Source organism: Mesoplodon densirostris, chromosome 5 (genome assembly GCF_025265405.1).
Source record: "Mesoplodon densirostris isolate mMesDen1 chromosome 5, mMesDen1 primary haplotype, whole genome shotgun sequence".
Taxonomy (NCBI): domain Eukaryota; kingdom Metazoa; phylum Chordata; class Mammalia; order Artiodactyla; family Ziphiidae; genus Mesoplodon; species Mesoplodon densirostris.
This window is the reverse complement of record NC_082665.1, coordinates 12,468,503-12,714,954: the sequence shown is the minus strand read 5'-3', so window position 1 is coordinate 12,714,954 and position 246,452 is coordinate 12,468,503. Positions and strand designations below refer to the sequence as shown.

The 246,452-nt window shown below is 41.8% G+C and overlaps 4 protein-coding genes and 1 pseudogene across 9 annotated transcripts; all 5 read right to left on the bottom strand.

Moving 5' to 3' along the window:
- Positions 1-37,333: 37,333 nt before the first annotated feature.
- On the bottom strand, positions 37,334-51,388 carry CFAP298 (cilia and flagella associated protein 298). Of its 3 annotated transcripts, XM_060099753.1 has the most exons (7): positions 50,727-51,245; positions 48,066-48,233; positions 46,175-46,242; positions 40,651-40,809; positions 38,750-38,881; positions 37,928-38,023; positions 37,334-37,629 (listed from the first exon to the last, which is right to left on the bottom strand). In XM_060099753.1, exons 1-7 carry the CDS (start codon positions 50,863-50,865, stop codon positions 37,519-37,521), a joined length of 873 nt encoding a protein of 290 aa, XP_059955736.1. In that variant the 5' UTR covers positions 50,866-51,245; the 3' UTR covers positions 37,334-37,518. The 3 variants fall into 3 exon arrangements, with proteins under 3 accessions (XP_059955736.1, XP_059955738.1, XP_059955737.1); XM_060099754.1 differs by lacking the exons at positions 37,334-37,629; positions 37,928-38,023 and adding an exon at positions 38,051-38,299 and having other exon boundaries at positions 50,727-51,388; XM_060099755.1 differs by lacking the exons at positions 46,175-46,242; positions 50,727-51,245 and having other exon boundaries at positions 48,066-48,143.
- Positions 51,389-55,782: 4,394 nt separating this feature from the next.
- On the bottom strand, positions 55,783-143,377 carry SYNJ1 (synaptojanin 1). Of its 4 annotated transcripts, none has more exons than XM_060098550.1 (29): positions 143,277-143,377; positions 142,081-142,226; positions 120,428-120,514; positions 118,301-118,568; positions 114,808-115,033; positions 113,962-114,045; positions 108,685-108,746; positions 107,435-107,531; positions 105,886-106,055; positions 103,652-103,733; positions 101,062-101,214; positions 98,080-98,245; positions 93,121-93,312; positions 91,136-91,220; positions 86,836-86,976; positions 85,166-85,358; positions 84,760-84,918; positions 83,699-83,855; positions 82,966-83,083; positions 82,651-82,866; positions 79,743-79,821; positions 76,198-76,360; positions 72,400-72,609; positions 70,977-71,084; positions 67,287-67,325; positions 67,085-67,155; positions 65,323-65,431; positions 64,870-65,057; positions 55,783-58,769 (listed from the first exon to the last, which is right to left on the bottom strand). In XM_060098550.1, exons 1-29 carry the CDS (start codon positions 143,375-143,377, stop codon positions 57,972-57,974), a joined length of 4,668 nt encoding a protein of 1,555 aa, XP_059954533.1. In that variant the 3' UTR covers positions 55,783-57,971. The 4 variants fall into 4 exon arrangements, with proteins under 4 accessions (XP_059954533.1, XP_059954535.1, XP_059954534.1 ...); XM_060098552.1 differs by lacking the exon at positions 143,277-143,377 and adding an exon at positions 143,134-143,250; XM_060098551.1 differs by lacking the exon at positions 67,287-67,325.
- An 8,298-nt stretch (positions 143,378-151,675) lies between these two features.
- Positions 151,676-185,844, bottom strand: PAXBP1 (PAX3 and PAX7 binding protein 1). Its single transcript, XM_060098549.1, has 18 exons — positions 185,385-185,844; positions 183,816-183,944; positions 178,628-178,804; positions 176,853-177,074; positions 176,231-176,334; positions 175,109-175,326; positions 174,411-174,600; positions 170,696-170,819; positions 167,174-167,273; positions 166,971-167,086; positions 164,886-165,085; positions 163,267-163,411; positions 162,502-162,623; positions 161,597-161,673; positions 160,934-161,000; positions 157,319-157,465; positions 155,259-155,413; positions 151,676-152,770 (listed from the first exon to the last, which is right to left on the bottom strand). The coding sequence occupies exons 1-18, from the start codon at positions 185,725-185,727 to the stop codon at positions 152,653-152,655; spliced, it is 2,754 nt and encodes a 917-aa protein (XP_059954532.1). The 5' UTR covers positions 185,728-185,844; the 3' UTR covers positions 151,676-152,652.
- Positions 185,845-202,261: 16,417 nt separating this feature from the next.
- On the bottom strand, positions 202,262-202,921 carry C5H21orf62 (chromosome 5 C21orf62 homolog). The gene has a single exon (XM_060100277.1). The coding sequence runs from the start codon at positions 202,919-202,921 to the stop codon at positions 202,262-202,264; it is 660 nt and encodes a 219-aa protein (XP_059956260.1).
- Positions 202,922-229,904: 26,983 nt separating this feature from the next.
- Positions 229,905-230,515, bottom strand: LOC132490397 (microtubule-associated protein RP/EB family member 1-like; annotated as a pseudogene).
- Between the last annotated feature and the right edge of the window lie 15,937 nt (positions 230,516-246,452).

The following is a 246,452-nucleotide window of genomic DNA, read 5'->3' as shown; positions in this document are numbered from 1 at the left end:
CACCTCCCAAAGGCCCCACCTCCAACTACAATGGGCGTTAGGATTTACTATGAGTTTGGGGGAAACACAAACGTTTGGTCTACGCCAGAGTTGAAATTCACGTGAAGTAAGAGTAACCATTTTAAAGCACACAATTCAGTGGCTTTTAGTACATTCACAGTGTCATGGGACCACCACTTCTATCTAGTTCCAAAACATTTTCAACATCAGAAAATAAGCAGTCACTCCCCATTCCCCCTTCCCTTCAACGGGTGAGGCCACAAAAGTGAGAGGCCCACGTACTGCAAAAAAAAAAAAAAAAAGTACGGGGGCCAGGTCACATGGTACAAAGTGCTGGGGCTGGTTCCCTCCAGCCCCTGGCAACTACCTCTCTGCTTTCTGTCTCTACACATTCACTTATTCTGGATAGTTCATAGAAAGGGAATCACACATATAAATGCAATCTTTTGTCACTGGCTTCTTTCATGTAGCATAATGTCCTCAAGGTCATCCATGTTGTAGCATGAATCAGTACTTTCTTCCTTTTTATGGCTGAATAATATTCCACTGTATGTATAGGCCACATTGAGTTCATTAATTCATCCATCGGTAGACATCTGGGTTGCTTCCACTTTAGGCTACTGTGAATAGTGCTGCTGTAAACATTCATGTGTGGTTTCTTTTTCTTTTTGATCTTTTGGCCACACTGCGCAGCATGTGGGATCTTAGTTCCCTGACTAGGGATTAAACCTGTGCCCCCTGCATTGGGAGCACAGAGTCTTAACCACTGGACCGCCAGGGAAGTCCCTCATGTGGTATTTTAACAGCAGTGAAACCACATAAAACGGCAACCGCAGATAAAGCTGAGGAGTTATCTCGTGGATTCCATTCAACAGAGGGAAGGGGGAGTGAAGGTGAGTCAGAGTGAAACCCCCTTTCTCACCCCCGCTTCTGCCAATTTCAGAGTGTGCTTCCCTTACACTGACCTGTGAAGGTGAGAGAGTAGAGACTGGTCCAGAGAGGTGCCATACCGACAGGCTGGGGTCGTGTGGGCAGAGCTGAAATGCCTCAGCACCTCCAGGAACCCGAGTCCTCCATCTATAATGTAGGGAATTGGGAGAAGTTGACAGGGCGAAGATGACTCGCCTTCAATCTGTCATTAGAGATAAATCTGTTCTAGGTCATAGCAGAGAATGAACATATGGCTCCACTGTCTAACTTCTTCATGAGGATTTTGTTCTAATCAAAGAGAATCCTTGTCCTTTTATTTCCTGAGCTCAGCAAGAAGCACTTTGAAACTGTCTCAGGTCCCAGAACAGCCTCCGCCATGGTCTCTAGTTCTTTTTTTTTTTTTTTTTACATCTTTATTGGAGTATAATTGCTTTACAATGGTGTGTTAGTTTCTACTTTATAACAAAGTGAATCAGCTATACATATACATATGTCCCCATATCTCCTCCCTCTTGCGTCTCCCTCCCTCCCACCCTCCCTATCCCACCCCTCCAGGTGGTCACAAAGCACCGAGCTGATCACCCTGTGCTATGTGGCTACCTCCCACTAGCTATCTGTTTTACGTTTGGTAGTGTATATATGCCCATGCCACTCTCTCACTTTGTCCCAGCTTACCCTTCCCCCTCCCCATAGCTTCAAGTCCATTCTCTAGTAGGTCTGTGTCTTTATTCCTGTCTTACCCCAGGTTCTTCATGACATTTTTTTTCTTAGATTCCATATATATGTGTTAGCATATGGTATTTGTCTTTCTCTTTCTGACTTACTTCACTCTGTATGACAGTCTCTAGGTCCATACACCTCACTACAAATAATTCAATTTCGTTTCTTTTTATGGCTGAGTAATATTCCACTGTATATATGTGCCACATCTTCTAGTTCTAATTCCCAAGCAGCATCTTCTTTGGCTCCGTGAACATAACCACTGTCCTTCTGATGACCTTGTGGAGCTAAAGAGAACACGCCAGCTGAAGGGTTTCACTTTTCCGGTTGGAGGGAGAGCTGTGCCCACACTGACCTCAGTCTCAAAGCTTTTGTTGAATGCCGCGATGGGTCTTCCCTTATCTGCGTCTCCCCCCAACACCCACGCACGTGCACACTCCTCCCAGGACCCCCGAGGAGGCAGATGGAAGACAGGCCAGCCAAAGCGAGGGGCAGTCTTTGGCCTGAGCAAAAGCAACGAGTTGTTTATTTGCATTTTCTGAGCCCAAGAGAAGAATGCCACGTTCTTCTCATGGAAGGAGCCTGAGAGGTCCTGCTGAGAATGTGTTTGGACGGGCACCACGCCCAGGAGGGAGAGGACCAAACCAGATCTGGATGAAGAACTGCTGATGGAGCATGGTGGCTGGTGGAAGCTCCCAGGTGGAATTCCACCCGGGGAGTGTGAGGCACACATGGGCTGCTGCTTCTAAGCTTTGTGTTTCTCTGGGCCACAGACATCCCACTGTTTCCAAGCTGCGGGGTTCCGGAAGTCCTGTGCCAAGAGGCCAGCTCTCGGTGGGAGGTTTGCACATGTCACTACCTCAGTTACTTGCTGCAAATGCTGACTTTCAAAATGCAAGCCACCCGCTGTAAAATTCAGCCCTCTGGATTCACGGAGCTTGTTAGCAGGGCCGCTCCTGCTTTGTTGATGCTGGGGCATCTGCTGCCGCTTCACGAAAAAGCAGTGCCTACCCAGGGACCAAGCAATTCCTGGGAGGCCCTGTGAGCAGTCCCACTGCCGACCCCGCAGATGGGCAGTGTGCAGTGCTGTGCCCACCCAGATCCCTGTACCAAGCCTGCTACCCACCCCAGCTGCTGTGAGGGTGACTTAACGGCCCACAGCTGCCCTCTTTTGCAGAGAATGACCCCCTCACCATTTTTGTCTTAGTCTGCGTGGGCTGCTATAACAAAACTACCACAGACAGGGTAGTTTATAAACAACAGAATCTTTTTTCTCAGTTATGGAAATGGATGTCCAAGCTCAGGGTGCCAGCATGGTGGGGCGAGGGCCCTCTTCTGGGTTGCAGACTTCTCGCTGTGTCCTCGCATGATGGAAGGCACAGGGGAGCTCTCTTTTATAGGGCACTAATCTCATTCATGAGGTTTTTGATCTAAAAACCCCCTGAAGGCCTCACTTCTTAATACCATCACCTTTGGGAGTTAGGATGTGAACGTATGAATTCAGAGGGACACAAACATTCAGACCATAGCACTTTTCTTACAAGTATTTCCCCTGAGAGCACTGTTTCAATAAACCACTCATTCAAGAATCTCGGAAACTGACCTGAGACATCCAGTGGGAGGGGCCTGTGGGTACCTATTGGTCCCTGTCGGCCCACACTGCTTGCACCATGTCACCCGCAGCCTCTGGGGGAGCCAGAGTGGAAGGAACATGGGGGGCCTCCCCACCAGCAAGTGCTGTCAGGGAAGAGTCAGCCATTGGTTCATACATCTGGCGTCTGGTGAGTCTCAGAAAAGTGATGCCCACGAGGGCCCCCTTTCAATCTGTCCCGTCCTTCTCCATGGGTGGCGACCCCCTATTCCTGCTCCAGGTTACCTGGGGAACCAAGGCCTGACGCTGAGTCCTCCCTGGCTGGGTGGAGGGAAGCTGCATGAGCCTTCTCATCCACTTTCCCCAAGGCTGATCCACTCTCGGCAGCCCATATTGTCTAGTGGGGGCCTCCTGGAAAGCACCACTGCCCTGAAGCTTTCACCCCACTCCCTGCCCCACCCAGACCCTGGAACATTGATGTCAACCAGACTGGACATGTCTCTGTACCAGCCCCGGACTCAGGGTCTCCCTCCTGCTGTGCTGCCCTCTTGTTTCCCAGCTTCTGTCTGACTTGGTCTTAGCTTGGTCTCAGGAAGATCTATCTGTGCTTCAGTTTCCTCATCTGTAAAATGGGCACAATAATAGTGACGCCTCCCTAGTGGTGTGGAGAGTGACTGTGCTTCACACCTAATAAGAACCGCAGTAAATGAAAGCTTTTATCTTCAATTATTTCTTCCTCCTGAGGCTCAGCATCCAGCAGGGCCAAAACTTCACCAGTTTTACCGCATTCAGGGCATCAGCCAGAGCTCAAGGGCAAAGTAAGAACCAGCTGCTGAGGGGGAGAACAAGGCAGCCCCTCCAGCCCCGCCACAGAGGGGAGTTTGGAGGAGGAATGACTGTCTGCAGAGCTCCAAGGAAAGTGTCAAGGCCTGACCTTCCTTGGAGTCTTCAGCCAAGTCCATTGTGAAGTTTCCCACACTTGGATTTGAAAGGCCAGGCCCAGTTTTGGCAGGATAGCTGTAAACCCGGAACTATGGTCACTGGGTTTTCAGAAGCCCATTGTAAGCCTGACCACCAAGGCAGAGTTGGCCAAACTCCATCCCATGACTGGACGGTAGCCTCAGAGATTAAATCCTAAATAAATACTCCAACTAAATGCCCTGTCAATTGGAAGCCACACTGGCCTATAGCTGGAAATAAGGCAAGAAAGAAGCACGATAACATCAACCAGATAAGGGAAAATTCAGGAAGCCAGCTAATAATTATCCAAGGCCATCACATTCTTTGTAGGAATTTCAAATCAACAGGCACCTCCCCGTGGGGGCAGTGCTGGGCTCCCTGGAGAATGAATGAGACGGTACTAATGATGATGCTGATCATCTAGTACGGCGCCAGCAGCCACGTGTGCTTAGCTAATCTTAAACTGAAATCCGTTAATAACATTTATTTATTTATTTTTATTTTTTAAAATTTTGGCTGCATTAGGTCTTCGTTGCTGCGCGCAGGCTTTCTCTAGCTGCGGCGAGCAGGGGCTACTCTTTGTTGTGGTGCCCAGGCTTCTCATTGTCATGGCTTCTCTTGTTGCGGAGCACGGGCTCTAGGCGCACGGGCTTCAGTATTTGTGGTGCGTGAGCTCAGCAGTTGTGGCTCGCGGGCTCTAGAGCACAGGCTCAGTAGCTGTGGCGCACGGGCTTAGTTGCTCCACGGCATGTGGGATCTTTCCGGACTAGGGCTCAAACCCGTGTCTCCTGCATTGGCAGGCGGATTCTTAACCACTGCGCCACCAGGGGAGTCCAGTTAATAAAATTTAAAAGTCAGCTCTTCCAGAAAATTTCACAATTTGTATGGAAACACAAAAGACCCCGAATAGCCAAAGCAATCTTGAGAACGAAAAATGGAGCTGGAGGAATCAGGCTCCCTGACTTCAGACTATACTACAAAGCTACAGTAATCAAGACAGTATGGTACTGGCACAAAAGCAGAAAGATAGATCAATGGAACAGGATAGAAAGCCCAGAGATAAACCCACGGACATATGGTCACCTTATCTTTGATAAAGGAGGCAGGAATGTACAGTGGAGAAAGGACAGTCTCTTCAATAAGTGGTGCTGGGAAAACTGGATAGGGACATGTAAAAGTATGAGATTAGATCACTCCCTAACACCATACACAAAAATAAGCTCAAAATGGATTAAAGACCTAAATGTAAGGCCAGACACTATCAAACTCTTAGAGGAAAACATAGGCAGAACACTCTATGACATAAATCACAGCAAGATCCTTTTGGACCCACCTCCTAGAGAAATGGAAATAAAGACAAAAATAAACACATGGGACCTAATGAAACTTAAAAGCTTTTGCACAGCAAAGGAAACCATAAACAAGACCAAAAGACAACCCTCAGAATGAGAGAAAATATTTGTAAATGGAGCAAGTGACAAAGGGTTAATCTCCAAAATTTATAAGCAGCTCATGCAGCTCAATAACAAAAAAACAAACAACCCAATCCAAAAATGGGCAGAAGACCTAAATAGACATTTCTCCACAGAAGATATACAGACTGCCAACAAACACATGAAAGGATGCTCAACATCTTTGCTCATTAGAGAAATGCAAATCAAAACTACAATGAGATATCATCTCACACCGGTCGGAATGGCCATCATCAAAAAATCTAGAAACAATAAATGCTGGAGAGGGTGTGGAAAAAAAGGAACACTCTTGCACTGCTGGTGGGAATGTGAATTGGTACAGCCACTATGGAGAACGGTATGGAGGTTCCTTAAAAAACTACAAATAGAGCTACCATATGACCCAGCAACCCCACTACTGGGCATACACCCTGAGAAAACCATAATTCAAAAAGAGACATGTACCAAAATGTTCATAGCAGCCCTATTTACAATAGCCCGGAGATGGAAACAACCTAAGTGTCCATCTTCAGATGAATGGGTAAAGAAGATGTGGCATATATATATACAATGGAATATTACTCAGCCATAAAAAGAAATGAAATTGAGCTATTTGTAATGAGGTGGATGGACCTAGAGTCTGTCATGCAGAGTGAAGTAAGTCAGAAAGAGAAAGACAAATACCGTATGCTGACACATATATATGGAATTTCAGAAAAAAAAATGTCATGAAGAATATAGGGGTAAGACAGGAATAAAGACACAGACCTACTAGAGAATGGACTTGAGGATATGGGGAGGGGGAAGGGTAAGCTGTGACAAAGTGAAAGAGCGGCATGGACATATATACACTACCAAACGTAAGGTAGATAGCTAGTGGGAAGCAGCCGCATAGCACAGGGAGATCAGCTCGGTGCTTTGTGACCACCTGGAGGGGTGGGATAGGGAGGGTGGGAGGGAGACGCAAAAGGGAGGGGATATGGGAACATATGTATATGTATAACTGATTAAATTTGTTATAAAGCAAAAAATTTAAAAAAATAAAATTAAATAAATAAATAAATAAATAAAATAAAATAAAAGTCAGCTCTTCAATCACGCTAGTCACTCAGTGGCCACGTGGCCAGTGACTCCCGTCTTGGACGGTGCAGAGAGTTCTGTTAGGCAATGCTGGGCTAGTGTATTAAGTCAGACTCGGAGACACAAGCCCAACTCACTACAATGAAATGGAGCGGATATTTTATTACCAACCGAGGGTGTAATCGGATCAGAATCCCAGGCACAGAAACATGGGATAAAGTACCTCCTACTCCCACCCTGGCTCACCTTCCTGGGGATGCCCTCACACGTCCCTAGTCTGCAAGCCCTCAGGGCTTGATCCTGCTGGGACACCTTGGTGCAGCCCAGCCTTTGTGGGCACCAACCCCTGCAGAGCCGCGCCCGCAGCCGTCGTGTCCACCTTTGCTGCCCCAGCTGCACACAGCTCATGGCACCCTTTTGCTCTGGCCACCTGTCCTGCCGCAGCTGCTACCACCAGCCCTCCTCTGGGCACCACTGCTGCTATCAATTCACCTTTTATTATTGCCTCCTGAGAAGAGTGCGCCTTACGAGAAGAGCCAGCCCCCCTTCCTTCTGGCCCAGCAGGCTAGCAGCACCCCCAGGAAGGGTCCAGAGAAACCTCAGGCCAAGCCCTCTTCACACCAAGGCCCTGTCTCCCCATTTCCCAGGCAACAGCGGCTGGTCCACCAGGCCCGGACCTCCTGCCCTCCTCTTCCTCGTAACCTTCAGGATCTTCCATCTTTTTGCTGAGCCTGTGAGTGGAGTCAGCAGAGGCCCTTTTCTTTATCCTTTGGAGGTTTTAGCTTCACAAGACAGAGTATAAGAATGACATTAGCCCAATTTCCTGGCGGCCCAGTTCACTGCTGAGGCCTGGGTTCAATGCCTGGTTGGGGAACTCAGATCCTGTGAGCCTCGGGGCAGGACCAAAAAGAAAAAAGAAAGAAAGAATGACATTAAATGGTCAAACCAGATGGCCATGGGAGCCCAGAGAGAACGATTCTACCTAATGGGCTGGAGATGCTTAATGGAGACGGTGCTCAACAGGGTCCTCAGGAATGAGCAGAATTTTAAAAGGTGAAGGTGGGGAAACCTGAGGGGGAGAGGGGAGCCGCAGCAGTGGGCCAGGAGGTGGGAACAGGAAAGGGATGTTTGGGAATGGGGAGCGGCCAGGGTGAGGGGCACCATGGGAAATCAGGCTGATGGGGTAGAGAACACCACCAGCTGGGTCTGGACTCCAGGCTGCAGGACTGGCTGTAGGGGGCGTCACCCACTTTGAGCAGGATCCCTCTATCTCCAAGAAGCAAAAGCCAGTGTTCAGAGCACATAAGGGACTTGCCTATTCAGCGCACCCACAGCCAGTAGCAGGCTGGGCCTGGCCTCGAGCTCTTGGAATAGTAACTGCTCCTGATTTTAAGGTTGCTGATCACTCTCCAGCTAGTCTTACTATCTTATAAGTTACCAAATTACAGCTTAATTTTCTGTTGGAGAAATTAGCATTCTTAGAAAGCTATTCCAGGGACTGACTCGCAAGGGTGCTTGAAGATGCAGTGGAGACTTCCCTGGCGGTCCAGGGACTTCCTTGGTGGTCCAGCGGTTGAGACTTCGCCTTCCAGTGCAGGGCATGTGGGTTTGATCCCTGGTGGAGGAGCTGAGATCCCACATGCCTCGCAGCCAAGAAGCCAAGACATAGATGGAGGCAATATTGTAGCAGATTCACTGAAGACTTTGAGAATGGTTCACATCAAAAAAAATCTTAAAAAAAAAAAAAAAGATGCAATGAACTTCTCCAGTGATACAAATATACATCCAGGACCCGACAGATGATCTGTAGCAGAGCCCTTCTTTGGAATGTTCCCAGTCTTTGCTTGAAGATTGCTCACGGGCCTAACTGCACTTCTTTCAGATAGGTCTGACAGAAAATCCAATTGGGGATTTATCTTGAGATGAAAATGCAGCCTTCCTGCTTGTAAGCAAACTGCCCACGATATCATGAGCTCAGACTGCAGGACTCGGTAGAACAAAGACAGGAAAGCTGGTCACTTCCGATCGGGGGTGCATATTAATTCCCCGTACTTTGTTGCAGCTCATGACTCCATGGATGGAGTTCTTTCAAGAAAAGAAAAATAGACCTTGTCATTTCCTACTGTTTCAAAGACAAAATCCAGCCTGGGAAAGATTACGGCCAGAGGAAGGGGACTCGTGTTCAGATGACTAAACAGCAATCTGACCTGGAAAATGCTTGATTAGTTTCCGAGGAAGGGAGGGAGCAGCAATTAGAGGGATGTGTAGAATCATGATGTTACCACCCTCAAGGAGAAAAAGCAAAATGTTCCCAACCCACGAACCATGAACTAGCAAGAGAATGTGTTAGGAATCTACCAAGCATTTGCAAACCCAGTGAGTTGCCTCCCAGCTCTGAGCTCCCGGAACTTCCTTCCTTAGAACTTGACCTCTGAGTGTAAAGCCTCTGGACCCTGGGAGAGCAAGGCATGTGCTGTCAGCGGAGGGGGAATCACAGGAGCTAGCCAGGCTCGCCTCCTCCGAGGGTTCTGTTCAATCAGACTTGCCTACATCACTCAGCTCAGGCACGTGGAAAACTTCTTTTCTTCTGGAAGATGTCTTGGGAAGGATTCCAACTGTTCGGAAAAAATTAGAATAAAGACGGGTTGTACTGTGTTTTTAAATGAGGTAGATCTGTATATACAGACATGAAAAATTCTTGAAGTCTTATTCAATGAAAAGGGCAAATTGGAAAATAATGCATAGATTAGATATCATTAGGTAAAAGAAAAAGACTACCACATAAAACTATATTTTTCTGTGTATGCATAGAAATCTATAGGTCTGCCTCTCACATTTGCAGTTCGGAGAGAAGGAACGAGTGTTACATACCAAACAGCCAAGCTTTAAAATGTTATAGACATCAGGCCGAAAACATAAAGTTATATATAAAAAAAAAGTTCTCTTGGGGCTTCCCCGGTGGCACAGTGGTTGAGAGCCCACCTGCCGATGCAGGGGACACGGGTTCGTGCCCCGGTCCAGGAAGATCCCACATGCCGCGGAGCGGTTGGGCCCGTGAGCCGTGGCCGCTGAGCCTGCGCGTCCGGAGCCTGTGCTCCGCAACGGGAGAGGCCACAACGGTGAGAGGCCCGCGTACCGCAAAAAAAAAAAAAAAAAAATGTTCTCTTGCCTTCCTTGACAAATAAACCTTTATAACGACCTTGAAGCCCAGGTTCAAACTTAGAATTCTCAGGGTTTTCAGGGTTTGATGTGGTAACACGGCTGCATGGTGGGGGTGGGGGGCTGGTCGCAGACTCTGGCCCCTGACCCGCCTTTCGCGTCCCACCTCCCTGGGAGGGGCCTCACATACTTAAGTGTGGACGACACGGCTCCCGTGTCCATTCCCTGTTCCACCGATGCCCCCAACAGCCTTAAATATGTGATCTCCTGCTGGGGGCCCAGCCGTACAGGAAGTCAGGACGGTTGACAAGGCACCGGGGTGAAGGACACGGTGGAGAAGGCTGGAAGAGAGTGGAGAGCAGGTGGGTCAGGGCAAAGGGAAGGGATTCTGTACAAGGGCAAACCAGAAGCCCAAATATGGGGCGGACCTGGGCTGCAAGAGATAAGCAGGTAGATGACAGGGCTCAGGAAGCCCAGACAGAGGCCAGGCCGGGCCTCTCAGCCACCTGCCCAGTGGAAACCCTGGGGAGGGAATTCCCTGGCGGTCCAGTGGTTAGGACTGTACGCTTTCACTGCCCGGGCTTGATGCCTGGTCGGGGAACTAAGATCCCACAAGCCATGCAGCATGGCCAAAAAAAAAAAAAAGAAAGAAACCCAGGGGAGCTTGTGATAACAATGCAGATTCCCAGACCCCGACCCCTGAGACTCAGTGGCTCTTGGATGGGGATTTGGAATCTATCCTCTTAAGACAACATGAAGAACCCTGGGCGGGGGCTGCAGATGGCCTGGGCTGAGGACCAGGACTGGTCCCCGGGCCAAGAGGTCCTTGACCTGGGAAAGGCAGGGGGCAGGAAGCCAAGCAGGTGAAGACAGCTCAACTTCACGCCTCCAGAAATCCCAAACCCTCCTGTGAGCCTGTCTAAAAGCTCCCACTGAGCCAGAGTGGGTATCCTTGGGTGTCTGCCTACAGGGCTGGTGAGACGCTCAGGTGAGTGGGGTTCTACAAACACTTCTCATATCTGTAGTAATTTCAGCTAGGGTGACCCACCATCCTGGTTTGCCGGGGACCAAGGGGTCTTCTGCAATGCGGGAGTCTCAGTGCTAAAACCGGGGTCGTCATCCTGGGCAGTCGTGATGGGTGGACACACACGGGTGGTCACCCTAATTCTCACCTTCCTTCTGACCAGGCAGTGCAAGGATAGTAATCTCACATTGCAACGAACAGCCCCTGGGTTCTAAATCTCATGTTCCTTAAATCCGTGTCCCAAAGAAATATTATAGCATTTGCTCTTTTTCATTTTATAAGACATGTTGAAAAACTGCCATTCATTTCTAAATCCCTCTTTTCAGTCACTTTTAATATTCTTTTTAAAAGAAAGAAAGAGAGAAGGCCATTGGGACTAAAACTTCACATACTTGGACTAGACCCAAAGGTGAATATTTATTTCAGCAAAATTTATTCAGGGTCTTGAAAGTCAAGTGTGTGAGTATAAAATGCACCTTTTCAGTCTAAAATAATGCCCTTTTCTGCGCTTGGATGCCTGAATCATGAAATGTCAGGTTGACATATTCGGCGATCCCAGGAATGTGACCCTAGAAAACAAGAAAGGAGAATGCGGTGCTTCTAAAATCATGGGCTCCTTGGGGCCTGCAAGGCTGCCTAGGCTGGTTGGCGGACTTGGGTTCTGGGAGGGTCCGGTCCAGCGGCCTTGCCCTGGTGCTGCTCCCATCTTACCCCCTTGTGACCCTTCCTGCTCATGGGGTCTGTTTAAACTCCTTTCACACACGAGCGTCTTTCGTTTCAGCGTCAGCCCCTCACCCCGATTCCAGCGTGAAAGTGTGTCTGGGTTTCCCACAAGGTGCCCTCGTGTGGGCGGGGCCAGGAGGATCCCTCAGCACCTTCAAATTCCAGCCCCATCAACCCAGGGACAGGGCACCGCATCCCGCCCGCCCTGCTCACAAAGGCTCCCCGGCCCCAGAGCTGCAGAAACCAGGCGTTCACCCTCTCAGATCTTCATTTGCTCAGTTGTTCTTACAATCAGAATCATTAGCTGTTTGAAGGACAAAGAGAACACGGTGTGCGTGCATGGGTGCATCTGTATGTGCGTGTGTGCACGTGCATGTATGCCTGTGGGTGTGTGCATGTGTGTGTGCATGCATGTGTGTCTTATCTCCCTCTGCCCTTAAAAGCACGTTGCCAAGTGGCCAGGGCATGAGGCTTCGTTTCCACCTTGCGGGTCTGCACATGTAAGTTTGAATAGCAGTCGGCTGGCGTAGAGGTCAGTAGGGTGGGTGCTGGTTTCTGCTGACCTGGGATCAAACCCCATCTCTGCCACTCGGTAGCTGCGTGACCTTGGGTGGCTTGCTTGGCCCCTCTGTGCCTCTGTTTCCTCCTCTGGAAAATAGAGATTACGGTAGTACAACCACAGAGTGCTGTGGTGGGAAGTAAAGGAGGTTGGGAGCGCCAAGTGCTTGCACGGGGCCCAGATGTCAGAGTGCCCGGGGAACGGTAGCCGGGAGCCCCTGTTACCTGAGGATTCTCCAGGTGTTCCCACCCTCACAGGCAACCCTCCAACCCCACTGCTTGTTGAAAAGCCTGGCTTTGGTCAAGAAAGTGGGAAGTTTACTCACACAGAATTCCTAGGAAGTTTGTCTTTAATGAAAAGGAAAACAGAGAGAAGATAAAGGATGGAAGGAGCCTTGCCCATGCACACCTGGCCAGGCCCTGGGCTCAGGGGCCCCCTCGGCCACCTGGGCTGTTTCCCTGGAGAAGGCCCAGCTCATGTCACCTTGTGCCCCAAGAATGATTCCCTTTTGGTCAGTGCTGGAGCCCACCCACCATCCCCAAGACCACAGCCCATCACCCTGCCCTGCCCAGCCCTCCAGAGCCCTTCAGGGAGATCACAGGATGGAAAGTCTTTGTTAAATCCTGTGTTCTAAGGCTCATCTAGGAAAACAGTGAAAGTAACACACTAGTGTATAGAAAAAACATCTACTAGAATGTGCTAGGCAGTGTCCTTCCTACATATAAAAACATAAACATTGACATAGCAGTTTTATTCACAAGAGCCAAAAGGGGGAAGCAACCCAAGTGTCCACTGACAGATGATAAACAAAATGTGGTCTATCCACACAATGGAATATTATTCAGTCTTAAAAAGGAAGGACATTCTGACACAGGCTACAATGTGTGAACCTTGAGGACATTTTGCTAAGTGATGTAAGCCAGACACAAAAGGACCAATAGTGTGTAATTTCACTTATAGGAGTAGTCGAATCCATGGAGACAAAGTAGAATGGTGGTTGCCAGGGGCTGGGGGTGGGAGGAATGGGGGAGTTGTTATTTAATGGGTAGAGTTTCAGTTTTGCAAGATGAAAGGCGCTCTGGAGATGGGTTTCATAACAGTCTGAATATACTTAACACCGCTGAACTGTGCCCTTGGAAATGTTTAAGATGGTAAGTTTTGTTATGTGTATCTTGTCACAAGTCAAAAAGTATACGTAAACATTGATATTCATACTTAAAAATGAAAAGCTAACATTATGAAACAAAACACTTGTGTGACTCTTCCAGTGATTGGTTCAGGTCTCCTCAGCCACGCTCAGCCCGCGTTTCACAGCCGGAGTACATCCTTCTAGAATGAAGGCTGCAGCTCTTTCTACCCTGTGGTGAAGCCATGGTGGGAAAACCCCGTATTCAGGACCACCATGAGAAATAGACAAATGAAAGGAGTCACAGGGTGCTGGTTGTGCAGGGATACAGGGGAGTGTGGCGGGCCAAGCAGGATAGGTAGGAAATTGGAGTCTAAAGGGGCCCAGACAATCTCACCAGACATTCCAGCAACCACGCTTCTCTGTATTTACTCAAAGGAGTTGAAAACTTATCTCCACACACAAACCCACACACGAATGTTTAGAGAAGCTTTATTCATAATCACCAAAACTTGGAAGCAACCAAGAAGTTTTTCAGTAGGTGAATGGATAAACTGTGGTCCGTCCAGACGACGGGATATTATTCAGTGCTAAAATGAAATGAGCTTTCAAGCCATGAAAAGATATGAAGGAAACTTAAATGTATATTACAAAGTGAAAGAAGCCAATCTCAAAAGGCTGCCTATGCTATGATTCCAACCGTATGACATTCTAGAAAAGGCAAGACTACAGAGACAGTAAGAGCATCAGTGGTGGCCAGGGTTAGGGGAGAGGGAGGGATGAATAGATGGAACTCAAAGGATTTTTAGGGCAGTGAAAATACTCTGTATGATACTATAATGTAGATACATGTCATACATTTGCCCAGACCCATAGAATGTACAACACAAAGAGTGGACCTTAGTGTAAACTATGGACTTCGGGTAACAATAACGTGTCAGTGTAGGTTCATGGTTGTGACAAATGTATGCCTCTGGTCTGGGGTCTCAATAATGGGAAAGGCTGTGCGTGTGTGGCGGCAGGTAGTTGTGGGGCCTCTCTCTACTTTCCATTCAGTTTTGTTGTGAACCTAACACAGTTCGAAAAAATAAAATCTATTTAAAAGGGAAAAAAAATTACAGGTAAATAAAGGCTAACTACTTTTTTAAAAAAGGACCCAGACAAGTTCCTTGAGAAATTAGAAAATGTCCCAGTTTATTAAATTCCATTCATTTCTTCATTCAATAATTGTTTTTTTGTTTTATTTGCCATCTCTTCTTTGGTGAGGTGTCTGTTCCGATTTCTTGCCTATTTTTAGTTGGCAAAATAAACTTATTTTCTTATTGTTGACTTTTAAGAGCTCTTTATATATTTCGGATGTTAGACCTTGATCAGATAAGGACTTTTAAAAAATATGAGGGCTTACTCTGTGCTGAGTGCTGTTCTAGGGAGTGAACAAAACAGAAAACACCTCACCCGCATGGATCTTACGTTCTAAGTAACCCACAGTAGGCCATCTTGTGATAAATGCTATGGGGACAAATAAAACAGAATAAGGTGGAGGAAGAGACCTTGGGATGTTATTTTATAAGAATGGTCAGGGAAGGTCTCACTAATAAGGTCGCATTTGAGCACAAGCCAGAAGGAAGTGAAGGAACAAGCCACAAAGCAGAGGGAAGAGGGCTCCCAGAAGAGGCAGAGTGAGTGCAAAGGCCCCGAGGAAGAGAACATGCTCAGCCTGTTTGAAGGAGAGCAGGAGGTCAGGGTGGTGGAGTCGGGTTGGGGGAGGGCAGGGGCTGGTCATTTAGGGCCATGTAGACCTCTGAGAAGGACTTTGGCTTTGGGTTGTGGATCCATTTCCTGCAGCTGCTGTAACAAATACCACAAGCAAGGTGGCTTAAAACAACAGAAATTAGTCTCTGACAGTTCTCAACCCTAGAAGCCAGAAATGCAGGGGTTGCGAGGGCTGTGTTCTCTGAAGCCTGTAGGGGAGGATCCTCCCTGGCCTCCTCCCGCCTCTGGTGGCTCCATGTGGTCTTGGCTTGTGGCTGCATCACTCCAGTCTCTGTCTCCCTCTTCACATGCCCTTCCCTTCTCTCCCTGTCTCCTTCTCTGTGTGTCTCTAAAAGGACACGTCATTGGATTTAGGGCCCTTCTGGATAACCCAGGATGATCTTGTCTCGAGGTCCTTAATTTAGATTATATCTGCAAAGACTCTATTTCCAACAGCATGGAGGTCAACGGCAGTGTGAAAAGAGCCACTTCCGTGATGCTGTGTGGACCAGAGGCCACCTGGAGTAGGTTCAAGAGAAAATGCGAGGGAACAGCAGGTGTGGACAATGATTTTAAGGTGCTTTGCTATAAAGGAAAGCAGAGAAGGGAGACAATAGCTAGAGAAGGATGGGAGGTCAAGAGAGGATTTTTTAATATGCTGTTTAAATTTTTTATTTAATTAATTTGTTACATAAATGCAGTCACATTTATATATAATTTCAGTAAGCCACTTTGTGGCAACAATACATTACAACTATCTTCCCATGTTATTTACTGTACTTCTACAACTGACTTTTAAATTTTTTTATTTATTTTTTATTGTGGTAAAATATATATCACATAAAATTTTCCATTTTCACCACTTTCAAGTGTACAGTTCAGGAGTATAAAGTATATTTGGGGGCAATCATCACCACCATCCACCACCAGAACTCTTTTCATCTTGCAAAACCGAAACTCGGTATCTATTAAAGACTAACTCTGCATTCCTCCCCCCACCCCTGCAGCCCCCTGGCAACCACCACTCTGCTTTCTGCCTCTGACTTTGACTACTCTGGGAAACTCATATAAGTGGAATTATGCAGTATTTGTCCTTTTGAGTCTGAGTCATGTCTCTTGGCAGAATGTCCTCAAGTTTCATCCATGTTGTAGCCTGTGTCAGAGTTTGCTTCCTTTTTAAGGCTGAATAATATTCCATCGCATGGATAGACCACATTTTGTTTATCCATTCATTCCTTGATGGACACTTGGGTTGCTTCTGCCTTTTGGCTATTGTGAACGATGATGCTACGAGCATGGTGTACTACAACTGTTTATTTGGATAGGTGGCTTCAAAAGGTACAAAAGAGCATATAGTGAAAGCGTGACTCCTCCCATCCCATCCCCCTCCTCTCGACAGTTTTAACCACAAGTGGTCACAGTTACCAGTTTCTTGTGATTTTTCCACAAACAGTCTATGAGTATATGAGCATTTATGTATTTATTTTTCTTTTTAAACAAATGGTTGAGTGCATACACATAGTTTTGTATCTTGATTTTTCTATCCCCAGTCAGTACACATATCATGTCCTTGCTCCTCATAGTGGTTGCAGGTGTTCCACTATGTGGATGTACAATAATATATCCATCCATTCCTTTTTGATGGACATTCAAGATGCTTCCAATCTTTTGCTATTACAGTGCTGTTAGGTGTAGTAGACTGAACGGTGGCCACCCGAACATATCAAGTCCTAATTCCTGGAACCTGGAAGTGTTACTTTATGTGGGAAAAATGTGCAGATGTGATTAAGACTCAAGATGAAGAGATGACCCTAGATTACATCTATCGCCCACTTTTTGAAAGTTCGTTTTAGGCCACGTCACTTTTACTAAAGACCTATGTTAGTACCTGTTTTTGCTAACCAAAAGAATTTCGAAGAGGATTTTCATTTATATGAAAAAAAGGCAAAAATTGAAAAATAGCATTCAGCATTTGTTTTGCAGTGAGCTGTTATAGAGGTAGTCATCCTGAGCAGCTAGAGTGGTACCACCAAGCTCCTTCCCTAGGAACTCCACTCAGCATCTCAGCATCAAGCCGCCAGAGCTTTGAACTGTCTGAGCATCTGTGCCCAATTTACCTTGTGCATTCATTAACAAGATGTGTCCTAAGGTAATTGCTTCTTTACTTTATGCCAGTTCGGCTTGCGGAAGATTTCATAGCAATGCTCTACTTTTGGATAGTTGGGGGAAACCTGTATCTGAGTGAAATCATATGTGTCCTTAGAGAGGCAGAGGGAGATTTGGTACAGACAGAAGAGAAGAAGGCACACACAGAAAGAAGGTGATGTGAAGACAGAAGAAGAAACTGGGAGGCTGGCAGCCATGAGAAGCCGGAAGAGGCAAGGAAGGACTTGTCTTCAGAGAGTGCGGACCAGCTGACACCTTGATTTTGGCTCAATGACACCAATTTTGGACTTTATCTCCTAAATGTGAGATAATAAATTTCTGTTGTTTAAGCCACCAAGTTTGTGGTAATTTATAGCAGCCACAAGAAACAAATACAATAAATATATCCTCAAAACGTAAATCTACACACATTTGTGACTATATCTGTAGGAAAAATTGCTAGAAGTGGAATTATGAGGTAAAAGGATAAGTATACTTTAAAATTTGATAGATATTTACCAAAATGCCCTTCATTGGGGTGGTCCTAATTTCAGCTCCTGCCAACTATAAACAAGAATGCCTATCCCCCACTTGGGGCAACTTCCCATCCCCGACCTGGTCTCACGCACGCACATTTCACCGACAGGTGAAGTCTGTAAATCTAGCTCTGGCTGTCGGAATGTGAACAGAAGTGAAGTGTGCATCCAGGGAAGTGAGAAGAGGGTGTGCATTCTCCACTTTCTCTTTTCCTCTCCACCAGCTGGAAGCCAACTTCAAGGCCCTGGGAAATGGTAGAGCCCACACGGTGGAAGGAATCCATCAATGAGTCACTGAACCACCAAGCGGAAAAATACTGTCCACCAACTAGAACATCCACACGGGACTATTACAGAAGCAAGAAATACATTTCTATTGTATTAAGCCTCTGAAATGTTGGCTTTTGTCACATTACTCTAACTAGTACGCTATGATACTATTTTTAAAATAAAAACACCAGATCCCCTTTTCTGAGGACTCACTTGGGAAGTGTTGGTCACATATGTCAAGGTTAAGAATGACATTAGCTGATGGGACTTCCCTGGTGGCACAGCGGTTAAGAATCCTCCTGCCAATGCAGGGGACATGGGTTCGATCCCTGGTCCGGAAAGATGCCACATGTCATGGAGCAACTAAGCCCGTGAGCCACAACTGCTGAGCCTACACTCTGGAGCCCGCGAGCCACAACTACTGAGCCCGTGTGCCACACTACTGAAGCCTGTGTGCCACAAGAAGAGAAGCCACCGCAATGAGAAACCCGCACACCCCAACGAAGAGTTGCCCCCGCTCGCCTCAACTAGAGAAAGCCCGTGCGCAGCAACAAAGACCCAACACAGCCAAAAATAAATAAATAAATAAATAAATAAATAAATGACATTAGCTGCTCTTTATTCTTTATCATGATGAGGAAGTATTCTCCATTTCATGGATTACCAATTGCCTTCCAACTCAGGGGATGCAGTTTCAATCCCTGGTCAGGGAACTAAGATCCCACATGCGGCAGGGCAACTAAGCCCACATGCCACAACTAGAGAGAAGCCCACGCGCCGTGACAAAAGGTCCTGTGTGCCGCAACTAAGACCCAACGCAGCCAAATAAATACATTTTTTTAAAAAAACGTAAACAGAAAATGCAAATTAAAACATTTCGGTAGATGAAAATTCTTCCCCTCAAACCAACTACAAAGGACAAGACTCATTTGGACAAATAACAAAAAGAAAACCTAGAATCAGATAGTCAAAAAATAAAAACAGAAATGGAAGGAGAAATTTAAAAAAAAAATTTTTTTTTTCAATTGAGGAATCAAAAAAGAGAAGAGATACTTCTGACACCAAATTCACTGTGCGGACAGAGAGGATCTGTTTTCAGATGGGGACCATTACGTAATTACAGATTAACGGGATGGATGACGCCGTAGGGCGCATGGTGATGTGGAGCAGAGGGAGGGTCGGCCAGAGCTGTGTCCCAGGCGGGGAGCAAGGCCCTGGCCTTGGCGGGAGCCCGGACAGTTTGTCCCCTGAAATGGGGGCAGATGCCAGGTGGGGGCGAAGTGGTGGCGGGAGCATGCGGACCGTCTCTCTGATAGGGGCTTCTGTTTTCTCTGTGAATTAGGAGGCAAGAGAGGATGGGAGGAGGGCAGAGACCTGGCAAGAGAGGAGACGTGACATGGGTGCCTAAGGGGAGAAGCTAAGGACCAGGGGTGCCCTCCCTGCGACCATGACCGTGGTGTTCTCTCCATCACGCTGTGCTGGAATGTTGTTTTCAACAACGGTTGGGGTTTTGCCAAACAAAGTTCCCAAGGGAGAGGGCCGAGTGTGGGAGCTGACTGGGCCTGCTGTGGTGGTTTAAAGGCGCCCTGAGGTCTGTGGGGGGGGGGGGTTTCAGATGGAGGGGTGGTGAAGCGGCAGCAAACAGAGCTGTACGAAGACCCCGAGGGGTTGAAGAAGTGTCAGAGGCAGGGGTCTGAGGGAGGAGAGAGGACTATGATCTAGAACAGCCAGGAGGACATCGACCCACAGCCATCCGGGAATCGGGGGATTGGGGAGAAACTGGTCCCCACTTCACAGGCTGCACAGAGAGTGGGCCTCAGTAGACAGTCAGGCTTTCAATGCAACAGAGAGAAGGAGACACTGAAGGGGGGGGTTGAACATATGAGGGAATTTTGTGGATGTACCGCAGGCTCTCCAGAGCCAAATGGTAGCAGTCTGGATGAGAGACCCAGGAGTCTTGGGCCTCTTGGGACCATCAAAAATGGGAATAAAGGGCATGATGGGACCAGCCAGAATGGTCCCCAAGCAGATCACAGGGGCCTGAGACCCTCTACATTCTAGTGAAGTTCCTCATTCAACAACTTGCCATTAAAATTTGACCTGTGGCAGGCACCATGAGAGAACCCCAGCTGGACCCAAACCTGACAGATGTCTTTCCTGGGAAGGCTGTGGCCGAAGATTGAGGCCATGATATGCTGGATCCGTCACCTCCCTCGATCCAGGAGAACTCAATTATCACTTGGTTCTGGAGAGTTTGACTGTCCTCAAATCACATCTCCTGAAACTGTGAACATAACTGAAAATTTTGGAACTCTTTCTCTGTGCCACGTTAAGTGTTTTTACAGAGAGTATTTCATTTAGTCTTCATAACAGCCCTATGAAGTTAGGTGTATTATCATTCCCATTCTACAGATGAGGACACTGAGGCAGACAAAGGTAAAGTAACTTGTTTGGATTGCAGAGCCAGCAAGAGGTGGTGTCAGGCTTTGAACATGAGCCTGTGATCTTCACCCAAGCTCCTCTGCCTGCTACCAGCACAAGCAAGCACTAAAAAAGCCTAAACTGACACATGTCTGCAGAAGAGGGGCGATGCTCAATTGCCCCAGCTCTGGAGATGAAAAGATTTTTTCTTTCGATTCAGAAGTTACTCGCCATCCTCCCCCCATAGTCACCCACTCAGTGATCGGCTCTCATTATTTCTACCTCTCTCAGTTAAATGGCCAAATGGTGCTTGCAATGGTGACTTACCATTTCAAAACTGCCAGCAGAAAATGCTCAGTAGAGGAAAAAGAGAAGTTGCCAGATTAGATGTTGATTCAGGAACGATGAGCGATTCCCACATTTGTCTGACAGTCGAGCGCTGAAGCACCTTGCTCGGGTCTTCTTTTGAGTGTGGAACTTGGGAAGACTCTTGGAAGTGTTCTTCTCTTTTCCTCTGGCAGGCAAGTGCCCTTCAGTCTTTCAACACTCCAGCACAAAGCATTGGCTCAGTGCATCTCGATTTTCCACAGCCCGAGGCAACTTTATCAATTCTGACTCTGGTTTCTCTTGTTTCCATTGTTAAGCCTTGCAGGAATGGGGCCACTGTGAGGTAAGAGGAAGATGGAGATGGGTTGTGTGGCTATACCAATTAGATTGGGTTCCTCTGCCAGTAACCTAATCCTGAAAGCAGTGACTTAACCTGTAGAGAAGAACACACACAGGCCTTCCTGAGTGGCACGGTGGCCCGTGGTGTCACAGACCCAGGCTGCTTCTACTTCGTTGCTCTGCCACAGGTGGCTTCCTTTTCCAAGGTCGTCTCATGGTCCAAGATGATTGCTGGAGCTCCAGCCATTACCACTGCATTCCAGGTGACAGAAAAGAGAAGAGGAAGAAATCACTTCTAAAGAGATGTTCCACTACTACCTCCACCTCTTCACTTTAATGGCTCTCTCCAACGTTTTCTTCTATGGCTACCTCTAGATGTGAAGAATATTGGGGGATGTAGTGTTTTAGTTGGCAGCACTGTGTCCAGCTTTTTTTTTTTTAAAAAAATGCTCTTTCACTAAGAGAAAAGGAAAGAATTGCACCTGGGAGGCAAATGGCTGGCTTTGTTACAGTTACACTGCTGTAGTATAAGGAAGAAGATCAAGGTCATGGGTTCAGGAAGAACCAGGAGACATACATGCGTCTGGTGCCGGGATCTGTGGACAAGCTATGCTGGGTAAGCATATGCAAGCACAGCGCCCAGACGTGGTGGGTCTAAGGGTGATTTCTGCCTCCCCCAGAGCAGCTTGAAGGTGGGAGGCACAGGGAGGTGCTATTTAAATGGTAAAAAGAAGATGTTAAATTTGTCTCCTGGCCAAATTCAACAGGGGTCCACTCTAGTTCACTGTGCCAGGGATGAGGGCCCAGCACGACGGGATTCCTGTCTGTCTCTCTTTATTCTGACACCCAGCTAATCCCCGCAGGATCCTTGACAATGTCACAGAAAGTCAAGTTCAGGACTCGGTCCATCTCTCATGAGTTCAGACCAGTTATTACAAGTGTCCATGCATGGCCCAGCTTCCCCAGGCTCAGTAAGCCACCCATGTAGGAGGAGTCTCATCTGGGTCAGGTTCAGGGCCCCCACTGGCCCAGATGTTGCCTCTGTGACAATTAAAAAAATAAGAAAAAGGTACTGTCTCTGGGGAGATGCAGCTCCATGCTCAGTCTCAGCACCCACACAGCCAGGACCATTTGTGCTGTGTACAACATGAACAGCTGTGAATGGCAACCCTGATAAAGAGGATAGAAACTAGGGGCGGGCATCACATTTCCTGGTCACCCAAACAACCATTACTGATTACTTCCCAAGTGTGAGGAGTACCTTGTACTCCTGCCCCATTGATGTGGGCCCTCCCTCCACCCTGCCAAGCTGGAGAGGATAGAGCAAAGCAGTGAAGAACATAGGTTCAGATTTAGATAAACCTGGGGTCAAATCCTGGCTACGCACTTATGAGTTGGGCTTCAGGGAGAGATAACCTACGTGGTTTAATTAGAATTAGGCTCGGCTTTGAGAAGCAGAAAAACCCAAGAGAGTAATGGCTTAAAAAAATACCAGTTTCTGGGCTTCCCTGGTGGCGCAGTGGTTGAGAGTCTGCCTGCTGATTCAGGGGATGTGGGTTCGTGCCCCGGTCCGGGAGAATCCCACATGCCGTGGAGCGACTGGGCCCGTGGGCCATGGCCGCTGAGCCTGTGCATCCGGAGCCTGTGCTCCGCAACGGGAGAGGCCACAGCGGTGAGAGGCCCGCGTACCGCAAAAAAAACCCCAACAAAACAACAGTATCTTTTCTCCCCGTACTCAATACAGCAGGTACATCCAGCTCCAAGATGTGACTCCCTTCTCAAGGTCAGGTTATGGTGCACAGTGTTGGTGTTCCAGGGACAAATAACCTACACATTCCAGCTCGCTGGAAAGAGAGGGGCGGGCAGGTGAGAAGGTACATGTCTTAGAAGTCACACACACAGTTTCTGCTTGTAACCCAGAAATCACAAGGTTATGCTTCAGTGGGAAGCTGGGAAATGTAGATTTTATTCAGGAGGGTCCTTCTACCAACTGAATATTGGGGTTTCAATTATTAAAGAAGTAGAGGAGATAGTGGGGGACTGCTACAGCCTCTGCTGTGGTGCGTGAAGAAGAACTTAGCGCAGAATCTCAAATGTTCTTTGGACAGATCTCCATCTCATACCCAATAATCAGAATAGCGAGGGTTTCTTGAGCTGCATCGCGGAAGAGTGAGACTGGCACGACCAGGGCGTCTGCTCTTGTCTCATTATACATGAAGGGAGGCTTCATGGAGGAGGGGGTCATTGAGCAGGTCCCTGAAGTACAGGTAGAAGTTGCTCAGGTAGAAGTGTGTTGGGAAGAGGGTCTTCTGGAGGGGAGGGGGCAACAGGAGTTGAGGGGCGGGCGCCAGAAATGCGAGCCTCTTAGGGGAATGTGTTAGGTCAGGATCCCTAGAAGCAGAACCTGAGATGGGGATTCATGTTCAAGAGACTCATGAAGGGAGGGCTGTCCGAGGGGAGTGGGGGAAGAGGGAGGGAGCAGAGGAAGAGAGCCCCGCAGGGGTGTGGATGCAGCCCGCCCCGCCGGAGCCCTGGAGCGCAGCGCGTGCACAGGAGTGGTCCACAGTCGGGCGTGGGTCTTGGGAACTTGGTGGGGAGAGAGGCCAACTACGCCATCAAGGTGGCTCCTGACTGGCAGAGAGCAGTTCCCCGGGGAACCGGGTGGTGGTGGGAACTTAGCAGCCAAACTCACAGCAATGGGGGCATGGGCACGTCAGCCCAGTTAAGCAAATGGTTGGGGAGGGAGGTGTGCTCAGAAGTGACCATCACAGGGGAGGATGGGCAGTTCCTTTCAGCTGGACTGTGGGGACCCAGAAGGGAATGATGGTGATCCCTATGTCACCGGGGCTGGGGAAACATGAACGGCCAGCTGGGCCCGGATCATGACGCCAGCCAGTCGCGGGATGGGTTTTAAGCACCCACAGTGACCCTATTCTATCGTTTTTTCCTGCTTGAATGAGGAGTTTGAACTGAACTGTGAAGTCAAACGGGAGCCTTAGAGGGGTGGCTCCAACAAGTGAGGGGCTTGTGGTGGGATTCAGACAAAATCAGAGCAGAGAGAATTAGAGGCAGTGGTCCAATTCAGAGACCATAAAACACTATATGCCCCCAGTCACCTTCTTGATCACCCCAAACCAAATCATATTTAGTACAGTTTCCAGTGATTGATGTGCTTTATTTTAATTCTTTTTTTTTTTTTTTTTTTTTTTTTGTGGTACGCAGGCCTCTCACTGTTGTGGCCTCTCCCGTTGCGGAGCACAGGCTCCGGACGCGCAGGCTCAGCGGCCATGCCTCACAGGCCCAGCCGCTCCGCGGCATGTGGGATCTTCCTGGACCGGGGCACAAACCCGTGTCCCCTGCATCGGCAGGCGGACTCCCAACCACTGCGCCACCAGGGAAGCCCTATTTTTTTTTAAATTTATTAATTTAATCTATTTATTTTTGGCTGTGTTGGGTCTTCATTGCTACGCACAGGCTTTCTCTAGTTGAGGTGAGCCAGGGCTACTCTTCGTTGCAGTGTGTGGGCTTCTCATTACGGTGGCTTCTCTTCTTGTGGAGCATGGGCTCTAGGTGCTCAGCCTTCATTAGTTGTGGCACACGGGGTCAGTAGCTGTGGCTCGTGGGCTCTAGAGTGCAGCCTCAGTAGTCGTGGCACACTGGCTTAGCTGCTCCGTGGCATGTGAGATCTTCCCGGACCAGGGCTCGAACCCGTGTCCCCTGCATTGGCAGGCGGATCCTTAACCACTGCGCCACCAGGGAAACCCGGAAGCCCTATTTTAATTCTTTAAACATTGGTATTTTAATGACTGCAGATCTATAGTGAGCATAATATTTGATTAAAAAGAGTATCCTGAGACTTCTGCTTCTGGCCAAAATGGAGAACAGAGACTAGATTTACCCTGTCACCTGCAACAATCAAAAACCTTAAAAAGTATGTGAAACAACGTCTTCAAGACATTGGACACGAGGCAAGGAGGGGCACTGCTCGCCCCACTCACTGCCTTGGGGGTAGCGTAGGCTGGGGCAGCCCCGGGGGCAGGGGGGTGGGCCGTGGCTGACCTGAGTTGAAGACATGGAGCTGAGCATCCAGGGACACCAAAGTGGCCAGAGTCCCCGGGACAGACTGTCGGGGATGAGAGGGGTGCACAGGGAGAGAGAACCCAGGGGTGAGCAGAGGCCCCTCGAGAAGGCGGCTGAGAGCTCATCACATGTGCTCGTGAGGGAACCATCGAGGCTGGGGTAGGGGGGTGGGTAAAACAGGCGAGGACCAGCAGAAGCTGCATCCCGTGCTCTCCAAGGGGCAGAGGTGCCTGTTCCACCAGCGAGACTGGAAAACCTCGCAATTCTCGGGACAGCCGGCCAGGCACTCAGAGAGTCTCGCTTCAGAGGTGACCTTTGGAGATTGTGCATCATGTGTGTCGTGCTGCTCCGGTTATCCCCGTGGGCCTGCTTTATGATGACCTCCCCGCGCCCAGCCAAGCTCCTTCACTCTGGGGAGCACTTGGTTCCCCAAAGCCGAGGACCCGGGGCCGCTGAGAACCAGCCCATTCCGTCTGACCTCACTTGGCCCCCACACGCTCCTGTTGGGAGTCTGCTTGGTCTCCAGCTATTGAAACTCTTTCTCACGATGGCAAAATCTTGAGCTCATATGTAACTGGGCTGTGTCTGTATCCAAGGAAGTGCTATATTTCCCACAGCTTTATATAAACTTCCTTTTACTGAAACAGCCAGAACGCATCTGGGTTCACAGGCTGTGAAACTTTCTTTGAGATTCTAAACTTAGCAGCCTTTTTTCCCCCCTCTGTTCCCCAAATATGGGTTCAGATAGAGCATACACTCTGGGAATCCAAAGGTCCAGTCGCTGCACCCCACAGCCTCATGACCAGGGTGGGGTGCACGGGGACTGGGCAGTGGGGCAGGGGCCAGATAGTGATGTGGGGAAGAACTGCCAAGAAGGGCCACGCCCGGAGGCAGGGGCCGGTGTCCGCGTGCTTCCTGTGCATCCTGTATTGATGGGAGAATGGGCGCCTTCAGAGCTGGGCAGGGGCAGGTAGTCCACCTGAGGCCAAGTTGCACGCCAGGATCTCAGCCAAGCCCCCAGGCGTGAGCAGTTCTCTAAACTGCCTGTACTTGCCTATATTTTTGTGTTATCCTCTTACTGTTAAAACATCGGTTTTATTTTTATTTATTTATTTTATTTTTTTTGCGGTACGCGGGCCTCTCACTATTGTGGCCTCTCCCGTTGCGGAGCACAGGCTCCGGACGTGCAGGCCCAGTGGTCATGGCTCACGGGCCCAGCCGCTCCGCGGCATGTGGGATCTTCCCAGACCGGGGCACAAACCCGCGTCCCCTGCGTCGGCAGGCGGACTCTCAACCACTGTGTCACCAGGGAAGCCCTCGGTTTTATTATTATTTGGAGGTAGTGAAAGCAGCAGATCAGGAGACAACTGCTGCTGAAAAGACAGCTTGTTACTCCCAGTTCCTAAGAGGAGGGGCACACCGCGCCATGCAGGGCCACACGGGGAAGCACAAGGGTCGGTCAGGAGACGGAGGGAATGCAGCGGGAATGTGAACAGAGCCTTCACTGTGGTTTAACTGGAAGGAATGGGCTAGGCAGGGTAAGCAGGCTTGAGACTGGCTAGTTTGAATAATTCCAGCAAGCTCTGGAGGGTAGGGCTGTCCGGTACCTAGCCCTGGGTGATTAGGGCAGGGAGATAAGTGGCCTTGAGTGTGAGAGTCCTGGGATAGCTCAGTAAGGGAGGTCACTGGGGTGGGCTTTCGATTGGTTGGTTTGCATACAAGAGGTGTGCTCCCAGGTGAGCTGTTTGCTGTCTCTAGGAATCAGCTAACGCTGGGAGGGGCAGTCCCTCCAGGGCCAGCAAAGGCTCAAAGTCGAAGCATCAGAAAACACATGGAGATGCCGGATCTCAATTTTGACCAGGACAGATTTGGATCAAGTAGTTGGACCCTGAGATGCTCAGCCAGTCGGCTGCCCAGCCTTGCCATTTTCCTTTTGTTGGTCTTGCAGTAATGCAATCCTACATTTTACACATTCGATGTTTTTGGACCTCACATGTTGAATTCATGGCTAAGTTTTATATCATCACCACTATTCATTTGTCTTGCTTCAAACAAATTATCTCAATGAATCCTTCAGCAACCCTGAGGTTAGGTACGGCAGATATGAGTAGTTAACTATCTAATATGCACTTTCCCTTTCTTCCTTACGAGCAGAACTCCAATTTTGTTCAAGGTAGCAATGCCCCTGGCTAAAATACTGACCGCTTCATACTCCTTAATAGCTAACATTGATGAAACAACCAGTTCTAGCCAATGTGATATAAAGGAAAGAGGTCCTGGGAACCTTTCCAGGAGTGAGCACACACAAGTGACATCCACATTACAGCTTCTTGCCTTTTGACCCTCCCCCGTCCTCCTGCCTAATATAAAAGTTGGGTGCTTAGAGGCATGAGAGCCAACTTCCAAGCATGAAAAAGAAAGGTTCAAGCCATGGATAATGGAGCAGGAAGCCAGAAGGAGCCTGGGTCTTCAGCTGCCCCAACCCTGACCTGTCTGCCTCTGGATTGGTTGATTTGTACACAAGAGGTGTGCTCCCAGGTGAGCTCTTTGCTGTCTCTAGGAATCAGCTAACCCTGGGAGGGGCAGTCCCTCCAGGGCCAGAAAAGGCCCAAAGTCAAAGCATCAGAAACACATGGAGATGCCAGATCTCAATTTTGACCAGGACAGATTTGGATCAAGTAGCTGGATCCTGAGAAACATGTAACCTCTATTTGGCTAAGTTACTGTGATTATGTCACTGGTACATGCAGCCAACTGTAGTCCTAATGGATGAAATAGGCAATGTTATTATTCCCTTTTATAGAGGAGGAGACTGAAGCCTGTAATGTTAATAAAATTATCCAGAGCCTGGTGGCTCTTAAATGACAGAGCCTCTATGGACTGATCTGTGTCCTCCCAAAACTCATATATGGCGAAGCCCTAACCCTCCGCATCTTAGAATGTGACCGCATTTGGAGACAAGGTTAAATGAGGTCATTGTTGTGTGCCAGTCTCAGCCTGCTAATAACCAATGTTGTGGCTGGACAAGCCCTTGTGGTTATTATGATTGCAAGACACAATCATAATTTTTTTTTTCCCTCCAAACATATTTTCTTTATTTCCTCCAGAAAATAGGCTTCAGTCCTCCGGTCCTTGTAAACACTTAACACAATCGGTGTGAGATCAAACTGCAATAACCATCAGGAAACTGAAAAAAATATGTATTCCTTACAGGACCCGGAAATTACACGGCACACCTGGGGTCACACTGCGAGATTGTGGGTAGAGAGTGCGTGAGCACAGGCCCGGGGTTCTCCTTTTATAGGGGTGAGGGTGGGGGCCTAGGGTTTCATGGGCTCCCTACTGCTGAGTTCAAAACATAAGAGCAGGAATTTAAAGGAAGGGAAAAGAAAAAACAAGTGGCCCAAAGTCATCAGTTATTGAAGTCAATCAAGATCTCTAAAACAAAGGAGCCTTAGTTGGGGAAGGTGGCCTGGTTCTTTATCTAGTCCTGTGGCTGGCAATGTGTTTATTCAATGAAAGCTTAAATCTGGCACTTGCATTACAAAAAAGAGAAAACCTAGTTTTCAGGGCTTACACCACAGTCATAAGGGTGAGGCCCTAATCCAATAAGAATCGCATCCTTACAGGAAGAGGAGGAGACATGAGGGATGTGCACACACAGCAGAAGGACCATAAGGACACAGAGAGAAGGTGGCCTCGTGCAAGCCAAGCACAGAGGCCTTGGAAGACACCAAACCTGCCAGCTTGATGTTGGACTGTGGGTCTTTGTTTCCTCCTCAACTGCGTGCACGTTTGCGGTCGACCCTGCTTCCTTGTCTGACCTGAGCTCCTCCACCTCACCCTCCATACTCAGCCTCCCCAGGGGGAGGGGGGTCCAGAGCACCCCCTTGGAACCTCATCCTTGTCATGCTTTGGAAGAATGTCTAAGAGCATGATGAAGTGTGGCAGGATGCAAGTCATCTGTACAGTGTGGTTTGTGGTTTACAGCCGGAGTCAACTGGGAGTTGAATTTTGTCAAATGCCTTGTAGGCATCTATGGACATGATCATGTGATTTTCATCCTCACTCCGTTAATATGATAGATTTCCTAATATTAAACCATCCTTGCAATTCTGGAATAAATCCCACTGGGTTGTGAAATATCATCTTTAATGCATTTTTGGATTCAATTTCCTTATATTTTTATTTTAAAATTTTGCCTTGGGACTTCCCTGGTGGTCCAGTGGTTAAGAATCTGCTTGCAATGCAGGGGACGCTGGTTCAATCCCTGGTTGGGGAACTAAGATCCCACACGCCATGGGACAACTAAGCCCATGTGCCACAACTACTGAGCCCGCAAGCCACAACTACAGAGCCCATGCACTCTGGAGTCCACGCGCCACCACTAGAAAGAAGCCAACGCACTGCAACAAAGAGCCCGCACTCTGCAAAGAGAGATCCCGCATGCCACAACTGAGAGCTGATGCAGCCAATAAATAAATAAATAAATAAAATTTGCCTTAATATTTATTACTGATATAGGACTGTTTTTGTCAATTGGGATAGTAATATTATATTAGCTTCATAAAAGTAACTTAGAAGCTTACATTCTTTTTCTATGCTCTGTAAAGTTTTATGCAAATTTGCAATTAATTGGTCTTTAAAGGTTTCATACCTTGGTGATTCTGTATGTGTGAATTTAGAGTTTTCTGTCTTCTATAGAAGTTGTCTGTGTACATATTCTATCTCTACTTGGGTTGATTTTGGAGCATTTTATTTTCCTAAAAATTTATCCATTTCATCTGTTTTCAAATTTATTTGCCTAAACTAGTACAAAATATTATTTTAATTTTAAAAATTCTTCTGTTCACTTATTTTTGTCATTTCTTTTTTCTTTTGCCGCAACACACAGTATGCAGGATCCTAGTTCCCGGACGAGGGATCAAACCCGTGCCCACCCCCCTCCCCCACAGTGGAAGCGAGGAATCTTAACTGCTGGATCGACGGGGAAATCCCTCTTGTCATTCTTACATTGTGTATTTGTGGTTTTCCTTTTCTAAATTATGCCAGCTAACGGTTTTCCAATTTTGTTGATTTTTCAAACTACCACTTTTTTGATGTATTAGTTACACACTCTTTTACAACTCATTAAATTTCTGGTTTGAACTTCATTAATTCCTTCCTTCTGCTTTCTTTGGTTTACTCTGTTGGTCCCTTTCTAGTTCCATATTTAGATGTGTAATTGATTTAGTTTCATTTTTATGGTTTCTGGTATTTAATTCTATATATTTTTCTAGATTCTGTTTTAGTAGAATCACATAAATTCTGTAATGTTCTTCTTTCATTATCATTACTTTCTACAAATTATGCAACTTTGTTTTGAAAAATCTTCTTTCTGCCAAGAGTAGCTTAATAGTATGCGTTTAATTTACAGGATGGGGGCCTTTTGGTGGTTTTGATGTTAATTTCTAGGTGTTTTTTTTTTTTTTTTTTTTTTTTTGCACTGTGATCAGACCATGCCATTTGTATTTGTATACTTCAGGAAATTAAAAATTTTTCTTTGTGAATCTTCGATGTGCAAATCTGTTAGATGCAGTGAAAGTTACAGATGAAGTGAAATGCTGTCTGGAAGTTTCTTTGAAAGACCTGAGTAGGGGGGCATTGGGAGGACGGAGGAAACAAGATTAGCAAAACATTGATCACTTTTGAAGTTAAGTGGTTGTGTACTTGGGAGGTTATCTTAATTTTTATTTTTTGTACTTTCGTGATAAATTTCAATTTTCATGATGATAAAAAAAGTTAACACCCTCTCCCTGGAGGGTGGTATTAGAATTATTTTAAATTTCCTTCTTTACTCTTTCCCCCTTTTCCCCCCAAATTTTAAAAACTAAGCACATATTATTCTTAGAGTTAAATAGGCATTTTAAAAAGTAAAGAAAACCTGATAATTGGGTTCTGACTGGAAGCCACTCTGGGTTCCCTGGGCCTTGGCTGGTAGGGTTTCCCCTCACCAGGAGCTATGACAGATGACCAGAAGTGGCCACTTGACCTCAGGGAGGGACAGTGCAGAGATGTGAGGTAGGTGAGGCGGCCTTAGGAAGACAGGACCAGATTTCAGCCGGAGTGAGGAAAGCTCTAGAGGAACAATTGTCCTGCAGCATATCTGACACTGCTGGGTCAAAGGAGGGTCCAGGCCCCCAAACCGTCTCCGGGGGAAGGGTGCCTCATCCCCCTTTTGGAAGATACATCCCTGGGTTGAGGGTAGGGTGGGTGTCTACACATCTCTGCTCCACATATGCAGCAGGAAGCTTCCCAGAGACATTTCTCTTCTATTTGAAAATGTTCCGCGAATATTTGGTACATTTTCTATTTGGTAGCATTTCTACGGCCCTTTGGAGAAACACAGGCCTGGAGGCGGCCTCCAAGAACAAAAAGAACCTGTGTGCCCCATTTCAAGATGTGCTGGGTGGAACCGATCCATTGTAAATGTTTGTCCCTAAGATGTTTTCATTAAAAAAATGTAGCTGATCTATTACATACGGTGCGCTCTGTGTGATGATAGAACTTCCCGCGCTCTGCTGAAGACCCGTCTCCGAAAGTGAAAGGCTGATCCCGTCACTGCTTCCCCAGTCACGAAAGCTGTAAGGCTGGCTTTCGCGGAGGACTGTCCCCAGGCCGAAAATTGGGTGGTGACAAAGGCACACACAGTAGGTTGTAAACCGAGCACTCCGTTAGGCGCTGAGCGCTATCCCCAAACTGCATCCTGTACCAGGAATGTCCACATCCAGCCACAGTGTGTGGGAGCAGTAGCATCTTCCAGGCAAAACCAGACAGCCTGGCGGAGGGTGGTGACTGCGGAAACTTATCACTGACCCCGAGGCATAGACTTGCAAAGAATTAACATCCCCCCTACCCCGCCTTGCCCGACTCTGGCCCCATCGCCCCTTTTGATAGCCAATGAGGAAAAAGGCAAAGCAGCTCTTGAATTAAGATGGGAGTGCTGTCTGTTCACTCCACATCTGCTTCACCTTCTTTAGAAAGGTCGGGGGAAGTGTCAGAATACTTGCTTTTTCGGGGAAAGAGTCAAAATATAGTAAAACAGTGTCTCTGCCGCCAAGAGCTCTCCGTTCAGGGGACAGACATGCAAACAAAGACTGAGTTACAAGCCGCTCAGAGGGGTAGATTCTAACCATGGTAGTCCGTTCTGAAGCATTATAGGAAACGTATTGCTTTGAGAAAAAGAAAAATGCCCAATTGCTCGGTCTTAATTGTTTCAACAAGCATGGGATGTCCACACACTCCGAAATTCTCTCTCTCTCTCTCCCTTTCTTTCTCTGTTTTTAACAAATTGCTATTTTAGGCCAGGTAATATTTCCTTTTCCTCCATCTCAGCTCAGGGTGAATTTTCTAATACAGGCAGCTTCAGTTGAACTTTATTAGATTAAATTATATTTGCTAACAATTTGTGACATTTATTTTCTAGACATGTGCACCAATTTTTGACTTCCTTTAGCATAAAGCTAATAAAATCCTATATTCAATAACTTAAATCAGATTTATCTCCCAGGGAAAAATTAACAGCTGTGCCACTGGAAACCTCTCTCCTCAGTTCAATGCTAAGTTACCTCTAGAAATGCCAAGCGTTTTCAGACCTGGAAATAGTTGCAAGAAAAGGTGGACCCCTGTTCACGTGAGCTGAGCTCCTTTCGTGAAGGTCTAAGAGTTAAACTCAGAGCAGCTCTCAGTTTGGGGGTTCTGATTTGCATATTAATGCCCTTAGTAGTTTTACCTCCATCTCTTTTATTTTACAATAAGTGATTTAGTTACAACACAGGATTCTGATAGCAGAAGCCACTCCCCACCTCCACAAAGCTTGTGGGAGCCTAGTTCCCCGACCAGGGGAGTCCTAACCACTGCACCACCAGGGAATTCCCAATAGGAGCTTTGAGTGCATCTTGTATTTTGCTGACTTACCACTGAAACATACAGTTGCTCTGAGCCTATGGGACCTGGGCCAGCACAATGCAAATAGAGACGCGAAATGAGTAATGAGAACGGAAGGATAATGCTGCTATCATGCCCGCCTACTTTGTCTGGGGGTGGGGCTGGGGGAGGCAAGAGTAGGCAAGCGGGGAGGAGGGGATAGAGGAGGCCCGTGGGCATTTATTGCGCTGCAGTCACCCTCTCGAAGGCGGGGTTTGTCTCGTTTCATAACGATGCGACACGGACTTCCCTGGCGGCGCGGTGGAGGAGACTCCATGCTCCCAATTCAGGAGGCCCAGGCTCGATCCCCGGTCGGAGAACTAGATCCCACCTGCATGCCGCAACTAAGAGTTCACATGCCACAACCGAGAAGCCTGAGTGCCGCAATTAAGGAGCTGGTGAGCTGCAACTAAGGAGCCCGCCTGCTGCAACCAAGACCTGGCGCAACCAAATAAATAAATAAATATTAAACAACAACAACAACAAATGATGTGACAGGTGAAGTGGCAGAATGAAGGCGCAGGTACCATCCTCACCGTCATTAGCCCTGTGCTGAGGGCACCTGGGCACCTGCAGCACGACGGCTTCTCTCAACGAGCCAAGGAAAAGCAACAGAACGCGTTGGGTACCTTGGGCGGATGTACCAAGCGCACTGGGGTGGGGTCAGGGGAGCGGCAGGGACACAGCTGTGGTCATGGGGCTGCTGAGCAGGGCTGCCACCGAACACAGACGGTTGTAGGATCAGGGATTTAGGTGACAAAACTGCAAACGGAGTTGCTGGCGCTTCCCATTCTTTCATGACGATGCTGGAATCCTGCCCCATGGCTGGAACAGCAAGACAACTGTGGCTGTCGTTTTCTCGGTCTGAATGCAGCGAGTTCCGTCTATTCCAAGTAATGATAGCCTGGGACTTGGCCTGTGGGAATCTGTTCATCCAATAACCTCTGAATCCATGCTAGCGTGGCCCAGAATCCTACGGCAAAGTGTCCTACGACCCACGTGTGCTGGGCCTGAGAGCAGGTTGGGGTCCCTTCTCCAGCAGGGACACAACCCCAGACTCTTTTTATCGCTCTGGGCAGTGGTTTCAGAGTCAAGCCAAGTGTCTGCTTGCTTAAAGCATCTCACGGGTGGGCTCACATATCTTTCCCCCTTTTCAGTGGCTGGTGAACCGAAGCAGTCTTAGGACCCGTAATCCCATCACTATCGGCCTCAGACTAAGTAAAATAATCAAAGGCTGCCGCTTGCCCGCTCTGGAGAGAGCCCTCCTGCTTGGGGCCCTTCACAGGGGTGTGTTCCGTGGACGTTCCCTCCCCGATGTTCCCTAGCACGTGGTTTAGCGTGTACAGTAGGTATACGTGGAAACTTACCGTATGGTTCGTGGCAGATTCTGGGGCAAGCAGGAGGGCTTTTAGATGCTTCACCTTGGGCAAAAGAACCTTTCTGGGCGTTGGCTTCCTTACTGGTGAAATGACACTAGTTTCTTCCTGATTTGGCTGTCGACAGGTTGTAATGAGAAAACACACGTAAAGCACTTAGCACGTTGGTAGCTGGGAAACAGCTCCGTACTCTGACATCCGGTATCGAACTTTTCTTGGGAACCAATGACATCTCTCCTGGCCCTCTCTCTGAGGCCAGTGGACTTGGAGGAACAGAGTGACGACCCCTGGGATCTTGGGACGAAGGGTGGGAGATGGAGGCAGTTTCCTGAGGCTTCATGGAGAACGGCTCAAGGCCACCATGCCCTCAGCTTGTGGCGGCTGAGTTCAAGCCTGACGACACAGCCTTCGCAGAGCAGTTGCCAAGGAACAAAGTAATCCTGTGACAGAAACACTGCCGGGGGTTTCGGTTTGCCGGTGGAAACGGTTTCGGGTGGTGACAAGTTTTATTACGAGCATTCCTGGTCTCCCTGAAACAACCGTGTGAGAAGACAAGTTATGTAGGACAAAACCGCAGACCCAGCCTGGCAACAGACAACATGCACTGTGTTTCCTTGATATTGATCCACAGATGTATGGGATTAAAAAAAAACAGTCCCACCAAGCCCAAGCCTGCACACTTAAGCTGATCCATAGCCTGCCATTCGGCAAGATGACTTTTGCTGATAAGTTGATTTCTTGGGAAGTCCTGGGAGTGGCCCTTGGCTGTACCCCCACTAGCCAGGCGACCACGGATGAGCGAGGTCACCACCACCTTCCTCAGCGGGGGGGATGCGAAGTGAATCAACCCACATTAGCACAGAGTCGCCCAGGGACTGCCTGCCCCCCTTCCTTATGGCCGGGAAGGAGCAGCTCCCGTACTGCCCTCTAAGGAGCCGCTGTGTCAGAACGGATAGAGCTCAAGGGTTAGGAGGAGAGGACTGTGTGTTTCACGTGGGTATTCAGTAAAGGGCTGTAGTGTGATGTTAGTAATGTAGTGATTTCTGTACTCAAAAGCCAGTGGCCCTTTGGTTAACAATTTCCGGTGATTATGTGATGCAATAGAGTACCCGTCATGGCCACAGAAAGCATTTAAATCCCATTGGGTCAAAAAGAATTCCTAATGACATGGAAATAGTGATTCTTAAGAAGATCTACTGGGATCACGTGGCTTAACGTTCTCTGCAAGTCAAGTATGGCTGTCATGCACGCACATAAACTATGCACTGACAAGGGCGGGCGCTCCTCAAATAAACTCACAGGATCTTATTGCAAACTTTATATCATTCAAGGACGGAAGCTTTCCACAGAGACATGTACAATTATAATGAAAAGAAATAAAGTTACAATGAAAGTTACACCTGAAACGAATATTATGTCAACTCTACTTTGCTAAAAATAAAATAATAATGAAAGTCAAAAAGAAAACAGATGCAAACTTGATTTTACAAAATTTGACAATCAAAAGAGTAAGGTACCATCAAGACGTATAGTCAGTTACAAGCCACTTTAGAAAAATGCTGTTTCGAGGACAGCAGAAATGTTAGCAGGTAGTCAGTGCAGGGGCCCTAAGTAACTTGGAGACTGTGGGGAGATGAGCACAGGCTGCAGAAGGTTCTGGAGAAGAACCTGTGTAGGGTGCTCTCCCGGGGGACTAGTCTCTGCCAGGAGCCACGGCCTCCCCTCGAGGTGAGGGCGCTCTGAGTGGGTCTCGCTGATGTGTGAAGGGCTGGGAGAGACATGGACGGTCCTCACCCTCCACAGTGGAATCGGGTCTGGGAACCCAGGGTCCCGGCCCCACTCCCAGCCCCATCCCCATGGCTGTGCGTGTACGGGGGGCTCCAGCACCGTGGCGGGCGAGCAGCGGTGGGCACAGGGAGACCAGGGCAGGGAGTGTCCTTGTCACTTCACTTTTCCCCAGAGTGAGCATGACGCGTTTCCTCCAACTAGGGGAAGAGTCTTCTACAGACCAAATGGAGCTGGACAAGACGTCTAGGCCACTTCTGGCTGCACAATCTGAAAGATGTACTCGAGCTGCTGAAACGTCAGCATTTGCAGAGATGATGAGTTGGAGAATTTGAAATCAAAGATGTCCTAGAAAACCAGTCAGGGTGACAGGTGAGCCAGTGTGTCCTGTGGCCAGACGGTCACCAAGCCAACAACGTTTGCATCTGCCAGCCTCGGTACCGAGTTCAGCATGACAAGAGCTGCAGGCTCTTGTGAGCCCATGGGGAGAACCATCGATTACCAGGATCTGCATTTGCTTTCAGGAAAAGCCCAGAAACTACACAAGAAGTTGTCCAGTTTCAAGGTTAGTCTAGTTTGGCCACCCAACTTCCATCACAGGTGCAGCCTTTACACCTGGAAGACAAGACCAGCCAGGTCTCAACCAGGGGGTGAACTTCACCTTTGAAGCTGGGAGACACAAGGCTACAGTTAGACCCCCTGTCAGTCTCTGAAACAAGATTGAGAATTGGGCCTCTGACAGTTCCACAGGGAGGGCCCAGGAAAAATGTGGGTAAGGAAGTGACGGGCGGCCTCTAGTGGCCACTGACAGCCAAGTTTCACAGCAGATCCCTGGGAGAAAAGGTACTTTGAACCTCCTGCAATACAACAGCTGTTATGAGAATATAAAATAAAGCAATCAGGAAGAAGAAAATGTCTGTAACTATATCTTCAGTATTTTGCCAAAGAAAAACCTCAGATTAGTAGATAGTCGTCCTGAAATAAAAACAGTTTAGGCGGATTCTTTTGAGGATGTATTTATTAAGTTCTAAAACCTTGAATAACTTATTTTAAAAATTCAAACTGAAAAAACAACTAGGAAAACCAGAAATTTCAACAACTTTCAAAGAGAGCTGTGGGTGTCCTTTTTAGTTATTATTATTATTTTGCCAAAAGAAAGGCGAGCTAATATTTTAGAAAGCTTCAGCAACTGGTGAACTTCATCTTGGTCTCCACTTTATGTCTTTGACTCCATGAAAATGTCTTTTCAAAGCAGTGTTATCTGCCCACGGAGAATTTAAACAGGAATCGTCGTCATTTTCTTCCAGTTTCTGGACACAAACGTGTTTTGCTCAGGGAGGCATTTCAGGAAAGTGTTCTGCAGAGCCCACGACCCACCTCCCTGCTCCCCACGTCCCCAGAAGCGGGACACCTCCAGACCCTAAGGCAGGCGGACACCGAGCGGGGCCCCCGCGGCCCTGGCGAGGCTGAAGCTCAGGAGGTGCCCTCACCACATCCTGCAGAGCCCCCCGCCCCCCGAGCTACCCCCGTGGCCAGAATAAGGCCTGGGGGCGAGGGGGTGAACACCCCAGGCACCAGCCGGCCGAGAATCCCTGAGTCACACGGTACCTTGAGCTCCTCCTGTCTCCTGTGATAGAAGAGCATCAGCTGTTTCTGGTCCTCGCTGCTCATGATGGGCTCTCGCGCTGGAGCTCCCTGGCCCCTCTGAAAAGACGGGGGGACAGCAAATTGCGGACTGAGGCGTTCTTAGAAGGACGACCCAGGAAGTTACAGCTCACGCCTTACAATTGCCTTTGCCGACTGCTAAAGATAAACAGGTCGTGCGTTTCTGATCATCCGCAGGGAAGCACGAGGGGAGTCTCGCTCTGGCCCTGGGCCCTCACGGTGGAGGCTGGGTGATGCCGTGTCGGTCCCAGCCATTCCCAAGTCAGCCACTGCAGGTCCAGTGAGGGAGGGGTAGAGATAATCGTGGGGGGGACCCTGTTGCCCCCAAACCAGAGAGAGATGATTTAGGAGAGAGCACGTAACAAAGCAGCCTGCAGGTATATGGCTCCACACGGACTTCTTACGGGTCTCCAGCCCTCCGCCCTCATTCACAGACCATCAGCACTTGGAAAAACTTGAGATCAGTGCTCTGGGCTGGATTTTTCATTTCAAGAAACGTTTTTAGTTACGTGTAAGTCCCATTTTTAAAGTCGAAATGAACGCAGCATACTCTCCTTTCCCCGCCAGTTAAAACAAACTCCAGATACTGTCAATCGATCCATATTTCCTTCATGTTTTTGTTGCCCCATAAAGAGGACAGTTTGACTTTAAACCTGGACGGGCAGGATTAAAGTGTCTGCACAAGAGTTTAAATCTTTCAGATTTAATGTAAAGTTTTATCAGTTTGCAAGTAAGTAAAAAACAGTGACATGTTAAAGTACTTACCCGCTGAATCTTGACAATAATTTTGGTTTTTTCATTCTTTCCCACGTAGTCCGAAAGCTTCTTGGTTCGTCTTAGCTCCTTCGCTGCCCACCACAACTGTGCCTCTGATTCTGTGATGACACTGAGTGCTGCCTGGGTTCACAGTAAGAACCAGCTTTAACGTAGTCAGGACACGGCCAAGGGTGTGGCCCGGCCCTGGGGGCAGGGAGCCTGGCCAATGCCCCTCCCAGCATAGGAAGTGGGACAGGCTTCCAGCACCCTGCCCTCCTCCCCTGCCCTCCCCCACCCCGGGCAGCACTAACGCCCCCTACGCAAAGCCCTCGCTCATTTCAGCACCTTCCCTGTTAGTTTCAACTCATGCCCTGACTCAGGTAACTTCTGGGAAGTGGCGGGTATCCGATCTCATTTGCACCCTCATCCATGATATAAGGTCCGTCCGTCTTAGATGAATTTTTAGGTTACTGCCAGGGAAGAATACGGGAATCCTGCTGGGTGTTTAAATACAAAAGCCTCTGACTTACGATGGGTCGATTTATGACTTTTTGACTATATGATGGTGTGAAAGTGATATGCATTCAGTAGAAACCATACTTTAAACTTTGACTTTTGATTTCTTCTCGGCCTAGTGTTGTAGAGTATGAGACCTTCTCGTGACGCCGGGCAGCGGCAGTAACTTGTGGTCGCCAGAGTAATCAACCGGTACAACTGTCCGTACCAGACGACAGTTCTGTTTTTCACTTTCAGTACAGTATTCAATAAATCACACTATTATAAGATAGGCTTTGTGTTAGATGATTTTGCCCAACTGTTAGCTAATGTAAGTGTTCTGAGCACGTTTCAGGTGGGCCAGGCTAAGCTATGATATTTGGTAGGTTAAATGTATTAAATGCATTTTCAACTTATAATATTTTCAACTTACGCTGGGATTGTTGGGACATAACCCCATCATAAATTGAGGAAGAGCTGTATAGGTATAATGGGGCTGTTCGTTTGCTTCTGCATATCCTGCCTATTTAAGATGGCTCAGAGAAAAAGATACTGTCCCATAGGATAAGGAATGAAAAAATGAGAAATGAGAAAATGAGAAAAACAAAGGAAAGTGGAACATAAAGCTAAGAAAATTATAAGGAGCAAGAGGTAAGGCTAGGGACTTTCCTGGTGGCGCAGTGGTTAAGAATCCACCTGCCAATGCAGGGGACACGGGTTCGAGCCCTGGTCCAGGAAGATCCCACATGCCGTGGAGCGAATAAGCCTGTGCGCCACAACTACTGAGCCTGCGCTCTAGAGCCCGCGAGCCATGACTACTGAAGCCCGCACGCCACAACTACCGAAGCCCATGTGCCTAGAGCCCGTGCTCCACAACAAGAGAAACCACCACAATGAGAAGCCCGGGCACCGCGACAAAGAGTAGCCCCTGCTCGCCACAACTAGAGAAAGCCCATGGGCAGCAACGAAGACCTAACGCAGCCAAGAATGAATGAACAAACGAATAAATGAATGAATGAATGAATGAATAAATAAATAAATGTATTGGGGGGAGAAAAAGAGATAAGGCTAGAACACAAAATTCCATGCAAAGGGACCAATACGTTTGGGTAGAAATAGGCACAAATTAGGGTTTTGGCTTCCCAGTGGTCAAAGAAAATGGGAATGTTTTCAGTTACTTCCTTGTCTCTTGCCACCCCTGTGTGTGTGGGCCAAGCCCTCAACCAGGAGCACGTCCTCGGGGTCCTCCCCTGAATTCACAACTCTGCTCTGAAGCCTAGTATAGCAAAATGGAAAGCTGTGTATGAAGCAACAAACTACATCAGCAGGGAAAGGTCAAATCTGAGGGGCTTCTGCTCTTTGGGGGCTGGGGGAGGGAATGACCTCACCTGGAAGAAACCCCAAGAGCCACATACCTGACTCCCCGACAGATCTTCTTTATTTTCAAATTCCATCCGGATAGGATCGTATGGCGGCAACCCCATGGGATAAACAATCATCACTGCACCTCGAAGCTGGTCCAAGGCGTCCTTCACCATCTCCATGGTAACGCAGACATTGGCTTCCACGTGTTTCTGAAAGTGATTACAGGCATTGTTATCTATGATGAGGCTGATCAATTCAACAAATATCAATCAAGTTCTTGTACAAGACCCGTGTCAGATACTGCCAGAGCAACAGCAAGAATCAGATGGTGCTCGGCTACCAAAGTGACTACAGTCTATTTCTGGGGCTGAGCCATGGCCACCACGACCTAGGTTACAAAGCAGGATATGAGCGACACCAAGAGGGGTGAAGTGCAGAGGACACTCTGAGGGGAGGAATCCAGGTCCAGCGGTACAGATGTGAGAGGGCATCAGGAAACAGGGCAGAGGGGACGGCACCTCAGGGAACAGAGTGCTTCAGCACAAGCAACGGCAAAGAAAAGCAGGTAACAGCCAGCAGCCCACGCAGCTCGGGGAAGGGAAGACACGGCTGGCCGGCCAGGCCGGAGCCTGTTTGGGGATGGCCGTGAATGCCAGGCTGAGGAGTTGGCATTGACAGTGAGGCGATGGGCAGCGAGTGGCCTCTCTGGGAAGAAGTGGTGACGCTGCGAGACTCATCTTGCAGTGGTTGTAGAATGGGCCCAGGCGGGGGCAGACCATGTAGCAGGCTCTGAAGAGTGCAGAGAAAGGGGTGACGTGATCGAGAGTGTATCTGGTCTCTGTCCCGTTCCTGGCGCAGAGCTTCAAAAACCCTTGGCATTTCCTGAGTGGTAGGGTTGTCATTATCCTAACCAGCCCTCTTTGACCAGACCTGGGCTCATGCCGACGAGGTGATCCATGTGAAACCTTGGATAGTTTGGGGAGGGGTGGCCTCCCCAGGAAGCCCAAGCTGGGACTAGCAGGTTGGAGCTTTCAGACACCCTCCCCGCGCCCCCATCATCACCACCTCTGGAGAAGGGGATTGGAGAGGAGCTCAGTCACATGGCCACTGAGTTAACCAATCAGGTCCACACAATGAAACCCTGATAAAAATTCTGGACATTGAAGCTCAGTGGAACCCCTGGATGGAGAGCACACGGAAGGTGAGTGCCCGGGAAGGTGTGTGCCCGGGAAGGTGAGTGCCCGGGGTCCACGGAGGAGGAGAGGCCGTGGAGGTTCTGCACCCCCTGCCCCTGGCTCTAACTTTGCTCTATGGGTCTCTCCCGTCCGGCGGTTTCTGAGTTGTATGCTTTATAACAAAACAGGAAATATACCACTTGCAGCGTGTTCAGTGAGTCATTCAAGCAAATTACTGAACCTGAAGCGGGGGGGTGGGTGGGAACCTCCAAATCTGCAGCCAAGTCAGACAGAGCGCAGGTCACCTGGTGCCTGAAGTCGGGCAAGTCTGGCTGGGGACCTCACCCTTTAGCTTGCGGGGTCCATGCCAGCGCTGGGTAGTTAGTGTCAGAGCTGAGTTGCAGGCCCCCTAGCTGGTGTCTGAACACAAAGGCTATGTCAGGGGAGCCTTAAATAAAGTGGTGGCCATGGACATGAAAGGAGGGGTTGGATTTAAGATGCATCTTAAATCCTCGGGAGTGGACGGTACAGGACCAGACTGAAGGCCTACGGGTGACAGAGAGGAAGTGATGAAGGTGACACTGAGCCTGGATAACCGCAACAGCAGTGGCCCTTAGTAGAAATGGAAAGTCTGCAGGAAGTGTTTCCTCTTGGGTAAAGAACACAGGGCAGAGGCATCAGTGAGTTCAGGTCTAGAAAACTGGAGTTTGAAGTGCTGGTTGGACTTTCAGGCAGAACCTTCTAGAAACCAGCTGGAAACTCAGGTTGCAAGTAAAGGAGGATGCTGGGGTAGAGGACAGAGATTTGAGAGTTATCTGCGGAGAGTGGAACCTGTATTTGGCAGAGAGGATAAAAGGCCGAGGAAGAAAGAACAGAAAGAGAAGAGAAGAGAGTCAGGGTAAAGTACTTTGAGAAACACCACATTTAAGAGGCAAGAGTCAGAGAAAACAGCCACCAGGAAGCCGGGAGGGAACCAGGATAGAGGAGGCTCATGTATGTGGTCGAAAGACAGAGAGGTGTCCCGGAGTGAGACGGGAAAAGCCCCTGGATTTTCAGGAGGTGGGTCACTGCTGGCCCTGAGGCGGCCAGTTCTGTGGCGGAAGAAAACAGGCCAGGTTCTGAGAAACCCGAGAGGATCTGGCCCGAGGATCTGGGGGCCTCTCCTTCAGGAAAGCTGCTGGGGGTGGGAAGATGGGGGAGGCGAGTGTTGGGGGGGCAGGTGGAAGGTTAAGCTGCAGAGGATTGATTTCAGGCTAAGGAAAGAGGCCCGAGTGTGCTTACAGAGTAGATGCTGCCATAGGACGGGAGAGACTAAAGGCATTATGCCTCCTGGGTTTCTAGAAGGGGGGATGCAGACCAGCTGGAGTTGGGGGCGGCAGCGGAAGTGGGAGAGCCCAGGGGCAGGAGACACTGGCCAGAGTTTCGAGAGAAGAACGAGAGAGATGCAGGAAGAGACAGTTTGCAGGGGGGACGGAAACGCGAGGGCTTGTGCCAGACGGCCTCGACCTCACTGCCATGGCAGGAGGCAGATCTGCCACGGAGGAGGTGAGAGGGCAGGAGCCCAAGGAGAGGAAGCGTCGGAGACAGGCTGCGGGGAGGGCCAGCGGGCCCGCAGTCCCCATGAGGTCAGAGCTTGCTCAGCACAGGAGGTCAGGCCAGGAGCACAGGCCACGCAGAGACCCAGAGCCAGGAAGAGGCCACCTCGGGCCCCGCTGGGCTGGGAGGCAAGGTAGGGGAGAGGGGTTATCGGGAACCCTCGGCACGCTGACAAGGGGCTGGGGGGCAAGGGAGGGGGCAGGGAAGGATGGATGATCCTGCACTAAGAGGGCAACATCAGGGCCCTCATCTGAGACGGAACCGCTCTGGGTAACTGTGAGTTATAACCTGACCGAGCTGTAGGCGAGTGACACGGAAGGGAGATGAAAATCCTTGCTTCTGAGGAAATGCAGGAGTCCTGTGACCTGGTACAACACGGATCATCAGCGTGGATGCCCAAGTCCCGGGGGGACAGGGGGCCAGGCAGCACCCATGGCCTGAGGCTGATGCACCCCAGGGAGGAAGGCAGAATGCCCTGGAGGCCCAGATTGAAACTCTCTAAACCTACGTTCTCATCTGTAAGACGGAGGTAATATTCCCGCCTTACCTACTCCCAGGGCGGCTTATGAAATTGTTTCCAAGTCATAAATCCCCATAAAATACATCAGGCCTTCCCATGAGGGGCACATGCCGTAGGGACGGTGTGAAGATCTACCGGATCCGGGGTCACCGGAGGGAAGCTGTCCCACTCAGAGGGCTCCACCCCCACTACCAATATATGCAGAAAGGGGGCGCCACGGGGTCATTTTCTACAAAAACTCCACCAATGTCAAGGGCGGCGATTCCCCACCAGATGCCATGGTTGGGTGACAGAGAAACTCACGGTGTGGCCTCAGGATGACAGAGATTCCCCGCTGTCCTGGTCTCCCACTCACAGCAGAGGGTGGGTCCCAGGAAGAGGGGTGGCATGGACACCATCGTCCCAGCCCAAGGAGCCCCAGTTTCGATATTCCACCGTCTTCCACTCTCCCCCTGAGGAACCTGAGCGATGCAGGCGGAGTCCCAGGCCCAGGGCCAAGGGACTGGTCACAGTGGGGCTCCTGGGACCTGAACTCTTCCTTCCCTGCTTGCCCAGTGGGTGCTGACCCACAGGGCTAAGTGCCCCCCGCAGGGCAGGGTCTAGGGAGGCGAGAGCGACGCCAGCTGCATTTTGGAAGCAGCGTGGAAGGGCCCCGGGTGAGAAGTGAGGCCTGGCCACCCAGGAGCTCTGCAACTTTGGGCAAATCGCTGCAGCAAAGCGACTGGAGCCCCTGGGAAACCTCTCTCTCTCAACTATGACATGACTATATAAAAATACACACAGGCAAAGGGAGGAAGTGATACAAATGAATAGGAAGGATATCCACAGAAGAGCGGGGAGTGAAGGGGGCGGAGCAGGGTCCAGGCCACTGTTCTCCTAACGTGCTCGGAGATGTGTCCATTTGACTAGATGTTACTAGCTATTATCTATGCTTTTAAAAAAAGGTTCTGCAGTCAAATGCATTTTGCAAACGCTGGATCGAACCGAAGCCTTCCTTGTAGGCTTTCCCAGAGTCTTTCCTATATTAACAGGCAGAAGCACAGCCTTTCCTGAAGCACTTAAAGGACTAGTTAAGAGCTTGAAGAATTGGGGAAATGTTGGTTTGGAAATGACAGTTATGCCCAGTGCATCGAGAGGAACGGAAGAAAAAGCAGTTATCAAGTGAGAAGGCCTGCAGTGGCGGGTGGAAGCAACTAGTATCAGCAACACATAAGTAAAAGCGACTGATAAAAACATTCAATTCTTGAAAAATCCTTAAATTATTCTTCTCCAGACTCACAGTATATGCATGTCAATGGTATGTTTCTCCTTCAATGAAATACTTTTTGTGTAAATACTTAAGACAATTACAAAAAGCTAATTCGTAATAAACACATGCTGGGTCAGTCAGGTATCTGTAGATCCAGCATGTGGTTACAATGTTCGCATCTCCCCATTCCACTTTCATTAGTTCTTAAGGGATACAAACTACAACACGTAAAATAGACAAGCAATAAGGATTTAATGTATAGCACAGGAACTTATATTTAATATCCTGCAATAACCTAAAATAGAATATAATCAGAAAAACCCACAACTGAATCACTATGCGGTGCACCTGACAACACAATACTGTAAATCAACTATACTTCAACTCAAAAAAAAAGTTAAGGAAACAAAATCACATATGCATCCATTCATATGTGAACCACATGTACACAAGCCAATAACCATTTCTGTCAGACCTGAAAGAACTGGGAGGATTGAGGACAACTGTCACAATTATGAGAAGGAAAAGCTAGGGCCCACCCCAAACAGGCTTGTTTCCCCTGCCTCTGGAAGGAGGAAGGAAGGAGGGAGGGAGGGGGAGGGAGGGGGAGAGAGAGAGAGAGAGAGAGAGAGAGAGAAAAGAAAGAAAGAGAAAGGAAGAAAAGAAAGAGAGAAAGAAAGAAAGAAAGAGAAAAGGAAAGAGAGAGGGAGAGGGAGGGAAGGAGGGAGGGAGGAAGAGAGAGAGAGAGAGAAAAGAAAGAGAGAGAAAGAAAGAGAAAGGAAGAGAAAGAGAGAGAAAGGAAGAAAAAGAAAGAAAAAGAAGGAAAGAGAGAAAAGGCCCTTGCCTCCGGAAGGAGGGAGGGAGAGAGAGAGAGAGAGAGAAAAGAAAGAAAGAGAAAGGAAGAAAAGAAAGAATGAAAAAAGAAAGAAAGAAAGAGAGAAAGAGGGAAAGAGAAAAGGAAAGAGAGAGGGAGAGGGAGGGAAGGAGGGAGGGAGGAAAGGAAAGGAAAGAAAGGCTTCATTTAAAAAGCTAACCTTAGATATTATTGCTTTGGCTTCTTCTATAGTCTTCTTTAAAACTTGCTTCATCTTTTCATTTGGAGCTATAAAAACAAAAAAGGGAAGGGGGAGAGAGACAGCCATCTTTAAAACTCTTCTTAAACATCTTAATCCCTTCTGTCTGAGTCAGTGAGGAAGTGAGATGAGAGAAAGCACAAGAATGGAATTCAGATGAGGGATACAGGAAAGCTGGCTGTAAGAAATTAGGTAAAAATCTTTCAAACTTCATATTCTTAATAAATAACATAGCCATTGAAAATACTAGAAATATAAAACTATTAAAATAAGAGTGATTAAGACAATCTTGGTTTAAAGATGAATAATGAACTGGTAAAAATAAACTGTTAACTGTTCTTACGAGTACCATTGTTTTCTTCATTGATGCAATTCCTCCTAAAAAGCAAAAGTTCTCTCCAAATTGAGAATGGGTTTAGGTATGAAAAGATGTGGAAGACAACCAGCTATTTTCTAGGTTAAAATTCAAAAGAAATAATCCTAGAAATTCCTATTATCTTCAATACTAAAAAAAAAATTTCTGAGCATGCAAAGGCCTTATAGGGACACTTTATTTCTTTTGCTCCTAATAGTGTTTTAACGGCATAGTAGATACTTAGGTGTTTGTTAACTGATCAATTATAGTCTTTTATTTTATCTTATTTTTTTTAAAGAATCCATGATAAACTTTATTTATTTATTTATTTATTTATTTGGCTGCATTGGGTCTTCGTTGCTGCGCTCGGGCTTTCTCTAGTTGCAGCGAGCTTGGTCTACTCTTCGTTGTGGTGCATGGGCTTCTCATTGCAGTGGCTTCTCTTGTTGTAGAGCACGGGCTCTAGGCACGCGGGCTTCAGTAGTTGTGGCACATGGGCTCAGTAGTTGTGGCTCACAGGCTGTAGAGCACAGGCTTAGTAGTTGTAGTGCACGGGCTTAGTTGCTCCATGGCATGTGGGATCTTCCAGGATCAGGACTCGAACCCGTGTCCCCTGCATTGGCAGGCAGACTGGCAACCACTGTGTCACCAGGGAAGTGCCAATTATAGCCTTTTTTTTTGTTGTTGTTGTTTTTGGGTTTTTTTGCCATACGCGGGCCTCTCACTGTTGTGGCCTCTCCCATTGCGGAGCACAGGCTCCGGACGCGCAGGCTCAGTGGCCATGGCTCACGGGCCCAGCCGCTCCGCGGCATGTGGGATCTTCCCGGACTGGGGCACGAACCCGTGTCCCCTGCATCGGCAGGCAGACTCTCAACCACTGCGCCACCAGAGAAGCCCCTATAGTCTTTTAAATGGAGGTTTTTATGCAGATTAAAAGGGATAAGCTATGAAAACGGGTTATCATCCCTTTTTCCTTCCAATTCCACACAAACAACCATATACTAAAACAAGAGGAATTTCTTCAGTGTTCTGGTGTGTCCTAAGCTGCTTTGTACAAAAGAGAGACATGTCCTCAATTCGAGTGGAGATAGTTGGGCTGACATTTATTTCCTCCTTCCACACAGAGTCTCTAAATAAACCCTGATCTGCAAACTATAACAAAACACACCCTTCAGTACATTATCAATGATTATCCCCTCAAACTATTAGGTCGAACCACATGAAAATGCCAATTTTCAATCACTTGTTGCCTACAAAAATGGTCATTTCTTATGGTTCATCTATCACATTTAAAAGCTAGCTGCAACTTAGAGCAAGAAGACAGATGCCTTCTTTTCCACCTAATTCATTCTGGATTAGTGTTTTACAAGTAGTTATATGGTGCAGTATTTTATAAGTTTGTATATAAATACTGGGGTCAATTTTTTAACTTAAAGAACTGCTTTCGTACTTATTGCTATACTCAGGCATGCAGAGAGAAGAAAAATGCTGAATTACCTTGTCCATTCCTTCGTCCAATATCATCCTTTTTAAACACTGAACCCGCACTGGGGACACACTTTTCACCCCATTCATCCTTTAATTTCAAATCTTCAATCTGGTCATCAGTCAGTCCTTGCATATTGGGAGGGAGAAATACGCCATGTTCTGCTAATTCTTCCATTTCTTAAAAACAAGAGAAAGTTAGACAATATGTATGGTAGTCATCATCATAACACCTTACACCTCATTGGAATGTAAGCTCCCTAGTGGTTGGGGGTCTTGCCCATTGGCTATTTAACAAACACTTTGATGCCACTTGCTATGTGCCAGACCTGTCCTTGACCTCTGACAAATGCTCACCAATTTGTCCTAGGTCAACCGAAGCAGAGAGTCTGGGTGTTTACCCACCGTTCACAGGCTACAGGTTCTGTGCTCTAACCCTCTGTGCTACGTTATACTTCCTGGCACTCAGGAGGCACAAATTCAAATTCATTGACAGTCTGAATACGCATCCACATAGGGCGTTATGGCTTTCCAAGTGCATTCACATAGCTTATCTCATTTAATTTAACCTTGAGAGGTAGGCCAGACCTTTATCAACATCCCCATCCTCCCTAATTCGCAGCTGTATCACCTGAGACTTGCTCTGGTCACACTTCAACTACTGTGTATAAAACTTTATATAAATATTTTATAAAGGATTTATGTACATCTGATCACTGGGGAGGGTATAAGGCAGCTCACGCCCTTCCACAGTGGCAGAGACAAGACCTTGATTTTCTACTATCATGTTCGCTATTCAAATGCATGCTTTCTATTTTTCCTGTTCCATATATATTCACCCCAAAACGAATCCACATTTCAACCTTGAAAAACTGTCTTTCTTTCTTTCTTCTCTTTCCTTCTCTCTCTCCCTTCTTTCTTTCACATGAAAGAGGTACGTGGAGCTAAGTCTTCCCATAGCACTGTGTGAAGACACCAGGTGGCCTGTAATAATACAATACTATGGAACAAATCGTGGAACTTAATGGGCTATTTATGGGATACTTATTGTCTCTCTCCCCACCAGACTGTAAGTATCTGGGGGTCAAGGAGCTGGTCTCATTCATCCCTGTCTTCGGTGGGCATAGCACTGGGGCCTGCCTGAACCACGGCTGATAAGAAGGACTGTAGACTAAATGAATGGGTTGTTGGTTTTTTTTTGGCCATGCCCCATGACATGTAGGATCTTAGTTCCCCCACCAGGGATCGAACCCGCGCCCCCTGCAGTGGAAGCGCAGAATCTTAACTACTGGACCACCATGGAAGTCCCAAATGAATGGGTTTTAAGTTCACTAACATGCCTGAACAATCAGCACCACCTTTCAATGGATAATTTCATAGAAAAAGAAGTTGAGGCCCTTTTCTCCCCAAATACTTTCATTTTAAAATAACACTTAATCGAGCTTGTTTTGGAGTCAGTAAATTTTACTAAGACACTATACGTATGACCCATAAAGGTAGAAACCATGACCCTTAAGGAGTTCTCCATGGTACAAAAATCACGTGGTATAATTACAGACACAATCATACCCTGGACCACACCTGGAGTAGCATCCTGTCAAGTACTGCGCTGCGTAATGTGGCAGTTACTAGCTGCACGTGGCTACCTGGATTTAAGTTGAAATGCAGTGAAATAAAAAACGCACTTTCTTGGTGGTGCTCAACGGCCCCCTGTGCTTAGTGGATACCTTACTGGACAGCACAACCTGGGAACATTTTCCATCGCGGTGGAAAGCTCCCTTGGACGGCACTGCTCCAGAGTGTAGAGGGGACGGTGACCAAAACACTGTAACAGGAGAATCAGGCTTTGCTTCCTGGAGAAGGGAACACCAAGAGAGGCAAGAACACCGAGGCTCTCTCACTGTTTCTCACCTCTGAAGGCCATCCCAAAGCGGGGGGGGGGGGGGGGGGCGGCGCTCACCACCGGAAACTGCGCTACCTCCAAAGTCTCAAAATAGGAAATTCACTTGTAAAAAACGGCCCAGTGGGGCTTCCCTGGTGGCGCAGTGGTTGAGAGTCCTCCTGCCGATGCAGGGGACACGGGTTCGTGCCCCGGTCCGGGAGGGTCCCAGGTGCCGCAGAGCGGCTGGGCCCGTGAGCCATGACCGCTGAGACTGTGCTCCGCAGCGGGAGAGACCACAACAGTGAAAGGCCCGCGTACCGCAAAAAAAAAAAAAAAAAAAAATTAAAAAAAAATTTTAAAAAGAGCCCAGTGGTCGTGCCACCTCTCACACTTGTTGAAATCCACTACACCGGCTCTTGGGCCCAAGCTTCCGGCTCCCTCCTGTGACTCTTGCCTCCTTGGTACAGGGTCTATTTCGGTTTGCTCACAGCGCCCCAATCCCGGCTCCCAGACCCTGGGGTGCGCCCTCCCCGCCGGCTCCGGGAGCCTCTCCTCGCGGTCCACCAGCTCTTGAAGCATCTCTGACGAACCCCGCTGTCCCATTTCAAGCCCGGCTGCCGCATATCTTTGCAAATCTTCACAAACTTGACCTTCGGCCCCAGCCTGCCCGAGAAAGTGTCCCGCCCAACTTCGTCCCAGATGGCCCGGTTTCTTCTTCCCTTCCGGGGCCCTCGCGGTCCGGGCCCCCACCCCAACCCAGCCGGCAAACTCGCCGCGCCGCCGGGCCGCACCTGAGCAGACGCGCTGCACCTTGAGCCGCGCGTTGTAGATCCGGGCCACCTGCACCGTGAGCTCCTCCAGCTCCGTGCTCCCCGGCGCCTGCAGCAGGAACTGGCTCTCGTCGCCCCGCTTCACGTGCAGCAGAACCATGGTGGCTCCGGAGGTCCCGCCGAGGCGGCGAGAAGGCCCGGGATGAGCGCCGAACAGCGACGACCAACCGACTAACTGCCGCTAGGAGGCGGGAACCCGGGGCTCCGGGGCTCGCGCTGCTGGGGGAACTGCACTCGCTCCCGGAAGTGGCTGTTGCCAGGAGCAACAAAGAAACAGTCTGAGGGCCGCCGCTCAAAGTCAGACTCCGAGGCTGCGGAAGCTATGGTGCGCGGAGACCCCGCCCTCCACTCCTGGGAGCAGGTGCTGCCGAGCAACGATCCACGCAGTCCGGGAGGGCCTCCGGGGCCCGTCCGCACCCGCCGAGCCGGATTCGCCGAGCCCTGCTCCCGGAAGTGGCTGTCGTCGGGGCAACCCTCAAACAGACCAGCCGGCGGAGTGGAGCGCTGGCCGCCCAGTCGGCTCGCCTGGGGCCCAAGATTCCACCCAGGGAGATGGGTGGGTGGGAAAGAGGTTGCTAGGTCGGGAATGGGTGGGGTGGTGGGAACCCACAGGTGCCCAGCCCCGCAGCAGTCTCCCCACCGCAGCTCCGAGCCTCGGTAGCATTTCCGCCGCTCCCAGTCTCCACTTCCGGAAAGTCCTCCAGCTGCTTCGGGTCTGGAGCGCTCAGAAGAGGCTGTTTCGGATCGCTGATGCCCGGTGTCTGCTGCCTCTGCTCCGGTTTTCAGCACTGAAGAGTCGGGGAAAGTGTCCGTACTCCTTCGTGGGGGCTGATTCGAATTCGCATCTCTAGAGTGGCTCGAGCGGCTGCTGCCGTAGCGACCCTCCCCAAACTATCCAGCAACTCACTGCCCAACAAATTCTTATTAAAGGCAATCGGGTTCGGTGCTTTCTTCCGGGCGCCGGTGACAGGGAGGCAGATTCAGGGTCACTGCTCTCATGGAGCTTATATTCAGTGTAAGTCACAAAGAGAAAACAAAAATAAACGGATAAGGCAAATTCAAATAGATATAAAAACAGAACAGGTTGACTGGCTTTTTAGATTGGATGGTCAAGGAATGCCTTAAGCCTTCAGGCATTCCTTGGGTGACATTTGTACTGAGGCCTTGACAACGAGGCGCTAGCAAAGCTAAAATAGTGCAAGGCCCCGACCCCTGGTTATCTCCTTGGAAGGGCCATTGCCAAATGCAAATTGAATATTACAAGCAGCTGCCACTTTGTGTACCTGAAACTTTGCCTCCCTCCATTGAAGCCCTTAAATTCCGGGGCAGAGTGGAGAAAGTGTGTGACTGTAGGCCTTGGAAATGCCCAAAGCCAATCCAGAGCCTCATGTGAAGACCGTTAGACTGACACTGGATAGAAGCGGGATGGCGCCCAGGGAGAGATGTGTTTTCATCTCTAGCACTGTTGCGGCAGGGTTCACCCAAGCCCTGGAACATGCAGTACTGGTCAGATTGGCAAATGTCTCTCTTCCCCAGAGGAAGAAAGTGGCCTACTGTGGTCACTTAGCTCCTGACTGCTGGCTGTAAGATCATACCCCTATTTCTCCTGAATCCAACTGCGTATCCATCAAGCCAACTCCTGCTTAAAAACTTGGTTTATAGTATAGCCTTCTAGGTAGAGAGAACCATTTATCCACACACTCATGTACTACAGGGTCTCTGGGTATAATTTTTAATAATATAAAATGAATGAAAAGTATAGAAAACCCATGTTTGTACTGGCCACTCAGTTTTGTTTAAATACGTAGTTATCAACTACATATCTGGTGGAAAATCTGCCAGACTGTCACAGATCGAGCCCTTGCACCATCTTTAAACTTTGTCAGCACTGATATTTGCCTTTGTAGTCCTCTTAGCTTTACTTTTTTTATATAAAGAATTGCTGTTTATATAAACACTGTTATAAAGAAAAAAACAAACTCAGAAAAAAGTGATCAGGGTATTACTTCTCACGGATAAGGCAACTAATGCCCTAGTATCTCAAAATCCTTTGCAAACTTTACTCTTTCGTTGCATTCCTTTCGGTGTTCTCTTTAGGTCTTTTTCTTCTCATACAGGCCATGTCTTACAACTTCTGTGTGTAGCTTTTTCTCAGTGTAGTTCTTATTTTTTGTTTTATAAATTTATTTACTTATTTTTGGCTGTGTTGGGTCTTCGTTGCTGTGCACGGGCTTTCTCTAGTTGCGGTGAGCGGGGGCTACTCTTCATTGCAGGGCGTGGGCTTCTCATTGCAGTGGCTTCTCTTGCTGTGGAGCACAGGCTCTAGGTGCACGGGCTTTGGTAGTTGTGGCTCGCGGGCTCCATAGCGCAGGCTCCATAGCGCAGGCTCAGTTGTTGTGCACGGGCTTTGTTGCTCCGCGGCATGTGGGATCTTCGGGTCAGGGCTCGAGCCCGTGTCCCCTACATTGGCAGGTGGATTCTTAACAACCACGCCACCAGGGAAGCCCTCTCAGTGTGGTTTAAGTGATCATAAGTCATGCCAAAGCCTGTGGTCTTGTCACCACCCAAGTGGGTTCTGAATTTGAAGACAAAGATGACATCTGGGTGGTCTTGTGTACTTTAGCTTATTGTCTCAATATTTTAGGTACTGTTGCCTTTCTAGGGTAAAGGGCATCTTATGACCATTTGTATCTGCTGAAGCACTGCATTAGTGATGAACACTCTGGTACAGATAACTAATGGGGCATTCATGATGGCTGCTAGGTATCAGGCAGCCAGGGAGGAAAAGAGCACATTTTTACTGTATTGAAAAAACAATTTTTTAAAAATACCATTAACACACATATGTATCCCTAAAGAATAGAGAATATTGTTTTGCATGTTTTAAATTTTATGTAACTAATGTCATACTGTATTATTTTGTACCTTGCTTTATGGCTCCATGAGATTTACTAATATTTCATTCACTTCACCGCTGTATAGTATTCCACTATGAATATGTCACTCTATTCCCCTCTTGATGGTTAGTTTCTTTCTAGTTTTCACCATTACAAACGATGCACATCCCGCTCCAACATGTCCTAGAGTTTCTCTCCAAGTCTAATTGGTTGTGATAGAATATAGGAACTTTACTGGATGTTGCTAAATTCCTCTCCAGAACTGATGTGCCAGTCTGCCCTCTCGCCAACAGTGTATGAGCTCCCATATTTCCACATGTTCGTGAAATCTTGATGTGGTCAGATGTTACTTTTCTAACATTAATTTTTATGTTAATTATATATTATATAATTCATATTAATGTTAATTTTCTAACATTAATAAATTGGCATTTTGATTTATACATGAGTTTGTGAGTTTGGTTTTCCTGTGTCAGTCAGTCATGCTGTAAATGTGGACCTGCAGGGCTCAGGATCTGGCTATGGATCACGTGGAGAGGCTGAAAAGATAAGCTACAGACAGGGAGACATATGTGCAAACCACATATCCAACAGAGGTGGAGTATCTAGCATACAAAAAGGACCCTCAAAACACGATAGTAAAAAAGCAATCGATTTAGAAAATGCACAAAAGACACAAACAGATATTTCACTAAAGAAGATGTTAGATGGCAAATATCACATGAAAATATGTTCACTACCATTAGCTATTAGGGAAACACAAAGCCACAATGAAATATTTACTACCAAAATGGCTAAAGTAAAAGATAGTAACAACAGCAAATGCAGGCAAGGATGAGGAGAAACTGGATCACTCATAAATTGCCAATGGGAATGTTAAACGGTACAGTCATTCTGGAAGACAATGTGGCAGTTTAAAAAAATCCAAGCATGCAACCACCCTACGACCCAGCAATTGCACTGCTGGGCATTTATCCTAGAGAAATGAAAACTTATGTGCACATAAAAACCTGAGATGAATGTTCATAGCAGCTTCATTTATAATAGCCCCAAAATGGAACAACCCAGATGTCCTTCAATGGGTGGGCAAATGGTTAACCCAATTGCGGTACATCCATACCATGGAATACTATTGATACACAGCAATAAAAAGGAACAAACTACTGATACATGCAATCCAGATGAATCTCCAGAGAATTATGCTGAGTAAAAAAAGTCAGTCCCAAACGATTACACATGATTCCATTTACGTAACACTCTTGAAGTGGCAAAATTGTAGAAATGGAGAATAGGTTAGTGGTTGCCAGAAGTTAAGGACACAGGAAAGGGGCATGGGATGGGAGGGGAGTGGGAAAAGGGCAACATGAAGGATCTTTGTGGTGATGGGAAGGTCTTGTGTCAGTGTGAATGTCCTGGTCGTAGTATTGTACTATAGTTTTGCAAAATGTTGCCACTGAAGGAAACTGGGTAAAAGGTAGTTTCCCAGTTTTGGGAAACTGGGATCTCTCCGTATTATTTCTTATAACTGCATACAAATTTACCTTAAAATAAAAAGGTTTTACAAAGCCTATTACTCTGTATCTGTAACTTCTTAATCAGAGGTTAATGAACATAACTGAACGATTTAAGAATCAAGGTTATTGTTTTAATGGCAATCTGAAAAAAGGCAATGCTCACAGGAACTACTGGCCTCGGTCTCTTACTTTGGGTCTCTTCTTTCGCCTGGCTCCCCGTGTGCCTGTTTCCCTTCTGTGCCTCCCCTTGACCCCCCAGGCTGTTTCTCTTGCTCTGGGTTAGAAAATCATCATGCATGCTTCACGTGTTATTTTCAAGCCAACAAGATTTTGCATGAGGGCCTCTCCTGCAGAATAAGTGCATGGCTTCTTAATGGTGATTAGTAATCTCAGAATAGCTTTCTTCTTACTTTTAGCCGACATATTACATAGAGAAGTGAAATGGATGAAAATACGATCTTGAATTAAAATACCCAATTATACAACAAGAATTAATCCCCAAATGTCACCGAACCCGTATATATAAAGTTCAAGGAAAATAGCTGAGAAAAATTCCTCCCTTTTGAGCAAAGTAGTCAATATGGTAAAGACAGGTATATTTATTTCATATGAGAGCACATTTCACTGGATATGTACAGAGGTTTACATACCACTGACTTTAATACTGTACTTCTATAAAGTATATAGTTATAAATACTGTATGCCACATAAGCAATAAAATTCTTACATATAAACAGCAATCTACTATAGAGAATGAAGAATTCACAAAGAGATCCTTAGTGTCTAGCTTCTGCTCTGCTTTTAACAGAACTGGTAAATATTTTAATAATACACAGAATAGTGGCTAGTTATCTGCAGCAGACCTTCAACTTTCATAACTTTGTGTACTTTTCCAGCAACTTGCCAAGTAGAATTTCCTGATAAAGGCTGAGCTGCTACATGATATGTATATTTTAGACAGTAGTTTATATTCAATAGGAAACATTGCTCACAGAACTGCAATCTGCACTAGTGAAGTTTATGATGAATTATTTTGCTAATGGGGAGCAAATATTGAATACCATATATACTAATCACAGAGATGTTAAAGCCACAGTTTCAACAAGTTAATTCACATTTTGAAGCACACTGCCTATAGTAATACTGCTGTTTAAAATATACTACTGCTGAAATGATTAGAACCCCCCCCCCCCCCGCAAAAAGCACAATATAAAACTCACGAGTTATTTCTAACAGCAAATCCTGGCTGTTAATAGAGAGAGGGTTACTTTTATAAACATAGTATTCTGATAACATTTGAGTATTTAGAAAAGTGCTTTTTTCCTAACAGTTGCTTTATGCGGTTAAGTGCAATGCAGTTTGCTGTGCTTTTACATGTTACATATTCTTAGCCAGAAACTCTTTTTTCTGATATTCCGCTAATGCACATCTTTAAAGGTTAAATGCAGACAACGGAACTTAGGTCGACATATACAACTCTTTGTATAAAACGAACGTTAATATAATGGGTAAAGGTAATCTTAAACTGACAACAAAACAACTATTGATCGAGGAGTTTTCTGATTAGGATTACTCAATGGTATCAAAATACTACATTCCGTATACATTCTGTGTACGTCTTCATAAAATTAAAGCAGGATCAGCTGCATATTGGCAGTGCAGGAGACGAAATCCACAGCTAACTGGAGGTGTAGCCTCTACAAACGTAAAGCAGCATCACAGACGTGTCGTGTAGTTCGTGAGAGGGAGAGAACACACAAAGAGTAGATCCCAGTTCCGCCCCGGGCGGCGCCTGTGGCTCGCTCACCACTTCCAGGGCGGAGGCGGCCAGAGAAGCGCGCGGGGGCCGTGGGCAGCGGACGCCTTCGCGTACGTTGAGCTCTAACGCTTTTCACTGAGCTTGGTGGCACGTGCTTTCCCGACTTTCTGGGCCAGCGTGTTTTGAAAGGGCCGGGGGTGTCGGTCCACGTAACCGACTGTAACCACACACTACGCCGCTTCCGGCTGCAAGAAGCTCCTCCCCCGGAAAAGTTGGCGGACGTGCTGCAGTGGCACGTAACAAGGGTGTGCGCGGTGTGCGTGTCAGATGGGGGTGGGTGTGGAACGGTGGTCGATTCTGGTTCCCTAGTGAGATCATTCTAGTTTTAGAAAGAAAAGTAATGAAATGTCCAAATTTCATTTTCAGCCATCCTTTAGATAATGAAATATTGAAAGAACTATGTTCGAATTTTTACGTAACAATTTGCTCTGATTTAGAATTTAAATTATGTATTTTACAAATATGTAAGTGTATATATTTGTGTGCGCGTGTGTGTGTGTATACACGTATTTTTTTTTTTTCTTTAAGCAAGGTCCTTCTAAATTCTGTTTCAGTATAAGTTTGACAGCTCTTTGGTAAATACTTATAAATACCAATTTTTAACAAGTACGAAAGGGGCTGGCAGTAACGTCAGCTAGAAGTTGTTTGGGCTTTTTGAGATTCTGTGAAGGAGACTGACAAAGAATTTCTGAAAAAGGACTATTTTCTAACGTAGTTTCAAGCACTTTTTATGGCTTCTACTCTCTCGTATTTATCCAAACAGAAACACACCAAAATTCCAGTTAATAATGAGAAAGATTTTTCCTTATTTCCAATATACACATATTCCAACTTTGTACACATTAAATAGTGGTATTTCATGACAACATCAGTGCACTTAACAATTACTTATTGCACATAATGAATAACGAATGCCCAATTCTTTTGGCTCTAGTCTGCCAAAACTATAAGAACAACTGCTTTCTACTGTATAACATTATCTTTCTGTAAAGTCTAGCGTGGGTGATGCCTTAGAGGCCAAGGCTGTGAAAGGGTCTGCTGGAGGGGTGGTGCCAGGTGGGAGGAGAGGGACAGGCGGCGGAGGTGGTCTTCTTGCTGGCAACACACAGAAAGAGACACTGCTACCTTTATTCCAGTCATCACTGAAGGTCACCTTGGAGCCAGAAGACGAACTCGGCTGATCACCCAGTAGGTCTGGACAAGTGGGCCTTGACTTTCCTGTCACACCAAAGTCCTCTTCTTCCTCGAAGGTTACCCATCCTTTTGGGTTGCTGCTTTTTAGTTTAGGTGGGCCCTGCGGACCAAAACTGTCCTCAAAGCCATCCAGTGAAGATGAAGGCCTGCTACTGTTCTGTCTGAGAGGCTGCAGAGAAGGGAAAGGACTCTGAGCAACGGGCTCTTCTTCGGAGAACCACAAAGCGGCCTCTGATTCTTGAGATTCAGCTCTAAAGGGGTTTCTGGGAGCGGCAGTCCTGTCGGTGAAAGGATTTGTGCTGCTCGAGCTCTCAGTGAATGGGTTTGGAGAACATCGCGTGTTTTCCTGGGATTTACTCCGGGCTGGAATTGGAGGTATTGTCGGCATGCGGCTTACAGAACTCAAAGTATTCGTGTTACTTGGGGTTGCAGAAGGCAATGGAATCAACCCCTTTGGGTTTGGGGTTTGAACAGATGGCTGAGCCTTTGATACAGCAAGCAGGTTCAATGACAGGTCTTCAAATGGGTCAGTCTTTAACGGCGAGTCCAGTCTGATGGCGGAGACCCCGTTTGTTTTTACCTAGAGAGAGAGCACTGAATAATCAACCAAAAAGCAATATATTTACTTTGAATACCCCCTATTCTTCCTGTCTCAATTATTCTTCATTTTCGGGGGGTGGGGGTGGGGAAGTATACAAATTTAGAAAATAAAAAGCAGCTTTGTGTGGCTTGTTACTCTGGTGGTTTAAGTAAGATAACACAGCTAAAATATGATTTTTAAAAAACTCCCTACTAAATAAATAAGTCCTTTTATTAAACAGAGCTTATTTTATCCATGCAAGTATTGATATGGTAAAATGGAGAACTGTACAGAATTAGCAGATGAGTTTTGCTCATGCCCAGTTCTATCAGATGTTCACACAAACTGAAGAAATTCATCTTTAGAACTTATGCGAAATCTCTATATATAAACTTCCAGCACCCATCTATGATGATGATGTGGTTTCACTGTTCTTTTAAATATATTTTCATTGAGATTTAAATATGGAAATTCAAGTTTATGGATGAAAATTAATTTCATTAGTATATTTGTATTCACCAGCTGAAAACAACACATCTTTTCCTTTTCTACTTGGATAAATAAATTTTCAAAGCATCCTTTGCTTTTTAATGTAAGTTCTCCTTTGCAGGATAAACTCTGTGAGTAACGTGACAGTATTCCTTAATTGACCTTCCTTCATCTTGTAAAAATGTTCCAAAACGGATACAGTTGTTAACAATCAAATGCAATGATTGTTTAAAATGGGGTGGTGGGAGGAGTCCCATTTTCTATTTGGTATATTAATTCTTAAACCAAAATGAAGCTGTGCCCAGAGGGTGCACAGTCCTCTCTACGTGACAGAGTTGGCTGCGAACTGTTCCTGGCAGGAGGAGGGGTCGGAATTACTTCACAGTCATGAAAAATCTGTCCTGGGTGCCTACTTCACAAAGAAGCCGGCTGCAGTGGAGCATGGCTGTGGGGCTGAGCACGGCCAACTTCCTCTACGGGTAACAGAACTGGGGGCCTGGCCTTATGAGAAACTTGGCTCATCAGGAACTTCATTTTAATAATTTTTAAAAACCTACATAATTATTAAAACTAGGTAGATGACTTGGATATTTATGCCAAATTAAAGGTAAGAAAACAAACCTTTGGGCTGAAAAGGACAGGGGAGGGAGAATTTTAGCTCAAGACTTGCAACATAACAAAACAGAGCATGACCCAAAATGAATTTAGATCGTTGTTAAAGCAAATAACTAAACATTCAGGAAATACGTTGAAAAAAGAGCAGCAGTCCCAATAAAACGTAACTGCATCTTATGAAACAGTAACTTGGGGCTTAAGAATAGGGAAGGCTGTTCATTTGCAAAAGGAAACAGTGTGGATAACTTCATAAGTGAATCACTCTCTAGTATCTGTTTTATTCAACTGATCTAGAACATACTTTATAAATGAATAAACAAATATGTTTTTCTTTAAACTTAATGTGGCAATAAATTTGTACAAGATTGAAGAGTAAACTTGTCACAGATTCTAAACTGTATTCTAAGTGTATTAAAGTACTTGAGAGACAAACTTATTACAGATGTCATAAAATTACTATTAGCTCTACATTACCAGTAATGTCTGGATTATTTATGGTTCATATAACAAAACAGAAGTACTTGATTGGGCCTGGGCCCCAATTCTCCCATGGTAGATACAAGAGTCCAGGACACAGACATTACAGGTAAGACGTTTATGCTTGCACAGCTTAGAATAGTAGGCCCTTGCCAAATAAATGCTATACATTTAAATATCTTTATTTTCATATATTAAAATTTTTTCTTTCAAAATAAGTTAGAGGGTAATTTGATAGGAACAGGATCCTTTTGCCCAATCAGACTTGAAATTATAATGAGAGCCACACCATCATTCATTACATTAGAATTAATTTATATATATCTAAGCAGGATTTGTGATGACTTGACATTAATGACGATGGTATTTTTACGGAGAAGGGTGTTGGAAAGGCCCTTAAACAATCCTGCTACGTTAACTTTCATCTTTGTAAATCATCAATTCTTCCTTACGAAAAAGAATTGCACTACTAAAATTATTTTTTTTAATTTCCCAAAAGAAATCTCAGGAAAAAAATTGAATTTTGTATTTATGTAATTATGCCATTGTTAAAACCAAGCACCTTTTTGGTTTTGCCAAATACACTTCTATATACCTAAAGCTTACCTTCTTGAAGTTAAACTTCTTAGTCTTGTTAATTTTTGTAAAAAACAAAGCAAAAAAAAAATGGGAAAGCATTAGCGAGAACTAAAATGGTTCCTAAAAATTCAAAATACTAAGAAAAAAAGCAGGTTTTATGGTATGATAATAGAATTTATTAATGTGGACAGGTGGTTTTTAAAATGAGTGAAAATTTAGATGTATGAAGCAAAAGATTCATACATCTAATGTGCTAAAAGACAGATGAAAAGCACATATAAGATTGAGAAATAATCCAATACCTGTTACCCTGATGGTTGCTCCTGCTTTGAGAAAGGGAACACAGACATCAAAGGAAAGAGTTAGGAGGACAATCGGAGACCAACCAACAACCCTAACAATTCAGCCTTCAAAATACTTTCATTTCTATATTATACACAAAATCCAAGGGCAGGGATATTTGCAGGTCATAGCATAAGATCAAGAGACAATTCCAGTTTCTTCTGTCATTTTGAATGAAAAATGTATTGTTGAATTAGTGTTCAAACTTTAATTTTGTCTGAGGTTGATTACTAACTAGTTCAAAGTGGTTATTCCAAAAATAATATTCCAAATAGAGTTTGGAAGCTCTAAAATATTTGAAGCGGCCTGTTATGGATGAAATGTTTATGTCGCCCCCCCCCCAAATTCATATGTTGAAAGCCCTAACCCGCAAAGTGATGGTCTTTGGAGGTGGGGCCTTTGGGAGGTAACTGTGGTTAGATGAGGTCATGGGAGTGGGGCCCTCACAATGGAATTAGCACCCTTAGGCAGAGGCGCACCAGAGGGCTTGCTCTTTTTCTCCTCGTGCAAGCACCAAGGAAAGGCCATGTGAGCACACAGCAAGAAGGCAGCTGTCTGCAAGCCAGGAAAACAGCCCAGAACCCAACCACGGTGGCATCTTGATCTGGGACTTCCAGCCTCCAGAACTGTGAGAAAACCACTTTCTACTGTTTGAGCCACCCAGTTTATGGTATTTTGTTATGGCAGCCCAAGAAGAGTAGGACACAGCCTTAAGAGAGTCTGTGGGTTTACCATCATTAGAGAAAATGTACAAAATGGCATCACTTTGCAAAAAAGTGAAAAATGGTATTTAACAAATGGTCAGGATCCAGGCTTGTTCTATATTACTCAGCTTTTCTGAAGGGTGATACTACCATTAATTCACTTCATAATTTATGAGCTGGAAGGTACAGTAAGGTAAGAAACTGGATCCTCTTTTTGTTGTTTAAAAATGAAATCATAATCTTTTCATAATATAGCAGTACTTTTAAAAATTACAGTATTCTCAAGGAACAGTTTGAGCAAATCTCCCCCAATATTTAAAGCTCACCTTATTTTAAAATACCAAAACTCGGGGCCTCCCTGGTGGCGCAAGTGGTTGAGAGCCCGCCTGCCGATGCAGGGGATACGGGTTCGTGCCCCGGTCTGGGAGGATCCCATATGCCGCGGAGCGGCTGGGCCCGTGAGCCATGGCTGCTGGGCCTGCGCGTCCGGAGCCTGTGCTCCGCAACGGGAGAGGCCACAACAGTGAGAGGCCCACATACCGCAAAAAGAAAAATAAAAAAATAAAATAAAATACCAAAACTCACTTTGACAGTTTAGAGAGACACCATTCTAAAATATATTAAGTATTACTAGAGTTTCCTGCCTACAAAACATGAGACTCCTGAATTTAATGCTTCCCTGATGATCTTGATGTATCAGCTTTGGCACAGGATAGGAAATAGGAATGGGTTTATACTAAGATACACAGGGAGGGTATTCAATTGATCCAGAATGCTGAGATTTTCTACTTGGTCTCTTCCCTCACTGTCAGCAATCACGTTAATAGTATAGCCATGATGCTCTTATTTTACTTCTCATTGGATTCCTGACTTCTGGTTTTTAGCTGATAATCAGATGACTAAGATGTTGGAAGTCAAATAGGTGAGGCATTTTCACATTTTGTAAAGGATATATAACATGTTGTATAATCATATGAATTAGAAGAATCTTTTCTATATAGAATTATAGAATCAAAGGACACTTAAATAGTAATAAAAAGTAAAGCTGGGTCATGTGTGTTTTTATGTTTTAAATACCTTGTAGATTTTTGGCAGAATTGATAAAGACTTGTAAAAATTACTAAGTGTTCAATTCTAAGACTATTTCATATCATTACCAAAATATCAAATGTCATATTTTACTATCTCATCCTTTTCAACTTATAGCCACTACAGAAGATTTAAAAATTTTTAAATGTCTATTATTTTTTGAATAGGTATTATTCTTATGGTTCAAAGTTCAAAAGGCACAAAAGGTAAAATACTTCCCTTTCCTTCCGGCCCCTCAGCGTTGTCAGCTCCAAGGAGGAAACTAACCACTTTGTGATCCTTCACAAAGACAGTCACAAAGACATGCACAAGACCCCACTCCCCCAAAAGAAAAGCGTGTCTGTGTATATAATGTGCAGAGGAATTTGGTAACAGTGATTGAGGTAAAAAGAAGGTTTAAAACAAACATCTTTCATAGTTTTGATGAACAGAATACAAGAGTCCAGAACACAATCTACTGAGCCACACACAAAGCATGGGCTTGCTGTCTGTCACCAAATTACCACACCCATTCCAATGAAAATCAGAAAGCAAAACAAGTTGAAAAATGACCTAAGAAAATGATATATGGCAGTCACTGGAATATTCATCCTGTAGTATTTCTGTGTCATAAGATAACTTTCTACTGAGAATCGCAATCTTACTTGAAGTGTGTTCTTTCTGAAATTGTTCAGAGTACCATACCCACTTTCAATACTGAAAACATTTATAGAGTTTTAGGAATCAGGGTTCACTTTTACTATGAAATTCATGATCACTTTCTGTCCTAAAACAGTAATACAAAGCTCTAAGATACGGCTACTTTGAAAGTTTCTTGCCCTCCAATTACATTAAAAAAAAAATACAATAGTACACCTCACAAGAAGATGAGAAGAAAAATTCATGATGCACTAAAAGCTGATTGGCAGAGAGAAAATAATGGATATTTATCGTTGGAAGGATTTCTACAATTATTATACATCTTCAGCATCCTCAACAGTGCAATGGCACTGTTTTCTGTGTGACACTCATGAGATAACATTATTTTGATGGTTTTCACTTTGGTGAATAAGCCTGCTGCTGCAGGCCCAAAACTTCTAAACTGATCCAATAGTGTCTGAAACTGTTAGAGATCCCTGAGGAAGCCCAGTGCCGGCTCCACCCCGGAAAAGAGCTAGCTGTGTGGCATGAGGAGGAATAAGGGGGTTACTGGACATTAACTCTACTGCCAGTGGTCAGGAGTGATCTGACTGCCTCTCTCCAGGAAGTAAAAGCCAAAACTAATTTATTAACTGTGAGCAATAAGAAAATAAATCATTATTGTCCATCCTAATTCATTAACTACCCAAAGTAAATTATGCATAAAAAAACCAGAAAGTCACCAACACTTTAAACATTAACAAAATAAAACAGCCTGGGAGCTGCTTGGAATTCCTTAACGATCCCTAATCTAGGGTCACTCTCTGAGAACCGATCCAGGCCACAGGTTAGACAAACAGACAAAAACCCCAAACCTCAAACAGCCAAACCACGCATCTGTTGTGTGACTGGTTTGAGATGTCCAATGACATTCGCCCGTTGAAGTCATATCTGAACATGCGATTAAATGTTTGCCTACCAAAAGACAAACATTTGTTAAAAGTGAATCTCATATTTGTTTATTTCTTAAGCTAATAATTAAAATAAGTATGTTCAAAGACTATACCAAAGGCATCAAATATACCTCAGTAAAAAAAGAAAAACAGAAAAGCAAAACAAGACAAAAAAATAAGCCAAAACCCTCACAGAAGCGTCCAGATGATTTTCTGCCGGCTGGCAGGACTTACCTGCGGCTGCACTGTAGGCTCAGAAGGCAAGCTGTGGGACGACCTGCTCCGAGGGGGCGGCTGCGGGGCAGACTGAGGCATGGGTGTGGCTACCGGGACCAGAGGCTCCCGCATCTGCTGAACCGGCGGGGCCAGAGAAGGCTGCACAGGAGGGGCGGCCTGAGGCTTCAGCGGTTCAGGAAGAAGAGCTGGCCGTAAAAAAAGTCACTTCCAGATGTTAGGTGTTTTCTAGAAAACCACTTTTTATCCTTCCTTTAGTGAAATGTAAGGGATTCTAGTCCCTGTCCCGCCCACCCCTGGCCCCAAGCAGCCTCATTTCTTGTGGCATAAGGAAAGACACAAGGCTATCCCAATTTGATTAAGTTGTAAAAAGCGGGAGACCGCAGAAAGGAAAAGAAAAAGAAAAAGGGAAAGAATACAGAACGGCACTGCTGTTTCTAATACAGGGCCTACCTTTCAGTACTTCTGATGGTTTGCTTTGGCTTTCAGGAGTCAGTCTTCCAGCAGACACCCGAGCATGGCTCTGGGGGGCGCTGATCACTCCAGCACGGGGTGGAATAATCTAAAAATGGAAAACGTAACCATTGAGATATTTAACTTATTTTCAACAGATAAGATTTGGTGAAAATATTTGCTTTTGCATCTCATCTCATTTCCTCAGCCTCCTGTCATTTTAATGGCTCTCTATTTATAGCCACATCGTCATAAGTTTTAAAAATCTTCCTTTTAATTTTCCACTATTTACTGTGTGCCAGGCGCTGTGTTAATTAAGCACTGTGTAGGCATTTCCATTTCATTGTCCAAATGGCCCTCAGAGGTAGGTATTCTTTTATCATCTCTATTATAAATGAAGATGAAGAAATGTATACCACTTTCCCAAAGCCACAGAGCTAGAAAGTAGAGCCAGGAGCCAGACTCGGGTCCGACCCGCTGCAGGGCCGTGCTCTTCATCCTGTGTGATGCTGCCTTAATGGGCGACGGGGACGGTATTACAGGTCATGAGGACGTGGAGAGGGACATACACTGTGTAACTAAGTGGCTTATGAAAAACCATGCCGAGGTCTTTTTTTTTAAACACAGATGTAAAACCTCTTGAGTGGCTTACTCGATATGCTAAAATAAATACACTGGAAGACACACTGGTGAAAAATGTCTCTTCTATTTTCACACGTTTGCCGAAGACTTTAAGCCCCCAATACTCCTTATTTTAAGCAAAAGTTATGAATGTTATCTCACAAAATTCTGACTTTCCTTCCTTATTCTTACAGTATTAAATAAAGGAAGTACTTTGTGGGAAGTGGTAGAATCGATGGATAGCAATTTCCCCTTCTTTGGAAAAAAGGAGAGTGGGTAATGGCTACCTTTAGGTATACTCCACAGACATTTTACTTTGGAGTGTGATGTTATATATAGAAAAAGGCCTTTAAGTTGCATGTTAAATAGAAAGCGACAAGAGAAAGAAGGAAGTCTTTCTATCTTATAAATCTTATGAGTATTTCTTAGAAATTAGAAGTAGTTTCATTAGCAGAGGTTTCTTAATTTCCAGTTACAGTCACAGTTCCCACTTCTTACTCTTCAGCTGGACGCCTCCCAACAGTCCCAGGCTCCACTAGACTGATCCTGGTTTCTGTTTTCTTTCGTTCTTTTTTTTTCCTTTAAGTTACTTGTTCTATCCCAGAGAAAATTTTCACTTAGGTGAATTAGAGGATAATTCTGTGTATAAGAGAACACTGAGAAATATGCAGAAAACCACGGATTCACAACACAGGGAAAAGCATTGCAATGCCGTCTGCTCTCCTGCTTTTAATACCTTTAGAACCAGTTTTAGTTGACCGACTATCATAAATGGGTTTTCTGAAATCTAATTTTAAAATCCTTCTGATTGAAGAGTTACTCAGATAATATAAAAAGTTGCCCCAAAACATCACTTCCTCATATAGAGATCCTAAGATATTTATGCAGCGACTGTAACTACTTAATTGTATCACTTTTATTCAAATAAGGAAGTATGTTGAGTTACTTCTGAAGAGGATGTTAAAATACTCTTAGTGTTGAAAGGTACCTTGGAGAGCGTCAAGTGCAATTCCCCATTTTAGAGTTGAGGAAACTGGGGCCTTAATGGGCCCCATGATTTCTTCAAGATAACACATTTCATCAGCAGCAAACTGGGACCTAGAACCTAGACCTCCTGGCTCCCAGGCGAGGTGCTGCCTACCGGTCTGGCTGTACTGTATCCAGCAGGTCCTGGGCCTGTGAGTCCTGTTTGAGGTGAAGGCTGATTGCGTCCTGGAACAAAGACATCGCACCATGTATTTCAGTTTTTTAAAAAAAGAAAGAAACAAGAAACCATGTACTTATACCCCAAGTGTCTATTCACGGTCCAGTTTTAAGGTTAAGCTGAATTCAAGTGTTTTTACCTATATTATCTTTCCGTGTCGTTCCAGGGCTTTTGGGTGCTTTGAAGCAGGAAGGAAAAAAAAGTTAGTCATAAGTAAACAATCAAGCCATATTGCATAACATTGGCTGGCTGTTCTGTTTCATTACCAGCAGAAATGGGGGCATGAGATGGAAACAAAAGTACTTTGCTTTAGATAATGATGAAGGGTATTATCAGCTCTGGAGGAAATATCCCCAAAAAGAGAAAAATTAGGATACTGAGAGTGACATTCATGGGAGCCAGCTTAGCACTTGGTCTGAGACCTCATTCAGAAGGTCACTTTTAAGGTGACTTTCCCAACAGAGCTCTCTCCTGTGAACCTTGAAAACACATGGTCAGCTTAGGGGGATGGTCACAAGATGCAGCTGCGCTGTTTCCCAGAGCTTGGTGGACAAGCAGCTCCGGAGCAAACAGACAGCACTACATTTTCCGAGTCACACAAGAGGCACCTAGTGGCACTGTTTCAGGGCTTCACGCTGTAGAGGTCATTATGGATAAAGGAATCTCACGATGGGATCTTTGGGATTTCTATAGCAAAATCCTGCGATGAAGGTAGAAGACAGGCACATCGCATTACCAAATATCTGCCTTATGCAAGACAATGTTAAACTACGGTTCAAACTCATTAGAAAGGTAGTAAAAGGATGAAATGAAATAAACTACTTTTGGGGCCAAAAGGGGTTAGGGGACACTATTGAGCCTGCATCTCATATTTATTCTTTTTGAAAGGAAATTCAAGTGTGATTGTTGTATGAAATCCATCAGCTTTTTAAGAACTATAATCTTAATGAATGGCTTCTAGTTTTTATAGCCTTTTAAGCAAATTTAGTTCAGCGTCATTATACATTAAAACATTTCTGTTATCTGAAATCATCGAAAAAACACTATATTCTTGGACCTGAATTAATAAGGTTTAATTACAATTATTAATTTTTAAAACTCCAGAGTTAGTATAGTACATTTCTAAACATTTGACTTATTCTGAAAAGAATTTTGAAGGCATTCTTCTTAAAATAACATTGTACAATCATTTCACATCCAAAGGATATATGAAATATATACAACACAGAGTGCAAAACAACATGAGAACTGTGCAGAAATTAAATGGACACCCATTAGAAACTATATACAACACAGAATGGAAAGAGAAAAAAGATACAAAGTTCCAAGGTATACATAAGGATGGGAGGGGGAGTTTAGAGTTGGACCAAGAAAAGACTCCGTATGCCTTTGAACACTGGAGGGGCTGACATTTAGAAATAAGACGAGGGATCCATTTCTATGATGCAGAAGTCTTGTTACCTTCCATCTCTCGCCTAGCTACCCCAGGACTGGGAGGGGCTCCAATACCTTTTTAGAGAAAGAACAGAAGCTGTATATTGTTCAGGGCCCGTAGCACAGAATGAAAGGCAGGCACACAAAACAATTTCTGAGTTAAGCTTACTTTTGCAAAAAAGTTCTTTCACTGTTTTAAATTTCTTCAAAGATATCAGTACAAACCAAAGTGACTTTAGATGCCTGGCCCAAACCTGAGTCTGGCCCTTTCCACCGTTAGAATGAAAGAGAAGGACAGTTTGCTTTGTATATCTGACATTACTAGCAGTAGGAAACTGAAAAATATGTGTAATGAAAGCCTTTGCTTTATGATCATCTCAGTCTTTATATTCAGAGTTAAATCACTAATAAAAGCTCCAATATTTGCCAGTCAAAAAGGAACAAAAATCTTAAAGTTCCGATTTCATATGAAATCTCTGAGACTATATTAGTCTCTTAGAAGTTAGTTTTTGATGCATTATTTAAAAAAAAAAACCTAAAAGTACTGTAATTACTTTCTCTCAGCTTATTGCCTTCAAGCAGTTACTGGTTTATAGGGTTAAAAAAAATACACTGCGAACATTGTCTACAAAAGAATTGTGAAGAGAAGCGATTTTTTAAAATTAAATCAGATTTCTAAGTAAGCCACTGAGCTGCTAACATGTACAACTTTTCACAAATTTATTTAGCAACTTATTTTCTATAGATTGTTTTCCTAATTGAAAGAGAAAATAAATAAAAGTCTATTATAACTATAAATAAAAGCACAAGTTTGAAACGGGAAAAATTAATGTTTTCTGTAAGTCAATGGAAAAGTTATACTCCAGCAGTATTTTGCAGAAGCCGCAGTGCTGAAATAACTTTGCTACCCTTATTATACAAAGTCATTAAAATCTGCACACAGCAAAGTCAATCTGTAACAACACACGAGTCGGTCCGCAATGTCCTTAGGCAGCTAGACTAGAAAGACCAACTGCATGTGTATAGTGAGCCTCCATGATATTAAAACTGGATTTGTAAAAGCTCTTCTGTGGGACTGAAATATCTTACCTCAGCCTTTCCTGAGAATTAGATTAAATAAGCTTGTCAAATGTATACCTCCAACTACGCTCAGTGAGAATTTTCATGTAAACCAAGTAAACTACACTTTTAACAAAAAGTGACCCATGTGTTAGTAAGAATTTCCTTATTGAAATATATAAAAGAAAATTGTTCTTACATTTTAAAAATGAGGCATGAATGTTATGACAAGTTATGATAAAGCCATGCAAAATGAAAGCTATATTTCAGATAATTATTTTAACTTTAAATTGCGTTTCTAGGACACTTTGCTAATCCACAGGCTACTGGCAAGGGAATGTACTAGAGCTCTAATACAATCTAATATAATCAAATACTTGGGAAACATTCTATGTTCATTGTGCCTGAATCACTTTTGAAAGTAGTATGATTTGGGGGAATTAAATCTTTGTAACCAAATTGACAGTATTTGTTAAGAAAAAGTATATCCGGCCTTGATGAGTAATTCACCTCTATCTGGGAAATGGAAGTTCTTGTTAATTCTATTCACTAATGAAACCAAGCTCTAGTCTTTTACTTAACAGGAATATAATGGAAGTTTGGAGCTATTTTTAACTTGGCATATAAATGTCATTCATTTTGACTTTTATCAAACAAACCTAAAATGTCTTTCAGTTATAGGAATCAAACTCCAAAAAAATTAATGAACCAAGATCCATACATTACAACAAATATAAATGGTTACCTCCAAATTCTTTTCTAGCAGGTACAGGACTCCTAGCCCCTTATGGTTCATAAGAGAATGTGCAGCAGAAAGGAAATGACATTAAATAAAGAACTGAAATGTCAAAGATTTACTATAGCATTCATGATGTCAAATATCATGTAGAAACCACATATTCATGTCTCAGTGCTATAAAAAAGCTATTATGTAATGCAAATGCTTCTAAGTAGAAACATTATACTTATTTTAAAAGAACATTTAAACAAATATATAGAACTTTATAGTAAATAAGTATGTGTATGTTCTTCAGTTCTAATCATGCAGTTTATAGAAATCAGTACAACCCCATTAGCAAAAACAAAACAAACCCTTCTTTCACACTTGTAAAAGGTCAGCTCTGAAAACATGTTACAGGAATCTAGTTGAGAAACAATATTTTTCCCTGTTCTGCCACAGCCACCACGTTTTTTAGAGAAAAACTGAGGAAGTAGCACCAGTGACAGAAAAACAGTCAAATCTAGAAGCTAGAAGTTCGAAACATGCAAAACAGTTTTAAACAGAGTGGAGGGAGATTTTAAATCGAGCAAAAATGGAAATAAAATGGTTTGTTACCTGCAGGCGGAGGCGGTCTTTGTGGGGGGGCTGGACGCGCAGGAGGAGCAGCTGGGCGGGGAGGGGGGGGCCGCTTGGGCTCCAGGGGCTGAGTGTCAACAGGAGAACCTACCAAAAAAGTACCTGAGGTAAGAGGCTCACGTTCCAAGTGGATGTGAGCACAAAGGTACCTTCTGTACGTGTACGATAAATTATTTTGCTAATTTTCTAAATTTGTACTACAGTGTAATGATACGCATTTTTGGTATCAATAACATAAGCAGTTCTGCTACTACATTAACCTTTGGTACCATGAGAGCAACCAGGCTAGCTCTCTGTGGACTTCTTACCCAGGCCCCAGGTGCTGAAGGGGATTTATCAAGCGGCCCTATTAAGACAGCACAAAGGGGGCTTCCCTGGTGGCGCAGTGGTTAAGAATCTGCCTGCCAATGCAGGGGACATAGGTTCGAGCCCTGGTCCAGGAAGATCCCACGTGCCGCAGAGCAACTAAGCCCGTGTGCCACAACTACTGAGCCTGCGCTCCAGAGCCCACGAGCCGCAACTACCGAGCCTGCGTGCCACAACTACTGAAGCTCGCGTGTCTAGAGCCTGTGCTGCACAACAAAGAAGCCACCACAATGAGAAGTCCGCACACCGCAAAGAAGAATAGCCCCTGCTCGCTGCAACTAGAGAAAGCCCGTGCACGACAACGAAGATCCAACACACCCGAAAAGAAAAAAAAGAGACAGTGGTTATATTATTTAAAAAAAAAAGATGGCATGAAGCACTGTGTGAGTTAAGTCATTTGCAGTCTACTGGCCAATAGAGAGAAGAAAAAGAAAAGGGTGTCTCTTCTCTCTATACCCTGGCTTATCTTGAATTTATTGAATGAAGCCAGTCCTCTAAGAGTAGCATGGGCGAGCTAGAGAAGTTTATGAAATGGAAGGTATTTTCTGAAGACATTGGTTAGCATGGAACAGTGACTAAACCATGTAACGTAACAACCTCCAGAGACAAATCTTCCAACTTTGGAGAAGTTATGACTATCAAGTTGAATTAAAATATAATTTGTCTCTTTCGGCTTCATATTATAATTTAGGTAATGTACAGATAGATAGTTAAGCCCGAATAGTTATGGGTTCTGACTATAACGATAGAAAATCACCAATGATAAGACATGGACAAGCCTGGCCACATAGAAAAAGAACTAAGAAAAATTCTCATCTAGTGACAGTGATGAGTATCCTTTCCATTTAGGGCTTACCATCTGCGAAGTTTCCTCTTTTGTATGCACAGAAAACATGCTACACTTTAGCCTATGGATATGAAAGTTAAAACAAAAATGGGTCTCCAAAGGAGAGGCAAAGGCATCAGAGGTTTAACCGTCTAAGATCAAATGCATTAGCCAGGGAAAGTCATGCAAAACTTTAAGTTAAATACATACTTTGTGAAGCTGGATGCCCAGGTGTTCTTGATGGAGCTCGACTTGGTCTCACGGGAAGGGAAGGCACAGGCCCCTCTGATATGGTAGGTGACTGGCAGGGACTGGTCCGGGGTGAAGAACTTGGGGAAGTGCCAAGGCCAGAACTGGAAGACGGCTGGAGATGCTGAGGAAGGAGTTCCTCTACCTCAGCGCTGTAGTCATCAACATCACCTGAGAAAGTGCAAGGTCAGCCAAGTTACCACCATGTTAACCTTCTCAGAGATTTTTTTTCCAGCAATCTAGGCTTTAAGGGGTTATATACATAAAATAAAAATGTTTAACATTATGACACTGCAGACATATATAGGTTAAGCATGTGGGCATATATAAAAATTTTATACGTATAAAAGTAGAATTAGCGCAACCGCTCTTACAGGAAATGTAACTGAAGATAGTCTTCTGTTTCAGAGCCACAGGAGGCCAGTGGTGACGAACACCTGCAGCTGGGTTGACTCCAGAGCTTTCACTATTCCACTGGGCAGCTGTCTCAGTGCTGGCTGACTCGGAAGCTTAATGCTCTCCCTCCAAACCGTCCTTCTCGCCAGTGGAACTGCCCGCTCCCCCGTGCCCTCAACTCAGGTCCTGCCCTTGCAGTAGACAGGCTCTCACACAGCCACACACCTTCCCCAGAAGTCTCCTCCCTACTCTGTCCCCTGTACTGCCCCAACCTGACATATACACAACAGGGGGGAGTTAGTTCTCCCCTGAGGTCTCCTCACCTCCTCTTTCCTTAGGGTTGGAAGGTGGGGTCAGGGTGCCCCTTGCAACCCAATTCCAATTGCAGAACTCAATCTTCCAACCCTGAACAAAAAGGCCTATTTCTTTGAGGCTGTGCCATCACGAATTTATGTAGCACCCTCAACCCCCGCCTGCTGGCATAATCTCCAACCTCCATCATTCTGGTTTCTTGAACCCATTCACTGAGGACTAAGGAGAGAGCAAGCGGGTAAGTTGGCTCCTACCATCTTTCTGGGCGACATCGAAGTCCATGTGGTCAGCCCATCAACAACCTGATGTCTCTTCCCTGATGACACTCTCCTCCACTCCTGACACATATGCCCCTTGGAACTGCAGTGCCTCTGAAACAGTGAACTCAGAACACTGCACTCTGACGACCACTTCCCAGACTTTTGCTCTCGCCCTCAGTTACTCTTTGCTCTTTTGACTTCACCAGGATCCAGCCCTTTGATTTTGCGTCTCTGCATCTGTCTTCACATCCTCTGGTTCCTCACCTCAGCCGTTTCCCTCCTGCACTATTCTTCTATCGCGCCTGCATCAGTTCCACTGTCTAACCTCTCCATAACTGCGCACCTGGGCTGCTGGGTGCTGCAGCCAGAGACAACCACGTGGCCCCGATGACTGAAGCCACGTTAACTCTGTGGTTTTCAGTCTCATCTGGGCTCCCAGGGCTGCCTGGTAATTCCACCATTTCCTGGCTGGCTCTCCCTCTGACCCCTTCTCAGGAGCTTCATCTTGAACCTTCTCAATTCTCCTGAAACCATGAGTTGCCCCACTCCTTAAACTTCACAGAGAAAAGGGAAGTCTTAAGATGGGACCCCCTCTCTTCAACAACCTGGCCCCCAACTGGAGCTTAACCACGTGGTCGGCACTCAGGTATGTGTGGATGGAAACAGTGGGGCTTTGCCCAGCTCTGTTTTCCCAGGGACCGTGTTCTGCCGCTCATTCCGCCCTGCCCCTCCCCAGGGGCGTCAGCCCTTTCCATCAGCACTAAGCGTTCTCAAGCGTCTGCATTTCAAAATAACACTCCCTGGAGCAGCTGCCTTCCTCTCTCTTTCCCCCGCCTTAGCCAAACTTCTGTAAAGAGTTGCCTACAGACACTCTCTGCACGTCTTCGCCTTGCATCCACACCCCGATTTACCACCATCTGCCTTCTTCAATCCACTGAAATCACTCTCCTGAATGTCACCAACAGCCTCCTCCCCTGGGACTAAACCCAAAGGGCAGGCTGCGGTGCTCACTTCTCCTTCTTGCCACAGACCACTCTCCCTTGTTATCTTTTCTTTCCTTGATTTTTAAGCTGATATATTCTCCTGGCTCTTTGACATTTCTGGTTCTTTCTTCTCATTTTCCTTTTATGGGCAGCCTCCTTCTGCCTGTCCTTGAAGTCTGCCTTTCTGTTTGATCCCAGGACCAGTCCTCTCCCATCTCTATCTCATCCTCCTGGCCAAGCTAATAAAAATGCATGGCCTTAAACTGTCATCAGAGCTGCCTGGTGGGCCCCGAGCTCTCTGCTGAGAGCCAGGCCCACACACCCACAGCCTACATCTGGGCCTGATGGACCCTACAGACACCTCAGACTCATATTCAAAACCAAATCCACCTCCCATCCACACCCACTCCTCCTGCACAAGCATACTTGCATCGTCTACTTAGATCCTTTTTGTTCCCTGAGGTCTCTGCACATTCCTTCTTCCTGGTTCACACCTTTCTATCCTCTTTAATCTAATTCTCACTCAGTCCCCAGACTCTCAATTTCAGTTTCTCTGGGAGAACTCTCCCGACTTCCCAACTCTAGGTCAGGCAGCTGCCCCATGAACTACTGCAGCATGGTTCACTAGTGCATTGACGTCACGTGATTACAACTGCCTGCTTACTTGTCTGTAACACCAACTGAGCTGTGAGCTTGGGGAGAGCAAGGATGACATCTGTTGAATTTCCAGCACCTAGCATGTACCTGGCACATGAAAGGTACTACATAAACATGTGGACCAAGTAAACAAATGAACAGTGAAATGTGAAAATGAGATGATCTTCTGAGGTGTTCAACTCTTAAATGCATTATCTAGACATACAGGGTATCACAATATGATGCATTGTCATTTTATAAACTAAGGTACGCATTTTAATGGAAAATATGCTAAAATAATATAGCAGATATATAGCATTAAAAAGCAAATGCATTTCTTAATCACATTTAAGGAAATTACTATATCGAGATAATCTGTCCCGAGCTCCAAACTTGAAATGATTACATTTATATGGCTGGGTTCAGTTTCAAATGCATGTGTTCCTAGCCACTTTGAGAATCTTTTAAAATTACTTTGAAATATATCCTCTTTTGAACAGACTTGTGGTTGCCAAGGGGGAGGGGGGTGTGGGAGGGATGGATTGGGAATTTGGGACTAGCAGATGCAAACTATTATATGTAGAAAGGGTAAACAACAAGGTCCTACTGTAAAGCACAGGGAACTATATTCAATATCGTGACAAACCATAATGGAAAAGAATATGAAAAAGAATGTATGTATGTATGTATGTATGTATGTATGTATGTATGTATGTATGTGTGTGTGTATAACTGAATCACTGCTGTACAGCAGAAATTAATACAACACTGTAAGTCAACTATACTTCAATAAATTTTTTAAAAAAGAAAGCAGTGTATCTTCTTTTGTAGTAATTATTTTGAACTCATTTCGGCACACTGAGCTTCTACTTTTCTACCTTAACTACAATTAGGGGGACCAAACCACACACCAAAAATACCACTTTGTGCTCTTACGACACAAGGACATAAACTAACATTTGTAAAGGTCTTGACCTTTGCATGGCAGAATGGCAAATACATTTAAGTCTGGGTACAAGCAAAAGACACACAATACGATGCAAAACAAAATCTCATTAATATCGCTCTCAGTGTTACAAGAAGGAAGAGAAGGATACACATGGAGACTGAGACTTTACTGATGGGAAGGAAACATGCTGAAGGACAGCAGTGAATGTGTTCAACAAGCAGACCTTCCATGTCGAAGTCGGCCGCAACCTCCGCGTCTTCACCCAGCAGGGTGGAGCTTGTTGAGGACGGCAAGGGGACGCTGATTTTCTCTAAACTCATTTCTTCTTCCAAAGTTTTGATCCAGTCTGGACTCTTTAAAGTAATAGTTATAGTCCGACCCAATAACTAGTTGAGTAAAAGAGATATAAAATAAAAAGTCACTGCATGAAAATTCACTATCTTGGAATAAAGTGCCTGCCTCAGTCATACTACAACAACAGTATAGGCTTAATTCAGCTAGACTCAATTCAACATAACCATTTCACATATACTCTATTTTTAACTAATTTTTTGTTTGGTTTTGGTTTGGTTTTGGTTTTGGTTTTGGGTTTTGGCGGGGTGGGGTGTTTTGGCCGTTCCACGCGGGTGGCAGGATCTTAGTTCCCCGACCAGGGATCGAACCCGGACTCCCCCTGCAGTGGAAGCACGTAGTCCTAACCTGGGAATTTCCTTAACTAGTTTCAAATGTCCCCAATCCTCCCTTTAAAAGCCTGTGTTGCTAAATCTCAGGTCTTCTTTCTTAGGATGCACACAGATTTAAGTTTCCTTTGCTGCAGTAAGTATCTTTCCCTGGCCAGATATAAATTCACTGACAACTCTACTACATAATTTTATACTTCCTATGATTTTGATTCACAGATTAAATAATTGTTCCTACATGAGACAACTAAAGAAAGGACAGTAGAAGATCCTTAAAATACTTTCCCTGTTCATTTGGACCTTCCTAACTTGGTATAATGGTCTTCAAAGGTGCTATACTGTCAAAGTAGTTTCAGCATTTCAAACGTCAGAAGAATATTGAGAGAATTTAAGACCATTTTAAATCTTCAACAAAAGTTAATCATTCTGAAAACAGAAAGATTGGTATCTGTGAAACTGGCACCCTGCCTTTCCTATAAATTTGAGAAGCTTTTAGACAAAAGTATAATCTAAAACAACCAACATATTATAATCTAGTTACACTGTCCTGTGGGTGTATTAAAAAAAATACTTTCCTTACGTGCTATTGACATTAGAATTCTTTGAAGGCATAGGCTGGAGAGGTTGAAAGCTGCTGGCCTGAACAGCACAGCCATGTTTAACAGGAATTTAGTGTTCATCCTGAGCTTTGAAGTCAGAGTCCTAAGAATTAATAATTCTTTACTCACTTATTAGACCAGATCAATTAAATTTCAGAACTTGGCAACAGGCTTCATATGCCATTTGTTACTTTTTAAAGTCAACAGCATTCTTTATATATTCACCAAAGAATACTAACAAGTATTCTTAAGCCTCAGTCACTATAATGGCCATTTAAGAGGCACTTCATCAAGAATATCCACTTGGCAGAGATCAGAGCCAAATGAAAAGAAAGAAATTTAGACGACAGAAAAGAAAATGCTCAAGAAGGTCATCCTTTAGGTTTGCCCTGCTTACGCTATATACTTTTTCCAGATTCTCCCCTGGATCGGAAGTGCTCCTATTGATCTTGCGTCTAGAAGATTTCGGGCTGAAACAGTGGTACTAACAAAGATAGACTAGAGGTTTGGAAATGTCTAACTTTCAAAAGGATAAATCAAACCTTATTATGCATTTTCCCAAAACATTATTTTTTCAGAATGTTGAAAATCTTTTAAGGGAGATAAGGGTGGGTCCTTTCTAAGAGCATAACATACATGACTAGACTTGAGGGTGAGGAACAGAGCTGAAAAGAAGGGAGGAAAAAACCAAACAAGGAAAATGATCAGGGGAAAGACAAAAGAAATATTCAGAAAGGGAATAAGAGCTGACAAAGAATGCCAAACTGAGAGCCGCTCTTAAATATTTACAGCACCATGGGAGAAGGAAGGGCTTTTTAAGATATCAAAGGTAGAACTAAACTTAAAGATCAGTAATCTCTATATGGTGAAGACACAACAAAGTCATAAGGCAAACTGGGAAGAATATCTGCAGCATATTATGAAAAGGGATTAACATCAAGGGAGCTTCAAAAGATGAATACCCCAGGGGAAACATGAGCTAAGGTCACAAACAGCTCCTCAGAGAAGTACAAAATGACCAATAAATTACAAGAGCTAGCAATCAAAATCTTAACACAGAAGTGACATACTACTTCTAGTTTTTCAGACTGTCAAAGTTAAAAGACATCCAATACTGATTAGAATGTTGGATGTCAGGTAATCCGAAGCATAATACAACTAGATACATTCCTTCTGAAGAGCAGTTAGCCAACAAGTATCAACATTTACTATGTTAATATCTTTGTCCTAGCAAATTTACATGTAAGAATTTATCCTAAGGAATAATAGGATAAGCATGCAAAGTTAGAGCGTACACAGGGGTTCCCTGGAATGTTGGTTTTAGTAATTAAAAGCTGGAAACAACCTAGATGTCTATTAATAGGAGTTTGGTTAAATAAATTTATATATTTATCCACATAATAAAATTAATGCAGTCATTAAAAATGACATATTTGTTCATATAGAAAGATGTCCATGATATGTATGTCTCATTTTTGTTAATATATATGTACATGTATATGTAATCCCATTTGTTTTAATATATATATATGCGTATGTGAAGGTTAAGAAAAATTATTTTATAATGGTAGGACCACAAGTGGTCTTTATTATTTCTTCATACTTTTCTGTGTTTCTTAATTTACTTTTGCATGAGCGTATTACTAATGCATTTGGGAAAAACAAGCAAAACGCTACAAAATCTATTTCAAAAGCAATATACACATGGAAATCTTTTTCTCCAAGGAAGTGGAAGTTATGTAACAGAAGAGGAAGCTCAGGTAAATCTTTACAGAGTTGCCTGCTGTTGGAGAAATTAGGCCTGGATTTTAGTCCATCCTATCTAGTGACCATATACTTAGATATACAGGATTTGTCTAAAAGCATTCAGAAAAAACTAACAGACATAGCACTTTACAGGAGTAAAACTATTCCAGGACATTGATGTAAGTTTCCCACAATCAATGACATTTCAAATCGCAGGTTAGGAATATCTCCACTAATTACAAATTTCTAAAATGCTTCAATGGGATGGATTTGGTATCTATGGGAATTATTTTACCTACGCTTGAAAAAGGGACCTGGGTACCACAATCCAAGCCAATAAAACAAGTGCCTTGGAATAATGAGCACATTCCTCCTTTGTTTTCTTGTAAGTGAAACATTTTCTTCCATTTGCTAGAAATCTTTTCTACTATATAGATGAGCCAGAATATCTATTCCAATTTAAAATTTTAAAGTTTTATATAAGAAAATATGATAAAATAAAATTTGGTAGTAAACATGTTTTCTTCTTAGTCTATATCAATGATTAACATCTCTAGGGAGGGACCAAAATAATCCTAAATTAGTCTTCAATCTAGTCTAAATAATAAATATTAAAGCACAACACTAGGTCTTTTATCCTCCTGAACTGGAAATACATTTAGATAATTTGCTGCATGTCTCTAAAATACAATCTTCAGACACTTAATTACAGAATGGTTTAGACTCAACAAATGCTACCTTACCTCTTTACCATTCAGGCTCAGAACACTCAAGGCAGAGCTTCCCTCCAAAAATGTAACCCACATTTTATCTTCTACAAATCTTTAAGGAAGGGAAAAACAAACAACAAAAAAACCCATAATTAATACCTAAGGTATAACTAGCCCAATGACTAGTCCAATGATTATTGATTAACAAGGGCTTATAGAGGCCACGAAATAAGAGCGAGAGCAGCAGGGCCAGCGGTGACCTGGAGAGGGCACTCTTTCCCTAAAAGCATTCAAATTCCAATCTCTTTCCAATGCTTCGTTACTAAAACAGCCTGCGGAAGACATGGACCGGTGGACCTCCAACTGTGATGCCTGCTAATCCAATCCTTCATCTCGTGGACAAGGAGAAAAGGGGCCAGAGGTGAAGTGGCTTGTTCAAAGTGACCCTACGAGAGTAAAATACAGGGCTAGGACCCAATTCTCCTGACCCTGTAGTCCAGTATTATGTATTTTCACTGTCTCAGTGACTTTCCTGAAGCAAATTTCCTTTGACCAAGAAAGAAGACAGGGAGTTGTCACACACACACACACACAAAATTGACATCCGTCAATCAATCAATCAGACTGGCCCCAAGGAGCCTTAGATTATGGTCCTTGTTTTTATTCAATGACAGGCATTTAACCCTCTTGAGACTTCAAAGGCCTGTGCTATAATTCTAAGTTTATAGTTTTGAAATAAGAAACCCCCAAAAGGAAAAATAAAAAGGACACCGGAACAAGCTCTGAAGGAGATGGTCACTGATACGTAGTAATGTTATCATGAAAAAAGAAAACAAATTATAACATTATCAGTCTTATTTACAGAAACAATTTTACCAGTTGAACTACTCCCAACTGTATAAATCAAGTTCAGAAATCCTTGCAGATTTTTCAGATGAGAGACAGTAAAACATGTACATGCGTACATACCCACATACACACAGAACATAGGTAAGAGACTCAGTTTCTTTGGCGTAAAGTTACTAAATTGCAGGATGCTGCCATTTGAAAGACACAGGGACATCATTCCTACCTAAAGACTACGAAGGGGATCTTTTTCAAATTCTTGGCAACGGACCAGATCCGTCCTCCAAAGGTTATAATCACTACCAAAAGGCTGCATTTACGCTGCACCAGTCTCCCCCACGCCAAACCCCATTTGTTCTCTGATAGTGGTAGTAAAGCGTTTGTGGCCATGTGGCAGGGCTAATTTCTTGGTCCTATCCTTACTTGGCAATGTGCCCCCTATACATTTTGAACTTTAGCAAGAGATTCTGGTTCTGATATCCATGGATTTATGTACGACCTTTTAGAAGCTGTATTTTCCTCCTTTTTTTCACTCACGAGGATAAAAGCTTCTAGACTTTTCCCCCAATTAATATAAGTATCTAAATTTGCCCCATCTACATTTCCAGGGGACCTCTTACTTACATATAAAGACCTCACTCATTCCCAATGGTTGCCTTATTCCAGAGCAAAAAGTGATGATCAGTTTAGCCTACCAGTGACAGGAGTCCTGCCCTTGTTTACTTTCATCGTCTGCTTTTTCTGTTCTAACTTGGTTGTCTAAGGTGTAACAACCAGAATATTCCAGGTGAGGAGGCACAGCATGGTTTTATAATGCTAGGATAATGCCTTGTTTTGTTACCAATACTTTTTCCAATGATAACAAGCATTTTGGGGAAAGTTTTCAGCTCCACTTTAACACCAAGTTCTTTAGAGACTAGGATAAAGGCAGAACTTTGGGTTCTCTCTGGCCCAGTGCAATATTTTAACTTGCTCAAAAGGGCATTTATCTGCTACTGTGCTGCCCACTCACACAGTCCATGTGATGCTCCTGGTGGTTTGGCATTTCTGTACTTGGCAAAGCTTACCGTCATCTGGAGATTTCACCATGTACTTGCTAGAGTCTTAAGATCTCTAGACACTGTTTGTTTCATTTTAAACCTTTGGGGTAGATCTTTGTCAAAAGATTTCAGGTTAAGTCTAAATACAATTTCCTCTCTATTTGCCCATTTACTCTCAGAAAGGAGAGTAAGGTTTCCCAGGCATGTTTCTCACTCCAGAAGAAACTATCCCATCTTCATTCTGTGGAGTATTCTGTTCAGCATCTAGGAAAGCCATTACACACATGCTGATCTTCCCTAGATGCCAAACAGGAATCGGGTCTTCCATTTGTCCTCTGCTCTGCCACAGCACCTAATATAGAGATTTGCCCACTAAATAGCTATAAAACATCCCTAAATAAACAGATGAACAGCACAGAAAGGAATTTGATAGTACCTCTTCCCTATGGAATTCAATACACGTTATTCAGTCTCTCAAGATTGCTGGGCATTTGGAATAGGCCGTTTTTTTTTAAACCACACAAGAGGCATCTGGTTCTGCAAAAGGCAGACGGTTAAGTCAGTGATGGAAACCAAGATGGGAAAGAATGACTCCTGACTATTCACCTGGCAGGGCTGCTCCTCCATCAGATGGAAATTAAATGACTTAAAATTACAGAAAACATCAAATGTCTTAAACCGAGGGCAGAAAAGTCACTCCGCTTTACTCCCATCACTCCTTAAAAAAATGAAATATCAATCACATGTTCATTCTTCCGTAGGGCTTACATGTTATAGTGTATAGGAATCTCGAGAGAACACATCTAAATGTGCACCTATTCGTGTCATCAATTGTTCATATAAAGTTTTACTACTCAACTTTAAACTTTCTAAGTAGCAAGTCCAGTTTCAAAACCTATGAGCTCTTTGAATAATATTTCTATAGTATGATTCGCCTTTAGTTCAGAAATACAAATACTCATATACTATTCAAATACTAAATAAAGTGATTTCTAACACAGAAAATATTATTTACAAATCATGAGCTGCTTTTGGACAATAAATATTTTACGTACCTTATGAGTATAACTTCACCAAAATTTGTAAACTGTTGCAGAAGTTCATCAATCAAAGCATCATCGAAAAAATTATTTTCTGGTAGAGAACTTTTGATTGAGACCAACACCGTACCATCTGGTGGACCCTGAACGGCAATTACTTCTTTATAAATGTTCTGCCTCTCTTCAGCTTCCACTTCAAATATATCGATATCAATCAGGGCAACGACAGGCCTTAGGCATAAAGGAAGGAAGATGTGTTAGGAACGTTTAAGGAAGGATGTATTTCAAACAAATTTCAAGCACGATTAGGAATACAGAGACTGTTTAAACCTATGGTCAGAAGTCTTCAGCTCGGCCCTTCCGTAGTGCAGCAAAGTGCCAGGAGTCCACGTGTAGAGGATTTTGCTTCCATCTTGGAAACTAGCATTTAGGAGATCTAAATCTTCAGCTGCAGTCAGAATAAAACAAAACATAAGAGAAGCCACCTGAGCATGATCAATCATGTGGAGCTCCTTCATTTCACTGGCTTCAGTTGTCTGAGGCTGGGAAGCCAGACACACTTGGTAATAGGGAGGAAGTCTAGACACCATTAAGTTAAAAAGGTTTCTTGGTGAGGTTATCATATTATGCTTTACTCAGTTAAAATTAAGATGAGCCTTTACTCTGAGGCTACTTAAAGGCCTGTGACCAGATAGTGTTTCAAAAATAATTGAACAGACAAGTTAGCAGTTCAAAATATCTGCAAACCGCTTGAGTTATTCAAATTAGAAATCTTAACTAGCACTCAGTTGACAATTCTGTAAAGACGTTTCCCTGCTTCTCTTTGTACGACACTACATCACTGAAAGAAAAGAGATTGAAAAATTAAAGTATTACAAGCAGGTCTGAGAAATTTTTTTTAAGTTTTATATTTAAGTTGAATTTACTTGATTCTAGATAACCTGTGTTGAAAAAAAAAAGTAGTCCTCCTCGCCTTATTCGATGTTTATATCATTCCCTTCCTCCTTGTAAAACTTGCACCAGCTCACGTACATGAAGAAGTCCATTTCCCAACCGTCCCAACCTGATCTATCAAAGGGCCATTTCCTTCTTCTCCAGAGGACGCGGTCTGTCCAGGCAGGGGTGCGGCACTTTTCACTGGTGTCGTAGTCATCAGAAAACAAATCATATTTATATGTTGGAGCAAAGGTTACTTTTCCTTCTAAAAATCCTCTAAAAATCTAAAATAAACATACATAAAGTAAGTTATTCGAAAAGGCCAAAACGTTCTGTTTGCATTCAGGCAGCCATGCGTTAAATGTCTATTATGTGCTGGAATCTCATGAAATTTATGTGCCTCTGATGAACACTCCTAACTGAATGGAACAGAGCTTAAGAAAAAATAACCCAAGACGTGGGCTTTATCATGCCACTTGTCTGACACGTGATTAAGCAAAGTACAAAAACGTGAACAATGGAATTCCACCAGACTTTTGAGCTACATGACACATTTAGAACTGTATGGGATTTTGGAAATCAGATAGTTTGATGTCTTATTCTCAAATGAGGAACTGGGGCCTAAGAAGGTTACATGGTATCCATCAGAATTTATTGGGGCCTAAGAAGGTTACATGGTATCCATCAGAATTTAAGTCTGATGACCAGAAAGATACTATATCAAGTGGCTTCAATCACCTCTTCTTAAAAAAATTTTTTTTAAATAAATTCTTCCAACTTTTGTGGTCACGAGTTTTTAGAGCTAAGTCTCAAAAAGGCAGATGATACGAGAAACAACAACATCAAAATAAAGCAAATTACCATAGGATCTTAAAGCCAAAAAGCTCTAGCCCTGACAAGATTCTAAATTCGCTATTACTGTAGGAAAAAATGTATATTCTTCTACTTGAAAGTGAATCTTATGGAGACACAATATATTTTTCCTCCTGGAAATTATGACTTTTCCTTTCCTTTTCTTTTTTCAAAAGACAAGGCAATTTTCTATCTGTTAAACTATAGATATATATTTACTAAGTATAAAAAGGCTCCAAGAGGTTAAAAAAAAAAAAGCAACACTTTAAGGAAAGTATGTTTTCATAATCAAAGGTCCCCTTCTTCCCAATGCAAGTATCTTAAGTATGTATCTACCTGTCCAGCATTTTTCTGGTTGATAAGCTGATCTCCGGCTATAAGAGAATCCCAATTTTGCTGTCTTATGAGCTCTTTCACTTCTTCATTAGGAAGGTCGATTCGGTAGTTGAAATCACCACACCAAAATACGTAGTCATGGGAGAACAGCATCCTCCCCTGGAAGCAAAGAGAGAATTTTAAACAATCAATTAAAAAAATGTTTTACAACTTTTTCTTTGCCTCACCCCGCCATGTCCGATTTACTTAACCCCACAGTAATTACACATGAAGTATCTAATATTCAGGTGAACAATGCTGACATTTCTAGGAACTACCTTAAATTTTCAAAAACTGATATAGAATTTGGGGTAAATTGAAACACATTTCAAAGCGTCCTCTTCAAAAACAAGCAGCAAGAGTTTACCATTGGAAAACTCAACTTCCGCGCTATTTCCACAAAATCTTCATTTCGTTCTTTGACCTGCGATTGTCCTGCAGCAAAGTGGCTGCAGACGAAGCAGAGGCTTGTGGTGTGGAACAGCATTCGTATTGCGACCGCTCCCTTATTTCCAGTTGCGCCTCCCATTCCAGTCTTCACAGTATCAACTGCAACATCCCTTTAAAAGGAAGAATTCTAAATCAAAGATCAGAAATTCCAATAGTTCTGTGTGCATAAGAAAATAGGAATGTCTGTTACATAATTATAACATTACACATTGTGGGGCACTTTGAGGGCAAGCCTGTGAAAGAGTACAGTGAAACTATTAGTGATTCTTTACTCAAGAACACATTTAAACAGAGTTACGATATGATCCAGGGATCCCACTCCTGGGCATATATTGGGAGAAAACTATAATTCTAAAAGACACATGCACGCCAATGTTCACTGCAGCACTATTTACAATAGCCAAGATATGGAAGCAACCTAAATGTCCATCCACAGATGAATGGATAAAGAAGATGTGGTACAGGGACTTCCCTGGTGGTGCAGTGGTTAAGAATCCGCCTGCCAATGCAGGGGACACAGGTTTGAGACCTGGGCCAGGAAGATCCCACATGCCGCAGAGCAACTAAGCCTGTACGCCACAACTAATGAGCCCGCGTGCCACAACTACTGAGGCCCACGCGCCTAGAGCCTGTGCTCCGCAACAAGAGAAGCCACCACATGAGAAGCCCGTGCACCACAACAAAAACCCAACGCAGCCATAAATAAATAAATGATTTTTAAATAAATAAATTTAAATCTTCAGAAAAGTTTAAAAAAAAGAGTAAGTACTACTTTATAAACAAAAAAGAAAAAGAAAAAAGAAGATGTGGTATATATATACAATGGAACACTACTCAGCCACAAAAAAGAATGAAATAATGCCATTTGTGGCAACATGAGTAGACCTAGAGACTGTCATACTAAGTGAAAGAAGTCAGAGAAAGACAAATACCATATCACTTATAAGCAAATGAACTTATTTACAAAACAGAAGTAGACCCACAGACACAGAACACAAATTTATGGTTACCAAAGGAGAAGGGAGGTGGTAGGAGGGATAAATTAAGAGTTTGGGATTAACATATACACACTACTATATATAAAATAGATAACTAATAAGGGCCTAGTATATAGCACAGGGAACTCTACTCAGTACTCTGTAATGGCCTATATGGGAAAAGAAGCTAAAAAAGAGTGGATATATGTATATGTATAACTGATTCACTTTTCTGTACACCTGAAACTAACACAACATTGCAAGTTAAACCCCAATAAAAAATTTTTTTTAATAATAAAATAAAATGAAACATAACCAACAAGGACCTACTGTATAGCACAGGAAACTATACTCAACATTTTGTAACAACCCATTAGGGAAAAGAATCTGTAGAAGAATAGATATATATACAAATGTATAACTGAATCACTTTGCTGTACACCTGAAACTAACACAACATTGTAAATCAACTATATTTCAATTTTTTTAAAAAAAGCACATTTAAAAACAAGAACCATGAACAAGTGTTTCTCTGAAGCCACAAACATGACAGGCCTTTTTATTATCTGATGTTAGGAAGCAGCCTTAGGAGAGCCATCTGTTTACTGACCTGATGAACGGAGCATGCTGTGGTCTGATAAAAACAAACAGACAGACGCCCACCAACTGCTCGGAGGCTAGCAGCACATACTTGTTGTCTCTGGAGATGGTCTTCTGAAGTTCCACGGCCCAGAGCTTCTGATTTGTTGTGCTAACAGAAAATATTGAAAAGGGAATCTTCAAAAGGATGGTGACAGTAATATAGCCTGTATTGTAAGACAGTTGTCAATTATACCTTTATATGCCCACATTTAATAAAACTACTGACGTCACGAAATCCGCACCAACAGTGAAGTCTTTAGGCAGGCTGAGCTTTTTTGTTTGTTTCCTTTAAAAAGGAAAACCCAAAATTTAGCCAGGAGAACACCCACACTTCAAAGTCTATCCTATTACTCCTTTACAAAGAAAATATGAGCTTACTGATTAAATGAGTGCTCATCATGTGAGTAATCTCAAGCTTGTACACTTTATTTTTTCCTTAGTATTCATTGGGATAACAGAGAAGAACATGCTTCCAGATACATTCCCCCCCCCTTTTCTTATTTTTATGGGTTATATCTTAAAAAAAACTTATAATGGAAAATTTTAAACATCCACAAAAAAGAGATAATCATAAAATAAACCACCGTATACCCATTATCCAGCTTCAACAATTATCAACGTTTTGCCCATCATTCTTCTTCCATATCCCCTCCCCTTTTTTTAAACCTGAAATATTTTAACCCAAATATGAGATATAGGCCATTTCACCCAGAAACACTTTGGTATGCACCTGTAAATGCAACAGGACATTTTCATTTTTGCGTAGTCACAATGCCATTATCACACTCAAATATTAATGATTCTTTAATATCATCTAATACTCAGTTCATATTTAAATTTCCCTGATTATCTAAAAAAAACTCTTCTTACAGTTGGTTTCTTTAAAACAGGGTCCAAATAAGGTCCACACATTGCATTTGCTTGTCTCTTAATCTCTCTTAATCTTTAGCAGTCTCTCAGCTCACCCAACCCTCTTTTTAACGCTATTTATTTTTTAAGAAGCTGGGCTATTTGTCTGTAAAATGTTTAACAGTCTGGATTTGTCTGATGTGTCTTCATGGTACCTTCTCCCTCTGTCAGCTTTGTTTTAAACTGGTTACTCTAGAAGCTTGATTAAGAAACATTCAATTTTACTAATTTGTTTTGGCAAAAATAACCTCACAGGTGGTATAGTTACCCTCGCATCATAGCAGGAACTAATCTCTGTCATATTACACCTGATAGGCTGTTAGGACCGTGACAATTGACTCATTGTAATAAAAAGTTCCTCCACTGATCCTTCTTCTAAGGTTTTAACATCGACTGATGATCATTGCCTAGATCCATTATTTCATTAGGGGTTAAACATGTTGACTTCATAATTTGAGCATTCCATGGGCATTCGTAATAAGTTGGAATTCTTCTATCAACAACTTCTCTCTTATCAACTATTCAGTTATTCTGAACACAGTTCATATAAAGAAGGTAGCAAAAATGCTTGCGTCTTTCTCCTTATACATTTTCAGAGTATTAAGTTTGTGCCCAAGAACCTCCAATGGCGAGCAAAAACAATCTTCTCGTAGTTCCAGGTCATACAAACGATAAACGGTAATTCAGAATACAACCTCACATCCACCCATCTCATCTATCTAACACTATGCCATACTGCCTCCAAAATACAAATTCAGAGCACGGATTCCCTACCAACCCCACCACTAAGACTTGGATTCTGAAAACAGAACGACAGCTTTCATCCTTTTCTTCAGCTCTCTCAATGAACCCTGATCACTCCATTCCAAACCACACACACCTCCCCACCTCCACATGCCCAATCCCCTGACCTCTATCTATCTACTTTTGGTTGCACCTACCGTCTTCTAACATGCTATATAACTTACTTATTCGAGTTGTTTATTGTCTGTCTCCTCCACTAGAAAAGAAGGTCCACACAGGTAGGGATATTTGTCTGTTTTATTCATTGATGTATCTTTAGTACTTAGGGTAGGTGCTCTGTAGATACTGGTTAAACATATGAATGAATAATCACCATTTTCATTAAAGAATAATTGGATTAATCTCTACTTAGACCAACAACTGAACAATGTGTTTGGTACTGGGAGCCCTCAGAATATGTTCTGTTTTAAGACCTGAATCTGTATTTTCAGGAAAGAGTCAAACAGCAAAATGAATGAAGCTGGAGTTCTTTTCTACTTCCATGTATAAACTGTTATTCACTTTAGCTAAGAAGAAAGTTGCCATTTTCAAGACTGATGACTATAATACCATACTATTTCAGCCCATAATTTTATTCTGAAAATCTTTTTTAAAAAGTCACAAAAGAGGACTTCCCTGGTGGCACAGTGGTTAAGAATCCACCTGCCAATGCAGGGGACACGGGTCTGAGCCCTGGTCCGGGAAGATCCCACATGCCGTGGAGCAACTAAGCCCGTGCACCACAACTACTGAGCCTGCGCTCTAGAGCCCGCGAGCCACAACTACTGAAGCCTGCATGCCTAGAGCCCATGCTCCACAACAAGAGAAGCCACCACAATAAGAAGCCCGCACACCGCAACGAAGAGTAGCCCCCGCTCACTGCAACTACAGAAAAGCCCGCGCTCAGCAACAAGGACCCAACACAGCCAAAAATAAAATAAATAAATAAATAAAATTTAAAAAAAGAAAAAGATTCTTTTAAAAAAAAGTCACAAAAGATGGGCAACTACTCAACTTTTAAAGCAAGCATCATTTCTTAAAATAAAACACTGAAGCTTTCAATTTCACTAAAATAATCTGTATTTGTAATAACACTTCAGAACATCAGTTCTCTGCTGCGGTCGGGGAACATCCCTGGGGATCCCTAAAACCCATGAGGTCGAAAACCGTCTCCCTAATATCGCTAAGAGATTGCCTTTTTCACTGTATTGACATTTGCATGATGGTGCAAAAACAATAAGTAAAAGTGCTGATGTCTTAGCAGGAATCCAGGCACCAAACTGTACTAGTATTCCTTATAATCTTTACCCCCATGCGCTCACAGTTTAAAAAAATGCCATTCCACCTAAGAATATCCTGATGAAGCAGTAAACATTATTAATTCTGTCAAAGCTCAATCCTTGAGTCCCATCTTTATAGTATTCTGTGTGATGAATGGATAATACACATCAAGCACTTCTGCTGCATACTGAATGCATACACCATGGTTGTTTCAGAGAAAAGCACCTGATAGTTTGAGTTCAGAGCTGAAATGCCCCTTTTTTCATAGAATATAAGAAAGAACGAGTGACAGACAGACTATGGTTATTCAGATTTAGATTATTTGGCAAACAGTTTTTCAGCCAAGTCTGTGTTTTCAAGGGAAAAAAAAATAGCATCTATTTCCAATGATAAAATTTATGTTTTCAAGCAAAAATTCGAATCTTGATAAACCTGTATCTGCTACTCTGATCTTGACAGCTTCCACATACTTGAAGAATTGGCTGATGAGATGAGTGATGAAATTAACCAATATAATGTTTAATATTGTATAATGAAATGTGTCAAAATTTGGAAGATCTACATAACTCAATGAACTAATATGTTCCAAATGACCAACACATGATGTTTCAAAATCATGCAAGGGTAAAAGATAGACCAATGTTTTAATATAACTGAGCACAAAAAGGTCATCGCTATGGTTTCAGATTCCACACTGCAACTGAACTTTGGGAAACTAGTTGTTAAGTGGTATCAGAGAAGAAATGATCTGAAAAGGCTATTAAGATGTTTCGGTTTCCAGCTACATATTTATGTGATCTTCTTCATATAATTCAACCAAAAAAATATATTGCAACAGACTAATGCAGAAGTAGATGTGAGTATACAGCCGTCTTAAGCCAGATTCTAAAGACATTTGCAAAACTATCAATCAATGCCATCTTTCTCAGTAAATTTTTGTTTTGGAAAACAGCTACTTTTCAGGAAGAAAATGTGTTACTTATGTTAACACGTAATGAGTTTATTATCACTGTTATTTTTAAATGAATTAAATGTTTTAAAGTTTTCATTTTTAACTTCTAATGTGATACATATCAAGAGATAAAACTCACATAAATAAAAGTTCTTTAAGGTTTTCAATACGTTTAAGAGTGTAGAGAGACCTGAAACCAAAATGTTTGAGAACTGCTATTTTATAGTTTAAAAAGCATCTTCACGTATATTCTCTCAATCTATCCTTGTAACAAGTTCTTAGTTATCTGCTCCCCATGTCCATCAACTAGAAAGTTTCCCTGTGTGTTACCTGGCTGGCTTACCTTGCATTCACAATGTTTCCAGCATTCAACTCTACCATTTCCTCAAAACCAATGGCAAATATATCAGTTGGTTTACTTCTTTTATCTACAATGAAGCATCCAGGAGAGACTTTTAAGAGATGGCCTTAGTTAAATGGCAACTCCCCTACCCCCCAACACAACTAAGATAACATCAGATCTCATAAAAGTCCATTTTTGTGTTTCAAGTTTAACCAAATTCAAATTAAAGGCAAACCCCCCTGAGGGGGACAAAATTACTTTCCATTTAGTTTCTATTTAGGTGACCTATGTTTGCCTATCTATGACTGTTATTCTTGAAGATCCTTAAGTCCTTTCGGAAATCATTTTGAAAGAATTCTTGCTAAAGTTTGTACCATGGACAGCAGAGAAACAAGCCACTTCTCAAAGGCTAAAGTGACTCAAAAGGGAAAGAAATTTTTCAGAAAGGGTACAAATAATAAAGTGGTTGAGTAACATTCTCAAATTAGAGGAAACAGTTGAGAGGGATTTTTTACACTTAAATTTGAAGATTCCTAAGTGGAAGCAATCTAGGAAAATAAGAAGAGTCAGGGGCTCAGACTAACCCATCTGTTCTAGCCATTAGCTCTCTCATAGCTGACAAGACCAAAAGAGAACAGAGCTGCTTTAGATAAGCAACCCCACGGAACTTTGGGTGTCCTAAGCATTCAGAAATGAGGATAAATAGCTAGAGAAAGAACTTATAAATACTATGAACAAATACTGAGAAAAAAAATTTACTGACTGCTATTATATGCAAGGCTTATACACAAATCTTCTCACTTACTACACAAACACCTTAGGAGACAGATTATATTTGCCTTTTATTTACAGACAGGAAACTGAGGCTTTGGAGAACCTAAGCAACTTGCCCGAGTTCACAAGTAAAATGCAGTGGCCCAACTCTGGAACCAAACTGCCTGAGTTCAAACCCTGGCTGTGTCATTACTAGCTGAATGACCTTGGGCAGGTCACTTCTCTTACTGTGTCTCAGTTTCTCATCTGTGAAATTGCAATAGTAATAGTGATGGTGTATTAGGTCTGTTATAAGGATTAAATGAATAGATGTAAAGTAGTTAGAACTGTAGTATTAGCTGTTATTTTATTATTGTTATTATCACTACTACAACAACAGTTTCAAGTTAGGTTCAATGTAAATGAAAAGGGGCATTTTAATAAAAGTTTAGGGAAATTCCCAGGGTTTAAGGTGTGACTGATTAAAGACAACTAAAAAAGGAAAATCTGCATCTCACAGTATTTCCTATGTACATCACCTTCATAAATAACACTTGGTAAGTGTGTACCATTTGAAAAAGGAATTAAAGTTGACTTAAACAAAGAAGGCCTCAAATCCATGATTCTAGTTAAAATCTTAATACAAGCATCCTCAGCTTAATGTTTGGTTCTGGCTATGAAGAGCTTGGTGGCAGAGTAGCCAAACTGAATGACAAATCTTTACAAGGATGAATCAGTACCGTTTACTATAAAGGGCCAATAAATGTCAAAACAAGTTTTGTAAAACTGCTCATGATCCACCCTATTTCTTATCTTAGCAAATAAAGGACTGTATTTGAAAAAGAGAACATATTAAATTTGAAAAATTATCAATCATAAAATAAGCTTGCTTTGTATCAGTCTAAAGAATAAAAACAGAACTAGTTTTTCTTATACATGTAGTTACCTTAAAGATATTAATTTATGTACGGATCCAATTTCCTGAGAATCAAATAACAAAGGAAAGGATCTTTTATTTTACCATGTTTTCTTATGAAGTAGTAGATAAAGGTCTAGTAATACAAAAGACCTAAGATTTGAACAGATTTATCTATAAGAATGTTGGTCTTCAAATGTATAAATCCCAGTTTCTTTTATAAGGTAATGCATACTGTGAAGTGCCACATTTCTTTTCTAGATTAATAAATCACAGTCAGGGTTAATTAATTAAATCCGTATTATAAAATGCCAACCTTGAAACTCCTGGATGCCAGCTAACTTGGGTGCATCAAGAAGCCAGTCAGTGAGGGTCTGATTCTTAAAAGCTATGCTGCGAAACTGCTTCCCGCCATTCACATTCCAGGTGCCCACACATACTCGAATTTTCTTGGGCTTTGAATACTTGTAGAAATTCTCACACAGGCTCTTTAGAACTTTAGAAGATGCTAATCGAGAACAAAACACAACAGAATTTTGGCTGCATTTAACCATTTACAAAAATTGATTTTCATGACTGAGAAATGATGGCTGGAAAGTACCATTACCATCATCAGCACAAAGAAGCATCAGATACATGCATAAGCACAAAAAAGACAGCCTTGAACACAGAGCCCAGCACAATGCAATTAACCAACACAACTTTTAAAACATCATACATTAAGTACAATAGCCCAAGTGAAAAAACTATTACAAAATTAATGCAGCAACAAAAACATGCAGAACAAACAGTTCTGTTTCACTGAAATGGTACACTATTTTATGAAATACAAAAGCAGAGACTGCACATTTTTAGGAATATAGCAACTGACTTTCATACAGCTTTCATTCGGAGGCTAGTAAAAATATGTTATTTCTTCCCAAACAAAAACATTCAAGAACCATTACATTTAGGATTCTAGCTACTGACAGGTGGTTTGATGAATAATGGCTCCCTGACAAAAACACAAATTATGGACAATAATGAGAGGATGGAGATGAAGCCATGACTAAACGCCTCCCAGCTCAGAGGAGACACCAAGTCCTTACAAACGTTCTGCAAGGCCCCAAACAACCTGCCCTGCCTTTCTGCCCTCACCTGCCACCCAATCCCTGTTCTCTCACTGCTCAGCCACTGGACCCTCACAAGAATGGAAGCTCCATGAGGGCAGAAATGTTGGTCTAATATCCCTAGTGACTAGAAGAGCGCCTGGTACATAGTAAGTGCTCAGTAAGTAATGGTTAAATGAATAAATGTTCAATACATTTTGAATCCTCAATCCTTTCCCCACCTATTTTTTTGACTTCCACCTATCCTTCTTCCTCCTAAACCATGCTTCATTTAGGTTAAGTCAAATCCTTGGCACTTAAATTAACAGAGCCTTAACAGGACTTCAATCTAAAGACAGAGAATATGCCCTTAACGGGCGGTTAACTGGCAAGAGGAAAGGGAAATCACAATGGCGCTCACCTTTCACCACAGGATCTTATTTTATTATGATATTAATTATTATTGTTGGATACCAAGGTACATACAGCAAGCAGTCTTGTGAGAGAACGAGTGAAAGAGGCAAATAACTTTTTCGGATTAGAGTGAAAATAGTTTGACCTGTGAATCCCACGAAAGGACTGCTGATTTAGATGACAAGCACGTCCCCACTGTTCCCAGGGGCAGACGTACACGTTTCTAGCCCTCTTGCTATTTGATTTGATTTGATTACTCATATAGAGGTGTCTGGTGGTAATGAAAGCAGATTATTTGTTCTGGCCTGTTGGTATGGTAAACTGAAAGCCTGCTGAACCTGGATAAAGAATAATTCTCTATTACTACAGATTATCACTGGTCTTTCTAATTGAAGTCATTGCCATTGTTACTGCTATGAAAACAGCTTCTACAATCCTTTCTACATCAAAACACAAGTTCTATAATGATTTAACAGCTTAAAATATCCAGCAAGACAAATAATGAATTGTGTGAACAAAAACATGTTGCCACGTTGGGTGAGCTACTAAAATCTGTTTACAAATGGAATAAAAAGTTTACAGAAAATTCCGAGTTTATTAACCGGCTGGCACCTTAATGTGCAGAAAGACATGAGTCTATGTTCAAACAGATGTCCGTCCCTAAATACCATACCATTTCAGAAAATGGATTCCATGATGTAACTCAAAAATATATCCAAGGGCTCTCTTCCTCCATCCTTCTCAAAAAAATTGCCAATAGTTTCTCAAAACACTCAGCACAATAACTAAGTGAAACAAATCTTAAGGGATACCAAATCTTAAGTGAAATTCTTTTTCAGCTAAATTTCTGGCAAGAGTTTAGCTTTTGCTCACTTCACCACAGATTCAAGTTTAAAGACAAGATCATAAACCTTGTCCAGGGAATGAAGGCGTGAGATTCCTAAGAACAGGAAAGGCAAGAAAAATAATGACCTTTAGGTCTTACACACTTAACTCTTCTAAGTTTGTTAGCAATCTTAATGCTTTTTAAAAGACTTTAGGTCATATTTTAGTACACTAAATGCCTTTTAAAATATTATGTGTGAGAAGCACCGTTGAGTAGTCCATAAATACACAGTACTCGGGCATTAATCCGAAAGAGTCACCCCTGGGTTTTTTCCAGTAGCCTATAAAGAGTAAGATATAACACTAATGATGCTTGTTCAATGAAATATAAAAGTAAAATTAAAACTAGAGGACCTATATTTAATTGGAATTAAGCATTTGCTACAGGAATACAAAGAGCATTGCATATTTCCTTCTAAATGAAATACTTAGTTTTCTCAAACCTAAAATTTTTTTCTCAGATTAAAACAAGGTATCAATTTATCATGTTAGATTCGGAGGGCAAAATAAAGTTTCCATTTATTTGCGGCTTTATTTATATACAACATCAACTTTTTAAAAAAATAGAGAAAAAGTTGCTTTTATTTACAGATTGATTTTCTATACTGTACCTGACTGTAATGTCTGTTCAGAAACTATGGATGCATCAAGAAGAAAACAAAGAATCATTAGTAAAACAGCAAGTTATAGCTGAAGTCTAGAATGTTATGACAAAACATTCTCAGACGGCCTCATTTTTTTCTTTTGATTTAGTTTGATGAGTTAATTTTTTTCTGATGGCTGTAGGACACCAAAGATAAAAATAAATGACAATGACTGATGCAAACCTTCTGCATCTAAGAAAAATCCTATGGGGACTCAGTGATGTCCAGAGTTTCACAATCAGAAGGTTCTAGGCCTGCTTTCCAGGCCACTCCCGTATGTAAGTCTAAGTGTGTGCACGTGCATATACCTGTGAGGGATAATATGAACCTGAAAACCTAAGAGGCTGAAATACTGAAGTTACTGCCCTTACACCTCGTAGTATTCTTTCTGGGACTCACCAGTTGATAAGTACTATCAGTTCAGTTATAACAAAACATACACATTCCAGCAAAATCACCATGCCAGGCAAAATGGTGCAAATTCCCACAGGCACAGGGCTTATGGCAAAAATGGGGTTTGGGCACAACATTCAAACACTTCGGCGATGACGTGCCAAGAAAGATAGGAACCTAATATAAAAACGGTAGCAGAATTTTACGCATGTTAAATGGTTAAGGAATGTACGAATACGTCTAAAATATGGCACTTCATTTTGACAAAGACCTGAGGTTTGCTCATAGAAAGGGGCAGCAGGAGGCCTGTGCTTGTAAGTAATTGTGAATCCTGGGAGAAGGGGTCTCTGCAATTGGACGGTAAGTTGTAACACCAGTTATGGATGGATCTGGCCCACCATACGTCTGGTGAACGGAGGGAGAGAGATGTCTCAGGTGTACGCACATGTGTATGTGTGTTGTGTATATTTCTACCCACCTCAGTTCTGCTGGGTGCAGCTTTCTGCATTTCCCTAGCATTATTACCAGTGAAATCATGCATAAACTACTGCAGAATTGGCATTAGACTCAAAATGTTCCCTGATATAGCATCCATGTTGGAACAAAATCCCCATTCTCAGAATAAGTGTTAGAGCAGAACTGACTGTACTTTTTTTAAGGGTATATTTTTCATATAGTAAAATGTGCAGGAAACCAAAGTCTGGGAATTACTCATGTCCCTCACTTCTTCTCTTTCCTTCAATGGCTTACTTTCAGTTGTTGCTGATAAATGCCTCCATATCAAAGTAGGCACAGGTGGAAAGAGGTGATAAGACGCAAATCAGTCAGCGTCTACTGCTGGAAGCCAAGAAGAGAGCCTGACGTTAAAAGCAGTAGCTAAGATCAGATTCTGGTTTTCAGAGCTTTAGTAGACTTCAGTCCCCAGCCTACTCACAGATCCCTGAGGAGCTGACTGTAATTAACTACCTTCAGCACCATGCAGAATTCTGAAAGAATCCATGATAACGTATTTGACTAAGTAATGACCCAAGAGTACATAATTTGATGAAGAACAATTTCTCCTACTTGAACAGGGAAAATTGAAAGGTTTGGTTTGGGGGGCGTTAACAGAAGAAATGAAAATGTTCAGAGTGCTAGTGTTAAAATAGAAAAAAATATGAAATTAAGGAAGTCTATTAAGTTTTACAATGTATATTGAGTTTTCCCACGATACTGCTTAATATACGCTCACTGATATGAGCTCAAATTCTTTTGATTTTAATGAAAGACACAGTGAAAGATAAACAGCCATTCTGAAAGCCATATATTTCTGTCAAATATTAAAATTGGGAATGACAGTGTCCAATAATAAGCATTTTAAAATTATTAATATGATTTAATGCTTATTCAAACAATAGCATTTAAAAGGTAGGACCAAGTTATAGAAACTTTTGGGGTGGTGATTAGCAAAATAACCAACAAAGGTATTGTTTTTTCAATAAAGCAATGTTTTCTACATAATTATTATATACTCTACTGAAAGTACTAGCTGAATATTTTATGAATTCCTGCCTTATATAAAGTTAGCAATACTTAAACCATCTCCCTCCTCAGTCATAATCTATAAAAGAAAACATGCATGGGCCTCGGTTTTAGCTTAATAATTCCACTAATGATATAGACATTTTAGGAGAGATAAACTTCCTTTGGAGAATGCAATTTTAGAAAATTACACGGCCAGAAATTCCTTCCAAAACTATTTTAATCAACTCAATCTAAAAAGTATTTACGTAAATAAGTTTACATTTACCTCCTGGACTTTTAGAAGGAATATAAACAATACAAAGTAAAATATAAAGTAAGTACGCATACCACGCAAACTTCCAGTAGTTAAAAGGGCTCGAGCTTTGTCAGCTAAATCACTATTTAAAGTATTTCCCAGTAGCAAAACATCAATGGCCTCTTGCTTGGAGCTGTCAAAGAAGTTATTCTGAATTGTTCTACTAACAGAACGAGCACCATCTTTTAACTTTCCAGCCTGTTGGGGAAAAAAGCATGGACTTTCATTCTAAATTGTTTTTATTCAATAGGTATTCTGAAACTTTAAATAAGTTTTATATGACTTTACTGTAATAAAAAGGACCTAATTATTCTATTTTGAATATCAAACCGTCACATTAAAATGCCTCAAGATGTCACCGTTTCTTTTCCTCTTTTGGATAACAGCTCTGCACAGAGACAGAAGAAGCTCAATGCCACAACTGCATCCACTAATGATATCTAGAGCCTTAAAAGTTTAAAATTGTTTACTATAAAGGAAATAAACTGAAACATACTTACTCAAGACAAGGAAATTACTTCTTACACAGTAACTTTTAGACTTGGGGATGGATGGGATAGGTGGAGAGAAGCAGGGGAGATAAAGGAGGATACACTGCCCTTGCATGTTCTCAGGAAAACTTCAAAGTATTCTAATAGTAGGAAAATAAAATTGAAATTGCTCCCAGAAACTTACATTAGTTAAAACTAAAATTGAATATGAGAACGAAGGTCTAGTCTGTAACATGTAAACTACAGTTTGTATATTTTAGGTCACTTTGCCTATGTAAATATAAGTAATAAAAATAAATATATACCAATTCCTACAGTGAGAGAGCCAATTATAACTTCTAATCAACATATATTTTACTCGGGTGTGTTAGCTACCATAAAGAGATTTTAATCTTACAGATTTTGATGATTGTTTTTAAAAAAAACAACAAACTCTTGCCTTTTAGAAAAAGAACTTTAGTTTGCAACATGTAATTTATATTCCTTAAAGAAATAACAGGAATTTGAGGCTTAAAATGTTATTTCCTTCCATAAAACATATGCAAATGACATTATTTGAAAAGAGACTCACCATTCACATTATCAGGCAATTAATCAAAAGGAACCCAGAGAAAGGAAAAGAAAGAGCAGTTCAGATGTTAGATTTTAGTTCAATTCAGACTAGAATATTTAATACATAAAATTTCATATCTATTTTGTTAGAGATAAAAGACCACTGAAAATATATGTAACCTCTGTACATAGACAGTCAACTGCAGAAACAAAAAGGCAGAATATAAAAGAATATTTTAAGCGATAGTTGTAGAGAATGAGGTTTAAAAGCAAGAATTATGTTCTTTATTCAAAATGAATACATGAAAGTTTAACAATCTCGGGTTTTCAAAAATAGGGACCATTTAAGGGGGCTTCCCTGGTGGCCCAGTGGTTGAGAGTCTGCCTGCCGATGCAGGGGACACGGGTTCATGCCCTGGCCCGGGAAGATCCCACATGCCGCCGAGCGGCTGGGCCCATGAGCCATGGCCGCTGAGCTTGCGTGTCTGGAGCCTGTGCTCCGCAGTGGGAGAGGCCACAACAGTGAGAGGCCTGCGTACCGCAAAAAAAAAAAAAAAAAAATAGGGACCATTTAAGAAGTAAATATTTGTAAATGTCTATACAAATTATTTCTGTGAGTTGAACAAAAGGAACTTTTGCAAGTAGGGCCAATGCCTCTGAACAGAGGCATGACACTTTATGAGACACAGAAGAGGAGGAAGATTTGGAAATTAAAAGAAGACTTTGTGATGATGAACTTCAGCTGCTATATTGAAGTGGCTAAATAAGAAACTATAAAAGTGGTAAATGTCCCTGTTTCTATTTCTGGGATAATTTGAGAAATTGTAGGGATTTAGAATATTAATAAATTCAATGGAGGCCAGGAGCCATAAAAGGTCAATATTTAAGTAAATAAAATAATGAAAAATACCTCAAGTATGCACCCAAAGTCCCTCAATAAGGGCCAAACACTAAAGGAGAAAGTAGTCTGTAGATAAAAGTAATGATGAGGCACAGACGTATAATTACGTCCATATTTCACACTTCCTTTGCACATTTTGATAGCCTCCTTTTCAAGGTAAGAAAAGAAAAAGAATAAAAACTTAAGCTCTAATAGCATTTGGTTCACAGTGGGTGTGGCATAAATTGCCCATTGATTTACTGGTCCGTCCAGCATTTATCACACATCTATCCAAGAGAATGCACTGTGTCAAGTGCTGGGGAAACAAAGTCAAATGAGACAAGACTCTTTATTGGGAAGACTATGATTTGGGGGGGAGGGGAGGTTTTGTTTTGTTGTTTTACTTTTTAAAATTAAAAAAAAAATTATTTTGGCCGTGCCACACAGCAAGCATGTGAAATCTTAGTTCCCCAACCAGGGATCAAACCCATGGCCCCTGTACTGGAAGTGTGGAATCTTAACCACTGGACCACCAGGGAAGTCTCTGATTTTTTTTTTTTTAAAGAAAAACATATTTGGGGGAATTCCCTAGCGGTCCAGTGGTTAGGACTCCGTGCTTCCACTGCAGGGGGCCTGGGTTCGATCCCTAGACCAGGAAACCAAGACCCTGCATGCCGTGCTGTGTGGCCACATACACACACACACACACACACACACATAAACAAAACCAAAGGTTTAAAAAAAACATATTTTTAATCAAAATAGTATGAAAAGTAAAACAGATATTATGCAGGTGAAAAATCATTTAAAAAAATGTGAGGAACACGTATCTAAGCCTAGTGGATTATCACTAAACAACTGAATATGTCATATATACATGTCCTTCAAACCTAGGGAAATAACTATCTGTTCAATCATTAGGATCCACTATAGAAGGAAGTGTTAAAGAGGACGTAAAAGCATGATAAAGCAGAATTCTAAAACAGATACCTTATAAAAACCAAACTATTAATTTTAAAAAGAGTCCATTTAAAGCTTTACTAAAGAAGGCAAAAGGATCTTTTATAATGTTACAATAGGTCTAGATCTACCTTAGCCTTTCCTTCAAGAGCTCCAGTTCCTGCATAAATCTTACTGATTGAATCACCATTCACAGACCACATTGATCGAAAAACTTCTTGGAAGCGAGTCACCAGCTGAGGCTTTTCAGCTAAGCCGAGAGCTTCCAATTGTTTAGTTAGCATCTAAAATAGCAAAAGAGAAACTTTTATAAGTATAGTAATACATTCATTATGATGTGACTCTTTAAGAACTACCAGAATCAAACCAAAAATTTACAGTTACAGGACTTTGTGGGTCTGGATTCTGAAAACACAAGTTTACTATTTCCCACCATGTTAATTTCTAAAGTAAATATCACATCAACGAAACCTACAAGTAACTCAGTATTCCCTTGCAGTAATAAGAACTTCTTTCTGGTTAAATGATATTAAGCTTATCAAAATGTCCCTATGGGGAATTCCCTGGTGGTCCAGTGGTTAGGACTCCCTGCTTTCACTGCCGAGGGCCCAGGTTCAATCCCTGGTTGGGGAACTAAGTTCCCACAAGCTGCGCAACCAAAAAAAAGGAAAAAAAATGTCCCTATAAATCAGACTAGTTTATCTGGTTCACCTAAAATAACAATACACAACAGCATGCATTGGAGCAGAGAAATATATCAATATTTACCTAGTTTATTTAAATATATGTAGAAATAACTAAGTTTCTTTAATTTCTGGATTTGGTTCTACACATTTGGGTAATTAAGGTCAGGAGATTGTGAGAAAAGTAGAGCTGCTTTTGAATTGTTATCAAAATTTTAAAAGTAAGTCATATCTCTGAATAAAGTCATGACAGCTTCTAATGTATAAAATTCGTATCAGTAAAGCATCTAAGGGAGAACTAGGGGGAACACAGCATGCAAGGAATGCAAGGATCTTTGGGCTCCCACAGTTCCTTCACCATGGTAGAAGCGTTCATAAAAGTTATTGGTCTTTACTATGAATGACTCTTAGCCTTGAAGTCTGGCAAAGGCAAAGCAACATACAATCCTTATTCAGTCTCTTTCTCTTATTTGGAATCTAGTCAATGCCTTGCATTTTTACTTAACTCCCTCCCATTTGTGTTTTCTTTTATCTTGTCTATAAGTGGACATTATCCATAATTATAGAGAGATTAAACATTAAAATAATATTAAAGACCCTATACTGGGTTTATCTGATTGCCTAGAGACCTACACCAGGGCTACTCTTTGCAGGCATGGAGTATTAACAAAATCAGCCTCTGGCATCTCCTTTATCATTTATACCTCCTTCTTCAAGGAACTGGGCTAAGTGGTCTTCACTACAAGTAGTTTGGTTTTGCCTACATTAGCAGTATATTTTGTAACCAGTCAACCAACTGCTATACTAGGGAGTATTCTCACACCTAACAACAAACAGTGGGTAGTTAACTAAGTCAGATTCTAACACTTGCTCTACTTTTAATGAAGATGTTCAAGTATTTCACTGAGCTTACTCTCAGAATCTAACTAAATGTTTTTAGCCACTTCAGAACAGAACTCAAAACAAACCTGAGCCGTGTGATAAACTCCATCCCTATGACCAAATTCCTGCTTTTACTTTTCTTATTTCTGTTGTAGTTTCTAAGTAAACCACAAGGACAGATTTCAAAAAAGGCAAAGCAGTAATATTTACTTAGTTACATGAAAAATACATTTTTGTAGTAGACAATTCTATACATTGTACTTTCATTTCGAGAAAGAAAGACCCTCAGTTCCAGAGTAACTAATTAACCAATATTCTGGCCAAATTTAAGATCATCTGTTAGAAGAAGTAAGAACCTGTTACTTCCTATTCCTGTTCTTCATAGTATTTGAGAACTATGCTAAGTTCCTATGGAACTAAATGAAGACCCACAATAGCCTTATGAACCTAACTGTTGCAGAACAGGCAAGACTTAGAAATCTCAGCATTGCTACACAGTTTGTCAAATAGTTGAGATTATGACTAAATTAGACTGAATTTGATATATAAATAGTAAAGGAAAAAACTTTTAAACAGAGACTTTGTTACAGAAGTTGGCTCTCATTCACTTTCCTTCTAACAATGACATTTTCATCTGATCCTGTTTTTTGTAGCTACTGATTTGAAAATGCCATGTAAATGGCACTGGATCAGACTCTGTCGAAAATATAATCCTATAGGGTTGTACATGTGAAAACAGATTCTCCCCCATTCCAAAAAGACTTTTAAAAGACAACACGGAGAATGAAGGCCAAATATATACATGTATTTCTTTTTTTTTTTCTTCACACACACTATACGTGTATTTCTTTTCTTTATCCAAAAGACAGGCAGAAGAGGCAATTACTGGAATAATATAAATAGCAGGGGTTTTTTTTTAAGGGAAAGTTAAGGAACAATAGAGGGAAACAGATGCTATCTAAAGAAAGTATTTAGAACAGATAAAGGAAACATTTAAACGAAAAGGGATGTCGCCCCCTCCCCCAAAGAAAAAGACTAGAAGAATGCCTTTAGCATAACTTCATTTTGTGAAAAGTAATTGAGAAACATAAATATTACAAAAGCACTGAAAATGGCATTTGATACAAGTTGCACAGACATATTTTATTCTTTTTACCTCTAAGCCAAGGAATGCCTGAACACTATTTGTTCTATCAAGACAATCCAAGCAGTTTGTTCGCACTGTACCACTCTGGCATCTGTAACAAATTCAGTGAAATTAAACAGACAGTTTAAAACAAAAATAACAAACCTAAAACAAACTGAGAAAAATTAAGCTGATTAAAGTGTAGCATCTACTTTCTACCAACCCCCCCCCAACTTTCTACTGTAACAGTTCTCAAACACACAAAAAAGGTGAAAGAATTTTACAGTGAACACCCATATACCCACCATCCAGATTCTACAACTGTTAACATTCTGCCATACATTCTTTTTTCTTTAGATTTGCAAGATAGATTTTATTATCTCCATTCAATTTGTTGAAAACGCAAAAGACTTTAGAAAGTCACAAGGAATTACACTGAATTGTTTTCTTGTTGCCTGACTTTTGGGAACACAGAGAAAGGGAAAAGTTGAGTATACTATTCAGATGCCCCTAATTATCTGTAAAGTCATTATCTTCAAGAGCTGTAGCATCAGCTTACATTTATTGAGTATTTTAGGCTTTCAAGTCCCTTCATACACGTCATTGAACACCCTCAATAATCTATGAGGGAGAAGATGTCTATTATAGACTGTATCTTCTTCACTAATCCATGAGCTCCTTTAAGGCAGGAAATGCATCTTGTCTTTCTTGGACCTCTCCCTCCTAGCAGCCTCTAGCTCCTAGCAAGCGTTCATTAACTACTGACGGAATCTGGGTCATTTGTAGCATAAGAAATAGAGACTCATAATAGCTAATGACTTATCCAGGCTCACAAAATCAGAAGGGGAACAAACTAGAATCTGAACTCAAGTCACCTAATTGTAAGTCCTCTATACTCCCTCCCTCCATGGCATTGTTCAAGGGGGATTTGTGACCACATCCTAATTGAAATGTGCCATACATTCTTTCTTACATATCTCTCTATTCAACCACATCCACTTATTTTTTTTGTTTCCAAATAAATGATTCATGTAGATTATAATTAAACCATGGGTAATGATCAGTCAAATCCATTTTACCTGCCTTCACTAATCAAGGTCATTTTAAGACTTGCACATCCTCCAAGCAGCAGGCAGCCTAAGCAATAAGATGTTTGTCCAAGTTATTTTCCAGGGACTTGGAGTCAGCTGTGTATAGCTGGAGATGAGCTGGTTAAGACTGGATAGGACCAAGCTGAACTGGTTAACACTGGTTAGGACCATCAACCCTCCAACTGGGCATGTGTGAATGTTGAGTCGGTGACCTTTTGATGTCAGAGGGCCAAAAACTCCACCCTCAGACCATGCTAAGCACCTCCATGTTTGAATGGGCAGAGACCTTCATAGAATGATGACGATTACCACTTATTTCTAATTAGGCCAGTAGTGAGGAGCTAAACACACATTCAGATTTATAACCCCATAGTTCTGTATCAGAGCAGACAATAACCAATGTCTTTTTTTTTTTTTGCATTTAATAATCCTTACTGGGGGCTTCCCTGGTGGGGCAGTGGCTAAGAATTCACCTGCCAATGCAGGGGACACAGGTTCGAGCCCTGGTTCAGGAGGCTCCCACATGCCACGGAGCAACTAAGCCCGTGCGCCACAACTACTGAGCCTGCGCTCTAGAGCCCGCGAGCCACAACTACTGAGCCCGCTTGCACAACCACTGAAGCTTGCGTGCCTAGAGCCCGAGCTCCGCAACAAGAGAAACCACCGCAGGGAGAAGCCCGTGCACCACACCGAACAGTAGCCTCCGCTCACTGCAACTAGAGACAGCCCGCATGCAGTAACGAAGACACAACACAGCCAAATAATAATAATAATAATAATAATAATCCTTACTGAGGCCAAGAAATATTAAGACATTAATTTTAAGAGAGAACTGTAATAGCCTCAGAGATAGCAGCATGAGATCTGGAGCCAGATAAATCAAGCTCTACCGTTTCCTAGTTACGTGACCTGGGGCAGATGATAGCCTTATGCCTCCGCTTCCTCAAATGTGAATGGAGATAATAATAGAACTGATCTCTGCGATTGTTATTATACTTGTAAAGACTAAGTGTACTGCTTGACCCATGGTATGTGCCCAGTAATGTAAGCTATTACTAGAAAGAAAGGAAAAGAAGCTTAAAATCAAGTATAATAAAGGAAGGTATTTTATTTAATTAAATAAAATTATAGCAAAGTCCCAGTTTAAAGAAAAGAGAAACAGAGCAGTCAAACCTTTGAACTTCACTTCCATTGAAATAAAAAAATCCATAATCCAGAAACTTCTGGACTTGAGGTTTAAGAACACTATGTAATTTTTCTGCCTTTCCTCCTTTAACCATTTGATGATAGTCAAAATTCACCATCTGGATATCAGTTGCATGTTCAGAAGCTTTCAAATGACTCTGAAAATAAAAGGCAAATATTCATCTAAATGTTAACTAAATATGATCTTATCAATATATTATTATAAATGGAACTTTACTTTTTTTTTTTTTTTTTTTTTTTTTGTGGTGCGCGGGCCTCTCACTGCTGTGGCCTCTCCCATTGCAGAGCACAGCCTCCGGATGGGCAGGCTCAGCAGCCATGGCTCACGGGCCCAGCCGCTCCGCGGCATGTGGGATCTTCCCGGACCGGGCCATGAACCCGTGTCCCCTGCATCGGCAGGCAGACTCTCAACCACTGAGCCACCAGGGAAGCCCTGGAACTTTACATTTTAAATGAAAATCTCAGCAGGTCCTTGAAATCTTACTAATCTCACAAAGCTTTCATTGCCACTGGCAGTAAAATGGAAAATTACTTGCTGTTATCTTATGGCATCTTTTTCCTAAAACCTCATATACTATCCCAGAGAGACTGGGTATGACATGATTAATAGCAGGGAACTTAAATAACATTCCCATCTGGTTTAGAAAATGAAAAATGATTTCCAGCCACCAGCGTTTCACTTTTTACCATAAAAATATAATGACTGTTTATATCTATTACAGAAACTCAAAATAAAATAGCTTATTTTTTAAGACAAAGCCCATCAAAAATTGAAAAATTCATTTTTTATACCTTCAATATATACAAACGTTTCAAAAGTTTACCATAAAAAGTCATTCTCTAAAGTATAAGTTGTTTATTAACAATATTAAAACAAAATAGCCAAATAATTAATTTTGTACTTCATTAGCTTAAACTTTAGAAAATGTTTTCTAACCATTTTGTTTAAGTTTATACTCTTATGTAACACTATAATTTATATCAATTCAGACTCAAACAAACATTTATGAAAAATATTTTTCCTTAGAAGTCAGACATTTCTTTAGGTTTTTATTTAATGAAAATCCTCAAATTTTCTCTCATCAGTACAAGAAGTCTTGTGTGTATACAAATGCATTATTCAACATTTCATAGGTTTAAAACAGTGACTATGGTTTCTAGGAAATAGGCAAGACGATGAACAGATGAAGGAGGAAACTGCCTGGTATCTTTATGCCAGTGACAGACGAGCATTTTTTAGAGGGAGGGTATCCTTCTGCTTCTCTACATCATAAATAAGCAGATTTTCTATAGAAAACAGGGTCAATTGCCTTGAAAGCTTTCCATAATCCCAATTTCAGCAAGATTATCCTGAACTGTTGCCTAATTGCCCCAAAGAATGAATGGTTCCAACAAGTACCCAATCTTTTTCTGGGAAGTAATTTACTCCCTGGAAGAATTTGATTATTATATTATTTAAAAATACCATTCTAGGTGTCCATGGGCCAGAACAGAAGAAAAAAATGATCATACTTACCTGGAAAGCCTTACTTAGCATATGTTCCCCTTCCTTAGATCCAAGCAAATTTACTATTATTTGTTTACCATATAAATTCTTAAGTGTTCTAAAATGCCTATTAAAGAAAGAAAGGAAATAAACATATGTCAAATGACAAGCCAAAAACTTTTTTCAATAAACAGGAACCCATTATTAAACAGGACCCACGCGGCAGTATTTTATTCTTTCTTTTCTTTTTTTTTGGCTGTGCCTTGTGGCATGTGGGATCTTAGTTCCCCCACCAGGGATGGAATTCAAGCCCCCTGCAGTGGAAGCGTGGAGTCTTAACCACTGGACCACCAGGGAAGCCCCTAAACTCACAGAATTGGCAAAACGGGATACAAATCCATTCCACATGGTCTAAAAACTCTGAATTTATAAAAACCCAGTTAATGCAATTTCCTCTCTGACTTAAACTTCCACCTATGCTAGAGCTGTTGGAATCATCCAGATCCCTCTCCACCCTGAGGCTGAAGCTAGACAGCCATGGAAAACACGAGCCACCCAGCCTGGTTGGGAAGGCAGCGAGGGCAGAGGGCGTAGGGCTGCGCCTCACACATGAGGACATCACACACTCCGTGAGTATTCAGAGAGACCTCCTTGATAGCTCTAGCCTTAAGAAAAAGAGACCCCAAATATAAGCCTTTATTTGCTCCAGCTTCTAACCATTCCAGAAGCTAGAGAGCAATGCTGTCCAAAGGAAATGTAGTATGAGCCACAGATACAATTTAAATTTTTCTAGAAGGCATATTAAACAAGTAAAAATCAAAAGAGGAAATTAATTTACATACAGTTTATTTAACCCAATACAGCTAAAATATCATTTCTACATGTAATTGATATATAAAACAAATATCAATAAAGTATTTTGCATTTTTTTGGCACTAAGTCTCAAATCCAGTATATATTATATACCTACAGCACATCTCAATCTGGACTAGTCAATTTCAAATGCTCAAGAGTTACAGGCGGCTAGCAGCTACTGTACTGGACAGCGCACTGGTGAGAGGTAGTTTTAAGGCCCAGACAACAAGGCCCACACACCTAGTGCTACAACCCCTAGAATTCATAACAGTAAGTGTCACTGTCCTCCAGTTAAATTAGGAGTCAAGAAGAAATTTTCCTTAGAGCCAAAAAAGCTGAAATGAATCAGTAAATACAATTACAACTAGTCTCACTGCTTAGCAATATCAAAACCTACAGCACTATGTAAAAATAATCAGTCTTACCTGTCAAAAGCAGGTGCATTGGCTTCAAACCCCCTTGACATACGAACACGATGAGATCCCACCTAAGATAAGAAAAATATGTTTAACCATACCAAGAGCCAACATGTAGACAAAAGAAATATTGTTTACAGTATGTAACAATGCGTTTGCTAAACACCCAGTAGTGAGCTGAGTGATTGCCATTCATGATATTCTTTAAAAAACAAGTTCTAGGAGGTTCTCATCCCTTTCATTTTTTAAAACACAACCTCACAAAAAAAGAACTAGAAGTTAGACCATTATGAAACACTTGTAAACTAACGAGAATTTTTATTTATGTAAGATTTTTAAGAGTGCTTTCACATACATTACCTTGTTTTAAGCTCAAACTACGTGCCCTTTATATGTCAACCGATATTGCCATTTGGGCACTAAAAAACCAAATACAGCCAAGTGAGTAAACTTGTCCTCTCAGGGCAACAGCATTCGTTTCAAAAAAGATTCGCATGACAATTCAGGCCTCCTGACCAAAATTCCTACTCTTCTGGGCTGCCGACAAGTGCAATGTCTACATATTCTTTTTTTTTTCTGTTACGCTGAATACTCTATTCACTCCTCCCTCACCCAGAGATCCTACAAATTAAAAATATTGTTCCTGGAAAAACAGACTTTCCAAGTCAATCTCTCAGGCACACAACTATAGCACATTTTGCAGAATCAGAAAATCTGGGTTAAGAGAATTAAACAAGATGGAAAATAACTACCGATTGTGTTTTTGTTTTTGTTTTTGTTTTTTTGCATACGCGGGCCTCTCACTGCTGTGGCCTCTCCCGTTGCAGAGCACAGGCTCCGGAGGCGCAGGCTCAGCGGCCATGGCTCACGGGACCAGCCACTCGGCAGCATGTGGGATCCTCCCAGACCGGGGCACGAACCCGTGTCCCCTGCATCGGCAGGCGGATTCTCAACCACTGCGCCACCAGGGAAGCCCCTACCGATTGTGTTTTGTTACAGTTTTTCTTTTCTCCTATAGGAAAGCGACAGAGAGATGAGGCAGAATTGAGAAAGGTGTAACAGATGCCAAGAAGATATACAGCAGTGAGACCTGAATTTCACTTTTAAACATTTCCCTGAGACTTTGGGATCAAAGTTCCCCAGAATTCGTTCTTGCTAATCTGTGAACAAAGTGACTTTAAAGGCGGCGTGGGAGGAGGGCTGCCAAATCAGTCATGCAGTTGGACAAATAAAACTAGAAAATAAGCACTAATATGCCCATCCAAGTTCAAAACTGAATTAACAGTATTATCATTCACTCAGCATTACCCCTCCTGATCTGATGAGACAACTGAATGACTGTCCTGAGAAATCAGTGGATTCTCTCTTTAGTGCTTTTTATTCTTAGTAAAAAATTGATTAGCCAAATGTCACATCTATATTCCATTTCATTTTCTAGTGCTTAATAGACTGTATAAAATCTTAAATTTTGAAAGATGTGTGCTCCAGGACTTTAAGCATTTTAGGCGGCAGAAAACTTTCTCTTTGGAGTCCTCTCAGGTAATTGCCTATAACTCTATAAAAGTTCAAGACTTAGCATTTTGTTTATTCATCAACATTTATCTTGCACAGTACTCTCAACTGTTAAGAAGGTGAAAAAAATACAAGTTTTCTCATGTTTTTTAGGTAACGGCTGTGGTGGTTCCCTACTGTCTGCTCCCCAACGCATATACACAATTAGCTACACATCATAACTCTTACAGCAATCTGTTGGTTAGACTAGACTAGGTTTTATTACTCAATGTTAAAAAAAAACTATAATAAAAAAGTTATGTCAATGGTGATAAAAGTTTTAAGGCTTTAAATAACCATAAATTTACCCAATTAAAAAAAAAGTTACATCAAAGATATTTTTAGAAAACCATTTCATTGGGTGGTATGGAACGTCATCTTCTGACAATAGCATTGCTTCGTGTTCACATATTTCTGAAACTTCAATTCAACCAAAAATTCAATGTGCCACACCATGCCAGGCATAAATCTCATGCTTACCATCTTTTAAGACTAATATAGGCTATAATATAATGTAATGATATAGTATCATAGGAACACTACAAATTATAAATGCTAAATACCTTCAAAAAAAGGAAATCATAAGTAAAATGAGTGAGTTGCCAGCACTTGAAATATCACTCTTACCTGGGCAGCACTTTACGACAACTCTTATGATGCCTCGAACTAATTGATACTGATATTTATCTTTTCCATAAAAGGCCTGTCTCCCCAAACAGATTGCAAGCTCTCTCTGAAGCATCACTACAGTCTTTGAATTTCTCATGGGATACAAGACTATATACACCTAATGTATACAGAATAATACATGCTTAGAAGAACTCAAGGATTTCATGAAGAGATCAGTGTGGAGGAGTGACTGGAACCCATTCCATGAGATCTGAGTCAGCTACTGAAGGACAACAAACCTTGGTTTGGGGAGCAGGGGATTCTTGCTGGAAATAGCCAGGCATGAAGCCAGATAAGTAGAGGAAGCCAGAACACGAAGAAACGGGTGCATAGATCTGATGAGTGTAACAGATCAAAAGTGGTAAGAATAGCCAGAAAGCAGGGAGGAGATCAGTGAGAAAACTGTGAGGATCTTCCAGGCAAGAAGGAATTATGAAGACCTTAACTGAGATGACAGGAGTGGGAATGAAAAGAAAGAGAAAGTCCCAAGACCTAGGAGAAAGCTGGGGCTAAGCGTCACAGGGCTGCCTTGCTGGCTCAGGACTGGCCGCTGGAGCAGGCAGGGCTGGATACGCCGCAAGAGCAGCAGGAAAGGATCCAGTACAGCACGTTCTCTAATTTGAGTGGTTAAATTAACCACTCACATTAAAATGCAGATTCCTGGCCCCATTCCAAAAGATTCTATTTTTGAATCTTTTCAAAAAGATTCAAGTTGATTCAAGTTGAATCTTTCAAAAAGATTCAAGTGAAGTTGAGGCCAAGAATCTGCATTTTAAAATCACTTCCAAAGATTCCTTTAAAATATTTTAAGAACCTGAGAGGAATTATTCATGGAGGAAAAGAGGCAGAACAAGGGACAACTGCCTGAGGATTCTCTGTCCGTGACTTGTGAAGTGCGACATCTCGCTAGGCAACACTGACTTCAAGGATCCCCGATAATAAATTCCAGTCCCGAGAACACACAGGACACCTAACGACCATTTACAGCCATCCTAAGTCAAAAGTCCTTATTTGTCTTCTATGAGAAAATGAACTTGGGGTCTTGATATTTTTATTTTTTTAAAATCAATATCTATTATTTTCATTCCTCTATTACCTACTCGTTTAGAATGGTGGGGAAATGATAAAAGATACTCATGAAACGAATCCATCCCTGTTCAAAGAAAGGCTGGCTTTAAAAACTACTAAGCTAAATAACTGGGAACTACTGACCCAATCCTCAACCCAACCTGAGACAATAGGCCAGCTCAGTGATGATTTGGCAGAATTGCTGGACTGCCTTGATGTCTCAAAAATTACCATCTCGGGCTTCCCTGGTGGCGCAGTGGTTGAGAGTCCGCCTGCCGATGCAGGGGACACGGGTTCATGCCCCGGTCCGGGAAGATCCCACATGCCGTGGAGTGGCTGGGCCCGTGAGCCATGGCCGCTGAGCCTGCGCGTCCAGAGCCTGTGCTCCGCAACGGCAGAGGCCACAACAGCGAGAGGCCCACGTACCGCAAAAAAAAATAATAAATTACTATCTCTATCAAGAAAGGCACGATTTAAAAATCTGTAGTTTTCAGCCCATAATCAAATGACATTATCCAGCCAGACTACTTGTGTGGACAGGCCACAGAACACAGAAGGAAGTCGGAAGGAAGTCCCACCCAAGGAGGACCCCTCAATGTAACTACTCAGGATCCAACCTTACTGAATAACTAAACACCGTAATTCTGAACTTTTTAATAACACAGAAAGCAGTAAAACAGAGGGCTTATAAATAGGCTATTACAATCTCTTATACTAGCCTGTCTCTAAAGCAAAAGCATTTACCTTGCATCAAAGCAGAGTTTTAGAAATTTCTTAAAGCAAATATTCCAAACACCCTCCTCTGGTCACAAAAAGTTAGGAGAAGTGGGGTAGGGTGGGTATTCTTTCCCAAGAGAGACGTGGGGAGGAATGTATCTATTTAAGTTACACTTATATGCCAAAGATAAAACCCACATGAGTTAAACTGGTCTTAACGAGAACTCAGGAATTTTAGCAAAGCAGTACAAGTATTAATCCTTGTTAATTCTTAGCCTGTCTTGAATAAACTGCCTTATTGAAAAGGTTCAAGTGGTCTGCAATTTTTCTCCACAATAACCATCCTAGAATAAGAGAGATCCAACTGTGAACTAAATGGAGGCAAGATTTTTTTTTTCCTGTTTTCTCAATACTGTAGACTGAGGCACAAAATTTACTACACGTTATATATCAGAAGCCTAAAATGAATATAATTTAACACTTTCAGAACTAAACATGTTTGAATAAAAATAAAATGCAAAATCACACTACTATGGGCAATCCAGTATTATGATCTTAGGTGAAAAAAAAATCTTACATTTAATCAACAAAGGAAAGTTTCGGAAAAAAAGATCAGAAAGCAAAACAGAGAACATATTCAAGATGACAAGTCACTACAAATTACAAAGTAAAATTTCAGTAGCAGATATATTCTTATTAACAACAATAGCTAACCCTTACCTAGTGCTGACTGTGTGTGCCAGTTACTATTCCAAGCACTTTCCATTTCATCCTCATAAGAACCCTAAGACCTAAGAAGTAGGAACTACTAATATTATTCCCATGTTACAGATAAGAAGCCTGAGACACAAAGGGGTTAAATCACTTGCCCAAGATCACAAAACTAGTAGCGGTGAGTAAGGGTTCAAATTGAGAAGTCTGGTTTCAGAAGCTTTGTTTTAACTACTACATTTTTCTACCTACAGAGACTAAATTGTTATACACTAAGATACTGAGATAGTAAAGCAGAGAAACACTCTGAAAATCAATGTGCCATGAAAACATCAAAATTTTAATATTAAATATGGAAGCTGAATTTCTATGGATATTTAAAAGAACATTAAAGGAAAAAATAACTAGAACAATTCCAGGACCTCTGTACTTGGATCCTCATTTATGGATCTAGCTAATATTATTAGACTGAGTAGTAGAACTATCCAATGAACTGATAAACTATCCTGAAACTTGAGAAAATATGGAAAGTTCTCAAGAGAAAAAAAACCGAAATGTCAAAATACATACCTGCAACCCCGGTTGCTCCCAGAACAATGGGACAGACCCCCGGATTTGTATGAAGGAAGAAACACAGTCATCTAAGTACACAACCTACAGAGAAAAATAATGGGTAAAATATTTCCACAGATGGAGTTGTTACCTCTACATCAAAAGACAAATTTCCTAACTTCTAGTGCACGCTAGTTATACCTTATGACCAATCTCTCATATACAAATGATCCTAGGCCACTAAATAAGTTGGATTCTTTTTTCAACTAGTGATAATTCTTCTATATACATTAACCAAGAAAACAGGGACTACAGAAGCATAAGAATTACAACTTTTAAAAAGGAATTCCTTTTGAATTTCAATATTTTATACATATATCTTCAGAGTTCATTTTTTTTTCTTTAGTTTTTTCTATTTTTCAAAAACTAATCTGAAGATCTGAAATGGACCAGGGGCATGGCCTGAATTTAAAATTACATAGTTTCACAGTAAAAAATATTATAACTTTTCATTTTAATGGTACTATATACCTAGCTTTAAGAGTTGGGTTTGACTTAATTTCATCAAAACACACTTGTCTTAAGCTGTCTAGCTCTATAATTGAGGATTTTAAATTCAATACTAAAACGTATGACACTGGCAATGCCATGCTGATTAGCAAAAAGTTTTGTTACTTACTTGAAGAGCCATGGCTAAATAAGTTTGTTTTGGGGAATCCTCTCTTAAGGCTAATAAGTAGCCAAGAACAACCATACAACGACATTACAGATGTCGAAATGAGTTCTGAATCAATAAAAATCTGTTATTCTATTATTCTCTGTGCCCCTCCCCTAATACATGAATTAAGCAATATAAACATATACCTGCTCTGTTTCTACAAAATTGGCAACGTGACCGTCATCATTTGTTCCCCGGACATTGAACCTGGTCCCAGCTCGTTCACAGCTTAGCCTGGAAACGAGGCAAGCCTTTGCCTGTTTATGAGCAGCATAAATTGTTCTGACTTCTACTCCCCCACACATGAGGCGTAACAACCAGTCATCGCAATTCACACCGTAGTGCTTGAGATGCAAGTGCAAAGACTGATTCCTAACAAAAAAAGAAGTGACTGTATTAGCGTAATGAGCACTGGACAACACACAGCGTACGTTTCAAAATGTTGCTCCTGGAACGTGCACATTAAAAGGCACCAAAAATAAATCAATTCCTTTACATTTACTATGGCAGGGATTGGAAGATAGGGCTATAAAATGAGATCCTTGGACATGTGATCTATGGTCCATAGAAAAGAAGCGTACGTTCTATGTTTTTAGAATCTGGTCCCCATTTCTGTTATGACTTTATTCATAATGTATTTATCACTTGTTCCAAAAAAGGGTTTCATACACACATCCCCACCCTACTTTAGAAGGCTCTACTTAAGGCTTGACTTTTATAAGCCTCCATTTTAATTAATTTAAGTTTAAATAGCCAGATGGGCTACTGGTTACCATGTTAATGCATGTCTAGAGTTTTCCACTGCTCCGAATACTTTTACATTCTAGATAACGGATGGGGCCTGGCTGCCAAACTTTTGGGGGGCAAAGAGTTTTGTTCAAACGAACACGCAGAAGCCTGGTGATCAGGAAACATAAAAGCAGAGTTGCTATGGCTAAAGCAGGGATGAGGGGCTGGGGTCCTGCCTCGCCGGCCATCTTCTCATCCTGCTGAGCGCCTCAGGGGCTCTGTCCAAACCTTATTCCTCCAACAGCAAACATGTGAAGCTCCTCACCAACCTACCACCAAAGCAAACATACTGTCGGGAAGAAAAACTTTCTGTCTGGTACTTTCAGATCAAAAGGTGCCTTACAAAAGTGAAGTTTCTAGAATACTGAAGCTTGGTTCTCTGAGTTTTAAAACTACCAATCTAAGCGGAAGTCTTTCTTAAGTGTTTTGCACTATCTTGTTGTCTTAAGAGGTATAAAAACGTCACAGCATTTTCTTGACGCCTTAGGGCCATTAAATACCAAGAACACACAGCAACGCGGCTGGAGCAGTTGTCCCCAACCCCCGCCTCCTCAGGCGACAGCTGTAGGAGAGAGAAAACAGGTGGTGGCCACGTGCAGTCCTGGAAAACCAGCTACAACCCCAGCCCTTCTCATCCACTCAGGAAAGCATACTGGAATGGCGATGAGTAGCAGGATTACTCCTGCGGTAACATTAAATCCGATGACCATCTTTAATTTCAAAATAGGACTTAAGCTTCCACGCTTTACTATTATCTACATTGATCTGAGGCAAAGCTCAAACTGTGACCCAGTCTGTCCAGACACCACAGCTGAGGCCCCTGTCCTAGCAGAGAGGTCCCCCATTTAAACAGAAGCGGGATCCGTACATTTGTTCAGGTAGAGTTTCTCCCTCTGCTGTCAGTTTTCCTTTTTCTTTGCAGTCAATGCCTTCCTGTTTTCATTCTGTTTTTTTTTTTTTTTTTTTTTTTTTTTTTTGTGGTACGCGGGCCTCTTACTGTTGTGGCCTCTCCCCTGTGGAGCACAGGCTCCGGATGCGCAGGCTCAGCGGCCATGACTCACGGGCCTAGCCGCTCCGTTGCATCTGGGGTCTTCCTGGACCGGGGCACGAACCCGTGTCCCCTGCATCGGCAGGTGGACTCTCAACCACTGCTCCACCAGGGAAGCCCCTCATTCTGTTTAAATTTACACCTAACTATCGACTGGCAGCAGCCTCAAATCTCCTATGGAGTAAAGCTGCCTGGGTTTTTGTGATGGGAAGTTGCTACTCTCTGGCTACAGAAGTTACTTGGCTGTATCCTGGAAAATACTCCTACTAATAAGCTGCAAGGGTAGCACAATGAGTTCTGAGAGCTTTCGTTTTTCTGTGCAAAGTGAAGCTCCAGAATCCAATCCATAGCAAAACTGGAGAAACTGTAAAATGAGCAAGACTCACCTTTGGCATTTCAGCGTCCTCTGCGCTCAGCCTGTCTCCTGCTGGATAAACCCTTCAATCTGTTATCTAAATTTGCCCCAACTCTAGCCATAATTGAATGCAAGGACACATGAATTATTCCCACTGATTAAACGTAGTGATGTTCTGGACTGCTAACCATTTAGCCGATGCATCTGCACCTGCCTGGACTTCTAATTATGGCAGGAAAACTTTTCTCTCTCAATCAAAGAAATTGTGGGTAAGGATGAGCAGTGGGGAAAAAGGTAAGGATAGCTGGCCTAAGTCCGGCTGCAACACCGTTACCTTTTGCAGAATCTTCAATGTCTCTTCCGTCAGAAAAGTGTAGGGCTGACACAAGCAGACAGGACTCCGTCCACTCATCCATCCCACTGACCTCCCCACCGCACCCCAGCCCCTGACTACAGTGCTCCAAAGCCCTTTTTTACCCTGCCCTCTCTGCTCCCCCATGCCACTCCTCTGGGCCAAGACACTTCCATGTGAGCTACAAGGTGACCAAGCTATTACTCTGAAGTTAGCTTCCTGTTCTAACGTTGTTGACTTTAAGCCCTCTGACACCCAGGGCCTTCTCCAGAACCATAAAGGCAGATAGTGAAAGTGGGAGGGAAAGTATACAGGAGGAAACATCTTGAATCTGAACTACTGAGGGAGACCAAGAGCAGAGAGTCCCGGACTTTGGCCTTATAACGTAAGTAAACAAATGGAATAAAACTTGTCCGTTGTGTTAAGGAAAAAAGTCAACATCCATGCTGACTGTGGACAAGAGAACAGCTATACTAGAAATCTGGTCCGCTCCAGAAAAGTGATACTAATTACAGTCATGTGGGCCCTGCCCCATTCGTGCTTACTTACAATACAGCACACTTACGCATAACCGTGAAATATGGCACAGTTACATATTTTATTACGGTAAGTTTTATTAAGTCTTATTTTATCACAGTACTAAACTTTATCCCAGCGTACTACTTCCGCGTAGTCGGTTGCTCTTGAATCAAGATCATCTACTTACAGCCTTAAAATTAAAAATAATAAGGGAATGTGGGCTTAGAAAGGCAATGCTGCCTTTCTAAGACAAGACCTCAAAACTAAGAACAGTGGATGTGAGTAACACAACTGTATTACAATTAATTCGTTCCTACTTTTAAAATAAATCTTTTAAATACATGTCTGAAATGGAAGGTCAGTCTAGATCAGGGAGAGTAAATGGGTTTCACATCACGTGACGACTTTAAAAAAATGACGGTGGATGCCTGCTATGCTCTGCTGAGGATCCTGCAGCAGGAAAGAGCGGTGTGCTCAATGGGCAACGCCCACTGCTGCTATCTCGGGAAATAACCGTTCAACCTTCTACATTGCACAGCACGTGATTACAAAGGGAAAAATGTAATATGAACTCACCAGAAAAATCTATTATCGGTTGTATGTTCTTGCATGCTACGATGGGCATTAAGACTCAGATCCAAACTGACTCCAGATGCGGACCATGCGAAATAGAAGTTTCCTGAATTCAACACTTTTCGCACTTCTGAAACGCGATCCTCATCTGAAGAATCGATTCGTAGTGATATAAATTCAGTGGAAGTAACTCGGAAAACTTCAGATTCTTGAATTTTTCCAACAGACATACATCCAGTGACGAGGACCAGATAATGTAACATAATATCACCTGCAAAAACCAAAGACTTTAATTGGATGAAAAGTCCCAATGTTTTTCAAGCTATTCAAAGTTTCTTCCACCTTCCTTCTCGTGTCTCCATGTTTGAAAATCTGGCCTTGTGGTTATTTTAAGTTTATCATAGACATGTTTAAGTTCACAACTAGATTTTGGCAAAAGTTAGGGGAAAAAATCCTTGTTTAAATACATTCAGTATAATGAAGCATTTAAACACTAACAGAATAATCTCACATTTATGAAACTGTTCCTCTACTTAATTGAAGGGTATGCAAGATTTATCAAATTTAAAAATATATATGCGTTATCTTCCCTACCTTTCCTTTAAGACTGTTAGGAAGTTCAGACAAGATAATGAATGTGAGAGTTCTGTGTAAATAGTAAGGTTGAAAAAATGACACATAAATGTGAGCTGCTGCTGCTGCTATGTGGACAAAAAAGTCCTTGGAACAACTTATAAAGCAATTTGGCTTATAAAAAACTCAGGGATTTTTTCATCTAGTTTTGATAAAAATTCTGTGCAATGGGTATGAAGGTAGAATTCAGCAGTGGTGTACTTTGTTTTTGTTGTTTGTTTGTTTTAACTCATTAATTAATCTTATTTTTGGCTGCGTTGGGTCTTTGTTTCTCCGCCCGGGCTTTCTCTAATTGCGGTGAGCGGGGGCTACTCTTAGCTGCGGTGCGCGGGCTTCTCATTGTGGTGGCTTCTCTTGTTGCGGAGCATGGGCTCTAGGCACATGGGCTTCAGTAGTTGCGGCTTGCAGGCTCCAGAGCGCAGGCTCAGTAGTTGTGGCACACGGGCTGAGTTGCTCCGCGGCATGTGGGATCTTCCCGGACCAGGGCTCGAACCTGTGTCCCCTGCATTGGCAGGCGGATTCTTAACCACCAGCAGTGGTGTACTTTGAACGTGGGCTTTAACGTAGGCAGAAGCACCCTGCGCCTTGGCTCCTCCACTACTTATTATCCAGACCAACTTCACTGTGTTAACATAACCAACCTGAGATATCCACCCTTAGAAAATAAGATTAAAACAAATCTCACTGGACTGCGAGGATGACCCAAGACAGTATTAGTTAAGTGCTAGGCACAGTACTTTACATGTGATAGATTCATAACATATGGCAAATCTCCATTTGATAGACCAGAGCTCCTCAAAGTATGCCCCATGAACCAGTTCAGTTACCAGTTCATGGTGACAAAAGGTGCTTCTCCCAGAACAGAAAACGACATCACTAAGTTCACCATTTGGTTTCACTGACTTCTTTTTTTCTCCATAGTAAGACTTTATCAATGAAGGAAGCCATGTGTTGATTTGCACGATGGTGCTGGCTTCTTTTCTCATCCAGACCAATAACAAAACAGTTTATGGAACGTAACCAGTCCTTGGGCCACGCTCCGAGTCACACCGTTATAGAATCATAAAGGTTACTTTGCAGCCCATGTGACACTAAGTAGCAGACACAGGCTCGACTGAGACCTTTTGAATACAAAGCAGATGTCTTTCCCACTATAAACCAGGGAAATCAGTGTATGGTTCCCACTAAGACATCTTTTCCTAAATGCACTGAAACAAAGAAAAAGGGCAATGCCCTGATTTTCTCTTTTGACAACTGATACCAGTCTCTTCAAGTGTTCAAATAGGACGCTGTCTCTGGAACTTAAAATCACAAGAGCATGAGCATGTAGCATGCCTTTTCGGGCAACAAGCATTATCTCAAGATTAGCTTAATTAAGGTTTAAAAGCTGTTACCACACTTATAGCTCAGATATAGAGTCTGAAATACATAGTCTCAAATCCTTAGAATTACAAAAACAGAAACGAAAAAAATAGATGAATTATATTGACTACTTACCAAGATTTAATCGTAAAACACCTAAAAGTCCATAGGCATCCAGAACTTTGGAGTATGTACCCTTGATTGCTTCTTTCTCTGCTGATGCTATAAAAATAAATAAATAAATAAGAGTTTTAGGGTAAGAAAAAGGACCTGAAACATCAGATTCTATTTAGCTATAAAGCCAGAGTTTCAAGCAAAAATGTCCAAATCTAAATCTGATACTCTTAATATAAATGCATCGCATAAAATATTTTTTCAAACCAGTAAATTAACAGTTTTCCCAAAGAATTAACAAGTTACTCCAGCCCCATCTATTCACTAATCCATACTCTCCTAAAGATCTGAAGTACTACCTTTAACAATATTCACGTTTGGAGGTTGCTTTTGAATTTTCTTCTCTGTCCCACTGATCAGTTCACCTACTCTAATACCAGGAAAACTCTCTGTTATGATATCCCCTATAGGACAACACCCAACTCCTTAACAAAGAACCTTCCAGAATCTGGCCTCAACCTACCCTTTCTGCTTCATTTTTCATAACTCTCCTCTCCTTCCCACCCCCTGCATCTTAGGCTCCAATCATATTAAACTATCACTATGGCCCAAGCATGGTCTTTTACATTTCTGTACCTTTGCACAACGATCTGGCTTTCTGCCTGAAAGACTCTATACCCAACCTTTGCCTCTTGGCAAAATTCTATTCACCCTATAAAAACACAGGCACAAAGTCACTTTCTGGAAACCTTTCTTTACTCCTCCAGGCACAGGTCTTTCACAGAGCTCCCTCTTCACGGTGCCCAAACATTTAAAATACACTCATCGCTTGTCCTTCTCATTAGCCAGCCTGCTCCTTGAAGGCAGGAACTCTGTCCTATTCATCCCTTCATCCCTGACACTTAGAACAGTGCTTGACGCACAGAAGGCTACTAACGTTTAAATAATGAAAGCTAATGGCAATACTTGACCACAGAGTCTAGCAGGGGGGAAATCGTCAGCCTGGGCTTTGTCTGGATTTAATTCTTCTGCTATGAAGTTAATGTTATCTGCTAATGAATATAACCCACAGAATAATTTCCCTAGGACAGGCTGTTGTGGTTATTCTATTCAGAAAAAACAAAACAAAATAAACAAAAAAACAAATCCTGAAGCTTTAAAGGAAAATGCCCAGTTCTTAGCAAATACACTTATTAAAAATTGAACACAGAACCAAAGAAGCATAAACCACAGCTAGTAACTCAGTGGACGAGTACAAATACTACATTCTAAGGTCTACAAATCTGGAAAGCTATGAGCCTCTTTCTCATTCTATCCTTTCCCTTCCAGTTCTTTTCTTCTTTACTGCCTTCCCTTATCCACTCCCTACCCACACCCCACCAACTCACCTCTTAGCTGACTGGTTCACTTCTTATTTACCTCTTATCTCTTGCACTTACCCCATTTCCCTTTCCTCATTCCTCTATGATCTGTACATGAACGATAGTATGTTATAAATTCTAATTACATTCTGATTCAGAATTATAGTGCATTTTAAATTTTTATTTATTTATTTATTTATTTTTGGCTGCGTTGGGTCTTCATTGCTGCGTGCAGGCTTTCCTCTAGTTGAGGCAAGCAGGGTCTACTCTTCATTGCAGTGCATGGGCTTCTCATTGCGGTGGCTTCTCTTGTTGCGAAGCACGGGCTCTAGGCACACGGGCTTCAGTAGTTGTGGTCTGCAGGCTCAGCAGTTGTGGCTCGCGGGCTCTAGAGCACAGGCTCAGTAGTTGTGGCGCACGGGCTTAGTTGTTCTGCGGCATGGGGGATCTTCCCAGACCAGGACTCGAACCCGTGTCCCCTGCATTGGCAGGCGGATTCTTAACTACTGCGCCACCAGGGAAGTCCCTCTCTGTCGATCTTTATTGCCAACAAAATGGCTATCTTCTCAGTCTACTGCTTTCCTAATATCCCATAGTACTCTGCATTAGAGCTCTTTTCCTTTGTTTTGAAGCCCTTCTCCAGGGTTCTACAGACCAGCTCACTTTCCCCGCCTGCCTCACCTCTTTTCAGACCATCTACTCTTATGCTTCTTCCTAGTTATCCCACTTCTGCCTTCGAATGAGCTGTGCTCTGCTAGTTGGCAGCACAGGCTAAGACTGAAGGACTCAGTCACTCAATTAGCTGATACCGTCACAATTTTCTAGTATGTTCATTATTAGAGGTAGGTCTTTATCTGAGGAAGAAGATTTCACCAAGGCACTAAAGTTATGGGGATTTGAATTTCATTCTGCATTCCTAGAGTTCCTATTATTATTACTGCACTATGTATTTAGAGAACAGTTACTCCTAACATTCAGTGACAAGAAACACAGCTAGAAAACATCACAACATAAATTTTAATATTTTATAAAGTAAAACAGGAACTCCTTCCCCTAAATACTACCTTGTTAAGAGTACCACATGTACAAAAGCAAACCTTAGAGAGGCTTGCTATCTCTGATGACAGAAGGCATGGCTTCCAGGGCAAATACTATTCCAGAGTTTTACAGGTTACATGTTATATGCATTTCAAATACTATCACTAGTAGAGTAATATAGACGTTACTAGATGTATCTATCAGTTTTAGCAGCAACCAGTTGGGTTCCAATACCAGCAGCTAGTAAGGGTTAAAAAGAAAATATATTTTTAATATTAAGTCATCACCTTCCCTTAGAAAAGAGAAAGTCAGTTTATAACAAATTACCCTGCAACAAAATGTTCTCTCTCTAATAATGCATAATAATTAACTTTTCACTAACTGTGCTCCAAACATATGAATCTACCGTGTCTTTCAGGCCCAAAGAAGACCCATCTATTAGACTGTCACCTGATACAAACATGCAGACAAGTGTCATGTTGCTTAGTTATTTGTGCTTTTGTATTATATTCTGAGACTCAAGAAACAGGACACACACACACAATTTAAACTAAAGTGCATATTCTTAGATAAAAGTATGCTAAAAGAAAGAAAAAAAGATTCAAAGAATAAATGAGATTTCATTTTCCCTGCCAGGAATTTTTTTGGTTTCCCCTCAAAATATTAAATGATTTTTTAGAGTGACGAATATTGCTTTAGCTGAGGTACTTGTATATTGTTTCTGTGATGATCAAGACAGTAGCTAACTAGTTACTGGGCTAGGTATTTTTCATGTGTTATTCAATTTTCACAAGCACCCCACGAGCAGAATTGCGACTATTTCCACTTGACATGAGGAAACAGGCTTAGAGAGATTACTAATTTGCTACTAACCTGTTTAAGCTTAAACAGAGTCAGAGAATGCAGCTTCATGAGGGAAGGGGCTTTGTCTAGCTCACCGTCCTATCCCCGGTGACCTAGCTCAGTGCCTGGCACCCAGGAGGGGTTCAGTAATTTATGTTCAATGAACTGGTGAATGCAATTTCAGAGCCATATGAACGTTTAACTCTAGACACTTCCAATTTCATAAAAGAAAACCAAGTGTTTTCTTCTTAAATATTTTTAATCTAAAGGACTGCAGATGATTACCTATTTTTCCATTTACGCTTCAAAGGTTTGGGGTGGATAGAAGGAGGTCCTTTGCAGGCTGTGAGAGTCTAGGTAGAGTAAGAAGGGTGGCCCTGTTCATGGAATTGAAGACAGAGGTGGGGAAAGAAAGCATCCACTTGTGGGGAGGAACAGCCAGGCAGGAGATGCTGAAGTCTGAGTGAGGAGGGTGGTGTCCATCCAGAGACAGTAGGAGTGACCTGGCACGGGATGCTGGAGCTTGAGAGGGGTGGAGAAGGCAGGGTGCGCTGGAGGGAGCCCCAGGCAGGGTGCTGGAGCCCCACTGGGGTGAAGAAGGCAGCCACGCAGTGGAGGAGACTGCAGGGGCCACAGGAGAGTGGTTATGCACAGGGGAATGATCAAAGATTACAGGAGTAGGTTTCTCACTGTCAGAGAAGGGAACTGCAAACATGGAAAGAGAGAAAACTAGAAAGGACACTGCAGTGCTGATCAGAATTGGAATTACCAGTATGAACTCACGGTTTTCTAGAGACACAGACTGACAGAGATATAAATGGGTGGGTATAACTATGTATGCATATACTTATACACTTATATGCTCTCCTTAGCTCTAGTCATTGACAGGACCATGACCAGCAATACTCCAATAACAAACAGCACACCTAGCAGCCAGATCTTGCCGTCTAATTCCATTCTCCACTAAAAGGAACTAGGACCCCTTGGAGAAACAGCTAATTCCAGGGGAAGGGCAGGGACAAGATGAGCCTATAACACGTTTTTGCACCAGAAAGTAAGGGAGTGTTCAAAGAATGATGGTGGCATGTTACAAAAATGCGGAAGCCGGCTTAAAGGGGCTTCTTTTACTGGTGAAATCTGGGACCATTTGAGCATCAAAATAAATTATGAGAGTAACAGATTACAACCCACTGAATAAACCCATAAACTGAAAGTTTGAAGAGCAATGGGACCATACCTAGTCTCAAAGTACCTCACCTCCAAACACGTATTCATTATAAAGGAAAGAAGAGCCAGCCAGAGACACCTGGCAGACACCACCTTAACCCAAGTAATCCAAGTGAACACCAACAGTAATGGGACAAGTCAAGATTGTGTCAAGGGGCTTCCCTGGTGGCGCAGTGGTTGAGAGTCCGCCTGCCGATGCAGGGGACACGGGTTCGTGCCCCGGTCCGGGAAGATCCCACATGCTGCGGAGCAGCTGGGCCCGTGAGCCATGCCACTGAGCCTGTGCGTCCGGAGCCTGTGCTCCGCAACGGGAGAGGCCACAGCAGTGAGAGGCCCGCGTACCGCAAAAAAAAAAAAAAAAAAAAAAAAAAAAGATTGTGTCAACTGACAGGATACAATGAAAAGAACGCAGCAGCACTTCTGTAATATTCCTGCCAAGATAACCTCAATCTGAGCATGAGGAACCATAAGGCAAACCCAGAGTGAGGGACATTCTACAAAACAACTGGCCTTCATCTTCAAAAGTTTTATGGTCATAAACGTCACAAGACTGAGAAACTTTTCCGCATTTAAGGAGACTAAAGAGACATGATAACTAAATAAAATGTACAAAATTCAACTGGATCTTTTTTGCTACGAAATACATTGTTGGGGCAATTGATGAACTTAAATGGAGTCTGAGGATTAGACAGCAGTAAGGTACCAATGTTAATTTTTTGATGGTTATATTGTAGTTATGTAGGTGAATACCTTTCTAGGAAGTATGTAATAAAGTATTTGGGGGTGACAGGGTAACTTGTTGGCAACTTAGTAGTCTTAAATAGTTCAGAAAAAAGAAGTTCTTTCGTACTGAACTTCAACTTTTCCATATATTTGAAATTATTTAAAAATTTAAAAAAAATTTCTTAATGTAGCCAGCAAAAATAACTTTGAAAATACATGTGCATATGCCTAAGTTATGAAGCTTTTTTTCTCTAAATGGCATGAAGATAAACTCTTATAATACCATTTTATTCCCTCCCCATATATATTTTTTTAATTGGGGGAAAAAGATCCCCTTCTTTTATGAAACTCCATGAAATACAGAGAAATATATGATTAGGAGGGATCTAATTAAATTACTGTCCTATTTCTCTGGTTATTTAGTTCTAGAAAATAATTTGAGATTCCTCCACTATAAAAAGATTACTTAAAATAAGAAAGCCATGGGACTTCCCTGGTGGCACAGTGGTTAAGAATCCGCCTGCAGGGCTTCCCTGGTGGCGCAGTGGTTGAGAGTCTGCCTGCCGATGCAGGGGACACGGGTTCGTGCCCTGGCCCCGGAAGATCCCACATGCCGCAGAGCGGCTGGGACCGTGAGCCATGGCCGCTGAGCCTGTGCGTCCGGAGCATGTGCTCCGCAATGGGAGAGGCCACAACAGTGAGAGGCCCGTGTATCACACACACAAAAAAAGAATCCTCCTGCCAATGCAGGGACACAGGTTCGAGCCCTGGTCTGGGATGATCCCACATGCCGTGGAGCAACTAAGCCCATGCGCCACAACCACTGAGCCTGAGCTCTAGAGCCCGCGAGCCACAACTACTGAAGCCCACGTGCCTAGAGCCTGTGCTCCACAACAAAGTCAAGCCACTGCAATGAGAAGCCAAGGCACCACAATGAAGAGTAGCCCCCCCCGCTCAACACAACTAGAGAAAGCCTGCGCGCAGCAACCAAGACCCAACGCAGCCAAAAATAAATTAATTTAAAAAAAGAAAGAAAGCCATAACACTTTAAAATAACGTGTATAACCTTTAGATAAAACACAGCATTTGTAACGACTTTACTCAATCCATCCCCATCTTTCTTTTTCCCTTAATACTCTCCCCTTGCATCCCAGGCCTTAGCCAAAATGAGTAACATGTTCCCCTCCTACAGGCTCCACGTTCTTTCCCCTCCCTCCCCTCTTTCGTTGTTCACCACGTTCTTTCCATCCCAAATACCTGTTAGCCATCTTTGTATTTACAAATATTACCCACCTTTCAACACCTAACAAAAAATGCCGCTTTCTTCCCGAAGTCTCCTCTGATTACTCTGGCTGGAAGGAAATCTCTTTCAATTCTCTTTACTTTATACCACAGACACTTGTCTACTAGTAGCAATAGAAACGAAGTCTTATTTCTTTATATCTCAACACGATGCCCACCTAACACAGAGACTCTACACGCTGCAGCTATTGATTAAGTATTCATCTGATAGACAAAAATAAATTGAGAGGTTCTGGCACAAAAGGGAATGTTTTGTAAGTTTTAAAATAATACATAAGGGGAATTCCCTGGCAATCCAGTGGTTAGGACTCTGTGCTTTCACTGCAGGGGGCCTGGGTTCAATCCCTGGTTCAGGAACTAAGATCCCACAAGCCGTGCAGCACAGCCAAAAATAGTAGTCATAATAATTTTTTTAAATTAAAAAAAAAAAAAACCTTTAAAATAAATAAATAAATAAAATAATACATAAAAAGATAAACATTTTATCTTACCATTGACAGCATTTGAATGCCTTCATTATTGAAGTTTAACAGCTCCTCACAGTGACGTCATGTCTGCGGTGGGGTGTGAAGGTGAGGATGGGAAAATGGGCACTGTTAAATGACTGCTAACCAGGGTGTAGGCTGTGGAGTGTATAAAATGGCAGGGGTTGTGGAGAGCTCAGAGGAAACAATGAGCAGAAATGAAAGTTCAGGAAACGTGGTGATACGGAAGTTCAGGCTACTCACTCTCTTGTTACTGCTGTCTTTCAAGGTTATCTACCGCGCTTTCCATGAGGGCAACAGACTGCTTTTTGAAAGAGAAGTGGGTTTTTTTTTCCCTCCTTTTCATGTTGTTATTAAACAAACAAAACGCTAGGAAAAACAAACCTTTCTTTTTACAAGTGACTGATTTCTAACCACGGGTAGGTAGGAATAGCCAAGAAGCCCATCGTTGTAGGAGTCATTCTGAGCCGATCAAGATCTTGAGCAGTTCAGCTGAGGTAAGGAGGGCCACATGTCTCCAGCTCATTTGTTAAGCCCGGAAGGTAAGACAGAGCCTGGCTTCTGAAGTTACAGCTATAACACCTCAGGTATCAACAGTGAACTAACCCCCTCATTTTCCTTATTTTAACTGGAAAAACTTTTCTTCTCATGTCACATTCAACACTATCTTTCATTCGTGCTTTAAATCTTAGTCATCAATCTAGTGCAAATGTGCATTTCCTGAGAACCCAGAGCTATCGTAAGCATAAATTTATAATTGCAGCTATATTTTTAACACATCCTCACGTCATTAGAACTGATCACCTGAAGGCCCTCTGAATCTACTCCTAGTGAATATATGAATATGAATCAGGTCATAGAAAAGAATTTAAAGCAAAATAAAATAGGTGCCATAAACATTTATTCTCAAAAAATATTTATGGATGAAATTAAATGATGTCCAGGGTTTACTTCAAAATAAACAGTGGTGGCGGACGGGGGAGATAGCAGATAAGGGATATAGATAAACACAAGCGTCTGTGATTGGGCTTCCCTGGTGGCGCAGTGGTTAAGAATCCACCTGCCAATGCAGGGTACACGGGTTCGAGCCCTGGTCCGGGAAGATACCACATGCCGAGGAGCAACTAAGCCCGTGTGCCACAACTACTGAGCCTGAGCTCTAGAGCCCGCGAGCCACAATACTGAGCCCGCACGCCACAACTACTGAAGCCTGCGCACGTAGAGCCCATGTTCTTCAGGAAGAGGAGCCACCGCAATGAGAAGCCCGCGCACCGCAACGAAGGGTAGCCCCTGCTCACCGCAACTAGAGAAAGCCCGCGCGCAGCAAGGAAGACCCAACACAGCCATAAATAAATAACTAACTAAATATATATTTTAAAAAGTGTCTGTGATAATCGCTGAGGTTGGCTGGCAGATACATGGGAATCAATGACATTATTCTCTCTTCTTTGATGTCTGTTTGATACTTCCCTAGATAAAATTTATTCTGACAACATTCTTTGGTATCCTGGATAAATTCAGAGAGGAGAGAAGACAAGATAACCTGGCCAGTCAGTGGGAGAGGACAGGCTACTGGGATTCTAAGTGATCCGAGAGGTATTTTCCTCCAAGTAGGCAAAAGTTCAATGGGCACTAGGACTTTTACAAACTTGAAAGGTAGCAATAAGTTCCACAGCCTTGAGAATGGCCCCACGGCCTGCTCTTCCCAAGGCTATCATATATTCATCAAATAATAGATATATAACAAATTGGGAAAGAAGCAGACTCGGCAATTATAGAATGGAGAGCCCAGGAAGGGTAAATATTGCTAATACTCTGTCACAAATGTTTTCCTTACATTCATCCTAAATAAATTAGCTTTCATATCCTCCTCTGTCAAACTTGTAGCTGGAAAATCATAAGCTTACCTTTACCTGTCATCACAGAAGTAGTTAAGAAGTCTTTAAAACTACATAAAGCCACAAGCTAGTGATATCCCACAACTTAATACAGATAACTTACTCATTATTTTAGCTCTGTGCCTGTTTCAGAGTTTTTTAACTGAACAAATTCATGACTGAAGGCAGGCCTAATCTACGTCTCCTATTTAAACTACAGGAAAGTAATGAAAATAGAAGGTATAGAGACGATCTATTTATAGACTACAGAAAACAGAGTATAAATATATCAATTGTTCTCTATCAAAATTTAACACACCTATTGTTCTCTATCACATTACTCAACACCTTTTTTTGCTGGATTGGCTTATTTTCTAGCTCTCTGTCATATGACTCGGCTGGCATTACTCAGCACTGTTGGTGTTACACCGCCCTTCTCAAATGAGAAGTTAAGGCAACTAAGATAAGAAACCTAAGATTAGGCTACAGAAATTCAGATGAAAACATAATCATATACCTATTTCTTGATTTTCATGAGTTGTGTCTCTAAAATACAGGCTTATTAAACATAGGATAATTGCAACACGATGGTCACACGTGCCTTGCTAACTCTACCATCTGAATGGAAAGAAATAAAATTAACTTATTATCTAAGACATTCAGATAAATAAAAAGTCATTTCTCTAAAAACTTAAATGGTATTTTGAGGATTAAATTTAAATGCAGATTTCTCTAACTTCTGATGAATTAACAATATTTCAAACTAAATAATTACGCTACCCACTGAAGGTCCTGCCATCCAAGGTCAACATTCTGCTGTGGCTCAAACCTTCCAGGTGGGAACAGACTGTCTCTCCTTAGCTGATGATACAGAAGACCAAGCTGAAGAAAGCCAGTAAGAATATGAAAACAGGATTACAAATTAGCACGACCTTCCTAGAAACACAATTTGCCTGCGGTTGCATGCACCGCAGTTTGTGGCCAGCTTATTTGCATGCAGGTACCACTCTGGTGTAGAAGCAGAGAGCCTCTAGCCAGAGGATCCTTGAGATCGTGCAGTCCAAGTTACTCATTTTCAGAAGAAAAAGACTAGAGGTTAGGTGATTCGTCCAAGATCATATAACCAGCTGGTGGTAAAGACGCTTTCCATTTCATCACACATAAAGAGAAAATTATTTTAAAGGAAAAAGGTTTTCTTTGTATTAGTAAATAACTAAAATTCCAGCTGAAAGATACTCAGCTATCCAAATTAGTGTTCTATATAAACTGCACATCCCAATCTTGGCAACATTTCAAAATAAAAATAACCTTTCACTCATTTGTGCAACAAGGATTTACTGAATGCCTACCATATACCAGGATCCTGGCAAAGTTCTAGGAATAAAAAAAAGTCAGTGCCCCAATACCTTCCACTGGGAAGACAGGCATTATATAATCATACACCTGCAAAATTATAAATTATACTAAGTACAGTGATGGAGTTCCAACAGACTGCAACAGGAAGACCTAATCTAAAATCGTTTGTGGGGGAAGGCAGTGGTTAGAATAGGCCTGCCTGCCGGCAGAAGTGACCTTTAAGTTGAAACCTGAAGAATAAACAGGAAGTTAGCCAAATTAAGAGTGCAAGTGAAAGTGTTCCAGACAACATCCACATACCCTACGACCAGAAATTCCATTCCTAAGAAAATATCCAACAGAAATATGTATGTATGTGCACCAAAAGACATGTAAAAGGATATTCATACTAGTGTCATTTATAATAGGAAAAATTGGAAATAAAGCAAATGTCAACAGAATAGTGGAATATTCATACAATGGAATACTACATAGCAATGAAAATGAATAAACTACTGCTATACACTACAACATGCATGATCTCCCATATTTAACACTGAATGAAAGAAGCTGGGCACAACCGAATACATACTGAATGATTCCATTTATGTTAAGTTGAAAACCAGATAAAACTAATCTATGAGGTAAGAAGTCAGGACAGTGATTATCTTTGCAGATCATGATGGAAATAATAATTGGAAAGGAACATGAGAGAATCTTCTAGAGAGACAGCAATAATGTTCTATTCTCGACCTGGTAGTGGTAACGTGAATATGTTCACTCTGTAATAAGTCATCAAGTTGAACATTGATCGTTTATGTACTTTTCCACGTGTGCAAACAAGTTTATCTTTAAAAATAAAATCCTGAGCAGAAGGAACAGCTTTTGTGAAGACCCTGAGACCAGAAAGAATTTGATACATTCAGAACTAAAAAAAAAAAAAAAAGGGCTAATGTGGCTGGAACACAGAAACCAACAGATAGTAGTACAGTGTAAGACTGAAGAGGGAGACGGACTCGATTTTATTGCAGGTCATTTTAAAGAGTTTGGATTTTAAGTTCAGTGACCAACCACTGAAGGGTATTAAGCAGGGGAATAATAAGATCTGAACTGTGTATTTAAGAACACTGGAGAGTGGGTAGGGGGAGTGGAAGCAGGAAGACCATTTAAGGAGGCTATTATAATGGTCCATGAAAGAGACTGCAGTGGCTTGACTGGTGTAGAACCAGCTGAAACGGTGAACTGCGTGGATTCTCAATGAAATTAGGAGGTTGAGTTGACTGTACTTGGTAATGGAGTGAATGTGTGAAATGAGAGAGAAGGAGCTGTAGAGGGTGATTCTTAAGTTCTGGTTTAAGCAGCTAGGTGGATGGAGAGCAATCCTGAGATAAGGAAGACTGAAGGAGAGCAGATCTGAAGGAAGGCAGTGGTCAAGGTGACCATCAACCCAGTACCTGTGCCCACCCTCCCTTACTATGTAGCCATGGTACAGGTGGGGTTTTATGGGAACTCAAACAAGCATAGAAATTTCTACCTTCTTTTGCCAATCATCTGCCCAACCCAAGTAGCACCTGATATCCCTGTAGTCACAGTAGTTGGTTCAGGAATGGACACAAAACTCAAACAAGGGGGAGGGCATTTTCATTTTGTAGGTTCTAACCCATTTTCTCAGTTTGAAAAAAAAAATTGGATCTCAACAGTGCCATCCAAAATAAATAATTATTCTACCCAGCTCTGTATCAGTCCCACACAGCTTTGCAACATCTACAAATCTGATAACAACCTTGCTACCCCATTCTCCAAGAAAATAATCAAATTGTGAAACAAGATAGGCCAAAGTCATATCCCCAACGTTGACGAAGACAGACCACTAACGAGCACTAATGTACAGCCAGCTAGGAATTTACTTAAAAATAAGATTCAGGACTTCCCTGATGGTTCAGTGGTTAAGACTCCGCGCTCCCAATGCAGGGGTCCTGGGTTCAATCCCTCGTCAGGGAACTAGATCCCACATGCATGCCGCAACTGAAAGATCCACGTGCCGCAACGAAGAGCCCGTGTGCCGCAACTAAGACCCGGCACAGCCAAATAAATGAATAAAATATATATTTTTTAATTTAAAAAATAAAATAATAGATAAATAATAAGATTCATCCTGCCTATACTTCGAACGGGGTCCACAGGATATTAAGAGGCTGTTTATCTACCTTTCAGTAAGGTATTCAACAGACAACAGCAATCCTATGGTCGACTAGTGAACAAAATGAAACATAACCCATAATAAATATTTATTGCGAAGACCTAGTTTATATAAGCAAACAAACTTTATAAAGTTATGTAAGAAGACTATAATAAAAGGGAAGAAGCGAGTATTTTAATAACATTCAATATGTTTTAGTCAATAATTTAATAAGAAGTATTTTGTTTTTTATTTTTTATTTTAACTGACTAAGTTATCTTAAAATCATCCAGGAGTATAAAGAGCTCATAAATTCTTTCAGCCTGAACTGAGGGAGTAATTAAATAGGTGTCCAGTTGACCACGAAGAGTTAATGCATCTCTCCAAATGCCAAATGTACTCACAGTAATTTGATTAGTTCATTAGCTATGAAATGCACTCCAATGTGAATGCATTGCTTATATTGTGTAACATTACAGAGGAATAACAATGGCTTTCACTTGCAAAATCTATTTTAGTGGAAAAAGATAAACACAAATTCTTATTAACAACCGTTAAAAAACTCAAGCAAATTTAAACTGTCACCAGTAAAAACATGATACGCAATTTTTAAATATATACCTCCTTTTGGCACTCTGCTTACAAGACTAACCCCAATTGCACTAATCCATTCCACTCTTTCTACCTCTTTCAAGCTTAGAGTTAAAACATAACTAAGTAACAAAATGTCACTGATTCAGACTTTACAACCTCAAATTTTCTGAATGTATTGGCACTAGATGCAAAGAAAAGCAATACTATTTAAATTGCTACTCATATAACTGGCTCATTTTTTTTTAAGCTTCGGAACATCTGAAAGTCTTTACATCATCTTTGTTTGTGACTGGGTACAGAATTCTAGGTGGGCAGTTTCAGGGTTGTTGTTGTTTTTTTTCCATTTCAGTACATTAAAGATCTAGCTCTTTCTCATCTGGCTTGGACTGTTTCTGAAGAAGTCTATCATGATTTGGATCTTCCTTCTTCTACATGTATATCTTTTTTTCTTTCTTTCCTGGGCTGTTTTTAGCATTTTTCTCTGCGTCACCGGTTTTAAGCAATTTGATCACATATTTGGGTGTAGTTCTTTCTCTTCGTGGTTCTTCTGCTTGGGGTTCATTTAGCTTCTTGGATCCGTGGATTTATAGTTTTCATCAATTTTGGAAACTTGTCAGCCATTATTTCTTCAAATATTTTCCTGCTCCACCCCCTTCCTTCTAGGATTCCAACTGCACATACATATGGGGCCACTTGAAGTTGTCCCACAGCCCTCTGATGCTCTCTTTATCTATTTTAGTCTGCTTTTCTGTGCTTCATTTTGGGTTGTTTCTATTATTTTGTCTTCAAATTCGCCACTCATTTATCCTGCAGAGTCTAATCTATTAATCCCCATCAGTGTATTTTTTTCATTTCAGACATTGTTTTTTTCAATTCTGGAAGTTTGATTTGGGCCTTTACATTTTTCATGTCTCTCCTTAAGATGCTCATTCTTTCCTGTGTTCCTGAACATATGGACTATATTTATAATAGCTGTTTTAATGTTTTTATTAATTTGAGCATCTTTTTCTACAGATTGACTTTTCTCCTCATTATAGGGTATATTTTCCTGCTTCTTTTCATGCATGGTAATTTTTAACTGAATGTCAGACATTGTGAAATTGGCAGGGTTGAACGCTGGATATATGTATATACATTTTGTATTCCTATGAACAGTCTTAATCTTTATTCTGAGATACAGTTGAGTTATTTGGAAATTATTTGGAAACAGTTTGACCCCTTTGGGTCTTGCTTTGAAGCTCTGTCAGGCAGGACCAGAGCAGCATGTGGTCTAGAGCTACTTGGCTCCACTACTGAAGTAATACACCCTTCTCTGAGTCTTCAACCCAATCCCCCGAGTATTACCAGTTTTCTCCATTCTGGCTGTTTGGAGCATGAACTATTCCCAGCCCTGAGCTCCAGGAATTTTTCTGCCTGCTCCTCTTTGGTGGTTCTTTCCTGCCTTGATAGCTTCCTCATACACTGGCACCAATCAGAACTCAGGTGATGTCTCAAGTGGAATCCACTACACATCTCAGGAGCTCTGTGCAGTTATACCTTTTCTGGTATTTAGTCCTGAGAATTCTAGATGGTATTTAGTATTTATGGTATTTGGTATTTAGTATCTAGTATTTTTCTGGTATTTAGTCCTGAGAATTCTAGATAATCGCATTTCGCCGAAGCCCCTACTCTATCTCCTCAACTCAGGGAGACTGCCAGGCTTTGTCTAGGTTCATCCTGCTGCTGCTGTAGCCTGGAAGCTCTCAAGGCAGCAACTGCAAGGCTCCCCTCATTTGTTTCCTTTCTCTCAGGGATCAGTGTCTTGTGATGCCTATTGTTCAAGGGCTGAAAATTGTTTCACATTTTTTTGTTCGTTTTTTTGTTGTTGTTATTTAAGGTGGGAGGGCAAATACAGATCCTGTTACACCATCATGCTCAGAAGCAAGTATCCTGTTACATTCCTGGCCTAGTTATATTTTAAGGACATTTTAGAACATCTGAGAGACCTGAAATCATATAATAAGAAGTCACATAACAAGGCTTTACTGTTCAGTGAGAGAGAAATTTTTTGCCTTCACCTTTTATTTCCTCATAGCACACTTAAGTGGTAAAGAAATGAAAGCACTTAGGAACTACCACTGGCCCTACGTTATCAGGCTAATCCTGCTGCCCAGGATAGAGGAGTAAGGTTGATTTTTTTTTTAAGTGTGGATATTTAAGTTGCTATTTATTTTCTTTTCTATTAAATATGAACATTCCAAAACTTACAAAAAGAAAATGAATTTTTGCAACCCTAACATAAAGTGATATATAACAAGTCTAAATTTCATTTTTCTGCACAGAAAAAGTCAACTATAAAAAAGGCACTTCCTTCCTCAACTTGAAATTTTTTCTTAAAAAGAGATAAGATACTGCAACTTATCTAAAGGGCAATCGTGCTGACTAGTAGCACTTGGCAATTAAAACGAACAAACAAAAAACTATGCACACTGCTTGTCATCACCACCTACTACACTCCTCATCTAAAATTCTAAAACCTGACATTTAACTTGGCCTGGCAAAGTTAAAACATAAAGTTTCTAATTACCTAATGCTAAATCAAACCATGTTTCCCTCTTAGATATTAACAGTTTGTAGGTAAAAACACAGCAAGTTTAATACTTCCCTCATTAGAAAATGCTTACCATTTCACTCAACTTTAAAGTCTACTGGCATTCCTTTCTTTTTGCTCTTCATTCCTCAACCCCCCAAATAATAACCACCACCCTAACAAAAGTGTAAATAATAATTACAGTGAAAAAGCAAATGGTAAGACTATGTCATTGGAGAAGTTATTTAATCTCTCCAAGCCTCAGTTTCCACATCTGCGAAATGTGGATAAAAGTACAACCCACAGAATTAAATGAAATAAAGCATGTCTAATGCCAGTCTAAACTGTATGCTGAGATGCTCTGGGACACTTCAGCAAACTCTCAGGAGAGACAAGGGATATTTTAAATGGAAAGAAACACAGAGATATTCAACACATGCTGGACACTGCCCAAACTATTAGCTTGGGGTAGTTCAGAGTTTTAACATTTGATTGCAGTACTTTCCTTTATGACATCAGACATCAGATCTTAGTGAAGCTGGGTTTTCAGTGGTTGCTGAGATTAAAAAAAAACAAGTACTGCTCCAAAATCAACGTGGAACAGGCAATGAGGGCAGTGCTTTTCAATCTGGTGCAAAGGTCTGAAAAGCTGTTCAGTGCTCAACAGGCAATCCCATACCGTAAGTGGCTAACTGTGGCTATTTATGAAGAAAATAAATTATTTTCAATTTCTTTGCAATAGTTTTTCCAAACAGCTACTAAAGGTTGTTAGGACATAAATATTTATTGTTTGGAACTAACTATTTAATGAACAGAACGGTGGCTTAGGGGTGCTGTTAAAAACTTAATAAGCCCCCAAGGGTGCCATGAAATGAGAAAGCTTAGGCCCCTCTGGCTTAATGTTGTGACTAGCAGAGCAACTTCCAGTAAATGGCACGTATGACTCCTTTACCGTGTGCAGTTTCATAGAAAAGGCAAGACACTTCACATTGTGTGACAAAGAGCTCCAGAATTTTATCCCTCTGTTTTACAGCTCAGGTTTCCACGATAAAAGAAAACAAATTAGGTAGACAAAGACACTTAGACGGACAACTTGGGGTAAAACCAGGTCCAGAGTTAAAGCCTGAAGATAATCTTACCACTAGACAGATAAAAGCAATTAATCCTTCCTACCATACCAGCATGTGACACCCAAAAGAACAAAAGCTCTCATTTTAAGAGTTAGGAATTTACACGAACACCGTACATCCCCATCTTTTAAACAGGTGATCCATAACTTCACAATACTTAATTTACACACTACTGTAACTCTATGCAACTTCTGAAGACAGGTTAAGGGGTCCAAGAAACTGTTTAGAGCAAGTAAGTCATTTGGTCCAATATTATCTTAATGTAATGGTTATTTGCTCCCTCCCTTTTATGTGACGACATACTATGACATACAACACATGCACAATCATTCACTTACGAACAAATGAGTAAGACGCCACTCAGACTAACACTTGTATACCCAGAGGGTCAACCAACCACACACAACTAGTAAGGCTATGATACAGCTACGCAGCATGAATGGGCAACACTGCTGATCCTAAAAGTGAGCACCATATATACATCTGAATATAAAAAACCATTGAAAATCAAACACATAGGGGTTAGTTAAAAGGCGCCATTCCAAGGCTATACATAATCACAGGAAAAAGTATTTACATTACTTGGAAAACAGCTGCAACAAAGAGTTCATTGCCAATGCCCTTTATAAACTTCTCTCTTACGCTTAATACAGAAGTTACGCTCACTATCTATGTGACCCGCACATCCTCCTCCATTTCCGATGTGCTGACCTTCCCTTTACTCCATCTTCTATTTAGCATACAATTATAAAGCAAATTATTTACCTTTACTAAAGCATGAGATGGGTTGTAGAATAATGAGATAGCCTGTGAATTTAAAGCATGTCTGACTGGCTACTTGTCCGTCCCTTGTGATGGTCTTTTCATGTGTCTAACTGTACAAAGTGGAGGAAAACTGAACTCAACACAAAACTGATAGACGTCTTCCTTTATCTCTTAAAAAATTACTTTCCAAGAAGAAGGGTGCAGTGTTACAACTTGCTGACCATCGCTCTTGTGCTTATGCTTGTTCAGACGCAGTATACCGGTCACAGAGAGTCCACTTGCTCCACTGAGTCACTGCTCCACAGACATCAAATTTTTGGTTCAACTGAACATTTCTCTGGACTAGTAATTTTCAAAAATGAGTAACACTAAAAATGGGCATGTGACTAAAAAACATATTAACTATTATCTAAGAACGTTTCAGAAGGTTTTTTTATTATTATTTTTTTTTCATTTTTGGCCGTGCCTCGAGGCATGTGGGATCTTAGTTCCCCAACCAGGGATCAAACCCGTGCCCCATGCAGTGGAAATGTGGAGTCTTAACCACTGGACTGCCAGGGAAGTCCAAAGGTTTTTTTTAATAAATAAATGCAATGAAAGAAATCGATAAAATTATTTTCCATCTAAAGAAAAGTAATTTTAAAACAAATTGTTAACAGTACTTATGGCAGTTATGAAGAACATTCATCACACACATTTTAATTGGCATTTCAGAAAAACCTTAATGATGTGGTTAATAGTTATTTCCAAGAGAATTTTTCAGTAACAAATCCAAACAATGTGTAACGTATGTGTTTCATATCAGCAGTTCGGTCAAACAGCAATTCTTTAAAAGATAGAAAATATATTTTATATGAAAAGGTACCACACTTTCAAACACAGAATACTGCACTACAAACATAGAATACTATAATCTACATTAGGTTAGTCTTCCCCCCATGCCACTTATTTAATAATCATTTATTCTGCAATATGAGTAAGACACTGAACTAAGCACTAGGGATATAAAGATTACTGAGACCTGGGCCTTTTCCTCAAGGAGTGAAGCATCCAGACGCAGAAACCTGAACACAGTTCCCCGTTCTGTGAAAAGCACTAGACTAAACGTGCTACGGGAACATCAGCACTTGGTTCAGGCTGAGGGTTTCAAGGAAACTCATTACGGACCCCACAGTAGACAGTAACAGCATTGAAATTCTGGAAACATGGTTATTTTGGATGGCGTCTGCAAGCCAAAAAAGCTATGCCATAATCTATCATAGAAAGGCCTAGATAAACCATGCTCAGAAATGGTCATCCCAATCTAATTATATCAGGACCTCTGGGGGGCTGGAGCCCAGGCATCAGTATTTGTAAAAACCTTCCCAGATAATTATAATGTGCACACAGGGCTGAAAATCACTGATTCATTGATTGATTAAGTCATAGCATCATGACTTATTTAACATCTTTATCAACATTAAGACAGAATTCTAAGGCTTGATTGATTAGTGGATACTTGGGTCCTAAGAGGATCCATGAGCTGAGTTTATTTTCACTTGCACCCTATTTTTTAATATGTGCTAATAATAGGAAAAATGACATTTCATATTGGTTATCTCATGGCACTTCTGGCCTAAGCCAAGAAAATTAAGTGATTGTCAATCCTTAACGATCTATATTGCCTAAGATGTCTAATTGTTTAAACTTTAAATCCAGGCAACTGAAGCCTGTAGAAGTCACAAACTTTGGGTACATGAAACTGAGTCCTGCTAGGGTCACTCTCACCATGTACGTTCAAGAAAAACACCTGCATACAAGCACGTAGAGAACAACAAACGCAGCATATAAAAAGCATTCATCTTGTAATACAGACTAAGTTCCACTAAATGAAGGGAAGGAAGAGACAAGAGTGAGCTGGAGGGGCAGATTCTCATGAAGGAAGAAGACTCAAGCTGGAACTGACAGGCTTCGACTGGAAAGGCAGAAAAAAGCATTCTAGCAGTCTTGGAGGAAGAGGGACAGCATGATGACAGTTGGAAAAAGCACGCTACTTTGGGAGAGCACTGAGGAAACACCAGTCTCCCTTAAAGGAGATCAACACTGAACCAACAGCGTGGCACCAAATGATGGCAGGCCTCGATTGACAGGCTGAGGAGTCTGAACTTAATCTTACTGAAAAATAGGGTTACATTTGGTTGTAATATCAAAAATGATTTTAGGAGATTCTTCTGATAGATTAAGATGCAAGATGCATTGAAATTCAAAGGGCTGAGATCGGTGAAGATAAACAGAACACCTCAGTATTTTCCAAGCACAGCTCCCTGAATACAACAGGCACTGAAAAAATGTGAAGGTTTTAAAAATGAACATTCTACAGCACAATACACACCTTGGTATCATTCTGACCTGAATGTCAAATTAATTTTACAAGTCAACTAATTTATAAAAAGCTCTGTTAGCTCTTAAATATTAAAGTTTACAGTAGAAAAGCTACTGACATAGAAAAGCTAATTAGTAGAAAAGCTAATGACATACCCAAGAGATATATATCCATTTATGAGAGAGAGAGAGGCAACATTCACAGTTTTTTTCTCCTGAAAAGAATTACTTATATAGTCTAAATCTAATGAAAATAAAAAGAGTTAGTAAATAGTTAAGACAATGTTTTTAAGATTATTTTTCTTAAAATAAATGTTAATGCCAAAATGGATGGTTTGGGGAGTTGTGTTGTTTTGTTTTTTTAAACCATTATTTGGCATAAAAGAGAGGACTGCTGGAGGTTTGGAAGTAGGATTATCCTTAGGCTTCCTGACCTTGGAGTAAAGTATAGCAATAACCCTAATAACTATAGGTAATACAAACTTTGTAGCTGAAAATTTGACTTCCCATTATTACCAGTAATCACAATTAGAGAAACATTTAGAATTTAGACAAATCAGGAAATCACCAAAAAAAGCAAGCAGCTGAAAAGGGTTTCACATGCTAAAACAAACCTTTTCCCCCCCCAGATAGTTTCATCTAGATAGAATTCATCAGTATAAGAATAATATTTGTAGCATGAAGAAACATGCTTTGCAACATTAACATTGTAGCAAGTGATATTTTAGTTGATTTAAGCATAAATAACAATGGATCAGTAAACGAATTAAGTCTGACTGAATATCACCCATATCACTAACACTCGTTTCTTAGAACACAGATAGCCTCTTCCTGTTCACTCAAACCATGTTACCATATGTACCAAGAAATACATATTTCTTATACATTGTTCTCTGCTTAAGGCTTTTCATTATGTCACTATCCTTTTCCCCAATCAGGATAAAATTTTGCTATTTCAGAGTACTAAGCTCAATCGGGTTGAACTGATATTAATATTCTGTACGTCAGTCTTCTGTATGCAGAGATTAGGGTCTTCTGTCCTTCACTACTGAATACGGAGAAAGTTTAACAGTTCAAGATCTTTAGGGGCTTACAGTTGTGAAGTAGGCCTTTCAAATGGTATTTTTCATTTTAAAAAATATGACCAATAACTAAACTGATCCTACATAACAAAAGCATAATATAGAACCAGTCGTTACCACGAGAGAGCCTCTGAAATAATCCCAAATTGAGGTTACCAGACGAAATCTTATATTACCAAGTGTAATGTTCAAATTCATCTTTTTCGTTTTAATTTCATCCATCTGCCCACAAAATAACCCAAGCCTTACTAATCTACTATTTTTCTTGTGCTGCAGCAGTCCTTTTCTTTAAAATAAAGTATCAGAGTAGTTTCTGAAACAATATGAAATCAATCACCTACCTTACATGAAATTTTGAAGGTTGTTTACAATCCTCTTAATGAAAATGTAAGTGCCTCACCATAAAATCCTCCAACAATATTAAATAAATACTCTTATAGTCCATGACTACAACTAACCTATAAGAAATGCTGCTCATTACAGCAAAAAATGTCAAGCAAGCCATTTTACAGGTTTATGTGATAGGATATACATTGCAACCATAATTTTTTGGAAAGAAAGATTTACTTTGAGAAGCAGCAGAAGAACCCAAGAAAGCAAAAATCTGTACCAAAACCTGCATCTTCCCCAGCCCCAACAAAAACCTGCAGTGGGGGAAGAAAAGAAAAGAAAAGTTTGAAAGAAAATAAGGTCTGGTTAAAAGGAAATAAAAGCATATCAGAGTCTTCTTTAAAAAATGGTTGAATCTGAAGTACTTCAAGCAAAACAGACCCTGATCAGCTGGGCTGTGAGAGGTGACTTACAGAGCACAGCTACAGCCCCGGACTCGAACATGAGACATTCTTCCTTATGTCTAGTTTCCACTATGAGGCTGAAAGGTGGAGGATCCAATTTGTGATAGATCCGAAATCCTTTGCTGAACGCCATTCTCCTTTCTTCCGAGGCAGCCCTGTGAAAACCAAGCAAAGCAAAGCAAACGAAGCTAATGTTTCCTTCTGCAGCAAGGCATCCAGAAGTCCCTCCCTGCCAGGTTTTGATGGGGGGTGGGGTGGTAAAAAAAAGGGGGGGGGAGCTTGGGGAGAGAATGGTTGATTCCAAAAGATAAGTCGTCACTTAATTTTACTGAAAAGCAAGAGGAAAAAGCTACCAATTCTCACAGCAAGGCAAGACAGGGTTTTATCACTCCAAGTCCATGAACGGTTTGGTGAAGATGAGTTTCCCCTTTACTTAATGTTTACCAAAAGGAAACATTTTGAGCGTATTTCGCTCGGAGTTGTTTATCAGCTTCCTGCTTCAGAATTTGTCAACTACGTTGAAAGGGAAACGATTCGGAAACTTCAAGCCGATGCTCTGCGGGGCAAGAAGAGGTAGGTGCGAAGGAAGGTTAACAAGGCTGATTCAAAGCGCCTTAGGGGGCGAGAGAAGGGAAAGGATTATCCGACACATCGGGCTCTCCCGGGGGCGGCGGTGAAGGGCAAGAGCAGCGGTACAGGTTACCGCCGCCTCCAGCCCAGCGCCAGGGCACCGCCGGCTGAGGGGTCCGCAGGCAGCAGCCAGTAGCCAGTAGATATGAATGGCCACCCGGAAAGAGTCACGAGTCGGGACATGGACCGGACCGAGGCTCCTCGGGGTTTCCCGGCAGTCGACCGCCCGGAAAGCGGCTGCTTCCCAGGGGGACAGAAGTGCGGAGCAGCCCGATCCCTCCATTATACGCCAGAAGAGATGACTAGGCGCCCAAACCGACTCGGTGCCTTTCCCGCGGGCAGGGTGACAGCCGCTGTCACCTCTGCTCCCCGCCCGACGCGGCGCCCCGCACAACCGGTGGTCTCCCAACCACCCCGCCTGCCCTCCAGTACCTGGCTGCCCGCGGTCGCCCCTCACCGCTCCCGCCCAGGATGCGAAGGTGGAGACTGCTTCAGGAAGCGCCGGCCCGCGCGCCCCACAGCCGGTGCGTCTGGCCGCTGCCGCTCCCCGCCCCCCCACCAGCCGGCCGGCTCACCTCTTCCTCCGGCTCCTCCTCCTCCTTCTTCCGCAGCCTCCGCCGCCGCCACAGCCGCACGAAGCGTCACTTCCGCTCCAGCAGGCCCATCTCTTCCGCATGGCGCCGCGGCCGGGGGCGGAAGGCCCGCCCCTCGCGGGGAAGGGCGGGGAGTCGGGGGGAGGTCTTGCCGCCTCTGAGCTTCCCTGCTGGCCAGGTAGCCGTGAGCTGCCCGCTACCTCCACGCGCAGCGACCTTCTCCTCGGGCGGCGTGTTCCCAAAGCTGCAGCTGCAGGTCCCACCGCTGAGGATGCCGGGAGTGGGAGGATGCCGCCTCCCCGGGCCCCTCTCGTGGGCTTTTCAGAGCTTACCAACCACGGGGAGGGACTCAGGGGAAAAGCTTAGGGGGCTGGGTATTGATAGGTACCCAAGAAGGGTGTCAGGACCACCCCCTGCCTCCCCCGCCTAACTGGCTGGGGGGAGGCTTCGGGACAGTCAGCACGCTGGGCAACAGGGCAGCGCCTGAAGAGCTGTCCATGGTGTCTCACAGCGAACAGCGCAGAGTTCTTATTCTGAGCGTCTGGGTAGGTAGCAGGAAGAAAAACGAATGTCTGCTTTGGAACAACTCTGTTCGCTGCCTTTTCTTCTGTTGTGCTCTGGAGCCCTCAGGAGCACTATTCAAATGAGTGCTCGTAAAATGTATATCTCAGAAATAACTAAATTTCCTTGTCAATTGCATTATTATGAACTTTCATCAAATCTTTAACCGTGGTCATTTTTAAGTCTTTTGTCATTTACAGACAGTTCTGGGTGTGCTCTGATGCTTTTGCAAATATGTTCCTATAAAAGGGTTTCATCTTCAAGGAATTCATGGAAAAGACTCTGACAAGTACAGGTTTCTGGCAACTGACTCTACTGCTGAACTGAATGAATAAGCATTTTCAGAACTCTAATGGAAAACTGATGAATTCATAAGTTTTAACGAAAGATCAAGATGAAAAAAAATTAATTACATGGGACTGAGTGAACTGATGAGGATGATTATAATTCTTGTGACTTTCTGTTTGAATTTTAAAAAAAATCCCACAAGGACTCAAGAGGCAAAAAATACACAAATCAATTTTCACTGCAAAGTAAAGGAGCTGTTACAGTGGAGGATTACTGGACTGAATGTCAATATTATGACATAGTATGAGTGTGTTTCATGTTTGGTAATTGCAATCATTGTTGCTTTTGTTGTGGTCATCCATTTACAATGCTCGGTGTCAGTTTATTTATCTCTTGTCAAAATAAAATACAGTGTGTGTGTGTGTGTGTGTGTGTGTGTGAAGAAAAAAAAAAAAAAAAAAAGAGTGCTCGGCTGTATGTACAGCGGAGTGGAAAGTCCCAAGTCAGGATCTCCAGACTCCAACACGGCTGTACTGAGGTCGAGGCAGTTATGGTCGGCACTGAATGGCGAGTAGCTCCTGCCATCCGTGTTATCTCATAACTAAAGACATCTTATCCTTTCATCCTATCCTCATTCTTCAACAAACCATGCTTCCTGGTTAATATCAGTGGGTCCCACGGACTTCTCATTCCGTTTCCACTTAATAGACCTAAATGTGGGAATGAAGTCAAAACCCAGAGGGTCAAAAGGAATTGAAAACCTGAAGAACTCAGTACCCCGGGAAACTGTTTCCTCTTGCCTTTGCTCTTTCTTTGCCTCTTCCCCTTTTTGCTTTTATTAACAGCAGAAGCAGAATTTAAATTTAGCATATTGCACAAGATCATTTCCCCCTCCAGGCCCTGTCATGTGGCTTGACTTAACATTTCTTCATCCATTTTAGAGAAGCTGGACCCACCCTGGTTTCAGGATACTAAAGTAGCTATAGTTCATTAGAAAAGAAACCACTTCTTTTATAGAAGGAGATATGCAGAAACACAGGTTTAGTTCTGAGAACTGGAGGGGATTTCTCCTTATTATCTCCTTAGAAAAACTGTTTTGCTCTTCGTAGTGGTTACTAACAGCAGCCTCAGAATTAAACTCATTAAGATACTCTACTGGTCTTTGCTTGCTTCCCCCCCGCCCGCCCCCCACCCCCGCTCCAGAAGAACCCATTTCAATTGGTGGTTGCACTGGACAGAGAAAAATGAAATGGGAGTGGGTGAGAATGGATTTTTTTCTTATTTGCCTTTTCAGGTATAATACTTGTATAGCCCCGAAGGAATACCAGACAGATATGCACCAGAAAAACACATGTAAGGTTATGGCTCCAGAAGATGTGTTGATGTTATTCAGTATGTTGCTTGGAAGTTGCTTTTTATGACAACTGAGACACAGAAAAGTTAACTTGTTAAAAATTACTCCGTTTGAAGTGAAGTTGGGACCACAAACCAAACTTGCCCACAGCAAAACTTCCACTGCAACTGTGTCTGCATGCGGCTGCTCTAGGAACCTCTCCTTTCTCAGAGTGGGAAATATCTGTGCTAGGCCCTTTTAGAAGTAGATGTTCTCCCTATTCCTGGTTTCTTTGGATTTCGAACTAAGGCAATTTAGGTCAACGTTTCTTGGTTCTTGGTCTGAATTGCTGCTTTTCTTCAAGTTAAACTGGACTCTTATTAGTAGAGCTGTCAGTAGAAGGCCACAGCTTTACCATACCCTTTCTTTCTTTTTGGTAATGGTTGGATTTTATTTTATTTTTTTTATACAGCAGGTTCTTATTGGTTATCTATTTTATACATTTTAGTGTATATGTATCAATCCCAATCTCCCAATTCATACCACCACCATCACCCACCCCCGCTTTCCCCCCTTGGTGTCCATACATTTGTTCTCTACATCTGTGTCTCTATTTCTGCCTTGCAGACCGGTTCATCTGTACCATTTTTCTAGATTACACATATATGCGTTAATATACGATATTTGTTTTTCTCTTTCTGACTTACTTCACTCTATATGACGGTCTCTAGGTCCATCCACATTTCTGCAAATGACCCAATTTCATTCCTTTTTATGGCTGAGTAATATTCCATTGTATATATATACATCTTCTTTATCCATTCATCTGTCAGTGGATACTTAGGCTGCTTCCATGACCTGGCTATTGTAAATAGTGCTGCAATGAACATTGGGGTGCATGTGTCTTTTTGAATTATGGTTTTCTCTGGCCACACCCTTTCAAAATAGATCACTGTAGTCATGAAATAAGCACATGCTCAGGGTTTAAAAACATAAGGGCCATTTTATTAGTGACTTTTAAAAACTTTATTCTTTTTCTTGTCTCTCTTTCTTATTTATGCTTCTTTATTACAGCACATGAAAATAGCTGGACAAATTGTCACCAAATTTGAAGAGTGTCTTTGGGCTTGGCTGACTTAAAATACAAGTTAGGTGGTATACACAAACTTCTTAGTGAGGTCCTAAGGGCCTACAGAGATGGGCTGACACCATCTTGAACCTTGAAAATGAGCAATGAGGCCTGTGGTAGGATGAAAAATACCACCTCCAAAAGATATCCACATCCTAATCCCTAGAACATGTGAATATTAATTTACAGGGAAAACAAGTCTGTAGATACGATTGAGTTAAGAATTTTGAAATTATTTTGGATTATCTGGGTAGGCCCTAAATGCAATCACAAATGTACTTACAAGGAGATGGCAGAGGGAGATTACACACACACACACACACACACACACACAGAGGCAGTGTGAAGACAGAGGTAGAGACTGCAGCAACGTGGCCACTAGCCAAGTGATGTCAGCGGCTACCAAAAGCTGGAAGAGGGCAGGAAGGATTCTTCCCTAGAGCCTTAGAAGGGAGCATAGCTCTGCCAATACCTTCATTTCGAATCTCTGGACTCCAGAACTGTGAAGAATGAATATCTGCTGTTTTAAGCGATCCAGTTTGTGGTAATTTGTTACAGCATCCACAGACAATCAGTAAAACAGCCCAATAGGTGTTTCAGATAACAGCTCCAATAGCTTCGATGAATTGTAGGCAAACATCATGATTTTTAGGCACTTCCCTGGCGGTCCAGTGGTTAAGACTCTGTGCTTCCACTGCACGGGGCACGGGTTTGATCGCTGGTGAGGGAACTGAGAACCCGCATGCCGCAAAAAAAACAAAGAAACAAAAACATGATTTTTAAATGTTGGGTTTTGACCAAATTATTTCTCCTACGGACAATTCCCTGTATCAGGTTGAAACTTGCTGTTTCTTTAGGTCAAAAACACGTATGTACCCGGTAAATGATGGGATTTATTAATTTAGAAATGAATATCCCAATGACAAAAAATATACCATATGTTACAAGGCTATGAATTTTGACAGATTCACCATGTAAATTAGTAATAGGGCCTACTTTTCCTGGATTTCCTTATCAAAAATACTAGAAAGTATTTGGCAAATTTGGGGAATGTTTACAGCCTGATTCAGTTATCTTTAATAGGTTTTTTTCAGGTTACACAGACTAGAGCTAACCATATCAGGATCTGCAGAGATCTGTTATACAGGCAGGGATGACTCCTTGTTAAAGAGAAAATGGTCGTCTTGAGAGGTAACACAACAGTAGGTTACAAATAGCGTTAGCTGTTTGCTTTGAGTAAGTTCATAGTAAAGGACAAGATTTTAAACTGGAAAAATAGAAATTTTGTCAGTCAAAGATATAGTAAGTTTGAGAGCAGAATCATTGTGAGAATAAGACAAACAAAAACTTCAAAGACTGAAAAATTGCTCACACATAGCAGAGTTAAGAAAATTGCAATAGGAGCAAACAAGGAACTTGTATGTGACAAAAATCGTTTTCATTTGGAAAAAGAAACCAAGTCAAGAGAGCTAAGATGGTTTTAGTGACACACAGGATTCTTGTGGAAATCAAAGGACCAGAGCCATAACAGGGCTTGGCCTTCCTGAGATCAAGGCTATAGGATGTTCACTCTTCAACATGGCTCTTGGTCCCTAAGCAGCAGGCCCCTCTGGAATTCCAACATCTAAAGGTACATGTAAAAGGTAAGCTTTCATGGTCAAAGTGCTTTTGTAAAGTAGCTTAAAATAGTTTCTACAGGATTTGTCAAACTTTTTATCATTTACCATGTATTTTGAATTATCAAGCATGGGGTATAAGGTACATTTTCCTAAAGATCTTTCTTTTTAAAATTTATTGAAGTATAGTTGATTTACAATGTTGTGTTAATTTCAAAGTGATTCAGTTATACACATATATACATTCTTTTTCATATTTTTTCCATTATGGTTTATCACAGGATATTGGGTATAGTTCCCTGTGCTATATAGTAGGACCTTGTTGTTTATCCTTTCTACATACATAATGGTTTACATCTGCTAAACCTTAACTTCCAATCTACCCCATCCCCCCGAACTTGGCAACTACAAGTCTATGTTCTCCATGTCTGTGAGTCTGTTTCTGTTTCATAGATAAGTTCATTTGTGTTGTATTTTAGACTCCACATATGTGATATCATATGGTATTTGTCTTTCTCTGACTTACTTCACTGCTATGAACATTGGGGTGCATGTATCTTTTTCAATTAGAGTTTTGTCCAGATATATGCCCAGGAGTGGGATTGCTGGATCACATGGCAACTCTATTTTTAGTTTTTTGAGGAACCTCCATAATGGCTGCACCAATTTACATTCCCACGAACAGTGTAGTTGGGTTCCCTTCCCTCTACACTTTCTCCAGCACTTGTTATGTGTCGATTTTTTTTAATGATGGCCATTCTGACCAGTTTAAGGTAGTACCTCATTGTAGTTTTGATTTGCATTTCTCTAGTAATTAGCGATGTTAAGCATCTATTCATGTGCCCGCTGGCCATTTGTATGTTTTCTTTGGAGAAATGTCTATTTAGGCCTTCTGCCCATTTTTCAGTTGGGTTGTTATTTTTGTTGAGTTGTATGAGCTGTTTGTATATTTTGGAAATAAAGCCCTTGCCAGTCGCATCATTTGCAAATATTTTCTCCCAGTTCGTAGGTTGTCTTTTCATTTTATGGTTTCCTTTGCTGTACAAAAACTTGTAAGTTTGATTAGGTTTCATCTGTTTATTTTTGCTTTTATTTCTATTGCTTTGGGAGATTAACCTAAGAAAATATTGGTATGATTTTGTCAGAGAATGTTTTGTTTACGTTCTCTTTTAGGAGTTTGATGGTGTCGTGTCTTATATCTAAGCCTCATTTTCCTAAAGGTCTTTTAAAGTAAGAGCCCTTGAACTGGTGGACCACAGTATGCATTCTGAGAAACTCTGTGCTAGGCATTCTCATTGTACAGGATGACTCTAACCTCTGAGCCTCTGCTAGAGTGAGCGCTGACAGGGCTGGGAGGAAGCCAGTACAAATTACCAGGGCCCGGAGGTCCAGAAGCAGACCATGGGCCAGTCAACACTGCCTATCAATACCAATTCCATATAACAATTTTTAGCCGGTCTGCCTTTGCTGGGCAATCTGTAGTCACTCTCAGCAGCTGTGAACCTAACACCCATAGATAGTTTAATTGTGCTCATTTTCATTTACTTGACACCACAGACCAAAGTGTTCTTTGCCATAATCAGGGAATGGCAACACTCCCTTTACTATATGGATATTACAATGTTAGAAGTTAGAAGAGTTCCTGTAACCGTAAAGAACCACTACAGTGTAGCAACTGACATTTTCATATTGTATTTTGCAGCTCTAAAACATCTGACCATTTTTAGGAGGATTTCATTTCAAGGGAAATTAGCATTTAAAACGGAATTAGGCATTCGTCCACACTCACTGAACTATACATGTTTACAGAGGGTAAACTTTACAGTTTATAACTCATACCTCAATAAACCTGTCTTTAAACCAATTAGGGAACTCTACATTTTAGTATATTCTCATGAGGAAGGTACTTGCTTGAAGACTTGTGAAATTCTTGGCCAGCTCTGGGTGATGAGGTTATCACTGCAGACAACCATGGTTCAAATCAAATGAAGCCCTCTGGGAGATGATGTGAAACCTGTTTTCCTATGAGGTTAGGAAGCCGGTGTGGTAGACGTGAAATCGTGCCTTAGATTTTCTATAAGATAATCTGGTTGTACAGGCCATGCTCCCCAAGACCTGCTCTCCACCAATTACTGAGCACGGTGGGACCCAAAGGCAGGCCAGCTCCTGGAGACATGAAACTCCTCAGGATCCTAACTTTGTACTGAGGGCCCTGTCAGCCTTGCTGGAACTTTCTTCGAACTGCACCGATGTCTGACACCTTCTTTAATTCCTTCCCTGCCTCACGACCTCTCAGCACTAAGGCTCTCCCAGCCTCGGCCCGCCTCCTCCCCTTTGCCCCCCATTGTCATTCCCCTCCCCAAATCTCTTGTATCAATATACCTAACGCCATCTCAGAGACTGCTCCCCAGATGACACGAACTAAAGCACTGGGGGATTTATCGTCCCCCCTCCTTACTTTGGCTGAGGGTTGCTCCCAGGGACATTAGGCAGTAGACAGTTCAGCCTGTAGCACAGGCCAAGAGAAAGCCCTCAGGCGGAGCTGCAGGTCTATGCAGGACGCCATGGCATCAGTAAGGATATGGGTCACCATCCTCACCTGGTAGAACAGCAGTTACGGTTCCTTATGCCTATGGTTTATGTTGCCTCAATAAAATAACTTTCCTTTTCAAAAACCTGCCTTGTCTATTTTGGAAGTATTTTGGAAGACTGCGCCAAAAGAAAAAGCTGCAAAGACAAAACCTCAGCTTTATTAAAATGTCACCCTCTGAATTTATCTTTTGACAATTTCCTTCCTAAGAAAGAATGTCCTTTAGCTATTTCAGGAATAAAAAACTTCGGGTTGTGAAACGAAAACCACTTGTTTTACGCACAGTTCTATGCTAAATTCACCTTACATCAAGGTCCTAGCGTGGTGTTCAAACTCATTCCTAAAAGTAAAACAGCCTGATGGATTTCACATGATGAAAAATCTGAGTCTACTTCAAGAGTCCTTAAAAGCAGATATAGGAAAAGTAATCGGTTCAATGCGTTTGGAAACACAAACTTAAGGAACAAATGATGTGCATGTCATATATGTATGCAAGTTTATATGTTTTAGTCCATTTAAGTTGAGAGTAAGTGTTCTATTTTAATTCTATTTAGTAGGCCACTGAGTTGTAACAAAAAATTCATCCAGAATGAATCTGTAGGGATAAGCAATGATCCTACAGTAAAGATAAAACTGACAGAGCAATTAGAGTGCATGACACTGTTCTAAATATTATTTGACTTGACCAAGGGTACACATGCTAATAGTCTCACTATATTAGTCATTTGAAATGCTCCAACTAAAATTAGTCGCCAGCCAAATACAACAAAGGTTCTATTTAAAAATTAATTTAATGCTTGGCTAAAGCTTAATTACATATATAATTATCAAACAATAGTCCTTAATTTCCAAAAAGTTCCTCTTTTGAAAATCACAGAATCAGAAAGCATAAACTTTAAAACAAGTTCTCTGAATATTTACAACATGGTATAAACATTACAGAAGACCATGGATATTAAACTGCTTGGGTGTAGCTAACCAGCAAGGCGTGTTCTTTATTGCATATCATAACTCACATACGTGAGATTTAAAATATAATGCTAGATTACTAAAATTCAAATGCACGTATTTTTTAAAGCTGGTCAGGGAGTAAAATCATGAATGAGACAGCCCCAAACCATGCATTAGGTTGTGGATCTATTATTTCCAAAAATGAAACTCCTATGTTCTTTTCAAAAACCTATGTTGCATATATTTATTTAGAGCTCACGTTAAACGTACAGCTGACTGTAATGCTAATTCAAGGAAGGAAAGTTCACCATTCACCAATGACTAAGTCCACACTCAACTCTCAATTTTAAGGCAGCACAGCTACAGTGATAGCAACTGCTAACCAAAAGGTGACGAATACTTAGCCACTTGCCAGTCCTTTTGTTGCAACAGTGTAGTAATTTCCCTAAGACAATCTGCTATTGAATAATTTTCTGCTGTTAAAAGGCTTACTCTGTAGAAAAACACCACAAATTTCCAGTGTGAAAGTAACTCCATGGTGGTATAAATATATATATATATATATATGCATAATTATACAATTTACACTGCACACATTGTTTACAGAGAACAATTAGCTGAGAGAGTTAATTTAAATGACCATATAAAATACTTCTGTAAACAAAGTATGACAGGCAGTAAGGAAACCATTCACAGGCTTCCTAGAAATAATCTGAATTCCTTTCATTCTGAAGAAATCGCATTTAAGGACACAGTATTGAATATTAATAATGTTCTTTGTATTAAAACAAGAGTCAATATTTTACAGTTTAAGAAACTTTACATATATACAAATTTTTTACACTGGGAATGGTATTAGAACAAATAGGCTTCTTTTCAGTCTCATAGATCTATTTTCCTTCGATCAAAGACTTAAATTCTTTCACATTGTGGTCACTTGCAACAGACATAGCATGATCCAGAGCTCGAACACTTGCAAGGAGTTTTACTATCTGTTTTATGTTTTCCCTAAAGGAGAAAAAAGGAAACACAGATCAGCAGGTTACAGCATGTGGAAAAAAAAATTGTCCATATTAAAAAAAAAAACCTGCCTACGTTTAAATGCCCAGAAACAGAGGATCCATTTTCAAAAATAAAAACACCCCAAAATCTCATTCAGATCCATGATTTTCATTAATACCGAGAAAGGAGAGAAAGCACTCTATTGTCTAACTTAACTACTTCAGAGCCCTTACTTCCATTCCTTCCCAAACCAGAGTCCTAGCTCTCCTAGAGTACACCTGGAACACAAATTATATTCGTGGGTATTCATGACCAACCCATCAAGATCCAGAGTAATTTCCACTCCTCCAAAATTCACTAATGAAGTATAACCTGGCTTCTTTTATCACCCAGCTAGAAGTCATTCTCAGTAATCCTCAAATTTTAGCATACATCAGGATTACCTAGAAAAGTGCTAAAACACAGATCACCAGGCCCCACCTTCAGAATTCTGTTCAGTAGGTCTGGAGCGGGACCTGAGAATTTGCATTTCTAACAAAGCTCCCAGGTGATGCTGCCAGAAACTACTTTTAACATTTACAATAGTTTGAACCACTTGTGAGGAACAACACACAATGTGACATTATTATCTGTCTCTTCTCTACAAAATTGTAGTAAGCACCTTTTGGGGGAGGATTATAATTTTTAAGATTTTGTGACTCACACTCATAAAGTGGAACCTACTTTATGTGCACTGCACACAGCAGGTGCTTAAACAGCTGCTGAAATTCCTTTCCATAGAAAAGTAAATACTGTTTGTTGATATTTACTCCCAAACAAAAACAGTTACATATATAAATCAAAGTTTAAAAAAAGTGAAGTGAATAGGATTTATCTAGTAAAAAACAACACACTGAGAAGAAATATTAGAGCTAATAAATAATAACCAACAGCAAAATGACACGTTAAGGATGAAATAAAAACATAAACCAGGGAGTTCCCTGGTGGTCCAGAGGTTAGCACTCCGAGCTCTCACTGCCAAGGGCCTGGGTTCGATCACTGGGCGGGGAACTAAAACCCCACAAGCCTCACAGTGTGGCCAAAAAAACCCCCCAAATCACCTGGCAAAGATTTTTTTAACCACTGAAGTATTACTATCTACTTTGCTTTTAATTTTATTATAAAAGATAGCAAATTTTCTCTCAAGAAAATAAGGTTCTTTTTCCTGGAAGGGGAACAGGGGAAAAGAAAAAGATTTTGTTAGGCGGTATGACTAATGGTGTAATCAAAATGAAAATGAAACTCTGACATTAGGAAGAATATATGAAACTTTAAAAAATAAAATTCGTCTTTGGGAATTCCCTGGTGGTCCAGTGGTTAGGACTCGGCACTTTCACTGCGGTGGGCCTGGGTTCAATCCCTGGTCTGGGAACTAAGATCCCACAAGCCATGCAGCGTGGCCAAAAAAACAAAAAATGAAAAACAAAAAACGAAAAACAAAACAAAAATAAAAATTCTTCCAAATGGTACTAGTTGTTATTATTAATATTACTTACTTTTTATGCTAGAGATCTACCCCCAAATTCCATGAACACCCAAGACAATGTACTGAAAAAGGGGTAATGGTTTGTTCATTCCTTCCTTGAAACCTTGATAAAAAATATGTATAAGCTGCTCCCCATAAATCATGAGTGATGACTTAGTCCATGATATGGATATAGAAAAACTCAACATAGAGTACAAACATCTCAAAATTGAGATATAACCTTCAATATACTTTGGGTTTCAGTGGCTATCTTTTCTAGGGTTTATAATCTGTAAAATGAACCTCCAAAGACCAAGATCCATGACATTCTAAGAGCCTGAGATTTCCCCAATTATTCAAGGGAGGAGACAGAAAAAGCAATGATTCACTTACCAGAAACCTTCCCTTAATATCTTCATAAATAACATATTGAAAAAAGATAGGTAAAAGTTGCAAAAATGAAAAAATAATGTGCATTTTTGGTAGGTTTATCAATACTAAGTCAATGTTTACAATTTAAAGTAAAATATAGGGCTTCCCTGGTGGCACAGTGATTAAGAGTCTGCCTGCCAACACAGGGGACATGGGTTCAAGCCCTGGTCCGGGAAGATCCCACATGCCGTGGAGCAACTAAGCCTGTGCGTGCACCGCAACTACTGAGCCTGCACTCTAGAGCCTGCGAGCCACAACTACCAAAGCCCATGTGCTCTGCAGCAAGGGAAGCCACCACAATGAGAACCCTGTGCGCCGCAACGAAGAGTAGCTGCCGCTCTCTGCAACTAGAGAAAGGCTGCATGCAACAGCAAAGACTCAGAGCAGCCAAAAATAAATAAATTAATTAATTTTTAAAAAAAGAAAGAAAAGAATCAAAATAAAATAAAAATTAAAGTAAAATATAAACATGTCTCTACTGAAAACATTTTAATAATACTAAACCTAACAACTAAAGACTCTAGATCACTGTTTCATTCAATAATTACAAATAATTACCTTGCATTTCTTTTTTCCACATCAGAGCACCCGATACTGTTTCTGTAAATTGTATCTGCTAAGTGTACAAGGTATCGACAGAAGTTTTCTAACTGAGAAATAGTTCTTTCTCCTTTCAGATTCATGAACCACTGCTTGGGGAAACAACTGATCACCTGTGAAGAAGAAAGATGTAAACAGTTAAAACAAAAATAAATTAAAGCATCTAAAAGCTGAGTCTAGATAATGCATATAATGTTTTTAACTAGAAGACTTGCTATTGAGCAACATATAACTAATTACTTAGAAGGGATATTCTTTTAAACCTGATTTTCTACATAAACTACACAAATACACCTAGATATACCCTAATTTTAAACTTCAATATATAGACACTCAAAGCAAAAGATAAATAATTTCTCCAATATTTAAGTAAATTAGGGACATAAAATTGATAAGCAATTACTTCATTTTCCAGTCTTCCAGAAAGCCCTAAATGAACTGAACTGTCCTTTGATCAGCAGCTTTTATTTATTTATTTGTTTGTTTTTTTCGGTACACGGGCCTCTCACTGTTGTGGCCTCTCCCGTTGCGGAGCACAGGCTCCGGACACGCAGGCTCAGCGGCCATGGCTCACGGGCCCAGCCGCTCCACGGCATGTGGGATCTTCCCAGACCGGGGCACGAACCCATGTCCCCTGCATCGGCAGGCGGACTCTCAACCACTGCGCCACCGGGGAAGCCCTGATCAGCAGCTTTTGATGTAAGAACACGTATAGCTAAGTACCAAACTGCAGCCTCTCCCCGTGCCGAACAGTTCAGTAAGTAGGCATCCTTGCTGGCAGCAGGAGCCGTGCTGGCCCAGAATGGAGTGAAGATAGCATCACACCGGAGGGGCAGCCTAGGGCAAGAGCCCAAGCAGGGCGTGAACAGGGCATGGTGGCAACCTGGCATGGGGTACCAAAACCTGAGCAAGGGGAGGCTGTTTCCCACCCGGGAGAAAGCAGTCAGTGGGTAGAGATAGCTCCCCACCAGAGAACCCAGGGATGCTTGGAGAAACAACTGATTCCAGAGCTGGGCCAAGCAGGTACAAGATAAGCCTGGAACATCGTGTGCCAGAAAGCAAGAAAGTGCTCCCCCCAAATTAGAGGACATGCCACAAGGTCACAGAGGTCAACTTGAAGGGACTCACACTAATGAAGTCTAGGACAATTCCTGACAAAGATGCAAAATCTGAATCTATTCATGAGAGAGTAACAGACAAACCCAAATTGAGGGACATTCTACAAAATAACTGGCTTATCATCTTCAGAAGTGTCAAGGTATGAAGGTCAAGGAATGAAGCACTCTTCCAGATTAAAGGAGACTAAAGAGACATGACAATTAAATGCAAAAGATGATCTGGGAATTTCTTTTGCCAGTTCCTTTGGATATTATTGAGATAGCTGATAAAACGTGAAAAGGGGCCTAAGGATTAGGTGACAGTAATATATAAATGTTAATTTCCTGATGTTGATGGTCATATTGTAATCATGTACAGGAAAATCCATGTTTATAGGAAACAGACACAGAACTATTTGAGGGTGAGGGAGTATCATGTCAGAGAATTAGTCTGATGTGGTTAGGTCGAAAAACCGTACTGTACTTGCACATTTTCTTTAATCATATGATTGTTTAAAAAATAGTTTAAAAAATTATCAAAACTGTATTAACTCACGTATATGAAGTCAAAAAAAAATTAACTATAATTATTTCTTAAATGAGATGAGAGACCATGAGACCATTTCTTTAGTAACACTTAAAATAGCATTCATTCAACTGTTAAAAAATTATCCCCAAATTAAAACTTTTATTAATACCTATAAAATATTGATACAGATAGATGGATAGAAGGACAAATATACACAGATATAACAGTACAACTTTTTATGTAAAAAATGCTAAGGGGAGATTGTCAACATTACACCAACTTCGATAATCAAAGCGGTGTTCATGAAATCCTCAAATCTCTTCAAACAAAGAAAACTTAATCCGTCTTAACTCGTATGCTTTAAAAACTACAATATGTGTCATTTAACTCACATTTTGGGCTTTTCTGATGCTGTCATCGCCATATTCTGAATTCTGAAAAGCCATGAGAATGTATCTATTTAATAAACCATCTATGGATAATTCCTGAAGAGTTTTGTTTGAGAAAATGCCATACCATTGAAGAAAATTCCCTAAGAGCTAGAAAGAAGAAGAAAATTATTTTTTCCCCAGTTTTATTGAGATATAATTGACATGTAACATTGTGTAAGTTTAAGGCATACAACATAATGATTTAAATATACATTGTGAAATAATCACCGTAAGTTAACATCCTTCCCCTCACAGTTACACATCTTTTTTCTATTCTCTTAGCCACTTTCAAATATACAATACACTATTGTTAATTACAGTCATCATGTTGTACATTACATCCCCAGAACTTATCTTACAACTGGAAGTTTGTACCTTTTGATCCCCTTTATCCAATCTCCCCACAACTCCCCACCTGTGGCAACCACAAATCTGATCTCTGTTACTAAAAGTTTGGTTTTCTGAGAAGGAAAAAAAATTGCGAGGCAATGTAAAGCAATTAAATTAAGTACAAAGTAAATTACTTACACAATAAAACACCTTATGAAATACCCTGGACCATGTCTTGCCAAAGCACTAATAAGCAGTTTGGAAGGGTCTGAATATTTCTGATGATGACTGAGGTTAACTAAAACTTAAATAGTCACACGGAGCTAGTGGTTACTATAGTGGACAATGCAGATACAGAACATTTTCCATCGTAACAGAAAGTACTGGGTGGGCAAATGATGTTGCTTAGATAAATGTCCTCCCTTGAAAATCATGCCTAAACCAGTCCTATCACCCTGCAAAAAGATGGAAATTCTCTTTTTGACTACCACATGGCATGTTTACCAGACTTCATGAACCTGGATATTGGAACTACTTAAGCTCAATACATATAAAATGGAAGCCCCCGCCCATTCCACCATCAAAGTCTAAGTTCCCAGTATTTCTCATCTTAGGAAATGGCAACACTATCCAACAAATCAATCAAGCCAGAGCCTACGTGAGCTGTATCATTCTCGACCCCTCCCTCAAGCTGTCGAACCCCACCTCTCCCCATCCTGGACCTTCCTCTCAGGACTTGCCGCCACGCCCCTGATCGAAGCTGCCGTCATCTCTTTGTGGGCCCTGCAGTTATTCAACTGACTACAAGCAACGGCGCTGGTCTAGTTCTTCTCCAGCAGGGCTCCGTGAGAGAACTAAAACCTACAGAAAATGATCTGAGTGACTCCTTACATAATTTTCCCCAAGGATGGTACAAGCTAGTACCATTCTAGCTGCATACGCAGTGGAGGCCTTAGGGCATCAGGTATTCATTCTTCCACAGAAACCCAGCTGAGAAGAGCTGCTCAAGAGTTTGACTGGCCTGAGTTAGACTCCCATCTCTACCACTTAACAAAGGGATGAGCCTGGGCAGGTTATTCTGTGCCTCACGGTCCCATCAGCAGAGTCAAGCTCATTGGGCTGATGTGAGGATTCAATGAGATAATGTGTGCTACAGTGCTTGGCACACAGTAAATATGTAGTAAGTACTAATTTCCATTTTCAGTATTACTATCTTCACCTACTTCCTTTCATTATCCCCACACAGAAGCCAGAATATGTTAAAAAGGGCAATATCTTCATGTCACTTCCCTACTAAAAACCCTTCCACAACCCATATAAGAGCAAATGATTCTCAGCAAAGGTACAAAAGCAATTTAATTTTAAAAAGGATAGTCTTTTCAACAAACTGTGCTGGGACAAAGGAACTTCAAGGCCTCATGCCCTATATAAAAATTAACTCAAAATGGATCACAGACTTAAATGTAAAACCTAAAACTATGAAATGTCTAGGAGAAAGGATAGGAAAAACACTCTGTGGCCTTGTATTAGGCAAAGATTTCTTAGATGTGACGCCTAAAGCACAACTCGTAACAGGAAAAAATAATAAGTTGGACGTCATCAAAATGAAGAACTTCTGCACTCTGAAAGACTGGGAGGGGGGAACTCTTTGCAGATCACGTATCTGATAATGTACATGTATCAAGAATACAAAACTCAAAAGCTCAATAATAAGAAAACCCAATGTTTAAAAATGGGCAACACATTGGAACAGATACTTCATCGAAGAACATATACAAATGGCAAGTAAGCACATGAAAACATGCTTGGGCTTCCCTGGTGGTGCAGTGGTTAAGAATCTGCCTGTCAATGCAGGGGACACAGGTTCAAGCCCTGGTCCGGGAAGATCCCACATGCTGCGGAGCAACTAAGCCCGTGCGCCACAACTACTGAAGCTCGCGTGCCTAGAGCCCATGCTCTGCAATGAGAGAAGCCACTGCAATAAGAAGCCCGCGCGCTGCAACGAAGAGTAGCCCCCGCTAGCTATAAGCAGCAGCAAAGACCTAACGCAGCCAAAAATAAATAAATAAAATAAATAAATTTATTAAAAAAAAGAGGAAGAAAAAGGAAACATGCTCAACATCATCAGTTGTTAGGAAAGTGCAAATTAAAACAATAACAAGACACAACTATACACCTAGGAGAATGACTTAAAAAAAAAAAAAAAACCCTGAAGATACCAAGTGCGGTGAGTGGTGAGAAAGAATAACTAGAACGCGAATATATTGTTGGTTTAGAAAACAGCTTTGCCTAGGTATTTACCCAAGTGATGAAAACGTATATACCCAGAAAAACCTGTGTGCAAACAGGTTTATTCATAATTTCTCCAAACTGGAAACAATCCAGTGTCCCTCAATTGGGGAATGGATAAAAATCAAAACAAAAAAACCTGTGGTATATCCACCATACGATGGAAGACTACTTGGCAATAAAAAGGAGTGAACACAAGACAACACTGATAAATCACGAGTGCATTCTGTTAAGTGAATGAAGCCAGACTCAAAAGGCTAGTTAGTATATAATTCCATTCCTAAGATGTTCTTACAAAGAAAACTACAGGACAATAAAAAGGGGTGGCCAGGCTGTAGGGGTGGGCTTGACTACAAAGGGGCATGGGGAATTTGGGGGAGATGATGGAAGCATTATACATCTTGATTTAGGGAGTGAGTACATGTCTACGTGTAAATTAGAGCTCCCATATCATCCGAACTGCTCATCTCTTCCCTAACTCTAGCCATCCTGGCCTTTCCTCAGTTCTAGTATACCCTGCTCTCCCTTACCTCAGGGCCAACTAATAACCTAAATATCACTTCCTCAGGGTGGAGGGGAATCTTCTGTGACGCATCCATCAAGGTATCTGTGCCCCTTGTCATATGCCCCCATACAACTTTGATTTTTTTTTCAGAATTTATCACACCTGAGATTACTTATTTGCTACTGTCAATTGAGCTTGGTTATAAACGCCATGAAGGCTCTACTTCTATCTTAATTCAGTGCTATATTTCTGCAACTTAGAAGAGTATCTGGTACTCTATTTGCTGTGGTTTAGTAAGGCATTTTGTTGTCTAGTTTGGACCTTACTGGAACTCAGAATACATTTTCACCTCTGCAAACATCAAACCTGAATAAAATTTATTTTGGAATAAAATCAGTTTGTATGAAGTCAAACAAAATCTGAAGTCTTTTAGATAGCCTACAGACACGTACCTTAACTGAAGACCAAAACTGTCGTTGAAAAAACAAGTAAGGCCCAGAATTTTTATTTTCCAAGACACTAAGAAAAAAAGAGAAGCACATCATGATCAAAGTTTTGTGTTAAATGCCACCTGATTCCTAGAAGTTTTCTGTAAGTAAAAGAGGTGAACATAAGAAGTTAACTAATTTTTCAAAATTTCAAACAACTGTACTCCAGAAGATAATTTTAAAAGGTAATGGCGGGCTTCCCTGGTGGCGCAGTGGTTGAGAGTCTGCCTGCCGATGCAGGGGACACGGGTTCGTGCCCCGGTCTGGGAAGATCCCACATGCCGTGGAGTGGCTGGGCCCGTGAGCCATGGCCGCTGGGCCTGCGCGTCCGGAGCCTGTGCTCCGCAACGGGAGAGGGCACAGCAGTGAGAGGCCCGCGTACCACAAAAAAAAAAAAAAAAAAAAAGGTAATGGCAATTTATTGTGAGATGCTAAGGGAGGACTATTTGCGTTATGCTGCTTAAGGGAGCAACTTCCCCACTGAGCCACTCTCTTTGGGCTACAGGTTTACACTATGTAGGTAAAGCTTGTATTTCAAGCTATGCTTAGTGTTCCGGAGTTTAAGAAGTCTTCTCTGAAAAATAATGGAGAATATTACCATCTTTAATGTTCTTAGGAGTTACTTACTTTTTGGGATACAAGGGCATGAATACATCATCATCTAAAGTTCTCCTCATTCTCAAGAGAAGCGCTTTTAGGTACATCTAAAGAGTTAAAAATAGATCATGCATTTTAATAAGGGTTATGATAAAAGTTAAATTTTAGTAAATAAAAATAAGCAATATTCCAAATCATATAGTATTCAATTTTGAGTGAACAGCATCTCAAGTTTTTTAACTTTCCCCCCTGAAGGTCCTAAGGTCTTTAATATTTACTACTTACTCTTCGTTCAGCCCTCATCAATTACCAAGCAATAAAGCCACTTAGAAATCTTCCAACCTCTTAATCTACTATATAAAGATTTAAGATCAGACCTATAATCTGGTTCCTCTCAAAATGAGGTCAGTGAAAATAAAACAATGATAAGGAGTACTTCCTCATATCTAAATAGCTCCTAAGAATGTTCAGTGCGGGCAGCGGCAATCTGAAGTTTTGAAACTTTGTAAAACAATACCTAGTTATTTTACATGCTGTTTAAATGTTTCAGCATTTAAATGATCAATTGTTACCCATTCCAGTAGGTTTTCTTTTCCCCCCAAAGATACAGGTCTTCAAGGGATGTCTGATTAGTCCGATTGAGAATGGGGGTGGGGTGGTGAGGAGCGTGAAAACAATACAAATGCGAAGCTATCTAGACTAATTTCACCGTCCTTCCCAATAGATATTTTGAAACTAAAAACGACTATCTCGAATTTTGTATATTTCAGGCTATAAAGGACAGACGCCTCAAGTGGGAGAATCAGATTTTCTCGTTGGCTCAGAATATAACCCCTCATTCTCTCAACTCTTGCTCATTTTCAAAGGGAAAGAGAAGATAAAATAATAAATTTAACAAAATTTTAAAAACCTTTCATAGATAATAATTAAATTACCTGTGTATTTTTGTTTTCTGCATTCACTACTGAAGGATATCCATTTACTAATTTTAGAGTAATTCCAACCATTCTGGAAGTCTGTGTTGTAGAAAAGGGGTCCCACATATTTTCAGCTATCACTATTAAGAAAAAAAAAAAAGCAGAATGTACTGAGATACAGAAGTAAATTGCTGCTGACTTAAATCTGATGTCAAGCAGTCCCCAACTTAGCCATGCCAATCATGATTTTTTTCTTCCTCTAGAGTGTAAGCTTCAGTCTCCTTTGTCCTCTTAACCGTGGGAATGTTGAAGATTAGGCACATGTGGCGAGGGGAAGCAGGATTTCTGTATCCTAGGAGATGTTGTACCAGCATCAAGAATTTCTAACTGAACTTGAGCTATATTTTTAGTATCAATATTTTAAATAGGTCCCTATGTCAATGATTCCTAATTTTTTTGTGAGAAATTGATGTAAGTAATGAAACTGCCCCCCAGAAAAATGCATATCCCCCCTGAAACTATGTATTCAGTTTTGCTTCAGGCAGTCCTTAAGAGCCTGAAATTTACCTGTGGATCAATTACTGCCCCCAACTCCAGGCCCTCCCCAAGGTGGTCTTTAAGTCCCAAGTTAAAAGACAGGTACCCTTTAGCCATCTCTGGGTCTGGTGGTAACTTTATTATTAATAATGTACTTTCTATGAGAAAATAGGCTCTGATTAAAAACTCCTGAAAATAGATTTGAAAAACCCAATGTGTTTGAATGTTCAATTCAGTAATCTCTACCTGTTAGTTTAGGGAGAATCACCTTTTCCACAATGGTAGGTAACAGTGCAACATCTACATCGTCTTTTTCTTGCTCTCGCTCTTCACAACCGTAAAACAGCAAAGATTCAAACCACAGCATATTCTCAAAGTCACGACATTTTGCCTAGAAAATATTTAAAAGGTTACACAAACACTGAAAATAGTGGTTGTTTCTGCTTCTAGCCATGAAAAGAGTAACAGGAACTGGATTTAGCCTTCAGTCATCAACTGAAAACTGGACAAATATATGAAACATCTATTTTCAGAAAATGGACCACAGGCAGTATAGGACTATGACCCCTGAAAGAACGGAATCAAGTGAGGTGAGCTCCTGGTCAGAAGAGGAGATCAGGGTAGGCAACTGCAAGCAGAGCAGTCCTGCTGAGTTAGGAGACAACCTAAGTTCAGGAAGGCTGGAACGCTGGAAGCTGTGGGGCAGAGGAAGGAGCTACACAGAAGGAGAGCTCCCAGGTGCACACAAGTGTCCCCGAGCCTCTGCTGGACACTAAGAAACACATGCACAGGGTGGGACTCCACAAGGTCTGGCAAAGAGCAATCAGGAGCTGGGAGCTGAATGGCTTCCAGGGCTTAGATTTTTTTCCTCTTGTTTTCAGGGCTTCAATCTCAGCCTCCTTTTCGTTATAGTTCACATATTCAACCCAGCCCATCTCATTCATGCCCACGGCTCCATCCATAGGTTGGTAACTTAAAAAACCGTATCTTAAACATGACCACTACGTGTATACAGACAATTTGAGTTTCCTCTCTTATGTAACAGGCAAAGAGGTCCTATTGATTCCACCTCTTAAATCTATCAGTTTATCTCATCCTCCTGATTTCCATCACCACTGACTTAGTTCAGGGTCCCATTTCACAGCTTCCTCATTGAGCTTTCCCGTGATGTTCTGTTTTTCTGGAATCAAAGAACCAAGTTCTTATTCATTCATGTTCATATCTCAGCGACACTACATGTAATTTTAGTTGACTGAGAAAGACACTGTATAAAAATCGAAAAGCAAGAAACAGTTCTCTTGAGGAGGAACAGAACATAAAAGGAAAGATCGTAAGATTATACCCAGTGATAATGTGTCAATTATAGCCCTGTGGGTGACCTATCTCCCCTGAAAAACACTTTGCTGAAGCTTACATCTCTAGCTTTGAGATTAAAATTGCCCAAGGCATCATGGTATATTGCTTTTTTTTTCTTTTAGAAGAAAGTGTTTTTTGTTTTTGTTTTTTTTTAATTAATTAATTAAATTTATGGCTGCATTGGGTCTTGCTGTGCGCAGGCTTTCTCTAGTTGCAGCAAGTGCGGGCTACTCTTCATTGTGGTGCGTGGGTTTCTCATTGTGGTGGCTTCTCTTGTAGCGAAGCATGGGCTCTAGGTGCGCGGGCTTCAGTAGTTGTGGCTTGCGGGCGGGCTCTAGAGCTCAGGCTCAGCAGTTGTGGCGCATGGGCTTAGTAGCTCCGAGGCATGTGGGATCTTCCCGGACCAGGGCTCGAACCCATGTCCCCCGCATTGGCAGGTGGATTCTTAACCACTGCGCCACCAGGGAAGTCCAGTATATTGCTTTTCAACAGTGACAGAAGCCACTCACCTCAAGAGGAGTCCAAGTGAGAAGCTGCAGCCTTATGAGGGGATTGAACAACTTTGGCAAGCAAAGGCCGATGTAAGCATCCTTGTAGGATGTGTAGTATTTTGAACGCCATGCTTCAAACTGGGATTTAATACAATCGATTGAACAGAAACTTTCAAGGACATCTTCAAAAACCTTGCTGGACTCTTTTGAAATGCGATCTAAAAACAACAACAAAAAACCCCCCAGAGAATCAAAACTTAGTATGCAGTAGAAAAAACACAGTTCAAATATTTTCAGTGTTTTCTTTGTAGCTTGAGTATCAATAAGATAGGCTCATTAGCAAAGGAATAATTGTTAACTGCAACTTGAAAGAAAAGAACCAGAGATAAGTTTAGGTTCCAAACGTCTATCATGCAAACCGCAGTGCAGGTAGTCTCCGTTTTGCATAGTTCTGATATGTACTATTATCTGTCACCACAGTCTAAATAACACCTGTCCCCAAAAACTCAGTTCAAATTTCAAGCACCATGGAATAGTATCTGTGAGTAATTGCGTAAAGTACAAACTCTGTTATCTAGCTCTTCAGCCCACAAATCACCACGTAAATGACAGATGTGTAGTATCATTATCAGTGACCAATCATATCTCTTCTTTCAAAGTCTGTTGGTGATTGCAATAACGGATATAGACAAGAATCAGCAACGGATGCTAGGATCTTTAAGTAAAAGGTTACTTAATGCTCCACACGACTTGGAACAGCAGACTCTTTATAATGAAGAGACCAAGTCATGACAACCTACTTCTCAAGATCCATCTTAACACCACTAATAGTGGGCAGCCTAACATTTGCCATCTGGTATCGTGCTGGTACCAGCATCTTGTGTGAAGTATTCTTGCCAAAAAAGCTTTAACCTGAATCTAATCAAGACTTAACTTCCAGTTTACAAGAAATATAGTGACTGGAAGAACAAGTTAAAACCATGAGGAAACAGACAAATTTAGAATGTAGGACGTTTTACAAGATAAGTGGCCTGGTCTCTTCAGAAAGTTAATGCCTTAAACAAATAAAGAATAGGGGTGTGTGTATGTGTATAAGGTACCATGATATTCACTAATTCTACATAAAAAGATGTAACAACCAAGTGCGATGCAGGAACCTTGTGTGGATCCAGGTTTAGAAAATACAGAGTAACAGAAACAGTCCCAAGAATTCTGGGCGGGGTGGCGGGGGGCTGTTACGGAGGAAAACTGAATGCAGACATGATACTAAAACTTCTAGGTAATTTTCACAGGTGTGACAATCGTGTGGTAGTTAGGTAGAAAAGCATCTTTTTTTTTTTTTAAAGAAGACATTAAAGATGTTAAAGTTTTTAGAGGGAAGTGCCATGATGTCCGTAAGTTAATTTCAAATGTTTCAGCAACACACACACATATGCAAAGCAAACTTGGCTAAATGATGGTAAGAATTGCTGAATTTGGGTGACAGGTGTATATGGGTGATGGGTGACAGGTGTATATGGGTGATCACTGTGCTATTCTTTCCAATTTTCCGTATGTTTGGAAATGTTCACCGTAGAAAGAGTGGGAGAAAGAAATAAGCTTATCCCACTAAGTTCCAAAGGGTTCGCAGTCAATGTAATTCCAAATAATCACAGCCAGTGGTGGAAAATAAAGACTTTTACTTGGGGATCCTTCTGGAAATGTCTTCATGTAACAGAACTAACTATTCCTCTTGATTGAATTATTCGGGGCTCCCCAAATCAGGAGTTCCCTTTAGGGCTCTGCCAACCTTCACCTTTCTAGACCAGACAGGCTGCATTAGGGCTGCCCCTGGGATCTGAGACATTTTCTTGTCACTTTTAAAATTCTGTGATTCGAAGAGTAATATCATTTATAATGCAAGTACTAGATGAATCCCACAACAAAGTGTTGCCACTAATTTTGAGAACTCATCAATAAAAATGGGTGCACGTTTTTATAATTAAACCAAAGTGCCTAGCTCTAAAGCAGAGGCCACAAAACTTCAAATTATTTCACGGTAGAAACCACAGCCAAGGAGAAAGCACAGTGACAATGAATCTCATTTCCAAATAAATGTCTAACCTTTTTCCAGATTGAAATTTGTAATATCTGTAGACGTTTCTTCATCATCACTGGAAAGGCCTTCAAGGTGATCTGCCATCTTACCGGTTTGCTCTCTGGCTTGTCTACGACGAGTCCTAAATAACAAATATCAAGTTCCCAAACCAGATAAAAGAGACTCCTCCCTTCACAAGCAAACCAACAGCAAGCATCTGTAGAATTACCTTCTCGCCTCCCGTTCTGCAATCCGACGTTTTGCATGCTCTTGATACAGTGCCCGATCTCGTCCAAAGGAATCAAGATTTGGTGCCATCAGAGCTTTATCTGTAAAACAACAATGGTTAAAGTTAAAAGCCTTCCTTCAACAATCTTGAGGAAAGAGTTTGCACAGAATAAGCCATAATGATAGACTGCTTTCTAATCTCAACAGCAGGATTCTGCAGTAACCGATAAACCGGATAGTTTTCTAGTTTAGAGCAAATCTCAATATTAATCTGTGTTCCCACAAAAAGGAAGAGAAAAATAAATGGAGAGCTCAACAACACTACACAAATGCAAATGCGCTTAATCCCTGTTCTTATGTCTAAGTAACAGAACTAGTTTATGCTATCATGATGACCAAATAAATTAAAAAGCTAACTTACTTGTGTAAAGGGAAAAATAATACATTACTTTTTTAAGGACGCACGTAGGCATCACATGTTGAATGATAGGACAGCAGAGACACAAGTAGGAAGGATGAAACAACAGCTTTGTTGCAGTTTAATCATTTATTCTATTTCATTCTAATTTTTATTTGTAGACATTTATTCTCTATTACTCTTTTAAGAACAAGGGCAGAATCAACATATAGACCGAAAATCATATCTGATAGGACCAAGTTGTGCTTTCTCAAACCCTACTTTCAAAGCACAATTCCCTTATTTCTTTTTTCCCCTATTTTCCATCTCTCTTTTTGTAATTTCTAGGGCAATTTTCTAGCTTTAGCTTTCAACCTTCCTATTTAAATTTATATTTGTTACCACATTTTTAGTTTCTGAGATACGGCTATTCTTCTTAGAACATTCCTTTTCTATAGCATCCTCTACTTGTGCTATGCGTAGGATCCCTTCCAACATCTCCCTGAGGACAGCAATTATGTTTTAAGTTTTCTCCTGTCACCTGCATTGTCTTTGTTTCCTCAGTCCCTTTGGTTCTACTGCTTGGGTTGCTCCCCATGATCATTAACTACCTCCTACGTAAGAATGAGGTTGGAAATTTCGTGGATGTAGGTGGGAGCTGTCTAACAGAGGCACCTCCATCACATCCCTGGGTACAAGTCAACTTTCTGTTGGGGCCCCCAGACGTTACAGTGTCTCATGGTCTTTTCTCTGGACCCACTCTCTTTCTCCAGAGAAGAATCTTCGAATCTCTTGCCTAGGGTAGAGGGAAGAGTGGGGGAAACATCTGTCTGTGATGCTTCTTCATGTCTACATTGAAGTTCTACGCTATGGAGATATTCTGTATTACGTGGGATAGTAACGAGAAGCACAAAACCCAAAGGGGGGTGGCGGGGGAGGGGGAGGTCACGTGCAAAATGAAACACATCAATTTAAGGCTTTTCCATAGTTTTTTCCCTGATATCAAAGATGTGTCACTGATAGCAACAACAGGAAAAATAAAACCAAAAATGAGCTGGTATCCACTTCAGTGTATCCTGCCTATCCTAGATCCGACTACTTTTAAACGTTGACTCTTTGAACTGAATTTTTCATTCATCTTCCAAAATAGCTTGGGTATTAGGAAGTATGTTCCGGAGTTCACATTACAAGACAAGATCAGTATCATCAACAAGATGCCTCAGCTCTACCTCAACTGGAACGCCACGACACACCACGGATGAACTGGCTACGAAGTCCCAAACTACAGAAAGGATTCCTGCCTCTTTAAGAGCTACCCTTCATGAAAGAAATATCTCAAAGAACATCCTCTACTATAATAAATACTTAAAACGTTATTATATTTACAGATGGTGTAAAATACATATTGAGGGAGATATAAGAGAGTAGATGGCCCAAGAGATAGCCTCCTTCATTTCGGTAAGAATTACATGCAGTAACTGTGATAAGTGTGTACAAATCTAAACAAATGAACTTCTGGCTCTATTTTTGTTTCCTTAAAAAAAGATCAGAAAAAGAATGGATACTTCCGTACCCCATGCAATTTTTCTCAAATGTTTGGCAATGAATGAATACTCCCTCTAGGACAATACTTTTCACTTTCCCACTACCTTTCACTTCTTTCCAGCTATCAATCTAATTAACATCCATCATTCAACCCTTACTTCAAATTCCATATAAGTAAATACCTCCAAATTATAAAGAACAGATTATAGGCAGGAAAAAGTATTGGATGAAATGCATGGCTCACCCAACCATTTAACTTAAAAGGAAATTACTTCCCGTCATAGGTACAATGATTAGCTGTAATGTGCCCCAGAAATCTGGTTCTGTCTGGATCAAAAGTGATTTGGGCGGGATGCCTTAGTTATTTAGGTGCCCCAAATGGCACCAATCCAATTTAAACGTGTACGGCCAAAACAGAAGGTCAAAGCCATTCATGTGGCTTACATCTGAGTCTGACTCATCTGACGGCCATGTTACCACCTCTTTACGATGCTCCAAAACCCATCCAGCACACAGGAGAATGCTTTCTCAGGGATTCAATGTCTCTCTAATTTAGAGGACACACTATATGACAAAGCATTGTTTTCAGAAAGAATAACAGGGCCCTTTGCACTTGGAACACCTGGGTGGCTGTTTAATATGCAGATTACTGGACACCATCCAAGACCTGGCAAGAATCTCTGGGGACAGGACCAAGAAATCCGCATTTTAAATTAGTATCATGGGTAATTCTGATGTACACTTCCATTTAAGAACTGCTGACATAGGGACCGAAGAGATGACAAAAGAAGCCATGAGAAATCCAACGTAGGAAAATTCCTATTACAGCACCCAAGAATATAGAGGGCAATGAAAAAGCAGAATTAAAATGTTTAAAAGATCTGGTTAAAGAATTTCAGCTCAACTATTTAATAAAAGGTTTCCAATTAATTTTGGTTTGCCATAACACACATCATAATGAAAGGAATATAAATTCAATTTCCAAATTTTTGGAAATTTTGACTAAAATGTCAAGAAGTGTAGGCACCAACTGACTTACTAAAAAAAACCCACTACATGAGGCAAACTAGAAAATACAAAAAAAATACAAAAAATACAAAAAATTTTGCTTTATCTAAGGGGTGAAGCTCAAAACTCCCCTAATCTTGGAGTTGTATCATTTGTTATGTAATAAAGCCCCCTCTCCCATACAAAATTTCCCAGCCCCTAACTCAAAACCTTTGTTGTGCTCAACAACAGCATTTGTATTGGTGTTAAAATGGGGGGAAAATCAATTAGGGCCAAATAGGTACTGGTTTTAAGATAAAATACTGATGATGTCTTTACTACAAAGAATGAAAGAATGCCCGAAGAAGAATAAGATCAATAGAATATTAGTACATGATTTGAGTTCCTTTGCAAAGCTATACTTTCTTAAACACAATCCAAGCACATGTTAATTTTAGATCTACCTGACACAAGAGCAAGGAAATTTGTCTCTTTAAAAAGAAAAAATGCTCTGAGATGTCTAATTTTCAATTAGGATGCACTAAGTAAACAAGGTTGTTTAATGAATAATAAAAACCTTCAAGATGGACTGACTTGAATGGCTTGAAAACTCCGAAGATTCATCTTTAATATCATCTTGTCGTCTTTGGACAAGGCGGGAAGCTCGCTGTTTGTACAGCTGATGTATTGCTGATTCAAGTTCATTAATCAGTGGCACCTGTAAAAATACAACACACTCCGTAACACCAAACTCCTCAGCTGCTTATACATTTGAGGGTTCCATATTATTTCCGGATTTCTGAAAAAGTACCCTCTGGACAGAATAATCATGAATTCTCAATGAAACACAAATAGTAATTCAGTTTTATGATTTCTGGGAAACAGCACTTCTTCTTTTATTCCGTATATGGAGCTATAATGTCCAGTGCCTAGTTATTGGAGCAAAAGTTTGGTTAGGTTAAACACTTGAACATTAGTAAAGAGAGCGAGTAAAGAATTGTCAGAAATTTTAGTGCTTCTTTTAGAATAAAGTACTTGAAAGTCCTTTTTAAAAGTCCATTTTTAGCTTTCTAGCAGCATCATCTCCTTTGCCAATTTTTGTAGTTTAAAATAAACCATTATTGCTGTATAATACCAAAGATGCAATGGCATCTTTGTGGCTTTATTACACATTTAAAACGTGAACTGCATTCATTTACATTAATATGGTGAATAAAATTTCTGGCTATCACTAACCTGTCTAAAATCAATCTATCTAAAACTCAGAAAGTTCTTCTCTTCCTATCAAATGTTTAGATTTTTCCATATTTGTAAGTAAAATAATAAAATTCTTTGCATAAATTGTCAGTTTACAAAGTCAACAAATCTTTCCAGGTTAACAGCCACAGCTAACCATTCACTTGGTTCATATGGAATACAAAAAGCTTACGGAATGAGACCTAACTTAAAAGGAAAAACCAGAAAACGTTCTCTTTATAAATACCTATGCTATAACCAAATGCTATGAAACTTTCACAAACGCTAACAACCACTACACATACCTGAGGAAACCAGAAATTCTAGTTTCCTGATGGTTAGTGCAAATGAAAAAACACATTAGAGTTTGGGAACACTGGCACCAAGTGTTATAGCAGCGTCCTGAACTGAACAGACTGTAAATGGAAAATGAAAAAAGGCAGGTGGAATACAAAGATGTCTGTGATAAAAGCAATTTTATACACTTGCATGATCCCATTGCAAAAGCAGCAAATGTTCACAGAAAGGTCAAACTGATGGAGTTATTTTATTTTTTAATATGCCACACCATGGGCAACAATGTCCCCAAATCTGCCCTGATTATCTTGGTGATATGAGCTGAGCCCACAGACTCTAAAATTAACTAGAATCGATTTTTAAAGCAATTACTGTCATGTTATTGTGACTTACACTTACCTACCCCCTCACTTTTTCAAACTGTGCAGGACTAAAGACAAATGCACCTATGCATTCCTTTAGTCCTGGAGATTATTAACATTCCTCTACTATAAGAGCTACACGCCTGAGGTTGCATCAGACAGAACCTTAATTATTCAATTTATAGTTAAAATTCCGATAACGTGATTTTCCTGTTGAGGTAATTAAAATGCTTTTTAACAAAGCCCAGAGAAAATTCTACTGAGAATAAAGGCCCTAAAACACATTTTCAGCTCTCATTCATGTTTCTTAACAATACTGATTTATCTCAAGAGTGCACAAGAGTGCACCATGACAATTTCTTTACCCTCTCCAAACTGGGAATTGTTACTGACTATCATTATTTCAAGGCCAAATTTAAGACAAAGAACACAGAAGGAAGATGACTGCAGGAAAACAAAACAATGTAAAGTTAAAATAATCTGCAAAATAATTAAAAATCTAAGTTCAAAACCACTTAAATTTTTATAACAAAAGAGTGTTTATATTTTGATGGTCTTACCCTGGAACAGTATTTTTACAGTATAACTGGAATGAATATTCAAATCTATCCAACTATTCCTCAGTATTTCCAAAATGACAACTTATGACATTATTAACTCAGCAGCAGACTCAATAAAATCAAATGCATATGAAAATGTCAAAATGAAATTCTCATCTTTAAAAGGGAACTATCTACTTCTCTTTTAATTAAACTGTAGTCACTATATAATAGATACAGTTTCAGATCTGCTCCATAAACATTTATCTAAGTGACTCTGTAAAAATGTATTAGCACAGTCTGAGGGATACTTCCCTAAGAACAGGGTAATCAAGGAGAGATAAAGTACACTACTAAGTGTTTTTAAAACAGTTATCCATTGAAAAGTATACGAACTAGATATTCTACTAGTCTCTTTAACTCAAGAATGGTACAATCTAGTTGATCTGTCAGTATTTTTTATACTGTCAATATTTTTTAATACTGTCAATATTTTGTAAGAGTTCAGTTTGCAATTACAAGCGTGTAAGTTTACTCAAGTAAGTTCCAAAGCAAAGACCCAGATACTTCAAGAAAAAGCTCCACAGGGACAGATCTCACTTACAAAGCATGGTTTAAGACAGAGATCCTTCCTCTAGTCACAGAAGGTTATTAGACCTCCCAGCACCATGTCCCCTGGGCTCATTAAGGGCTTTATTAGTAGGAAGGACACAACTACCAGCTCCGACTTTTATGTCCACTTCTCCCCTTGACTCCAGCCCCTCTTCAGTCAAACCTATGTTTCTTTCTCACCCCTGTATCTGTCACCCTAAGCTACAGATCTGACACAAGGGATATCATAGCTTAGAATGTAGCTGCTTCTCCAGAAATCGGGTGATAAGAACAAGAACATGAATCCTTCAGAGAAGACTTGGTGGATCTGACCAGACTGGCTGGAACCATTAAGATCCATTTGGAAGACACAGTTTGGCACTGTTCTTTAGCCAGCCTTTGGCCTTAAGATACTGAAGTAATCAACGGAGATAATAAACAGTTAAAATACTGTATGCTTACCGATTCTATGCTAATTCATATGGCCAAGAATAACAGAAAATGTGCCTTCTAATCCTGTATCACTTGCAAGTTTATAGAGACAGGATATTCAAAAGCACCATGATTTTACTATTCTTTAAAGAAAAGGCTGTAAAGTCCACAAATGCCTATAAACCAATGCATTAAACAATAACATTTATTTTAAAGAAAAATCAATTAAAAGGCTGTTTGAGAAAAGGATTCTGCGTGCAGCTAACAAAAAATGCAAACAAATGGTACAATAGGATGCAAATAATTGTGCCAACTGACTGTCATAGTAAAAACAATGAACTTGGAAGAAATGAGACCTTAACAGAAATTATGGCCAATGAATGGTTTCTGAAATGGATAAAGCACAGGCTTATTTAGATGAAAACTATTAGCAGCAATGGCAATCAACTTTATCTAGGGTAAAAAAAAGCTAATAAAATATTGCAACTTTATGCATATTTGGAATTACTTGTAGAAACAGTTTAAAGATAAGTTTAGATCTGAACCATAAAAAAGAAAATTTCATGAGTCCCTTATATTTTAATAATTCAGGACAGGCCAATAATCTACCATTAAATTAAGGTTAGGATTTGCCAAAGTCTTATTTAAATATGCTTTGAATTATCTTTTTTTGTTTTCTACAAGGCACTAGACTACCCCAAGATAGGAGGTTGTTAATGAAGTGGAGAAAATGAAGCATGACTTTTCATCACTTCTAAAGTTGAATTCAGTGGATATTTTCTGAGAAATATAGAAATCTAGACCTCCTTAATTTTGCCTTATTCAAAGAGATTAATATTTTTGCATTCTTACCTTTTCACTGAAACACTCAAGCAAGTCTTGGACATACCCTCGCATTTCTTGCAAAAATTTATACCGTTCACCAATACCCCCAGAAGACCCTTCTAATCTCTCAATAGCCCTGGTGGAGTCCACTCGGCTTTGCAGATGTTTCTCATGCTGCTGTCGATTTGTTTTGTGCAGTTCTTTCATGGAGTCCAACCTTAAGAACAGAAAAGGATAGATATAACACATTTACATCTGAAAGTCTATGCTGTCAGGACTCTTGCAATATTTATAATAATGCATTTAGTTCCACTATTAGAATATAAAAATGCTTGGAGTGGATCTTTTCATCTGTTCTGCTTTTTTCCTCAAAAAACGGCAGTTTACAGACTTCATATAAAGTTATTTGGTGGGCTAACCAAAATCTCACTGCTTTGTTTTTCCCCCCATATCTTGACTACACTTTTTCAGAGTCCAAGAGGTGCAAATTCAGAACTGTCTTCAAGAAGATCATGGAGTGGTATTTTTAAAAACTTTTCGAGGCTTCCACAGAAGTAATCCAAGAAGGTAGCAGAACAAAGTATGAAGTCATCTTCTGTTTAGCTTTTGAAGATAGGCCAGTGAATCTTCTTTGCCGATATTCTGCATCTGCTACCCCAGACTACATGTTGCCTGAGGGAACGGAAAGCTAGAGGACAGGTCTTTAAGAAGTTGATCTGCCCTACCTGTCTTTAAGCTGTTTCTTTACCAAATCAATAGTAACGGGAGTCATCTCATTACTGGGAGTTTTGAAAGGGACTGTATTATCTGTTTTTTGAGATTTGGCATCGGATGATCCGTAGGCTGTGTAACTATAAGGAATGCCATAGGATGAACCGTAAGGCATTGTCTGATAAGTGTTCTGGTAGTACATGTTCACTTCAGTGGGCTGACTTGCTTGAACCTAGAAAAGAAATGGGATATATATTAAAACTAGTAGCTGAAACTATGAAAAGAAAAATCCCATGCCTTTAGTGTTAAACAAATAAACAAAAAACCACTAACAATAAAAATTATACCCATTTTCCAAATAGTATGTAATTAAAATAAGTAATTGCAGAGCTCCTCAAAATCAGATAAAAGTAGGGCTGGATTCATTTCTAATTCCTATGGGATTACTGGATTCATTTCTAGTAACTTTCGGGAAAACAATAACAAAGAAGTTTAGTTAGGGACATTAAATTGTGTCAAAACACTAGCAACAAAAAAAATTTTATGTGATATTTCCACTGTACTACTTACTTCTATAAAATAAATTGTTATAACTATTTAGGAAGATATTTTTCATCTACAGTAAGATTTTTGCATTACTGAGGAATCCATCTTCTACAAAGTAACTTTTAAAGACAGAAAAAAATAAGCTCTATCGGAAAGAAACACCTTATCTATACAGTGGTTCCCAAACTTTAGGAGCAACAGTATCACCCAGAGGACTCGTTAAACAGATGGCAGGGCCCCACCCCCAGGGTTTCTCATTCACTAGGTCTCACTCAGGAGGCTGAGAATTTGCCTTTCTAACAAGCTTCCATATGATGCTGACGCTGCTGGCTGAAGGACCACTTAGAGAAACACTTACCTGAGAAACCAGAAATTCTTCCATCATTTGGATGGTAAAAGGCAAAATATAATATAGTTTCTTCTAACAGCTTACTGGGTACATAACTTTATATAATTTTCCTCATTATGTTACTTGAATGAATGACAAAGGATCAGTTCAATGTGCAATACGTTTTTACCTTAACAAAATAAGCTAAAATTTTTTTAAATTTCTTTTTTTAATTTTTGAAGTTTAATTCTTTGGTTCTTACCTGAGGGATATTAATTCCTTTTCTTATCTGCTCCTGTTCCCATCGGCTGAGCTCTTCATCTTGTTCTCCAGTTACTAAAGCATCATCATCACTCCCCTCAATACCTATAGCCATAAGCAGCAAAGTAAATAATTCCAAAAAAAACAGCGAGGGAAGAGATGCTACCCTGATATTTCAAAAAAATCAAGCAAAACTATTGGCATTAACTCAATCTTACTAAAGTGAAAATGTCTATTATGATCCCTTCCGCATTTGATACTTCTGCTTTTGCTTGTCTTAACACACAGCATACCTTAAGCAAAAGGCAGTATCAATGTAACGACTAAAACCTTAGATAGGTTTCCTAACCTCTGGAAATCTAATGCCTCCTAAGAATGAAGAGCCAATTACACATATTTATGTATGTTAGTTGCTTAGCACAATACTGGTCACACAGTGCTCAGTAAACAGTAGCTACCAGAATCATGCTACACCTTTCAAAAAATTCCAACAAGACACTTACACCCAAGCAAGTTCTCTAACATTAAACATAAATAAGTATAGGTACTTTTTATTTGATTGTAGTATCAAATTATATTTAATAGCAACAAAACAGGCTTACTGTCCCATTAAATCAACTTACCTATTTCCTCCGCAATTTTCTGTCTTTGTGATTTTTCTTTCACAGAAAAAACTATACGGCGTTTCTCATCATCATCTTCATCATCACTGGCATCATTCTCATCTTCTCTAACAAGGCGGCCTTTGCCAGGCTCACTATCATGAGGAGTGAAATCTCCCAATTCCCGGGCCATCTGACGCTTTTTCCTTGCAGCGTGTATAAAAGCTGCATCTGGAATTTCTCCTGGAAACAAATGGTGAGGATTAGAAACTATGCAATATTAGGGAATAAAGTTTGTTTTCTTGAAAATATGAAAGATAAGTGAACCTCATCAAGACAACCTTGTCACAGTGATGTTCTAATGTTATCTGCTGGCATCCCCGCCCCCCTTCCCAAACTGTGCTGGCAAAACAACTGATTTATTTTTAATTTAGTTTAAATGAAAGTAAAAGTCGCTAGGGAAACTAAAAAATATGTATAATGGCAATATGTACAGGAAGCGGGGGAAGGGAAAATCCACCAAAGCAGTTTTATTTTAATGGTATATTTTTTCATTTTTAAGAAGTAAATGAAAGCAATAAAATCACATTTATTACTAAACCAGAAAACAAATAAAAACAAAAGAGGTATCTACAATCTTAGACCCTAAAAAACACTATTAGATTTATAGTATATTTCTCTTGCAAATAGTTTTCAGTTGACCTGTAAGCACACTGAATATATCATTCTGTATCTAATTTTTCTTCACATTAAAACATAAGCTTTTTCCCATGTTGTTTTGCATAAACATAATTTTTAGTGGTTTACAACATTCACTCGATAAAGCATAATCTACTACATAATCAAATTAATTGACATTTTCACCTACAGTAAAAATTAATGCCTTGCTACTCTTCAAATCGTTATTTAAATAGCTATGTAATATCCCATCATGTAAATGCGCCGTAACTTACTAAGCCATTCCTCTCCTGCTAGACATTTTCTAAATGTTGCTCACTGCAAATAACGTTGCAATAAAAACATTATTTCCTTGGATAAATTTCTCGCTATGGAATTACAGGGTCAAAGACTAAGAACATTTGAAGTCTACTGATCCATATTGTCCAACTGCTTCCCATAAAGACTGTACCAATTAGAATGCTACTAGATCTATGTACATAACTTTGCACAACTTTACAAACCCAGAGTAAGCATTTTTATTTTTTTTAATCTATTATTATTTTTTGGCCACCCTGCGCAGCCTGTGGGATATTAGTTCCCCGACCAGGGACTGAACCCCAGCCCACAGAAGTGAAAGCGCTAGGGAATTCCCACAGAGTATTTTTAGATTTTCTAATGAGTTAAATGGTTACTCTTCATAATTTAAATTTGGCTACTAAGCATTTATTTATTCAAAAGCTGATTAGCCAGTGAATAGCTCTACAACTTATTTCCACAAAGAAGTTAAAGAAAAAAAAAGTGTGAACATAAAACTAGCAGCAATTTTGCTTTTGGTAGCAGTTCTTAAAAAAGTTAAAATCTTAATCTGAAATACATAAAAAAAGGACTTTAGTACCATTTACTTGAAGCCCTACATTTGCTTTGATAATAAAACTGCCTGTCTGAGAATGAACTTGGAAAGTTGGGAAGTTTCTAGTTTTCTTACTTTCTGTATTTGCAAAACGAAACAACCTGGCTTCAAACAGGGATGTCGTAAGAAACACCACTTAGCTAACCCCTTCCTTAACGACCATCTTCACAGACAGCTCATTCTTGAGGGCTTACTTCAGTTCTAAGGAGGATTTGCAAGTACACACCTGGACGGAGAACATTCAAAGAAGATAAAGCATTTGAAAAGGCTCCGGCAGCCTTTGGCTTTTCTTCCTCCTTCTCGCTTTCCATATCCATTTCATCTTCCCCGTGTTCACTGATGATAACTCCATCTTCTTGACTGGTGTCCTTAACATGACCTGTTTTGTCCAAAGGAGGTTCGCCTACATTTTTGAAAAAAGTAATAAAATATATCTAAAACAAGATCCATAAATTAAGGAGTCACTTCTAATGCAATTATGGGCTCAATTCATTAAAGCTTGAACTGTTTTAATTGTTTATAAAAAACTCAAACCACCGATGTGTGAAAATGAATAATCACTATCAACACAATTGGGTAACAACAATACAGGGGACGCAGGGATGCGTGAGGCCCGGCCCAATCGCTACCTTTAATTTTATCCAAATTTTACTAGTTTATCAAAACTAACTGTTTCTCCCTCTAAACTCTCATAGGTAACTGTTCAAACCTCTTGGAAGCATTATTTCACTTTACATGTCAGTATTTCGTTAAACTCTAAGCCCACGTGAGGCAGCTTTCTATCAAGAACAAGGATTACAGACCAGATAAACCTCTCCGTAATGAACACTTGATGGGATATCGTCTTAGTTCACAGCCATTTGTCACCCATCATCTGAAGGGTTGAGACCCAAAAGTCACATTTACACTGTGTAAGCCCCTGACCCCACTGCCATGACTGAACGTTTAAGAGTGGATGTGTGACTAAACTTGATTTTTCTGGCAATCTGGAACTGGGACACAGAGACAAGTCAGAGACTAGGTGGCTCTAAAAACCATGTGCAAACTAGGAAGGGAGTTGTGGAGTAGCCGTACTTGGCCACGTGGACAGAGAAGACAGCTCTCTAGTTCTCAGGTCATTCCCGAGGCCAGTTTCAAGACTAGTTTCCTGCCACAGGGTTCCAGGAGGCACCACTGTTACAGTGGTTTACTTTACACCAAACGGTTTACTTGACTTACAACTAAATAGTCTCATTACACCTTCCATCCCAGGCAAAACTCAGAAAATCAGTGTTTTTCACCTTGAAGCACTGAACCTGGCAATGCACACAAGAGGCACCATGAATATAATGGAAGAGTAAAACAGAAGTTCATTCTAAATATGAAAGATAAACGTATTGTTTCCCTAGCATGTTCCCCTCCCTCCCCAAAACTGCTTCAAAAGTTCTTAATTCTTCTCAAACTATATTCTACTTCCCTAAAGAAGAGTGCTGGGGCTAATGACTCCCCCCGCTCCCCAGCTTTACTGAGAAGATTTAGGTCATTCTGCTTTAAGGCTCTTTAGTTTTTTAAATTTACCATCCTACCTCGCTAGCCACAGACTCCCTCTGAAGTGACTTCTGAGGCTATGAGATTTAAAAACTCAGTTTAATCAGATGTATAAAGATAGATGTAGTCAAGAAACACCCATTTCCTTCTGCTCTCAATCTACACTACATCAATGGCTTTTATGGACAAAACAGAACTACAAGAAGGTTTACTAGATCAGATATGCCCAGATAAAGATTTCTGCAGACTTCAAGATTCAGTGTTTCAATAAGTTGACAAGTATTTGCTTGTGATTGAGCAAATACAAGTCCAAAACATGGCTGACAGGTGAATTTTTGTTACTTGGTCATATATTATCCTTCCAGACAGCTTTATAAAAAGAGATGCTAACTAACCTTTTCTAGGCTCCTCTTGTGCCTCAATTTCTTTGACTACTACTTTAAGAAACTTGCTGTCACAAATATTCTCTCTACTTTTTTTTTTTTTTTTTTTTTTTTTGCGGTACGCGTGCCTCTCCCTGCTGGGGCCTCTCCCGTTGCGGAGCACAGGCTCCGGACGTGCAGGCTCAGCGGCCATGGCTCACGGGCCCAGCCGCTCCGCGGCATGTGGGATCTTCCCGGACCGGGGCACGAACCCATGTCCCCTGCATCGGCAGGCGAACTCTCAGCCACTGTGCCACCAGGGAAGCCCCTCTCTCTACTTTGAATTTTTTTGTTTTTTTTTAGGTTTGCAGCTCTTTTATTTATAAGTATACATTTAACACAGGGAAATAAACACTGATATATGGAAGTCTAGTTAATAGTAGTGTAACTATGTATCATTTGGATGATTACATGTTTTTAAACAACAAACTACACTGAAAAATTAATGCGATAAAATTCTTGGTCATAATATTATTCAGAATATATAAACTGAAATTGTGATTGCTCCAAATTTGAAAATGGAAGTGAACTCATTTGGACAGTCAGAGTTTAACATAATCTGAAAGGAGGAGGTGGGGGTCAGGCTCTCCCTCTCCTCTCTTCTGCCTACAAAGACACACAGGCTTCTCTTTAGCAAAAGAACTTCTACTTGATCCCAATGGTTTCTTACTGTCCTTTCCTTCTCGCTCTGCCAAACTCCCCAAAGCAGCAGTGCAGACCTGCTGCCCACCCCTTCCTCACCAATTGGCATGCCTCAACCCTGGCAAACAGCCTTTGATTTCTCCCATTCCAAGCTCACCAACTAACCCAAAGGCTGCAGCCACAGCTAATTCATACCGTATCACTGAGCAATTTAGTAAAAGATGTTCCTTCCTCCAAACAGGCACAGAGCTTGGCAAGTAAACTAGTCTCTTTTGCCAGATGCCCTCCTCCGGAAAAAAACACAGCAACCCTGCCAATAGCCCTTCCTCAGCCCTTATTTTTCCTGATCTTTCTGATACTATTTCACACAACTGACAATCATCATCTTGAAACGTTCCTATCTTTTCTCCTTTGGACTTTATGATTCTTTTTTATCTCTTCAGTAAACCCTCTTCTCTATGTGTATGCTTATTACAGGTAGAAAAGTCTTTGGTCCTCAGGAATTTTTCCTTTATGATACTCCCTCATCAATTCCATTTACTCTGGTTTTAATTATCACCTCAGTGAGCACCGTATCTAAATCTACATCTCCAACTCTTCACTGGCCATTTCCACTCAAATTCAAGTTTAAAGGTAAACTCATTATTTTAGGAATATCACAAAAGTAGACTGATACTACCCTTGTTTTCAAGTTAATGCACCTCTGCCTGTCTAAGGAGGGCTGGGGTAGGAAAAGCCCGGGATTGTGATTTGATGAATGAGAAGAGCTACAGAGAGCCATCACTTCAGGGATGACGACCTGTATAACACAGAGGCTCCACCTTTGGGGAGGACATTAATTGAGTTATTGGGTGAGTAAGAAATCCGTTATATGAAAGTAGAAGATAGAAGAGGTCACAGAAGGTGGCTTCAAAAACCTTGTACTTGCTTCAATTTCTTAACCCAACAGTAAATGGTCCTTTCTCAGTTCTCACTTTTCCTGACCTTCCTTGTTCGATTTCATCGTACACAGTTGGTTCTCAAGAGATCTGGAAAAAATGAAGCAGCTTCCTAGAGTCCAAAATAATCAGCTCCCCTAAAAATCCTCCTCCTCCCACCCGCATTCCCTATTTCTGTATATCATACATAATTATTCTCTCAGTCACCTGGCACAAAAGCTCAAATGTGACTATTTCTTTTAAATCCAATAGCTGACTCATACATTAGGTCTACCTTGCAATACTTCTCAAATCATCTTTTACTATTTCTTTCCCCACACCCACAGCAAACATTTTTAACTCATCCACCATTTTCCACTGAGTCAGGAAAAGCCTCAGTCTTGCTCAACTGAGACCTTTTTAAACCCACTACTAACGGATCAAAGCTGGCCCTTGCATTTAAACTGCTTTAGGCCTCCAATCTCTCCCTGTGCCAATCCATGCTGCATGCTAACACAAGGTTACGATTTCAAAAGGCATTCATCATGTCGGCATCTTGCAGGCCACTGAAACAGCAACCCTAAATCCCTTACTAGATAGTGAACATCCTTCACAATCTGTCAGCAACGTACCTTTCACCCTAAACCTCCGCTTCCTCCGCAAATCGTCTACTTTGGCCTATCAGGCATACTTGCTCTTTTCCAAAACAGCCTAGGTCACATTAATCTTTAATATCCCCATACCTCCCTTAGCCTTTGGTATTCAAATTATCAAAAAGCCGGCTTCAAATTCCACTTTATCTATGAAGCATTCCTTCACCCAGCTCTAAAAAAAAATGTAGTTAACCTTCATCGGACACTTTGCCAAATACTGGGTCCAGTTATACATTTAAGTGGTGCTATCTCCAAAATAAGATTGCAAATTGGAGATATAAGGACATACTTTTCCACATTAAGCCTATAGTGGAGAACTGGGAAATAATAATTCTATCTTTAATTCCATAAAATAAAAATATTTCCCTAAAGCACTTGTAATGAGAATAACTCATATTAGCATATTATAATGGAACCACTTTCCTAAGGATAAATAACTGCTTAAAAATTTTAACTTAGACTGCGAGAGGACATGAGCGATGTCTGTACCACGCAGGCAGGGGCCACACACTGAGAAGTCTTCATCTGTGTAGCTGATAAGGCTGCTGAATGGGAGTATTATCAACGTTAGACTTAGGGCATTCCTAAAAGTTCTCTAAGAATTAGGGTTTCCCTGGTGGCGCAGTGGTTGGGAGTCCGCCTGCCGATGCGGGGGACACGGGTTCGTGCCCCGGTTCCGGGGGGATCCCACATGCCGCGGAGCGGCTGGGCCCGTGGGCCGTGGCCGCTGAGCCTGCGCGTCCGGAGCCTGTGCTCCGCGACTGGAGAGGCCGCGGCAGTGAGAGGCCCGCGTACCGCAAAAAAAAAAAAAAAAAGAAAAAAAAAAATAGTTCTCTAAGAATGAAACCAACTGTGTAAATAACACCAAAGGAATCGAAAACTTGTCTCTACAAAATACAAGTACGGGAATTTGCACAGTACTCCTTCAAATAGGAATAAACCTGTATCTCAGGTTTAAGAGGGAAACCTCCCTTCTCTGTTCAACAGCAGTTGGAACACTAGTAGGAAAATTGGGAGACAATTTAGTCATTGCAGCAGAAACATTCCAGTGGCAACGGTTCTGTCTTTTTAAAAAATGCATTTACAATGCAATTGTGTTATAATTAAACAAAAGAACTGTATCGTTACTCAATCTGTACCCTTGACAACGACAAAGTCAACTGAACAACTTCACTACATATACCAAATCCATTCAATCCCTGTGAGAGTTTCATTTTGTCATTTCAAAAGAATCATATTCGTTTGGTACTTACTGTCAGCTGATGAGTTGATTTCTGTCTTAATCTTCGATTTTTCAAGATCTTCTTTATATTCTTTCTTAAGCAATTTTACTATCTTTTTGCTATAACTTGATTTCTTCACTTTGAAAACTTCTTCACTTTCTTAAAAAAAGAAATTAAATGAAGTCTGTAGTAACCATTTTCAGACATTATTTTCCATTCTAACTTTCAAATTCTTCCAAATATATACTCATATACGCCAAATCATTACATAACTTGAAATTATTTCAAATCTGTAATAGGTTCTCAAAAACTGAGTCAACTTCATAAATTAATCTGGAATAATGCCAATTTGAGACTTTTTAAAAGGCAAAACACATGTAACTGCAAAAGATTTTCCTGTGTCCTACTGTCTTCCTTGAATCATCTATTTCAGGAGGAAAAATAAAAGTCATTGAAAAAGCACCTGATTATCATATTATTAAGGTATCCGAAACAAAATATCCAAAATCAAAAGGTGCTAGTTTACAGAGCTGTCAAATCTGAGTAACTCTATATCCATCACAAACTGACATACTGTTATTTCAAGAATAAGCTGAGAGCTAATCACTTTTCAAAAATAAGTTCTGATGACGTATCCATCATCCTTGATTTGAAAACTTTAAAAGTCAAACGCAAACACTTTGCCAAGTTGTCCCTGTATCATTAAAAACAAAAATGTGGCCGTACTTCTCTCAAACTTAAGATAAAAAACAACAGGAAAACCAAAGAGAAACTGTCTATTACTGGAAACAAGAAAGCATCCCGCATCGAGATGCTTCATAACATGGACTTAATTGGGTTATATAAACACACACTCAACACTTCGGGAGGTAAAATGGTTTAAGATTTAAGGCTCATTTACGATCAGAAATCTAAATCCACTGCAGCTTGGCCCCTCACACCAGACTGGATAAACTGCCCTGAAATACCATTACACTGTCTCTCTTCATTGTCCAAATGTCAATGCGAGGAAGGTCGCACATCTGTACCCGTTTACTTTTATGGGTAAACTGAGGCTCCGCGATCGTAAGGGACTGGCCCCGGGTGACTCAGAACCAGAGCTTCAACTCCGGGCGTCTGTTCCCAGACCGAGTACTCCTTACACACCCGGCCTTCCTGGTCAAGGATGCCTAACCAGGACGAGAACGGCAAAAGGCGTGAGCACGGTGACCTACAGAGGGCTCAAAGAACGTGCCAAGAGCAGTCTGGGGACCTGACTCGAGTTCTCCCTAAAACACACCCGCCAGTTAAAAGAGGCAGGACAGGGAACACTGAATTTCCACGTGAAAAACTCAGAATGACTGATCTGAGATCCAGGAATAGGAGATGCACGGGAGGACGATGAGGAGGAGGCGGTAGTTAAGAAAAGGCTGGTGGCGGCGCGGGAACACGTCCCCAGCCAGAGCAGAAGGCCGGAGGCGGGGACAGTGTGCAGCGGGTCGGGCGGGAAGGGGCTCCGTTCCCGGGGGCTGAGGCTGGGAGCCCAGGGAATGCGGGGACTCGAGGTGGACGCGCGGGGTAGGGATGTCGGGATCTGGGAGGTCGAAGCGCGAAGGTTACCTTCTTCCTCATCCTGGAAGCTGAGCAGGCTGGCCCGGGGCACCTCTTTGTTCTCTCGTGGCCTCTTGCGCGGCTTCAGCCCGTTGCCGGGCTCCGCGCCTCCCGGGAAGCAGCCCCCGGCTTCAATCCCGGGGCCCGAGGTCAGCGCGGAAGGCGGCGGCAGCCCCGGGCCCAGCAGCGACTCCCCCCCGGGGGCCCTGTCGCCGCCGCCGGGGCCCGGCTCGTCGCCGGTGCCTGGCGGCGGCAGCAACGGCGGCGGCTCCTGCTCCTCGTCGCGTTCTCGCTCCTCCTCCTCCGAGTCATTCCGCTTACGCACGTTCACTCGCCGGGCCTTTCGGAACATTCCCGCGGCCCGCACGTCTGTCTCCCACCGGCACTCACACGGCGGCCCCTGCAGCGCAGAACTCGCGAAGGCGCACGCGCGCTCCCCCAAGCTTCAGCCGAGACGCGTCTTCCCTCCAGCGACAGTGCACCCCTGAGCGCGCTTGCGCTCCCGCTCTCAGTACTTGGAGAGAACTCCGCGCCTCTCGCGAGAACGTCAGCTTTTTGCACTGTCCTCTGTCGGCGTGGAGGATTATCGGCATGGAACTCTGAGACTCCGGTGCTATCCGACGGGTCACAAAGAGGATCATAGAGATTAGAGGACAGAGTAAACCCTGCTGTCCCTCAGCCCAGGGAGCTGCAGTGCGCCTTCTGCGCTTACGTAGTCACGCGAGGAAACCTCCCGCCAAGCGCTGGGAGGGGCAAATAGAGAAGGAGGAGGAGGGCAGGAGGAGGGGAGGAGGAGGGCAGGAGGAGGGGAGGGAGGAGGGGAGGGAGGGGGGGTGGAGCCAGACGGGGAAGCCAGGTTTGGCGAGGGAAAGTGCAATCCGGAGGGTGGGATGTTAACTCTCGAGACTGAATTGAGGTGTGGTATGATAATTATGACTAACTCTACTGAGTAATACTTCGTATTTCTACAGCTTTATGGCTACCGAGCACTTTCAAAAACACTGAATCTCATTTAGGATAAAATGATCCTTGGCCTGATATTTTAGCCACCTTCCCTCTGTTACAACGAAAGCAAAAGTGTTTTTGGTGTTTTCGAAAGAATGCCAGGCTTGCTAGCAGTTCCGAAACCTGGCTGATTTCAGAAACAAACGGAAGGAAAAATCGACTTGAGGGTTGGAGATGGTTGTGACACATTTCAGACTTGTGTCACAGAGTAACAATCTTAACTGCCAAGGGCGGAACCGGGTATTTGACTTTGAAGTGGAACTCACCTGCTTTCTCATTGTGCCACCAAATGTAGGCCCTTTTCCTTCACCTATGTGCATATATGCGAATTTTCTTGTCTCAAAATTCAAAAGGTAACAAGGGGCATTCATTCATATAGTGAACCCCCCCCCCCATCTCTAGAAGCCTTCCAGTCGCGCCGGCAATGTTAAAAGTTTCTTATGATCCTCCAGAGATATTCTATGAACCTAAAAGCAAAGATGTATATTTTATGAATTACCCTTTTTACACAATGTGCAAACAGTGCATTTTTAGTCTAACATAAATTGGAGATCAGTTCATATCTGTTCATAAAACATTGTCTCTTCTAATACCCACCTGCATAGTGATCCATGGTTAGACTGTACCATAATCTACTTAACCAGTCCCATTAAAAAATTGGTATTAATGTTATTTCCAGTCTTGCTGTAATAATCAATGCTGCAATGAAAAGCTTTGAAAAATGGTCACTAGTAGGATGAACTAGTAGTGGAATTGCTAGATCCAAAGATGTGCGTTTGTAATTTGGCTAATTCTAAGTTGTTCTTTAGAGCAGCTGTGCCAGTCTGTACTCCTACCAAAGTGCCTACTTGCCTACACCATCCTGTCAAAATTTCACTTGAGATTTAAGTTCCAAGATGAAAAAGATCCCAAGCTCAAGAATTTCTATGTCATACACATCTGCCTCTGGTTTTCTTTGATTGGATTTGAGATCTGCCCACCCATGACTCACTTTTGGAAACTGGCAAGGTGATCTAGGCTGAGAGCGTCCTCTGTAACATTTTCTTCCAGTTAATAGGGAACGTTAATAACATCTAGCTTCCATTCTACTCAAATTACTCTAAGTTCTTATATTCTGGCTATTCAGCATTGATTTAAGTTCTGATTCCAGCAGTGTTTCATTGGTGAAATTGAACTCCAATTCCTATCACAAAAGATTCAAATTGTGCCTGGTCAGCCTCTAGACACCAGCTCCAGAGCCAAGAGACAGATTTGCAGTAACTTGATTAGGGTAGAGGTAACAAAGACAAGGTCTGGAGAACTTAAGAACTATGTTAATATTTTGGCCTAAAACCTCAGAAAGATCTTCCACTGTACAAGTGGTGATTGAATATGGGTAGAGAGGAGACCACTGGTCGTTTTAAAGCAAGCTAACAAATTAAAAGACAACATGTTTCTATAACTTTGACAATCTACCTATTCAGATAATTGAAGGGCAAAGTTAAACTCTTAGAAGTTATCTTGCTGCCAAAGCAAGCCAAAGGTCCTTCTAGAGGTTATAGACCCTGTGGAAATTAAATCCTGAAACTGAGTAGCTGCTTTTTTTTTTTTTTTTTAGATGTTGGGGGTAGGAGTTTATTAATTTATTTATTTTTGCTGTGTTGGGTCTTTGTTTCTGTGCGAGGGCTTTCTCTAGTTGTGGCAAGCGGGGGCCACTCTTTATCGCGGTGCGCGGGCCTCTCACTATTGCGGCCTCTTGTTGCGGAGCACAGGCTCCAGACGTGCAGGCTCAGTAGTTGTGGCTCACGGGCCTAGTTGCTCCGCGGCATGTGGGATCTTACCAGACCAGGGCTCGAACCCGTATCCCCTGCATTAACAGGCAGACTCTCGACCACTGCGCCACCAGGGAAGCCCTGAGTAGCTGCTTTAATTGCCTGTCATCCAGTATATTATCTGAAACTAATTATTTTATAAAATGCTCTGTGCTTTGAGTATTAAACTGACTAATTTGTTTATTGAATACAGTATGTCATCACTATTTTTTTTTTTTTTTTTTTTGGCCATGCTGCATGGCACGTGGGATTTTAGTTCCTGCACCAGGGATTGAACCCGAGCCCCCTGCGGTGGAAGCTCGGAGTCTTAACCACCGGACCTCTAGGGAAGTCCCAAGTGTGTCATCACTATTTAATGTTGGAGTGCTTTTAGTATCTGGGAAGACAAAGACTGCTTCCTAAGAACTCTCACATCCATCATTTTGTTTGAATCAATCAGTTAGTTCAGTGCTTTTTTAAAGTTATCTTTCCAAGCAATAATTCTGATTAGTTGTTTTTTTTTTTTCACCAAATTGTGACTTTACATGGATTAACTGGCCCATAAATTCAGACAAAAAAGGCAAACCACTTTTGTTTGTTTTGTTTGCCGACTCAGACTCTGTAGTCTGGAACGATAGTTACCAAATGCAGGTCTATGAACCTGTGAAGTTTTCCCTAGGCAGCTGCCAGATGAGAAGAGTAAGAACAGTCTGTTCATGTAGAGTAGCCAGATGTCCTTTCTTGGGGGGAAAAAATGGTCCTTTATTCAGAGGCTGTCCTTCTCTTTCCATGTTAAGATACTGAAATCGCTATCCTTATATGAAATAATGATGATAGTATATGGTATGATGATGATAGTATATATAATGATGAAATATATAATGGTGAAATATATAATATATATAAATATATAATATAATATATAATATATAATGGTGAAATATATAATGATGAAATATATAATGATGAAATAATGATGATAGTATATGTTTGTTTGTTTTTATACCCTTATTTGGCAAACTAAAAAGTAGTGAAAGCTATGAGTCCTCCCAAATTGTTTATTTTATCTAAAAATTTTATTTGGCAGGCAAATAAATAGTCTAAATAATAGTCTAATCTAATAGTCTATGAATCCGTGATCTACAAATTTTTCTTTTCTTCCTAAAACTATAACTCAATAATTCTGTTCTGGAAAAAAAAAAAAAGCTGAAGAAATCATTTAATTAAATTATGTTAGCCCTTGCCTTGGCGAAGACAACTCTGCACTAACTTAAAGTAAAATGTAAGCTTCATGGGGGAGGAGATTTTATGTTTTGTTCACTGGTAGCTTCAGAGTACCTACCGTAGTGCCTGGCACACAGTAGGCAATAAATATTTGTTGACTGAATGGTACTAGACATTATCTGTGTATTTAATTAATGATAAATGTTTTACCCTATGTTGATATAAATCAATATTTTCAACAGTTTACATCTCTTTATTCTCAAAACAAGATCACAAGACATTTGTTATAAGTTGCTGGGTAGATTAGTTCTTAAAGTAGTTATAGATACCTCCCTCTCTGCCTTTGGGAGCTGCCTCCTTTGGGAGAAAGGCACCCCACCCAGTGAAGGCTGGAAGACTGGTTACATTGTACTGACTAGGCAAAGGATGGGGACCTGATCCAAGGTAGGCCAATCAGGTTCTCCCAAGATTTTGCACTTGAAACAGAGACAATGAGTCCCTGCTTGTGGCTGGACTTGCAGTGAACTCAGAAGCTGTAGGAAAGCCATAAATTACCATGTCAATTCAGGAGCTGAGAAAGCTAGTCTGTGTAGAAGGAGAGAAGGATGAAGCAGATGTGCTAGAAATCAGAAGAGGACAAAAAGAATAGCATATGGGATTCTCGTGCCTTTCCCGGTTCCTACTCTCAACTCTTCTTAAAGCAGGACTGCACTCCTGTTTGTGGGTTCCCTTAGATACCCCCAGAATCCTTAGAATAAATGTCTTTTTGTTTTGTTTTGTCGTTGATGATGTTTTGTTTGTGTGTGTGTTTGCTTAAAGTAGTTCAAGTTTATTTCCATTAATGAAAAGCTAAGAACACTAGGACCAAAGAGTTCTAATGAAATAAGCAAGAGTTATTTTAATTTTGTAGTAATGGTAATTTTATCCAACTTAGTAACTCTTCAGTTATAGCTTTTGTTCAGAGAGGAGCTTTTCTTTCTTCCTTTTTTTCTTTTTTTAAGATATTCATAGAGGTATGCTCACTGACATTTAAGCAGTGGGTTAAAGTGAGGAAAGCTCTTTACCTTGAAAGTATATAGTTATTGTAAGTAAAGAGAGACAAGTATCTCCATCCAGAGCAGGTAAATGGTCCTCTTAAAAATGTTAGAAAATTTCTATATTCTTTGTCTGAAACTGCATTTAGCAATTGTATCTAATTCAGTAAGATTATCTTTTCAGTCAAACCATGATTATTGATGGGATCCAGATTTAAAAGAGTCAGACTTTTAAAAGTTAAAAAAAATTTGTTTTTTGCCATATTAGTATCCCCAGTGGAAAGCCTCTCAACTTTTATAAATGTGTTGGCAATTCAACTGTAATGGCTATTCCTTACATTTTCTGAAATGACATTTTTTCAACAAAAAGAAAGTTGGTGAAATTTCTCTTCATCCAAATTTAGAGTAACATAAAAGTAAACGATGTTTTATTTCCTTGCATGGAAATACTGAACTTATTCAGTATTTTAAAAATACGTCTTCTACTTAGACCGGGTAATTCTATTATCATCCATTCATTCAACAATACTTATCGAGCATCTGCTATGGTCTGGGCACTATGCTAGGCAATAGGAATCAATATGAACAAGGCAGATGTGTTGTTATAATGAACAAGAAAGGTGTGTTCTTTCGCCTTCTGGATCCTTAGTCAGGTGCTGAAGACAGATAATAAAACATGTAAAAAGCCGAAAATTTATTACGATTGCAGTTAATATTATGAAGTCAATAGGGTATTATAATGCAAAAACCACAGATATAAAATCATAAATTTCAATTTGATTCATTTTTTTCCTTTGTGCCAATGGCCATTTATTTATTTATTTATTTTAAAAGCTTTATTAATTAATTATTTATTTTATCTTTGGCTGAATCAGGTCTTAGTTGCGGCACGTGGGATCTTCGTTGAGGCACGAGGGATCTTTCGTTGAGGCGCGTGGGCTCTTTGTTCTAGTGCTCGGGCTTCTCTCTAGTTGTGGTGCATGGGTTCCAAAGCGCATGGGCTCTGCAGTTTGCGGCACCCGGGCTCTAGCTGAGGCTCGTGAGCTTAGTTGCCCCGCAGCATGTAGGATCTTATTTCCCCAACCAGGGATCGAACCCTCCTCCCTGCATTGGAAGGCGGATTATTTACCACTGGACCACCAGGGAAGTCCCTGGCCGTTTAAATATCTTCATCATTAGTAAATATGGAAAGATTTCTGGGATTGTGCAGAGCATTTTCCTTCAAAATGATTACAATTAGTAGCCCCAGGATGTCTCTTTTAAAAAACTTTTCTTTGAATATTTCATGCAAAGTGAGGAGCAGCTGAAATCATTTTATCTGTTTAGTATTTTATATCTTCTAGTGTTAAAATGTAAAAGAGTATATAATTCATAATCATAGTACCTATATGATATTTATATTACATTCACAATGGACACTTTATGAATACATCTAAGAACTATACAACCAATGCAAAAGCAAAAATAGTGATGCATCCTTTCTGAGAGAACTCACTTATCTCTGTTAGCTCAATATCATTTGTACATTACTGTCTTTCCTTCTTGGGGAAAAAGTCAAAAGCAGATACGTTATTAAAGACAACAGAGTTGGGGACTTTCCTGATGCTCCAGTGGGTAAGACTCCACGCTCCCAATGCAGGGGGCCCGGATTTGATCCCTGGACAGGGAACTAGATCCCACATGCATGCCACAACTAAGAGTCCAATGTTGCCACTAAGAAGCCCACATGCTGCAACTAAAAACAAAATCAAAAAACAAAAACAAAGATCCTGCATGCCACATTGAAAATCCCGTGTTCCTCAACTAAGACCTGGTGCAGCCAAAATAAATAAATTAAAAAAAAAGACAACAGGGCTTCCCTGGTGGCGCAGTGGTTGACAGTCCGCCTGCCGATGCAGGGGACACGGGTTCATGCCCCAGTCCGGGAAGATCCCACATGCCACGGAGCGGCTGTGCCCGTGAGCCATGGCTGCTGATCCTGCGCGTCTGGAGCTCGTGCTCCGCAACGCGGAGAGGCCACAACAGTGAGTCCCGCGTACCGTAAAAAAAAAAAAAAAAGACGACAACAGAGTTATAAGTATCTCTTCTGGGTATAAAGACAAAAGAATGTTTCTTTTTTCTGTGTTATTTAGTTTTACTCTAGGGCAGCAAAACTATACAATAAATACATAGTAACATTATAGTATGATTACAGAGGGAAGCATCAAATCAAGCTTTGAATTTTATTTTTAATGTTTATTTATTTATTTATCTTTTGGCTGTGTTGGGTCTTTGTTGCCGTGTGCGGGCTTTCGCTAGTTGTGGCAAGTGCGGGGCTACTCTTCGTTGCGGTGCACGGGCTTCTCATTGCAGTGACTTCTCTTATTGCGGAGCACGGGCTCTAGGCACGCGGGCTCAGTAGTTGTGGCTCTCGGGCTCTAGAGCGCAGGCTCAGCAGTTGTGGCACCCGGGCTTAGTTGCTCCGCAGCATGTGGACTCTTCCCGGACTAGGGCTCGAACCCGTGTCTCCTGCATTGGCAGGCAGATTCTTAACCACTGTGCCACCAGGGAAGCCCAAGCTTTGGATTTTTGAAAAAACTAAGTTGACTTTAAAAAACAACCTTTGTCTGATTTTAAGAGTACTACCTGCATTACTACATTTTAGAAATTTAGAAAATGTAGAACAATACAAAGAAGAAAATAAGAATCACTTATAAGCTTAACAGTTAATTTTCGGTGAATTTCTTTCCAGAATTGTTTTATGAACATTCACTCATTCATTCTTAGTGGCTTCAACATTCCAGTGCAATATCTACTTGGAGTTAGTTCTCTAACCTCCTGACTCTAATCCTCCTATCACAATCATTGCATCTTGGACCTCCTCCAAGTTACTAGGGAGTTACTGGGAGTCTTCCCCAGTTAAAGCTTCACTTCCATCCTTCTAGTTTGCTTACTCTACCTCCAGTCCAATGAACCCATCACTTTTCACTGCCCATCCTCTTGCTCCTGCCTTTGTTTCCCTCCTTATCCAGATTGGATTTCATGGGGACAAGATTGTAGTCACTCCCCTGCAACAACTTCAACTCCCTTTCCCCCTCCTGCTTTGTTGTACTCACCCAGCAAAACCCTAGTCATAGTTGAGCCAGACTGTGGCCTTCTCTTTATCTGTCCCTGAGTGGCTAATTTTTCTTATTTTCTCTTAAATTAACTACAGACTTCAAATGGACACTAAATACATTATTTTTCTTTGTAATACATTATTTGAATATGCTTCTCAGTCTCAATCAGGCAGATGAAGTAGTCAAATAATGTGTAAGTTTATATGGGATTTTTTTTTTTTTTTTTTTTTTTTCTGTACGCAGGCCTCTCACTGTTGTGGCCTCTCCCGTTGTGGAGCACAGGCTCCGGACACACAGGCTCAGCGGCCATGGCTCACGGGCCCAGCCTCTCCGCGACATGTGGGATCTTCCCAGACCAGGGCACAAACCCGTGTCCCCTGCATCGGCAGGCGGACTCTCAACCACTGCGCCACGAGGGAAGCCCTATATGGGATGTTAATAATATAATCAGTGAGCTCAAATATATAGATAGATAGAACTTTGTACTCTCCAAACAGAGTCCATTTAACCACCTACGTCATCTGTGAGACATTTATAAGTATCAGTCATTAACCTGGCTACCAAAAACAAAAAAACAAAAAAAAACAGACCTGACAAATTCTTCAAAATAGAGATTTTTTATAGGGCATGTTTTCCAACCAGAGAAAAAGTTAAATGATAAACCAAATTCAAGAAGTTGAGTGACACTTTCTAATTAAAAAAAAAAAAAGCCTTAGCTACTTGGAATTAATAAACCATCTTCTAAATCTCTGAATCCAAAAGGAAATAAAATATACATTATCTAAAAACTCTAGAAATTAATAAAAATGTTATTTCCATATAAACATATATGGTACATAGCTAAAGGGGTACACAGAGAATAATGTATAACTTTAAGTTTATAATTACCAAAGTGAAAACAGAAATAAAGTATTCAGCCTCAGAAATGACAAAGGAAAGAAAAACCCAGTAAAACAATTCAAAGAATGTGTGGAGTAGGAATAGTCAAAGATAAAACAGTAATTAATAAATTAGAAAATAATAAAATAAATCCCAAAACATAGGAATTACAAGGAAAAACCCAAGCTTAATTAAGGAAGAATACAGAACACACATACATATCCCCACAACTTTACATATAACCAGACATGAGGAAGAACCAAATTAATCATGAGAAAATGTGATACGGAACCCAGTGACAATACATTTGAAATTCTACAGAAAATGTGTATTCTAGCAAAATACAGATTTCACATCTGACTTAAGAAGAGCCTAATAGCTCTTAGCAAACCAATAAGCAAAGAAGAAGCAGGAAATACTTTAAGAGGTAAATTGACTTTTTTTCTTTTTTGAAGATGTTGGGGGTAGGAGTTTATTAATTAATTAATTAATTTTTGCTGTGTTGGGTCTTCGTTTCTGTGCGAGGGCTTTCTCTAGTTGTGGCAAGCGGGGGCCACTCTTCATCGTGGTGCGCGGGCCTCTCACTATCACGGTCTCTCTTGTTGCGGAGCACAGGCTCCAGACACGCAGGCTCAGTAGTTGTGGCTCACTGGCGTAGTTGCTCCGCGGCATGTGGGATCCTCCCAGACCAGGGCTCGAACCCATGTCCCCTGCATTAGCAGGCAGATTCTCAACCACTGCACCACCAGGGAAGCCCCTATCTAGTATTTTTAATGTTCCCTTGGTCAGTGTGCTTTCCCATACCAGGAGAGTATTATGTACCTCTTCTCAAACCCTTCATGCTATCCCCAACTAATAACTACATAATTCTTTACTGAAAAGAGAGAACCATCAGAGGGAACCACATCTACAAACCAACTTGCATCTGTACTCCTCTTCCTTGCCTCCACTCATGAAAATGAAAAACGTGGCCTTCTCCCTATCAAAGATGAATTCATCAACTTGTGCTCAGAATTCTATCCCCTTAAAGGCTTCACTCTTTGGGCCTTCCTGTCTTCTGCCTCATCAACACTTTGTACTGTGTCATTCCCACCAGCATGCACACTATGTTAGTAAGTCCATCCTAAAATTTCTTTGGACCCCTCTTTCCAGCCACTGCTCTGTTTCTCTGGTCTCCTTCACAGCCAGACTTCTCCATACATACGTCTTCACTAACTCCAGCCCTTTCCCATGTCCCATTCGTTCCTCAAACCTCTCCAATCTGACTTCTGTCCTTACAACTTCACTAACACTTCCATCATTGAGGTCACCAATGACGTACCTCTTGCAAAGCCAGAGGACCCTCCTATGTTTACCTTATTTGACCCATCAACAGCCTTCAAGGGAACTGACCCCACTCTCCTACTGAAAACACTGTCCTCTCTATGGTGTGCTGGGGTTGGCTCGTCTAGCTTACAGAGCTGATTCTGCACATCTCCCAACTTCAAGTTCAGTGATGCCACACTGTAGCTTGAAATTGGCCATGGTAGGAGTATTTACACCATGGAAACCAGCAAATGCCTCAGATTGGACTTCTTTTTCCTTGAGAGCTGATTATTAAACGTTTACCAGAACACCATTCCTTCAAAAACACCCCAGGCTCATGTTATTTCCTTCCTCACTAACTTTGTCAACCCTTTATTGGCTCTCCTCTAAGTGATCCCTAAGTATTCAGGTGCTTTATTGTTTGATCCTGGGCCCTCTTTTTCTCTCTCTTGTTAGGTGACCAAATTAAGTCCTGTGGCTTTAAATACTTTTATAGTAAGGGTAATCTTAGGCCTGTGACCAGTATGGATCAGGTAGTAAGCTGAAGTTGAATTCAATTAAATGACAAATAAGTATTCTCTTTTTGAGAAATTGCTCCTGGCTTGATGTAAGCCCTAATAGAGACTGAATATTTAACCGTGGGACACCAAGTGACCGTATGATCTTAGCTGTCCCAAATAAACTGAAGTTATCTGATCTACTAAAAATATAATGATGGGCATGAAAAACAGCCCTCTATAAATGAGTGGAAGTCGTATATATGTGACTGGATGCTAGCGATCTTGAAGACACAAGCAAGTTGAAAGAGTACTTACCTGTTCCCTGTGCTTTGTTGCTCTTACTCTTGATGCATTGCTAACTGTCCCTTGAGCCATACCTATGACCAATTGATTAAGGAAGACAAAATTCAAGTCTAGAACACATATGGTTCCACATGACGTGCTGGCATCATCTGAAGTGGACTCAGTAGCATTATAGCCCCAATGAGGCGTAGGCAGGAGGGAAGTAGTGAAGGGAAACCTTCCCAGAAGAAGAACACCAAGCAGTTCATCTGGTTGTCTGCTTTGCCTGGAAAGAACATGGATAGAACTACAGATCTATTCTGACTCATTAGTAGTAATTAATGGCTTGGCTGGATCACCACTTCTCAACTGGGGTTCCTAGAGACAATTAGCTATAATGCCCAAAGGTATCCATTTTACGTAATAAATTAATTTATCTTGTATGCATCTAGGTGTGTTCCATCTTGGGAGAATTGAGAGAATAGTCATTCAAATCATTTTCGATATGATTTACTTCTCTCACAAAACCCAGAGGAAGAAAGGCTGGGGTGAATGTTACAGGACTTGGAAGGAATAAGACAAGGAGATGTGGGGAAGAGTTATAAGCATAGACTCAGAATAGGCACAGGTAAGAGGACGTTTGTGTCTATGTGAATACTCCAAAGTGCCCCCACCAAAAAGGGTGCTCTCAATAATAAGGTGGGTGAGATGACTCATTCTATAGATACCAGTCTACCTCTTTCCCTAGCTATTCCTGTGCTTACCCAATGGGCTCATGAACAAAGTAGCCATGGTGTCAGGGATTAAGGTTCTGTATGGATTCAAATGGACCTCTGATCTGTTTAGCATCCAACCTGTCAACAGCAGAGACCAATCTTGATCCCCCAGTATGGATCACTCCCTGGGAGGACAAGCCAGTTTCATCATACTAGACCCTTTCCATCATGAAGGGGACAGCAGTTTGTTCTCACTAGATAAAATGGATGCTTATTCTATGGAGTTGCCTTTTCCTGTTTGTGCCAGTTAATTTTATGTGTCAACTTGACTGGGCCAAGTGATGCTCAGACAGCTGACAAAACATTATTTCTGGGTGTGTCTGTGAGGGTGTCTGGTAGAGGTAAGATCACCCTCACCAGTGTGGATGGGCATCATCCAATCATTTGAGGGCCTGAATATAACCAAAAGTCAGAGAAAGAGATATTTACTCTCTTTGCTTGAGCTGAGACATCTATCTTCTCCTGCCCCTTTTTTTTGTCCATGCCGCACAGCATGCAGGATCTTAGGTCCCCAACCAGGAATCAAACCCGCACCCCATGCAGTGGAAGCACGGGAGTCTTAACCACAGGACCACCAGGGAAGTCCCATTCTCCTGTCTTTTATAGCTGTTGGTTTTTCCCCAATTCAGAATCCAGTGAAGATTGCACGTTATTTAGTTGTCATGACTAGTTAGTCTCCTTCATTCTAGAACAGCTCATCCCTTTTTTAAAACTTTCATGACACTGATATTTTTGCAAAGTCCAGGCCAGTTTTTTTGGTTTGCTTATGTGTTGTTTTTGCAGAATGTCCCTCAATTTGGATTTGGATTAGATGCAGGTTTAACATTTTAGGCAAGAATACTACATAGGTAACGTGTCCTTCTCAGTGTATCACATCAGGCAGCCCATGATGCCAATTTGTCCCATTAAGTTCAGTCACTCATTTAGGGACCTTTCTCCATCATAAAGGGACCATTTGTGGTTTATAAATAATCTGCAGGATGATAATACTTTTAGACAATATTTCATCCAATCATTTTAGCATCCATTAATGATTCTTTACAGAATTAATTATTATTGTGGTGTTTGCAAAATGGTGATTTTGTATTTCTATTATTCCTTCTATATGTATTAGTTGCCATTCTTCTGTAAAGTAGTACTTTCCCTTCCCCATTCCCACTTCTTTCTTTTTCTCCCTCCCTCCCTCCCTCTCCTCCCCTCCCCTCCCTCCCTCCCTCCCTCCCTTCCTTCCTTCCTTCCTTCCTTCCTTAGTTTTGACGGTACTAACTCATGGAATTTTTTTCAAGTCAATATGCTAAAATCCACTCTGGTAATTGATCATATTGATGCTCAGATGGTCCCTTTGTGACCAGTGGAATTCTTTAAGCTGACTTCTATATTTTTTTATATGTCCCCATCAGTTGATTGAGCTTTTCTTACATTCTGTCACATTAAGATGTTCCAGGCTCACCCTTAAATTTTTGCTGCCCTAGCCCTGTGGAATCAGTTATTTCTTCAAGGCCCTATTTTCTTTTTTAAAAATATTTATTTATTTATTTAGGCTGTACCAGGTTTTAGTTGCCACCTGTGGGATCTTTTAGTTGCGGCGTGCAGACTTAGTTGCAGCACGTGGGATCTAGTTCTCTGACCAGGGATCAAACACGGGCTCCGGGCGTTGAAGTCCCGGGGTCCTATTTTCTTTGTTGTTGTTTTTTTGTTTGTTTTAATGGGGAATGGTTTTGAGGAACCAAAATGTAAGTATCGGTGTGCTTTTTGCTACAGGAGTGTCATTACTTCTTGGCCCTCTCAGTGGGTAAAGCTAAGAAATATGTCTTTAAAATGTCTTTAAAAACACTACATATCAGGGCTTCCCTGGTGGCGCAGTGGTTGAGAGTCCGCCTGCCGATGCAGGGGACACGGGTTCGTGCCCCGATCCCGGAGGATCCCACATGCCGCGGAGCGGCTGGGCCCGCGAGCCATGGCCGCGGAGCCTGTGTGTCCGGAGCCTGTGCTCCGCAACGGGAGAGGCCACAGCAGTGAGAGGCCCGCGTACAGCAAAAAATAACAAAAAAAAAAAAAAAAAAAAAACACTACATATCAGGGTTTTATTTATTGTTTTGTTGAGTGTGTTGGGAAAAATGTTAATAGTGCAGACTAAACTTAAAAATGTATCATGTCCGTAGCCCTTACATTGTGACTAGTCCCCTAAATTGAGGAAGATTTCCTCCAGTATTTGAAACCAATTATTTGATTCAGCAAAGAAGTTGCTTACATCATTGACTAACAAGTGACATTCCCACATACGTCTTTATTGTTTAATTTTCCTCTTACTCCTAACATAAATGAAAATATCAACCAACACTTATGCCAGAATTATACTTGCTCATCAATTGCCACCCTAGGTTGGCTTTGGATACAAGATTTTGGCAAAAATCAACTAAAACATTCTTTGAGAGTTAATTGCGTACAGAGTTTATAATGAAGAGCATTACACATTTTATTATCATTTGTAAATTTTGTGCTACACATCCTTTCTATCAATAAAATTTATAATAAACTTATGCACATTTATATCTACACACAGACTTTTGGGGGGAGAGCTGGCGGTTAAACTTTTACTAGCACACCACTGATCAGAGGTGACAAATGGCTAGTCCCAGACTCCATGGGGACCACTGACATAGTCTGACCCACACAGTGGTATTTAAAGCAACAAACAAAAAAGCAGAATAATGTGCCAACATTTACAAATCACCTGGAGTTCCTAATTCCCTTGAAGGATCAGATCTGGCCCTGCTGTATTCTCCCATGGCAGTGACACTCAACCAGCTTGCACTGCTGTGGACCCTTCAGGTGGATGTGCATGCTCAGCTTGCCACAATCCCCACCACTCCCTATTGTCCTCCCAACCCTGTGACTGAGCACCAAATGCCCTGTTTCCCCATGTATATGCTTATTTGTCCTCTGTCAGCACAACCTGAACTGCATTTCAGTCTGGAAACCTGGCAACCTCAGGCTTGATTTATAACTTAATTAGCTTTCCTCCTCTATTGATTTAAGTCCCATTGACCCACAATTATTTCTTATAAGCATCACTTAAAACACATGTGAAAGGGCTCTGAAACTATTAAAAGCCACCAAATGGGAGATATGTACATTAAGATGCTCATAATGTCTAACATCAGTTAATTTTATACTTTATTAATAAAAATCTGTTAAAATTCAATTTGTTACATTTTCACTAACTAATGACAGTAAATATATTTATTATTAATCTTTTCACTTGTATCCTTCTTGCCATTCTTTCTCCCTCTGTTTTTCTTCTTTTCCATCACTTTAACGTTACCTCTCAAATACAATGTCAGTAATGAGGTCATTACATTTTTCTATTAAAATTCATATTTGGTCTTAGTTTTGGCCTAATTTAAACACTGACATTATAGATGCATGCTAATTAGCTCGAATGGCCAAATCCCCCACCAATTAAGCAAATGTAGACATTTCAGGTTATTTCAGTCACCCTGTGTTAAGGTTAAGAGAAAAATGTGATGAATGTGATGTAAAGTCGTCAATTCCAAGACAGCCTGTCATTTCATAATAGAACTATTTCTTATTATGATATCATAAATTCAGTAATGTTTCAAATTCTTTGCACTCTGAATTTAGACATTTATACCATAATTGCCACAGATTCTTTACATTCCACTTTGATGGTAAGTTGGGTCTCTGGGAGAGAAGATTTTTTTCGTACAATGATGAGTCAGTTTAATTAATTTTTAAATGGATTTATTTTTTATTTTTTTGGCTGTGTCACATGGCTTGCAGGATCCTACTTCCACAACCAGGGATTGAACCTGGGCCCTCAGGTGTGAGACTGTGGCATCCTGACCGGGACCAGCAGGGAATCCCCAAGTCAATTTAATTAAAAAAAGAAATATGTTGTGTGAGTTCCTTGTATCAATGCACCTAAAACCGTTTTGTGTTAACCCCATCATACAAAGTATCTTGGCTTTCCAGTCTTAAACTTCCAAATGGACCGAGTGCTAAAAGTTCTTTCATTAATTATCTATTAGTAATCTGGGCATATTTACCCATGGGAGTAATGTTATAAGGGACTGTTACATTCCCAAGCTAGTCCCTAGTGTAGTCAAACATAGCTCTCCTGGTATTAATCTAAGTTCTGATTTCTGGAGCAGGAGGAGGAGGAGGGGGATGAAGACAATGAGAGGAAAAAGGGGGAAGTGGTACAGCGGGGCCAAAGATAGGAGGCAAGACAAGAGAAGGACATGAAGGACTAGAAGAGGAAAACTTTCCCTGGGTTTAGGCCTTGCTCTAAGGAAAAAACCCAATGCACTTGGCTTTTGTGACTTCCAATTTTGATTTCTGTATCCCTTCCTCAGGACCCTAGTGCCCTCATTGGGTCCTAAGGTCCCACCCTATCCTCCAAGCTTCAAACCTCCCTCACTGAACACACTCACAAGACTCCCCTTTCTCAATGTGAATATTCTTAACAAGATATTTGGAAAATACCAGTCTAAGAGAACCTAATCATTTTTTGGCACTCACAGTCTCAAAATGCTGAAGTCTATCATTCTCTACTTAGGGGAATTCCAACCTCTCTAACAAAATGAAGCAAAAAAAGAAAAAAAAATTAAGGCAATGTTTTGAAGGAAGACGCCTTTCTTGGGGGTCATCCCCTCTGCTGAGCTCCACTAAGCAGTTCCTGGGGTGTACTGGTCTCTCCATTTCTGATCTGACATTTCTCCACCTGCCCCCAAGTAGCAAGGACCTAGCCTCTAGCTGGCCCTCAAGGCTCATTTCTGGACTGAATCAAGTAGGGTTTTTGGCTCTTTTTATTTTGTTTTACCATGGATGGGTATGAGCAGAGCAGAGAGGGCCGGCAGAATGGGGGCTGGGGGTGAAGTGAAGTGGAGGATAGGAATACCCATGACTTTGTTCACAGATTCCTTGTTGAAATGTGCCAAAGGCCCAAAGGTTGGACACAGCTACAATGTTAGTAAATGAATGTGACAACATAGCTTCTGTTGCTTAGAATTGGGAAGGTTTTAAAGTAGGAAAAGTAGGGGAAGTTGCTGCCCACGCTAGCAGAGTCTGCAATACTGTATGATTTTAAGGATGACTCCCTGTTGAAAAGTGCCATATCTAAGAAGGAGATATACATACAGGTTTGCCAGCCTTGGTGTAACAACATGGGCTTCTCTCTGGATTCTCTCTCCCCACCATCATGGATGAGTAAACTCTGCTCTGGGGAGGGATGCTTGGCCTCGGTGCTGATGCGAAGCCTCTTCAGACCACAAATAGCCAGGTACTCAGTGGGGAGAATGTTGGCACTGCACAGAGAAAGCTTCAGGTCCCGGACCAGCGTGAAGTTCAACAGGGGTCCCAGGGCAGATGTGTCTGTGAACCAGATGGTCAAATGGTCATTGTAGCTGGTTTGCTCGACTGCAAAAGGCAGGACGGTTTTACAGCTGCACATCAGGTTGGCCAAACTGTAGTCACAGTCACGGATGTCTGCAGAGCAGCTGCACTTCCGAATGGTGTTTTCCTTCATGAAAATTAGTGTGCTGTTCTTCCGAGCTGTCACGAAGCAGTCAAGTGCAAAGACGCCCAGTGCACCGATCACCAGGAAGCTGCACCCAGAGGGTCGTGCCATTCTTGTCTCAGGCTGGGCCAGCGAGCTTCCCCTTCACGAGCCGATTCATTGGAACTCACCTGAAAGAAAATATGCAGCTCTGTGATCACAGCCTCTCATTAGAAATGTGCAGCTTCCGGAAAAGGAGCCCCCTGAATAACCCGTCTTAAACTTTCTCTCTTGCAGTTTCTAGCAAAGGCAGGCAATGCTAGGAGCCCAAGTGCAGGCAATGCTCTTTTCTCAGAACCTCCTGGGAGGCCTCAGCCAATCCCATGAACTCTGCTCACCTGAGCTGTAAAACTCCCCGTGATGTCTGTTGGTAGTGAGACTAACATGCCAACAAGTAAGCAAGAGCAGATGCCGGACAGGAGACCTACCGCAGCCTGTCTGTGGGCAAGGATTTGGAGTGATTTGAGTGCGCACATCCTCCAAACTTCCCGTTGCCAGTACTGAATACCTGTCTACTCTCTAAACAGGCACATATCTCCACCCCCCACCCCCTCCTCAATATCTGACTTCCTGGAATTCAGGAGACAAACAGTTCCTTGTCGGAATCAGCTACCCACGTGCTACCTGTGAACACAGCATGAATACCGGTGAAACATTTAGTTAATGGTAAACTTCAATTTCTAACTAGACAAACATGCTCCCCTCGATCATATTAATCCATTTGTAGGACCATTCATACTCTTCCTGGTCTCCTAGTCCAGTATTAGAATCCACTTTAACTGCGTTACTCGACAATGAAAAGATTAATCACACACCAGTTAATCACAGTGATCCTGATTTATCTACTCCTTTCCCAGAACAAATTTTATAAATTGACTTTATTAAATAACTTACTATAGGGCTCCAAAAGGAAGCAATCTATAAGCACTGTTAAATGACCTAAATAAGGTAGGAATGCATGTTTAATTTAAAGAGCAGCCCTGATGTCCAGTTTGGGGGAAAATGCCCTACAGTGCCTGGCATATAATAGACGTGTGGTCTTCTTTTATGGTGTGATTGGAATAAGACTCACATTATGAAATCGGGCACCAGATTTCAGTTTTGCAAAACTAAGGAAATTTCTCCTTAGAGAAATTAGCTGATGACTGAACAGACAGACCAAACAATACAGTTCAGTGCATCTATACATATGGTGGTGGGCATGGCAAGATACTGGGGATAAGACCTCTGAATAGGAGAGTCCAGAGCTAGTGATGGCCCCCTGCAGGAAGCGTGGTAAGGAAGGACTGATGGACGGTCACTCCAGGGAGTTAAACATGTGTCCAGAGAGGATGGTAACAGCAGGAAAGAAGCCGGGCAGACCTGCATCCCTCGGGGAGCAAGATGAGGCTACAAGACGGCAGAGTAAGTCCATGTGGAACCTAAGGTGGGGGGCGGAGCTAAAAATGCTCGGGTCAGGGGCTTCCCTGGTGGCGCAGTGGTTGAGAGTCTGCCTGCCGATGCAGGGGACACGGGTTCGTGTCCCGGTCTGGGAAGATCCCACATGCCGCAGAGCAGCTGGGCGCATGAGCCATGGCCACTGAGCCTGCGCGTCCGGAGCCTGTGCTCCACAACGAGAGAGGCCACAACAGCGAGAGGCCCGCGTACTGCAAAAAAAAATGCTGGGGTCATGTACACAGGCAGGCAGCACAAGTCCATCAGCAGGTTGGTGGAGTGAGTGCTGGGAGATTAAAAATCAGCTCAGCCAAGTAAGCTTGAATGGACGGTAAGACATTGGTTCACGGCAATCATAATACATCCATTCATTCAACAAATGCCCATTGGGAGTTTACTAGGTGGCAGGCACTTTGCTAGCCCAGGGGATACAGCCCAGAATAAGACAGTGAGCTTATGTTCTAAAGGACTTGATTCTGCTTCCAGAGCCCAAGGTGGGTCAGGCCTACGTGTGAGGACCAGAGTCTATGAGAATAGGGAAGGGGAAGGAGGCAAAGGCAGGAGTCAGGTAAGGCCAAGCAGAAGAAACAAACATGAGCAAGAGGGCTTCCCTGGTGGCGCAGTGGTTGAGAGTCCGCCTGCCGATTCAGGGGACGCGGGTTTGTGCCCCAGTCTGGGAGGATCCCACATGCTGCGGAGCGGCTGGGCCCGTGAACCATGGCCGCTGAGCCTGCGCGTCCGGAGCCTGTGCTCCGCAACGGGAGAGGCCACAGCGGTGAGAGGCCTGCGTAACGCAAAAAAAAAAAAAAAAAAAAAAAGAGCAAGAGCCGGACCCTGCCCCAAGGGCTCATCTACAAAAGAGGAAGACAAGGGGCCTCCCTGGTGGTGCAAGTGGTTGAGAGTCCGCCTGCCGATGCAGGGGATACGGGTTCGTGCCCCGGTCTGGGAGGATCCCATATGCCGCGGAGCGGCTGGGCCCGTGAGCCATGGCCGCTGAGCCTGCGCGTCCGGAGCCTGCGCGTCCGGAGCCTGTGCTCCGCAGCGGGGGAGGCCACAACAGTGAGAGGCCCGCATATCGCAAAAAAAAAAAAAAAGAAGAAGACAAGGAAGGCTGAACCGAGAAAGCTCTCCTGAATGTACACACAAATATAGGATCACAGGAGAGAGGTAGGCTAAAATCCATTCGGGAGACTGGATAAGGTGTTCGATAGTGTTTGTGTTTATTTTGAAGTTGGCACAGGGTTTTCTTCTTCTTTTTTTTTAAAGTATAAGTAGTGTTTTTATTCTTTCTAAAAATGGATTTTTCAAATGGGTTTTTAAATTAATTTTTATTGGAGTATAGTTGATTTACAATGTTGTGTTAGTTTCAGGTGTACAGCAAAGTGAATCAGTTATACATATACATATATCCACTCTTTTTTAGATTCTATTCCCATATAGGTCATTACAGAGTACTGAGTAGAGTTCCCTGCGCTATGCAGTAGGTTCTTATTAGTTATCTGTTTTACATATAGTAGTGTGTATATGTCAACCCCAATCTCCCAGTTTATCCCTCCCCCACCTTTCCCCTTGGTAACTGTAAGTTTGTTTTCTACATCTGTAACTCTATTTCTGTTTTGTAAATGGGTACATTTGTACCATTTTTTTTAGATTCCACATATAAGCAATATCATATGATATTTGTCTTTCTGTGTCTGACTTACTTCACTCAGTAGGACAATCTCTAGGTCCGTGGCACAGGGTTTTCTTAAAGGATTTATTCATTAGTTCATTTTGTAGTAAAAGAAAGGGCTTTGAGAAACATGTAGAATTCTCCCTGAACGAGAGGCTTAACAGTTTTAAATAGTGTTAGAATGTGGTGGCAAACACCCCACTTAGTCAGGAACAGTGCATAATTTATTAAATACAGATAATTTTAGATGATCACCTGTCCCAGATTCCACAGGAGGTTTCTAGGACTTCATGTCCCAGTAACCCCGTCATCCCAGAACTAGGAATGCTGTCATCAGTATCAATGGCCTGCTCTGACCCCAGCCTTAGAGGGAAAGGGAGGGATGGGCATCTATACATCAGCTGGAACCTGGTGACAAAAGTGTCTCCCTCATTCTTTTAGGTGCTGTTACCATTCAGAGGCTTGCATGGAAGAAGACAAGGGGTAAGAAGGGAAAAAGATATGGATTTCTTGGAGCTCTCCAGTGGAGCTGGAGATCCCCAAAGGGATTTGTGAGCAACTTCCTAGCAGTCAAGGCCCTGGCTGGGCCTCAGCAGTGAGGGCGCTGCCTTCCGGACATCAGGGAACTTGAAGGCCAGAACAGGGAGGCCAGATGCCTGAAGCCTCATGAAGGGTTACAGAGGGGGACAAGTATCCCTGGTAACCAGTTGATGGGGTTTCCACAGAGAGGCTAGTTGGACATTTTTCTCCTACAGTTTTTTTAAAAATTTTTATTGGAGTATAGTTGATTTACAATGTTGTGTTAGTTTCAGGTATACAGCAAACTGCATCAGCTATATATATACATATATCCACTCTTTTTTCAGATTCTTTTCCCATATAGACCATTACAGAGTATTGAGTAGAGCTCCCTGTGCTATACAGTAGGTTCTTATTAGTTATCTATTTTATATATAGTAGTGTGTATATGTCAATCCCAAACTTCCAATTTATCCCCCCCCACCCTTATCCCCTGGTAACCGTAAGTTTGTTTTCTATATCTGTGACTCTACTTCTGTTTTGTAAATAAGTTCATTTGTACCCTTTTTTTTAGATTCCACATATAAGCGATAGCATATGATATTTGTATTTGTCTGACTTACTTCACTCAGTATGACAATCTCTAGGTCCATCCATGTTCCTGCAAATGGCATTATTTTGTTCTTTTTTATGGTTGAGTAATATTCCATTGTATATATGTACCACATCTTCTTTATCCATTTCTCTGTTGATGGACATTTAGGTTGCTCTCATGTCTTGGCTATTGAGAATAGTGCTGCAGTGAACACTGGGGTGCATGTATCTTTTCGAATTATGGTTTTCTCCAGATATATGCCTAGGAGTGGGATTTCTGGATCATACAGTAGCTCTATTTTTAGTTTTTTAAGGATCTCCTTCAGCTTTACCATGGATTTCTTTCTTCAGGTTTGTTGAATGTGGATTATGAACACCCTACTTTCACTATGTATCTATTCATCTGTGGGCAACTTCCAGCCTGGCATAAGCAGAGTAAGCACAGATACATCACATTGCCCCTGCCCCTTGACCTGCTCCTGCCCATGGTAGGGGGGGCACTGTTCGGAAACACACTTTTTTCTCTGGGGGTTGCTCAGCTTGTAGAAGGGAAATATGAATCTATTGGTAACTGCCTTGTGTCCAGAATGGGTGAGCTTGAGAATGAAGCCAACACAGAGGAAAACAGAGACAAGAAGTAGAGAGACATTCCTAACAGTCTTTTTCTCAGCACCCAGATCAAGCCACGCCTGACATTCTTCCTTGATTTTTTAAAAATATATGAGCCAAGTTTTTTTTCCCTACTCAAGCCAATCTGAACTGGGATATCTATAAGAAGCAATTAAAAGTGTCTTGGGGGCTTCCCTGGTGGTGCAGTGGTTGAGAGTCCACCTGCCGATGCAGGGGACGTGGGTTCGTGTCCCAGTCCGGGAGGATCCCACATGCCGCGGAGTGGCTGGGCCTGTGAGCCATGGCCGCTGAGCCTGCATGTCCGGAGCCTGTGCTCCGCAACGGGAGAGGCCACAGCAGTGAGAGGCCCGCGTACCACAAAAAAAAAAAAAAAAAAAAAAAGTGTCTTGGTACACTGACATTTGGTACACTATGCTTTTTTCAGTCACTTGGTAAACATTTGTTGAGCGCTTGCTTTGTGCTAGGCACTGTGCTAGAAAATCAAGCTAGTAAGAGCTTCGTCAAGGGGTTATACCCCAGTCAAAGACACACTGGAACCAATGATCACAGAGTAATGTGATAATAATTATAATAACAATTTGTATGGGATATTAAGTCTGTACCTAGGACTGCCTGGGAGTGGTTAAGTTCATAATATCTGATTTGAGAAATATTTCTTGAGTGAGAAACATAAAAGGAAAATTACCTACGTAATTAGCATAGCGTGACCAGAATTTTTAAAATCAAAAGTAGGATAGAGGGATTGACAGGATAGGAGGTTGGCAGGGGTGGCAGTGGGAAGGGGCAGTTGAGGAGTCCTGTGGGGCTGGAATCCTCTGACTTCCTCTGACAGATCATTTCTCAGCATCCCAGCTTTTTGTGGGCTCCATCACTGAGATTTGCAGACTGTGTCCTGATATAAGCCCCCTCCACACCCCTAAGGTTGGGACATAGGGAGGGCCAGAGGCAAAGGGAGGGGCAGGGGGCGTGGGTTTTCTTTGTGGCCATTCTGCTTATGCCATGCTGGAGTCTGCCTACTAATGAACAAATGCACAGTGAAACTAGGGTAAAGGTTCATTTCTCCCTTACATACAGCCTAATTCCATTAAAAGGGGGGTGGAAGCAGAGAGGGTGTGCTCCGCTCCACAGTCATTCAATGACCCAGGCTTTATTTATTTATTTATTTATTTATTTATTTATTTAGACCAACTTCTAGGGCTCTCAGGTCCTCCATAGTATTTTTTTCTTTTTTTTTTTTTGGCCGCACTGTGCGGCATGCGGGATCTTAGTTTCCTGACCAGGGATCGAGCCCACGCACTCTGCAGGGGAAGTGGGGAGTCTTAACCACTGGACCAGCAGGGGAGTCCCCTCCACAGTATCTTCTGCCCACATTTCATGGGCCAGAACTCAGCCACATGGTACCATGTGGCTGCAAGCAGCTTGGAAATGAAGCCCAGCACTTGGCCAGGAGAGGAGAGGAGAATGTGGGTATTGGTGGGCACTAGAAGTTTCTGACATACCTAGGTTGTGAGATACAATAAACAGCTTTATGCAACCATGACAAAAGAAGCTCAGGTGGTGTCAGTCCACCTAAGCTTTTCAGGCAAGATGCTGAAAACAATGGCCATTAAATCTTTGATCATTGAATCACTGAACATGTTTAGAAACCAGAGCTCCTATTCAGACTCACTTGAAATATTATTTTTAAATCTCAGTTGGAGAAATTCTGAGAGCAATTAATACTAGCAGCTAGCTGCATGAAAGCAAAGACTCCTGAATTGAGCAGATACAGACATCAGTTACTTCAAAACAAATTCCACACAGATTCCTTCTCAATCTAGGATTACACCCAAAATGTAGATAATGTTTATACTTGGCTCCAAAAGGAATGTTTCAAACTGGACTAGTTTTGTTTATAAGAAGGTATTACTAGTAAGGAGATATTGTGTCAGCGGGAGGATCGCATTTGGACCATTTGCCTGAAACAGATTTGAAATGTCATGAAGAATGATGCTTTGAATTCGATAGTCTTAACACAAAAGACAAGACATACGATTGTGGGAAAATAGAGTGACACTCTCCAAATCCTTACAGCAATCAAAAATTGAGTGATTTCCGATTTTAATTCAGATGTAAGTTGAATTGGAAATTAGAAGTGATTTTTTTAAGTGCAAATAGAATTAAGGGAAAGACTCCATTGAAGAAACTGGAGAAGAGAAGCAGACACTGATGAGATGCTCCAGCAAGAAGCAGACAGTCTGAAATATAAATCTGAACACAGCACGGGGAAGAAAGAGAGAAGAAATCCAGCGTCTGGACATCCCAAGAAACCCACTTTGAAGCAGGACTTGTGGAGCTAAGTGAGGATGTCTCTCCCAAATGTAATCCCCAGAGTGTGTCCCTGCAAAAATCCTTGAAGATTTGGAGGTGGTGAAAATGAGAGGAATTCCTGAAAAGGAGACAATTTGGAATCTTCGGTGTATCCCACAAAGTGAGACGTGTACCCATACTCTTGGAGTGTATTTTGTCAAAAGGGCACACACTGCCTGCTGACGTGGACAGCAGTTAAGATGGCCTCGCTCACTGCTGGAGTCTAATGGGTTGCTCAAGGGACATCGCATGTACTCTGGGAACAAACAACTGGGCAACTAACTATAAGGTGATGTGCATGGTGAGTGCTTATTAAAGACACAGACCAAGTTTTGGGCAGGGAGAAATGGGAAAGACTCCCAGAGATGGTGCTGTGTGGACTGAGAAGAGAGGGGATGGGGTGAGGAAAGCTGAGGTGCTGCATATATAGAGGAGTTGCTTGAGCAAAAATCTCAGACTAGAGTACTTGGCATGTCTTGGGGCCATGAGGCCGGGACTGCGCCAGCCAAGCTAAGCGGTTTGATCTTCAAACGCTTCTGATCTTCACCCCACCAATAAAACCCCTCCCCAGTAGATATAATTTTTAATTTATAAAGGTATTAGAAATACCATAATTATACTATACACGAAGAGTAGAATTTTAAATACTTCAGATGAAAAATAAAAATGGAAGTTTGAGTATGGTCAGCTGTACCCCACTGGCTCGTGTACTCCCTTGGATGTACACACCCCCTTTGGAGGCCCCTGCAAGAGGCAAAAGTGAGGCGCTGAAGGTTTGTAAGCAGGGGAGACCCGTGTAGATCTGTGCTTAAGGACGTTCATGGAGGTGCCAGGTGGAGATGGAATTAGAGGGGCAGAGACCAGAAAACAGTGAGTTCTAAGTGAGAAAACGCTTTTCTTTTGTATTTTCTTTGAAGGTTTATCTCTCTCCATTTGCTGACTCCAGGCTCTCCAGATAAATTTATTTCACTCTCTGGAATCCTTGAGGGGGTAGAGAGCACAAGAGAGTGGGATTGGGGAGGTGGGAATGAGCTCGAGCCTCCTGCTCTTCTGTCCCCTTGCTGTGCCTTCCTCTTCATGCCTTGGTCATCCCCTCATCCACCCTTTTCAGATGCCTGGTGCTAAAAACCCACTCATACAGGGGTCTAATATCACTTGGTTAAGCCTTAGTACAGACTTAAGTAAACACATTCTTGCCCAGGGGGGTTGCGCTTTAAGCCTTATCCCTACCTTGCTCCTTGTTAGAGGGATAGCGAGGGTTAAATAGAAATACAGGAGAAGTGTGGGTTGAGACTCCTTTCTAGGACCCAGAATTGTGTGGCCACCTGTTCTCAGGCCCAGTTCCCACTCGTTTGTGGCTGTGCCATCACCCTTCCCATGGAGGCCAGGGAGGACATGTTGGCTACTCTGTGTTCTGTGGGTGAGACGCTCGCAGAGATGCTGGATGAAGGCTTTAGGTGGAGGACCTTGAGAATGATTTTTTGAAACAAAAAGATTTTTAGCATTTTCCTTTTCCTTGGCTGTGCTCCACAAGTGCACTGCAGGAGACAGTTTAGAGAGAAGCACTACGTAAGATGATGTTGGAAAGAGGAATAACGTTCTGATTGCTTAATATTTCAAGGCTTATAATGTTGAAAGCTAATTTGGGTTTCTCCCCCATGTTTTCTTACTAGGAGAAGTGTTGTCTTTTCTTTCTTCTTCACATTCCACAATGGCACACTCCCCGTCCCTGGTACGAGCCACTGAATTTTCACACACCCTTCCAAGGGATTCTGAAGTCACCGCCTTGTTAAGTCTCTGTTGACAAAAATCACTTCCCCTTCATCAAAGTTCACATGGTCCATCATGAGAGGCAGGAAGCGGGGTTCGCTGTGATCCTGATGGGATCAATTTCTCATTTGATTTATACAGTAAGACCTACACTATTGGCTATCATCGGATAGATTTCCTCATCTAGAAAAAGAGGAAATACAAGTTCATGTCTCCATAAGTTGGAATTTAGGCCAGATTAGCTTCAAGCATGCAATTCGGGTCTTCAGGGGACACAATTTAAAGCATTTTTATGATTGTTAAACTCATTGAATATTTTTGGGCCAAAGAGCTTTTCTGAGTCATTTTTCTCAATAAGGCATGGGAATGATAATACCTAGCACACAAGGTTATAATAAGAGTAAAGCAAGGTGCATGTCAAAATATATAGTCTATTAGTGCTGTTCTTAAGTACTATTACTACTCCTCATAAGCAACTATAATACACAGAGTACTATAGTATTATTCATAAACGATGTCATTTTGTAATGTCAGAATTATAGTGATAATAGGAATATATATATATTTGGGATATTAGAACATCCCCAAAGCCACCTTCCCAAAAATCTAAAGTAATGGTTAATTTAATGCACTGCTTGCATTGAAAATTTGAACGGAGAACAGGCTCAGCATAAAACAAAAATATTTTTCTGTATCGTTTTTTCTTGAACCTAACTTACAAATGTCCTCCTGTAAATTCTGAGGAATGCGAGGCCTTGAAATTATTAGTGAGCAAGTCTGGTAAATGAAAGTAACTGTCCAATTCCCATTTCTACTAATTTAAATGTGTGTAAAATGTTTACAGAGACAGCAAGAGTATGGAATATGATCAAAACACTTTCTTTCTGGGCTTCCCTGGTGGCGCAGTGGTTGAGAGTCCACCTGACGATGCAGGGGACGCGGGTTCATGCCCCGGTCCGGGAAGATCCCACATGCCGTGGAGCTGCTGGGCCTGTGAGCCATGGCTGCTGAGCCTGCGCGTCCGGAGCCTGCGCTCCTCAATGGGAGAGGCCACAACAGTGAGAGGCCCGTGTACCGCAAGGAAAAAAAATAAAAGCTCCTCACTCAAGGATTATAATGGTTGCAAAATAGTGATTTTTCTAACTCCTTCATTACTTCTATGTATTATTGATAGTTGGCATTCTACTCAAAGGAGAAGCTTTTCCTTCTCCTATGGGTGAGTTTTACTTTTCTTTTTCAGTGTTTCTGAAATTTCCTGTGAGTCTATATTGCTTTAAAAAGACGGGGGAAGGTTCTACGGAAAGGAATCTGTGCATAAAGATAGACTTATTTCTTCTGGGGCTTCCCTGGTGGCGCAGCAGTTGAGAGTCCGCCTGCTGATGCAGGGGACGCGGGTTTGTGCCCCGGTCTGGGAAGATCCCACGTGCCGCGGAGCGGCTGGGCCCGTGAGCCATGGCCGCTGAGCCTGCGTGTCCGGAGCCTGTGCTCCGCAACGGGAGAGGCCACAACAGTGAGAGGCCCGCATACTGCAAAAAAACAAAAACAAAAACAAAACACTTTCTTTCTGATCTTCTACTGTGCTTGCTGGATATTGTGGTGGGCTGAACAACGGCCCCTAAAGATATCCATGTCCTTATCCTTAGAACCTATGAATATTACCTTACAAAGCAAAGAGGATTTTACATACATGATTAAGTTAAAGACCTTGAGATGGGGAAATTATCCTGGATTATCTGGGTAGACCCAATGTAATCACAAAGGTCCTTCTAAGAGGGATACAGGAAGAGAGAGAGAAGAAAAAGTGACAACAGAAGCAGAGATTGGAGTGATGTGGCCATAAGCCAAGGAATGCCAGCAGCCTCTCGATGCTGGAAGAGGCAAGAAGTGGATTCTCCCTTGGAGTCTCCAGAAGGATTAGCCCTGCCAATACCTTGAATTTAGCCGAGTCAGACTGATTTCGGACTTCTGACCTCCAGAAATGTGAAAGAATAAATTTGCGTTGTTTTAAGCCACTAAGTTTGTGGGAATTTGTTAGAATGGTGATAGGAAAGGAATACAGAAATTATGGGGAAAGAAAACCACCCAATCAAACCACTTTTGGATCAAACACACTAGCTCCTCTTTATTCACAGCCCTGCAGTATTCACTAGTTGTGTCATGTGTCTTATTACTCTCACTAGACTGGATCATAAGCTCTTAGGGTAACAATGTCCTAAACTCCTTTCCATTCTTCTGTAGTTCCAAGCTCGGAGCTGTCATAGAGTAGCCACCCTGTACTGGACCCAGCCCAGTCTGAACAGGTGCATCTGGACACGTCTTATGAGTTCACAGGGTGACCGTATTCAGGTGCTTATTTGTATATGTAGAATTGTTGAGAAAAAAGAAGGAAGAATAAAGATGATGTGTGAGGGTCTGGGGCAGGAATGAGTGGAGGGACGGGACAGCGCTTGTCTCTTCTTTTTTTTTTTTTTTTTTTTTGTGGTACGCGGGCTTCTCACTGCTGTGGCCTCTCCCGTTGCAGAGCACAGGCTCCGGACGCGCAGGCTCAGCGGCCATGGCTCACGGGCCCAGCCGCTCTGCGGCATGTGGGATCCTCCCGGACCGGGGCACGAACCCGCGTCCCCTGCATCGGCAGGCGGACTCCCAACCACTGCGCCACCAGGGAAGCCCGACTTGCCTCTTCTTAACCCAGACTAATTAAAGCCTTGGGCTGAATCCAGTGGAGTTGTAGGCAGATACTGCATGGACGGCTCTCAAGAACTCGGAGATGCGGGGCACAGTGGCCCCTGCCCAGGTGAGAAAGTGTGACACTGAGCAGGGCACAGAGTCATTCTCCCCACTTCTGCACTGAGGGCAGCCCAGCTCTGGCACAGAGAGGGATGAGGGGCAGATAGCATCATTTGGCCTCTCCTGGAGGACAGACTGGGATGTCCCCAGACACTGCTCTCCAGGCAACAAGTTAACAGGGAGCCCCATGGCAGTGGCATGTGGGGGGCAGTCAACATCCAATGGTGGCTGGGGACAGAGGCACATGAAAGGACCATTTGTGAATACAGGTGAGGCACTCCTGGGGACCCCAAGAAGTGATTAGAGGAGACTCTATTGTGTAGACATGGGGGTGGGAAGGAGGCAAGGACCTGTATCAGGTAGATGGGAGCACAAACCAACTAGATACAAGCGATTAGTATTAATGAAACCTTATTTGTGCCCACTGGTTGGTGAAGCCAGGATCTCTTCAAGTATCAATTGGATTACTGCTTTCAGATTAAACGTGGTTAATGATAGAAATGAACTAAAGTGCTCAAAAGCGTCTAGACTAAGATAATTAAGAACTAACTGGGGACTTCCCTGGTGGTCCAGTGGTAAAGAATCGGCCTTCCAATGCAGGGGACGCAGGTTCGATCCCTGGTTGGGGAACTAAGATCCCGCATGCTGCAGGGCACCTAAGCCCTCGTGCCACAGCTACTGAGTTCGTGTGCCACAACTAAAGAGAAACCCGAGCACCGCAACAAAGATCCGGCGTGCCACAACTCAGACCTGATGCAGCCAAGAAAATAAATACTTTTAAAAAATAGCTTCATATATATATATATATATGAAGCTATTTTTTAAAAGAACTAACTGAAAAGCAGACGTTTTATGTTTTGAAAGCATTCAGCTTAATTGAATGTTGATTTCGCCCATGAGTTTGTCTATTGGATGCTGGAACAATTGCCCCTGGTACGCTGTGTCAGTCAGATTTCTGATGTGAGAGACCCCTGGTCTTCACGTTGACCATGGTTTCCCCAGTCCTTAGCGCCTGACTCATAGAGGCACTCCGTAAATATTTATACTATCCAAATAAATCCCTATATTAGCTAAGTCAGAGAGGCATGTTATTGATCCTTTACTTCCTCTTTTACCTTTTACCGCCTGGAATTGTGGAGTGTATCATATCAAATTAGCAAGCAAAATCCATCTTCTTCTTTAGCAGGAATTTCAGCATGTGGCTCAGCCATGACAGAGGAAGTATAAGGAGATTTTGTGTACTGGTGAGAGGGTGGCAATTTATGCTCAATATCTTATGCCTTGCCTGTGAGTCTCCTTGAAGGTCCTCGAATGACATCTGGCGAAAGACCCATGAGGCATCCCCAACCTCTTGTGACTTCACCAGTGAGCATCGACTAAGTTTGCATTGCCTTGGAACTTTTCTGTGAATCTGATGGGGACAAAGGGTGGAACACACTCACCTAGGATAGGGACCATGAACCCCGAGTCAGGACCCCAGATCACTGTCCTTCTCCCTCACTCCACATGGCTTCCCCAGGCTTAAGGGAGGCATGAGCTGAGTTAGTGTATATCGATCTCACACATATTTGTGGGCATCAGAAGCCATTGCCTTAATTGCTCTCCATTGAGGGATTATAATAACCCCTGCTGCAAACTTCCCCACAATCTAACATTTAAGCATCCAGTCTTGTGAAACTAATTCAGGGAGAGCTTTGCTCAAATTACTGGGCCTGTATTATATGAGTGTGAGGTTGCCAAGGAAAATAAGTCTGAGTAATCCCTTTGCTAGGAGATGAGAAACCAAAAAATGCTGGCAGACCTTTAATATTTTAATTATCTGCTTCCAGAACAATAAAAAGGGATTCAGGTCTTCCACTTACAGTTGTACATTATTACAGCCCATAAAATACCTTAAACTATTTCCTTGAGATGTAAGCCATAAGCTTTTTCCTTTCGTCTGTATTCAACCATTAGATTTTAGACAAGTAAGAGTTAAATTTTTCCTTTAGTGGTTTTAGTTACAAATATTGGAACCAAAGGTAAGTCGAAACTTGTTGCTTTCTTGGAAGATTTTTTAGGGTTTTTACGTGCCTACAACTAAAGGTAATATGGGATCCTGGAACAGAAAAAGGACATTAGGTATCTAAGAAAATCTGAATAAAATATAGATATTAGTTAAGATAATAATAATGTATCAATATTGGTTCATTAATTGTGACAAATGTATAATACAGTAATGTAAGATGTTAATAATAGGGGAGACTGGGTGCAGGGTATATGGGAACTCTCTGTGCTATCTTCACAATTTTTCTGTAAGTCTAAAACTATTCTAACATAAGAATTTTATTTGAAAAGAATGCCTCCTGACCTCATCGATAACTCACTGAAGGTTATTTCTGTGACAAGAGCAGAACTCTAGTGGATAATATGGTCAACACAATTTGGGCTAAACTGAATGCCCATGAAATGGTGACTAGGCATGACTCCAAAGGAATCCCATAAAGCTCCTGGACACAGAGAAGATCCTGGCTTCCTAATGACCTTGGAGCCCAGGCAGTTCAGAAATGCAAATGAGAAGTGATCATTTTATGGGAAATGGATCAAAACTGGAATGGAAAGGCATCAGGGAATATTGTTAGAACAAGTCCTCATGGATGTGTGTGTGTGTGTGTATTGTCTTCTTTTGTGTGTGTGTGATGCCTCCCTCATGCTACTTATGTTGCCCCCTGCGTCAGGAGTGTTTTCTATTTCTCATCTGCTAAGAAACCACCCTCATCTCTCTCTCTTTTTTTAAAATTTATTTTATTTTATTTATTTATTTTTGGCTGTTTTGGGTCTTCGTTGCTGCGCAGGGGCCTTCTGTAGTTGCGGCAAGTGGAGGCTACTCTTCATTGAGGTGCACAGGCTTCTCATCACAGCGGCTTCTCTTGTTGTGGAGCACGGGCTCTAGGGGCACAGGCTTCAGTAGTTGTGGCACATGGGTTCAGTAGTTGTGGCTCGCGGGCTCTTGAGCGCAGGCTCAGTAGTTGTGGTGCACGGGCTTAGTTGCTCCGCAGAATGTGGGATCTTCCCGGGCCAGGGCTCGAACCCATGTCCCCTGCATTGGCAGGCGGATTCTTAACCACTGTGCCACCAGGGAAGTCCACCTCTCATCTCTTAAACTGTCTTCACATCTTTCATGGATCTTTAGTAGGCTAGATTCATGGATGACAGTGCTTGCCTACCTCAGACCTCTTATAGGTCCACATCAGTTAACCATAAAATAAATTTAAAACCAATCTTTTGCAAGCAAATTTATAATTATACAGAGAGCCCAGTGCCTGTTTTATGTTAGATTTTTTAGGCCACTCTAAGCTGGCTGTTCTTAGGGTCATTCCACTGGAATGATTGTTATCAGATTCCCAGTGACTCCCACCCCCCAAATGTGCCAAAACCAATGGTTAATGTCCTCTTCTCATTTTGCTTGACTTCTCACCAGCATTCAACATGGTTGCCAGCTCCCTCCTTCCTGAGCAAAGACCTTTCTGTTCTTCCTTGACATCACATGCTCCTGGCTTGCATGCCCCTGGCTTGGCGCCTGGCTCTCTTCTCTGTGTATATCCACTCCCTTGGTGATTGCATGCTAACCCCTGGATTTCACTATTATCTATATGCTGATGACTAACGGCTCCCACACCCTTCCCTGAGCTTCATGCTCATGTATCCAACATCTCACTTGAATAGCTCTACCTGAATAGCTAACAGACACCTCAGACTTAACTCGTCAAATATACAACTCTTGACTCCCAAGAGAGTTCAGACTACTAGATAGAGAACAGATGTTATTGTATTAACATTTTACTACACACACCTTTATTGCCCCTCAGCCCTGTGTTCCCAGGGCGAAACTAGCTAAATATAGAAAACGGTCGTCGATAAGAGGCAATGTACTTTCAAATAAGAAATGTGGGAGTTCCATGCATGTTGAAAAATGACTGAAATTAGGAACTACACATATTTTTCAAAGATTAATAATATTTAATAAGTGCTTCTTTTGTACCAGGTACTGTATGAAGTATTTTACATGTTTTATTTCATTTAATCCTTACAATAATTGTAAAGGGGGATATTATGGCCCCATTTTCTTATCAGAAAATGAAGACACAGAGAGGTTAAATAGCTTGGCCAAAGTCACAGAGCCAGAAAGAAACAACTGAGATTTGAACCCAGACAGCCAAATATACTCTAAGGAGTCATGGTGGATATTACAGTTTCATTTCCCACCCCAGGGTCAAGTTCCTACTCACATGATGTTCCGTGCCTCGGATTCTATTACTAGACTCCGTGGCCTCTAACCTCAAGTGTGCATAGAAACCTCACACTAGATGAACGGGAAATAAAAGGAATGAAGTGAGTTCTATTATGCACAAGCATCAGAACACTTTTTTTTTTAAAAAAAGAAATGGTTGGGGCTGCCCTGGTGGCGCAGTGGTTGAGAGTCCGCCTGCCGATGCAGGGGACATGGGTTCATGCCCCAGTCTGGGAGGATCCCGCATGCCGCAGAGCGGCTGGGCCCGTGAGCCATGGCCCACGGGCCTAGCCTGCACTCTGCAGGCTCAGCGGCCATGGCTCATGGGCCTAGCTGCTCTGGGGCATGTGGGATCTTCCCAGACCGGGGCACGAACCCATGTCCCCTGCATCGGCAGGCGGACTCTCAACCACTGAGCCACCAGGGAAGCCCTCTTTTTTTCTTTTTTTTTTTTTTGGCTGCGCTGCGTGGCTTATGAGATCTTAGTTCCCTGACCAAGGATCGAACCCAGGGCCCTGGCAGTGAGAGTGCCAAGTCCTAACCACTGGACTGCCAGGGAATTCCATAGACCCGGAATTTTAAAAGTGGATCATATACTAGGTTCAAGCAATAAAAATATTGATGCAAAAAAGAAAATTGGGAGTGCTATGTCAACTGTTGAAAAGTATTCATTTCCATAGATACTGTATTGAATCTGTTATTTTCAGAAAATGCCCAATTTCTGTCAAACAACATGATGAGAAATCTTTTTTTTCCTTTCAAACATTATGTTTAAATAATGCATTACATTGAATTGTTTGGTATAAAAATAAAAGTAAAAAACTTGTGAAATATCACCCTTTTCATTAAAAAACATTTCAAGCAAATGAGGTCTGAAATTTTTGGTAGTTTTTAAGGACAGGTTTTTATAAATATTATGCACAATTCTTTTGAAACATTTCCTTTCCTCAATATACACCAACACACTTATTGCTAAAAAACTGCCCCAAAACATATTTATTAAACAATGAATATATGCAGAACTGTGTAAGGATTACTGGTTTTGATTAAAATATCCCCACCACTGTTTTACTACAGTACTTATCGTGTTTGTTTCACTTTTGAATACAAGGACCAATTTTTTAAAAAGTTAACCAATCCAAATGTTGATGCTCATCTAAATTTGGTTTCTTCTTGTCTTCCTATGTTTTCTTATGAATAGTGTGTAAATAAACAGTAAATATAATACCATTAGATAAAATCAGAGTGAAGAAACAATAAAAGCCAATGTTTTGAGAGTTCCTAGTTTTGCTGGCGATCACGGTAAGGAAAAGAGATATGACACAAATCTCTTTCATTTAATTGTTATTTAGCATTAAAGACCAGGAAAATATAGCCGGATTTTTTTGTTTTCTTTTTTTATTTTATTTTAGCCAGATTTAAAAATAGAAACAGGAAGCTCAGATTCCACAGCGATATTTGTTATATAATATTAACCTAAGTGAGTTTATCTATTTAGGGACTGAGAAGACCATTTCATTCTTTGCTTAATGTACTGAAAACATTTCCTTTTAAAGGCAGAATCTCAGTAAAGAGCAATTCATATGCCTGGAATCTTAAAGGAGTGTTTCACGGTGAAAGTGACTTATAAGTATGCGTTATATTCAGGAAATGCAAACGCTACAAGAAGAAGGTGGTGCCGATGGTGATTCTTCAAACCATCACAGAACTTTCCTGCCATGCAGCAGAAATTGTGAAGCTATTAAAAACTGTAAAGCTAGACATGCTTTTCAAAAAAGAACAGAAAAATTACTTACATCTCAAGCTCCACTGCAAGGCTGGCTCCACCACTCCCAGACCTCTGCCTGATGCTTCTCTCTGGCTTGACAGCTGGTATAATCTGCAAGGCAGGACGGATGGAATGCCTGTTCTTGCACTTGCTGTTCTTTTCCGTTTTCAGAGGGCCAGTGACCCTGGTCATTTCCATGGCAACCAGAAGGAAGCTGCCCACCTACCGGTTTCATGAACCACACAGTGGGAGACAACCCACCTTGGTGACTGCTGGCTACCCTTTTGGGGGTTCCAAAGTGGAAAGTTTCCAGAAGAAATGAAGGAGACTGCTGCTCTATGCTGACCTGAAGGGCTAACAGTAATGCAAGAAATTCTACTTTAGCAGGAAATTGAATGAATTAAGCGTAGAGCATGGAGACTCCTTGATGCTTTCACTATCATGATTTGTTCCACTCATTTTGGCCCAATGAATTGTTACTTATGGCAAATGCCTGAACTAGTATAAAAATTGTCCTATTGTGGTTGTTCCAGAGAGAAAGTGAACTCATTTCAACTCCAAAGTTGTAGTCCTAGAGTTTATTACACTATGTGAAGTAAGTCAGACAGAGAAAGACAAAGATCATATGATATCACTTATCTGTGGAATCTAAAATATGATACAATTTTAGTATATGTGCTGCCAAAGCCAGCACTAAAATATGATACAAATGAACTTATTTACAAAACAGAAACAGACTCACGCACACAGAAAATAAACTTATGGTTACCAGGGATTTCCCTGGTGGTCCAGTGATTAAGACTCCACGCTTCCAATGCAAGGGGCGCGGGTTCGATCCTTGGTTGGGAAACTAAGATCCCGCAACCCCCCACCCCCAAATAGCATCATACAACTATGGTTACCAAAGGGGAAAGGGGAGGAAGAGGGATAAATTAGGAGTTTGTGATTAGCAGATACAAACTACTATATGTAAAACAGATGAAGAACAAGGTCCTACTGTATAACACAGGGAGCTGTACCCAATATCTTGTAATAACATATAATGGAAAAGAATATGAAAAAGAACATATGTGTGTGTGTGTGTGTGTGTGTGTGTGTGTGTATAATTGAATCACTTTGCTCTACACCAGAAACTAATACAACATTGTAAATCAACTATACTTCAACAACAACAAAAAACAAAGGTGTTGTCTTGTTCTCTCTTTTTTAGTCCCTTTTACAAAAATGTTAAAATCAAATAAATATGTAAAAAACATTCTATTACATTAATTGATGACGGCTCACTATGGAAGAAATCAGGTGAATGATGGTGATGGAGAAAAGTTTTTCTACTTAAAAACGTTAGAGGGCTTCCCTGGTGGTGCAGTGGTTGGGAGTCCGCCTGCCGATGCGGGGGACGCGGGTTCGTGCCCCGGTCCGGGAAAATCCCACATGCCGCGGAGCGGCTGGGCCCGTGAGCCATGGCCGCTGGGCCTGCGCGTCCAGGGCCTGTGCTCCACAACGGGAGAGGCCGCGGCAGTGAGAGGCCCACGTACCGCAAAACAAAACAAAAAAAATCAGAAAACTAGAGCAATTGATTTAAATTACCCAGATACAGATTATCCAGTACATTAAAGCAGAGAGCACCTCGTTAGGGAAATTTATTCATTTGTTTATTATTCATCTGGTGAACCCTTTCTCCACTCTTGCATTGTGCCAGAAGCTTTAAAGGACAATAGAGATAAATGTCATCATTCTTGTCTTCAAGGAAGTGAAAGGCGTGACTATATATGTTGAATGTGGGAAATGTTTGAAGGGAGGTACAAAGAAAACATGTAGGAAATTTGGAAAATGCAGGACTACATTTTGGCAGGGAGACTGGAGAAGTCTCTGTGGAAAGGTGCTTGATCTGGGCCTGAAAGGGTGGCTGGATATGAGTAGTCGGATATGGGAGAAAAAGGGCGATAATGCCTCATGGGGTGATTCTTTGGGCAATGGAGGATGTGAGCTGATGGATGTTTCCTCCTTTCTCACCTCATACAGTCTTGACACGTACATCATCAAGCTTCTCAGGTGGTCCATGGGATCAAGCAACACAGGCAATTAAGAAAATTGCTGGAGCAAAGGTTTCGAGATGGGAGAGCACCTACGAGTGTTCTTTGAAAGCCAGTGATTCATATTTAGAAGTGAGGGAATTAAGAATAGAGAGAATCCATTATTGTTGGTGTTTAGTTTCAGCAAAGCAAACATATTAATTTTACCACATGAGGCTAGTGGAACATGGACTTTAGTTCAAATCTTGATTCTGCTACCTTCTAGAACATTATTACCTTTTAATTTTTTATTTATTGCAGTTAGTTGATTTACAATATTGCATTAGTTTCAGGGGTATAACATAGTGATCCAGTCATTCTTTTTTGCAGATTATATTCCACTGAGGTTATGAAAGGATATTGAACATTATTATTTAAACTTTATAAGCCTCAGTTTCCTCATCTATAAAGTGGGGATAGCAATATGTCATTGAGAGGTTGAGGTGAGGATTAAATGAGATGATATGTGTGGCCGGGATGCCTAGGATGGACAAAGGGAAGGATGACTGTCCATACACCAGCTTTTCCAACTTTCCAGAAAAATTGTGGCTAATACAATGGCTTGGTGCACTCAACCTCTGTGCCAACGCTTTTCTCTCTCGCTTGCCTCTGCTACAGAGATTGGAAAACCAAAATAGTCAATTTGCAGAGTCCTCAACTGCCACGGCAGCTGGGGCTCCACACATGATTTAAGTTTTATTGATCCTTTATCCTTGAGTTGGAACTGAGTCACAAGGAGAGAGGACCACGAGCGTTTGTTTGGGAACTGAGTTCAGTGGGGAGCCAGAGAAGGGTTATGAGCATCTCTGTTGCTGGCCTGGGTCTCGGCAGAACTGGCCTAGTCTGGGAGCTAGTGCTGTGGGGGTTGTTTTCTGATTGACTTGCTTCCAGGTTGTGGCAGATGCCTTGGAGCCGATGACTGTGGCACTGGTTTCCTGTAGGAGAAGACGGCCTCTTAATTCAGCAACTGCCTGATTATGGCAGGGGAAGCAGCTCCCTTGATGACTCAATTCTACGGTGGCATTCTGAGTTCAACTAAAGTCTTTTCAGCCCTCCCCAATGATTTAAGAACTCTCTGTATATCTTAAGGAACTCCTTGTGTTTAAACCAGCTAAAGTGGACTCTGTTGGCTCTAATCGACATGATCCCTGAATGAAACACTAGTTCTGGCCAATACAAGGTAAGTTTGCTGATAGTGCCTCTTCTGCTGCTTCTTCCTGCTTGAACACAGACACAGATTGGGGGAGTAATTCCTATCGCTGAGGACAGAGCAGGAACGTGAAGGAGGCTGGTACCCTGAGGACATTGCTGAATCCCTACAGCAGCTCTGTACCACCCAGTCTTCAAGATAGAGTTAATATTACCTGCTCACAGTTATTTTAATGACTAACTGGGATAAACTACACACAGTATTGAGCCTAAACTGTGCACAGAGGAGGCATTCAATCATGGTAGCTATTATACTCATTACCCTTTGTCACCATCTCTCTTTATGACATGGATGCTTTCCAGGACCTCCTGCCGAGTCAGGGGCTGGAATGAAGGCACAGAGAGTGTAGGGGTGGGTTCCTCCCTGGAAACTTGAAGTCCAAAAAAAAAAAAAAAGACAGCTGCCGATGAAATGTGGCTGGATCTCTGTGTGTGGCATGTTAAACATTTACCACAGGTTATATATCTCTCCATCTTTCTGAAACACTCACTTCCATTTACTCTTTGTGTTAATGGGGTCACATGGTTTAAGTTGATTTAGCAAAGATAAGTGTTCGGAAGACTAAAGAAACCATTCCACTGCCTGTTCTGTTCAGCTGCAGCGTCAAGGGGGTGGCGGAAAAGTGTTTATTCCCTGTGGGCTTGAATCCTACTTTTGTCATTGACTAATTTTGTTTCTTTCATTGTTTTTCGTCACAAGAGCAATGCAGGCTCCTGCTAGCACATTCAAATGATACCCAGTGTATTAAGTAAGAGTGAACATCTACACCTACCTCTCCAACACGTCCTGGAGAAATAGTGCTCGTGTAAGTCTTTATTGAAGCAAATCTTGCTTTGTCTTTAAACTTCAGCAGCTGCTTTGATTGTTCATTAACGTGCTGGCTCCTTAAACTCCTTTATGATGAGGTCATACCCCACCGCTTCCAACAGGCTTTCTTCTATGTATTATCATCTGAGGTCTCTACTACCACTGGCTTAGCCACCTCCAAATCATCACCAGTATCATCTAATACTGTTTATTCTGTCCTGGACAACTTCAGGAACCATGTCAGTTGCCTTCTTTCCTTCTCAACTCCTTCTTGGCGCTGTCAACAACCATATTACTCAATTCACTGCAGGATACAGACACTCACGTCTTCACCTGGTAGTACTGAGCGTGCTGTAGACCTTGTCATTGGTGTACGGCTCTGTTCCACCTTCCAGATGCCACTGCTTCCTTTTTTATTCTTTCTCCCATGCTCCTTCTCTGCTCCTATTGTCACAGAAACCTCTATACATTGGGGCCTTGGTTTTACTTTGTCTGTTGTACCTACCCTTGATTCTCTGATCAGCTGCTTCCATGCTGCCCTCCCCACCACTCTGATGACCTTCCCACCCAACCATTGCTAGACGCCCCAGACCACTCCACCCGACCTACAGAGTCTGCTTTCTTAGTTCTTACTCTTAGGGTGAAGGCACTCATGGAGAAAATGCAAAGAATTAAAAGCTCATGGAACTTCCCTGGTGGCGCAGCGGTTGAGAGTCCTCCTGCCGATGCAGGGGACACGGGTTCGTGCCCCAGTCCGGGAGGATCCCACATGCCGTGGAGCGGCTGGGCCCATGAGCCATGGCCGCTGAGCCTGCACATCCGGAGCCTGTGCTCCGCAATGGGAGAGGCCACAACAGTGAGAGGCCCGCGTACCGCAAAATAAATAAATAAATAAATAAATAAATAAATAAAATTAAAAAGTTCATGATGCTTGGCATCAGATGGACCCCTACCCGTATCCCATCATCCTTTCAGTCTGCTCTTCCCCATGGTTTTGACAACTCTTCTCTACTTATAGCTAATACTCATTCCTAAGACAGCATCCTCATTCCTGTAAGAACGCCTGGCATCTTTTTGCCCTGAGAGGAGCCAGGACCTGGTCTGAGTTTTCTTATCATCCTATTCACACCAACACACGTCTTCTTAAACTGCAAACATCTTGGATCAGGCACCTCTCATGTACCGCTTCAGATCCTTTCAGGCACACTTATCTTTTGTTCCAGCCACCCAACCAACTGCACATGGAGGCATTCTGCCAGCACCTCCTGCCTCCCATCCTAGGACTTATCTGTTTTCACTGTGGCTTGGGACTCTGTAGGCACCCCTCAGCATCCTCATAAGTACAACCCAGAAGTGCTGGAGAGCTGATGCTTCCTGGAGTGTTCTTTGACTAGTGAGGGATGGGAGCTGCTGGATAAATGCTTCCTCCTTTCTCATCCCAGACTGGCAGTCCTGAGATGATGTCATATGGCTTCTCAAGAGGTCCATGGGATCAAGCAACTCAGTAACATATCTTGTGCAGCTTCTCACTGCTTCACTCTCTTTTACTCCTTGAGATCACATTCAGATACAATAAAGGACATGCAGATACAATTTTTTTCTGATGTCTGCTCTCTGGGGAAAATGTCTGAGGCACACCTTTTATTCTTCTTTCCAAATTCTTCCTTCTTTGAGCTAAAACCCAGCCCTTCCCATTTCCTGAGAGAGCTTTCTTCTACAGTGATAGCCTCACGTCTTCCAGTAAGTAGAATCTTAATAATTTTAAGAAATGTGTCCTGAGAGCTTCAAAAATCACACTGTTTTGAGTATCTCTCATGTATGATTACCCCCAGAAAATGGAGAGAATATTCAGAACATCATGGTGATGTCTTCAGTCACTTCGGTGGCTTTGTAAAGTACAGGTGATCCTTAAACAACATGGTTTGAACTGCGTGGGTCCACTTACACGTGGATTCTTTTTCATTAGTAAATATTATAGCACTACACGATCCATGGTTGGTTGAATCTATGGACGGAACTGTGGAGGAGGAACTGTGGATGGAGGATATGGAGGAACTGTGGATGCCGAGGGTCCACTTAAATTATATTAGGATTTTCTACTTAGAGGAGGGTCGGTGCCCCTAAACCCCACCTTGTTCAAGCGTCACCTGGACTAAAGTAATTTGTCATAGAACATCACCGTAATAGCCACATTATCCATGAGCTTGTCTGGATCTATGAAGAAGAAGAGTTCCTACCACTTCATGACAGTTACAGCCTATTCAGAGATTAGTAGAGAATAACAAAGCCATGATATGATACAGATGTTGGGCAGCTGGCTAGGCTTGCTCTCCAAAAAAGTGACTCACTCCTACACAGCACTTTCACAGCAGACATGATTCCAGTGTGTGCTTTGGCAACATTTAAAAATTACTACTTGCCTTGGATCGTGGGGTCATTGACAAACAGTAAGAACCATGAGTATCAACGTTACAAATGCCAGGGCCTATTGTACTTTCTGTCTCTAAATCTGTATTGTCTGGACTTTGAACTTCGGATGTGCACAACCTCTTCAACAGGAAAAAATAAACCTTCACTTGACTTTACAGTGTCACTCAGCTATGACTCTATTGTCAAATAGATCTACTGGACCTTCACTCGCCAGGTTGTCCTATGACTTTAGTTTTGAATCTAGTGACTCTTTCTAAGCTTTACTAGAAAGTAAAGCTTACTACTTTACTTTCTAAGCCTCTCTGTTGTATTTGACTATGAGCCAGCCTTTCCTTGGTCCCCCATTATCATCCGTGGGTCTGTGATTTTTCTCTAGTGTTTACTTCATCATTGGAATCATCTCTTTCTCTTCTTTTGTCTCTTCTTTCTCCTTCCTTTGAGCACTACCCAAAGCCCATCCTTGACTCTGATCTTCTTTTATGTTTCTTCTTCATAAATTCCAGTTCCTTGTTTCAATTATACGAAGGCCATTCAGAGAACAAGTAGTCAGCACAAACTATTAGAAATAGGAGGGCTGTCATCTTGATACTTGGTAATCCATCTTCATTTGAATGCCTCCGGAAATGAAGGGTTTACCTTCTCACACAGCAGCTTTTTTTTTTTTTTTTCATTTTTGGAGAGCTCTGCTATGTAAAATGGTTTAGTATGTTTGGCTGAATCTATCTCCTCATAATTTTGAGACATGGACTGTTTTTCTGCCCTCCAAAGTACATTGAAAACATTTCCCTCTTCTTTCTGATAGCCTTTAGCAATACTCTGTCGGCTTATATTAAGGTCCTCTTAGTCACTCAGACCCCAGATCTCAGAAGCATTTTTGATTCTTCTTTTTCCTTTAGTTCATAGAGGAAACAAGTCACTAAGTACTCAAGACTTGTTCTGAAGTTTCTCCTGCAGAAATTGCATGTTTCAAGGTAGAAGACTTAAATATTGTAAAAATAATTATATCTCAAATTAACTTACAGAGCTAATGCAATAGAGATAAAATCCCGTTGAATTTTTTTCAAAGGAGTAAATACAAATTTTCTGAAGTTCAAATGACATAATAAACAACGAATATTCCAAAAATGTAGAGTGATAAGGAGCGATTAGTAACATGCATTATTAAAAAAAAGTTACAGTCTTTAAAATAATGTGGTATTGACTTGGACTGATCAATGGAACAGCATAAACAACTCAGAATTATCATTTATTAAACATAAAAATGTGATATATAAAAGAAGAGAATACATATCAAAGAGGAGATTAAAGATTACTCAGCAATGATTCTGGAATCACTGGTGAGGAATTTGGAGGAAAATCCAAACTTCAAATTTACTGAATGAAGTCCATATGCGATTAGTGAATTTAAAATATAATATCATAGAAAAATAAGGAGAAACTTAATTGGATGGTGTGATTAAATCTCTGGAACACTGAGAAACTTTTTAGATACGAAGTAATTGATGGTGCAGCCACCTTGGAAAACAGTCTGAAAGTTCCTTGAAAGATTAAATGCATAGTTACCATATGACCCAACAATTTCACTGTTAGGTGTGTACCAAAGAAAAATGAAAACACACATTCACACAAAAACTTGTACACAGAGGTTCATAGCAGCATTATTCATAATACCCCCAAAGTGAAGACCCCCACGTTGTCTTCATCCATCAACTGACAAATGGATAAATAAAATGTGGTGTATTTATACCATGGAGTATTATCTGGCAATAAACGGGATGAAGTACTGACACAGGCTGCAATATGGATAAACCTTAAAAGCATTACCTAAGTGAAAGAAGCCAGTCTGAAAATATTACATATGGTATAATTCCATTTATATAAAATACCCAGAGTAGGCAAATCTATAGAGACATAAAGTAGATTGGTGGTTGCCTAGGGCTGGGGGCTTGGGGTTAAATAGGGATGAATGCTGATGCGTGTGGGTTTCTTTTTGGGGTGATGAAAAGTTTCTAAAATTGACTATGGTGATGGATGCACAGTTCTGTGAATATACTAAAACCACTGAATTTTGCACTTTAATAAGGGTATTGTATACCACATGAATTATATTTCAATAAAGCTGTTAAAAAAGTAATTGAAAAAGTAAGAAAATATCAACCTATTATCATACATTCCAAAAATATTAACCTTATCCTAAATTCTTTCTCAAATGAGATAGGAGTATATGGTGTTCAAAAGGGCAGAGAGATTAAATGAAGTAAGAGCTGAACATTTTTCATTGGATTTCTTTTTTCCCTCTTATTAACGGTGGTAAAAGTCATTAAAATGTCCTGTAACCAGATTGCACTGTAGCTTACTTCAATTCAGTCTTTGCATTTCTCTATGAAGTCTCCACCTCATAACACATCCTCCCCAGAAATCATCCTTTACCAGGAGCACAGAGAAGAGCTCCCGAGATCAACCTCTTCATTTCTGAGGTGAACCCACTAGATGTTAATACTGAGCTGTAAGGAAAAATGATCCCAACTCAAACTAATTGGAAAAGAAATAACACTGCTGCAAAGGGCACTTTAAGAAGCGCTTTTTGTTTATGGAAAGAAACCAGCAAGTCCTCTAAGTATAATAAAGGAGAGTGTTTTACAGTTAAGCGCGATTTGGAGTGAAGCATTCAGATGTTGCTGCTTTGTTGGTCCAGGCTGTTAATGCTCTGCTGGTCCTTCCCATGAGGCCTCTTCCTTAGGAATCACAAAGCTTCATCTGTGGCACAGAGTTGCCACACTCCCGATACAGGGCAATCTTTTTCCTCATTCTCCTGGCAATCAGTTCAAAGTTCCTTAGGTTTCCAAAGTAGAAATCCTTCGCTTCTCCTATTTGTCAGCTCTTTCAATGCATTCACCTGCGACATTAATCTCACTATTTCATAATACCCATTGCCTAAGCCAAGATCTTTTCTCCCAGCTAGAACTGTATTAGTATTTGAGTCTAACTGGCCTCCAAGGAGCTGCACTGCTGGTTTGTTCAAACTCTAACAACAAGGGAAGATGCTCCTGATATATCTTGACCTTGTCTAGCAGCTACAGTAGGGTCATAGTCTTCTCCATAGTACTCGCATAAAAGTTTTCTTGAACCACTGAGCAAATTTAAAAAGATTTGAAACATTCCTTTCAATGATTTGTCCACAAGAATTATTTTGTCAACATCCATTCTCTTAAAACCTGCTTGTAATATTTTAAAATTCTGGATATATTCATGATTTGGCTTAGTTTGGAGTTTCCTTTTCTTCAAAGCAGTATAACCAGGGAACAGCATATCCATTAATTGACCGTCAGCAGCCCCCATGCATAACTGTTCCATCTTTTTTGGGGCCGATGGCAGGAATCATTCATTAAAACCAGTATCACCTCTTTTTACTGGAAGCGGACTTAAAATTGGAATATGATCATGGAAGGACACCCTTTATGCTGTGAACATAGAGATATTTTAGAGATGCCACAGAAGTGGATGGCTGGTCATTTAGAAGGTGATCATGGTTCAGGATCTAGTCTAATTTTGAGGCAACAGAAATTCCATTTTTTCAGTGAACTTGGAAGTGACCATGCTCTGAGGAACTGGCTCAAGCTACCTAAAGTCTTAGGAGACTGAAGTATAAACCTGGTGGGCATTTGACTGCCTGGGGCAGGGTACAGCTAATGAAAGGCAGGGGAAGGTAGGGGAAGGGAATGGACACCTATTAGCTTTTTTATTAACTTTGTACAGAGAGCCCAGCTAGCAAAATCTACATCCATGAGGGAGGGGACTCTTAGGAGACCTGGGAGACAAATCACCCAGGTATTTAAACAACCAGTGTAATGGTATCTGTAGGTTCATGTATCCCAGATGTGGGAACTTGCTGGGCCTAGTTCCTGAATCCCCACCAAGCCTGTGCCTTCAGCTAAGCTGGGGATCTACTGGCTGCCTGCTCAAGGGCAGGTGGCTGGAATCCACCGACAGCTAGACGGAGAGAGCCCTGGCCCAGAGGACCAGAGACTGGGGCTCCATCACCCAAGAGAGAGCGCCTGTAGCACTCAAAGTGGAGGGCTGCTCCAGCTTTGGGGTGCCATCCTTCACTTACATCCTACATTTTCAGTTAGTATCGTGCCTCCGTTATTAAATACCCACTTCCTGATATTTGCTAATCTAACTGGACCATGAACATCTCTTCAGTTTTCTGCTTCCAACGCTTGTAGCTGTCTGTAACCTCCATACATCCCCACAGCCTATGGATTTCTGACCAGGTACGCCACCTACTGGGGATACTGGATTCTCGCAGAATCAGCCCTTAAACCCTGCTGTCCCAAAGGGTTACCAGCAACACTTACCTTAACAAACTCTCTGTTAGAGGAGGCGCTCGCACTCGCTGGATCTAATTTCTTCGAGAAGTGTCAAACTATTGACAAAAAGTTAATCTCTGTTAGAGATGCTATCCATGAAGCAATAAGAGATTAATTTTGGAGACTTCCGGGTAAGATGGCGGAAGAGTAAGACGCGGAGATCACCTTCCTCCCCACAGATACACCAGAAATACAGCTACACGTGGAACAACTCCTACAGAACACCTACTGAACGCTGGCAGAAGACCCCAGACCTCCTAAAAGGCAAGAAACTCCCCACATACCTGGGTAGGGCAAAGCAGAGAGATCCCCGCACAGAGGAGCGGTGCCGAGCGGCACTCACCAGCCCGAGAGGCTTGTCTGCTCCCCCGCCGGGGCGGGCGGCGCTGGAAGCTGAGGCTCGGGCTTCGGTCAGAGCGCAGGGAGAGGACTGGGGCTGGCGGCGAGAACTCAGCCTGAAGGGGGCTAATGTGCCACAGCTAGCCGGGAGGGAGTCCGGGAAAACTCTGGAGCTGCCGAAGAGGCAGGAGACTTTTTCTTCCCTCTTGGTTTCCTGGTGCGCGAGGAGAGGGGATTAAGAGCGCCGCGTAAAGGAGCTCCAGAGACAGGCGCGAGTCGCGGCTGAAAGCGCGGAGCCCAGTGATGGGCGTGGGACGCTGGGGCTGCTGCTGCCGCCGCCAAGAAGCCTGTGTGCGAGCGCAGGTCACTGTCCACACTGCCCTTCCGGGAGCCTGTGCAGCCTGCCACTGCCGGGGTCCCGGGATCCAGGGGCGGCTTCCCTGGGAGAACACACGGCGCGCCTCGGGCTGGTGCAACGTCACGCCGGCCTCTGCCGCTGCAGGGTCGCCCCGCACTCCGTGCCCCTCCCTCCCGCCCGGCCTGAGTGAGCCAGAGTCCCCGAAGAGGCTGCTCCTTTAACCCTGTCCTATCTGAGCGAAGAACAGACGCCCTCCGGCGACCTACACGCAGAGGCGGGGCCAAATCCAAAGCTGAGACCCAGGAGCTGTGAGAACAAAGAAGAGAAAGGGAAACCTCTCCCAGCAGCCTCAGAAGCAGTGGATTAAAGCTCCACAATCAACTTGATGTACCCTGCATCTGTGGAATACATGAATAGACAACACATCATCCCAAATTGAGGAGCCAGGAGTCAGTGCTGTGCCTCTGAGTTGGGAGAGCCAACTTCAGGACACTGGTGCACAAGAGACCTCCCAGCTCCACATAACATCAAACGGCGAAAATCTTCCAGAGATCTCCATCTCAACACCAGCACCCAGCTTCACTCAACGACCAGCAAGCTACAGTGCTGGACACCCTAAGCCAAACAACTAGCAAGACAGGAACACAACGCCACCCATTAGCAGAGAGGCTGCCTCAAATCATAAAAAGTCCGCAAACACCCCAAAACACACCACCAGACGTGGACCTGCCCACCAGAAAGACAAGATCCAGCCTCATCCACCAGAACACAGGCAGTAGTCCCCTCCACCAAGAAGCCTACACAACCCACTAAACCAACCTTAGCCACTGGGGACGGACACCAAAAACAATGGGAACTACGAACCTGCAGCCTGCAAAAAGGAGACCCCAAACACAGTAACATAAGCAAAATGAGAAGACAGAAAAACACACAGCAGGAGAAGGAGCAAGATAAAAACCCACCAGACCTAACAAATGAAGAGATAATAGGCAGTCTATCTGAAAAAGAATTCAGAATAATGATGGTAAAGATGATCCAAAATCTTGGAAATAGAATAGACAAAATGCAAGAAACAGTTAACAAGGACCTAGAAGAACTAAAGACGAATCAAGCATCGATTAAAAACACAATAAATGAAATAAAAAATACTCTAGATGGGATCAATAGCAGAATAACTGAGGCAGAAGAACGGATAAGTGAGGTGGAAGATAAAATAGTGGAAATAACTGCTGCACAGCAAAATAAAGAAAAAAGAATGAAAAGAACAGAGGACAGTCTCAGAGACCTCTGGGACAACATTAAACGCACCAACATTCGAATTATAGGGGTTCCAGAAGAAGAAGAGAAAAAGAAAGGGACTGAGAAAATATTTGAAGAGATTATAGTTGAAAACTTCCCTAATATGGGAAAGGAAATAGTTAATCAAGTCCAGGAGGCACAGAGAGTCCCATACAGAATAAATCCAAGGAGAAATACACCAAGACACATATTAATCAAACTGTCAAAAATTAAACACAAAGAAATCATATTAAAAGCAGCAAGGCAAAAACAACAAATAACACACAAGGGAATCCCCATCAGGATAACAGCTGATCTCTCAGCAGAAACTCTACAAGCCAGAAGGGAGTGGCAGGACATACTTAAAGTGATGAAGGAGAAAAACCTGCAACCAAGATTACTCTACCCAGCAAGGATCTCATTCAGATTTGATGGAGAAATTAAAACCTTTACAGACAAGCAAAAGCTGAGAGAGTTCAGCACCACCAAACCAGCTTTACAACAAATGCTAAAGGAATTTCTCTAGGCAAGAAACACAACAGAAGGAAAAGACCTACAATAACGAACCCAAAACAATTAAGAAAATGGGAATAGGAACATACATATCAATAATTACCTTAAATGTAAATGGACTAAATGCTCCCACCAAAAGACACAGACTGGCTGAATGGATACAAAAACAAGACCCATATATATGCTGTCTACAAGAGACCCACTTCAGACCTAGAGACACATACAGACTGAAAGTAAGGGGATGGAAAAAGATATTCCATGCAAATGGAAACCAAAAGAAAGCTGGAGTAGCAATTCTCATATCAGACAAAATAGACTTTAAAATAAAGACTACTAGAAGAGACAAAGAAGGACACTACATAATGATCAAGGGATCAATCCAAGAAGAAGATATAACAATTGTAAATATTTATGCACCAAACATAGGAGCACCTCAATACATAAGGGAAATATTAACAGCCATAAAAGGAGAAATCGACAGTAACACAATCATAGTAGGGGACTTTAACACCCCACTTTCACCAATGGACAGGTCATCCAAAATGAAAATAAATAAGGAAACACAAGCTTTAAATGATACATTAAACAAGATGGACTTAATTGATATTTATAGGACATTCCATCCGAAAACAACAGAATACACATTTTTCTCAAGTGCTCATGGAACATTCTCCAGGATAGATCATATCTTGGGTCACAAATCAAGCCTTGGTAAATTTAAGAAAATTGAAATTGTATCAAGTATCTTTTCCGACCACAATGCTATGAGACTAGATATCAATTACAGGAAAAGAGCTGTAAAACGTACAAACACATGGAGGCTAAACAATACACTACTTAATAACGAAGTGATCACTGAAGAAATCAAAGAGGAAATTAAAAAATACCTAGAAACAAATGACAATGGAGACACGACGACCCAAAACCTATGGGATGCAGCAAAAGCAGTTCTAAGAGGGAAGTTTATGGCAATACAATCCCACCTTAAGAAACAGGAAATATCTCGAATAAACAACCTAACCTTGCACCTAAAGCAATTAGAGAAAGAAGAACAAAAACATCCCAAAGTTAGCAGAAGGAAAGAAATCATAAAAATCAGATCAGAAATAAATGAAAAAGAAATGAAGGAAACGATAGCAAAGATCAATAAAACTAAAAGCTGGTTCTTTGAGAAGATAAACAAAATTGATAAACCATTAGCCAGACTCATCAAGAAAAAAAGGGAGGAGACTCAAATCAATAGAATTAGAAATGAAAAAGGAGAAGTAACAACTGACACTGCAGAAATACAAAAGATCATGAGAGATTACTATAAGCAACTCTATGCCAATAAAATGGACAACCTGGAAGAAATGGACAAATTCTTAGAAATGCACAACCTGCCAAGACTGAATCAGGAAGAAATAGAAAATATGAACAGACCAATCACAAGCACTGAAATTGAAACTGTGATTAAAAATCTTCCAACAAACAAAAGCCCAGGACCAGATGGCTTCACAGGCGAATTCTATCAAGCATCTAGAGAAGAGCTAACACCTATCCTTCTCAAACTCTTCCAAAATATAGCAGAGGGAGGAACACTCCCAAACTCATTCTACGAGGCCACCATCACCTTGATACCAAAACCAGACAAGGATGTCACAAAGAAAGAAAACTACAGGCCAATATCACTGATGAACATAGATGCAAAAATCCTCAACAAAATACTAGCAAACAGAATCCAACTGCACATTAAAAGGATCATACACCATGATCAAGTGGGGTTTATTCCAGGAATGCAAGGATTCTTCAATATACGCAAATCAATCAATGTGATACACCATATTAACAAACTGAAGGAGAAAAACCATATGATCATCTCAATAGATGCAGAGAAAGCTTTTGACAAAATTCAACACCCATTTATGATAAAAACCCTGCAGAAAGTAGGCATAGAGGGAACTTTCCTCAACATAATAAAGGCCATATATGACAAACCCACAGCCAGCATCGTCCTCAATGGTGAAAAACTGAAACCATTTCCACTAAGATCAGGAACAAGACAAGGTTGCCCACTCTCACCACTCTTATTCAACATAGTTTTGGAAGTTTTAGCCACAGCAATCAGAGAAGAAAAGGAAATAAAAGGAATCCAAATGGGAAAAGAAGAAGTAAAGCTGTCACTGTTTGCAGATGACATGATACTATACATAGAGAATCCTAAAGATGCTACCAGAAAACTACTAGAGCTAATCAATGAATTTGGTAAAGTTGCAGGATACAAAATTAATGCACAGAAATCTCTGGCATTCCTATATACTAATGATGAAAAATCTGAAAGTGAAATCAAGGAAACACTCCCATTTACCATTGCAACAAAAAGAATAAAATATCTAGGAATAAACCTACCTAAGGAGACAAAAGACCTGTATGCAGAAAATTATAAAACACTGATGAAAGAAATTAAAGATGATACAAATAGATGGAGAGATGTACCATGTTCTTGGATTGGAAGAATCAACATTGTGAAAATGACTCTACTACCCAAAGCAATCTACAGATTCAATGCAATCCCTATCAAACTACCAATGGCATTTTTCACAGAACTAGAACAAAAAATTTCACAATTTGTATGGAAACACAAAAGACCCCGAATAGCCAAAGCAATCTTGAGAACGAAAAACGGAGCTGGAGGAATCAGGCTCCCTGACTTCAGACTATACTACAAAGCTACAGTAATCAAGACAGTATGGTACTGGCACAAAAACAGAAAGATAGATCAATGGAACAGGATAGAAAGCCCAGAGATAAACCCACGGACATATGGTCACCTTATCTTTGATAAAGGAGGCAGGAATGTACAGTGGAGAAAGGACAGTCTCTTCAATAAGTGGTGCTGGGAAAACTGGACAGGGACATGTAAAAGTATGAGATTAGATCACTCCCTAACACCATACACAAAAATAAGCTCAAAATGGATTAAAGACCTAAATGTAAGGCCAGACACTATCAAACTCCTAGAGGAAAACATAGGCAGAACACTCTATGACATAAATTACAGCAAGATCCTTTTTGACCCACCTCCTAGAGAAATGGAAATAAAGACAAAAATAAACACATGGGACCTAATGAAACTTCAAAGCTTTTGCACAGCAAAGGAAACCATAAACAAGACCAAAAGACAACCCTCAGAATGGGAGAAAATATTTGCAAATGAAGCAACTGACAAAGGATTAATCTCCAAAATTTATAAGCAGCTCATGCAGCTCAATAGCAAAAAAACAAACAACCCAATCCAAAAATGGGCAGAAGACCTAAATAGACATTTCTCCACAGAAGATATACAGACAGCCAACAAACACATGAAAGGATGCTCAACATCTTTACTCATTAGAGAAATGCAAATCAAAACTACAATGAGATATCATCTCACACCAGTCAGAATGGCCATCATCAAAAAATCTAGAAACAATAAATGCTGGAGAGGGTGTGGAAAAAAGGGAACACTCTTGCACTGCTGGTGGGAATGTGAATTGGTACAGCCACTATGGAGAACGGTATGGAGATTCCTTAAAAAACTACAAATAGAACTACCATATGACCCAGCAATCCCACTACTGGGCATATACCCTGAGAAAACCATAATTCAAAAAGAGACATGTACCAAAATGTTCATAGCAACCCTATTTACAATAGCCCGGAGATGGAAACAACCTAAGTGTCCATCATCGGATGAATGGATAAAGAAGATGTGGCACATATATACAATGGAATATTACTCAGCCATAAAAAGAAATGAAATTGAGCTATTTGTAATGAGGTGGATGGACCTAGAGTCTGTCATACAGAGTGAAGTAAGTCAGAAAGAGAAAGACAAATACTGTATGCTGACACATATATATGGAATTTAAGAAAAAAATGTCATCAAGAACATAGGGGTAAGACAGGAATAAAGACACAGACCTACTAGAGCATGGACTTGAGGATATGGGGAGGGGGAAGGGTAAGCTGTGACAAAGTGAAAGAGCGGCATGGACATATATACACTACCAAACGTAAGGTAGATAGCTAGTGGGAAGCAGCCGCATAGCACAGGGAGATCAGCTCGGTTCTTTGTAACCGCCTGGAGGGGTGGGATAGGGAGGGTGGGAGGGAGACGCAAAAGGGAGGGGATATGGGAACATATGTATATGTATAACTGATTAAATTTGTAAAAAAAAAAAAAAAAAGAGATTAATTTTGTTATAAACCAGACACTGATATGATGAAACCAGAAACAAAAATCAGCTTCTTGTTTTGATGGGAGGGGGAGAAGGGCCCAGCTAGTCAAGAGGATGGGAAGAAAGGCCTACGGCACTAGTTATTCAGCCTTGTACTAATTCTGATTGATTTCTCCTAATAGGTAGCTCTCAAATGGTGATTTGGGTGTCTATTATAAACCCTTCAAGTTTATTGGGGAGGAATTAGCAAACACTGGATATTTCAGATCATAGAACTATCATTTGTGAGACTTGCCCAAAATAATGTTTTAATAAACTCATGGAATCTGACTGGCTTTAGGTGACAAAGCAATATTACTATCTGGTCAGTTAGAAATGAAATTAAGGGTTATGGTTCACAGAATTTTTAAAAAATCAGTTTTTCAGTGTTTTAAATGCCACTTGCAAAAGCAGGAAATGCTGTGTTCAACTGGCTGATAAAATTAGGATGACAGTAATAAATCTTTTAATAAAAAGCATGGTGTAACAGTAAAATTACTGCAGAAAAAACACACCCTTATAGCGGCAAAATCACAAAATGTTGTATCTGCATAATGTCATTTGTTTGGGCAGGTGAGTCATAATTCTGTACATTGCAGTTTTTCTATGTTTTATGAACATGTAGTAAAAATATTGTGAAAGTAAAGAACTATTTAAAACACTCTAGGTAGTCATAAATATTTACTTGTTATAATAGATGAGCATAAAAGACTTACTGCAAAGTCTGCTGGACCTCCAAGAAGATTCTGTTTTGCTATGTTTCTGATTTCTGCAGCATCTTACCAGAAAATGTGCCTCCAAATAGACAAAGAACACACTGTCCGGTTCATGTTTGCACCATCAAGGTTGGATATTCTGTCCCCTTGATCAAATGATTTTTATTGGATTTCCACAATGCACTGTGCATTTCAGAATGTGGAAGTAGACAGAGAGAAGACAAAAATACACCCCCATGGAGCTTATTCTTGGTGGGGGCAGTTTGGGGGTAAGTAGCAGGGATGCACACAGATCAGGATTAAATGAAATGATGAATAGAGTACTTCAACCCACTTACATATGTTTGGGTTTTGATAGGAGTGTATCATAAATTCTTCATTTGTCCTTTCTTTATTATGTTTTTCTGTTGCTTTTCCGTCTTCTTTGCTACCCTCCAGTATTGAATATCCTTTTCTTCCCTTAGTTACTAAAATTTCTGAACTTTGTTAGGCATAGATCTGCCAAGTTGAGAATGTCTGTCCCTTGTAACTGAGTGTAACTACTTCTACAGCAACAACAAATAATAATGACAAAAGCAAGAACCTATATACCACTTAATAAGTGTCGGGCAGTGTTTTCAACACTTTTTGCGTATTCCTCATGGAAACCTCTCAACTCTATGTGATGGGTGCTACAAATATCCTTACTTTTCAGACGTGGAAACTAAAGAACAGGGAGTAACTTGCCCAGGATCTCACAGCTAGTGAATCCTAGGGCTGGGATCCCTAGGAGCCCTTCCCTAATCTGAAGTTTTAAAGATATTTCTTAATATTTTCTTCTGAACATTTTAAAGTTTTGCTTTTCACATTTGAGTTATTAATCTATCTATAACGAATTTTGAGCATGATATGATGTAAGTATCCATTTTTTTTTTTTTTTTTTTTTTGCGGTATGCGGGCCTCTCACTGTTGTGGCCTCCCCCGTTGCGGAGCACAGGCTCCGGACACGCAGGCCCAGCGGCCATGGCTCACGGGCCCAGCCGCTCCGCGGCATATGGGATCCTCCCAGACCGGGGCACGAACCCGTATCCCCTGCATCGGCAGGCGGACTCTCAACCACTTGCGCCACCAGGGAGGCCCTGTAAGTATCCATTTTTATGTGAATAACTCATTTTCCCAGTTCCATTTATTGGTATGCAAACATAAAATTTCTATCTATGTCTGAGATTGTTTCTGCTTTCTATACTATTCTCCCGGCAAATTTGTGTATCCCTGTGCCAATATCAAGTTGCCTTAATTGATTTAAATCCCAATAAATTCTTTTTTTTTTTTTTTTTCGGTATGTGGGCCTCTCCTGTTGCGGAGCACAGGCTCTGGACATGCAGGCTCAGCGGCCATGGCTCACGGGCCCAGCTGCTCCGCGGCATGTGGGATCTTCCCAGACCAGGGCACGAACCCGTGTCCCCTGCATCGGCAGGCGGACTCTCAACCACTGCGCCACCAGGGAAGCCCCCAATAAATTCTTTATATCACTTTATTCCTCTTCTCCAGGAGTGTACTGTACTGGTTACTCTAGACCCATGCTCCTCTCTAAAAATTTTAGATCCAGCTTTTCTCATTTCCCAGAAAACCCCCTAAGGATTTTTAAAAATCAGGCTTGCAATAAAGCTGTAGATAAATTTGGAGAGAATTTGCATTTTGTGATAATGACTTTCCCTATCTGTGAATATGACATACACTTCCATTATTTGAATATTCTTTAATGTCTTTTAATAGAGTTTGAGACATTTCCATAGAGATCTTGCACATTGTTCGTTAGACTGATCAAGCAAATGTTTATTGGAATAAAACCTCTTTGCAACAGAGTTCACAGGTCTTAATTGTGTGTAAGCTCCATGAATTCTCACAAATTGAATATGAATTTGTCACCAGCACTCAGGTCAAGGAAGAGACATTTACCAGACTCAGAAGTCCCCTTCCAGTCTTTCCCCCTCCCCCAGATAACCACTACTCTGACTTATAACACCCTAGATTGATTTTATACCAGTTTTTGGACCTTATATATATGGAAACATTATTTTTGTATTTTGTTTCTTGCACTCCACGTGATGGCTATAAGATCTATTCATTTCAATAGTTATGAATGACTCATTCTCACTGACTGCTTTACATTATTCCACTGTGTGAATACAACACAATATATTTACCCATTCTCTCTATTGATGGGCATTTGGCTTATATTACGATTTCGGCTATTACAAATAATGAGGCCATGAACATTCTTACGAATGTCTTCTGGTGACCATTGGTATACATCGCTGTTGAATACATGCCTAGGGGTGGAATTGCTGGGTCATAGAGTACACAAGTGTTTCAGCTTTAGTACATATTGTGAAGCAGTTTCCAAAGATGGTTGGGCCATTTTACACTCCCACGAGGAGTATATGAAGGTTCCAGGTTTTCCTTATCCTATCCATACTTGGTAGTGTCTTATTTATTTTTGTCATTCTAGTGGGTATATAGTGGTATAGCATTGTGGACTTAGTTGACCTTTTTCTTTCAATTTTTTAAAAAAAACTTTTTATTTTATATTGGAGCATAGCTGATTGATAATGTTGTGATAGTTTCAGGTGCACAGCAAAGCAACTCAGTCATGCATATGCATGTAGCCATTCTCCCCCAAACTGCCCCCATCCAGGTTGCCACATATTAGTTGACCTTTTCTTGATAACTATTTGATGGATATCTTCTTTGTGAAATGAATAATTGTCCATAATTTTGCCCATTTTTCTATTGGGTTTTCTAGCTTCTAAAACATCACTTTATAGGAGGTCTTTACTAATCTACATATGAGTCCTTTGTTGAGTACATGTATTTTAAATATATTTTCCCACTCTGTGGCTTACCCCTTCACACTAAATGGTGTCTTTCTTTCTTTTTTTAATAAGTGTCTTGGACTAGCACTCAATGATCTTATTTATTTATTTATTATTATTATTTTTTACTTAATTTATTTTTGGCTGTGTTGGGTCTTTGTTGCTGTGTGTGCGTGGGCTTTCTCTAGTTGCAGCGAGCAGGGGCTACTCTTCATTGCAGTGTGTGGGCTTTTCATTGCAGTGGCTTCTCCTGTTGCAGAGCACAGGCTCTAGGTGCCCGGGCTTCAGTAGTTGTGGCTTGTGGGCTCTACAGCACAGGCTCTAGTAGTTGTGGCGCACGGACTTAGTTGCTCCATGGCACGTGGAATATTCCTGTACCAGGGCTCGAACCCGTGTCCCCTGAATTGGCAGGCAGGTTCTTAACTGCTGTGCCACCAGGGAAGTCCCTAAATGGTGTCTTTTAAGAAACAAAATTTCTTAGCTAAAAGGTTTTCTAATTCACTTATTTTATTTCTTTACTATTATCACATTTTATGTGTCAGTTTAATAAATCTCTGCCTACTTCCATACATGAAAATATCCTGCTATGTTCTATTTCAAAAGCTTTATTGTTTTACTGGGTTGCATTATATGAAATTACCAATAGTCAACCTACAAAACCATCAGTTTCATGTGGTTCAACCAAACATATTTAACCTGCAATCGATCTGGAATTGATATTCATATTTGATGTGAGGTGGGGATCAAGACTTTTTTTTATTCAACTGTCCCAGTGTTAGCTTTTCATAAATTAGATGACTGTATATAGGTGGGTCTCTTTATTGATACATTATTGTGTTCCATCGGTTTATTTGTTTATTCTTGTGCCAGTACCATACTGTCTTAGTTACTGTAGCCTTACAATAGGTCTTTTATAAATATGTCCCAGTTTGCTCTTCTTTAAGATTGCTTGGCTCCCCTTAGACTTTTGCAGTCCCATTTAATTTTAGAATCTCCTGTTTTTCAATGATTGCTTTATATATATATATATATGTATTTTTTTTCTTTTTTTTGCAGTACGCGGGACTCTCACTGTTGTGGCCTCTCCTGTTGCGGAGCACAGGCTCCGGACGTGCAGGCTCAGCGGCCATGGTTCACGGGCCCAGCAGCTCCGTGGCATGTGGGATCTTCCCGGACAGGGGCACGAACCCGTGTCCCCTGCGTCGGCAGGCGGACTCTCAACCACTGCGCCACCAGGGTAGCCCTGCTTTATATATTTTGATGTTATTTTATGTGATGCCTTCAAGTTTAGAATTATGTTTTCTTAGTAAATTGAATTTTATATCAAAATTGTTATTTTGTCTATAATTAATATGGCTATCTTAGATTTTTGGTCTGGCATATCTTTATTCATCATCACTATTCTCTTATCCATATGTTTTGGGTTTATCTTTTGTCGATAGAATATAGCTAAATTTTTAATCTAAACTGTTTTAACGTGATAATTTGAACCAGTAATATTAGTATTATTACTGTTATATTTAGATTTGTTTTTATTATTTTTCTCTGTACAGGATTTATTTATTTTTTTAATCCCCATCACATCCTTTATTTTTATTCTAAACTTTCCAAAGTTTGCTTTGCCAAGGCCTATAGGTCACATCTGATAATGCTTATCATTCCCAATTTGGCTGTGATTTTTAATTAATTTATTTATTTATTTATTTTTGGCTGTGTTGGGTCTTCGGTTCTGTGCAAGGGCTTTCTCTAGTTGCGGCGAGCGGGGGCCACTCTTCATCGTGGTGTGCGGGCCTCTCACTGTCGCGGCCTCTCATTGCAGGGCACAGTCTCCAGACGCGCAGGCTCAGCAGTTGTGGCTCACGGGCCTAGTTGCTTCACGGCATGTGGGATCTTCCCAGACCAGGGCTCGAACCCGTGTCCCCTGCATTGGCAAGCAGATTCTCAACCACCGCGCTACCAGGGAAGCCCATAAATCTTAAGTTTTTACTCAGAGTTTTGGATCATCAGTTCATCTGTATTTTTTAAATTAATTTTTATTGGAGTATAATTACTTTACAATGTTGTGTTAGTTCATCTCTAGTTTGAAAGTCATTTCTTAATACCATATGCCCAAAACGAGATTACCAAAGCAGACTATCACCTCAGGAAGTTTTGCTGACATGAACATATATGTAATCTTGAGTCCATGGGACTGGGTTTGGTGAAGCTTTCGACAAAGAATCAAAATATGTACACAAACAAGGGAAAGTAATAGTAATAATGAGGGAAACAGCAAATTAATCATGAACTAAAGATACCTTTATTCTCTCCTCATTCCCTTTCCTGTCTAGCTCAAGTTTCTGGTGATTTCTATAGGAAAGAAGTACCCAATTACGTGTTTTTTCTTTCTTTTTAAATAAATTTTTTTATTTAATTTTTGGCTATGTTGGGTTTTCGTTGCTGCTACTCTTTGTTGCGGTGTGCGGGCTTCTCATTGCGATGGCTTCTCCTGTTGTGGAGCACAGGCTCTAGGCACGTGGGCTGCACTAGCTGTGGCACGTGGGCTCAGTAGTTGTTGCTCGCGGCGTCTAGGGCGCAGGCTCAGTAGTTGTGGCGCCCGGGCTTAGTTGCTCCGCGGCATGCGGGATCTTCCTGGACCAGGGCTCGAACCATTGTCCCCTGCATTGGCAGGCGGATTCTTAACCGCTGCGCCACCAGGGAAGTCCCACGTGTTTTTTCAATTCACTGAACTATACGTTTTAAGGTAGAAAGAAGTTCAAACATTTTCCTGGGAAAGCTTAAATGTGATTCAGCTTAAAATTGAGATTGTGCTATAAATATTTTATCCACCATTAGCTCAAGAAAATGAAAGGAAACATTGCTTTTTCTTGCACTAGATGGCAGTGTTTCTCTGCAAACCAAACCAGATTGACAGGCTAGCCAGCTTCCTCTAGGAGATGCCCAAGCTCTCTCAGTAGCTTTCCTGACGCAGGAAGTCAATTTAGAAGTGGTACAAGCTTCTATTTTCTGAGGAAGGAGTGATACTAACAGTCCCCTGAGGACTGAGACTGAGTTAGAAGTAGGGAAGGGAAGAGAATGTATGAAAGAGAAGAGAAGGTATACTTAATTACAGCAAACACTTAGGTGAAAACACAGCAGGAAGCAGATACTTTTCTGAGGAAGTGTCTTTGGACCTAACTTTGGATTTGAGAATGAATCTTGCTTTCCTTCTTTCTGATGTTCTATATTCACAAGCTTTCTTTATCCGATTGTCTTGGAAAGAATCTGAATAATAGGCAGTGCAGCTTTAGGTCTTAATATGACTCAGCTAGGAATCAATTCACCTTATAAGATGCTTACTTTATGTTATTGTGCCTATTAATTAAAAAAATTTTTTTTCCAGAACATTTCTTTTAGTATTGTCACTTTTCATCAATAGACATTTATGGAGATAATTCTATGTTCAAAATATTGTGCTAGCCAGGGAACTATATTCAATATCCTGTAATAAACCATAATGGAAAAGAATATGAAAAAGTATATATCTGAATCACTTTGCTGTACACCAGAAACTAACATAATATTTTACATCAACTATACTTCAATAAAAAATAAATTTACAAAATAAAAAAAGAGAGATAAGGGAAAGTAATAAAAAATAATTGCACTAGCACTTTGGTATATACAAAGAAGTACTTGGTAGGTACTGAAAAAGTGCTATTATCTTGCTGTATAAGCATATTGGGTTGTCAAAAATGGCACAGTCAGCCACCTCTCTATGAAGGGGCTGTATTTTCAAATTTTTTGGAACTCAAAATATACTTTCTAATTAAAATGTTCCTACTACATGGCTGTCAGTTTTCTGAATTAACCCATAATATTAATACTTCATATTTTTTATCATTTTCCTTTATCATCAGAGTAATCTATGATTTTTTTTTTTGTTTGTTTGTTTGTTTTTGCTGTATGCGGGCCTTTCACTGTTGTGGCCTCTCCCGTTGCGGAGCACAGGCTCCGGACGCGCAGGCTCAGTGGCCATGGCTCACGGGCCCAGCTGCTCCGCGGCATGTGGGATCTTCCCGGACCGGGGCACGAACCCATGTCCCCTGTATCGGCAGGCGGACTCTCAACCACTGCGCCACCAGGGAAGCCCTGATTATTTTTAAAAATATAAATATAAATAAAAATACTGTAATCATCCCAAATTCCATCCCCAGAGATAACCACTGCTAACATTTTGATGTCAATATTTTTCCCTGTTCATTACAAAAACATTGTCATAATTTTTAATTATCAGGAGCATTTCGCTTCATCAATTAAAATTCTTCAAACATGTGCACTCTGGAGAGAGACTGCCTGATTTGATTTCTGGAGCTAACATTGAGCTTGATCTCTTTATCTGTAAAGTAGAAGTAATGAGAATCCCTCCAACACAGGATTATCTATAAATGAGGTAATACAGGTAATGTTCCCGGCATGTAAGTAATACCCAATAAACGTTAGCTTTTATGTTGTTATTACCATTATCACATAAAATTTTCTCCTATTATAAAATCGATTAAAAGTCTAGAAAAGTCAAAGGAGTATAAATAAGTACATAAAAATCACGTATAGTCTCACTACACAGAGATGATCATTGTTAATC

What these genes read in the sequence shown, in the direction of transcription:
- CFAP298 (XM_060099753.1), bottom strand. Translation starts at nt 50,865, where the DNA reads ATGGTTCTGCTGCACGTGAAGCGGGGCGACGAGAGCCAGTTCCTGCTG. An exon ending in GGTGCAGCGCGTCTGCTCAG is followed by an intron (nt 48,234 to 50,726) that starts GTGCGGCCCGGC and finishes CTTGTTTTTAAG; the next exon opens with AAATGGAAGAATTAGCAGAA. An exon ending in CCAAAGCAATAATATCTAAG is followed by an intron (nt 40,810 to 46,174) that starts GTTAGCTTTTTA and finishes AATCACTTTCAG; the next exon opens with AAACACGTGGAAGCCAATGT.
- SYNJ1 (XM_060098550.1), bottom strand. Translation starts at nt 143,377, where the DNA reads ATGCGGAAGAGATGGGCCTGCTGGAGCGGAAGTGACGCTTCGTGCGGC. An exon ending in AATGCACCTGCTTTTGACAG is followed by an intron (nt 107,532 to 108,684) that starts GTAAGACTGATT and finishes TTTCTTTAATAG; the next exon opens with GCATTTTAGAACACTTAAGA. An exon ending in GGAAGTTGAGTTTTCCAATG is followed by an intron (nt 84,919 to 85,165) that starts GTAAACTCTTGC and finishes CTTTGCTTCCAG; the next exon opens with GGGAGGATGCTGTTCTCCCA.
- PAXBP1 (XM_060098549.1), bottom strand. Translation starts at nt 185,727, where the DNA reads ATGTTCCGAAAGGCCCGGCGAGTGAACGTGCGTAAGCGGAATGACTCG. An exon ending in AAATTTCAATCTGGAAAAAG is followed by an intron (nt 165,086 to 166,970) that starts GTTAGACATTTA and finishes TGTTGTTTTTAG; the next exon opens with ATCGCATTTCAAAAGAGTCC. An exon ending in TCACTTGGACTCCTCTTGAG is followed by an intron (nt 163,412 to 164,885) that starts GTGAGTGGCTTC and finishes AATATTTTCTAG; the next exon opens with GCAAAATGTCGTGACTTTGA.
- C5H21orf62 (XM_060100277.1), bottom strand. Translation starts at nt 202,921, where the DNA reads ATGGCACGACCCTCTGGGTGCAGCTTCCTGGTGATCGGTGCACTGGGC.